Genomic DNA, 287,933 nt, shown 5'->3' with positions numbered 1-287,933 from the left:
AGTCTGGTCTTGGGTCTATATACAGAGGTAGTCTGGTCTTGGGTCTATATACAGAGGGAGTCTGTTCTGGGGTCTATATACAGAGGCAGTCTGGTCTGGGGTCTATATCCAGAGGTAGTCTGGTCTTGGGTCTATATACAGAGGGATTCTGTTCTTGGGTCTATATACAGAGGGAGTCTGGTCTTGGGTCTATATACAGAGGGAGTCTGATCTGGGGTCTATATACAGAGGGAGTCTGGTCTGGGGTCTATATACAGAGAGAGTCTGGTCTGGGGTCTATATACAGAGGGAGTCTGGTCTTGGGTCTATATCCAGAGGGAGTCTGGTCTTGGGTCTATATACAGAGGGAGTCTGGTCTGGGTTCTATATACAGAGGGAGTCTGGTCTGGGGTCTATATACAGAGGGAGTCTGGTCTGGGGTCTATATACAGAGGTAGTCTGGTCTTGGGTCTATATCCAGAGGGAGTCTGGTCTGGGATCTATACACAGAGGGAGTCTGGTCTGGGGTCTATATACAGAGGGAGTCTGGTCTTGGGTCTATATACAGAGGTAGTCTGGTCTTGGGTCTATATACAGAGGTAGTCTGGTCTTGGGTCTATATACAGAGGTAGTCTGGTCTTGGGTCTATATACAGAGGTAGTCTGGTCTTGGGTCTATATACAGAGGGAGTCTGGTCTTGGGTCTATATACAGAGGGAGTCTGGTCTGGGATCTATACACAGAGGGAGTCTGGTCTGGGGTCTATATACAGAGGGAGTCTGGTCTTGGGTCTATATACAGAGGGAGTCTGTTCTGGGGTCTATATACAAAGGCAGTCTGGTCTTGGATCTATATCCGGAGGGAGTCTGGTCTTGGATCTATATGCAGAGGGAGTCTGGTCTTGGGTCTATATACAGAGGGAGTCTGGTCTGGGGTCTATATACAGAGGTAGTCTAGTCTTGGGTCTATATACAGAGGTAGTCTGGTCTTGGGTCTATATACAGAGGGAGTCTGGTCTTGGGTCTATATACAGAGGGAGTCTGGTCTTGGGTTTATATACAGAGGGAGTCTGGTCTGGGTTCTATATACAGAGGGAGTCTGGTCTGGGGTCTATATACAGAGGGAGTCTGGTCTTGGGTCTATATACAGAGGGAGTCTGGTCTTGGGTCTATATACAGAGGGAGTCTGGTCTGGGATCTATACACAGAGGGAGTCTGGTCTGGGGTCTATATACAGAGGGAGTCTGGTCTGGGGTCTATATACAGAGGTAGTCTAGTCTTGGGTCTATATACAGAGGTAGTCTGGTCTTGGGTCTATATACAGAGGGAGTCTGGTCTTGGGTCTATATACAGAGGTAGTCTGGTCTTGGGTCTATATACAGAGGTAGTCTGGTCTTGGGTCTATATACAGAGGTAGTCTGGTCTTGGGTCTATATACAGAGGTAGTCTGGTCTTGGGTCTATATACAGAGGGAGTCTGGTCTTGGGTCTATATACAGAGGGAGTCTGGTCTGGGATCTATACACAGAGGGAGTCTGGTCTGGGGTCTATATACAGAGGGAGTCTGGTCTTGGGTCTATATACAGAGGGAGTCTGTTCTGGGGTCTATATACAAAGGCAGTCTGGTCTTGGATCTATATCCGGAGGGAGTCTGGTCTTGGATCTATATGCAGAGGGAGTCTGGTCTTGGGTCTATATACAGAGGGAGTCTGGTCTGGGGTCTATATACAGAGGTAGTCTAGTCTTGGGTCTATATACAGAGGTAGTCTGGTCTTGGGTCTATATACAGAGGGAGTCTGGTCTTGGGTCTATATACAGAGGGAGTCTGGTCTTGGGTTTATATACAGAGGGAGTCTGGTCTGGGTTCTATATACAGAGGGAGTCTGGTCTGGGGTCTATATACAGAGGGAGTCTGGTCTTGGGTCTATATACAGAGGTAGTCTGGTCTTGGGTCTATATCCAGAGGTAGTCTGGTCTTGGTTCTATATCCAGAGGGAGTCTGGTCTGGGGTCTATATACAGAGGGAGTCTGTTCTGGGGTCTATATACAAAGGCAGTCTGGTCTTGGATCTATATCCGGAGGGAGTCTGGTCTTGGATCTATATGCAGAGGGAGTCTGGTCTTGGGTCTATATACAGAGGGAGTCTGGTCTGGGGTCTATATACAGAGGTAGTCTAGTCTTGGGTCTATATACAGAGGTAGTCTGGTCTGGGGTCTATATACAGAGGGAGTCTGGTCTTGGGTCTATATACAGAGGGAGTCTGGTCTTGGGTCTATATACAGAGAGAGTCTGGTCTTGGGTCTATATACAGAGGTAGTCTGGTCTTGGGTCTATATACAGAGGTAGTCTGGTCTTGGGTCTATATACAGAGGTAGTCTGGTCTTGGGTCTATATACAGAGGTAGTCTGGTCTTGGGTCTATATACAGAGGTAGTCTGGTCTGGGGTCTATATACAGAGGTAGTCTGGTCTTGGGTCTATATACAGAGGTAGTCTGGTCTTGGGTCTATATACAGAGGTAGTCTGGTCTTGGGTCTATATACAGAGGTAGTCTGGTCTGGGGTCTATATACAGAGGTAGTCTGGTCTTGGGTCTATATACAGAGGTAGTCTGGTCTTGGGTCTATATACAGAGGTAGTCTGGTCTGGGATCTATACACAGAGGGAGTCTGGTCTGGGGTCTATATACAGAGGTAGTCTGGTCTTGGGTCTATATACAGAGGTAGTCTGGTCTTGGGTCTATATACAGAGGGAGTCTGGTCTGGGGTCTATATACAGAGGTAGTCTAGTCTTGGGTCTATATACAGAGGTAGTCTGGTCTGGGGTCTATATACAGAGGGAGTCTGGTCTTGGGTCTATATACAGAGGGAGTCTGGTCTTGGGTCTATATACAGAGAGAGTCTGGTCTTGGGTCTATATACAGAGGTAGTCTGGTCTTGGGTCTATATACAGAGGTAGTCTGGTCTTGGGTCTATATACAGAGGTAGTCTGGTCTTGGGTCTATATACAGAGGTAGTCTGGTCTTGGGTCTATATACAGAGGTAGTCTGGTCTGGGGTCTATATACAGAGGTAGTCTGGTCTTGGGTCTATATACAGAGGTAGTCTGGTCTTGGGTCTATATACAGAGGTAGTCTGTTCTGAGGTGTATATACCAGGCAGATGAAGACTGATCTAGGGTCTATATAGAGAGGGATTTGGGTATGGGGACTATATACTGAACGAGTCTGGTTTGGGGTTTATATACAACACGATTATATTGAGGTCTATGGAGAAGGAGGTTTTTCTTTTTAACAGGCGCTTTATCCGGGGATCAATGCAACAGAAGTTTGGTCTGGGGTCTGTATACAGAGGAAGTTTTGGTCTAGTTTGGGGTCTTATAAAACACCTGTGCTGGGGTTCGTGTATTCGCTTAGGTTGCTTTTTGTATGACCTCCGGTCCTTAGAGGGCTCATCTGTGTCTGCAGTCATTTCAGGCTGTGATTTGGAAAGGGGGTTGTGAATACGACAGCTATAAAAGGATTAGGAATGAAAAGTTATTTATTTATAGTGTTTGATGAACATCCCCTATAACTGGATAGAGTTATGATTCAGGATGGTTGAGTATGTAAGACAATGACGGCAGAGCGAGATTTATTCCAGCGGGTGAAGTTTATCCCAATTAGTGGCCTCTTAAATTATATTTTGTCTCCTGTCGGTTGTCCTATATTTATCAAAATGCCATCTTGAATCGGCAAGTGTCAGCTCCTGGAAGAAGCCATAATTCGGTCCTCCGCCTGTACGGTAATCACCCTCTTACATTTGCTTGTCTTGACCCTATTACCGTGCCGCTTGCTGACATTTGGGGTTAGATATTATCATATTGCACAGCGTCACCTCCCCCTCTATAACAGCGGAGTTCTCCTTTTATCTCCTTATCGGGGCAGGAAGGAGTCCGGGTGCAGCTTCACCTCAGTAATTAGAGTCTTTGTAGCGTCGGGGAAGTGGAGGGGTCACATCCGTCTGATCAGACGGGACATTTCGTCTCTGCAGAGGAGCCCGGAAAGGAGGCCAAGAAGAAATGAAACTCTTCCATCTTAAATGCTACATTTATAACCACTTTTATGGCTCGTTTAAAGACGGGCAGCGAAAAACATGAAATTAAAAAGAGCGGAAAGAAGCTTCAATCTGGAGTCATTAAAAGGTATAAAACCATATTCAGTTATAGGGAGAGTATAGAGGAGAAGTTAGAGGTCGACCCCTAATACCAGACAGCAACTAAAAGAGAGAAGCAGCAAAGAAAATGAAAATAAATGAATTAAAAAATCTTCCAATGTCTCAAAAAAAACCACCATGCAGAAAGTGGGCAGGAATTAGGCAGGAATAGTCAGTACCAGGGCAGCAGGAGGTGTCTGAAACTTGTAGCCAAGTCAGTGTCCAATTTAGGAGAGACCCGTTGGAGAAGGTTAGAAGGGCGACAGATAAGAAGGGAGAGCGCCAAATATCTTGATTATTTATACCTTGTTATATTTTCTGCATTTAGTTTGGGCGCTATTTTCTGTTACCTTTCACCTCCGGGAATAACAGTTTTTATTTTTTTGATAGCTCAGGATACACATAATGGGGCTCATTTACTAAGGGTCCGAGGATCGCATTTTCGTCGGGTTTCCCGACGATTTCCGTTTTGTGCCGCATTTAACAGGGGATTTTGGTGCACGCGATCGGATTTTGGCGCATCGGCGCCGGCTTGCATGCGACACAAATTGGGGGACGGGCCCTTGGACAACCCGATGGATTTGAACTACGCGCAGGATTTAACATTTCGAATTGTGTCGCAAGACAATGCACTTACAAGCACCAGGAAGAAGAAGGTGAACTCTGGCGGACCTCGGCGGGGAAGCGACGGATGCAGGAACTCGGGCGCGCGAACTAGGTGAATCGCACCGGACTTCATCTTGGTCGGACCGTCCAAATCGGGGATTGCGACAGGATCAGGTAAGGTAATTTGCCCCAATGGGGCACATTTACTTACCCGGTCCAGTCGCGATCCAGCAGCGGGTACTCCGACGCTGATTCGGGTTCTGCCAGGATTCACTAAGGTCCGTGCGCCAGGTGTCGCTGCTGCGCTGAGGTCCGCTGGAGTTCACCTGCTTTTTTCTGGTGTATGTGAGTGCTTGATCTTGCGACACAAATGGCTTTTTAAATTCTGCGGTTTTTCCGAATCCTTCGGGTTGTCCGGTGGCCACGTCCCCCGATTTCTGACGCGCGAAAGTCGGCGCAATTGCGCCAAAAATCGTTTGCGTGCGCCACAATCCCGTGAAATACAGCGCAAAGCGGAAATATTCGGGAAAAACCCGACGGATTCGCGGCTGCGGACCCTTAGTAAATGTGCCCCAATGTGTTTATGATTATTTATTTTTGTATGAGTTCTAGGGAAAGGGCTGATTTGAACGGTTTGGGGTATTTTTTCATTTCTCTTAATTTTGTTTTTATCTTTCAGTTTATTGAACGGCATATGCCAAAAAGAGAGTATACAAACATGTTAGCGGAAGTAAGTACAGAGGAACCCGGGGGACATAGTAAAATGTAGTATCTATTGACACACAGTAATACTTGGATTGCAACATTCTCAGATACATTTGCTTAGAGATAATGATAGGTTGTGCACACATATGTACTGGGCAATATAACTTAAAGAGTAATTTACTGTACTTTAGTCCTAGGCTACAATTAAGAGCTTTAACAGTTATCAATGGTGCCTGTAATTAAGATTTATCCTGGTTCTTGACTGGGGTTACAATAATAAAGTATATGGTTCCGACTTACATACAAACTGAACTTAAGAACAAATCTACAGAACCTATCTTGCATGTAACCCAGAGACTGCCTGTATATAGCCAGACCCCTTATAAAGCCCTGTTTTCTCTCCTTTGTACAATTTTGCCTACGGTCCTTATTGGAACTGGGCTTAGAACTTTTGAGAGCTGTTGAGGTACCGTATATTCCGGCGTATAAGACGACCGGGTGTATAAGACGACCCCCCTACTTTCCTGTTTAAAATATAGAGTTTAAGATATATTCACCGTATAAGACTACCCCTTTTCCAACGCATACAAAACACCGGTAAAAATTTTAAAAAAAACTGATTTGAATTTAACAAGGTCCTTTTTATAATTTAAATTCTTATGACATGCAGGTATATAGCAGGAAAACTGTCGCTCATAAACATAAGGCATACAACAACAACATTACCATTACTGCACTGCCCCCAGTAGTATACAGCCTGCCCCCAGTAGTATACAGCACAGCCCCCAGTAGTATACAGCACAGCCCCCAGTAGTATACAGCACTGCCCCCAGTAGTATACAGCACAGCCCCCATTAGTATACAGCACAGCCCCCAGTAGTATACAGCACTGCCCCCAGTAGTATACAGCACAGCCCCCAGTAGTGTACAGCACAGCCCCCAGTAGTGTACAGCACAGCCCCCAGTAGTATACAGCACTGCCCCCAGTAGTATACAGCACTGCCCCCAGTAGTATACAGCACAGCCCCCAGTAGTATACAGCACTGCCCCCAGTAGTATACAGCACTGCCCCCAGTAGTATACAGCACAGCCCCCAGTAGTATACAGCACAGCCCCCAGTAGCATACAGCACAGCCCCCAGTAGTATACAGCACAGCCCCCAGTAGTATACAGCACAGCCCAGCCCAGCATTAAAAAAAAAATAAACTTATATACTCACCCTCCGGTGGCCCCGATGTGCTGCGCTGCTCCCCTGATGTCTGCGCCGTCTTCTTTCTTCTGCTGGGCGCCGCCATTGGTCTTCCCCGGCAGGCGCCTAGTATGACGCGCCGCTGCTGACGTCATACTAGGCGCCGCCCCGGGGAAGATCAATGGCGGCGCCCAGCAGAAGAAAGAAGACGGCGCGGAAGACTGAAGACGAGCCGCGCAGACATCGGGGCCAGAATCGAGGGTGAGTAGACATCGAGGGTGAGTATGCGCAGCTATCGCTGTGAAAACACCCGCGATCGGTGCTAGCACAATGCAATATGCAGCAAAGACTTACCGGCTATGGAGAGGGCTCAGCCCGTGAGCCCTCTCCATGCACCGGGACCCGACCGCCGCCGTGAATACACGGCCGGCGGTCGGGATTACCGGCGTATAAGACGACCCCAGACTAGACAGAAGATTTTTCTGTCTTCAAAAGTTGTCTTATACGCCGGAATATACGGTAACCGACATGCGCCACCAAGATTTTTGACATTTTTGGACATCTTGTGATGGGCATCATGAGTATTTTGTTATGCCATTTGGGCTGTAATGCCCCAGCCGTATTCCAGGAGTTTGTCAATGACATTTTCAGAGACTTGCTATATATCTGTGTGTTGGTATATCTAGACGATATCCTGGTCTTCTCTACGTAGAACAAGTTTTCAGGCGACTAAGGGCCAACCACCTCTTTGCTAAGCTCGAAAAGTGCCTTTTCCACCAAAAGCGTCTTCATTTTCTTGGATACATCATCTCTAACAAGGGACTTCAGTAGGACTTTGTGCAATCACAAGATTCCTGAGCTTTGCCAACTACTACCGGCAGTTTTGTACGGTTAATTAAGAAAAACACTGATCCTAAATTCTGGCCTTCGGCGTCTGAAGAAGCGTTTGCCTCTGCTCCTGTTCTCATGCAGCCTGAAAGGACCCAAAGGGGGTTTCTTCTCAAAGACCTTCTCAGTTGCAGAGAGATACTACTCCATAGGACATCGGGAACTTCTGGTCATAAAGCTTGCCCTGAAAGAGTTGTCTTCTGGAAGGAGCTTTCATCCAGTCTGTGTCTATACAGATTACAAGAACCTCCTAAATCTCCAGACTGCTCCGCGTCTCAGCCCACAGCAGGCTGGCTGGTTCCTGATTCACTTTCGTCCACCAGGAAAGAATATCAAAGCTGATGCCCTTTCTCGTGCCTCCGATGCCTCTCGAACCTCCTCCTCGACATGACTGAATGACTGGTTGTTGCCGCTCCTGTGGACCTACAGCAACTTCTTCCTGGCAAGACCTATATCTGACCTGCTCTTCGAAAGAGGATACTAACTTGGGGACATTGCTCTCGGGTGGCTGGGTACCCTGGGTTGCAGATATTTGTTGCTCTCATATCCCGTTTCTACTGGTGGCCAGATCTGGTCAAGGATGTACTGGATTTTGTGAGTTCCTGCGCTGCCTGTAACAAGTCTTCACTTCTCAAGCCAGCAGGTCTGCTCCTGCCATTGCTGATACCCAATTGCCCGTGGACTTTGTTACAGATCTTCTGCCATCTTCCAGTAATACTGTCATCTGGGTGGTCGCAGAACGGTTTTCTAAGATGTTCCACTTCATTTCTCTGCCTGGTCTGCCCTCATCTCCTTGTCTCGCCAGCCTGTTCTTCTTCCACGTCTTCCGGCCTCATGGACTCCCTCTGCACATTGTCTCGGACTGAGGGGTCCAGTTTGTTTCTCAGTTCTGGCGTTCCCTGTGCAGCTTAAAAAAAGGCTGGACTTTTCCTCTGTGTACCATCCACAGTCTAATGGACCAGTGGACTCTGGGATGCCATCTCCGTCTTTCAATTATTCTTTTATTATTATCTTAATCAATCATTTGCAATTATACAACCCTGGAAAATTCTTACAATTAATTCCTAAAATTGAAGTGCAATTACTGCCCATTAGAAAAGGCCTTCTCCATGATACAAGCAGCCGCGTCTATCTTCTCCTCTCTATCTGCCTTCCCCCGGAGCTGTATTCAATATTCTACCACTTTAGATGTCAGAAAGTAAACGTAACGTAAATACGACTCAATCTACGGAATAAACTGAGTAATTCCAGGTGATATATAGCGAGCGGCATGTATAGTAATCTACGGATATTACTGTTTTTCTTTTCGCTGCCGTATTCCTCTTCCAATGGGGCATTGGATTTTTCCTCAGGCTTCTGGCTTTCCGGAGTCCTGGCTTTCCGATGTAGAATGATGGTCTTGCAATCCTCAAATGATGATGAGGCTAGAAAGTTGAGCACAACGGTGTGGATGGACCCAATTACAGGGAACATGATGCACAAGCCGCTGAGGCACCTGCCAAGACGCCAAGGGTATTAGCGCATAAGTTATGAGCAGCGAGACGGAATACTGTATATACGGAACAATATTGGACGCGAGGCTCCTACTTACAGGCAGATGATGGCGAATGTATCCATAGGAAACAGGCCGCGGGAGCAGACGGTCTCCTCCACAACCGGAGTGCTCTCATTCAGACTAACGAAACTTGGCAGAGGTTCCAGAAATGATTCCCCCTTGTACCGGAGAAGATCTGATGATATAAGTAGCGGGAGATTCAAAAATCACAATCAGAACTTCACCTTTAAGGACATCCACATGTGTTCTATACCTTTTTACCAGACTTTTACATAAACCCCGGACCCCTGTGTGTAATTGCAGAGGGGACACTATTTCTGGGTATCACATGACTTGTATTCTGTGATCAGCAGTTTTCCCCTCTGCAGCCTCTATCTGTGATCCTCAGTTGTCTCACTGCCGGTGGCTGGAGCCCGGCTGCTATGATGTCTCTTATTCACTGCACACAGAGGGGCTCATTTACTAGAGGTCGGGATTGCACTTTCGTAGGACTGTTCGTCTTTTACTGGGATTGCACGACTTTGACGGCTATGGGGGGGGGCATTGGTAAATCCGACTAATTCGGACTGAGTGCTCAGACCTGACCGGGGAAGCGACACATGCACAATATCGGGAGCGTGATTTTAGTAAATCGCGGCACAGTGCATTATCGTCGGACAGTGAACTTTCGGTGAACTTCGTCGGACCGGTAAGTAAATGAGCCCCAGAGAGTAGAGGAGATTCTGCTCCATAAATTCTCACACTGAGAAATATCAGCTGGTTCATAAAGGACATAATAAAGAATATTGTCCTGTACTTAGGAATTAAGCACTTGGGGTGAGATAGATGCTTACTATTAGCCCCAGCAATCTCTCTTCCTGTGTCTTCGCCTCCCCTTTGTCATTCAGCTAATGCCACCTCCCCTTTCCATAGACATCTGTGCAAAATTTTCAGTTTAGGAGAGAGAAGGAAGAGAATTGCTTAACATATAGAGGAGGAAGCACTAGAAGAGATCTTCTAAATGAACAAATTGACACCTGGATGTAACCAGTAGGGGGCGTGTCTCTGCGCACTGTCCAATCATCACTGACCTTACAGGAAGTGTAATGGTGACAATTATGATGAGTTTCCAGGAGGAATAACTGAGGCACAGCAGAGCAGAGCTATGGGAAATGTCGGGAGAGGTGAGGGCTCCTTATGCTTTATCTTACCCATAGAAGCCATTACTGTAATGTCTCCGCTGCTGCAGGAATCTGGGACACAAATCCCAATCACAAATTTGACTCCTTCCTATAAAATAATTACATAGAGTAAAGGTGGAGTTAGATCCTCTACAAGCTGTGGGCAGAGACGTGTGTTATTTCTACATGTATCTGAATCCTTCACATAGACAATCCATCTATTATAAGAAAAGGTGAGGTCTGACCTATGGGACCTCCGCTCATCTTGTTACTGCACCCCACTAGTAATTGGGGTTCAGGTCCCTTATCCGATTAGAGCTTTATCATTAATAGACTTTACTAATAGTAGGATTATGGTGGACGGTTTTCTTCAACTTCCCCAAGGAGAGTGAAAAAACAAATGACACAGATAATAACCATTGTGACACAACCCCTTTAAGAAGCGATTGATAGTAAATGGACACAGGTGAGGATGGGGAACTAGAAGGGACTGAGAGTCCTAGTAGCAGTGGTGGTAGAGGTTCTGTACATGAAGCATAACATCATGATGTGTCTGTGACTTGATGGAAATTTAGTAAAGATGTGCTAATAATGTATAATCTGGACCATCCCTTTAAATACATTGAAGTGATACAATTCTTGTACATGTCAGACCTGTTCCACATGCATCTTGCAGTATTCTCCCTCAAACTTCTTTCCAGGAGCTTGAACCGAGAGGCATTCACTATAAGATCCGAGGCGGTCCACGTTCCCACTGATTATCCCACTTCCTTGCTTCCCCAGAGAATCGTACACTGAAAGAATCGGGTATCAGAATTAGTGATAAACAAGTATCCTGGAAATAATGGAAGATTATTATTATTATTATCCTGGACATAAGCTGAGGTCCTTCTACACCACCTCGGAGATTACTCTAAATTAACATTTCCGCATGACGGGCCTGTACTCATTGCTGTGCCTTGATAGCTGCCTGTTTGCCTAAGAGGGCCTGGCCAACTCTCCTATGCCACCTTTAAGCCCATAACACCTATAAGGCTCGGTCACTATTTTAAGAATCGTCATCCCCTTTATCTATGTGGTCAGCTATCTTCTGGTAATCCCAGGCAGCCGTATACTATCCAGAGGGAGTGTTATTGAATGCATTCATTCTGTTTGTTCCTAAATGGTTAAACGTCTTTGATGTATTATATGTATATTTTATATCTTTACCTGAGGTAATGCAGGCAGTTTATTGGCTAGCTCCCTGGCACCTTCCACAGGCTGAGGCCAAAGAGTCTATAAACAGGATCTCTGTCCTGATATTTCTTTCTGTCTCTGTCTTGAGATTGTACTACAAAGCTAACATGTCTTTTGGAGGTAAAAAAAACACTAAAAATGTCCCAAAATACCATATTTTTCGGATTATAAGGCGTACCTGATTATAAGGATGAATGACCAGCAGGTGGCAGAACCGTGTACAGTTCAAGGCAACTGTTGTCTGTAATTTTGGTTCCTATATAAGGCGCACTGGACTATAAGGCGCACCTTTGATTTCTGAGAAAATCAAAGGATTTTTTGTGCGCCTTATAGTCCGAAAAATACGGTATATAACTTATTTTCAAATCCCTCCACAAAGAATATTCTAAAAAGCCATGGAAAAAATGACTTGCTCCACATAAATTATTTTCACAAAAAATAAGCCCTGAACCAGCTCTGTCAACAGAAAAATACAGAAATTAATGTATTTTATAAAAAAAAATAGTTTCTAAATCGCACTTCCATTTAGTCTTAACCCCTGTGAAACACTGTACTGAAGAGACCCAACCAGGTTGAAACCGTACAGTTGGGAGTCTGTTCCTTCTGGAATATAAATATTGGTTTGGCTTAATCCTACATCATGTCTTTAGGCTTCTGTCATGCTTGGTGTTAAGGGCTCTGCCTTTCAAGGTAGCTAAGAGGCATTGGGGCAGATTTATCAAGCTGTCTGAAACTCAGAATATTTCTAGTTGCCCATGGCAACCAATTACAGCTCGGCTTTCATTTTATCAGTGCTCATGAATATTTTAAAGGGGAGCTGTGATTGGTTGCCATGGGCAACTAGGAATATTCTGACTTTCAGACAGCTTGATAAATCTGCCCCACAGTTTTCCTTTTCCCACCCTGGAAAACATATTTGATTATTATACTTAAAGGGTTAACATACTTTGTAAAAGGGTTTTACTATTATTTTGGCCTCTCAAAATCACTTGAAAGCTGAGTCCTCCTTCAAATCCTGAGTCTTTGCGATTGCCACGAAAGTTAAAACAATTGCACCTAAAGTTCCTCATAAAGGAACCATGTCCTCATAAAGCAGATACTCTGGAAATGTTAGTTATCAAGCGGTTTGGGTGGTCTGGGGGTTTCAGACTTTTAAAACAAAGAATTTTTGCCAAATTTCCATTTTCGCAAAACCTTTTCAACTAACACGAAGTACAATGTGTCACGAGGAAATGGTCTCAAATCACCCGGATACGTTAAAGGGTTCCGAAGTCATAACCAATTATCTTGACACATGTCAGATTCTAGAAATAGAGTCCAGTCATTATACTGAAAGCAAGTGTCAGCGATAAGGGATTAAGTTTAGAGATGAGCGAACATACTTGTTCGAGCATTAGCGTATTCGAAACTGCTCGTTGCTCAGACGAATACTTCGCCCGCTCGAGAAAATGGCATCTCCCGCCGTTGTGATTTTTGGCGGCCAGAAACAGAGCCAATCACAAGCCAGGAGACTCTGCACTCCACCCAGCATGACGTGGTACCCTTACACGTCGATAGCAGTGGTTGGCTGGCCTGATCAGGTGACCCTGGAATAGACTAGCCCCTGCCTGCGCTGCTCGCATCATTCTCTGTCTGGATGTCGCTAGGGAGAAGCTGCTGCTGGTCAGGGAAAGCGTTAGGGTGTTCTATTAGAATAGTGTTAGGCAGGAGTGAGTCTACAAGAACCCAACAGCCCTTCTTAGGGCTACAATAATGTTTTATTTTACTTTTTTTTGGTTTGCCTGTGGCTGGGCTTGCTGGCATTAGTAGTGCAGCTAGTACCATATTGTGAGGAATTTGCAGGGAGACTTGCGACCGTTGTGTTTAGCTCTTAGTGACACACATATCCACCTCAAACACCGAAGTGGGACAATTTATTAGGGGTTTGATTTGAGTTAGGCAGAGTCTGCTGATTTATTTTTTTTTACCTTTATTTCTTTTTAGAACTCAAAGTCATCAGGCACAGCACAAAATCCAGTTGTGTGTCAGTGTAGGTTAGAAACTAGCCATAGCAATAGGATAGCATCGTTTTGTAAAAAAATAAATAAATAAATAAACACAAGAAAAAAAAAAAGTAAAGTTTACACTTTAATTTGGAAAATGTTTAACCCGAGGGCTAGGGGTAGAGGACGAGGACGAGGACGTGGGCGTCCAACTACTGCAGGGGTCAGAGGCCGTGGTCCTGGGCGGGGTGAGACACCACCTGCTGATGAGGGAGCAGGGGAACGCCGCAGAGCTACACTCCCTAGGTTCATCATGTCTCAAGTTACTGGGACTCGTGGTAGAGTATAAAAAAGAAAACGAGCCACTAGAAAAGATTTTCTTTAAAAAATTTTTTGGTTTTTATATATTTCTTTTTCATGAATTGGTTACAAAAAAGTACAAACATGTCAGAAAAGGAATTTTTCTTTTTTATCAATCATTTCTGAGGTATTACCTCTAAGTCCTTTATCACGTATAGTTTGGGTTGCAAGCAATTCCCATTTTTAGAGTTTCACTGTACCGTGGCCTTGTAGAGACTTCTCACAGGTGGATTTCAGCAGAGGAGTAGATCTTCTCGTCAGTCACTTCTTAGCAGAGACAAACACTAGCATGATTTTCGTGACGTTTCGGATGTCACGCCTCCTTCCTCAGACATGCGCATCTCTATCTCTCTCTTCCATTTATACGGAGATAGCCGGAACTTTAGTTGCATTTCAAAACATATACTTAACTCTATCAGTAAATTATTTAGAATTATTGCACAGTTATTTTATATATAAAACAAACAATGCAAAAGAGAGCTTTTCCCTTCTTCCTTTTCAAATTTTGCATGGAAAAAGTGAAATGCTACCTAACCCTCCAAACACAAGGGGAGGGGTGAAGGACTAACCGCGATCAAAGAAATACATTAAAGTTACATTCTTCGTTTATTCCATTTGGATTTAGCGTTTCAAATTTATATATCCAATGGACTTCCCGTTGGAGTAGGCGTCTTTTTATATTCTCTTTATCGTATGCTTCAACTTCCTCTAATACTGTCCATTTCAATTCAGACACATTGGGGGTCATTTACTAAGGGCCCGATTCGCGTTTTCCCGACGTGTTACCCGAATATTTCCGATTTGCGCCGCTTGTACATGAATTGCCCCGGGTTTTTGGCGCACGCGATCGGATTGTGGCGCATCGGGGCCGGCATGCGCGCGACAGAAATCGGGGGGGCGTGGCCGAACGAAAACCCGACGTATTCGGAAAAACCGCCGCATTTAAAAACCGAAAAAGTGTCGCTTGGGGAGCGCTCACCTTCACCTTCTATGGGATGGTGCATTCCGGGGCGTTAAGATTATTTTCGGCGCTGCAGCGCCACCTGGTGGACGGCGGAGGAACTACCATCTTAAATCCCAGCCGGACCCGAATCCTGTGCAGAGAACGCGCCGCTGGATCGCGAATGGGCCGGGTAAGTAAATGTGCCCCATTGTGTCTATATTCAAAGAAATGTCTAGCTAGTGACGTTTCATAATGTTTCTTTCCTTTTTCTTTCCCCTCTTTTGTTGTTTTTATTAAATTTTTTTCATAATTCTTAATAGCTGACCTATGTTCATTAATACGAATTTTTATTTGTCTAGATGTTTGTCCTATGTACGCTTTTCCGCAAGGACACTTAATCATATAAATTACGTTTTTGCTATCACAGGTATATCTACTTTTAATATGAATTGGGGTCCCTTTTCTTGGATGGGAGATCTTATCTCCTTTTATTATAGAACTACAATTCTGGCATGCGAGGCATGGGAAAGGCCCAGTGTGTCTCGGACGCAAGAATTCTTGTTTGGGCGATCTTTTCTTTTTTATGTCCGCTCTTACAATATGATTTGCTATAGATTTGCCTTTTTTGTATACAAAATGTGGGCGGTCTACAAACAGCTTTTTATATTTTTGGTCACATTTCAATAAGTCCCAGTGTTTAAGTATTGTTTTCCTCACTAAGTTAGCGTGATTATCATAGGTGGAGACAAACATATGACATTTGTTTTCTTTACATTTGGGTTTTATCAAGCGCAATTCCTTATTATCTAGTTTGCTCACTTCATTTGCTGTATTAGTTAAATTTACGTGATCGTATCCTTTCACTTCAAATTTCTTAATCAATTCTTCCTTATGTTTTTCATATTCATTATCCCTATCGCAAATGCGTCTTAGACGTGTGAACTGTCCCCTAGGGATCCCCTTAAACACTTTAGGATTATGGAAGCTCTTACGGTCAAGCAAATTATTCTTATCTGCTTCTTTTGTAAATAATGTAGTAGTAATGTTATTATCTTTTGTTCTTCGTACTAGTACATCTAGGAAACTTATTTCATCTTTATTCACTTCACATGTAAATTCAATTAATCTATGTTGGGTATTATGAAATCCGACCCATTCTTTTAATTCATCTTCTGTGCCACCCCATGCCACAAACACGTCGTCCACGTATCTAAGCCATAGCCTAGCGTGGTGACTATGTCGGTGGATGGGGAGGGACAGATCTTCAAAAAAGGACATAAAGATATTAGCCAAGCTTGGTGCCACAGGAGACCCCATTGAGGTCCCCTGTAATTGTAAATAAAAGTCTGAATCGAACCTGAAATAGTTCTTTTTTAAGATAATTTCCAACAAACCTATCAAAAACTTGATTTTCATATTTGAAAGTTTAGCATCTTCACATAATTTTTCACGAATAATTTCAATACATTCATCTGTCGGAATATTTGTATACAGACTTTTAATGTCCAATGTACATAGAAAGGTAACATCTTTTAAATCCAGGGATTGAATACTTCTCAGGAAGTTACTAGTATCTGTCAGACAACGTGGTAATTTTTTAACCATAGGTTGAAGGAAGCTATCAATATAAGTAGCAAGGGGACTAAAGAGAGAATTAACTCCAGAGACGATAGGTCGTCCCGGGGGAGTTTTAGCATTTTTATGCAATTTTGGAAGTAAGTACAACAATGGAATTCTTGGGGATTCATTAATCAAACATTTTGCTACAGTTTTATCAATAATATTAAGTGTCAATGCTTCTTCTATTAAATCATCTATTTCACGTTTGAATATCTCCGTTGGATCACCTTGTAATTTTCTATACACCTGTTTATCAGACAATTGAGAAAGGGCTTCTTCGATATAAAGATTTCTATCTAAAATAACAGTTGCACCACCCTTGTCGGCTTTTTTAATTATAATACTATCGTCGGCTGACAGATTCTGCAACGCCCTGTATTCATCCCTGGTTAGATTTGATTTTTTCTTATTGTTCTGCGGAAAAGCGTACATAGGACAGACATCTAGACAAATAAAAATTCGTATTAATGAACATAGGTCAGCTATTAAGAATTATGAAAAAAATTTAATAAAAACAACAAAAGAGGGGAAAGAAAAAGGAAAGAAACATTATGAAACGTCACTAGCTAGACATTTCTTTGAATATAGACACAATGGGGCACATTTACTTACCCGGTCCGTTCGCGATCCAGCGGAGCATTCTCTGCACAGGATTCGGGTCCGGCCGGGATTTGTGAAGGTAGTTCCTCCGCCGTCCACCAGGTGGCGCTGCTGCGCTGAAAATCATCTCAATGCGCCGGAATGCACCACCTCGGACCAGGTGAAGGTAAGCGGTCCTTATGCGACACTTTTTCGGTTTTTAAATGCGGCGGTTTTTCCGAATACGTCGGGTTTTCGTTCGGCCACGCCCCCCGATTTCCGTCGCGCGCATGCCGGCGCCGATGCGCCACAATCCGATCGCGTGCGCCAAAAACCCGGGGCAATTCAGGTACAATCGGCGCAAATCGGAAATATTCGGGTAACACGTCGGGAAAACGCGAATCGGGCCCTTAGTAAATGACCCCCAATGTGTCTGAATTGAAATGGACAGTATTAGAGGAAGTTGAAGCATACGATAAAGAGAATATAAAAAGACGCCTACTCCAACGGGAAGTCCATTGGATATATAAATTTGAAACGCTAAATCCAAATGGAATAAACGAAGAATGTAACTTTAATGTATTTCTTTGATCGCGGTTAGTCCTTCACCCCTCCCCTTGTGTTTGGAGGGTTAGGTAGCATTTCACTTTTTCCATGCAAAATTTGAAAAGGAAGAAGGGAAAAGCTCTCTTTTGCATTGTTTGTTTTATATATAAAATAACTGTGCAATAATTCTAAATAATTTACTGATAGAGTTAAGTATATGTTTTGAAATGCAACTAAAGTTCCGGCTATCTCCGTATAAATGGAAGAGAGAGATAGAGATGCGCATGTCTGAGGAAGGAGGCGTGACATCCGAAACGTCACGAAAATCATGCGAGTGTTTGTCTCTGCTAAGAAGTGACTGACGAGAAGATCTACTCCTCTGCTGAAATCCACCTGTGAGAAGTCTCTACAAGGCCACGGTACAGTGAAACTCTAAAAATGGGAATTGCTTGCAACCCAAACTATACGTGATAAAGGACTTAGAGGTAATACCTCAGAAATGATTGATAAAAAAGAAAAATTCCTTTTCTGACATGTTTGTACTTTTTTGTAACCAATTCATGAAAAAGAAATATATAAAAACCAAAAAATTTTTTAAAGAAAATCTTTTCTAGTGGCTCGTTTTCTTTTTTATATGCTACTGATTCTGGACATTCTAGGGAGTCTAGTGTGTTCCACTACTGTTTGTAATTTTGTGCCAAACAATACTTTCATAAAAGACTCGTGGTAGAGCACTGTTGAGGCCAGAACAGTGCGAAGAGGTGATGTCATGGATTGCGGACAATGCTTCTAGCCATTTGTCCACCAGTCAGTCTTCCACGCAGTCCACCCATGTCACCGAAATCAGCACTCCTCCAGCTCCTCCACCTCAGCCTCCTTCCCCCCAGTCTGCCCCCTCCCAGCAAAATTTGGTATTTGAACCGGCATACTCTGAGGAACTGTTTTCTGGACCCTTCCCACAGTCACAAACCACTTGTCCGGTTGCTGCTGAGCAATTTTCTGATGCCCAGGTTTTCCACCGGTCGCAGTCTGTGGGTGATGATGACATTATTGACGTAGTGGAAGAAGTGTGTAAAGAGGTGTCGGACGATGAGGAGACACGGTTGTCAGACAGTGGTGAAGTTGTTGTCAGGGCAGGAAGTCCGAGGGGGGAGCAGACTGAGGGATCGGAGGATGATGAGGTGACAGATCCAAGCTGGGTTGATAGGCCGGGTGAACACAGTGCTTCTGAGACGGAGGCGAGTCCTATAGCAGAACAGGTTGGAAGAGGCAGTGGTGGGGCCAGACAGAGAGGCAGGGCCAGAGCTGGTGCATCAGCACCAAATGTTTCCTGTAGTCAAGCTCCCGTGGCGATGGCTAGATTTTCAGAAGCCTGGAGGTTCTTTAAAGAAACACCGGATGACCGACGGACTGTGGTGTGCAACCTTTGCCAAACCAGGTCAAGACCAGATCAGCAGGGGTTCCAAACTACTAGCTTAACTACCACTAGTATGCACAGGCATATGAATGCTAAACACCCCACTCAATGGCACCAAGCCTGTTCACCTCCGGCCGGGCACACCACTGCTCCTTCCCCTGTGTCATCTGCTAGTCAGCCCTACCCAGGACCCTGGCCCAAACACCTCCCGTGCGAAAACCCCATCTTCGCCTCCACGATCCTCCACAGCATCCACCAGCGTTCAGCTCTCCATACCCCAGATGCTGGAGCGCAAAAGGAAGTACAGTGCAACCCACCCACACGCCCAAGCCCTCAACGTCCACATCTCCAAACTGCTTAGCCTGGAGATGCTTCCCTATAGGCTGGTAGAGACCGAGGCCTTTTGAAACCTCATGGCGGCGGCCGCCCCTCGGTGTTCGGTCCCCAGCAGCCACTACTTTTCCTGATGTGCCGTACCAGACCTGCACAAGCACGTGTCAGAGAACATCATCCGTGCCCTGACCAACGCCGTTTCTGACAAGGTCCACCTGACCACGGACACGTGGACAAGTGCTGCCGGGCAGGGCCACTATATATCGCTGACGCTACATTGGGTTAACTTGGTGGAGGCTGGGACCGAATCTGACCCTGGGGCTGGTCATATACTGCCGACGCCGAGGATTGCGGGGCCTACCTCGGTCCAGGTCTCAAAGGCCTACTATGCCTCCTCCTCCTCCCACCCCTCCTCCACCTCCTCCTCCGAATTACCATCCGTGGGCATGGCGCCATCAGTCAGTAGCTCTAGGCACAGCAGCAGTGCCGTCGCTAAGCGACAGCAGGCAGTGCTCAAACTGCTGAGCCTAGGCGATAAAAGGCACACCGCCCAAGAGCTATTACAGGGCATCATGGCGCAGGCTGATCTGTGGCTGGCACCGCTGAACCTGAAGCCAGGCATGGTTGTGTGTGACAACGGCCGTAACCTGGTGGCGGCTCTGCAACTCGGCAGACTGACACATGTGCCATGCCTGGCCCATGTGTTAAATCTCATAGTTCAGCGTTTCCTCAAGACATACCCCAATCTGTCTGTTTTGCTCATGAAGGTGCGCCGCATCTGTGCGCATTTCAGGAAGTCCAGCACAGATGCTGCCACTCTCAGGGCAGCGCAGCGCCGCCTCCAACTGCCCGATCACCGACTGTTGTGCGACGTGCCCACGAGGTGGAATTCAACATTAACCATGTTATCCAGAGTTTACCAGCAGCGCAGAGCGATTGTAGACTGCCAGATGTCAACTTCCACAAGAACTGGTAGTCAGGTCAGTCAGCTTCCTCAAGTCTACAATGAGGAGTGGACGTGGATGTCTGATATCTGTCAGGTGCTGAGTAACTTTGAGGAGTCAACACAGATGGTCAGTGGCGATGCCGCCATCATCAGCCTCACCATCCCGCTGCTTGGCCTGTTGAAAAACTCTCTGATCAGCATGAAGTCGGAAGCTTTGCGCTCGTCACAAGAGACGGGGGAAGAATATTCCCTTGTTGATAGCCAAAGCACCCTTAGGTCTGTTTCTCAGCGCATATCGGAGGAGGTGGAGGAGGATGAGGAGGAAGAGGAGGAGAATGTTGGCGAGACAGAAGAGGGGACCATTGTTCAGTCCTTCACTGTTCAGCGTGTATGGGCAGAAGAAGAGGAGTTGGAGGAGTTGGAGGAGGAGGAAATGGGCAGTCAGGCCAGTGAGGGGAGTGAATTCTTGCGCGTTGGGACTCTGGCGCATATGGCAGATTTCATGCTAAGCTGCCTATCCCGTGACCCTCGCGTTGAAAGAATTTATTCCAGCACCGATTACTGGGTATTCACTCTCCTGGACCCACGGTACAAGCAAAATCTTTCCACTCTCATCCCTGGAGAGGAAAGGAGTGTGAGAATGCATGAATACCAGCAGGCCCTGGTGCACAAGCTGAAACAGTATTTCCCTTCTGACAGCGCTAGCGGCAGAGGGCGTACTTCTGCGGGACAAGTAGCGAGGGAGAGTAGGCGAGCAGGCAGCTTGTCCAGCACTGGCAGGGGTACGCTTTACAAGGCCTTTGCCAGTTTTATGTCACCCCAGCAAGACACTGTCACCTGTCCCCAGTCTCGGCAGAGTAGGGCTGATCTTTACAGAAAGATGGTGAGGGAGTACGTAGCTGACCAAACCATTGTCCTAAATGATCACACAGCTTCCTACAACTTCTGGGTTTCAAAGCTGGACATGTGGCACGAACTGGCGCTGTACGCCTTGCAGGTTCTTGCCTGCCCTGCTGCTAGCGTGTTGTCCGAGCGGGTTTTCAGTGCTACCCAGTCCTCTGTTTTAAACAATTTTTGGGAGTGCCACATACAGGCTCTCAATCTATTTAATTTTTCTGGAGGACCACCTACCTGCTGCTCTGGTTTGAAAACTTTTTTGGACTGCCACATACAGGTACTCAATCTATTTAATTTTTCTGGAGGACCACCTACCTGCTCCTCTGGTTTGAAAACTTTTTTGGACTGCCACATACAGGCACTATCCAAATTAAATTGTCCCCATAGCAGCCTCCACATGTCGTCTTTTTAGCTGCCTCCACATGTTGTCTCCATTGCTACCTCCACACGTCATCGCAATAGCTGCCTCCAAAAATCGTGCATATAGCTGCCACCATACATGGTCCCCTTATCAAACGAGCTGTGTCAGGCAGAATTTTGGGTTGTTTTCATGGCTTCCACATCAAACTTGTTAACTTTGTCGCCACCCTGCTGTGTAATCCACAAAATATACTGGCAAACTTTTACCATTTAGGGATATTATTTCAGCGCTTCTTGCGCATCTGTTTACATTCCCCTCACCCGCCATAACCCAAACTTATAAGAACGCTACTACACTTGATCTTATACAAAAGGTTCTTAGAAGTGCTGTTTGGGGAGTAGCCTAGAGACAGGGGCTTGGATAGGCGAAAGCTCGCCTGGCAGCGGAGCGCCAGCTCCATCCCAAGATCCAACTAACATAGTTTTAACTGCAGCACCTTTAATCTACTACTAGTTCACTGCCTCCATACATCATCCCCTTATCAAACGAGCTGTGTCAGGCAGAATTTTCAGGTGTTTCACCAGATACATAGTGGAACGCGGCCCATCTGTCGCCGCCATGCTGGAGACCTGAAGTTGCAATCATAGCAGCGCAATAAGGATGCCCCATACTGTCGCTCTTAATCATGGAACCATTTTCGTAAAAACAATTAAAAATAGAACCACTATGCTATTCCATTATTCCTAGGTGAAATATTCAAACGACCCGGCCTGCTTTGAAAATTATAATTTTTTCAAAGTAAACGCTTCTGGCCCCCAGGCCCATTTTGGGTGGGGAGGAGCCGAGAGACAGGGGCTTGGAGAGGCGAAAGCTCGCCTGGCGGTGGACCGCCAGCTCCATCCCAAGATTAGGCAGCCTCAGAGGCATCCATGCATGCTGCCCCTGCTGTTTCCTGTCCATTTTGCCTCCACGATCCTCCACAGCGTCCACCAATGTCTCATTTCAACTCTCTATACCCCAGACGCTGGAGCACGAGAGGATATGCAGCACATCATCCCCTTATCAAACGAGCTGTGTCAGGCAGAATTTTCAGGTGTTTCACCAGATACATAGTGGAACTCGGCCCATCTGTCGCCGCCATGCTGGAGACCTGAAGTTGCAATCATAGCAGCGCAATATGAATGCCCCATACTGTCGCTCTTAATCATGGAAGTCGTCTCCATGGCTGCCTCCACATGTCGTCCCCTTATCAAAAGAGCTGTGTCAGGCTCATTTTTCGGGTGTTTCACCAGATACGTTATGGAACTTGGTCACTATGTCGACACCATGCTGTGTTATCAACTAAATATACTGTCAACCTTTTGTTCACATAGGAAATCATTTCACCTCCTTTGGTGAAACCAGAGTCCATTTAGGGTATGTCGCCATGAGACTCTCTAGCCTGCCACTGCTGCCGCTGCCTCTGCATGCCGTCCCCTATAGTGTCAGGGTCAATTATTGGATGTTTTAGATGCTATCTAGCCTCATTCGGTCACTCTGTCATGGCCATGCTGTTGCCTATAATTTTGGCATAATGGTGCGATTAAGCAGCCTCAGAGGCATCCATGCATGCTGCCCCTGCTGTTTCCTGTCCATTTCTGTGGTGTTTCCATCCTTTTCTGAGGTTCCCAGGTGTTTGGCCAAGCTTCCCTGTGCAGAGCCTTGGTCCCCTTGAAAAATGCTCGAGTCTCCCATTGACTTCAATGGGGCTCGTTATTCGAGATGAGCACTCGAGCATCGGGAAAAGTTTGTCTCGAATAGCGAGTACCCGAGCATTTTAGTGCTCGCTCATCTCTAGTTAAGTTCCTTTCTGACGCATGACATGGATAATACATTACAATTTAATTATTGTTACTGTGGTAAAAACAGGATGTGGGAAACCCTCAACAAAGTGGGAAACACCAGATGGTCCATGGTCAAGATTTGCGAACTGCACTTGAAGTGGACCAGATCAGATGCTACAAAAGTGGAAAGGTTCTGTAGGTGAAGTGTGTGAAACTACACCAGTGGTGGGCAAATCCAAGTGGATAGTGGGCATGGCTAAATTAACTCCTCACTGTGTGAGAAGAACCATGTGGCACTTGGTAAAAACTTGGGAAATCCCAGCAGAAGTGGTTGGGTGAGGTCTTTGAAACGATGGGCAGGTCCAAGTGGTCATTGGGCATGGCGTATAAAAATCCACTGAAAGTGAGACGGATCCAGTGTTACTTGGGTAAGGCTTGTAAAACTTCTCTAAAAGTGGAAAGGACCAGGTGTTCATTTGGGTGAGGCTAGCGAAACCCTTCCCAGAATGGGCAGGTCCAAGTTGTCCGCAGGCATGGCTCACAAAACTCCACCCAAAGTGCGAAGGACCAGGTGGTAAATGGGCAAAGTTTGTGAAAAACTGGTGGTCTAATAGTGAGGCTAGTGAAACCTCACTCAAAGTGGACAGGACATAGTGGTCTGTGGTTGAGGAATTAGAAACTCCACCCACAGTGGACGGGGACAGGTTGTATGTGGGTGTGGCAAATAAACAAGGTTTGAAACAAGATCAAAAAATGGGACCATGAACAAAGCCTGTTAATAGTGGGCGGGGTTATGGGTAACCTGGGGGTGGGGCTTTAACTATTGGGTGGGAAGTATTCTGTATAAATCGATGTTTCTATGTTGCTCGGCTGATGGACAGTAGTGATAAAATTGATTTTCAGTAAAAAGAGTAAAGAAAATAGAATATACTGTACGTCTCCTACAATTTTTACAGTTTTCTCTCAGAAGCGTTAACACCATTTCCCCACAATGTCTTGTACTAAAACAAATTGACTAAAACATGATGTTTTACAGCAGAATTTCTGAGTATATAGCGTCTGCCTGCGGCTGCAATCCTGGGAATCCCGGGGAGACTTGTAGCGCTCCGCCGGCTGATTCTTCTCTCTTTTCATGAGGTTATAAGAGAGATGATAAAAAGACGGCCACCAGTTATCTGTTATCTTACTGAGAGGAGAGAGCGGGAGAGGGGAATATTACCAGGGATCCATCTATGACGGATGATGGAAATTACTGATGGCTTGTAATCTTGCAGGATTAACGCCAAATGAGCTGTTAATAGAAGGATGAAAGGTCCTCCAAGGGCAAGTGATGTCTTCTTCATTGGCTAGCTAAATATTTCTGTTCGTCTTGATGTTTTTCCTTTCTTTCATATCGGAGGGCCTTGATCAGATCAAGAATTGTAAACCAAACATACTGACATACTGGTATGTGCCCCTCTGGCAGGATCTGCTGTTCTTTTAGCTTTTTATACCCTTGTTTTTAAGAAAAATGGGCTTTAAGAATCATGCAAATGAGCCTGAGGGGCTGCAGGCTCCATTAACGCCCATTAACGTCTCATTTGCATACTACCAGAGGGGTCTCACGCCAGTAGGTCGGTGTTCTTGGTTTATGTTATGGGTGCTCCTGCAACCCACATCGCCCCATGCCCCTCTCCATAGCGCCGGCTCCCCCCAGCCTCACTCACCTCCTGCTTCCGTCCCATCTTCCCAGCCGCGCGTCCCCATCTCCTAGGGCGTGCGTACACCGGCGCTTGTAAATTTAAAGGGCCAGCGCACTGTTGATTGGCAGTATTAGTTAAATAACTGCTTCTCCCAGCATTCCCCGCCAGATCTTTGTGCTCTATGCCATTGAGAAAGATTTGCCCTGTGCCATGTACCTGTGATTGGATTCCCCGTTGTGACCCCGGACCTGTTTCCGTTTATGCTCCTCCTCTGCCAGCCCTGACCTTCTGCTCCATCTCTGACCCTGAACCTTTGCCACCTGTCTTGACCTCCAGCCTGTCACCTACCATGAACTTGCCTTCTGACTTCTTACCTCGCCTTGGCTGCCACCACGGACAAAGTCTCACATGTGGTACCACGCCACAGCAAGTACAATCCACTTCCGGTCCCAGTTGTTGGTTTGTGTCATTGTCCATGGTAGTCCAGGGTGTTCACTACCCCAGAAGCCTGACAGCAAGATCCGGCCATGGACCCAGCCAAGGTTCCGCTACCTAAACTGGCTGATCTTACCACTGTTGTGGTCCAGCAGTCCCAGCAGATTGCCAGGCAAGGTGAACAGCTTGGACAAGTCACCTCCATGCTGCAGCAGTTGAATGACACTCAGCAACAGCATCAGATCTTTGCGGTCTCTCCTGCTACCCTGGTTTTTCTGCCTGCCACTGAACCTAGGCTGAGACTCTCCATGCCTACTAAGATGATGGGGACCTATGCAGGTGGAGAGAACCTGACTTTCCCTCCAGGAACGCTCCAGACGACGTCAGGAGGATCTCTGTTTGTATTGTGCCAGTCTGGAACATTTCTTTAGGGCTTGTCCTGGACATCCCCAATGCCCGGGAAACACCAGCACTTAGGGTTCCTAGGAGAAGCTTCCCTAGGTGAGAGCAAAGCTTCTCCACGCCTGGACATTCCCATGCTCCTCAGCTTTGGCACCAGTAGCCAGATTCAGGTCGCTGGTTTTTTGGACTCTGGTTCTGCAGGGAACTTTGTGGATGCTGCTCTGGTCTCCCAGCATCACATCCCTGTGTTCCACCTCGAGAAGCCTCTGGTCATCACCTCAGTCAGCGGACAAATCCTCTCCGATCTGGTCCGGTACTGCACTGAGCCTATCTCCCCTCAAGTCGTAGCTCTTCATAAAGAGAGACTGTCTTTCTACATTCTGCCACGTTCCACCTCGTCTCTTCTGCTCGGTCTTCCGTGGCTGCAGGTACACGCACCAGTCCTTAACTGGAAGATGGAGGATATTCTTTGTTAGGGACCAGATTGCCAGTCTCGCTGCATGGTGGTGCCTCTACCAGTCTTGGTCTCCTCCATACCTCCCAAGCCTCTGGAGGGCCTACCAACGTGTTACCAGGACTTTGATGATGCATTCTCCAAGAAACAAGCAGAGACTTTACCACCACAACGCCCCTATGACTGCCCTGTAGATCTGCTGCCGGGTGCTTCTCATCCCCGGGTTCAGTAGTATCCTCTTTCAGTACCTGACACGGCAGCAATGTCAGAGTATATCCAAGAGAATCTACAGAGAGGGTTTATACATAAATCTTCCCCGGCTGGTGCAGGCTTCTTCTTCTTCACCAAGAAGGATGGGTCACTCCATCCATGCATTGACTATTGTGGTCTTCATAAGGCCATGGTTAAGAACCGCTATCTGTTGCAGTTCACGGAGCTCTTTGACTGCCTGTGTCACCCACAGTCTGCATCACCAGTGCCGCCCCGGTGAAAGGCGGAGAAAAAGAGTCCGAATTACCTCTCCCCGGATCAAATGTAAACAAAGGGTGAGTAGTGTCAAGAAACAATATAATGAAGAATGTAGAGGTGTCCACTACAACGACACCTCTGCTGGGTCCGCATCATAAACACAGGAATACGACCCATGCTGGCAACTAAAGGGAGAAGAAAAGGGGTAGACATCATCCATGACCGGATACTTTTTGCTGATGCTTGATAAGAATCATGTTGCAAGACATGACATGGTCTCAGACAGGGGAATTAGATAGTTGAAAGCAGAGGCTTGGTGAAAAAATAACCTGGTGGGTAGTAAATGAATAGAATTCTATATGCCTAGACTGGTCACCACATGTTTCTCAGAGGTACCACTCCCTCACAGGAAACTGGCAAAGGATAGGGTCTCATTCAGGCCAGAAGGATCCACCGTATCAAGCCAGTAGATCCATGTTGGATGAGTCTATCCCAATCGCCACCTCTCCTGGGTGGTCTCACTTTCTCAATAACTTGAACACGCAGCAGACTCTGATCGCTCTTATGTTTCAGGGAGAAATGTCTTGCCACAGACGTATCTCTCTGATTTCATATGTCCCCCACATAAGATTCTCGTTTTCAGTGGCTGATTTTGCCCACATAGTTTATAGGACATGTGAGTAAAATACACTACTCCCTCCGTTCTGCATTTCGCATACTCCCTAATGGAGAAATTGTCTCCGGTACTAGCACTGCAGAAGGTGTTTCCAAGCATGATAAGTGGGCAGTTGTTGCAGTTGCCACACTTAAATGTCCCTGCTCGTGACATGAGCCATGACTCCAATCTACATTTAGGTTCCAGGTGACTTTGGACAAGTTGATCGCGTAGGTTTCTCCCCCTTCTAAATGTGACTGCTGGTGTGGGACTGAGACAGTCTATGAGGTCCCTATCTTGTCGGAGGATGCTCCAGTATTTATTCAGGATTTGTCTAATCGGACCCATGTCAGCATCAAAGGTCCCGATCAGGCATAGATAGTCACTTTGTCTAACCTTAAGTGTCAATAGTTCTTCTCTTTTGGCTGACAAAGCATCCTGAAAAACATTTCTGACAATTTTCATGGGGAATCCCCTTTGGGAGAAACGATTAGATAAGTCCTGGGACTGGTGGATGAAGTCTTCCGTACCACTACAGTTGTAACGCAGTCTCAGAAATTGCCCCCTTGGTATCCCTCTCTTCAAGGGAAGGGGATGGCAACTTTCCCAATGTAGCAAACTGTTTGTCGCTCTTTCTTTTCTGTGGACCTGCATACGTAGATGGCCCCCGTCTTATTTGGAGATTTGTAGGTCTAAGAAAGTGATGGAATCAGCGTGAATCTCGCCTGTAAATCTCAGACCCAAGTCATTAGAATTTAACGACTCTACAAACAATTGGAATTCAGCGGGGGTAGCGGTCCACAATATCAGAACATCATCGATGTATCTGAGCTATATAGAGATAGATGTCCATCTGGCATTTGGTTCTGATCCTCCCACCAGCCAAGGTAGAGATTAGCATAACTGGGGGCCATCTGGCTCCCAATTGCTGTTCCCCTCAGCTGGTGGAAGACTTTGTTCCCAAAAAGAACGATGTTTCTCTCCAAAATGAACCTCATTAGGTCCAGGACCAGACTGTTGTGTTTTGCAAACTGAGTTACTTGAGTCTTCAAAAAAGACCCGATAGCCTCACATCCCTTGATATGATGAGGGATGGAGGAGTAAAGTGTCTCAACATCCAGGCTCGCTAAGAAGGTGTTCTCTTCAAGGGAGATGCCATCCAGATGTTTCAGCACATTAGTCGTGTCTCGGACATATGATAAACTGATGACAAATGGTCTGAGAATTTGATCAACGTTATCAATGTTCTGAGTGAGACTGATGAACCCTGAAACTATTGGGCAACCCCTCAGAGGGGGATACCCCTTATGGACTTTTGGAAGTCCATAAAACGTAGCCATAGTTGGAAACTTGGGGAGAAGGAATTTCTGTTCTTGCTCACTGATACGTTTCTCGTCATATGCTCGACTGAGTATATTTCGTAGTTCCTTATAGAATTTATCTAAAGGATTATGCAGGAGAGAGCTTTATGTCCATTAAGATTGTCTCATACATGGTTTCGTATTCTGATCGTTCGAGCAGACCAATATTGCCCCCTTTGTCAGATGGCTTGATTATAACACTATTGTTCTGATCAAGATCCACCAGAGCTCTCCTTTCCTCTGGACACAGATTGTTAATGAAGCCACGTGGTTGAGGGTCTAGTTTTTTAAGTTCCTCTGAGACCAACTCCACAAAGATGTCAATATGTGTGGCTTCAATTGCGGGGTACACCACACTTTTAGTTTTAAGCTTGGTAAAAGGGTCTTCTCCAGGTTCCCTTTCTGATTCGTGTATCAGATCCATCAGGGTATCTAGATGCCATTGGTCTGATTCACTCATCCCCAGTTCAAGACACCTTTTACAGCCAGCTGCTGCCGTTACCCATACCCAGTCGCCCGTGGTCGTAAGTGGCCTTCCATTGGCTATACCGTCATCTGGGTGTTGACTGACCAAAACTGGGTGGTTTTCCAAAACTCGGCTTCCCTGGGTATGTGACTCTGTCCCTTTTCCCATTGGGAGATATTGTGCTGGACTGTGGCACATTTTGAATTGTTTTTATCTTGCATGTATCTTGTCTTGTTATTTAACATTTCTAATAAAATTATTGTGTATTGGCCGTATATTTGTTAAATTGGCATTTTTTGATGCATTTGGCCTATGGATTTACTTATTGCTGTGCCGTTCCCTTTGTTGAAATTTATAACCTGAATAGAGCTGGGACCACAGACAAGAGATTACCTTCAGTAACAGTCTACACCATCATGGATGCAGGACACACAAGGCCCCCCTAGTCACACCACCATCACATGTGCAGACCCGACTGAAGTCCACTAATGACCATCTGTATGATCCAGAGAAGGACACATGGTCTGATGAGACTAAAATAGAATATTTTGGTGTCACCAGTTGACCAGTGATCACCAGATTGCGACACAGGGAAGGCATATATGGAAATCTCAGACAGTATCCTACACAATGTTACTTTTACCTGTGTGATCATTACAGAGCCGGATTAGATCTAGCATTAGTTTCTGGTGGTGCTCGGTTCTTTATAACATCCCAGTATGAATAAGACTCAACTGAAACAAAAAGCAAGCAGTGGTACTTACTGAGCACGGCATAAGTCTTGGGCTCCTTGGAGTTCAGATCTGACAAGTAATCCATGGTGTCCTGTAAACACTTTTCTGATAGATTTGCAGGAGCCACAACGATGACACCAAAGGCAAAAACCAACGTAAGGATCCGCACTGTCCACATGGCGCAGATTGCGGTGGCTTCCCAGAGTCCGGCTTTTATATATCACAGGGTCCGGGTATCGACAGATCACAAGAACGTCTTCTCACAAGAAGCAGATGTGGAGCGTAAGCCGGAATCACTCTGCATAAAGTAAATCAATTACCATCCCGGCTTTACCTGTGAATAGGAGGCGTCTCGTGTTTCCTGTCCCATATGAAGTCTGAACCGGCCGGAAGGTCTTTGTGACACAAATGCATCGACGTAGAACAGAAATGGTGTTTGGGTTTTCTTACGTAGATCTGGACTGATGATGGTTTGAAATGATGTGTTATTGATGTGTTATGAATATCGTTTGCAACCTCAGTAACTACAGCGCAAACTCTTTATTTGGTCTCCACACGGATATATATATTTATTCAGCTGCACATCACATGGCACTAATCATTTACTATATCCCTAGGACATCATATGATGTTCATGCCCCTTTCCAAAGTGATGTTACAGCTCCTCATTACCATGCTGAATAGGGGAACTTTTAATTTTTTACATTTTCATTTTTCGCTCCCCACCATCATAAAACTATGACTTTGTAACTTTTTCTGTGTACAGAGCTGAGTGAGGACTTATTTTTTTGCTTAACAAATTGGAGCACATTTACGTACAGGGTCACCGGATTTCATAGAAAGTGCATTGTCCGTGTATAATGCCCTGTGCCGCGATTCACTAAGACCGTGCGCCCGATATCCTGCATGTGTCGCTTCCCCGCTCATGATTTCTGCCGCACGATCTTAGTGAATTACCGCACACTGCGTTATATACGGACAATGTAACGTGCCCCTCTGTTTCCACTAGTGCACCATGACGGACCAACCTGGAGGATGTGTCGTGCCCCCTTCCCTCAGGCTGGGGTTCTCTACTAAACAGGGGACAAGGGCCACCACATAAAGTGCCAAAAAAGGGAACGGACTTTTAACAAATAGTTTGCGACACCAGTCAGGATGTCTTTTCATGTATTTCTGTATTTCGGTGTTTTTGTATTTTTGTGACTATAAAAATCTATGACTATAGATTCACACTGAAGGCATGTTATGACAGGAATGATATACTTAACAGAAAAGTCTGAAACAACTGAAAATCTGTCTTATATTATAGGTTCATTTTGCTTTGATTACTGCTTTGCACACTCTTGGCTTCTCTTGATGAGTTTCAAGAGGTAGTCACCAGAAATGGTCTTCACATCACATCACATGGTCTTGTAAATGGGGTTGGGAGCATCAGTTTTGTTGTGCAGAAGCCAGGTGGACATACAGCTCCTCTATAGTCCTACTGAATAGACTTGTAGAAAAAAGCAGCTAAGTGAAAAAAAAACCGTGACCATCATTACTTTAAGAAATGAAGGTCAGTCAGTCCAAAAAATTGGGAAAACTTTGAAAGCTCTACAAAGAAGGGTAAAAACCATGAAGTGCTACAAAGAAACTGGCTGACATGAGGAGCGCCCCAAGAAAGGAAGACCAAGAGTCACCTCTGCTGCGGAGGTTAAGAGACACCTCTGCTGCGGAGGATAAGTTCATCCGAGTCACCACTCTCGGAAATCGCAGGTAACAGCAGCTCAGATTAGAGAGCAGGTCACTGACGCACAGAGGTCTAGTAGCAGACTCATCTCTACAACAACTGGTAAGAGAAGACTGTGTGCAGCAGCTTCATGGTAACATCGCTGCTAGGAAACTACTACTAAGGACCAGCACCAGAGACACGAGGAGTGGACATTACACCAGGGGAAAACTGTGCTGTGTTCTGATTAGTCCAAATTTTAGATCTTTGGTTCCAACCACTGTGTCTTTGTGCGACGCAGAAAAGGTGAACAAATGGATTCTACAGGCCTGGTCCCCACCGTGAAGCCTGGAGGAGGAGGTGAGATGGTGTGGGGGGCTTTGCTGGTGACATTGTTGGGATAGGTATACTGAACCAGGAAGGTTACCACAGCATCTTGCAGCGGCTGCTATTCCACCCGGGTTTTGCGTTTAGTTTCACCATCATTAATTTTTCAAAAGGACAATCACCCCAAACACATCTCCAGGCTGTGTAAGGGCTATTTCACCAAGAAGAAGAGTGATGGGGGATACGCCTGATGACCTGGCCTCGTAGTCACCAGACCTGAACCCAATCGAGATGGTTTGGGGTGAGCTGGACCGCAGAGTGAAGGCAAAAGGGCCGAAAAGTGCTGAGCATCTCTGGGAACTTCTTCAAAACCGTGAAAAGACCATTTCAGGTGACTACCTCTTGAGTGTGCAAAGCAGTAATCAAAGCAAAAGGAACCTAGAATATAAGACATATTTACAGTTCTTTCACACTTTTTTGTTAAGTATGTAATTCCATATATGATAATTCATAGTTTTGATGCCTTCAGTGTGAATCTACAATTTTTATAGTTATGAAAATACAGAAAACTCTGAATGAGAAGATTTGTCCAAACTTTTGGTCTGTACTGTAGATGATGTGTAATTTCTATTAGTATATTGTAAATCTGACAGACATTTACTAGCATATATGGAGATGTATAAATGATTGGTGAACAAATGGTATAAATGGGGAAATGTTATTTAAGAGCTGGATAAGAGAATCAATGTTAGTGAATGATGTGATGGCCATTTGTGCTCTGTTCCTTTTGCCCATGTAACCTCCAACTGCTTTGCTTTGGGGAAAGGCCAAAAGAATAAAGATCAATTCTACACCCAAAGAAGATAATAGCAGATAACTGAATTTTAGCGTTTTCCGTTGGGGGGTGGGGTCTAATTGTTTGTGGGCCTTTTAGGGCCATTATTGGAATGCATAACATAATGGGGCAGATTTACTTACCCGGTCCATTCGCGATCCAGCGGCGATTCACTAAGGCAGTTCCTCCGACGTCCACCAGGTGTCGCTGCTGCACTGAAGTCCGCTGAGGTCCGCTGGAGTTCACGATCCGTTGCTGGGTGCAGGTGAGCGTCTGTCCAGCGACACTTTTTTTTAAAAATGTGGCGGTTCTCCGAATCCGTCGGGTTTTCATTCGGCCACCCTCCCCCCCCCCCCGTTTTCCGGATGCGCCACTATCCGATAGCTTGCGCTACAAACACGGGGCAATACAGGGAAAATCGGCGCGGTGGCAGCAAAGGCAAGGTACACAGACATTAAGCAGAATCGTAGTCAGGGACAGGCAGGAGGTCAGAATAGGAAATCACAATAACAGCACAGGGCATAGGAACAAAGCTTTCTCTAAGGCACAAGGGATGAAGATCCAGCAGGGAGAGGCAGGTTTATATAGAATTCTGGGAAATGGCCAGCGCCAATCAATGGTGTTCTGGTCCTTTTTCAGAATTTTCTGAAGCCGCCGCACGCCCTAGGAGCCGGGGAAACGCACACACGGCCCAAGGACCGGGATCAGGGGCGGGAAGAGGTAAGCAGCACGAACGCCACACTGGCGTGTACAGAGGAGGGCGGGTGAGCCCGAGACCAATCTCGGGCACGTGTGACAGTACCCCCCTCCCCTTCGGCCTACCCCTCTTCTTAGCTGGAGAAATCTCTGAAGGAGATCCTGGTCCAGGATATTGTCCTCAGGCTCCCAGGACCTCTCCTCCGGACCGAACCCCTTCCAGTCGATGAGAAAGAACCACTTTCATATGACCAACTTCATATCCAGGACCTCCTTTACTTCATAGACATCATTAGCATCAGCCTCAGGGGTGGCATGAGATACCTGTCGGGAGAAGCGGTTCAAGATGACTGGCTTCAGGAGGGAGACATGGATGGAGGTTAGGGATGCGCATGGTGGGAGGAAGGTGCAGCTTGTATGCCACGGGATTGATGCGCATCAGCACATCGAAGGGACCCAGGAAACGCGGCCCAAGTTTATAGCTTGGAATATGCAGCCTCACATATCTGGAGGAGAGCCATACTTTATCCCCTGGAGAAAAAACTGGGGGAGGTCTTCATTTCTTATCAGCCCAAGTTTTGGTGCGGACGGACGCCCGAAGTGGAGATTAACGAGTTTGTTCCCAGATGGACTTAAGGTCTTCTTACCAACTCTTCCAAGGCAGACACAGAGATAGGAAGAGGTGGGATGTCGTCAATAAACAACAAAGAAAGGATTGGTATCGGCAGACTCAGACTCCAGAGAGTTGTAGTAGAATTCAGAATTCACTTGAAGTTGACCGCCAGAAACGGTAAACGAACTGGACCCCACGGTCAGAGAAAATGTGCAGGGGAAGTCCATGAAGCCAGAAGATGTTCAGAAAGAACAGACTGGCATGGCATGGAGCTGACGGCAGACCTGGCAGAGGAACAAAATGGGACATCTTGGACAACCGATCTGTTACCACCCAAATGACTGTATTACCGGAAGAAGATGGGAGATCAGTTATAAAGTCCATGGCTACAGCAGCTTCTTACTTGCAAGACTTATGTCCGACCAGCTCTTCGGAAGAGGATACTGACTTGGGGATATTGCTCTTGTGTGGCTGGGCACGCTGGGGTACAGAGATTTGTTGCTCTCATATCTCGCTATTACTGGTGGCCAGATCTGGTCAAGGATGTGATAACAAGATATGAGAGCAACAGATCTCTGCACCGTAGGGTGCCCAGCCAATGTCCCCAAGTCAGTATCTTCTTCTGAAGAGCTGGTCAGACATATGTCTTGCCAGGAGGAAGATTCCTTAGGTCCGCAGTAGCAGCAACAACTAGTCGTTTCGGGGAACGATATGGCGCAGAGCCGGTTCTTCCGCAACAACATTAGAGGCACTAGAGAGGTTCTTCAGGTTATTCTCGGTTGGACGGAAGTGGATCAGGAAGTTGAACCAAGAAAAGAAGAGGGACCTGCAAGCCTGTCGAGGATTTTGTTCGGCCCTTGGGCCCTTTCTGGCTGAGTACTGCTCCAGCTCCTACTGAGGAGGTGTCAACCTCCAGCAGGAAAGGCTTCACCGTATAAGGCCGTGTGAGAACTGGGGCCGAGGCAAAGGCTGGCTTCAGACTAGAGAAGGCTTCTTCAGTCCCCAGGATCCAGAGTCTGGGATTGGTGTTCTTCATGATCAGCGCCACAATGGGAGACACAAGAGAAGAGTCTGGAATAAACTGTCAGTAGTAATTGGCAAAGCCCAGGAATCTCTGGGCGAGGCCATTAAAGATCCGCATACAACTTAGCAGGATCCATCTGTAGACCCTTGTCAGAGATGATATAGCCGAGGAAGGGAAGACTCTTCCGGTGGAACTGGCACTTCTCAAGTTTGGTGTAAAGGCGATTGGCTCTTAAACAACTAAGGACTTGCTGCATGTGGGAATGATGGTTCTCAAGGTCCGTAGAGAGCACTAAGATATCGTCATGAATGACCAGGACACAGTTACATAGCAAGTCTCTGAAAATGTCATTGACGAATTCCTGAAAAACAGCTAGGGTCCAAACGGCATGACAAAGTACTCAAAGTGCCCATCACGAATATTGAAGGCGGTCTTACACTTTTCACCTTTGCGGATCCAATGAAATTATATGCCCCACAGTGGTCTAGTTTTGTGAAGACCTTGGCTCCACGTAAGCGGTCAAAGAGTTCTGCGATCAACAGCAATGGATAGCGGTTCTTCATGGTGATCTTGTTTAGGCCACGATAATCTATGTACGGACAGAGTGACCCATCCTTTTTGACCACAAAGAAGAACCTTGCTTTGGCAGGAGAAGAGGATTTACGTATGAACCCCCTCTGTAGATTTTCTTTCACGTAAGCCGACACTGCAGCGGTTTCGGGCACAGACAGTGGGTACACCTGACCCCATGAAGAGATGTGCCTGTCAGCAGGTCAATCGGACAATCGTAGGGTTGATGTGGTGGCAAAGTCTCCGCTTGCTTCTATGAAAAAACATCTGCAAGGTCCACATATGGAGCGGGGAGACCCACCAGAGGCTTGGAGGATTTTGGAAGCTAGACGGTCGAGACGGGACAAGGTAGTTCCAGACAACGTGACTGGCATTCTGGTCCCCAGCGGAGAACTTCACCCGTGTGCCAGTCGAGCACCAGTGCATGGTGCTGCAACCATGGAAGACCCAGAAAAAACTGAAGACATGCATCGAGTTAGCACGTAAAAGGAAAGTCTCTCCTTGTGCAAGACCCCCATTAGTAGGCATAGGGGTCAGTGCTGTACCGGATCAGGTCTCGAAGAATATGCCCTCTGACTGATGAGATAATGGCTTCTCAAGACGGACCACAGGAAGATGGTACTGAGAGACCAGGGCAGCATCCACGAAGGAAGGCAGAGGCTTGAAACTGATTACCCGTCCCTGAGCTGAGCAAGACAGGTATGTTCAGATGTGAAGAAGCTTTGTTCTCATCTATGGACGCTTCCCCCAAGAACCCTAGGTGCATGTGTTTCCTAGACGCTGAGGATGGAGTGGACAGGACTGAAGGAAGTGTTCCGGGCTGGCACAATAGAGACAGAGGTTCTCCTGACGTCACCTGGAACATTCCTCGGAAGACAGCCGAGCTCTGTCCACAAGCATCGGTTCCTCTGCAGTGGTCACGGCAAGAGGCTTAAGCGGTCTTTGGAATGCAGGAGCCAGGCGAAGCAAACGTCGGACCTGGACATGCGCTTGCTCGAAACTTTTCTCATAAGAACGCCCCATAAACCAGATATCAATCTGATTGGCCAGAGATAAGATCGCTCAGAGTAGACGGCATGTCACGTACAGACAGGGCGTCTTTAACTTGTCCTGAAAGTCCCTTTTTAAAAGTCGCAATGAGGGCTGCATCATTCTACGCTAGCTCAGATACCAGAGTATGGAACTGAACTGCATAGTCACCAACAGATGAGTCCCTTGATATAGGTTCAGCAGTGCATTCTCAGCTGAAGATGCTCCTTCAGGTTCCTCAAAGACAGACCGAACTCAACAAAAAGGAGGTGATGTCAGCTGTAACCAGGACTACTCTGTCCCAGGGGAGAGTAGCCCATGCCAGGCCCTTCCCGGAGAGGAGGCCGATGATGAATGCCACCTTAGACTGTGACGAACTGTGTCGGCATAAGCTCAATGTGCAGGGAGCACTGGGTAATGAAGCCCCTGCACAACTTGGGATCCCCATCATATTTAGACGGCATGAATATTCTCAGCCTAGGTTCAGCGATAGGCTAGCAGAAGGAGCCACAGGAGCTTGGTGCTGTTGTTGAGTTGCCATCAATAGCTGCAACATGGCGGTGACTTGACCAAGCTGTTCAACTTGCGCGGCAATCTGCTGGGACTGCTGGACCACGATGGCGACAAGATTGGCCAGTTTGAGTCGCGGGACCTTGGTGGGATCCATGGCCCGATCTTACTGTCAGGTGGTGAGATATAGGTGGCTGGAGCACCCATGACAGCAAATATTTCCTTTATCATATGTGGTCAAAAATTTAGTTGATATTTTTTATTGTTATTCACTATCAGATTTTTTTTTTATGTTAAGAAATGTATCTGTTTTTTAATAGTTTCTCAGATAAGTAGTTTTAATAAAATTTTTTTGGATACCCTTTTCTATGAATTACTTGGTGATAACTGCAGATTGTATTTTGTAATCTTAGTCTTTGCTGCAATTCCTTCATATCCTTGAGAACTGGCTGTTTGGATATTGTTCAGCCATTTTCGATAATCATCAGTATCGTATTTCAAGTATCTGTTACTGTCCACTTTCTTAAAGTGATTTTTTGTTTTGTATTGTGGGAAATAAATCTAAGAATACATTATGACAGTGGTGGCGAACCTATGGCACGGGTGCCAGAGGTGGTACTCAGAGCCCTTTCTGTGGGCACTCAGGCCATCACCCCAGGACAGAGTTCACCAAACAGGACAAAATTCACAGATTCTTCCTTCAGTCCCAGGCAACCTAAGAAATGCTCCCCTCAGCGTTATTTTAAAGCGACACTTCATTGACTATTAGGAACTGCAGGAAAAATAAGAAGCTTTTGACAGAACTTTGAAGGTGCTCCTGCTGGACCCACAATTCTTCCTGTACAGAGAGACCCAGGAAAGAAGCTACAATGAGAGTCTGAATTTGCCCTCTTTCTTTCAACTGTATTGGTGGCCTCAGGGGGGGCAATACAATTGAAAGATGTGGAAGAACAGTTAGCAATAAGTTACTGCTAAAATGTCATGTTAGCACTTCATGGTAAATAAGTGGATTTAGGTTGTTGTTTGGGCACTCGGTCTGTAAAAGGTTCCCCATCATTGCCTTATGAGATTCATTTATATCTGCCATAAAATTGATACTGCATTTGTTTTTATTTAATTGATCTATAAAATGAAAAATGTGAACAATACATTACTGTTCACAATAAAAAAAATTGTCTATATAGCGACAATATTGAGATTGCCAGAACTTAGATGTAAAACCCATTCTATCAGACGTGCTGAGGATAGTAGGCATCTATATTGCACATAAAGGAATGTTTGTGGATAAGGTGAGTATCAGACCTTACAGACTTCATTGGAAAACTTCCTGTAAGCTATAAAGTTGTTGAGTAGATTCAGATTTATTGGCGTTTAACTTATATGCCCCTAAAGAGTTAATCTTCCCTTGACATAGGGGGAGCAACTTAATCAGTGTCTAAAGTCTCTCTTATTGCTTCTAAGAGGCTCTCTAGGTCTTTCATCTGGAAGAGATTTCTGGAGTGAGAAACTTGCATAGAGTCCTGGGATTGGCCCAGCTCCTCTCATTAGCAGCAGAAAAAGAATCAAAGGCTATATTCACCTAAAAAGGCTTGATGGGAAACATTATGTTTGTCAACAAACTGAGGAACAGCTGGACCCAAAGTGTGTAAAGAAGTCAGTGAAAGGGGGTGGAGGAAGTGTCATGGTTTGGGGAATGTTTTCTGCAGCAGTAGTTGGACCTCTCATACAGCTACATGGAATAGTGAATTAGCGTGTATTAGAATGTTCTTAAACAACACTTGGTTCCTTCTTTGGGGGTCTTCACCATATCAGGCAGCAATTTTCCATCTGGACAATGTACACAGAAAAACAGGTAAAGCAGTTCCTTGATACAGAAAACCTTAAATGGTCACAGCCCAGAATCCTGATCTAAACTCGATACAAAACTTCTGGAAATTTCTTGATGACATAGTTATGGCTAAGACCCATACAAGTCACAGAACTGTATAACTGTAAAGAGTGGAGCAGAATCCCATCAGAGCCATGTGAGAGACTAGTGATGTCCTGTTGCCGGTACTGAAGTCATTTACAGCAAAGGCTTGTCCACTCCCTACTGATTGGGGACTGGTCAAAAACCAGAAGATATTGTTCTACAGAAAAAGATAATAACTATATACAGCCCCCTTTAATAACTATATACATTACCTCTATAATAACTATATACAGCCCCATGTAATAACTATATACAGCCCCCTATAATAACTATATATAACCCCTTATAATAACTGTATACAGCCCCCTTATAATAACCATGTACAGCCCCCTGTAATAACTATATACAGCCCCCTGTAATAACTATTCACATTACCCTTATAATAAGTTTATACAGCCCCCTGTAATAACTATATACAGCCCCCTATAATAACTATATACAGCTCCCTATAATAACTATATACAACCTCCCTATAATTATATATAGCCTTCCTTTAACTATATACAGCCCCCTATAAGTATATACAGACTTCTATTATAACTATATACACCCTACTATATACAGTCCTTGGTAAAATAATAAAATTGTACTCACCTTCAATCATTCCCCTGATGCTCACTGACCTCCGTCCCTTGCAGGGTCAGGATAGTGAATATCGGAGGTGTACCAAGATGTCGCTGCCATCTTTGTATACATCCGATTTGTCTATGGCATTTTGAACATTGTGTGTTTTACTATGATATTTTTCTACGGCTGCTAAGCCCCTTCTAGCAACACCCCAAAATGCATATTTTGTTATAAATGCATTATATATCAAAGTTTGTAATAAAAGTTTACCTATGGGTGTGATTGGGTCTCATGTATTGTGTTTATGCTGCTGTACATGTGTCTAGCTAAAAGGTTTGTGTACCGATAGGTTTGAGAGTTATTTACTGATGACAAACATACTGGAGGACATTTATCATGTGGCAGCGCGTGATATAAGCCCCGCCCCTTTGCCGGGTTGGACACATCATGAGGCTCCAAACAACAAAACTGGCAAATAAACACTTCATACAGTCCAGGACCCATCTTAATCTGCCACCGCCTGCCACATCTGTACAACCCTTGTATCACTGTTGGCCAATAATTCTTGGTAGACCAACAGAAGAGGCAGCACCATTTATCGTATATATTTGAGTATAAGCCAAGTTTTTGGCACAGTTTTTTGCTCAATTATATAATCACTGCTTGTTGTCATCATAGTGTGCACGGGCCGGGGCTGCTGCAGGGCATTTCATTGTGCAAGGAGAAATCTCAGGAATCAGCCAAATACTACATGGGGTGACTTGGTCAATGACCTGAAGAGAGCTCATTTGCTTCCAGCCAAAAGTGTTGGTATTTTGAGTTCTCCCATGTGGCAAAAAAGACTATCTGACGGGTTCCCCATAAGCTGGTTAGGTGGAGAAAGATTTCTTGATTGAGAGACCATTCGTTCGGATGGATATCTTCCATGTGAGGGAATCCACTTTCGTGTTAAGACTCCCTTTCAGGTGTGCCATGGGTGGTCCCGCGAGCCATATCGTGGGTCGCGGGCTCACCCATGCTCCCCGGTGCTTGCAGGCGCGGCGTTGGCGCAGCTTACCATTCTCTTAGGGCGCGCGCGGCACTTCCAGGAAATTTAAAGGGCGCTGGCTGAACTTCCCCTTTAAAATCCGGCACCTCCATTACTGCCTTGCCAGATCTTTGTGCCTAAGAGCCTGAGAGAAAGCTCTACTGCAATTTATCTGCGTTCTAGTGTCTCCTGCGTTCCTGAGTCTCCTGCGTTCCTGAGTCCCTCCGTGTTCCTGTGTACCAATGTTCCTCTGTGCTGCTGTCCTGTGTGCTGTGTTCCTGTACCCATCTGCTTGGACCTCCTGTTGCTGACCCCGGATCAGACTCTGACATTGCATCTCTGCCGCCTGCCCTGACCCTGTGCCTGGACTTTGACCACGAGATTTTCTGCCGTCTCTGTACCTCGACCTTGGCCGCCACTGCAGACAAGTCACACCTGAGGAACGCCGCAGATTGTCTAACCCGCCTTGCGGCGGGCTCTGGTGAAAACTGGGTACCAGGTAGTGGCTTGTGTCATCTTCTGCAGTGGTCCAGAGGATCCACACCTGCAACTCAAGGTGAGTTACTGAGATAAAGATCATGTTTCTCTCTGCCCAAGAGAAGATGGTACAAGTTAGGGCAGATAGTGCTGAGGATCCGTTTCCCCCTTGACTTCTCGGATAAGATACTGTCGCGGTGTTGTCTGACAGAATATGAACATTGGTTGTTTGCCAGATGAGGAGTATTTGTTCTTAGAGCCTCCCGTTCTGCTCTTAACTCCCTGCAATTTGAAGGCTCCCTGGAAAGGTCCATGGACCAGGATCCTTGAGCGAAGTGGGAAGGAAAGACTGCTCCCCAACGGAGAATACTTGCATCAGTTTTTATTGATATACAGAAATATCAGATTACTCCTCTCTCTAGGTTCCTTGATCTGAGCCGCCATATGAAAACTCATTTACACGGGAGGGGGTGACGGCTTTTTTGTCCGTGTAAGTTGTTTGTTCCAGGTCCTCAGGACTTCTTCCTAAATGAACAGGTCTGGTTCAGTATTTTTATTTTCTGTTTCTGTTGAGTGGAACGCCTAAGATATTTTTGTGAGTAGAGGGGGGAGGGGTAGAAGTCTGACCTTTGAACATTTGAACAATCCACCCTCGCTCTTTTTAAGGTGATGTCCCTTGAAGCGATTAGACTGGGCCTGTCTTTTCCCACAATAAGAAGGTTGTCTAAATATGGCACTATGGAGATGTTTTGTAATCTCAAGTAGACCACCTCCTCTACCATGACCTTGATAAAGACTTGTGAATCAGAGGATATTCCAAAGGGAAGTGCACAAGATTGGAAGTGGAGAGTGAGACAAGATGGGAAAAGACGAGAACCTGTAGAATTTCTGAGAAGAAGGATGAATGGGGACATGATAGTAGGCGTCCTAAAGGTCTATAGTGCACATACAGGAATTTTTGTGGATAAAGCGAGTAGAAGACCTTACCGACTCCATTCGAAACTTCCTGTAAGTTATGAAGTTGTTGAGTCACTTCAGATTGGTTTCTTCACCAAAAATAAAGAAGAGTAGAAACCAGGTCTTTCTCGGCCCTGAGGAACAGGAATTAGCACACCAGAACGGACAAGAGAAGAAACCTCAAGCCAGACAGGGACCTCAGGCCAACGTGACAACCTCACAACCTGATTTAAATACCTTAACGGGGAGCCCATTCCCAACAGCATTGCTACCAGACTCTGACATTCTGACATCACTTCCAGTCTGCAGCCGAAAGTCATCACTGATGTGCAAAGGCTGCCAGGAATTGTGGTGCTAACCGTTCTACATGCCCGAATGAAAGCCTAAGACCACGGGAGTCGATGAGATTTGGACCTTCCAGGGGGCAGGGAGGGCCACGGCTGACTAAGAACTGGGTATTTCATCTGCAGCAGATGTCCTGACCCCTAGTGAGTTGCAGCACGATTCCCCCTCTCCCAGGAGGAAGGAATCCATCTTAACCTGACTGCCGTGTCGATTCAGACAAGTTTTATATTTTCATAGATCAGGAATTTGGGGATTTTTTCTTCTAACTTTTACATTTTTTTTAGGTCCCCTTGGGTGTTTGAATTGTTTGAATGCTAAGGGTTCTGATCGCTCAAGGAATATACTGCAATATACAGGTGGTCCCCTACTTAAGAACACTCGACTTACATACGACCCCTAGTTACAAACGGACCTCTGGATATTGGTAATTTATTGTACTTTAGTCCTAGGCTACAATGAACATCTGTAACAGTTATCAAATGTGTCTGTAATGAAGCTTTAGTGTTAATCATGATTCTTATGACAACCCAACATTTTTAAAATCCGATTGTCAAAGAGACCAAAAAAGTTCTGACTGGGATTACAATGATAAAATATACAGTTCCGACTTACATACAAACTCAACTTAAGAACAAACCTACAGACCCTATCTTGTATGTAACCCGGGGACTGCCTGTAACTATTGCAATATAATGTGAATATACAGGTCCTTTATTACAGCCTGTCTTCATCCGTGTCAGGCTCCAGGACTAGTGGACCCACAGTACCTAGTGGCACCACTAGTGGAGTCTAAGTAGCACCAAAGTCTTCACCAGAGCCCGCCGCAAAGCGGGTTGGACTTTCTGCGGCGTAGTACCACCAGGTCGTTCCACAGGTGCGACTTTGTTGGCAGTGGCAGTCATAGTCGGTAGGCAAGTTCGTGGTCGGGGACAGGCAGGAGGTCAAGACAGGCAGCAGAGGTTCAGGGTCAGAGGTAAAGCAGAAGGTCAGGGCTGGCAGCGGAGGAGCATAAACGGGAACAAGTCCGGGGTCACAACAGGAAATCACATCACAGGCTCAAGGCAAAGATACAAGCGTTTTCAACAGCATAGAGCACGAAGATCCGGCTGGGAATGCTGGGAGATGCCGGCTTTAACCATTTAACTATTCAGCGGTGCGCTGGTCCTTTATATCTCCTGAAGCCAGCGCGCATGCGCCATAGGAGACGGGAGCTGGAGTCAGGAACTGAGAGGTAAGTTAGTAGTGGTGGGCGCAGGGGCACATGAAGGATCAAAGGCGAGCCGGCTACCTGAGTCGCGGGAGCACCGGTGACAAGCCGGCAGTGATACCTCCCAGCTGTAACTAATCAACTGCCCCTGATACTGTTGTGTGGGGTGCTGCAGTAACATGGCTGATGAGCCTTAAGCTACAAACTGGCTACATCCTGAAGAGGTTAAATACTCGTGTTGGCGATGACTAAGGACCCAGGTTGGTCTGAAATAAGATATAGTGACCCCATTTGCTCTTAATAGTTTTTCAATAATCTGGATTTAACATTTTTCTGCCTGAATGCTGGATACCTCCTTATTTTTTAGGGTATGAAATGTCCTTTCTAAAGTTGCCTCTTATGTGAAATCTCACCGATTTAACACACACAAAAAAAAAAAAAAAAAAAATTACTCTTCTCCCATTTTAACATGAGAGGAGTCAAGTTTAGCGGTTGCAGAGGGGAAGAGTCACTTCTGAAGCCCATCTCTTCTGTTCTATAGCACCTAGAAACATTCTGCTGGTGTCATATTAAAGATAAGGATCTCTTATGACTCAGGAACTACAGAACCAGGGAGATCGCTGCCTGTATGTCCAGTTCTGTAGGACACATAAGAATGTCCCTTGGGTACTTCTTGGGAAACGACGTAAAGACCTTGTCATTGTGGACATATACATACAAGTAGGAGGCTCAGCAACTGATAAAGGGTTCTGTAGCTATGTGACCCATATCTGATTAGAAGCATTGTGGAGAAGGGCTCTGCAGGTAGCCATGAGATCAAGATCATGGAAACATTCCCTTTAATCAGTTTTGATAATGCAGTACTGCAGACAGTGTAGGTATTGGCCCTGGAGAGATGTGTAATCAGAGCTTTGTGTTAGTAGCAGCAGGACTGTGAAATATGGATTTAAATCCCAGGATCATAGCGATTATATCACTTCTGTGATCTTAGCTCTGTGCAGCCAGTGTTAGGTACAGGTTCTGGATAGATATTTTTAAAATTAGACTTGTGTGACTTAGTGGCAGCAGAACTGTGAAATATGGATTTCTAGTCCAGGATTGTACCTTCTCCAAGTGCACTGGGGGTGTGTCCTAACACTCTTGGTTCTCTGCATTGAGCTGACATTACTGGCCCAAAGCAAATAAGGAAACGCACACAGAATATTATAACTCAATTTATATTTATTATTCTTTTAAATAAGGTCATAAAGAATGTTCTGTGATAATAGAAATACACATTCAGAATAAATAGGACTCTGCATATACACATTCATGGCAAATTTAGCATATACAAATATTTCATGAATTAGGTATCTGGGGGAGGTGCTGTAGAGGACTATACAGTATATTAGTTGGAATGGCTGCGTTTGACCCAAGAGAACTTATATTTTTAAGGCAGCGGGGTCTATGTACAGGGAATATACAGATAATTATAATGGATTAACAAGATGGACATCAGAGAACCCTCTGCTTATGTCACCATGACAAGGTATCTGCCACCTTCATCAAAGACCAGCATCATGGGACATGGACCCCCTTACTGCACTGGTGAATCCCCTATGAGGTCACAGACCCCCCAGACCTGAGGAGCTCAGAGACTATTACATGTCACTTGTCCCATCTCCAGCCTTGGGAATGGACCCCCATGTAGTACAAGACTCCGACACAGGAGGAGAGAAGAGGAAGTGAAAGGCTCAACTCATATTCTGATCGGAAGTCACAGAACCAAAACATCTGACCTGGGCCCAACACTCACTGATCCCAAGATGTGTCACCAGCGATGGTGGGAGAGAATGGGAAGAGGAAGAAATGGCTTCTCTGTGTCCATATTGTCACTTTCAGTAATTGCAGTGGAGACTGAAGGAGGAGGAAGAGGTGGAAAAACCTACAGGACGGTTCATCATGTGACTGGGCTCAATACAAAATACTGACAACTGGATCTTCATATACAAGGTTAATATCTGAACCATTTTAAAGAAGAAGTCCTAGGCCACAGCTTATACTGTATACAAATATACATCTCTACATGGACATCTACAATATACAGCGCAGGAGGGGAAGGAGGAATTAAGGTGGAGGAGGGGGGGGGGTGATAAATGGATGTAACAGCAGCAGATTGTTAGAATCTTATTTATCCAAATTGTCCTTCCATGAAAATCCTTCTTCATAACAGTTCATGTATTGGATGGGGAGGGGAATGGTAACTTTTTGAAAGTCTCTACAAAAGGACTACAGTGGATCGATACAGACTCAAGTCACTGGCGGCACAAGGCTGTCCGATGGGCGACCCATGAAAGGAGCCGAGACATTTGTCATTTTTGTATTGAATATAAGCAGCAAAGGCTTCAGGGCTTCATAGATGGCGTCTCCATGTAGAGCTCCGCTTGGGTCTTCTCACGGTGAGGTTTAAAGACCGCGGGACCCGTGTGATGGATCCACCAGATTACACGTCACCCTGGTGGGAAGAACAAATAACAGTCAATGATTGTCTTATAGTCTGGACCTTGGGTCATCGTGTAATCACATTTCTTAGTGGGGCCCTTGAAGGCTACAATGGGGTCTTACCGTTTCCAGCAATCTCTACATTTTTTTTAATACAAAGTTCCCCACCGAGAGTTATTCAACTTTCATGCAAATCCTTCAGACAGAAAGTGACTGTAGAAATAAAAAAAAATAAAAAAAAAAAAAACTGTATAAAAAGTCACAAAAAAAAAAAAAAAAAAAAAAAAAAAAAAAAGGAACATTCCCCTTACAGCCCAAGATTGCTTCACGCCTTCAATGTCTACTCTAGTTGGGTCTGGTTTAGCCTCCTAAAGTGTTTAAACAAAGTAGATTAAAAATGGCTGAACTTGAGGCCCATCTGATGTGAGGAATAAGGCCCCATACAAGGTGTTTGGCGGTGACCTCCACCCCTCATGCCCGGTGCCTGTGGGAGGAGGATCACAGGGAATATCTTCCAGATTAACAAGGACCATCCACTGTCTATCCAAGTGGGTACATACCCCACCCCCTGCATCACAGGCACTTACCCCCCACTCCCTGCATCACAGGCACGTACCTTTGTATGGCATGTGTGCCCGGGTCTTCAAGTACATTTTGTTGTTTTTTTGCTGCTGCTCTTTTTGGCATTATAACCAATGGCGCTACATCGGTTCTTGCGACAACTCGGGCAGATTCCTTTCTTGAAGCGATTGGAGTCGGTACATTGGAAGGCGAAACTCTCCTTGTCCTTATTAATAAGAGAATCCACAAATAGATACACGGATCGCTCGTGTTCACACTTCACAGCGTCCCCAATATCTAAGAGGTAATGGAAACAAAATGTCACAAAATAAATCTTTTCCTCCATGTCTATGTATCCCCATAGCTGTACTACTGGCTTTAGCTGTAGTTTGCATTGAAACCTCTGAGATGACCAGCTAATAGAGATTCTATCATGTCCGAATGTACAAAATAAAATGTTTTATCAAATCTCTAGTTTGGATAGATGGGTGGTCTTCCAGAAACGTCTCATTGTATAAAACGTCAATTCTAGTAGATTATCTGGTCATATACAGCTATATACTACTACACAGCAGCATCTACAGAACATACCGTCCACCCATGGATGACGATGAAAGTCTTTGCTGATGAGTTGTAGTGACAGTTTTGCAGGCAGTCATCATTCTGGGGGTCCAGGTAACAACCCTCATCAGGATCGGCATTGAATTGTATATGAGGTTTCTTAGGTGCCAAATCTTCATCAGCCTCTTTCAATAAATGAGCAATTGTGTCATCTTAAAGCAAACAAAAGCAAAGAGTTAATCTGCTGGTAACATTTTACACGTTAGAAACCCATTCACTGCTGACGCTATTCTTCTATAACTGGTCAGAGACTTTGTATCAATTCAAATGTTTCATTGTGAAGTAATAAGATGATCTCTACAAGCTCCTCTGCTGCCTCTATAGGTGGATAAGAGGTACTGCACCTTTCTGGAAGTATCCCTAACCATAGTTTTAGCCGCAGGCATATAAAGACACATTACATGATTAACACCCAGACAGAAACATTACAACCAATAATTACAGATGCAAACCCCGTGAGAGAATGAAGGGACCCAATGGTCTTAATAACCAGGCGACTTATGCAGTGGAGTCATTAAAAGTTACAGAGATTTCCAATGTAACCACAAATTTTAAGCAAATTTAAATCTATGAAAATGTATGAATATGAAGATTACTACTATTGCAGCTCCATGGTCATGGTTACATGACTTCCTAATAGCTAATTGCCCCCCAGCAAACTAATGCCCTCCCCATCATTATCTAGTAGCCTCTATCACATAAGGAATCGCTCTTTTGTTGCGACATGTCGCACAGATGTCTTATACAAAATGCAACGTGCATCCAAAAGCGACACAGCGGAAGCTACAATTCTCCAGAGATTTATCCATCGCCGGATTGGCCCAGACATCTGAGACCACCACCATGTGGATTCATAATGATCTCTAAGTCCCTTCTGGGTAGGAGTAATACAATTAGCAGCAGCATTGTGCACTTGGGGTACTTTGAGATCTATGAGGTCTAGTAGTGGAGGGGGATTCATCAAGATGATAAATTAGTAATTTCTAAACTTATTAACAAAGTGATGAATGAAGCAACGAGTTTGGTCAAGATCTACTAACAAAAACTTCCACAAGCTGCAGAATATACATTGTAACAACTTTATACATGTACTGGATAGACGGATAATAGATCATATATATCCCATAGAGTAGAATATATTCCAACACATAATGCATACAACCTACATACACTGTATCATATGTACTATCCACATGTATCAAATACATCATCCACAAACCCAAATACTATAGCTACACATTCCATATACTATTCACATCCCCAGATCTATAATAATCATGTATAACATTCACAATCCCATATATAACATCTACACAACATCAATAGACTGTACATCTAAATATTTATAAAATGATCACTCATCCGAATACAAAGTAACAGACTCCCGATGTGTCATCTATATCCCCATTACCCTGATACATGTGGCTGATCACAGAGAGCACTAGAGTTATACAGTCCAGAGACACTTGTACTCCCCTAGCAGACAGGGGAGAGGCAATAGCCACGTGTCCTGTGTAATCCCCATTCATTCTCACTATGGGGGGTCTTTAGTCCTGCAGGTGATCAGACTCCCCCCTAAGTGAAGAGACCACTCACCTTTTAATATCCCCTCCTCAGCCAGTACAGAGGCTTCTACAAGGGGCACTGCCAACCCCAGGCACATCCACAAGAAGCCATAGAAGAGCGGCATCACTGCTGTACAGGGGCTGTGGAGGGATTGATCCCTATAGATGAGGAGTTATTAGGGGTTTCAGCTGAGCAGCAGCTCCTCCTCACATAGAACACTGACTGCACTGACACAATGTAACGAGCTGCCGGCTGTTAATACTCCAGCGAGGGTCACATGACCCATCGGCCGATCTGTGCCTGTTACATAGGAGCCCGGTGCTGCTCTCTGATTGGTCACACCTCTCACACGCCCAAAAATCAGAGAGGGAGCGAGAATGAAGAATGAATGGGGAAGAATGGGGATGTTCATGAACCCTCCATACATCCCATTCCCTCAGAGCTGAACTCTCCATACATCCCATTCCCTCAGAGCTGCACTCTCCATACATCCCATTCCCTCAGAGCTGCACTCTCCATACATCCCATTCCCTCAGAGCTGTACTCTCAATACATCCCATTCCCTCAGAGCTGTACTCTCCATACATCCCATTCCCTCAGAGCTGAACTCAACAGATTTGTCTCTGGATCCTTGTGCGCCCCCTGAGTGCTTTGTCTATCTAAGTTCAGCCACATTCTGCTGTTTATGCAGGAAACAAAACATAAATTCTGCAGCCACATTCATATAACAAGAAAATCCATCCTGATAACCCAGGGACATTACTCATAGATCCAGGCACCGGGACTGTGGTATCTTCTTATATTTGTTATCCACGACCTCCTTCCTTCTAAAATCAACTTGCAAAGTTATGCTATTTATTCGTAAGGGATCTAGGGGGCATTACCACAGCCCCTCTGTGCTGTAGCTTCACAGGCTGTTACATTGTGCAGGAGATTTCAAATTAAGAGAGATTGCATCAGGCAGAGGAAGGAGAGACAGTATAACAGCCTGTGAAGCTGCAGCACAGAGGGGCTCTGGTAACAAAAGAACACTTCTGATGCATTAGCATAATTGTAAACATTGATATTAGAAGGAAGATAACACTGATAACAGATATAAGAAGATACCACAGTCCCGGTGCCTGGATCTATGAGTAATGTCCCTGGTTTATCAGGATGGAATCTGATGGTAGATTTCCTTTAAAGGGAACCTTACAACATCAGACAAGCGCTGTAACTAATCAAAGGAATTATTGTCCTGTTTAAAATAAAAAAGGAAAAGCATCAGTAGGAAAATATTGATAAGATAAGAAATATTAGTGATTATACTGAATGGTAAGATTGTAGGTTCACTACTTATTATTGTTATCCCCATGACTGACGGACCCCCACCGATTCTGAGAACAGGGGTCCGGCCCTCACTAATCAATATCAATCAGTTCTCACTCCATCCGTTACTATGGGAGTCAGAAATTACCAGGATCAGGATCCGGACGTCCTCTGTCCCTCTAGTCTCTGGGGTCGGCACCGCAACAGCACAGGAAGAATCGGAAGAATCTGCCGGAGACAAGACCAGGGGATTGTGGGGACATTAGTGACTGGTGAGTCCTGATATGGAGACCCCCAACCATCCTCTCTACTTGGTCTTATAGGGGAGGGGTACAGAGGATGTCACAGAGTCATGTACTTACCTTGAAGACCTCTGCCCTCCGCTGCTGCTTCTGCTGCAGAAAGAGAGAATAAATATCAGTAACATCAGTGCATGGAGGAAGATGAGGGGGGAATGTAGAGCCCAGGACAACTACCACCATCATCCCCAGTAACCCTAAAGTGCATTAAGACAGAATGGGGCTTATTTACTAAGGGTTCTGCAGATCACACTTTCGTGGGTTTTTAAAATTTTCAGGATTTGCGCCGCTGTGACAGCTATTTAGAAGGGGATTGTGACGCACGCGATCGGATTGTGGCGCAGAAGCACGGACCCTCAGAAATCGGGGGGCCTGCCGTCGGCGATCCGACTGATTCGGACTGAGCGCGGGATTTAGCTTTCAAATTCTGTCACAAGACAATGCACTTACATTCACCAGGAAGAAGAAGGTGAACTCCGGGGACCTGAGCGGGGAAGCGGCACATGCAGGATATTGGGCGCACAATCTTTGTGAATCGCGGCAAAGTTAATTTTCATCGGACAACGCACCTCAGGGATCGCGACAGGACCGGGTAAGTAAATGTGCCCCAATATCTGTCACCACTTGAGGAAACTCATAACATATACTCTATGGGGGATATTTATCATACGCTGGCGCTCATGCGCCAGCGTATGATAGCCCCGCCGCTGCAAATTCGCAGCCCGATACATGATGAGGCTTCTGCCTCTTGATGTATCGGGCTGCCAGTTGCAGCCGGCGACTTTTCACGTATGAAAAGTCGCTGGCAGCACCGAGTGCGCAGGTGCGGGGACAGTAACGCCCCGCGCCAGCCCACTCCAGTCCGGCCGCGCCCCCCCCTTCACGCCCCACTGGCGTGAAGGTGGCGGATTGAGAAAAATAATCGCAAAAGCTAGCAATAAGCTAGCATTTGCGATTATTTCAGGGCCTCTGCGCCACTGGCGGTGCGCAGAGGTCCTGATAAATATGCCCCTATACGCATAGTGATACACACCCCTGTGCAGTGAGCGCCCCCTAGTGTCCTCTACAGGAGAGAGATTCAGCTGTTACTCACGTCTTTTTCCTGCTGCCTCCTCTGAGAAATTTCGGGGTCCACCACCTGCGTCTTGGCCTAAAAGAAGAATAAAGAAGATAAATCATAGTGATCAGTCTATAAGTTCTATACATTAAGATTGCAGGAAGTATGTGCCTCCCATGTGATCTGCAAAAAGGATCATCTAGTCCTCTCTATACCCATACTTACTGGGTAGACGGGTCACTGGGCTCGGCCTCCTCCTCCTCCTCCTCGGGCTCATCTTCCTCTTCGCTATAAGATAAAGGACATAAATTAAGTCTCTATTAATACATCAGTATAAATCTAGTCCCATAGTCTCCTCTCTAACTGAACGGGACAAAGATAATGAAGTTTGTGACCCCCTGTCGCTGTGTCCTCGCCGGGTTATAGACTTACATGGTATCCAGGACAAAAGCTGGAACATACTTCATCCTGCTCATCCTAAAATAGGAAACACATCACTGGTTACTGGTGGCGCCAAAGTCACGAACCCCTCGTGCCCTCATATACCCCTCCCCCATGCCCTCATATACCCCCCCCCCAGCCCCTCCGTGCACTTGTATAGCTCTTGTACCCTCCAATAACAATTTACAACAGATGAAGCCCCTGTATTTGTAGTCCTATACAGAATAGAAGTGTCAGGTAATTACCGTATTGGGGCCTCAGATTCCAGGACTCGCCACCACCACCTGTTTGGGGAATGTGATAAGATACATGATATATATATATACATACAGGTCAGGAGATTCTCATAGACACGATACTGAATGAAACAAGATCTGCTGAATGCCTCCATATTTGTCCTATTCCAGGTCCATTACTGAGCGGATGTATCACGGCTCGTGCAAGTTTTCATGGTCATTTTTTTCTTCTTCTACACCAATACCACGCCATGCAGACCCCGGACAAGAGCATTAATAAGTAAGTAGTATTAATCCGCGAATACAGCCGTGTGCTGGATATACTAAAGGCCGGACCCTCTAAGTATCTCCAATACAGCGTACGCCGGAGGTGAGGGAGTGTTATTGGTACATGATGCTCCCAGTCATGATAAATCTCACCAATGACTCGTCTTATGATATAGATCTGTGATCTACTCACTGCAATGTCTCCGCATCCTCGTCCTCCTCCTCTTCATCCTCACTCTCAACCCAGATCTTTCCTTTCGTCGCCATCTTCTTCGCCTTCACCTCCGCACTCTCTTTCTTGATGTTTCCATTCTCCGCCATCTTCGTCACCTCCTCCTCCATCTCCTCCAACTCTCCGATGTTAAACACCTCCACCAACGTCTCCTCCACCTCCTCTCCGATCTTACTCTCCCCCATCCTCCACAACTCCTCCTCCAACTCTTCCAACTCCTCCAACTCTCCGATGTTAAACGCCTCCACCAATGTCTCTTCCACCTCTCCGATGTTATTCCTCTCCGCCATCCTCCACAACTCCTCCTCCAGCTCCTCCAACTCCTCGATCTTAAAAACCTCCACCAACGTCTCCTCCATCACCTCGTCGTCCTCCATTCTATAGATAAATAAGGCAGTAAGTCTGGTGGACATACACTATGATCTCTACAGACAAAGATATGACAGATATCAGACACTTGTGGACAAGGGAACAAAAATCGTATTTACCAAAACTATCATCAACTTGTACTTAAAGCTGCAAACCTATAGCCCAGTATCTACAACCTATACTTTCTCTTCACTAGTAGGTTAATAATACAGCAGCTCCCAATATACGGCTGGCAGTATACGGCTGGGTTTGGCAATTGCAGCTGTATACAGTGAGCTCCCCCTAGTGGTGGCTGCAGGAAAACACTTTGACATTGTATACGGACCAGGCCCAGGCCCCCTCTCCCTATGGGCCCCATAGCAGTGACATCACCGCCTCTACAGTAGATACACCACCCCCTGCTTCATACTTCTATTGGGCCCCATCTATCTATAGAGCGCGTCTATAATGAGAGTTATCACACATTGTATATTTATAGGAAAGATGGACTTACCGCACAAATCACACAATGAACACCAACCAGCACCAACTCTATAAAGCATGAAAGGTAAAGAAATGGTAATTACTAAACATATGATAGGACACAACACGATGATGGACACAACAGGAGACAACACCATCAGTTCACAGCTTATATTCAACCCAATGAAACCATGAGGCTTCCAATAATCGTGGAGCCAGACTATAATACATCTCCTAATTTTAAAGATAGGCCATAAGTATTTGATCAGTTCTGGGACATCACAAAGCAGTTGTCGTGTGGTCCCCGCAGCGGTCGGCGCTGTCACGGTCATGAAAGTGTATGTGGCTGCAGCGTCCTGAGGAGAGGCCATCAATAGTGACACTAGAAAGTAATGGGGGATCAGCCTCAGGCCTACTACCACTATAGTAACCATAGTAACCGCTATGGGGTCCCAGGAGGGACACACAATGTACAGGCCGCCATAGCCACATACAATGGTGATCAGGTCCAGGTGCAAGCGGCCCCAGCGCACATTTACTATGGGGCTCAGCCTTTCCCTGGTACAGCCCGGCCGCCATTACTGTAGTACAAGTGATACTCCCATCAGGGGTCCGGAGCTGAGCCCCCGCTATCTCTCAATGTGACTGTAATATTATGTGATTAAGTGAAGTGTCATCAGGTTGAAAGTTGTTATTTTATTTTATGCCAAAGACTTTAGGGACAATGATGGATGCGTTATGGGGGCACAGGACCCTCTATATAAATAATACAATTATTGTGGGGTTTATATGAATTATCATAAAGGCTCTATGTATATTTATATCATAACTTATACTGGGGGCTCCTTGCAGGTACAATGTCCACCAATACCCCTCATAATGAATGACAATACATACACAATACATTATTCCTAATATTATTATCTCCTCTAATAATCGATTGTTAAATATATTACAAAGAATTACGGTAGATCTGTATATAAAGGGATGTGTACTTACCCTGCTCCAGGTCTTGTATTGCAGCTGTTTTGATCCCCTCACTAAGGGCTCATTCAGACTGGCATTTGTGACCTATACGTTTTTTTTTGTTTTGTTTTGCAGATAGTGGACTGACCCATTGATCTTTATGGGACAGATGTGCAGACCATAAACATCAATGGATCCCCCCAAATAAATTAATAGCAGCAAATAGATTAGAAACCCATCTAATTATATTTCTATGGGCTCATACACACGGCCCTGGTTTCCATGGCCCTGTGTATGAGCCGCAAAACTAAGAGCAGGTCCTAGCGCTACACGAGTCTGCGGCTCAGGCAGTATCATCTCTTGTCATTGGACGTGAGCGCAGCGACACGCCAAGAACACACAGACCACAAACAGTAAGCCACGGATCTGTTGTATGTGGCCTGTGATATGTAGACATCATGTGCAGGAGACCTAAGGGTATAACCAAGTATAACACATTCACTAAGAAACAGACGTCAGCAGCGATGTCACATCCATAGCCGCCCGCCTGCTACAGCGTGAAACTCCTCCTGTAGCAGGTGCTTGGCTATAGACGCTGCATCACTGCCAGTCTCTATATACGAACAGCGGCTGAACGGGAGGATGTGTTGTTTATTATTTTGTTAACCCCCAGAGCCATATAAAAAAAAATGAAATCCCAGAAATCCCCTTTAAGGCCCCATGCAGACAAACGTATTGGGGCTGGTGATACGGGTGCGCAATTTGCAACCACATTACTGTCCCCATAGATGTGTATGCCACCTGATCATGGACGCACGCTGTCTCACCGCAATGTGACCAAGCCGCGGTGTTCTATATTTAGCGGTTTTACGGCGCCGGTTGCTCGGCTTTCAATTAAGAGGGGAGGGGGGAGCAGCACCTCCTCCCTCCTGCACCCGGCTCTATGCTCCCCCGGCTACATTCCTCAGAAAGGGGCATTAGAAATGTGACAAAAATAGACAGTTTGGAAAAAAATGACATTTTAACCCCCTCCCCTCTCCACTGACAAAACACAACAGGAGATGAGTACACAGCAGACTTACCTCAAACACCTACAAAAACCCTCAAAGGCTTGAAAGTTCCGCAGCTACTTATATACCCGAGTGATGTCATAATGTAGGGGGAGGAGCCGACAGAACATTCCTTGACATCACAAGGGCTAGCTGATCCCTGGTCCCTGATTGGTTAATCCAGTCAATTAATATGCGGATGACATATTGTGTGGGGGAGGAGCCAACAACACCATAACCAATCCAATCCCTTGTAGATGAAATGAATACAATCTGATGAATCTATATACAGTGTCAGTGCAGTGTTATCATTCTCTGGTTCTGGGTCTGGTAGGACCCTCACATTATATATTGAACCTAATGAAACCATGACCCCTCCAATACTGCCCTTCTAGAGGCACACTAGAATACATCTCCCAATCTTAAAGGAATTGGCCATTTTGTGTGAACACAAAGCAGTTGTTGTGTGTTTTTGCAACACACTTCGTTTATTAAATTCTGCTTTTTTTCGTCGGCTACGCCCCGCGATTTCTGACGCAAAGCCGACGCGATTGCGCCAAAATCCGATCGCGTGCGCCAAAATCCCAGCGGAATTCGACGCAAAACGGAAAAAGTCAGGAAACCCGACCAAAGTGCGGCCTCGGAGCCCTTAGTAAATGGCTTAGTAAGTGGCGTAACAAGACTCCAGTGGACCTCAGTTGGAACTTAGAATCAGGGCCCCCATATACCTCACCCTCGTCTCCCTCCCATACATAATACTTCATAATACACATATATCATATATAGACTCCACAGACATAAGCACACATACACTATGGGGCTCATTTACTAAGAGTCCGAATGTCGCACTTTCATCAGGTTTCCCAAATATTTCCGTTTTGTGCCGAATTGCCCCGGGATTTTGGCGCACGCAATCGGATTTTGGCGCATCGGGGCCGTCTTGCACGCAACAGAAATCGGGGACGGTGGCCATCGGACAACCCGACGGATTCTGACAAACTGCAGAATTTAAAAGAGGATTTGTGTCGCAAGATCAAGCACTCACATGCACCGGGAAGAAGAAGGTGAACTCCGGCGGACCTTGGCGCAGCAGCGACACCTGCAGGAACTCGGGCGCACGGGGTTAATGAATCGCGCGGGACCCGAATCCTCGTCGGACAACGCACCACGGGATCGCATAACACCATGTATACTCTATACACACTACACATACAAATACACCCACACCAACACTGAAATACAGTTGCACATAATTATATACATCTGTACCAATACCCTCATACCTGTACAATACTAATAATATTGCAGAAATGAATACACCTCATAGATAAATATATACCAGCCAGGAACAGTTTCGGACTAGGGTTCCTTGGACCCACCAAATAAATTATGCTGGGGGCCCACCTTCCATCAACTTCTAGAAAACAGACTGTAGAAGTCTCCAAATTGGGTTGTCTTCTGCAATACTTCTGGTTCCAGTACTGGGTCAGATTCTGGGCCCACCGGAGGATCTTTTGGTACTCTGCTGGGCCGGTCCAACCCTGGCTAGGAATATACTGCACATTACTATATAGCACCAAAAAAATGGGGCAGATTTACTTACCCGGTCCATTCGCGATCCAGCGGTGCGTTCTCTGCAGTGGATTCGGGTCCAGCCGGGTTTTACTAAGGCAGTTCCTCCGACGTCCACCAGGTGTCGCTGCTGCGCTGAAGAGCATCGGAATGCACTGGAGTTCACCAAGCCATCGTGGGTGAAGGTAAGCGTGAGTCAAGCAACACTTTTTTTTTTTAATGCTGCGTTTTTTCCGAATCCGACAGGTTTTTTACGGCCACGGTCCCCGATTTCCGTTGTGTGCATGCCGGCGCCATTGCGCCACAATCCGATCGCGTGTGCCAGAATCCCGGGGCAATACAGGGAAAATCGACGCAAAACGGAAATTCGGTTAAACCGTCACAAAAATGCAAATCGGGCCCTTAGTAAATTACCCCCAATGACTGCACACCAGGGCTGCCATAAAGCACATATAGACATCACTTACTATATAACTCAGTCGTAGCTCCGGAGCTTCTACCTCTGATCTGTTCTGAAAGTTACAGAACTTCAATATCTTTTCAGTCTGTAAGACCACAAGACGTCTTCGGCTCCGTGCAGCACATCACAGAACTGTGCACCTAAAAACACCACAGTCACTTGCAGTATAATGTCACAGAGATAGAAACTATCTCCTAATTTACATACAGCAATGTCATCCTGTTGTTAATTAATATTTAGCAAAGGAGAACCCCATCAATTTATAGACAATCCTGCAACAGGCCATTAATGTAGCAAAGCAGCCCCCCAAACCAATCTATATGTAGTCATTAGTGTCCCCAGTAATTAATATGTAACATAGCAGCCCCTCTTAATAGTTCATTTAGTTTATAAACTGTTCAGCAGCCCCCACTTCTAAATATTCCATCTAGCAGCCTCCAATTGTCCAGCAATATTTTATTATACGGCTCCCCCGTTTCATAGTATATCATCCCGGAGGCCCCCCATCCCTATAATATATAGACCTAGAGCCCCTCTCCCTTATAATATACTGTCCGGGAGCCCCTTATTGATATACCATCCAGGAGTGACCTCCCTTCTCCTATCATTTACTCTCTGGGAGACATTATTCTACCCCCTTATAATATACCAGAAGATATTATTTCTCCCGTCCAAGAGCCATTATTATACCCCCACCCGCTGATTACAATCCAGTAGCCATTATGTCCCCAAACCCCCTCCTTATTATATGCCAATAGCCATTATTTAACCCCTGCCCACCTCTCCAGCCACCCCTGTCTAATTGTTTTCCAGTTCTTTTTTTAGACTGATATAGTGCAAATCCATGTCTAGTCATTTTTCCCATAGTCTTTCCTTTGTTAAGTTTCGGCTGCTTTTATAACCTGTTCTGAAGACTGGAAGAGAAGCGGCTGGATACAACCTCCGCTCAGGTCCCTACATGAAGTGAACGATTCCAATGACCACATTGTAATCAGCTTTATGTGTGAAGGAAGTTGGAAATTTCCCTCTAGTCTGAGACAATCAATGTTGTTGTTGACAATCTAATTAGCATATTGGGTATTGAGCCTGGAACTTGAAACTATGCTAATAAGATACTGTCAATTGGGTGGTTCCTGGATCGGAGCAACGTGGCACCCATCAGCTGCAGTTAGGAATACAGAATTCATAATATTACTAATGGACACTGTCACCCTATTAAATTACTAGCCCCATCATGTAAAAAAAAACACCACCAAAGTCATATGCAGAGGTCCTGCGAAGAATCAGTTTTTGCCTGAGATGAGTCACCTTTAGAGGCTGGAGTAGGAAGCATCACCTAAGATACTTATAGCTTGGACTCTATAACAACTAGAACGACCTGATGCCATTTTAAAGATTAGACTCTCTTCTTTCACATCGTATCTGTGTACTAGACAGTAGTGGTTTATAATGTAGGCCACGCCCAGTGCCCAAATCTTCTTGGGGGCTCATGGCCATCCAAACCATATATCCAATTTTTTACTGAAAAGGACTTTCACCCATCTGTTCCTGTTCTCAATTCACTTCCTTCACTGAACACGCCCCTTTTGGGTCACATTTTTGCTGTCTTATCGGACACAGAGCAAAAGTCAAACGTCAAACTGGCTAAATGTGCGCTAAAGTCTGTTGCTCCAGAACACGACACAAATTCTTTCTTTGAAGATTTTTTTTATTGTGAATGTCAAAATATTCCGTGTCTACAAAGAAAAGAGATAAATTTGTCATTGGTGATAAAATATAGTCAAGAACCTTCCTAGAGCGGTATTTACACATCAGGCAGGTAAGTCCGTGCTCTGGAAACATGGGGGGCGTAAGGTTATCACTAGGAAACGCACCATGTACACAAAGTATCAGTTACAGAAATTATATATCAGGCATCTGGTACAATCACATGTGGGGCCACATCTCCTCCGGGGTCCGATCCCTCAGCTCTGTGCATTCTCCTTCATCATCTGGTACAGGTAATCCAAGACCTGGGAAGATACAAACAGCTATGAACAGGGATGTACCAACCAAAGGTGTAACTTCTCCAAGTGCACTGGGGGTGGGTCCTCACACTGCTGTGCTATATGCTCACTGCAGACAGGGTTAGGTATTGTCCCTGGAGTGATGTGTAATCATAACTTTGTGTAGGTAATTAGTAGCAGCAGGACTGTGAAATATGTATTTATATTCCAGGATTGTAATTTTTCCAAGTGCACTAAGTATGTGTACTCACAATGCTGTGATCTGTCATCTCTGCAGTCAGTGTTAGGTATTGTCCCTGGAGAGATGTGAAATCATACCTTTGTATATGTTGTTAGTAGCAGCAAAACTGTGACATATAGATTTATATTGCAGAATTGTAATTTCTCCAAGTGCACCGAGGGCTGTCCTCACACTGCTGTTCTCTGTGCTCTCTGCAGGTGGTGATAAGTATGGTCCTTGGAGAGCTTTGTATGTTGTATGCATACCTTAGTGCATGTTGTTTATATCATTAGGATTGTGAAAGTCCATCATAAATAATAGGTTATTCATTTTCCTGCTGCTACTAACAACATACACAAAGGTCTGATTACACATCTTTTCAGGGCCAAAGCCTAACACTGGCGGCAGAGAGGTAAATGCACAGCAGTGTTAGGATACGCCCCTAATGCAGTTAGAGCAGCTTCAATACCGGAATATAAATCCATATATCACAGTTCTGCTGCTACTAACAACATACACAGAGGTCTGATTACACATCTCTCCAGGGACAATACCTAACACTGGCTGCAGTCTGTATAGTCAATAGAGTTCTGTTTACTTGTAGCCACCACTAGGGGGAGCTAACCACAGACTGTAATATACAGCATCCAATATGTTTAATAGTAGTACAGTAACTCCTAAGCAGGGAGCTCCCCCTAGTGGTGGAGACAGGCAGGCAGATTTTATTCCTTTGCTGTACTGTACATCACAGAATGGAAACTGCAGCATATTTCTTTCCTTTATTTGTAATTGTTCTTTATTGAGTAAGTCTGGTTGTGCTTTTGATTTGTTATCTCCTGTCTTATGTCAAAGGAACAATTTAAGGAAGTAACCAAAATCTTTGAAATAATGTGGGTATCAGTGCTGTAGATAGGTAGTATTAATGAGTAGAGGGAATTGAGGGTCAGTAGTGGGATGTGGGAGAAGTCTTCCTGGTGGTCTGGGCCGGATAGAGAAGAAGGTAATGACTGTGATCAGAGAAGGCGCCCCCTGTGGTCACTAGTTATCAGACATAGAGCTGTTACCAGGGTTATCTTACAGAGATGCTGCCCCTGATGGCAGGGGTGAGGGGAGATGTCTTACACCTTGTGCCCCTGGTCTTCTAAGACCCTAGGACCCCCCAGTCTTGCTTGGACGCCTCTGATGGGCTAAGGGTCCATATCTATCTTATTGTGACATATGATGGTGGCATCAGACAAGCTCTCACCTCTTTATAGTTATTGTTGTCCCCCAGCTCCCAGAATTTCCTGTTCAGTAACTTTGTGTCTCTCATGGACTGGGAGTTTCGGGGGTCACTGGTCTCCAGCATCTTCAGTAAGCTGAGAAGGGCGTCTCTCCATTGCTGGGACCCTTCCAGGGACTTGTCTCCATCCATGTAGCCGGTGGCTGCGGCTCCTCCGTCATACATATAAGGATATTCCTCTAGACTCTTCTTACCCATCAGGTGTCCTGGAGGGGACAGAAGAGCAGGAGACAGTTCAGTAGAAGGACCATCAGGAGCCCCCGATCATCTCATCCAGAGGGGAAATGTACCGGAGTCACCAGTGTCTTCTGCTCTGGTCCTATATGTCACCTGTGAAGTATTGTATATGTGCACAGGGGACCCTTCAGTATTATCACTACTCATATACGGATTCTATAAGTTCTGCTGGTGGCTCAGAGGGAACGAGGACGAGGGGAATCTGTGGGAGCCACTGAGTTGGCTTTCAATAGTGTGTGGGGCACTGCAGGGGAATTTTATAGTGAGGGGACACTGCATGGGCATTATATTAGTTTGGGGGCACTACCAGGACATTATATATTGTGGGGCACTGCAGGGTCATTATACCGAGTTGGGGCACTGCAGGGGAATTATATAGGGGAATGGCTGAAGATTATATATGTGGGGGCAATGAATGAGCAAGGGGTTACTGAAAGGGCATAGCATACTGTGGGGGCACTTCAGTGGCATTATATGTCATTAAGTACATTAAGTGGGGGCAATGCAGATGCATTACATAGTGTTGCAGAGGTATTTACACTCACCGGCCACTTTATTAGGTACACCTGTCCAACTGCTCGTTAACACTTAAAGGAAACCTACCACTTGAAGTGGCAGGTTTCAGAAGAAAATACCGAGCACCAGCTCAGGGTGAGATCAGGGTGAGCTGGTGCCGGAGCTTATTTTTGTTAGTGTTTTAAACCGCGGTATTGCGGTTTAAAACACTTTTTAAACTTTATAGCCGGCGCAGGGAGGTACGCGCTCGGCGCTTACCATGCGCGCGGCTCGCCTTCACTTCCTATGTAGCCGCGCGCATGGTAAGCGCCGAGCGAGTACCTCCCTGCGCCGGCTATAAAGTTTAAAAAGTGTTTTAAACCGCGATACCGCGGTTTAAAACACTAACAAAAATAAGCTCCGGCACCAGCTCACCCTGATCTCACCCTGAGCTGGTGCCCGGTATTTTCTTCTGAAACCTGCCACTTCAAGTGGTAGGTTTCCTTTAATTTCTAATCAGCCAATCACATGGCGGCAACTCAGTGCATTTAGGCATGTAGACATGGTCAAGACAATCTCCTGCAGTTCTCCCGAGCATCAGTATGGGGAAGAAAGGTGATTTGTGGCCTGTGAACGTGACATGGTTGTTGGTGCCAGAAGGGCTGGTCTGAGTATTTCAGAAACTGCTGATCTACTGGGATTTTCACGCACAACCATCTCTAGGGTTTACAGAAAATGGTCCGAAAAAGAAAAAAACATCCAGTGAGCGGCAGTTCTGTGGGCGGAAATGCCTTGTTGATGCCAGAGGTCAGAGGAGAATGGGCAGACTGGTTTGAGCTGATAGAAAGGCAACAGTGACTCAAATCGCCACCCGTTACAACCAAGGTAGGCAGAAGAGCATCTCTGAACGCACAGTACGTCGAACTTTGAGGCAGATGGGCTACAGCAGCAGAAGACCACACCGGGTGCCACTCCTATCAGCTAAGAACAGGAAACTGAGGCTACAATTTGCACAAGCTCATCGAAATTGGACAGTAGAAGATTGGAAAAACGTTGCCTGGTCTGATGAGTCTCGATTTCTGCTGCGACATTCGGATGGTAGGGTCAGAATTTAGCGTCAACAACATGAAAGCATGGATCCATCCTGCCTTGTATCAGCGGGTCAGGCTGGTGGTGGTGGTGTCATAGTGTGGGGAATTTTTTCTTGGCACTCTTTGGGCCCCTTGGTACAACGCCACAGCCTACCTGAGTATTGTTGCTGACCATGTCCATCCCTTTATGAGCACAATGTACCCTGTAACATCTGATGGCTACTTTCAGCAGGATAATGCGCCATGTCATAAAGCTGGAATCATCTCAGACTGGTTTCTTGAACATGACAATGAGGTCACTGGACACAAATGGCCTCCACAGTCACCAGATCTCAATCCAATAGAGCATCTTTGGGATGTGGTGGAACGGGAGATTCGCATCATGGATGTGCAGCCGACAAATCTGCGGCAACTGTGTGATGCCATCATGTCAATATGGACCAAAATCTCTGAGGAGCTTCCAGCACCTTGTTGTATCTATGCCACGAAGAATTGAGGCAGTTCTGAAGGCAAAAGGGGGTCCAACCCGTTACTAGCATGGTGGACCTAATAAAGTGGCCCGTGAGTGTATAACGTGGGTATACTGCAGGGGCATTATATTATGTCGGGGGGCTGCAGGGACATTATATGATGTGGGCATATTGCAGGGGCATTATATTATGTCGGGGGGTTGCAGGGGCATTATATAATGTGGGCATATTGCAGGGGCATTATATTATGTTGGGGGCTGCAGGGGCATTATATAATGTGGGCATATTGCAGGGACATTATATAATGTGGGCATATTGCAGGGGCATTATATAATGTGGGCATATTGCAGGGGCATTATATTATGTCGGGGGGCTGCAGGGACATTATATAATGTGGGCATATTGCAGGGGCATTATATTATGTTGGGGCGCTGCAGGGACATTATATAATGTGGGCATATTGCAGGGGCATTATATTATGTTGGGGGGCTGCAGGGACATTATATAATGTGGGCATATTGCAGGGGCATTATATTATGTTGGGGGCTGCAGGGGAATTATATAATGTGGGCATATTGCAGGGGCATTATATTATGTTGGGGGCTGCAGGGGAATTATATAATGTGGGCATATTGCAGGGGCATTATATAATGTTGGGGGCTGCAGGGACATTATATCATGTGGGCATATTGCAGGGACATTATATAATGTGGGCATATTGCAGGGGCATTATGTTATGTTGGGGGGCTGCAGGGGCATTATATAGTGTGACCAAGTTATCTAGTAACTGTGGAGATAAATATGGGGGAAAAGATCATTAAAAAAAAATTCTCTAAAAAATTCTACAAAAAACAAAAACTTTGAAAACAGAGAAACCAGACAGTGAAAACTGTGGAAGTTGTACAATTTTCTAATATTCCTTGGGGGTCATTTATCTTTTTTCCCCTTCCTTGAGCTTTTTTTGCGCCTTTAATGAGTCTTTTATTTGCCCCTTATTTGTTCTTGTAGTTTTGGCTTGTTATGAAGCGCAGGGTTTTTTGAGACTTTTTAGGTGAAAATGGACGCACATTTTTGCACAACTCCTACCATTCTCTTTCCTACACATCTGGACTGGAGTGTTTTTGCACAAATATTTCGATGCTAGAGCAGACGCAAACATCCGGAAGCAGGACAAATGCAGGACAAATTAGGTGCAAACCAGGAAAGAGTTACACGAGGAGCCCCAGCCCCTGCTGGAACAAAAAATGGTGCAAATATCCCAATGCACGCAAAATGTCAACCAAAAAACACACAGACTATGATAAACCCGCCCCATTGTAGTTTATTTCTTTTTAAGTCCTCTGCCTTCAGGGCCTGAATCTAGTGAATACCAATGACCTAACACTCTTCTCACTGCTGAGGGTTTGCCACAGTTGTTTTAGGTATAGAAGGTCCTATGAAAGCTAAATTTCCGAAATTCAGATTGGTTGCGTTAACTGAAACAAAGAGGGGGAGCCTGCACTTTAGTATCTAGTAAATGTGTTATATCTAAACTGTTTAGATAGCTGGACGTGAAAAAGATAGATGATAGATGGATATGAGATAGATAGATAGGAAATAGATAGGAGATAGATAGATAGGAGATAGATAGATAGATAGATAGATAGATAGATAGATAGATATGAGATAGATAGCTAGATATAAGATAGATATGAGATAGATAGCTAGATGTAAGATAGATATGAGATAGATAGATATGAGATAGATAGATATGAGATAGATAGATAGATAGATATGAGATAGATAGATAGATAGATAGATAGATAGATAGATAGATAGATAGATAGATATGAGATAGATAGATAGATAGATAGATAGATATGAGATAGATAGATAAATAGATAGATAGATAGATAGATAGGAGATAGATAGATAGATAGGAGATGGTTGGAGACTAATAGAGATTATCTAAAGGTTGTTAAATTAAATATTGTAACTCATTTTGTTTTTATTTCCAATTATTTATTTACTGTTTTGTTATTTTTGGTTAGGACACTAAATATATATTATCTCTGAATAAATATTAAATATCTATTCATCAGATTTATTTCATATCCGTCTGTCATGCAGTAACTTTTCTGGTAACAAATAAATTTGTTTTATTCACTTTCTTATTTTTTATCATGTTATTCCTCTCTATCCTTATACAGATTCTTCATCCTCATGTATATACTACATAGAACATTGGATAAGATTGTAAATAAAGGAATTATTATTAGATATAGACTATGAAGGTATTTAAGGTAAGGTGTTTCTTCTTGGAGAACAGAAGGGAGGAGATTATTTTAAAATGAAAATACACTATATTACAATCGTTACATTGTATAACAATAGTTACAATGTAACCCAATATTAGGTGTCTTAGTACAAGGTCAGGGATCTCCATTTAATCATTATCTATCTACTGTCAAATATAAATATAACATTATTTTAGTCAAACATTTTATTTGATTTTAAATCTGTTAATATTTAGTCATTATTATTTAAATATTTAATATATCTATTTAATACCTGCGCTCATCTGTGTATTTTCTATATTTTTCCTACATATCTGTTTACTTAATTTTATTTCTACTTAATTGCTTGATGTTTTTGATAAGTTATTTTCAATTATGGGAATAATCTTCCTAATCTGGCTGCCTGTACATCTCTATCACTTATCTATCTACCTACCTATCTAGCACTTCTATATCTATTTATCAACTCTATCTAAAATCTATGTATCTATTCCAGTATATACTGTATATATATATATATATGGCGTACCTGAATATTTAAATAATTATTGGTTTTAATTAATAATGTAAACGAAGGCTGATTCTAAACAAGTTTTGTACAATGTATTCTTCTCCTTGCCTGTAATATCTGTCAGTCTGTGATAGTTGGTAGAAGTCTCAGGTCCGGACAATCAATGACAGACATCGGCAACCTGCCCCTAGAGATCAGTAGTCATATTATTCCTCCCATCTAGCATCTATCTGGGCATGCTGGGAGTTGTAGTTCAATGTGACCTATAAAGGGAGCGGATTCCTTCTCTATATCAGACATGAATATTCCTCTACCTTCTGATGTGCCCAGATCTGGATATAAGGAATGTGCTGAGAGTTACTCTTCCACATTGCACTGTACAAGTCTGGTATCACCTCCCTACATCATCCACTTACTGCCTGTTCTGATCTGTCCATGTAAAGAAGCCTGGAGTTATTTGTTCCTAAATATGCAAAAATTTCTAAATCTACTAAAAACATAAGGTTTACTGTATATAATGGGAGGTTGAGCACTTACCTACAGCCCAGTGGCTTCCCCTGGTGTATATTTTGGAGAGAGGAGCTGTGTCCTGGTGCTGCTGGGATGGAGCTGCCTGGGAATGGACTTTGAAGAGGACCAAGGTGCAGAGTATAAGGGAGAAGAGGGTGCGGTATCTCCAGAAGATAAATGCTTGTTCCATTGCTTCATATAGTATAGGGGGGTGTCCAGGGGGTTGGTGCTGAGGACTAGAGCGGAGACTGGAGCTGTCAGTTGTGCTGAAGCCTTAGATGGAGCTGTCTGTGGTGCTGAGGATGCAGGAGCAGCTGTCCAAGAAGTTTAAGATGCAGGTGCAGCTGTCTGTGGTGCTGAGGATGCAGGTGCAGCTGTCTGTGGTTCTGAGGATGCAGGTGCAGCAGCTGTCTGTGGTGCTGAGGATGCAGGTGCAGCTGTCTGTGGTGTTGAGGATGCAGGTGGAGTTGTCTGTGGTGCTGAGGATGCAGGTGCAGCTGTCTCTGGAGCTGAGGATGCAGGTGCAGCTGTCGGTGGTGCTGAGGATGCAGGTGCAGCTGCCTGCGGTGCAGCAGACGCAGAGCTGTCCAAGGTGCTGAAGAAGGAGCTTTGTGCAGTACTGATCCTGTCTCTTCTAGCGTCTCCTCAACTCTGTGCAGTCTTTATAAGTGAAGAAGGAAGGTCTGGTGTCAGGACTTATCAGTCTAGCACCTCCCCCACACTATCTACCCCCTGACCCCAACCCACTACTAACCTGGTCTCTACGATACCCCATGTAGGTGAGTCATATAAGCCAATATCACCTGTGCTCCATGTCACTCACATCTTATTACTATTTGTTTCCAATAATAAATCTCCTCCTTCTCCTCTAATCTAAGACCTGACACCTTTCACCAAATGTTCATTACTCCTGAACTGGACTCCGGAATGGATGATGTGGAGAACATCCCAGATGACACCATATGGAGAGACGACATTTTATAATTGAGTTAGTGTGGCTGAGTCACCGGACCCCCATTGGTGAAGCCCCACCTCTATCTATGGAGGAACATTCTTCATTCTGACTTTTGTCTGTAGAAAATGTCAAATGTGTCAATATCTCCGCAATGTAATATTGTCCAGATCGGGAGTGCACAACCTTTCCTGGTCCACGGGTCGTATTGTCAGATTATACTGAGGCCGTCGTAAAGAGGAAAGCTACTGACCCGGGCATAGGATATATAGTGACATATAACACTAAACAGGAAAGCAGAGGTGTGGTCAGTGGACAAGCCGAGGTCGGGGCAGGCAGAGATGTGGTCAGTGGACAAGCCGACGCCAGGGCAGGCAGAGACGTGGACAGTGGACAAGTCAAGGTAAGGGCAGGCAGAGATGTGGTCAGAGGGTAAGTCGAGGTCTTGGCATGCAAAGATGTGGTTAGTGCACATGCTGAGGTCAGGGCAGGCACAGACAGGTCAAGTGGACAAGTCAAGGTAAGGACAGGCAGAGACATGGTCAGTTGGCAAGCCAAATTCAGATCATGTAGAGAAATAATCAGTGGACAAGACAAGGGTAGGCAGAGCTATGCTCAGTGAACATGCAGAGATCAGGGCAGGCAGAGACATGGTCATTGTACAAGTCCAATTAACATAAGTAAATCAGACCACTCTTAGGTTCTTATGGGTGGTGCCCGGGGTCACATGAAAAAGAAGACTTATACTAACCTTGGATCCAGTACTCCTGGCACCTGAAATAATTCCATTACCACTCATTGGACTAATCTCTACATAACAATACAGGGGGATTTGGGACAGTAAACTCGGGCTTGTGAGGGTTTTAGTGTCCAAAATGGTTGGGTCGGGTTTGCTGGGGTAATGGATGTGTCCAGGCTGCCCTCACATCAGTCAGACCATACATGTTCTGTGTGCAGACTGTCTGCATTCATTATCTGATACAAGACCCTCATTGTGTGTCAGGACTTGTGTTTTGTTACCATAAATCTAATGACAGGACATTTCAGACATCTATAAACTGCTCCAGCCCCGTCCTCATCTTCTCTATGTTATCTCCCCCTATAATGGTCTATCGGTGCGGACAGAAGCCTCGTGAATGTTCTACCAGAATTCACAATCCTTATGTCCTTATCAGGAGAATCTATTCCTTTCTTCATACATCCCATAATTCTATTTGCTTTAGCAGCAGCCTCCTGGCTCTGGTCACCAAAATTAAGTTTACCATCCACCAATATCCCCAAGTCTTTTTCAGCTGCAGTTTTACAAAGTAATTGATGGTTTAGAACATAATTATACATTTTATTACCATGGCCCAAGTGCATAACTATACATTTATCTACATTACACCTCATCAACTATTTCTCTGCCCACTCCTCAAGCTTCCACAAACCTCTCTGTAATACTATACTAACGTCTCTGGTATTAATTACTTTACAGAGTTTAGTATCATCTGCAAATATTGAAACTTGACTGTGTAAACCCACTACAAGGTCATTAATAAAAATATTAAAAAGAAGTGGCCCCAATACTGACCCCTGTGGCCTCCACTGGTAACCCAATCTGAGAATGTGCCATTAATGACGACCCTCTGTTTTTTATCACCAATGCGCCAAAATCTGATTATGTACGACACAATTCCCTTCTAAAACTCTGTTCCAGCGGCACAATCCCCGAAAACGTCGGAGAACCCTGACGGAAATCCGTCCGCGGGACCCTTAGTAAATATGCCCCACTGTGTCACGAGAACTGACCTCCTCATAGAAGCTAATCAGATTAGTCTGACAGGACCAATCCCTCATTATCCTTCATGCTGATGCTGGGTTATAAGGTTATGTACTCCAGGATAGCATCTCTAACAACATCAAGTATTAAAATATTACATTCTTGTACATAGGGGACAGTATTATAGTAGTTATATTCTTGTACATAGGGGGCAGTATTATAGTAGTTATATTCTTGTACATAGGGGGCAGTATTATAGTAGTTATATTCTTGTACATAGGGGACAGTATTATAGTAGTTATATTCCTGTACATAGGGGAAGTATTATAGTAGTTATATTCTTGTACATAGGGGGCAGTATTATAGTAGTTATATTACTGTACATAGGGGGCAGTATTATAGTGGTCATATTCTTGTACATAGGGGGCAGTATTATAGTAGTTATATTCTTGTACATGGGGGACAGTATTATAGTAGTCATATTTTTGTACATAGGGGGCAGTATTATAGTAGTTATATTCTTGTACATAGGGGGCAGTTTTATAGTAGTTATATTCCTGTACATAGGGGGCAGTATTATAGTAGTTCTATTCTTGTACATAGGGGGCAGTATTATAGTAGTTATATTCCTGTACATAGGGGGCAGTATTATAGTAGTTATATTCCTGTACATAGGGGCAGTATTATAGTAGTTCTATTCTTGTACATAGGGGGCAGTTTTATAGTAGTTATATTCCTGTACATAGGGGGCAGTATTATAGTAGTTCTATTCTTGTACATAGGGGGCAGTATTATAGTAGTTATATTCCTGTACATAGGGGGCAGTATTATAGCAGTTATATTCCTGTACATAGGGGGCAGTATTATAGTAGTTATATTCCTGTACATAGGGGGCAGTATTATAGTAGTTATATTCTTGTACATAGAGGGCAGTATTATAGTAGTTATATTCTTGTACATAGGGGGCAGTATTATAGTATCTGTTCTTCCTTTCTTCCCTTTCTATGTTATAGTCTTGTACAGAATAAATACACGTGACCTTGACTTGTCTTCCTGGAAATATTATAGAGTTGGATAAACTTCTGCAGAACCTGATCCTATGTCCTTCCCTGATAACATGTGTCACCCGTAGAATGACACAATAACTTCCATTGATGCTTGGCATTAGGTTGGTAGATGAGTAACAGACGGAGCGGGGCAGATACTATGTAACACATTGTACGGCTGCTCTTGTTGTGACACCTGCCTGTGGTATCTGTGTGTCCCCTTCCTGACAATGAGGAGGAGAGCGATGGATTGGGTCTAGGGATGAAAGCTTTATGATAATATGAGCTCAGGCTGCGGCCACTGAATGAAACCACTGAAAGATTGGGCCATAAACCTCCGGCACAGACCCGATTATTGAGCGGCCATGGTTACACACAAATATTTCCTCATCATTTACATGGAAGTCATTGACATCTTACCGAGAATTCGGAAATAAAGTGACAGCGGATATATTAGTCCTTCACCTGGAAATATTTACTTGGTTACCCAAATGTATAATCAAGAATCAGATGAAGCTATTGAGATCATAACACTGGTGACCACCAGAGACCACGCATAGATGATCACCCCCCGCTGCTGAACGGAGCCGGTACCAGAAGCTGCGGGTGTCAGCTGTATATTACAGCCAACACCTGCCTCTAACATCCCTTACAGACCCATATATGTAAGGGTCATCTGAGGTGAATAGGACACCCCTGTGCCGCTTACCAGGGCAGTCCTCTGATGGCAGCCCCAGGGTCCAGTGATTCCCCCGAGGCTGCATGATGTCCTCTGATGCCAGCCCTGCTTCCTGGCAGAATCGGGCTGTAACACACCGAGCATGCGCAGCAATACATCTGTATTTCACTGTGTTAGGTGAATAAGAATGTGAATGTTTAAAACACGTAACTATTTTTTATTAAAAAAAACCTTTATTAAATATAAAGTAAAAATACCAACATTCCCTATACATATTGAATGAAGTACAAAAAATACCAACCCCCCCCCTCCCCCACATATTTAGTATCGCCGCTTTCGTAACAATTTGTACAATAAATCAGTAACATTATTGGACCTGCTTGGTGAACCCCGTATAAACAGACAGACTGCGCCATGTGCTGCAGCATGCGCCGCAGCATGCAGGGTGCAAACCACAATTCACTGCAGCACAGGGCAGAGATTATTGGGTCCTGACGTCTGTATATCATCGACAGGTAGAAGCCTGCAGGACTTTATTATAAGAAAATCCTAATAGGATATTTACCACTTGGCTCTACGACCCAGTCTTTATCTAGACCAGTGCAGTATGTAATATAAGTGAAATGATGGCACGTTCATGTCCCTGTGTAAAACTAACTAAAAGACTAACTAAAAGTGTCAAAAATTGTTAATAGTAACCTGTCACCAAGAATGTGATTTGTTTTTACTGATGACAGGTTCCATTAGTAGAAAATACCTTTGTCAAAATTCTGAATACAGCCACTACTTTATAAAACTTTATTTCATATTACCCAGCAGCATGTGGGGAGTCCCCGGAGGGGCGGAAGCTGAAGCCAGAGATTGCCTACGTCTTCTCATGCATTTCAATACTGACACAGGCTGAAGCTGTGCCTACCCACAGGAGTCACCACATGCTGCTGGCAGGGAGCCAGGTAATGTGAAATAAAGTTTTATGAAGAACTGAAATTATTCAGAATGCTGACAAATATATTGCATAGGCAATTAGAGCCTGACACTAGCTAAAAATGACATACCAGGTGACAGGCTCGCTTTAAATTGTTTTGTTTCCAAGTAAATTTTAAAATGAAATTTTACAGAAATTGAAATGTAGTCATGTCCGTTATAACATGGCCTGTGTTTGGCACAATATATAGTCCAACAGGCATAAAAAAAATTATATGCACATTAAAATGAAGAAGATATTAAAAAATTAACAACCAAAAAAAAAAAACAAGCATACAAACAATAGTATATGGTAAAAATTTTAAACGTTTGGGCTTTTTGAAGACAAGATAGAAAAAAAAAAATACAAAAAGACTTTAGATATCTTATACCAGGACAGGCTGGTCACCAGGGGGTTAAAGTAGAACAACTGCTATTGCGAGAAAACCTCAAGACACAAGTGATCTGCTGCTTCCCTGTCGCCAGCATCAGAACGACTTTCCACAAAAGTTTTATACCTGAGTGAAGTTGCCCCTCCCCCACCTTGTTCAAATCAAACACAATTGGTGTCAAACGTCTCTGCTTCATTTGTGCTGGGTTGTGCAGCAGAAGTTTTTGTTTGTGCCTCTATCATTTTTAAAATATTAATAAAAGTTTCCAGAGGTCATCAGAGGTCAAGCACCCCCTCCCACATTACCCAAATCAAACAAAACTGGTGCCAATCAATTCTGCTATGTTTGTGCTGCTTTTGTTTTGAAGATATTAACTAAAGTTCAAAAGGTCAGCCAGCCCCCACCCCCCACATTCAGACAAAAGTGGTGTCAAATGTTTATGTTACGTTTGTGCAGCTATAGTTTTTAATGTATTGATCATTTTTTCAAGAGGTCATCAGAGTTCATTCCTTCCAAAGTACAATGGGGCACATTTACTTACCTGGTCCCTGCACGATCCCCGAGGTGCGTTGTCCGCCGGAATCCACATCTGCCGCGATTCATGAAGATGGTGCGCCCGAGTTCCTGCATGTGTCGCTTCCCCACTGAGGTCCGTCGGAGTTCACCATCTTCCTCCCGGAGCATTTAAGTGCATGTCTTGAGACACAAATTGCCCCCCCCCGCCCCCCCGATTTGTGTAGCGTGAAAGCCACCGCCGATGAGCATAAAATCCGATTGCGTGCGCCAAAAACCCTTTCTAAATGCGGCGCACATCGTAAATAGTCGGGTGTTCTGACGATAGTGCGGACAACGGACCCTTAGTAAATGAGCCCCAATGTGTTAGCTAACTCCCTCTTCTGATCAAACCAGATAAGGGTCACTAGGTTTTTTATTTTTAGCAGTTCATCCTGAACACCTTAACTTATGTAAACATCTAAACATACCTTAAAAACTAAAGCGGCAGAAAAGAAAATTTTTGCTGCACAAACGTTTGACACCACTTTTGTTTGATTCGGTTAATATCAATGGGTTGGCTTGCCTTTTGAACTTTACAATTTAGTTAATATCTTCAAAACAAAAGCAGCACAAACAAAAATTTGAGCAGCACAAACCAGCACAAACGTAGCAGAACTGAATGCCACCAGTTTTGTTTGATTGGGGGGGGGGGGGGGGGCTTGTTGACCTCTGATGACCTCTGGAAACTTTTATTAATATCTAAAAAAAACAATAGCAGCACAAACGAAAATGTCTGCTGCACAAATGTAGCACAAAACTTTTAACGCCAATTTTGTTAAATTTGAACAAGGTGGGGGGGGGGGGGGCAACTTCACTCAGGTGGGTTTTATTAATTAAATTCTGTAAACGCAGACTGAGATTTCCTCAATCAAAACCTATGAGGCACAGACACCATGAAGGAGTGGGTGATATTCAGTTACCTTAAATTTCGGATAATCATTCATTACTATGGTTACCTTCCCAACATATGGTAAAAACCTGGAATAAAAGAGGCAAAAATTTGCATTAAAGGGAAAGTATTTCCCAAACAATTATTTAGAAACTTCTCAAACTTTTGGTTCTATATGGTTGAAGGAGTTGGGGGACTACCCTGAACTTCCATCACCAAGACTATGCTGAGGACCTGGAGCTTTGTATCCGGAAGACTCCCCTCCATCCCAGTCACTAGATATTCTCTGAGACGTACAGGCCCCCTGCGGACCCCCCATCATCAGGGGACACTTAATCACTCTAGATATATGATGTGTGAATCACCTACATTGTAGGATCTGCTCGAGGCTCTTCCAGCCAGACAGAGAGCACCGAGGGGCATCCCATCCCTCTATGTGTTTAGCTCACATGGCTGCTCCGCTCCGGCGCCCCCCCACCCCCGGATGTAACACGTGAAGAGTTCCACAAGGTTTTAGCGTGAAGAGCTTTCTGTGTTTCCTCTTGGGTCCTTCTTGTCATTTACTCAGTTATTCAGCGCAGATTCTCTCAGTCTAACACATCGAGGTAATTGTCCTGCAGAAACTCTAAAACTTGTTTGCTTTCTGGTGATTTATGGAGTCACTGGAGGCCACACTGGGGTTTCATCGCAGCCTCCGCTGTAGGATTTGTAACAGTTCTACGTAATAAAGCGGATGGAAGAGTCGCCAAGAAGCTGGATATAGAGCGACGCTCAAGTAACCTACATGGCTGAAGGCAAAGGTCTCCTCCAGTCTCTGAGGCCCCGACCTTTGCCTTGTAACTAGGGCTGTGTGATTTTGGCTATAAATCTCCATTTTCCCCCCAAAAAACTAAAATACTTGATTTTTTTTTCTCGATTTTTCTTCGTTTAACCCATCACTGGGATTACTCTCTTATCTCTTTGTTGCATTTTCTCATCTCTCTACTACCCCATCCATCTATGAGGCGCCCTCACGTATCTTTTTATGCCCCCCTTCCTGTCTCTGTGCCCCCCCCATTGTTCTCACTTTGTTCTCTCTCATTATGTTGCCATCTGCCTCCATAAACAACAATGAGAACAGGGAACAAAGAAATATCGGTTTCCTCATATCTCTTGAGAGCAACAGAGGGAATAACTCGGGTGTTAGCTCTCTCCTCAGAGGTGGAGCTTGGAGTTTCTTCCTCAGCCTATTGAGATATAGGATACCAATGTAAGCTCCACCCCCGAGGAGAGATCAATATTGTGCTCATTTGACTATACAAATTAACCAAACTTATGTGATTGGTTACTGGTAGGGCTGGTGACTAAACACATCTTTAAAAAAAACCTGGACAGTCCACACTTTGCCAAATGTTCCACTTAAAGAGAACTTTTCACTGTAGAAAACGCTCGGTAGAATTGGTGGAGTAGAACCTAATAAAGAGATGCAATCTTTTCTCTAACCTCGACCATTCTCGCGAAACAACTAACATTTGAGTTGACACCTATTAAAGGACATCTATTCATCTACCACCAGATCAAGGATTGTAAACCCAGCACACCGACATACAGGTGTGTGTCCCTTTCTCTTTATGCCCTGTTTTGTAAGGAAAAAAAGGATTTTATAATTATGCAAATGAGTCTGAGGGGCTCCAGACTTCATAGGTGTTAGTGGAGCCTGGAGCCCCTCAGGCTCATTTACATATTTTTTTTTAAATAAGGGCATAAGAAGCTAAAAGAACAGCAGCTCCTGCCAGAGCGGGCACACACCAATATGTCTGTATGTTTGAATACAATCCCTGAACTGGTGATAGATGTCCTTTATGATAGTTTGGCTCTCTGTGGTCAGGTGGGTGGTACCAAGCTTTCTACTCCAGCTCAGGACCACCTACCTACCTAATACAGAGACAACAATATTGTCCCAATAAAGCACAAAGACTCAAAACATTGCCATCAGGACTAAAATACAATGAAGAGAAACTTGCTAAAAACTGCCAATACAGCAAATGATTGGTGGCCTCCACCCCAACCACACTTAGGGCCCAGGTGCCCAGTCCATAAAGCACCTTCCTGTGATGGTTCCGGATCTCGGAAAGGTAAGTGAGGTCAATTAAGTGATGTTTTTATTGACACTCCCAGAACGCAAGAAGGGAGTTAGAGTTGTTCACACAACTTCCGTATGGCATAACACTCGCCCACAACCCTGAACAGTGCAGACACACCCATGGGAGTGCTCTAAGAACCCTCCTACGTGGCATCAGATCCAGGATATTTGAGGAGTTCGAACTTCTCAATGTGAAGTCATAGGATCAGTGGTCTGGTCTCAGTGGATCTGGATGAATCCCTGGATTACATTGAGACCAGACATGACCCACTTCCTATGCTCCAGTTGAGAGTTATATCTCTGTGTCCAATAATGTTTGACCAAATTGTGTCCAAGGTATGCGTTACCCTGGCTCTCCAGATTCCTTCTGCTGGGATGGACCATAACTCCACAACTGGTATGTTAGGGAAACTCTAACATAGAGGGAACTCTAAGTCAAGCTTAGAGGGACTGAGGCCATGGAGGTGTTACTTAATATCCACCTCCTATAGAGCCAGAGAGAGTTCTCCATGTTCATGTATGTTTCTATATTTCATCACACGTCCCAATTGGCAAAAACCAATCAAAACCTAAACCGGTGCCTGGGCCTTTACTTTGGACATGGGGGAGATTTGTTGACAGTCTGGTTTTTGTATACAAACCAAATTGCGCAGTATAAGTGGCGCCCTCATTATGTTTATGGCCGTTCCTGGACAGCGCAGGTTATTTTTGGTGGAACTGAGGAGTGAAGAAAGAGAACAAGTAGTGAGTAGTAGGACTGGGAATTAACAAGGTGACATTTGGCCATGAATAGCTGGAACATCTGCTCCCACATATAATGAGGTTCCTATGAAAAGAACCGACACCGTCCCTTTAAATCTCCTTGGATCACACAGCGCTGTAATCTTCTCGTTCTGTAATTCTGCGCTTCCCTGTTACGGATCCTGAGAATATTGACAGCAAGCAAACTGGAAGTGCGTACCCAAGAATAGTTAATAGAGGAGCCGCGCGGCCACTTATGGAGCGATAAGTACAGCCGCCTCCAGAACGAGGACCTGACGTCGACCATTGTTCAGCGAGACGGTGGCGGAGCTCAAGGAGCCTCTAAAGCTGAACTGATGTTTTATTCCTCTCCGTCTTTCTCCATTACATAACGGCCGCACGCAAGGCTGAATAACATAGAAACCCAATTACCTTTATGGAGGCCACAATGAATGTTAGAAGAGCAGCCAGGAGCTTATTACCCCGACTGCACCCGAGCGACGACTAGAAACAACCTGACAGAGTGATACAGGGAGACACCGGCAGAGCTGCAGCCGCTTCCATGTTGGGAGCTCTTAAAGGGATCAGACCTACTTAAAGGGATTTTCACAACTAACAACTTTTACCTTCTATTCACAGATAATAGTCTGACTACACAGGATCTGAGCACTAGGCCCCCAATGATCACAATACGGGGTCCACAAGTTCCCACAGGATTGGGGATAACTTACTGGTCTGTTGGGGGCCAGTGGTGAGATCCACATGGGTCATGAGAATGGGGTGTCTTGTACCCCAAATGAACGGGGTATATGGCCAGCCAGTCCCCCTTTATATTGCCAGCCAGGCCCCCCACTATATAAACAGCCCCCCTGTATATAGCCAAACAGCCCCCCAGTATACAGCCTTCCCTCCTGTATATAGTCAGAGGGGATTCTTCACGGCGGGTCCTATGGCCAGTCCGCCCCTGCTGTGAAGGGTTGAGTAAAGTCAGCAACCAGTGACAGGCAGAGATGTGTTTTCATGTTCTGTTTTGGATGTAATTTTTGTGGACTCTGACACTGTTATAGTGTTTTGTGATGTATTAGAAATATGTATTAGTACTGAGTACTGTATGTCATATAACTATATGCACAGTAAGGAGGCTACAGTATGGTACAGCAGATAAAAATGAAGGGCTCAATCTAACAACATTATGCAACTCCAAGTCAGTGACACTTCTGTGAAATCCTCCTGTCCAGTAAGGACTCAACATTAATAGTGAATCAATCTGCCGCTGTTGTGCAAATGTAACAGAGAACAGGTGGAATAGAAGCAAGACAAGCCCTTTATGAGAGGTTCTGTAGGTGGTGACCACAGACCATGTATCCTTACTGGCGGTTACTTTGGTTACTTTTGCATTTTTTCATTTCTCTCACCCGGGATGTAGCACCTACGTCCCACAGAAGTTATTCGGATAGTGCAGCTCATCTGGAAAGGAGCGTCAATGTGTGTGCAGAGCATGGAGCAGGCTTGGCTGCCTGGTGACCACTGTCCTACAGGGCACTACATCAGCACCACACTGCATGGCACTACATGAGCACCACACTAGACCACCATATACAGCACTACATACTCCATGGACACCGCAGTATATATTTTATGTATAGTTTATGTTTATATACTATGTGGGCACTGCCACCTTGGTACTACATAAAGGCACTGCACTGCATAGGGAATATAACTAGACAGACACAAGAATGGCGCTCTATATTACAAGGCATCGTTGAGTGTGACGCCCTACAGTCACTTAATACTGTATGAACCCTATGATTCATACAACACAGTCTTGTGTGGGTACTGCTGTAGTGACTATGGGCACCCGGCTATCCCAGAATCCTGATGGGCATATCCTTTCCTCACTAGGTGCCCTGTGGCATCCTGCATGTTGCTTGCCATCCTGCTCTCCCAGTAACAGCCTCTTCCCGGCAGAGGCCTGACCCGATGTGACAGAACTTCTGATATTTCGAGGTGGATTTATTCTTACTCCTCTGGTGAGTAGAAGTGTAATGCAACTGGCACCGCGCCCTCCGACTGCTTTGTAAATGAAAAAACTCACTCAATAATTGGCGCCGGATTCAATCAGTGTTGGCACAAACAGCGGGTGAATGTGGATGTGATTGCTGATGAATGACTACAGTGTATAGGAAGCCCCCGTGCGAGGAGACCACCACGTACAGTAAGGGGGGATACAATGCCAGGCCGGAAAAGCCTCTCCGAGGAGTTACCCAGGAAACCGGATTCATTACTGCCCATCTGTGCCGCCCCAATCTACAAGACACTGCGGAGAGTCCGATCCATGGCACAACCTGAACCCATCTCAGTGCTCCAGTATAAATGCACAAGTCTGTTATGCCAAATAGGGGGGAGGAGGGGTGCAACCCAAATACCACCATCTATACTCCCTATTACGACAATTTGCAGGGGGTCACCAGTTCCAGTGGAAAGTTTTGGCTTAGACCATTCGCGGCCATACGAATACTTTCCTTGTAAGGTTTCCTTCTTAATACAATCCCTCTGAAAGAAATCCTTTGCTAAATAAAAAATAATTTAGGAGACCAATGATATAATTGAGCGTGCTACCTGCCTCTCCAGGACTGCCGTTTCTGGTTCACTCCACTTCCTGGGCAGTGCCCATGCTTACAGGAAGCACTAGGAGAGGGCACTCAGCCAATCACTGACTGAGGAGGTTGCTGCAGGAATTACTCATTGGCTGAATGTCCCCAAGAGTTGTGGACACCTTCTTTAATTTTGCACCATCCTGATATGGAAAATGTTTTTAGCCATGATTGACAAGAAGGTGTGGCTGTGGTTAACAATGGGATGGGGCTTGATTTGCATCTTTGTGACCCAAAATAATGTAAAAAAAACCACTTAGAATACAACGTATAATCCAATGTCCACCACTGCAGGGTCCAGTCCAAGTTCTAACGATAACTTGTCCTTATAGGTCGCCATTTTTCTGTTTGCTGTCAGTGTCCAGTGTGAATAATCCCCTTTAAGAAGAGTTACATTTTTGGAGTAGAAAGCACATCGGAAAAAATCCACAAGATCTGTACTAAAAAGATAAAGTTTTGTGGACACAACGTAGGTGATGGGGGCTTTCCATATGTACAGTTGCAGCTCTTGAGATACTTAGGGACTCCTATGTGAAGATGGAGGGTCCCCTGCCTATCACAACCTGGCGGAGAGGGAGCAGGGGGCCGGGGGTCTGTACAGGTGTAAGGGGACTGATGAGGCTGCAGCATGGGACATGTATTATTACCTATGGCTTATAAGAAGATGCCCAAGCAGGACCCCACCTCTCTGATATGTGTAGCTACAGTAGCAGGACCCCCCTCTCTGATATGTGTAGCTACAGTAGCAGGCCCCCCCTCTCTGATATGTGTAGCTACAGTAGCAGGATCCCCCTCTCTGATATGTGTAGCTACAGTAGCAGGATCCCCCTCTCTGATATGTGTAGCTACAGTAGCAGGACCCCCCTGTATGATATGTGTAGCTACAGTAGCAGGACCCCCCTCTATGATATGTGTAGCTACAGTAGCAGGACCCCCCTCTCTGATATGTGTAGCTTCAGTAGCAGGACCCCCCTCTCTGATATGTGTAGCTACAGTAGCAGACCCCCCCCCTCTGATATGTCTAGCTACAGCAGCAGGACCCCCCTCTATGATATATGTAGCTACAGTAGCAGGACCCCCCTCTCTGATACATGTAGCTACAGTAGCATGACTCCCCTCTCTGATACGTGTAGCTATAGCAGCAGAACCCCCCCCCCCCTCCTCTCTTATATGTCTAGCTACAGCAGCAGGACCCCCCTCTATGATATATGTAGCTACAGTAGCAGGACCCCCTCTCTGATATGTGTAGCTACAGTAGCAGGACCCCCTCTCTGATATGTGTAGCTACAGTAGCAGGACCCCCCCCCCCTCTATGATATGTGTAGCTACAGTAGCAGGACCCCCACTCTGATACATGTAGCTACAGTAGCATGACTCCCCTCTCTGATACGTGTAGCTACAGCAGCAGAACCCCCCCCCCCCCTCTCTGATATGTGTAGCTACAGTAGCAGGCCCCCCCTCTCTGATATGTGTAGCTACAGTAGCAGGACCCCCCTCTCTGATATATGTAGCTACAGCAGCAGGACCCCCCTCTATGATATATGTAGCTACAGTAGCAGGACCCCCCTCTCTGATATGTGTAGCTACAGTAGCAGGACAACCCCTCTCTGATATGTGTAGCTACAGTAGCAGGACCCCCCTCTCTGATATGTGTAGGTACAGTAGCAGGACCCCCCTCTATGATACGTGTAGCTACACTAGCAGGACCCCCCTGTATGATACATGTAGCTACAGTAGCAGGACCCCCCTCTCTGATATGTGTAGCTACAGTAGCAGGACCCCCTCTCTGATATGTGCAGCTACAGTAGCAGGACCCTTCCTCTCTGATATGTGTAGGTACAGTAGCAGGACCCCTCTCTGATATGTGTAGCTACAGCAGCAGGACCCCCTCTATGATATGTGTAGCTACAGTAGCAGGACCCCCCTCTCTGATATGTGTAGCTACAGTAGCAGGACCCCCCCCCTCTCTGATATGTGTAGCTACAGTAGCAGGACACCCCCTCTCTGATATGTGTAGCTACAGTAGCAGGACCCCCCTCTCTGATATGTGTAGCTACAGCAGCAGGACCCCCTCTATGATATGTGTAGCTACAGGAGCAGGACCCCCCTCTCTGATATGTGTAGCTACAGTAGCAGGACACCCCCTCTATGATATGTGTAGCTACAGTAGCAGGACCCCCCTCTTTGATATGTGTAGCTACAGTAACAGGACCCCCCCCCTCTCTGATACGTGTAGCTACAGTAGCAGGACCCCCCCCCTCTCTGATATGTGTAGCTACAGTAGCAGGACCCCCCTCTTTGATATGTGTAGCTACAGTAGCAGGACCCCCTCTCTGATACGTGTAGCTACAGTAGCAGGACCCCCCCCTCTCTGATATGTGTAGCTACAGTAGCAGGACCCCCCTCTTTGATATGTGTAGCTACAGTAGCAGGACCCCCCTCTCTGATATGTGTAGCTACAGTAGCAGGACCCCCTCTCTGATGTGTGTAGCTACAGTAGCAGGACCCCCTCTCTGATATGTGTAGCTACAGTAGCAGGACCCCCTCTCTGATACGTGTAGCTACAGTAGCAGGACCCCCTCTCTGATACGTGTAGCTACAGTAGCAGGACCCCCCCCCCCCTCTCTGATATGTGTAGCTACAGTAGCAGGACCCCCCCCTCTCTGATATGTGTAGCTACAGTAGCAGGACCCCCTCTTTGATATGTGTAGCTACAGTAGCAGGACCCCCTCTCTGATACGTGTAGCTACAGTAGCAGGACCCCCTCTCTGATACGTGTAGCTACAGTAGCAGGACCCCCCCCCCTCTCTGATATGTGTAGCTACAGTAGCAGGACCCCCCTCTCTGATATGTGTAGCTACAGTAGCAGGACCCCCCTCTCTGATATGTGTAGCTACAGTAGCAGGACCCCCCTCTCTGATATGTGTAGCTACAGTAGCAGGACCCCCCTCTCTGATATGTGTAGCTACAGTAGCAGGACCCCCTCTCTGATATGTGTAGCTACAGTAGCAGGACCCCCTCTCTGATATGTGTAGCTACAGTAGCAGGACCCCCCTCTCTGATATGTGTAGCTACAGTAGCAGGACCCCCTCTCTGATATGTGTAGCTACAGTAGCAGGACCCCCCTCCTCTGATATGTGTAGCTACAGTAGCAGGACCCCCCTCTCTGATATGTGTAGCTACTCTGTGCGGGATATGGCACTACTTAAAATGACAGATCTCCCGTATACTTCGCCTGTCAGCTCAGGCAGAGGGAGACATCTATAACCTGTAGTCCTGGCCGCACTGCAGTTACTGTAGAAAGTACTAGACCTGCAGTGACTGTGCCGGCAGACCTGTGAATGGTGTAAGCTTTTGTTTAGTGTATGTTGTCAGTAGCAGCAGGACTGTGAAATCTGGATTTATGTTCTCTTACTGCTGTGCTCTCTGTAGACCTTGTTAGGTATTGTCTCTGAAGAGATGTGTTATTGCACCTTTGTGTATGTTGCTAGTAGCAGCAAGACTGTGAAATATAGATTTAGATTCCTGGCTTGCAGTTTCCGCAAGTGGACTGGGAGTGTATCTTCACACTGTGCTGCCTGCGCCATGTGCATGTGTTAGATATTGCCCCTGGAAATCAGAATAAACATTGCCTAAGTGTATGTTGTTAGTAGAAGCAGGACTATAAAATCGGCACTTATATTCCAGGATTGTAGCTTCTCCAAATCCACCTGCTAATTGAATACTAAAGAAGTCACACAATACAGAAGATGATGGGATGTGGATCAATTCCATGCAGAGTGCCAAGAGCACAGCAGTGTGAGGAATCAAGTGCAAATCTATTGGCCATGGCTATGAGACATCAGATAGCACAACCATAGATGCAGCCTAGTACTACCTGATACCAGGTACTGGAAATACCCAAGTCCTGGCCTTATATCTGTCCATGAAGCTTATGTTCTTCTTCTGCGATTCCATCTCTAGCGATTGCTTGGGGATGCAGAGCCGAGGGTAAGGCTCCCAGGGGATGACGGGAAATGTAGTCCCGGCGGGTGAGGCGCACGGTCTCTGGAGCCTGGTATGAACTACACGCCCCATGATGCATTGCACGGATTTCACTACAAAAGGCCCTAATAAAGGGGGGGGGGGAGGAGACGGCGGCAGGTGCAGACCCATGAGGTACCGTATCCTGGACTCTGGACACTGCACCAATTTACGTCTTATAACTAAAGCAATCCTGTCAAAGTTGTGTGACAACCACCATTGGCGGCAATTTACCTCACACATGGATAGTCACCCAGCTTAGGCATTAATAACAAAGCAAAACTGCAAGTCAGGAGTCTGGGAAAGCTGGGTGAGTTCCAAAGTAATGTTAAATATATCAACTATATTATATAAACACACTGTAGAGTAAATAGAAGAATTTCCCAATATTAGGAGGTGTAGGCCCCGTCCTGTATGAAACTCCTCAGGAATGACACTAAGGCTGCGTTCACATTACTGTACGCTCATACGGTGGGTGCGCTGGAGAGGAGGAGGGATAAGCGCAGCTACATAGAGCAGAACAGGGCAGCAGCCATAACACTGCGAAATATAGGACATATCTGAGGGCGCATTCACATGATGCGTCGCGTTGTGCGTTGCGTTTTTGATGCATTCCAGTGGCTTCAGCCTTGATTGCATGCTAAGGTTACATTGCGTTTCCACTGTATCTGCTAAAACGCAATGTAACCTTACCATGTGATCAAGGCTGAAGCCTTTGGAATGTGTCAATAACGTGACGCAATGCATCGTGTGAATGCTCCCTGATACTTCTCTGTGCATGTCACCATGCAGACAACGTGTGCTCCTCTCACAGTGACCGCCCGCCATAGATATGAATGGGGCACATTTACTTACCCGATCCCTCGGAGTTCCCGAAAGTGCATTGTTAGTCCGGAATTCACTAGGATTGTGAGGCCGATATCCTGCATGTGTCGCTTCCCCGCTCAGGTCCGCCGGAGTTTACCTTCTTCTTCCTGGTGCATGTAAGTGCTTGATTTTGCGACACAAATCATTTTTTAAATTCAGCGGTTTGTCTGAATCCGTCAGGTTGTCCGACAGCCCACCCCCCGATTTCTGTCACGTGCAAGTCAGCGCCGATGCGCCACAATCCGATCGCGTGCACCAAAATCGAAACCAGAAATATTCGGGAAACCTGATGAAAGTGCAGCGTTCGGACCCTTAGTACAGCTCAGTGAGTGCCGGCGTCGCACAGACTATGACGGGGGCGGGGGCTGGGCCGGGGGTGGGGGGCGACACAAGCTGGTTATTTTCTGGGGAGGGGCTGGCTATAAACCTGGGGGGGGCTGGCTGGCCATATAATGCGGGGGGAGGGGGCTTTCTGGCTGTATACAGGGGGCAGGCTATATACTTGGGGGGGCGCAAGCTGGTTATTTGCTGGGGGGGGCTGGCTGACCATATACTGCGGGGGGAGGGGGCTGGCTGGCAATATACTGGGGGACTGGTTGGCTATATACTGTGGTGGCTGTCTGGCCATATACCCCGTTCTTTTGGGGTACAACACACCCCATTCTCATGACCAATGTGGATCTCATCACTGGCCCCCAAGTAAGTTATCCCCAATCCTGTGGGAACTCGTGGACCTCGTATTGTGATCATTGGGGGCCTAGTGCTCAGATCCTGTGTAGTCAGACTATTATCTGTGCATAGAAGGTAAAAGTTCTTAGTTGGGAAAATCCCTTTAAGTAGGTCTGATCCCTTTAAGATTTCCCAACATGGAAGCGGCTGCAGCTCTGCCGGTGTCTCCCTGTATCACTCCGTCAGGTTGTTTCTAGTCGTCGCTCGGGCGCAGTCGGCGTAATAAAGGTCCTGGCTGCTCTTCTAACATTCATTGTGGCCTCCATAAAGGTAATTGGGTTTCTATGTTATTCAGCCTTGCGTGCGGCCGTTATGTAATGGAGAAAGACGGAGAGGAATAAAACATCAGTTCAGCTTTAGAGGCTCCTTGAGCTCCGTCTCGCTGAACAATGGCCGACGTCAGGTCCTGCAGTGGGGAAGGACCTGGGGAAGGACCTGGGCTTGGTTACTTAGGGATAAAATAGTAATGTCCATAGTCCATTGGTTGGTAAATTATTACATGGGCATCGGAGACACTTCCCTGAATTGGATATAGTATTGTAAATCCCTCTTGATATATGTAAACATTGACTGAGAGGGGTCTTGCATTCCTTCGATGGAGATCAGTGTACTTTGATCAGCTTCAGTCATAGTCAGAAGTCCTTTTAGTTCAGCATTCAGCAAGCATATGAAAAATAAAAACATTTTCATTAAACATTAAACAATACTTCACACTCCATTAACACCTATGAAGCCTGGAGCCCCTAAGGCTCATTTGCATAAATATAAAAGCCTTTTTTTTTTCTTAAAAACCAGGGCATAAGGAGCTAAAAGAAGAGCAGATCCTGCCAGAAGGGGACACACACCAGTATGTCAGTGTGCTGGGTTTACAATCCTTGATCTGGTGATAGATGAATAGATGTCCTTTAATAGGTGTCAACTCAAATGTTAGTTGTTTCGCGAGAATGGTCGAGGTTAGAGAAAAGATTGCATCTCTTTATTAGGATCTGCTCCACCAATTCTACCGAGCGTTTTCTACAGTGAAAAGTTCTCTTTAAGTGGAACATTTGGCAAAGTGTGGACTGTCCAGGTATTTTTTAAAGATGTGTTTAGTCACCAGCCCTACCAGTAACCAATCACATGAGTTTGGTTAATTTGTATAGTCAAATGAGCACAATATTAATTTCTCCTCGGGGGTGGAGCTTACATTGGTATCCTATATCTCAATAGGCTGAGGAAGAAACTCCAAGCTCCACCTCTGAGGAGAGAGCTAACACCTGAGTTATTCCCTCTGTTGCCCTCAAGAGATAAGAGGAAACCGATATTACTTTGTTCCCTGTTCTCATTGTTGTTTATGGAGGCAGATGGCAACATAATGAGAGAGAACAAAGTGAGAACAATGGGGTGGGGGAGGGGACAGAGACAGAGACAGGAAGGGAGGCATAAAAAGATACGTGAGGGCGCCTCATAGATGGATGGGGTAGTAGAGAGATGAGAAAATGCAACAAAGAGATAAGAGAGTAATCCCAGTGATGGGTTAAACGAAGAAAAATCGAGAAAAAAAATTCAAGTATTCTAAATTTTGGGGGGGAACATGGAGATTTATAGCCAAAATCACACAGCCCTAGTTACAAGGCAAAGGTCGGGGCCTCAGAGACTGGGGGAGACCTTTGCCTTCAGCCATGTAGGTTACTTGAGCGTCGCTCTATATCCAGCTTCTTGGCGACTCTTCCATCCGCTTTATTACGTAGAACTGTTACAAATCCTACAGCGGAGGCTGCGATGAAACCCCAGTGTGGCCTCCAATGACTCCATAAATCACCAGAAAGCAAACAAGTTTTAGAGTTTCTGTAGGACAATTACCTCGATGTGTAAGACTGAGAGAATCTGCGCTGAATAACTGAGGAAATGACAAGAAGGACCCAAGAGGAAACACAGAAAGCTCTTCACGCTAAAACCTTGTGGAACTCTTCACGTGTTACATCCGGGGGTGGGGGGGCGCCGGAGCGGAGCAGCCATGTGAGCTAAACACATAGAGGGATGGGATGCCCCTCGGTGCTCTCTGTCTGGCTGGAAGAGCCTCGAGCAGATCCTACAATGTAGGTGATTCACACATCATATATCTAGAGTGATTAAGTGTCCCCTGATGATGGGGGGTCCGCAGGGGGCCTGTACGTCTCAGAGAATATCTAGTGACTGGGATGGAGGGGAGTCTTCCGGATACAAAGCTCCAGGTCCTCAGCATAGTCTTGGTGATGGAAGTTCAGGGTAGTCCCCCAACTCCTTCAACCATATAGAACCAAAAGTTTGAGAAGTTTCTAAATAATTGTTTGGGAAATACTTTTAATGCAAATTTTTGCCTCTTTTATTCCAGGTTTTTACCATATGTTGGGAAGGTAACCACAGTAATGAATGATTATCCGAAATTTAAGATAATTGAACATCACCCGCTCCTTCATGGTGTCTGTGGCTCATAGGTTTTTATTGAGGAAATCTCAGTCTGCGTTTACAGAATTTAATTAATAAAACCCACCTGGGTGAAGTTGCCCCCCCCCCACCTTGTTCAAATCTAACAAAATTGGTGTCAAACGTTTTGTGCTACGTTGTTGCTGGTTTGTGCAGCAGAAATTCTTGTTTGTGCCGCTATTGTTTTTTGGATATTAATAAAAATTTCCAGAGGTCAACCAACCCCCAAATCAAACAAAACTGGTGGCATTCAGTTCTGCTACGTTTGTGCTGGTTTGTGCTGCTTTTGTTTTGAAGATATTAACTAAATTGTAAAGTTCAAAAGGTCAGCAAGCTCCCCCCCCCCCACCACATTAACCGAATCAAACATAAGGGGTGTCAAACGTTTGTGCTACATTTGTGCTGGTTTGTGCAGCAAACATTTTCGTTTGTGCTGCTTTAGTTTTTAAGGTATGTTTAGATGTTTACATAAGTTAAGGTGTTTAGGATGAACTGCTAAAAATAACAAACCTAGTGACCCGTCTCTGGTTTGATCACCAGGGGGAGCTAGCAAACACATTGGGGCAGATTTCTTACCCGGTCCATTCGCGATCCAGCGGCGCGTTCTCTGCGGTGGATTCGGGTCCGGCCGGGATTCATCAAGGTAGCTCCTCCGCCGTCCACCAGGTGGCGCTGCTGCGCTGAAAAGCATCCGAATGCCCTGAAACTCACCGAGCCGGAGCACGTGAAGGTAAGCGTGTCCCAAGCGACACTTTTATTGTTTTAAATGCGGCGGTTTTTCCGAATCCGTCAGGTTTTCGCTTGGCCACGCCCCCCCCCATTTCCGTCGCATGTATGCCGGTGCTGATGCGCCACAATCCGATCTCGTGCGCCGGGGTAATACAGGGAAAAAACGGCTCAAATCGGAAATATTCGGGTAACACGTCGGGAAAACGCGAATCGGGCCCTTAGTAAATGGCCCCCATTATTGTACGTTGGAAGGAATGAACTCTGATGACCTCAGGAAAAAATGATCAATACATCAAAAACTATAGCTGCACAAACGTAACGTTTGACACCACTTTTGTCTGAATGTGGGGGGTCGGGGCTGGCTGACCTTTTGAACTTTAGTTAATATCTTCAAAACAAAAAGAGCAAAAACAAAAACTTCTGCTGCACAAAGGTACCAGAATTGATTGGCACCAGTTTTGTTTGATTATGGTAATGTGTGTGTGGGGGGGGGGCTGCTTGACCTCTGATGACCTCTGGAAACTTTTATTAATATTTTAACCCCTTAACGCTCTGCGCCGTAGCTCTACGGCGCAGAGGTATAAGGGATGTGTGAAGAGGGCTCACGGGCTGAGTCCTCTTCATACAGAGGTGGGGGTTTTTGCATTTTGCACAAAACCCCCACCGCTAATAACCGCGGTCGGTGCTAGCACCGATCGTGGCTATTAACCCTCTAAACGCCGCCCGCAAAGTCGCGGGCGGCGTTTAAAAGACAGCGGCGCGCGGGCGCTGCCATCTTTTTTTCGATCGCCACGCCCCCTAACGTCATCGGGGGGCGGCGATCGGTTACCATGGTAGCCTCGGGTCTTCTTTTGACACGAGGCTACATGGTTTATGCAGGTTCGTTACAATGAGCCAGTGGCTCATTGTAATGTATGACCTGCAAAAACGCCATATATTGCAATACTGTAGTATTGCAGTATATGGTAGCAGCGATCTGACCATCTAGGGTTAATGTACCCTAGATGGTCTAAAAAATAGTGAAAAAAAAAAAAAGTTTAAAAAATAAAAAAAATTAATAAAATATTAAAAGTTCAAATCACCCCCCTTTCCCTAGAACGGATATAAAACATAACAAACAGTAAAAATCACAGACACATTAGGTATCGCCGCGTCCCAAAATGCCCGATCTATCAAAATATAAAAACGGTTACGGCCGGCGGTGACCTCCGAGGCGGGAAATGGCGCCCAAATGTCCGAAATGCGACTTTTACACCTTTTTACATAACATAAAAAATGAAATAAAAAATGATCAAAATGTCGCACAGACCTCAAAATGGTAGCAATGAAAACGTCGCCTCATTTCGCAAAAAATGACCCCTAACACATTTCCGTGCGCCAAAGTATGAAAAAGTTATTAGCGTCAGAAGATGGCAAAAAATTTTTTTCTTTTTTGTACACATTCGTTTAATTTTTGAAAATGTATTGAAACACAATAAAACCTGTATAAATTTGGTATCACCGCGATCGCACCGAACCAAAGAATAAAGTAGGCGTGTTATTTGGAGCGAAGAGTGAAAGTCGTAAAAACTGAGCCCACAAGAATGTGACGCACGTGCGGTTTTTTTTCAATTTTTCCACATTTGGAATTTTTTTTCAGCTTCGCAGTACACGGCATGTTAAAATAAATAACATTACGGGAAAGTAAAATTTGTTACGCACAAAATAAGCCCTCACACAGGTCTGTACACGTAAAAATGAAAAAGTTATGGATTTTTGAAGTTGGAGAGCGAGAAATTAGCCGAAAAACCCTCCGTCCTTAAGGGGTTAAAAAAGGATAGAGGCACAAACAAAAACTTCTACTGCACAACCCAGCACAAATGTAGCAGAGACGTTTAACACCAATTGTGTTTGATTTAAACAAGGTGGGGGGGGGGGCAACTTCACTCAGGTATAAAACCCTTGTGGTGGTGACAGGAAAGCAGCAGATCAGTTGTGTTTGGAGGTTTTGCTTGCAATAGCAGTTGTTTTACTTTAACCCCCTGGTGACCAGCCTGTCCTGGGATAAGATGTCTAAAGTCTTTTTGTAATTTTTTTTTTTTATCTTGTCTTCAAAAAGCCCAAAAGTTTAAAATTTTTACCATATACTATTGTTTGTATGCTTGTTTTTTTTTTTTTTTTTTTTTTTTTTAGTTGTTAATTTTTTTATATCTTCTTCATTGTAAGGTGCATATAATTTTTTTTATGCCTGTTGGACTATATATTGTGCCAAACACAGGCCATGTTATAACGGACATGACTACATTTCAATTTCTTTAAAATTTCATTTTAAAATTTACTTGGAAACAAAACAATTTAAAGCGAGCCTGTCACCTGGTATGTCATTTTTAGCTAGTGTCAGGCTCTAATTGCCTATGCAATGTATTTGTCAGCATTCTTGGTGACAGGTTACTATTAACAATTTTAGACACTTTTAGTTAGTCTTACACAGGGACATGAACGTGCCATCATTTCACTTATATTACATACTGCACTGGTCTAGATAAAGACTGGGTCGTAGAGCCAAGTGGTAAATATTCTATTAGGATTTTCTTATAATAAAGTCCTGCAGGCTTCTTCTTGTGGATGATATACAGACGTCAGGACCCAATAATCTCTGCCCGGTGCTGCAGTGAATTGTGGTTTGCACCCTGCATGCACGGCGCATGCTGCGGCACATGGTGCAGTCTGTCTGTTTTTACATGGTTCCTCAAGCAGGTCCAATAATGTTACTGATTTATTGTACAAATTGTTACATTCGGTGGGGGGTTTGGTATTTTCTGTACTTTATTCAATTGTATTGGCAATGTTGGTATTTAGGGGATTTTTACTTTATATTTAATAAAGGTTTTTTTAAGAAAAATAGTTAAGTGGTTCACGTTCTTATTCACCTAACACAGTGAAATACAGATGTATTGCTGCGCATGCTCGGTGTGTTACAGCCCGGTTCTGCCAGGAAGCAGCAGGGCTGGCATCAGAGGACATCATGCAGCCTCGGGGGAATCGCTGGACCCTGGGGCTGCCATCAGAGGACTGCCCTGGTAAGCGGCGCAGGGGTGTCCTATTCACCTCAGATGACCCTTACGTATATGGGTCTGTAAGGGATGTTAGAGGCAGGTGTTGGCTGTAATATACAGCTGACACCCGCAGCTTCTGGTACCGGCTCCGTTCAGCAGCGGGGGGTGATCATCTATGGGTGGTCTCTGGTGGTCTCCAGTGTTATGATCTCAATAGCTTCATGTGATTCTTGATTATACATTTGGGTAACCAAGTAAATATTTTCAGGTGAAGGACTAATATATCCTCTGTCACTTTATTTCCGAATTCTCTGTAAGATGTCAATGACTTCCATGTAAATGATGAGGAAATATTTGTGTGTAACCATGGCGGCTCAATAATCGGGTCTGTGCCGGAGGTTTATGGCCCAATCTTTCAGTGGTTTCATTCAGTGGCCGCAGCCTGAGCTCATATTATCATAAAGCTTTCATCCCTGGACCCAATCCATCGCTCTCCTCCTCATTGTCAGGAAGGGGACACACAGATACCACAGGCAGGTGTCACAACAAGAGCAGCCGTACAATGTGTTACATAGTATCTGCCCCGCTCCGTCTGTTACTCATCTACCAACCTAATGCCAAGCATCAATGAAAGTTATTGTGTCATTCTACGTGTGACACATGTTATCAGGGAAGGACATAGGATCAGGTTCTGCAGAAGTTTATCCAACTCTATAATATTTCCAGGAAGACAAGTCAAGGTCACGTGTATTTATTCTGTACAGAATATAAGAATATAACTACTATAATACTGTTCTCAGACTAATCTGATTTGCTTCTATAAGGAGGTAAGTTCTAGTCTGGACCAGGGGGCGCTGTTGTGGATGTTGTATATGTGGACTTTTCAAAGGCATTTGACACAGTGGGGCTTATTTACTAAGGGTCCCGCGGCCACATTTCTGTGGGGTTTCCCGCGTTTTCAGGGATCGCGTCATTGGGACAGGGATTTAGAAGGGGATTGTGTTGCACGGGTTCAGATTTTGGCGCATCGGCACCGGCTTTAATGCAACAGAAATGGGGGGGGGGGGCGGGCTTATCAGAGGATCTGACTGATTCAGACTGAGCGCGGGATTTAACTTTAAAATTGTGTGACAACCAATGCACTTACATGCACCGGGAAGAAGAAGGTGAACTCCGGCGGACCTGAGGGGGGAAGTGGCACATGCAGGAAATCGGGCTCATGATGTTAGTGAATCGCGGCATGGTGCATTCTCGCCGGAGAATCCGGATCAGGGAATGCGCAGTGCCGGGTAAGTAAATGTGCCCCAGTGTCGCATAAAGGGTTGCTACATAAAAATCTGTGTATTTGGGTAAGTAATTGGCTTAGTGATAGAGGGTGTCATTAATGGCACATTCTCAGATTGGGTTGACGTTACCAGTGGAGGCCACAGGGGTCAGTATTGAGCCTTCTTTTTAATATTTTTATTAATGACCTTGTAGTGGGTTTACACAGTCAAGTTTCAATATTTGCAGATGATACTAAACTCTGTAAAGTAATTAATACCAGAGACGTTAGTATAGTATTACAGAGAGGTTTGAGGAAGTTTGAGGAGTGGGCAGAGAAATGGTTGATGAGGCTTAATGGATGAGGCTTAATGTAGATAAATGTAAAGTTATGCACTTGGGCCATGGAAATAAAATGTATAATTATGTTCTAAACCATCAATTACTTGGTAAAACTGGAACTGAAAAGGACTTGGGGGTATTGGTGGATGGTAAACTTAATCTTGGTGACCAGAGCCAGGCGGCTGCTGCTAAAGCACATAAAATTATGGGATGTATGAAGAGAGGAATAGATTCTCATGATAAGGATTGTGAATTCTGCTAGAACATTCACGAGGCTTCTGTCCGCACTGATAGACCATTATAGGGGGAGATAACATAGAGAAGATGAGGACGGGGCTGGAGCAGTTTATAGATGTCTGAAATGTCCTGTCATTAGATTTATGGTAACAAAACACAAGTCCTCACACACAATGAGGGTCTTGTATCAGATAATGAATGCAGACAGTCTGCACACAGAACATGTATGGTCTGACTGTGAGGGCAGCCTGGACACATCCATTACCCCAGGAAACCCGACCCAACCATTTTGGACACTAAAACCCTCACAATCCCTAGTTTACTGTCCCAAATCCCCCTGTATTGTTATGTAGAGATTAGTCCAATGAGTGGTAATGGAATTATTTCAGGTGCCAGGACTACTGGATCCAAAGTTAGTATAAGTCTTCTTTTTCATGTGACCCCGGGCACCACCCATAAGAACCTAAGGGTGGTCTGATTTACTTATGTTAATTGGGCTTGTCCAATGACCATGTCTCTGCCTGCCCTGATCTCTGCATGTTCACTGAGCATATCTCTGCCTACCCTGGTCTTGTCCACTGACCATTTCACTACCTGATCTGAACTCGGCTTATCCACTGACCACATGTCTAACTACCATGAATTTGGCTTGCCCACTGACCACGTCTCTGCCTGCCCTGACCTTGACTTGTCCACTTGACCTGTCTGTGCCTGCCCTGACCTCGGCTTGTCCACTTGACCTGTCTGTGCCTGCCCTGACCTGCACTAATCACGTCTTTGCATGCCAAGACCTCGACTTATCCTCTGTCCACATCTCTGCCTGCCCTTACCTTGACTTGTCCACTGACCACATCTCTGCCTGCCCTGACCTCGGCTTGTCTACTGACCACATATCTGCTTGCCTGTTTAGTGTTATATGTCACTATATATCCTATGCCCTGGTCAGTAGCTTTCCTCTTTATGATGGCCCCAGTATAATCTGACAATACGACCCGTGGACCAGGAGAGGTTGTGCACTCCCGATCTGGACAATATTACATTGCGGAGATATTGACACATTTGACATTTTCTACAGACAAAAGTCAGAATGAAGAATGTTCCTCCATAGATAGAGGTGGGGCTTCACCGATGGGGGTCCGGGGACTCAGCGACACTAACTCAATTATAAAATGTCATCTATCCATATGGTGTCATCTGGGATGTTCTCCACATCATCCATTCAGGAGTCCAGTTCAGGAGTAATGAACATTTGGTGAAAGGTGTCAGGTCTTAGATTAGAGGAGAAGGAGGAGATTTATTATTGGAAACAAATAGTAATAAGATGTGAGTGACATGGAGCACAGGTGATATTGGCTTATATGACTCACCTACATGGGGTATCGTAGAGACCAGGTTAGTAGTGGGTTGGGGTCAGGGGGTAGATAGTGTGGGGGAGGTGCTAGACTGATAAGTCCTGACACCAGACCTTCCTTCTTCACTTATAAAGGCTGCACAGAGTAGAGGAGACGCTAGAAGAGACAGGATCAGCACTGCACAAAGGGACAGCTCCCTTCTTCAGCACCTTGGACAGCTCTGCGTCTGCAGCACCGCAGACAGCTGCACCTGCATCCTCAGCACCACCGACAGCTGCACCTGCATCCTCACCACCACAAACAACTCCACCTGCATCCTCAACACCTTGGACAGCTGCACCTGCATCCTCAGCACCACAGACAGCTGCACCTGCATCCTCAGCACCTTGGACAGCTGCACCTGCATCCTCAGCACTACAGACAACTCCACCTGCATCTTCAACTTCTTGGACAGCTACACTTGCATCCTCAGCAGCACAGACAGCAGCTGCTCCTGCATCCTCAGCACCACAGACAGCTCCCTCAGCACACAGACAGCTCCCTCAGCACAACAGAAAGCTCCAGTCTCAGCTCTAGTCCTCAGCACCAACCCCCTGGACACCCCCTATACTATATGAAGCAATGGAACAAGCATTTATCTTCTGGAGATACCGCACCCTCTTCTCCCTTATACTCTGCACCTTGGTCCTCTTCAAAGTTCATTCCCAGGCAGCTCCATCCCAGCAGCACCAGGACACAGCTCCTCTCTCCAAAATATACACCAGGGGAAGCCACTGGGCTGTAGGTAAGCGCTCAACATCCCATTATATACAATAAACCTTATGTTTTTAGTAGATTTAGAACATTTTGCATATTTAGGAACAAATAACTCCAGACTTCTTTACATGGACAGATCAGAACAGGCAGTAAGTAGATGATGTAGGGCGGTGATACCAGACTTGTACAGTGCAATGTGGAAGTGTAACCCTCAGCACATTCCTTATATCCAGATCTGGGCACATCAGAAGGTAGAGGAATATTCATGTCTTATATAGAGAAGGAACATTGAACTACAACTCCCAGCATGCCCAGATAGATGCTAGATGTAAGGAATAATATGACTACTGACCCCTAGGGGCAGGTTGCCGATGTCTGTCATTGATTGTCCGGACCTGAGACTTCTATCAACTATCACAGACTGACAGATATTACAGGCAAGGATAAGAATACATTGTACAAAACTTGTTTAGAACCAGCCATCGTTTACATTATTAATTAAAATCAATAATTATTTAAGTATTCAGGTACGCCAAATATATATATATATACAGTATATACTGGAATAGATACATAGGGCCACATTTATCACTTTTGTGCGCCTAAGTGTAGTAGTTGCGCCTAAATTCGGGCGCACTGTTTTGCCAGAATTATCACAAGCTACAACCATCTGTGATAAGGTAATTTCCTGCCTCTTATTAATCACTTTACTTTAACACAGTTTAGGCGCAATGTTAGATTCAGGCACTTACATGTGATCCTGCTACAAGCTCCTCTCTGCTTCTCCCACAGCCCAGAATGAAGATAACACTCACAGCAGCACCCAGGTGTGTGACACCCAGCACCCAGTGACCTCCTCAGCAGTGGCTTCTCCTGGAGGGGATCCCCCCAGTGCTGGTCTCCTGCTGCACCCCTGTAATTCTGCACAGTATCCCCCTCAGACACTGTGCAGAATTACATGGGGGACACTTGTTTGTAGTATCTGCAAGCTTCTGCAAACTTGTGCAAACTTCTCTTGCTCTTGCTGTGAGCTCAGCGTTTTGCAGAATATTTTGTAAATAGAAGGTGATGAACTGTAAATAGAGTCTGCAGCTCCTGTCTGTAATGTATCTAATGTATCTATTATATGTTCTAGTGTCTGCAGTGTCTAATGTCTGTATTATATGTTCCAGTGTCTGCAGTGTATCTAATGTATCTATTATATGTACCAGTGTCTGCAGTGTATCTAATGTATCTATTATATGTTCTAGTGTCTGCAGTGTATCTAATGTATCTATTATATGTTCCAGTGTCTACAGAGTATCTAATGTATCTATTATATGTACCAGTGTCTGCAGTGTATCTAATGTATCTATTATATGTTCTAGTGTCTGGCTGAGCTCTGCTGCTAGTAATTAGCTCTTCTGCAAAGGGGCTCAGTGCTTTCTTCTCAGATAACGCCACCTTCGAGCTGGAGTGTTTTTGCGCCCGTTTTTGCGCCTAAATGCAAAAGTCGCACGTGATGAATATCATTAGGCGCAGCAAAACATCTGGAATTGAACGATAGATGAGGGAAAGGTGGTTATTTTAGCTGCGCGGCTAATTTGACGTTTAATCGCAAAACGGTGCGCCTAAACGAAAAGGCGCAAAAACAACAGAAAAAACAAGTGATAAATGTGGCCCATAGATTTTAGATAGAGTTGATAAATAGATATAGAAGTGCTAGATAGGTAGGTAGATAGATAAGTGATAGAGATGTACAGGCAGCCAGATTAGGAAGATTATTCCCATAATTGAAAATAACTTATTAAAAACATCAAGCAATTAAGTAGAAATAAAATTAAGTAAACAGATATATAGGAAAAATATAGAAAATACACAGATGAGCGCAGGTATTAAATATCCAGATAGATATTTAAATAATAATTACTAAATATTAACAGATTTAAAATCAAATAAAATGTTTGACTAAAATAAAATAAATGTATATATTTGACAGTAGATAGATAATGATTAAATGGAGATCCCTGACCTTGTACTAAGACACCTAATATTGGGTTACATTGTAACTATTGTTATACAATGTAACGATTGTAATACTGTGTATTTTCATTTTAAAATAATCTCCTCCCTTCTGTTCTCCAAGAAGAAACACCTTACCTTAAATACCTTCATAGTCTATATCTAATAATAATTCCTTTATTTACAATCTCATCCAATGTTCTATGTAGTATATAAGTAAGGATGAATAATCTGTATAAGGATAGAGAGGAATAACATGATAAAAAATAAGAAAGTGAATAAAACAAATTTATTTGTTACCAAAAAAGTTACTGCATGACAGACGGATATGAAATAAATCTGATGAATAGATATTTAATATTTATTCAGAGATAATATATATTTAGTGTCCTAACCAAAAATAACAAAACAGTAAATAAATAATTGGAAATAAAAACAAAATGAGTTACAATATTTAATTTAACAATCTATCTATCTATCTATCTATCTATCTATCTATCTATCTATCTATCATCTATCTATCTATCATCTATCTATCTATCATCTATCTATCTATCTCCTATCTATATATCTCATCTATCTATCTATCTATCTATCTATGTATCTCCTATCTATCTATCTATCTATCTATCTATCTATCTATCTATCTATCTCATATCTATCTATCTCATATCTATATATCTCATATCTATCTATCTATCTATCTAACTATCTATCTAATATCTATCTATCTATCTCATATCTATCTATCTATCTCATATCTATCTATCTCATATCTATCTCTCTCATATCTATCTCTCTCATATCTATCTATCTCCTATCTATCTATCTCATATCTATCTATCTATCTATCTCATATCTATCTATCTATCTATCTATCTATCTATCTATCTATCTATCTATCTCATATCTATCTATCTATCTATCTATCTATCTATCTATCTCATATCTATCTATCTCATATCTATCTATCTATCTATCTCATATCTATCTATCTCCTATCTATCTATCTCCTATCTATCTCCTATCTATCTATCTATCTATCTATCTATCTTTCTATCTATCTATCTATCTATCTCATATCTATCTCCTATCTATCTATCTATCTATCTATCTCATATCCATCTATCATCTATCTTTCTCACGTCCAGCTATCTAAACAGTTTAGATATAACACATTTACTAGATACTAAGGTGAAGACTCCCCCTTTTTTTTTGTTTAAGTTAATGCAACCAGTCTATACCTAAAACAACTGTGGCAAACCCTCAGCAGTGAGAAGAGTGTTAGGTCATTGATATTCACTGGATTCGACCCCTAAAGGCAGAGGACTTAAAAAGAAATAAACTACAATGGGGCAGGTTTATCATAGTCTGTGTGTTTTTTGGGTGACATTTTGCGTGCATTGGGATATTTGCACCATTTTTTGCAGATATTATGGGATATTGCAGGGGCTGGGGCTCCTCGTGTAACACTTTCCTGGTTTGCACCTAATTTGTCCTGCATTTGTCCTGCTTCCGGATGTTTGCGTCTGCTCTAGCATCGAAAAATTTGTGCAAAAACACTCCAGTCCAGATGTGTAGGAAAGAGAATGGTAGGAGTTGTGCAAAAATGTGCGTCCATTTTCACCTAAAAAGTCTCAAAAAACCCTGCGCTTCATAACAAGCCAAAACTACAAGAACAAATAAGGGGCAAATAAAAGACTCGCTAAAGGCGCAAAAAAAGCTCAAGGAAGGGGAAAAAAGATAAATGACCCCCAAGGAATATTAGAAAATTGTACAACTTCCACAGTTTTCACTGTCTGGTTTCTCTGTTTTCAAAGTTTTTTTTTTTTGTACCATATAAAGAGAATTTCTTTTTAATGATCTTTTCCCCCATATTTATCTCCACAGTTACTAGATAACCTGGTCCCTTTATATAATGCCCCTGCAATATGCCCACATTATATAATGCCCCTGCAACCCCCCAACATAATATAATGTCCCTGCAATATGCCCACATTATATAATGCCCCTGCAACCCCCCAACATAATATAATGCCCCTGCATTCCCCTCACAATATATAATGTCCCTGCAGCCCCCAACATCATATAATGCCCTTGCAGTATACCCACGTTATATATACCCCTGCAACACTATGTAATGCATCTGCATTGCCCCCACTTAATGTACTTAATGACATATAATGCCACTGAAGTGCCCCCACAGTATGCTATGCCCTTTCAGTAACCCCTTGCTCATTCATTGCCCCCACATATATAATCTTCAGCCATTCCCCTATATAATGCCCCTGCAGTGCCCCAACTTGGTATAATGACCCTGCAGTGCCCCAACTCGGTATAATGACCCTGCAGTGCCCCACAATATATAATGTCCTGGTAGTGCCCCCAACCTAATATTATGCCCATGCAGTGTCCCCTCACTATAAAATTCCCCTGCAGTGCCCCACATACTATTGAAAGCCAACTCAGTGGCTCCCACAGATTCCCCTCGTCCTCGTTCCCTCTGAGCCACCAGCAGAACTTGTGCCCTTAGGACCTTTGTAGAATCCGTATATGAGTGGTGATAACACTGAAGGGTCCCCTGTGCACATATACAATACTTCACAGGTGACATATAGGACCAGAGCAGAAGACACTGGTAACTCCGGTACATTTCCCCTCTGGATGAGATGATCGGGGGCTCCTGATGGTCCTTCTACTGAACTGTCTCCTGCTCTTCTGTCCCCTCCAGGACACCTAATGGGTAAGAAGAGTCTAGAGGAATATCCTTATATGTATGACGGAGGAGCCGCAGCCACCGGCTACATGGATGGAGACAAGTCCCTGGAAGGGTCCCAGCAATGGAGAGACGCCCTTCTCAGCTTACTGAAGATGCTGGAGACCAGTGACCTCCGAAACTCCCAGTCCATGAGAGACACAAAGTTACTGAACAGGAAATTCTGGGAGCTGGGGGACAACAATAACTATAAAGAGGTGAGAGCTTGTCTGATGCCACCATCATATGTCACAATAAGATAGATATGGACCCTTAACCCATCAGAGGCGCCAAAGTAAGACTGGGGGGAGGTCCTAGGGTCTTAGAAGACCAGGGGCACAAGGGGTAAGACATCTCCCCTCACCCCTGCCATCAGGGGCAGCATCTCTGTAAGATAAGCCTCAGCTCTATGTCTGATAACTAGTGACCACAGGGGGCGCCTTCTCTGATCACAGTCATTACCTTCTTCTCTATCCGGCCCAGACCACCAGGAAGACTTCTCCCACATCCCACTACTGACCCTCAATTCCCTCTACTCATTAATACTGCCCCCCTACAGCACTTATACCCACATTATTTCAAAGATTTTGATTACTTCCTTAAATTGTTCCTTTGACATAAGACAGGAGATAACAAATCAAAAGCACAACCAGACTTACTCAATAAAGAACAATTACAAATAAAGGAAAGAAATATGTTGCAGTTTCCATTCTGTGATGTACAGCAAAGGAATAAAATCTGCCTGTCTGTCCCCACCACTAGGGGGAGCTCCCTGCTTAGGAGTTACTGTACTACTATTAAACATATTGGATGCTGTATATTACAGTCTGTGATTAGCTCCCCCTAGTGGTGGCTACAAGTAAAAGGAACTCTATTGACTGTACAGACTGCAGCCAGTGTTAGGTATTGTCCCTGGAGAGATGTGTAATCAGACCTCTGTGTATGTTGATAATATATTGAAGCTGCTCAAACTGCACTAGGGGCGTATCCTAACACTGCTGTGCATTTTCCTCTCCGCCGCCAGTGTTAGCTTTTGCCCCTGGAAAGATGTGTAATCAGACCTTTGTGTATGTTGTTAGTAGCAGCAGGAAAATGAATAACCTATTATTTATGATGGAGTTTCACAATCCTAATGCTATAAACAACATGCACTAAGGTATGCATACAACATACAAAGCTCTCCAAGGACCATACTTATCACTGGCTACAGAGAGCACAGAGAACAGCAGTGTGAGGACACCCCCCGCCAGTGCACAGTACATCCCTATTCATAGCTGTTCGTCTCTTCCCAGGTCTTGGATTACCTGTACCAGATGATGAAGGAGAATGCACAGAGCTGAGGGATCGGACCCCGGAGGAGATGTGGCCCCACATGTGATTGTACCAGATGCCTGATATATAATTTCTGTAACTGATACTTTGTGTACATGGTGCGTTTCCTAGTGATGATCTTACGCCCCCCATGTTTCCAGAGCACGGACTTACCTGCCTGATGTGTAAATACCGGTCTAGGAAGGTTCTTATAGTGACATGACTATATTTTATCACCGATGACAAATTCATCTCTTTTGTTTGTAGACACGGAATATTTTGACATTCACAATAAAAAAAATCTTCAAAGAAAGAATTTGTGTCGTGTTCTGGAGTAACAGACTTTAGCGCACATGTCGCCAGTTTTCTGTTTGACGCTGCACTGAAAAGAACGTGGAAACTGCTTGTACATGTATCTATAGTGTCTGCGCCACTATTGCTCTGTGTCCGATATGTGACCCAAAAGGGGCGTGATCAGTAGTGGATTATAATACAGTCAGTTTGGGCAGTAGCCCGGGGCCCAAGCCTACTAGGGGGCCCAGGTCCACCCAAACCACCCACCAAATTACAGTACAGTCCTCATACAGTACATCTGCTCCTGCTTTCGATACAGATGTACACAAGAGCCACACTAGGACCTTTGAAGGTTTTCCAAAGGTTCTGAAAGCGCAGATTGATATCAGGCAGAAGAGACACATCCTCCATTCCCCTAAAAGCTTGATCCTAGTACTATACGAAGGAAGTGAATTGAAAACAGGAACAGATGGGTGAAAGTCTTTTTCAGTAAAAAAAAATTGGATATATGGTTTGGATGGCCATGAGCCCCCAAGAAGATTTGGGCACTGGGCGTGGCCTACATTATAAACCACTACTGTCTAGTACATAGATACCATGTGAAAGAAGAGAGTCTAATCTTTAAAATGGCATCAGGTCGTTCTAGTTGTTATAGAGTCCAAGCTATAAGTATCTTAGTTGATGCTCCCTACTCCAGCCTCTAAAGGTGACTCATCTCACGCAAAAACTGATTCTTCACAGGACCTCTGCATATGACTTTGGTGGTGTTTTTTTTACATGATGGGGCTAGTAATTTAATAGGGTGACAGTGTCCATTAGTAATATTATGATTTGGTATTCCTAACTGCAGCTCAGTTTGAATTATTTCCCTAGTGCCCACCATTCCGAAAGTGGAAATATTTTCAGATCTCTACAGTCAGATGATGGGTGCCACGTTGCTCCGGTCCAGGGACCACCCAACTGACAGTAGAGAATCTTATTAGCATAGTTTCAAGTTCCAGGCTCAATAGAGGGAAATTTCCAACTTCCTTCACACATAAAGCTGATTACAATGCGGTCATCGGAATTGTTCACTTCATGACGGGACCTGAGCGGAGGTTGTATCCAGCAGCTCCTCTTCCAGTCTTCAGAACAGGTTATAAAAGCAGCCGAAACTTAACAAAGGTAAGACTATGGAAAAATGACTAGACATGGATTTGGACTATATCAGTCTAAAAAGAGAACTGGAAAACAATTAAACAGGGGTGGCTGAGGGTTGGGGTGGGATCCTGGGTTCCCTATTAAAGCTTTCAGCTATATTAGTGCTGTCCTCCGATTCAGCTGAAAGCAGAGACAGAGCAGGAAGTGATGCGCACTGACACTTCCTGTTCTGTCCCTCTTTATAGCAGGAGCACACAGGAAGGCGCCATGAAGCAGATCAGGAGAGTATATATATATATACGACTCCTGTTTTATAATAAAGGGATGTGGGGGAAGAATGGCTCCTGGTATGTAATAAGTGGGGTATGTGAAATAATGACTACTAATATGTAATAAGGGGGAGTGGCTATTATAACTACTGGTAGGTAATAAGGGGGGTAAATAATGGCTACTGGCATGTAATAAGGGGGGTAAATAATGGCTACTGGCATGTAATAAGCAGGGGGTTTGGGGAAATAATGGCTACTGGTATGTAATCAGCGGGTGGGGGTATAATAATGGCACTTGGTATATAACAAGGGGCTTTGGAGGGGAGAAATAATATCTTCTGGTATAGTATAAGGGGGTAGAATAATGTCTCCCAGAGAGTAAATTATAGGAGAAAGGAGGTCACTCCTGGATGGTATATTAATAAGGGGCTCCCGGACAGTATATTATAAGGGGGAGGGGCACTAGGTCTCCATATTACAGGGATGGGGGGCCTCCGGGATGATATACTATAAAAGGGGGGAGCCGTATAATAAAAGATTGCTGGACAGATGAAGGCTGCTAGATGGAATATTTAGAAGTGGGGGCTGCTGAACAGTAAATTAACTATTAAGAGGGGCTGCTATGTTACATATTAATTACTGGGGACACTAATGACTACATATAGATTGGTTTGGGGGGCTGCTTTGCTACATTAATGACCTGTTGCAGGGTTGTCTATAAATTGATGGGGTTCTCCTTTTCTATATATTAATTAACAACAGGATGACATTGCTGTATGTAAATTAGGAGATAGTTTCTATCTCTGTGACATTATACTGTAAGTGACTGTGGTGTTTTTAGGTGCACAGTTCTGTGATGTGCTGCACGGAGCCGAAGACGTCTTGTAGTCTCAGCTACGACTGAGTTATATAGTAAGTGATGTCTATATGTGCTTTATGGCAGCCCTGGTGTGCAGTAATTTTTAGTAATGTGCAGTATATTCCTAGCCAGGGTTGGACTGGCCCACCAGAGTACCAGAGGATCCTCCGGTGGGCCAAGAATCTGACCCAGTACTAGAACCCAGAAGTACTGCAGAAGACAACCCAATTTGGATACTTCTACAGTCTGTTTTATAGAAGTTGATGGAAGGTGGGCCCCCAGCATAATTTATTTGGTGGGTCCAAGGAACCCCAGTCCGAAACTGTTCCTCGCTGGTATATATTTATCTATGAGGTGTATTCATTACCGCAATATTATTAGTATTGTACAGGTATGAGGGTATTGTTGTAAATATATATAATTATTTGTAACTGTATTTCAGTGTTTCTTATATATGGTGTGGGTGTATTTGTACGTGTAGTGTGTATATAGTGTGTATAGAGTATATATGGTGCTGTGTTTATATGTGTTTTATGCATATATAGGGGCTGATTTACTTACCCGGGTCCTGTTGCGATCCCGCGGTGCGTTGTCCGACGAGGATTTGGGTCCGGCGCGATTCATTAACATCGTGCGTCCGAGTTCCTGCAGGTGTCGCTGCTGCACCAAGGTCCGCCGGAGTTCACCTTCTTCTTCCTCATGCATTTAAGTGCTTGATCTTGCGACACAAATCCTTTTTTTAATTCTGCGGTTTGTCCGAATCCGTTGGGTTGTCCGATGGCCACACACCCCGATTACTGTCGCGTGCAAGCTGGCCCCGATGCGGCAAAATCTGATTGCATACGCCAAAATTCTGGGGCAATTCGGCACAAAACGGAAATATTTGGGAAACCCGATGAAAGTGCGGCGTTCGGACTCTTAGTAAATGAGCCCCATAGTGTATGTGTGCTTATGTCTGTGGAGGGTATGTATGATATATGTGTATTCTGAAGTATTATGTATGGAAGGGGGACGACAGTGAGAGTTTAGGTATATGGGGGCCCTGATTCTAAGTTCCAACTGAGGTCCACTGTGTCTTTACTGAAGTCACTAAATTAACCTTCTGATGTCATGTGCTACACAATAGGGCTCATTTACTCACCCGGTCCAGTCGCGATCCCGTGGCTTGTTGTCCGACACGGATTCGGGTTCTGCCGGGATTCACTAAGGTTGTGCGACCGATATCCAGCAGGTGCTGCTGCTGCGCCGATGTCCGCTGGAGTCCACCTGCTTCTTCACGGTGCATGTGAGTGCTTGATCTTGCAACACATTTAGTTTTTTAAATTCCGTGTTTTTTCCGAATCCGTTGGGTTGTCCAAAGGCCACACACCCCGATTTCTGTCGCGTGAAAGCCGCCGCGTGCGCCAAAATCCTGACGTAATTTGGCGCAAAACGCCAAAATTCGGGAAACCCGACGAAAGTGCGGCCGCAGGGCCCTTAGTAAATGAGCCCCACTGTGCACTTTGAAATAGCGGGGGGGCAGGACCGACTCGCAACTTCCAGACACTGTATACGTACATCTCCAAAAACGAAATCTGCAGCATTATTGTTTTATAATACAGCAGAAGCTTGACAAATGGTAACTTCTCATACAAGCAAGTCTATTGTAAATGGTGTGTGTGGGGGGGGGGCATTATAAATATTGCCACAGGGTTCAAGGACTCTTTTTATGTCACTGGAGAATCCCTTTAATTCTGGCTGTACCAGGGAAAGGCTGAGCCCCATAGTAAATGTGCGCTCGGGCCGCCTGATCACCAGTGTATGTGGCTATGGCGGCCTGTATATTGTGTGTCCCTCCTGGGACCCCATAGCGGTTGCTATGGTTACTATAGTGGTAGTAGGACTCATGCTGATCCCCCATTACTTTCTAGTGTACTTTCTAGTGTATTGATGGCCTCTCCTCAGGACGCTGCAGCCACATACACTTTCATGACAGAACTGATCAATTACTTATGGCCTATTTATAGCAATTTATGGCCAAACCCTTTAAGATTGGGCGATGTATTCTACTCTAGAAGGGAAGTGTTGGAGGGGTCATGGTTTCATTAGGTTCAATATATAATGTGAGGGTCCTACCAGACCCAGAACCAGAGAATAATAACAATCCACTGACACTGTATATAGATTCATCAGATTGTATTCATTTCATCTACAAGGGATTGGATTGGTTATGGTGTTGTTGGCTCCTCCCCCACACAATATGACATCACGCATATTAATTGACTGGATTAACCAATCAGGGACCAGCTATCAGCTAGCGCTTGTGATGTCAAGGAATGTTCTGTTGGCTCCTCCCCCTACATTATGACATCACTCGGGTATATAAGTAGCTGCGGAACTTTCAAGCCTTTGAGGGTTTTTGTAGGCGTTTGAGGTAAGTCCGCTGTGTACTCATCTCCTGTTGTGTGTTGTCAGTGGAGAGGGGAGGGGGTTAAAATGTCATTTTTTTCCAAACTGTCTATTTTTGTCACATTTCTAATGCCCCTTGCTGAGGAATGTAGCCGGGGGAGCATAGAGCCGGGTGCAGGAGGGAGGAGGTGCTGCTCCCCCCTCCCCTCTTAAATGAAAGCCGAGGAACCGGCAGCGTAACACCGCAAAATATAGAACATGTCCATCCAGCCGCCCGGCTCGGTCACATTGCGGTGAGACAGCGTGCGTCCGTGATCGGATGGCATACACATCTATGGGGGCAGTAATGTGGTTGCAAATTGCGCACCCGTATCACCAGCCCCAATACGTTTGTCTGCATGGGGCCTTCAAGGGGATTTCTGGGATTTAGTTTTTTTACATGGCTCTGGGGGTTAACAAAATAATAAAAAACACATCCTCCCGTTCTGCCGCTGTTTGTATATAGAGACTGGCAGTGATGCAGCGTCTATAGCCAAGCACCTGCTACAGGAGGAGTTTCACGCTGTAGCAGGCGGGCGGCTATGGATGTGACATCACTTGGCTATACCTTTAGGTCTCCTGCACATGACGTCACACTACATATCACTGGCCACAAAAAACAGATCCGTGGCTTACTGTTTGTGGTCTGTGTGTTCTTGGCGTGTCGCTGCGCTCACGTCCAATGACAAGAGATGATACTGCCTGAGCCGCAGACTCGTGTAGCGATAGGACCTGCTCTTAGTTTTGCGGCTCATACACCGGGCCATGGAAACCAGGGCCGTGTGTATGAGCCCATAGAAATATAATTAGATGGGTTTCTAATCTATTTTCTGCTATTAATTTATTTGGGGGGATCCATTGATGTTTATGGTCTGCACATCTGTCCCATAAAGATCAATGGGTCAGTCCACTATCTGCAAAACAAAAAAAACGTATAGGTCACAAATGCCAGTCTGAATGAGCCCTAAGTGCGGGGATCAAAACAGCTGCAATACAAGACCTGGAGCAGGGTAAGTACACACCCCTTTAAGTCTATATACAGATCTACCGTAATTCTTTATAATATATTTAACAATCGATTATTAGAGGAGATAATAATATCAGGAATAATGTATTGTGTATGTATTGTCATTCATTATGAGGGGTATTGGTGGACATTGTACCTGCAAGGAGCCCCCAGTATAAGTTATGATATAAATATACATAGAGCCTTTATGATAATTCATAAACCCCACAATAATTGTATTATTTATATAGAGGGTCCTGTGCCCCCATAACGCATCCATCATTCTCCCTAAAGTCTTTGGCATAAAATAAAATAACAACTTTCAACCCGATGACACTTCACTTGATCACATAATATTACAGTCACATTGATAGATAGCGGGGGCTCAGCTCCGGACCCCTGATGGGAGTATCACTTATACTACAGTAATGGCGGCCGGGGCTGTACCAGGGAAAGGCTGAGCCCCATAGTAAATGTGCGCTGGGGCCGCTTGCACCTGGACCTGATCACCAGTGTATGTGGCTATGGCGGCCTGTACATTGTGTGTCCCTCCTGGGACCCCATAGCGGTTACTATGGTTACTATAGTGGTAGTAGGCCTCAGGCTGATCCCCCATTACTTTCTAGTGTCACTATTGATGGCCTCTCCTCAGGACGCTACAGCCCCATACACTTTCATGACCGTGACAGCGCCGACCGCTGCGGGGACCACACGACAACTGCTTTGTGATGGCCCAGAACTGATCAAATACTTTTGGCCTATCTTTAAAATTAGGAAATGTATTATAGTCTGGCTCCACGATTATTGGAAGCCTCATGGTTTCATTGGGTTCAATATAAGCTGTGAACTGATGATGTTGTCTCCTGTTGTGTCCATCATCGTGTTGTGTCCTATCATATTTTTAGTAATTACCATTTCTTTACTTTTCATGCTTTATAGAGTTGGTGCTGGTTGGTGTTTATTGAGTGATTTGTGCGGTAAGTCCATCTTTCCTATAAATATACAATGTGTGATAACTCTCATTATAGACGAGCTCTATAGATAGATGGAGCCCAATAGAAGTATGAAGCAGGGGGTGGTGTATCTACTGTAGAGGCAGTGATGTCACTGCTGTGGGGCCCATAGCGAGAGGGGGCCTGGGCCTGGTCTGTTTCCTGCAGACAAAGTGTTTTCCTGCAGCCACCACTAGGGGGAGCTCACTGTATACAGCTGCCATTGCCAAACCAATATACAATGAGTGCCCTCTAGTGGCTGCCAGCTGTATATTGGTAGTTGATGTATTATTAACCTACCAGTGAAGAGAAAGTATAGGTTGTAGCTTCTGAGTTTGATGATAGTTTTGGTAAATAAGACTTTTATTCCCTTTGTCCACAAGTGTCTGATATCTGTCATATCTTTGTCTGTAGAGATCATAGTGTATGTCCACCAGACTTACTGCCTTATTTATCTATAGAATGGAGGACGACGAGGAGGTGATGGAGGAGACGTTGGTGGAGGTTTTTAAGATCGAGGAGTTGGAGGAGCTGGAGGAGGAGTTGTGGAGGATGGCGGAGAGGAATAACATCGGAGAGGTGGAGGAGACATTGGTGGAGGCGTTTAACATCGGAGAGTTGGAGGAGCTGGAGGAGGAGTTGTGGAGGATGGAGGAGAGTAAGATCGGAGAGGAGGTGGAGGAGACATTGGTGGAGGCGTTTAACATCGAGGAGTTGGAGGAGATGGAGGAGGAGGTGACGAAGAAGGCGGAGAATGGAAACATCAAGGAAGAGAGTGTGGAGGTGAAGGTGAAGAAGATGGCGACGAAAGGAAAGATCTGGGTTGAGAGTGAGGATGAAGAGGAGGAGGACGAGGATGCGGAGACATTGCAGTGAGTAGATCACAGATCTATATCATAAGACGAGTCATTGGTGAGATTTAACATGACTGGCCGCATCATGTACCAATAACACCCCTGCGTACGCTGTATTGGAGATACTTAGAGGGTCCGGCCTTTAGTATATCCAGCACACGGCTGTATTCGCGGATTAATACTACTTACTTATTAATGCTCTTGTCCGGGGTCTGCATGGCGTGGTATTGGTGTAGAAGAAAAAAAATGACCATGAAAACTTGCACGAGCCGTGATACATCCGCTCAGTAATGGACCTGGAATAGGACAAATATGGAGTCATTCAGCAGATCTTGTTTCATTCAGTATTGTGTCTATGAGAATCTCCTGACCTGTATATATATATATCATGTATCTTATCACATTCCCCAAACAGGTGGTGGTGGCGAGTCCTGGAATCTGAGGCCCCAATACGGTAATTACATGTCACTTCTATTCTGTATAGGACTACAAATACAGGGGCTTCATCTGTTGTAAATTGTTATTGGAGGGTACAAGAGCTATACAAGTGAATGGGGGGGGGGGCTTATATGAGGGCACATGGGGTTAATATGAGGCTGTTTTGGGGTTCGTGACTTTGGCGCCACCAGTAACCAGTGATGTGTTTCCTATTCTAGGATGAGCAGGATGAAGTATGTTCCAGCTTTTGTCCTGGATACCATGTAAGTCTATAACCCGGCGAGGACACAGCGACAGGGGGTCACAAACTTCATTACCTTTGTCCCATTCAGTTAGAGAGGAGACTATGGGACTAGATTTATACTGATGTATTAATAGAGACTTCATTTATGTCCTTTGTCTTATAGCGAAGAGGAAGATGAACCCGAGGAGGAGGCCGAGCCCAGTGACCCATCTACCCAGTAAGTATGCGCTATAGAGAGGACTAGATGTTGCTTTTTGAAGCTCACATGGGGGGCACATACTTCGTGCATTGACCCATGACCCAGGACAATCTTATAGCGTGACTATGATTTTCTTCTTTATTCTTCCTTTAGGCCAAGACGCAGGTGGTGGTCCCCGAAGTTCCTCAGAGGAGGCAGCAGGAAGAAGACGTGAGTAACAGCTGATTATCTCTCTACCTGTAGAGGACACTAGGGGGCGCTCACTGCATAGGGGTGTGTATCACTGCTCTTATACAGTATCTGCAATGAGCTCCCCCTAGTGGAGGCAGATATTTTGTTTTAATGCACTTTAAGGGGACTGGGGATGATGGTGGTAGTTGTCCTGGGCTCTACATTCCTCCCTTATCTTCCTCCTTGCACTGATGTTACTGATATTTATTCTCTCTTTCTGCAGCAGCGGAGGGCAGAGGTCTTCCAGGTAAGTACATGACTCTGTGACATCCTCTGTACCCCTCCCCTATAAGACCAAGTAGAGAGGATGGTTGGGGGTCTCCATATCAGGACTCGCCAGTCACTAATGTCCCCACAATCCCCGGGTCTTGTCTCCTGCAGATTCTTCAGATTCTTCCTGTGCTGCTGCGGTGCCGACCCCAGAGACTAGAGGGACAGAGGACGTCCGGATCCTGATCCTGGTAATTTCTGGATCCCATAGTAACGGATGGAGTGAGAACTGATTGATATTGATTAGTGAGGGCCGGACCCCTGTTCTCAGGATCGGTGGGGGTCCATCAGTCATGGGGATAACAATAATAAGTAGTGAACCTGCAAGTTTACCATTCAGTATAATCACTAATATTTCTTATCTTATCAATATTTTCCTTCTGATTTTTTTCCTTATTTCTTTTTTATTTTAAACAGGACAATAATTAGTTTGATTGGTTACAGCGCTTGTCTGATGTTGTAAGGTTCCCTTTAAAGGAAATCTACCCGCAAAATCCATCCTGATAACCCAGGGACATTACCCATAGATCCAGGCACCGGGACTGTGGTATCTTCTTATATCTGTTATCAGTGTTATCTTCCTTCTAATATCAACTTTTACAATTATGCTAATGCATCAGAAGTGCTCTTTTGTTACCAGAGCCCCTCTGTGCTGCAGCTTCACGGGCTATTATACTGTCTCTCCTTCCTCTGCCTGATGTAATCTCACTTAATTTGAAATCTCCTGCACAATGTAACAGCCTGTGAAGCTACAGCACAGAGGGGCTGTGGTAATGCCCCCGATCCCTTACGAATAAGTAGCATAACTTTGCAAGTTGATTTTAGAAGGAAGGAGGCCATGGATAACAAATATAAGAAGATATCACAGTCCCGGTGCCTGGATCTATGAGTAATGTCCCTGGTTTATCAGGATGGGTTTTCTTGTTATATGAATGTGGCTGCAGAATTTATGTTTTGCTTCCTGCATAAACAGCAGAATGTGGCTGAACTTAGATAGACAAAGCACTCAGGGGGCACACAAGGATCCACAGACAAATCTGTTGAGTTCAGCTCTGAGGGAATGGGTTATTTAGAAAGTTCAGCTCTGAGAGAATGGGATCTATGGAGAGTTCAGCTCTGAGGGAATGGGATGTATAGAGTTCAGCTCTGAGGGAATGGGATGTATGGAGAGTTCATGAACATCCCGATTCTTCCGCATTCATTCTTCATACACGCTCCCTCTCTGATTTTTGGGCGTGTGAGAGGTGTGACCAATCAGAGAGCAGCACCGGGCTCCTATGTAACAGGCACAGATCGGCCGATGGGTCATGTGACCCTCGCTGGAGTATTAACAGCCGGCAGCTCGTTACATTGTGTCAGTGCAGTCAGTGTTCTATGTGAGGAGGAGCTGCTGCTCAGCTGAGACCCCTAATAAATCCTCATCTATAGGGATCAATCCCTCCACAGCCCCTGTACAGCAGTGATGCCGCTCTTCTATGGCTTCTTGTGGATGTGCCTGGGGTTGGCAGTGCCCCTTGTAGAAGCCTCTGTACTGGCTGAGGAGGGGATATTAAAAGGTGAGTGGTCTCTTCACTTAGGGGGGAGTCTGATCACCTGCAGGACTAAAGACCCCCCATAGTGAGAATGAATGGGGATTACACAGGACACGTGGCTATTGCCTCTCCCCTGTCTGCTGGGAGACTACAAGTGTCTCTGGGCTGTATAACTCTAGTGCTCTCTGTGATCAGCCACATGTATCAGGGTAATGGGGATATAGATGACACATCGGGATTGGTTACTTTGTATTCGGATGTGTGATCAGTGTATATAGGATGGTGTATAGTCTATGGGATTGTGGATGTTATGTGAGTATTGTATGTCTGGATATGTGAATAGCATATTATTAAATGATAAATATTTGTGTAAATAGTACTGTAAATGGGTTATGTAGACATTGTATTTGGGTTTGTGAATAATATATGTAATTGCCCATAATGTTTAAGGATATACTTTATCTAGGATGATGTATTTGATATATGTGGATAGTACATATACAATATCTCTATCATCCGTCTATCCAGTACATGTATAAAGTTGAAACAATGTATTCTGCTGCTGGTTTTATGTTGATTGCTTTGCTTCATTCATCACTTTGCTAAAAAGTTTAGAAATTACTTCTGAAAATTCATAATATGATGATAATTTATCATCTTGATGAATCCCCCTCCACTACTAGACCTCATAGATCTCCTAGTACCCCAAGTGCACAATGCTGCTGCTAATTGTATTACTCCTACCCAGGAGGGGGAAACAATGGGACTTGGGGATTATGAATCCACATGGTGGTGGCCCAGACTAATCTGGCTTCTGTGTCATATTTGGCCGCACTTTGCACGTCGCAACAAAAGAGCGATTCCTTATGTGAGACTAAAATCACATTGTTTGCTGGAGGGGGGGCAATTAACTATTAGGAAGTCACATAACCATCACCATGGATGTGCAATAGTAGTAATCTTCATATTCATACATTTTCATAGATTTAAATTTGCTTAAAATGTGCGGTTACATTGGAAATTCCTGTATGCGTGCATTCGTTTTAATGACTCCACTGCATAAGTCGCCTGGTTATTAAGACCATTGGGTCACTTCATTCTCTCACGGGGTTTGCATCTGTAATTATTGGTTGTAATATTCCTGTCTGGGTGTTAGTCATGTACTGTAATGTGTCTTTATATGCCTGCGGCTAAATCTATGGTTAGGGATCATCCAAAAAGGTGCAGTACCTCTTATCCACCTATAGAGGCAGCAGAGGAGCTTGTAGAGATCATCTTATTACTTTACAATTAAACATTTGAATTGATACAAAGTCTCTGAGCAGTTATAGAAGAATAGTGCCAGCAGTGAATGGGTTTCTAACGTGTAAAATGTTACCAGCAGATTAACTCTTTGTTTGTTTGCTTTAAGATGACACGATTGCTCATTTATTAAAAGAGGCTGATGAAGATTTGGAGCTAAGAAACCTCATATACAATTCAATGCCCACTTCTCTGCCAATCCTTATGAAGGTTGTTACCTGGACCCCCAGAATGATGACTGCCTGCAAAACTGTCACTACAACTCATCAGCAAAGACTTTCATCGTCATCCATGGGTGGACGGTATGTTCTGTAGATGCTGCTGTGTAGTATATAGCTGTATATGACCAAATAATCTACTCGAATTGACATTTTATACAATGAGACTTTTCTGGAAGACCACCCATCTATCCTAGAGATTTATTAAAATTTTTATTTGTGCATTCTGACCATCTTAAATGGGAGAATCTCTATTAGGGGGTCATCTCAAAGAGGTTTCAATGTATATTCAATGCAAACTACAAAAAATGTAGTACAGCTATGGGGATACATGGACATAGAAGTAATAAGATAATCACAAATTCTTGTACAGTTCACAAATTTTCTATGAAAATTTTAGGCGTGGCCGCAATATTACTTCGGCCATGACAAATCTCCCCCATACAGTTTGCCAGTTGGGTCGCCATGAGCAATGTTCTCTAGAAGACACTTGGCCTAGGTGTAGGTGTAATGGAGGTTTTTCCACCGATTGCCTTGAACCGATCAATGACTTTGTGTACAGGCGCATATCTACATGTATACATACCTTGATTTGATTGGTGTGGAATGTCAATTGTCAGGAGCTTGTATCAATGGACTCTTCTTTGTGATATATGTTGCAGGCTTGGATCCAGCAGGCCCAAGGTTTGAAGATGTAGAAGCTTACAAACGTTTGCCTCTATGGATGATGCTGAATTTGTAGATGTTCTTCATATATACACCAGAGAGGTGCCCATTGGCCATATCGACATCTATACCAATGGTGGCGACTATCAGCCAGGATGTGGCTTGTCAGATGTCCTGGGAGCTCTAGCCTATGGGAATAAGTTACTTTTGGTAAATTTTCTGGTTATATATACAGGAATATAACTACTATAATACTGCCCCCTATGTACAAGAATATAACTACTATAATACTGCCCCCTATGTACAAGAATATAACTACTATAATACTGCCCCCTATGTACAGGAATATAACTACTATAATACTGCCCCCTATGTACAAGAATATATAACTACTATAATACTGCACCTATGTACAAGAATATAACTACTATAATACTGCCTCCTATGTACAGGAATATAACTACTATAATACTGCCCCCTATGTACAAGAATATAACTACTATAATACTGCCCCCTATGTACAAGAATATAACTACTATAATACTGCCCCCTATGTACAAGAATATAACTACTATAATACTGCCCCCTATGTACAGGAATATAACTACTATAATACTGCCCCCTATGTACAGGAATATAACTACTATAACACTGCTCCCTGTGTACAAGAATATAACTACTATAATACTGCCCCCTATGTACAAGAATATAACTACTATAATACTGCCCCCTACGTACAAGAATATAACTACTATAATACTGTCCCCTATGTACAGGAATATAACTACTATAATACTGGCCCCTATGTACAAGAATATAACTACTATAATACTGCCCCCTATGTACAAGAATATAACTACTATAATACTGCCCCCTATGTACAGGGATATAACTACTATAATACTGCCCCTATGTACAGGAATATAACTACTATAATACTGCCCCCTATGTACAGGAATATAACTACTATAATACTGTAGTTGATGACTATGTAGCTTTTGTGACATTGTGTTTCCTTTACCTCTTAGATATTGTGGACGCTGTGAAGTATGAACATGAGCGATCCGTGCATCTATTTGTGGATTCTCTCATTAACAAGGACAAGAGGTTTTGCTTTGTACTGACTCCAATCACTTCAAGGAAGGAATCTGCCTGAGTTTTCGCAAAACTGATGTAACGCCATTGGTTATAATGCCAAAAAGAGCACTAGTAAAAGAAACAGCAAAATGTACCTGAAGACCCGGGCACACAAGCCATACAAAGGTAAGAGCCTGTGATGCAGGGAGTGGGGGGGGGGGGGTATGTACCTGTGATGCAGGGGGTGGATGAAGACTATTCCCTGTGATCCTCCTCCCACAGGCATCGGGCATGAGAGGTGGGGCCTTATTATTCACATCAGATGGGCCTCAAGTTCAGCCATATTTAATCTAATTTGTATAAAGATTTGATGACCCAACTAGAGTAGACATTGCTTCACGCCTTCAATCTTGGGCTGTAAGGGGAATGATTTTTATGATTAACCTTTTTATTTGTAGATTCACTTTCTGTCTGAAGGATTTGCATGAAAGTCGAATAACTCCTGGAGGTGAACTTTGTATTCTAAAAAATGTAGAGATGGCTGGGAAGTCAAGAGCCGGAAACGGTAAGACCCCATTGTAGCTTCCTTCAAGGCCCCACTAAGAAATGTGATTACACGATGACCCAAGGCCCAGACTTTAAGCCAATCATTGACTGTTATTTGTTCTTCCCACCAGGGTGACGTGTAATCTGGTGGATCCATCACACGGGTCCCTCGGTCTTTAAACCTCACTGTGAGAAGACCCAAGCGGAGCTCTACATGGAGACGCCGTCTATGAAGCCCTGAAGCCTTTGCTGCTTATATTCAATACAAAAATGACAAATGTCACGGCTCCTTTCATAGGTCGCCCATCGGACAGCCTTGTGCCACCAGTGACTTGAGTCTGTATCGATCCACTGTAGTCCTTCTGTAGAGACTTTCAAAAAGTTACATTCCCCTCCCCACCCAATACACGAACCGTTATGAAGAAGGATTTTCATGGAAAAAACTATTTGGACTAACAAGATACTAACAATCTGCTGCTGTTACAATCATTTATCACCCCCCCCCCCACCTTAATTCCTCCTTCCCCTCCTGCGCTGTATATTGTATATGTCCATGGAGATGTAGATGTATATCTGTGTACAGGGTGAGCTGTGGTCTAGGACTTTCTATCCATTTCTTAGTATTCTCTATTGAGCCCAATCACATGGTGAACCATCCAGTAGGTTTTTTCCACCTCTTCCTCCTCCTTCAGTGTCCACTGCAATTACTGAAAGTGACAATATGGACACAGAGAAGCCATTTCTTCCTCTTTCCAGTCTCTCCCACCATCGGTGGTGACACATCTTGGGATCAGTAAGTGTTGGGCCCAGGTCAGATGTTTTGGTTCTGTGACTTGTCTTCCACTCAGAATATGAGTTGAGTCTTTCACTTCCTCTTCTCTCCTCCTGTGTCGGAGTCTTGTACTACATGGGGGTCCATTCACAAGGCTGGAGATGGGACAAGTGACATGTAATAGTCTCTGAGCTCCTCAGGTCTGGGGGGTCTGTGACCTCGGAGGGGATTCACCAGTGCAGTAAGGGGGTCCACGTCCCATGATGCTGTTCTTTGATCAAGATGGCAGATGCCTTGTCTTATGACATAAGCGGAGGGTTCCCTGATGTCCATCTTGTTCATCCATTGTAATTATCAGTATATTCCCTGTACATAGACCCCGCTGCCTTAAAAATATAAGTTCTCTTGGGTCAAACGCAGCCATTCCAACTAATATACTGTATAGTCCTCTACAGCACCTCCCCCAGATACCTAATTCATGAAATATTTGTATGTGCTAAATTTGCCATGAATGTGTATATGCAGAGTCCTATTTATTCTGAATGTGTATTTCTATTATCACAGAACATTCTTTATGACCTTATTTAAAAGAATAATAAATATAAATTGAGTTATAATATTCTGTGTGCGTTTCCTTATTTGCTTTGGGCCAGTAATGTCAGCTCAGTGCAGAGAGCCAAGAGCACAGCAGTGTTAGGACACACCCCCAGTGCACTTGGAGAAGGTACAATCCTGGACTAGAAATCCATATTTCACAGTTCTGCTGCCACTAAGTTACACAAGTCTAATTTTAAAAATATCTATCCAGAACCTGTACCTAACACTGGCTGCACAGAGCTAAGATCACAGAAGTGATATAATCAACCCTCAAAGGCTATGATCCTGGGATTGAAATCCATATTTCACAGTCCTGCTGCTACTAACACAAAGGTCTGATTACACATCGCTCCAGGGCCAATACCTACACTGTCTGCAGTACTGCATTGTTAAAACTGATGACTCTTCGCACCCCCTGCAACCGCTAAACTTGACTCCTCTCATGTTAAAATGGAAGAAGAGTAGTTTTTTTTTTTTGTGTTAAATCGGTGAGATTTCACATAAGAGGCAACTTTAGAAAGGACATTTCATACCCTAAAAAATAAGGAGGGATCCAGCATTCAGGCAAAAAAAATGTTAAATCCAGATTATTGAAAAACTATTAAAAGCAAATATATATCTTATTTCAGACAAACCTGGGTCCTTAGTCATCGCCAACACGAGTATTTAACCTCTTCAGGATGCAGCCAGTTTGTAGCTTGAGGCTCATCAGCCATGTGACTGCAGCACCCCACACAACATTATCAGGGGCTGGGAGGTATCACTGCCAAACAACGCTATTACAGCCGGCTTGTCAGGGGTGCTCCCACGACTCAGGTAGCCGGCTCGCCTGTGATCCTTCATGTGCCCCTGCGCCCACTACTACGAACTTACCTCTCAGTTCCTGGCTCCAGCTCCCGTCTCCTATGGCGCATGCGCGCTGGCTTCAGGAGATATAAAGGACCAGCGCACCACTGAATAGTTAAATGGTTAAAGCCGGCATCTCCCAGCATTCCCAGCCGGATCTTCATGCTCTATGCTGTTGAAAAAGCTTGTATCTTTGCCTTGAGCCTGTGATGTGATTTCCTGTTGTGACCCCCGGACTTGTTCCCGTTTATGCTCCTCCGCTGCCAGCCCTGACCTTCTGCTTTACCTCTGACCCTGAACCTCTGCTGCCTGTCTTGACCTCCTGCCTGTCCCCAACCACGAACTTGCTTACCGACTATGGCTGCCACTGCCAACAAAGTCGCACCTGTGGAACGACCTGGTGGTACCACGCCGCAGAAAGTCCAACCCGCTTTGCGGTGGGCTCTGGTGAAGACTTTGGTGCCACTTAGACTCCACTAGTGGTACCACTAGGTACTGTGGGTCCACTACCCCTGGAGCCTGACACGGATGAAGACAGGCTGTAATAAAAGACCTGTATATTCACATTATATTGCAATACAGTTATATTGCAGTATATTCCTTGATCGATCAGAACCCTTAGCATTCAAACATTTCAAACACCCAAGGGGACCTAAAAAAAAATGTAAAAGTTAGAAAAAAAAATCCCAAAATTCCTGATCAATGAAAATATAAAACTTGTCTGAATCGACACGGCAGTCAGGTTAAGATGGATTCCTTCCTCCTCCAGGTGGGAGAGGGGGAATCGTGCTGCAACTCACTAGGGGTCAGGACATCTGCTGCAGATGAAATACCCAGTTCTTTGTCAGCCTTGGCCCTCCCTGCCCCCTGGAAGGTCCAAATCTCATCGACTCCCGTGGTCTTAGGCTTTCGTTCGGGCATGTAGAACTGTTAGTACCACAATTCCTGCAGCCTTTGCTCATCAGTGATGACTTTCGGCTGCAGACTGGAAGTGACGTCAGAATGTCAGAGTCTGGTAGCAATGCTGTTGGGAATGGGCTCCCCGTTAAGGTATTTAAACCAGGTTGTGAGGTTGTCACGTTGACCTGAGGTCCCTGTCTGGCTTGAGGTTTCTTCTCTTGTCCGTTCTGATGTGGTAATTCCTGTTCCTCAGGGCCGAGAAAGACCTGGTTTCTACTCTTCTTTATTTTTGGTGAAGAAACCAATCTGAAGTGACTCAACAACTTCATAACTTACAGGAAGTTTCGAATGGAGTCGGTAAGGTCTTCTACTCGCTTTATCCACAAAAATTCCTTTATGTGCACTATAGACCTTCAGGACGCCTACTATCATGTCCCCATTCATCCTTCTCAGAAATTCTACAGGTTCTCGTCTTTTCCCATCTTGTCTCACTCTCCACTTCCAATCTTGTGCACTTCCCTTTGGAATATGCTCTGATTCACAAGTCTTTATCAAGATCATGGTAGAGGTGGTGGTCTACTTGAGATTACAAAACATCTCCATAGTTCCATATTTAGACAACCTTCCTATTGTGGGAAAAGACAGGCCCAGTCTAATCGCTTCAAGGGACATCACCTTAAAAAGAGCGAGGGTGGATTGTTCAAATGTTCAAAGGTCAGACTTCTACCCCCCCCCCCCCTCTACTCACAACAATATCTTAGGTGTTCCACTCACCAGATGTCTTTTCTCCCACAGAAAAAGAAAATAAAAATACTGAACCAGACCTATTACTTGAGGAAGAAGTCCTGAGGATCTGGAACAAACAACCTACGCGGACAAAAAAGTCGTCATCCCTTCCCGTGTAAATGAGATTTCCTACGGTGGCTCAGATCAAGGAACCTAGAGAGAGGAGTAATCTGATATTTCTGTATGTCAATAAAAACTGATACAAGTATTCTCAGTTGGGGAGCAGTCTTTCCTTCCCACTTCGCTCAAGGATCCTGGCCCATGGACCTTTCCAGGGAGCCATCAAATTGCAGGGAGTTAAGAGCAGAACGGGAGGCTCTAAGAACAAATACTCCTCATTTGGCAAACAACCAATGTTCATATTCTGTCAGACACTACCGCGACAGTATCTTATCTACAGTATCTTATCCGAGAAGTCAAGGGGGAAACATCCTCAGCACTATCTGCCCTAACTTGTACCATCTTCTCCTGGGCAGAGATATACATGCTCAGGAACTCACCTGAAAGGGAGTCTAGACACGAAAGTGTATTTCCTCACATAGAGGATATCCATCCGAACGAATGGTCTCTCAATCAAGAAATCTTTCCCCACCTAACCAGCTTATGGGGAACCCGTCAGATAGACTTTTTTGCCACATGGGAGAACTCAAAATGCCAAAACTTTTACTCACTGGAAGCAAACTTCAGGTCATTGACCTAGTCACCCCATGTAGTATTTAGCTGATTCCTGAGATTTCTCCTTACACAATGAAATGCCCTGCAGCAGCCCCGGCCCGTGCACACTATTTATGACAACAAGCAGTGATTATATAATTGAGCAAAAAATTGTGCCAAAAAACTTGGCTTATACTCAAATATATACGATAAATGGTGCTGCCTCTTCTGTTGGTCTACCAAGTCCCAGAATTCTTGGGCAACAGTGATACAAGGGTTGTACAGATGCGGCAGGCGGTGGCAGATTAAGATGGGTCCTGGACTGTATGGAGTGTTTATTTGCCAGTTTTGTTGTTCGGAGCCTCATGATGTGTCCAACCCGGCAAAGGGGCGGGGCTTATATCACGCGCTGCCACATGATAAATGCCCTCCAGTATGTTTGCCATCAGTACATAACTCTCAAACCTATCGGTACACAAACTTTTTAGCTAGACACATGTACAGCAGCATAAACACAATACATGAGACCCAATCACACCCATAGGTAAACTTTTATTACAAACTTTGATATATAATGCATTTATAACAAAATATGCATTTTGGGGTGTTGCTAGAAGGGGCTGTGCAGCCGTAGAAAAATATCATAGTAAAATGCACAATGTTCAAAATGCCATAGACAAATCGGATGTATACAAAGATGGCAGCGACATCTTGGTACACCTCCGATATTCACTATCCTGACCCTGCAAGGGACGGAGGTCAGTGAGCATCAGGGGAATGATTGAAGGTGAGTACAATTTTATTATTTTACCAAGGACTGTATATAGTTGGGTGTACTATATATAGTAGGGTGTATATAGTTATAATAGAAGTCTGTATATACTTATAGGGGGCTGTATATAGTTAGTTATTACATGAAGGCTGTATATAGTTAAAGGAAGGCTATATATAATTATAGGGAGGTTGTATATAGTTATTATAGGGGGCTGTATATAGTTATTATAGGGGGCTGTATATAGTTGTTTTAAGGGTAATGTGAATAGTTATTACAGGGGGCTGTATATGGTTATTACAGGGGAGCTGTATATAGTTATTACAGGGGGCTGTACATGGTTATTATAAGGGGGCTGTATACAGTTATTATAAGGGGTTGTATATAGTTATTATAGGGGGCTGTGTATAGTTATTACAGGGGGCTGTATATGGTTATTACAGGGGAGCTGTATATAGTTATTACAGGGGGCTGTACGTGGTTATTATAAGGGGGCTGTATACAGTTATTATAAGGGTAATGTGAATAGTTATTACAGGGGGCTGTATATGGTTATTACAGGGGAGCTGTATATAGTTATTACAGGGGGCTGTACATGGTTATTATAAGGGGGCTGTATACAGTTATTATAAGGGGTTGTATATAGTTATTTTAGGGGGCTGTGTATAGTTATTACAGGGGGCTGTATATAGCTATTATAGAGGTAATGTATATAGTTATTAAAGGAGGATGTGTATAGTTATTCTAGGGGGCTGTATATAGTTATTATCTTTTTCTGTAGAACAGACAAAGATGATAATTACAATATCTTCTGGTTTTTGACCAGTCCCCAATCAGTAGGGAGTGGACAAGCCTTTGCTGTAAATGACTTCAGTACCGGCAACAGGACATCACTAGTCTCTCACATGGCTCTGATAGGATTCTGCTCCACTCTTATGCCAATTTCTTCTACAGTTCTGTGACTTTTATGGGTCTTAGCCATAACTATGTCACCATGAATTTTCCAGAGGTTTTGTATCGAGTTTAGATCAGGATTCTGGGCTGTGACCATTTCATTTTTTCAAGGTTTTCTGTATCAAGGAACTGCTTTACCTGTTTTTCTGTGTACATTGTCCAGATGGAAAATTGCTGCCTGATAGGGTGAAGACCCCCAAAGAAGGAACCAAGTGTTGTTTAAGAAGGTTCTAATACACGCTAATTCACTATTCCATGTAGCTGTATGAGAGGTCCAACTACTGCTGCAGAAAACATTCCCCAAACCATGACACTTCCTCCACCCCCTTTCACTGACTTCTTTACACACTTTGGGTCCAGCTGTTCCCCAGTTTGTTGACAAACATAAAGTTTCCCATCAATCCTTTTTAGGTGAATATAGCCTTTGATTCTTTTTCTGCTGCTAATGAGAGGAGCTGAGCCAATCCCAGGACTCTATGCAAGTTTTTCACTCCAGAAATCTCTTCCAGATGAAAGACCTAGAGAGCTTCTTAGAAGCAATAAGAGAGACTTTGTTCCCCCTATGTCAAGGGAAGAGTAACTCTTTGGGGGCCTATAAGTTAAACGCCAATGTGTGTTTCAAATGAATAATACTCATACTGAACTTATCTCGGAGGAGTGGAAAAAGTATGAGAAGAAGATTGACATCTCCGAAAATTTCAAAAGACTGTTAATCTTTGATCCAGCAGTATCCAAATTCTGGGACACATGGCCCAAGGTGGACGCCCAGGTGACAAAGGTGGTCAAGAAGACTTGGCCTAGCTCTGTGATCCCATGGAAAGGAAAACAGATTTGCTCCTCAAGAGTGCCTGGGAAGCTTCTATGATCAGTCTTAAATCAAACTTTGCTACCCCGTCAGTAGCCAGAATTCTTCTCTTTTAGCTGGGAGAATTAGAAGCCCACACCTGAAAAGGTTCACTAAGAACATCCAATCTTGAAAGCATCGGCTTTCATATCCTAAAATCAGCCACAGCTTTCCTAGCCAATTCCTCATTAGAAGGGCTACATTTTTCGACAAAAGAGGGGGCATTGACCAATGCCACTAGAAGAGCTCTATGGCTTAAACAGTGGGGAGGCCTTATCCGTTCAAAAACCAAACTTTACAGTGTCCCATTTTCTGGTGAATTTGTGTTCAGGCAGGAGCTCAAAGCCATTTTAAAAAAGCTTCAGACAAAAAGAAGGGCTTTCCAGAGAACAAACCAATTCCCAAGAGATCCACCTTTCGTGGTTTTAGGAACCCCAAGGATTCCTTTCAGGACAAAGATAAATGAGGTTGCTTTCACTCATCCGACAGAAACAAGAAATAGTAACACCCGGGGTGGGGGAAGAATCCTCAGATTCCAGGATCAGTGGCCGCAGACAACATCAAACACCTGGGTCTTAGACATCATATGCCAAGGGTACAAGAATTTGACCGTCTTCCCCCCCACATCTTCTTCACCTTCTTCTTCTCCTTCAACTCATTGGGATGTCTGGCATGAGGTTTCTTCTCTTGTCCGTTCTGGTTTGGTAATTCCTGTTCTCTGGGCCAAGAAAGACATGGGGCCACATTTATCACTTGTTTTTTCTGTTGTTTTTGCGCCTTTTCGTTTAGGCGCACCGTTTTTGCGCCATTTTTGCGATTAAACGTCAAATTAGCCGCGCAGCTAAAATAACCACCTTTCCCTCATCTATCGTTCAATTCCAGATGTTTTGCTGCGCCTAATGATATTCATCACGTGCGACTTTTGCATTTAGGCGCAAAAACGGGCGCAAAAACACTCCAGCTCGAAGGTGGCGTTATCTGAGAAGAAAGCACTGAGCCCCTTTGCAGAACAGCTCATTTCTAGCAGCAAAGCTCAGCCAGACACTGGAGCATATAATAGATACAATTAGATACTCTGCAGACAGGAGCTGCAGACTATTTACAGTTCATCACCTTCTATTTACTAAATATTCTGCAAACGCTGAGCTCACAGCAAGAGCAAGAGAAGTTTGCACAAGTTTGCAGAAGCTTGCAGAATGTTGCAGATACTACAAACAAGTGTCCCCATGTAATTCTGCACAGTGTCTGAGGGGGATATTGTGCAGAATTACAGGGGTGCAGCAGGAGACCAGCACTGGGGGATCCCCTGCTGAGGAGGTCACTGGGTGCTGGGTGTCACACACCTGGGTGCTGCTGAGGAGGTCACTGGGTGCTGGGTGTCACACACCTGGGTGCTGCTGTGAGTATTATCTTCATTCTGGGCTGTGGGAGAAGCAGAGAGGAGCTTGTAGCAGGATCACATGTAAGTGCCCGAATCTAACATTGCGCCTAAACTGCGCCTAAACTGTGTTAAAGTAAAGTGATTAATAAGAGGCAGAAAATATACTTATCACAGATGGTTGTAGCTTGTGATAATTCTGGCAAAACAGTGCGCCCGAATTTAGGCGCAACTACTACACTTAGGCGCACAAAAGTGATAAATGTGGCCCATGGTTTCTTTTTTGGTGAAGAAACCAAATGGTTCCAAGCGTCTCATCATAAATCTGAATCTACTCAACAACTTTATAGCTTACAGGAAGTTTTCCAATGGAGTCTGTAAGGTCTGATCACCTTATCCACAAACATTCCTTTATGTGCAATATAGATGCCTACTATCCTCAGCACGTCTGACAGAATGGGTTTTACATCTAAGTTCTGGCAATCTCATTATTGTCACTGTATAGACAAATAGACAATCAGTTTTTGATTGTGAACAGTAATTTATTGTTTACATTTTTCATTTTATAGATTAACTAAATAAAAACAACTGCGGTATTAATTTCACAGTAGGTATAAGTGAATCTCATATGGTATTCTTAGATTTATTTATTTCCCACAATACAAAACAAAAAATCACTTTAAGAAAAAGGACAGTAATGACATACGATACTGCTGATTATCGAAAATGGCTGAACAATATCCCGAACAGCCAGTTCTCAAGGATATGAAGGAATTGCAGCAAAGACTAAGATTACAAAATACAATCTGGAGTTATCACCAAGTAATTTCTAGAAAAAGGGTATCCAAAAAAATATGATTAAAACTGTGAAACTATTAAAAAATAGATACATTTCTTAACAAAAACAAAAAAAAAAATCTGATAGTGAATAAAATAAAAAAAAGTACTAATTTTTTGAACCACATATGATAAAGGAAATAAGGTCATTAGAAGAATACTTACGAAATATTTGCTGTCACGGGTGCTACCGCCACCTATATCTCACCACCTGACAGTAAGATCGGGCCATGGATCCCGCCAAGGTCCCGCGACTCAAAATGGCTAATCTTTCCACCAGTGTGGTCAAGTCATCCCGGCAAATTGCCGTGCAAGGTGAACAGCTTGGTCAAGTCACCGCCATGTTGCAGCAATTGATGGCAACTCAGCAACAGCGGCAAGCTCCTGTGGCTCCTCCTGCTAGCCTACCGCTGATCCTAGGCTGAGAATATTCATGCCGTCTAAATATGATGGGGATCCCAAGTTGTGCAGGGGCTTCATTACCCGGTGCTCCCTGCACATTGAGCTTATGCCAACACAGTTCGTTACGGAACGGTCTAAGGTGGCATTCATCATCGGCCTCCTCTCCGGAGAGGGCCTGGCATGGGCTACTCCCCCCTGGGACAGAGTAGTCCTGGTTACAGCTGACATCACCTCCTCCTTTGCTTGTTCTGGTCTGTATTTGAAGAACCTGAAGGAGCATCTTCAGCTGAGAATGCACTGCTGAACCACCTGCATCAAGTGGACTCATCTGTTGGTGACTATGCGGTTCAGTTCCGTACTCTGACCTCTGAGTAGAATGATGCAGCCCTGAATGCAACTTTTAAAAAGGGACTTTCGGGACAAGTTAAAGACGCGCTTTCTGCACGTGACCTGCCGTCTACTCCGAGCGATCTTATCTCTGGCCAATCGGATTGATATCTGGTTTATGGAAAGTTCTAAGGAGAAAAGTTTCGAGCAAGCGCATGTCCAGGTCCGACGTTTGACTTACCTGGCTCCTGCATTCCAAAGACCGCTTAAGCCTCTTGCCGTGACCACTGCAGAGGAACCGATCCCGGTGGACAGAGCTCGGCTGTCTTCCCAGGAACGTTCCAGGCGACGTCAGGAGAACCTCTGCCTCTTTTGTGCCATCACTTACTTCAGTCCTGTCCACTCCATACTCAGCATCCAGGAAATGCACCCACCTAGGATTCTTGGGAGAAGCGTCCCTAGGTGAGAACAAAGCTTCTTCATATCTGAACATACCTGTCTTGCTCAGCTCAGGGACGGGTAATCAGTTTTAAGCCTCTGCCTTCCAGGATTCCAGTTCGGCGGGAAACTTCGTGGATGATGCCCTGGTCTCTCAGTACCGTCTTCCTGTGGTCCATCTTGAAAAGTCACTGGGGGTCATTTACTAAGGGCCCGATTCGCGTTTTCCCAACGTGTTACCCGAATATTTCCGATTTGCGCCGATTGTACCTGAATTGCCCCCAGATTTTGGCGCACGCGATCGGATTGTAGCGCATCGGAAATGGGGGGGGGCGTGGCCGAGCGAAAACCTGACGGATTCGGAAAAACCGCCGCATTTAAAAAAAAAAATTGTGTCGCGAAAATTTCACTCACCTTCATCCAGGATAGGCCGGTGTATTTCGAGGCATTCCAGCGGACTGCAGCGCAGCAGCGCCACCTGGTGGACGGCGGAGGAACTACCATCATAAATCCCGGCCGGACCCGAGTCCAGCGCAGAGAACGCGCCGCTGGATCGCGAATGCGCCGGGTAAGTAAATCTGCCCCATTATCTCATCAGTCAATGGGCAGATTCTTCAACACCTATTCCAGTACAGCACTGAACCCCTTTGCCTACAAGTGGGGGTCTTGCACAAGGAGAGACTTTGCTTTTACCTGCTAACCCGATGCATGTCTTCAGTTCTTCTGGGTCTTCCGTGGTTGCAGCGCCATGCACTGGTGCTCGAATGGCAGACGGGTGAAGTTCTCCGCTGGGGACCGGAATGCCAGTCACATTGTCTGGAACTACCTTGTCCCGTCTCCACCGTCTCGCTTCCAAAATCCTCCAAGCCTCTGGTGGGTCTCCCCGCTCCATATGTGGACTTTGCAGATGTTTTTCATAGAAGCAAGCAGAGACTTTGCCACCACACCGACCCTACGATTGCCTGATTGACCTGCTGCCAGGCACATCTCCTTCACGGGGTCAGGTGTACCCATTGTCTGTGCCCGAAACCGCTGCAATGTCGGCCTACGTGAAAGAGAATCTACAGAGGGGGTTCATATGTAAATCCTCTTCTCCTGCCAAAGTAAGGTTCTTTTTTGTGGCCAAAAAGGATGGGTCACTCTGTCCATACATAGATTATGGTGGCCTAAACAAGATCACCATGAAGAGCCCCTATCTATTGCCATTGATCACGGAACTCTTTAACCGCTTAAGTGGAGCCAAGTTCTTCACAAAACTAGACCACTGTGGGGCATATAATTTCATTGGATCCACAAAGGCGATGAGTGCAAGATTTGAGTACCTTGTCATGCCATTTGTCATGCACCAGCTGTTTTTCAGGAGATCGTCAATGACATTTTCAGAGACTTGCTATATATCTGTGTTGTGGTCAATCTCACCAATATCTTGGTGTTCTCTATAGACCTTGAGTCCCAACAGTCCCACGTGCGGCAAGTAATCAGTTGTTTAAGAGCCAATCACCTTTACACCAAAACTTGAGAAGTGCCAGTTCCACCAGAAGAGTCTTCCCTTTCTCGGCTATATCATCTCTGACAAGGGTCTACAGATGGATCCTGCTAAGTTGTTTGTTGTCTGTCTTTAATGGCCTCGCTCTGTAGGACTGCGTGCAATACAGAGATTCCTGGGCTTTGCCAATTACTACCGACAGTTTATTCCAGACTTCTCTTCTCTTGTGTCTCCCATTGTGGCGCTGATCAAGAAGAACGCCAATCCCAGACTCAGCCCATGGGGGCTGAAGAAGCCTTCTCTAGTCTGAAGCCAGCCTTTGCCTCGGCCCCAGTTCTCACACGGCCTGATACGGAGAAGCCTTTCCTGTTGGAGGTCGACACCTCCTCAGTAGGAGCTGGAGCAGTACTCCAGAAAGGGCCAAAGTGACGAACTCTCACTTGTGAGCTTCTCCTCCACAGAAAAGAGATATTCCATAGCTTTGGAGAAGAGTCGCTATCTTCTGGAAGGAGCATGTCATCCGGTCTATATCTGTACTGACCACGAGAATCTCCTGTATCTCCAGACTTCTCAGCTTCTCAATCCTCTACAGGCTCCCAGGTCCCTCTTCTTTTCTCTGTTCAACTTCCTGATCCACTTCCGTCCAACTGAGAAGAACCTGAAGAACCTCTCTCGTGCCTCTGATGTTGTTGTTGAAGAACCGCCTCCGTGCCATATCGTTCCCCGGAACGACTAGTTGTTGCTGCTCCTGCGGACTTAAGGCAGCTTCCTCCTGGCAAGACTTATGTCTGACCAGCTCTTCAGAAGAAGATACTGACTTGGGGACATTGCTCTTATGTGGCTGGGCACCCTAGGGTGCAGAGATCTGTTGCTCTCATATCTCACTATTACATCCTTGACCAGATCTGGCGAGATATGAGAGCAACAAATCTCTGTACCCCACCGTGCCCAACCACACAAGAGCAATATCCCCAAGTCAGTATCCTCTTCCGAAGAGCTGGTCGGACATAAAGCTGCCGTATCCATGGACTTTATTTCAGATCTCCCACCTTCTTACGGTAATACAGTCATTTTGGTGGTAACAGATCGGTTTTCGAAGATGTCCAATTTTGTTCCTTTGCCAGGTCTGCCGTCAGCTCCACGCCATGCCAGTCTGTTCTTTCTGAACATCTTATGGCTTCATGGACTTCCCCTGCACATTGTCTCGACTGCGGGGTCCAGTTCGTTTCCCATTTCCGGTGGTCCCTGTGCGGTCAACTTCAAGTGAAGCTGGACTTCTTATCTGCGTACTATCTGCAGTCCAAAGGACAAGTTGAGAGGATTAATCAGACCCTAGGCTGCTATCTGCGCCATTTTTTCTCCGCCCGACAGGATGACTGGTCCACTCTGCTGCCATGGGCTGAATTCTCCTCCAACTCTCTGCCGATACCAATCCTTTCTTGGTTGCTTATGGACGACATCCCACCTCTTCCTATCTCCGTGTCTGCTGATGTTCCCGCCTTGGAAGAGTTGGCAGAAGACCTTAAGTCCATCTGGGAACCAAAATTTGGGCTGATAAGAAACGCAGACCTCCCCCACGTTTTTTCTCTAGGTGATAAAGTGTGGCTCTCCTCCAGATATGTGAGGCTGCATATTCCAAGCTATAAACTTGGGCTGTGTTTCCTGGGTCCGAGGTTCGAGGTGCTGAAGCGCATCAATCCCGTGGCATACAAGCTGCACCTTCCTCCCACCATGTGCACCCTGAACTCCATCCATGTCTTCCCTCCTGAAGCCAGTCATCTTGAACTGCTTTTCCCAGCAGGTACCACTTGCCGTCCGTGAGATTGATGCTAATGATGTCTATGAAGTAAAGAAGGTCCTGGATATGAAGCTGGTCATAGGAAAGCGGTTCTTTCTCATCGACTGGAAGGGGTTCGGCCTGGAGGAGGGGTTCCGTCTGGAGGAGGGGTCCTGGGAGCCTGAGGACAATATCCCGGACCAGGATCTCCTGCGGAGATTTCTCCAGCCTAAGAAGAGGGGTAGGCTGAAGTGGAGGGGGTACTGTCACAGGTGCCCGAGATATTGGTCGCGGGCTCACCTGTTCTCCTCTATACTTTCCAGTGCGGCGTTTGCGCTGCTTCCCTCTCCCCGCTTCTGATCCTGGTCCTTGGGCTGTGTGCGCGTGTACCCAGCTCCTAGGGTGTGCGCCGGCTTCAGAAAATTGAAAGGGCCAGCGCACCGTTAATTGGCGCTGGCCATTTCCTAGAAATTTATACAAACCTTCCACTCCCTGCTGGATCTTCCTCCCTTGTGCCTTAGAGAAAGCTTTGTTCCCATGCCCTGTGCTGTTATTGTGATTCCCTGTTGTGACCCCAGTTTTGTTCCTGACTACGTTCCTCTGCTGCCTGCCTTGACCTATTGCTAAGTCCCCGTTCTGACCTCCTGCCTGTCCCCTACTACGATTCTGCTTAATGTCTGTGTACCTTGCCTTGGGTGCCACCGCAGACAAAGTCGTACCTGTGGAACGACCTGGAAGTACCACACCTCAGCAGGTCCAACCCGCCTTTGCGGGCTCTGTTGAAAACCGGGTACCCCTTAGATTCCGGTCCCAGGTGCCGGCTTACTTCATCGTCCGCGGTGGTCCAGTGGGTCCACTTCTCCTGGAGACTGACATTGGCATTTGTTGCAATGAGGTCAAGTTTTGAAAAGTGAAATCCCAAGTTCCACAAAACACATATTAAAATATGGCATATTACCCCGATTAAAGATTATAAAAGAAAGGGCTATCCTTACAACCGTCAGATGCAACTACCACCGGATCTACCTTAATAGGTAGATCCGTGGTGGTAGTTTTTCTTTAAGTAGAAGAGAATCCTTCTGGTTTTACTGACTGAGAAGACTATATCCAGATGGTTTAAATGATGTTGAAGAGTCAATCTAAAATCTTTTCATTTTTTGCTAGTATATGTGTTATTTATATAACTTTCCCGAAATACTAAGGACAGGATTAGATTTTATAATGTTTTTAAAATTTGTTTTTTATTCAATATTAGTAACTAAAAATCGATTTGTAGTAAAAATCAATTGTAGAATACTTCTCTTTTTTTGCAAGTATGGGATATATATATATATATATATATATAGTTAGTTATGTTTGTTGTATACAAACAAACCGGTCACCCTTTAGATAACGAAGACAATCCATTTGTGAATTACAATGTCAATCAAAATCCGTACATCCGGTTTTAGATGGCAATCAAACTGATGTCAATTCCCTTTTAATATATATATATATATATATATATGTTTGGTTTTGTATAGAAATGTTATGTAAGTTTTATGTTTTTTAGATCCTAGTACAGGATCGAAACGTGTCTCAACAATAAATGCATTGAATCCACAGATTGATGTGTGCCATAATCTCAACTCAACATTCTTGTGTGTCAAGTCCCATTATGTTATGCATTCCAACATAATGGCCCTAAAATGCCCACAAACAATTAGACCCCGCCCCCAGCGGAAAATGCTAAAATCCAGTTATCTTCTATTAACTTCTTTGGGTGTAGAATTATTATTCTTTTGGTCTTTCCCCAAAGCAAAGCAGTTGGAGGTTACATGGGCAAAAGGTATAGAGCACAAATGGCCATCACACCATTCTCCTATCCAGCTCTTGAATAACATTTCCCCATTTATATCATTTGTTCACCAATCATTTATACATCTCCATATATGCTAGTAAATGTCTGTCAGATTTACAATATACTAATAGAAATTACACATCGTATACAGTGCAGACCAAAAGTTTGGACACATCTTCTCATTCAGAGTTTTCTGTATTTTCATAACTATAAAAATTGTAGATTCACACTGAAGGCATCAAAACTATGAATTATCACATATGGAATTACATACTTAACAAAAAAGTGTGAAAGAACTGTAAATATATCTTATATTCTAGTTTCCTTTTGTTTTGATTACTGCTTTGCACACTCAAGAGGTAGTCACCTGAAATGGTCTTTCAAAAGTTTTGAAGAAGTTCCCAGAGATGCTAAGCACTTTTCGGCCCTTTTGCCTTCACTCTGCGGTCCAGCTCACCCCAAACCATCTCGATTGGGTTCAGGTCTGGTGACTATGAGGCCAGGTCATCAGGCGTAGCCCCCATCACTCTTCTTCTTGTTGAAATAGACCTTACACAGCCTGGAGATGTGTTTGGGGTGATTGTCCTTTTGAAAAATAAATGATGGTGAAACTAAACGCAAACTGGATGGAATAGCAGTCGCTGCAAGATGCTGTGGTAACCCTCCTGGTTCAGTATACTTATCCCAACAGTGTCACCAGCAAACCCCCCCCCCCACCCCCCTTCACCATCTCACCTCCTCCTCCAGGCTTCACAGTGGGGACCAGACCTGTAAAATCCATTTGTTCACCTTTTCTGCGTTGCACAAAGACACAGTGGTTGGAACTAAATATCTCAAATTTGGACTCATCAGACCACAGCACAGATTTCTACTGGTCTAACATCCACTCCTCGTGTCTCTTGTGCTTGTTGTCAGTGGTTTCCTAGCGGCGATGTTACCATGAAGCTGCTGCACAGTCTCCTCTTACCAGTTGTTGTAGAGATGTTTCCGCTACTAGACCTCTGTGTGTCAGTGACCTGCTCTCTAATCTGAGCTGCTGTTACCTGCGATTTCCGAGGCTGGTTACTCGGATGAACTTATCCTCCACAACAGAGGTGACTCTTCTCCTCCGCAGCAGAGGAGACTCTTATCCTCCGCAGCAGAGGTGACTTTTATCCTCCACAGCAGAGGTGACTCTTATCCTCCGCAGCAGAGGTGACTTTTATCCTCCGCAGCAGAGGTGACTCTTATCCTCCGCAGCAGAGGTGACTTTTATCCTCCACAGCAGAGGTGACTCTTATCCTCCGCAGCAGAGGTGACTTTTATCCTCCACAGCAGAGGTGACTCTTATCCTCCGCAGGAGAGGTGACTTTTATCCTCCACAGCAGAGGTGACTCTTATCCTCCGCAGCAGAGATGACTGTCACGGTTACACCCGCGATCCTCGGTACGGATTGAGGGTGTACCCATGCCTGCTGCCGCGGTCCCCGCTCCCCCAACTCTCACTTACCTCTCCTGGCTCTGGCCTGCACTCTTGCTCCCAGCGTGTAGGCCGCATGCTGTTTCCATGCAGTCGCTTGCTCCTGCCACTAGAGGGGACGCGTGCAGACTTCTCCCAGCCTTAAAGGGCCAGCGTCCTCCTTATTGGCTCTGGCATTCCTGGCTCAGCTATATAGCCTGGCGACTCCCAGCATCCCCTGCCGGATCTTCATGTCCTGTTGCTGAAGTGAAAGCCCTCCGTGTTCCCGGGCGTTTCCAGACGCCTTTGTGGATTCTGTGATTCCTGTGTTATTCCTGTGGCGGTCCTGCAATCCTGTGGCGGTCCTGCAATCCTGTGGCGGTCCTGCAATCCTGTGGCGGTCCAGCTGTCCTTCAGAGGTCCTGCCAGCCAGCTGTCCTTCAGAGGTCCTGCCAGCTAGCTGTCCTTCAGAGGTCCTGCCAGCCAGCTGTCCTTCAGAGGTCCTGCCTGCCTGCCTTCCCGTGGTCCTGCCTGCCATCCGTGGTCCCCTTGTCCCTACCTTGGCTGCCACCGTGGGCCTAGTCGCACCCGTGGAGCGACCTGGTGACTCCCCGCCGCAGCAAGTCCATCCCGCTTTGCGGCGGGCTCTGTTGAAGACCAGGAGTTCACTTAGACTCCGCTCCCGGGTGTGGCTAAGGTTGTTATCTCCCGCGGTGGTCCAGGGAGTCCACTTACTTAGTCCTAAGGGACTTATCCCCATAGACTGTGCCAATGACTCTTAACCTCCGCAGCAGAGGTGACTCTTAACCTCCGCAGCAGAGGTGACTCTTGGTCTTCCTTTCTTGGGGCGCTCCTCATGTCAGCCAGTTTATTTATAGCACTTCATGGTTTTTACCCTTCTTTGTAGAGCTTTCAAAGTTTTCCCAATTTTTTGGACTGACTGACCTTCATTTCTTAAAGTAATGATGGCCACTATTTTTTCTTCACTTAGCTGCTTTTTTTCTACCAGTCTATTCAGTAGGACTATAGAGGAGCTGTATGTCCACCTGACTTCTGCACAACACAACTGATGCTCCCAACCCCATTTACATGACAGGGTACCTGTGATGTGAAGACCATTTCAGGTGACTACCTCTTGAAACTCATCAAGAGAAGCCAAGAGTGTGCAAAGCAGTAATCAAAGCAAAAGGAACCTATAATATAACACAGATTTTCAGTTGTTTCAGACTTTTCTGTTAAGTATATAATTCCACATGTGTTAATTCATCGTTTTGATGCCTTCAGTGTGAATCTATAGTCATAGATTTTTATAGTCACAAAAATACAAAAACACTGAAATACAGAAATACATGAAAAGACATCCTGACTGGTGCCGCAAACTATTTGTTTAAAGTCCGTTCCCTTTTATGTGGCGGCCCTTGTCCCCTGTTTAGTAGAGAACGCCAGCCTGAGGGAAGGGGGCACGACACATCCTCCAGGTTTGTCCGTCATGGTGCACTAGTGGAAACAGAGGGGCACATTACATTGTCCGTCTATAACGCAGCGTGCGGTAATTCACTAAGATCGTGCGGCAGAAATCATGAAATCATGAGCAGGGAAGCGACACATGCAGGATATCGGGCGCACGGTCTTAGTGAATCGCGGCACAGGGCATTATACACGGACAATGCACTTTCTATGAAATCCGGTGACCCTGTACGTAAATGTGCTCCAATTTGTTGAGCAAAAAAGTAAGCCCTCACACAACTCTGTACACAGAAAAATTACAAAGTCATAGTTTTATGATGGTGGGGAGCGAAAAATGAAAATGTAAAAAACTAATAGTTCCCCTATTCAGCATGGTAATGAGGAGCTGTAACATCACTTTGGAAAGGGGCATGAACATCATATGATGTCCTAGGGATATAGTAAATGATTAGTGCCATGTGATGTGAAGCTGAATACATATATACATCCGTGGGAAGACCAAATAAAGAGTTTGTGCTGTAGTTACTGAGGTTGCAAACGATATTCATAACACATCAATCATTTCATTATCAGTCCAGGTCTACGTAAGAAAACCCAAACACCATTTCTGTTCTACGTCGATGCATTTGCGTCACGAAAACCTTCCGGCCGGTTCAGACTTCATATGGGACAGGAAACACGAGACGCCTCCTATTCACAGGTAAAGCCGGGATGGTAATTGATTTATTTTATGCAGAGTGATTCCGGCTTACGCTCCACAGCTGCTTCTTGTGAGAAGACGTTCTTGTGATCTGTCAATACTCGGACCCTGTGATATAAAAGCCGGACTCTGGGAAGCCACCGCAATCTGCGCCATGTGGACAGTGCGGATCCTTACGTTGGTTTTTGCCTTTGGTGTCATCGTTGTGGCTCCTGCAAATCTATCAGAAAAGTGTTTACAGGACACCATGGATTACTTGTCAGATCTGAACTCCAAGGAGCCCAAGACTTATGCCGTGCTCAGTAAGTACCACTGCTTGCTTTCTGTTTCAGTTGAGTCTTATTCATACTGGGCTGTTATAAAGAACCAAGCACCACCAGAAATTAATGCCAGATCTTACATGTAATCCAGCTCTGTAATGATCACACAGGTAAAAGTAACATTGTGTAGGATACTGTCTGGGATTTCCATATATGCCTTCCCTGTGTCGCAATCTGGTGATCACTGGGAAACTGGTGACACCAAAATATTCTATTTTGGTCTCATGAGACCATGTGTCCTTCTCTGGATCATACAGATGGTCATTAGTGGACTTCAGTCAGTGCACATGTGATGGTGGTGTGACTAGGGGGATCTTGTGTGTCCTGCATCCAGGGGTGTAACTACAGGGGTAGCAGCCATAGCAGCTGATATGGGGCCCACGGTGTCAGGGGGCCCTAGCTTCTTAGGTATTGGGTGTGTATATGCAGTATGTCTATATATGGTATTGTATGTATATGCATATGTCTGTGTATATGATGCATTGGTGTATTTTGTACTGTATGTATGTGGGTATATGCTGTATGTATTTTTACACGGTGTGTGATTGAAGTGTGTGTGAAGTATACAGATATGTATATTTTTTAAGAGGGATTCCATTTAGAAGTCTGCTGTGGGGCCCTGCCTCTCCTCGTTACGCCACTGCCTGCATCCATGATGGTGTAGACTGTTACTGAAGGTAATCTCTTGTCTGTGGTCCCATCTCTCTCTATTCAGGTAATAAATTTCAACAAAGGGAACAGCACAGCAATAAGTAAATCCATAGGCCAAATGCATCAAAAAATGCCAATTTAGCACTTAGAAGAAAAAGTGATGCAAATATTCGGCCAATACTCAATAATTTTATTAGAAATGTTAAATAACAAGACAAGATACATGCAAGATAAAAACAATTCAAAACGTGCCACAGTCCAGCACAATATCTCCCAATGGGGAAAGGGACAGAGTCACATACCCAGGGAAGACGAGTTGGTGTGCTGGGGCGATGGCCCGGGTGCCCACATAAAGGGCTCTGAGTGCCGCCTCTGGCACCCATGCTATAGGTTCGCCATCACTGATCTATGCTATAATGTTGCAAATCCAAATGTTACTATAAACACAAGGATTAGCTGGCTAGACCAGAAACTAATTCACAGGCTTATGTGTGTGGAGTCTATCAGCATGATCTGACCATCTGTGTAACAATGTTGCAAACCTAGTGTCACTACATACACAATGATGAGCTGTTACAAATAAATCACCACATACAACCCTTTCCTTTCCCTATCCCACTATTAGAACTCTCTCCCTTCACAAAATATAAAGGAGAACCTCTATTTTTCTGGGCAAGCTAACAATATTAAATATCCTAAAAATATTTTTGGGGACATATTAGCTTAGCCCTTTGTCCCAACACGAAAATATACGTATATTACAGTGGTGACCTAATTTTAGTGTGGAATACACTGCTTAATAGTACATCAAACGATTAGGGGGTATATTCCCCATTTTTAATTGATATCTAATAAAAGTGAAGTATTAACTATACCCACACCTTTCCTTCTTTCCCTGTGTTCCCCATTAATTTTTGTTCATATTTTGGTGGTGTACACCTGTGGGTGTTTTTTTCATATCAGTTGTACCTTTTTGAAAACTACCCAGGGATGACCCACAACACTGCCTCACAATCCCTCTAGTAACCCCTAATTACTATCACAAAATGATGATGAATGCTGAAAATCAATGTATACGATACCTCAACAGAAGGCGAATGTATGATCAGATAATCCTGTAAAGGAACAAGATGAATGAGGTAGATCAGGCGGGGGAGGGAAGGAGGGTAGGAAGTGGGAGAGGGACCCCACGCGGTACGTCACGCCTCCGTGACTTCCTCAGGGGTAATGAAAAGTCCCATGTTCTGTCCCGCCTATATGACAAAAAGAATCCCCAAATTACCTTGTTAACAGGTGTGAAAGACGCTGGGTCCGAGCAAGCACAAGTGAGGTGCAACCTCTGAACCGGAAGCGGTAATAGGCGCACGCACTGTTAAATCTATCGCAAGTACGCGACACATAATAAAAAAAAGACATATGGACGCATGCGCCAAGCGGAAGCGAACTCCTAAACAAGATGTTATGCACTGGACGCCAAAATCACATTATTGCGCATGCGTCAAGCGGACGCGATCCGCTACCAGTATGGCGCCAACCATGAACAAAGTTAATGAGTGCACATATGCGCATGCGTACATCAATATGTGTTCGAGTCAATATTATCGTGTGTAGCTCGTAGTGTTACACTCCACATCCGTGAAGACAACCCAATTACAAGGTGAGGTGTGCACCAAACTAAGTAGTGAAACACTTATAATCCATTAACCCTGCTCCATTCAGGTCATTGACCAGGTCGCCCCATCTAGTTTTTGGGCTGATTCCTGATCTTCCACAGACCTACGAGGCGAGATCTCGAGCAGTGTCCCAAGAGAGAAGATTGATGGTTATCTTGTGTTTCTTCCATTTTGCGTGAACAATAGAGCAGGTCCTATTCCTGGCCGAGCTCAGAAGTCATCAGTGTGTGAGCAGAGGTCACCCCTTGATGATACAGGACACAGCAAAGGTCCAGGGGGCAGATGTTCACATCGCATGAAACTCTGATCAACCCTTAGATGTCACAGTGATGGCAGAAGCCTCTATTGCATCGGGTAGGTACAGACAGCTGAGGGCAGGTTTAGGCCTTATGCACAGCACATTGTACATTTTACTATGGTATTAGGGGGATTGGGTCTCATGTATTGTGTTTATGCTGCTGTTCATGTGTTTAGCTAAAGGGTTCATGTACTTATAGGTGTGAGAGTTATTTACTGATGGTAAACATACTGGGGGACATTTATCATGTGCCAGCGTGTGATATAACCCTGCACCTTTGCTGTGTCTGATAAATCAGGAGGCTCTGGACCAAAAAATACTGGCAAACAAACACTGATAAATCCCCCCCCCCCCCCGTATCTATGTAGTATACTTGGTGCCGGCCCCAACCTTCATACAGTCCACGGCCCATAGTAATCAGCCCGCTACATCTGTACAACCCTCTCATCACTGTTGGCCGGTATTCAGGGACTTGGGAAAACACCAAAAAAAGAGGCAGCACCTTGTGATTTTTTTTCGTTTGTTTTGGAAAATTATATAGTGTTCATACTTGAGTATAAGCCACGTTTTCCGGGACAATTTGTTACTCGATTATACTCGATCGCTTGATAACATCATAGTGTGTGCATGGGCAGAGTGCATAGACCCTGCTGGGCATTTCATTAATGAGGGGAGGCTGCTGAGCATTTCATTAGTGAGGGGATGCTGCTGGCCATTTCATTAGTGAGGGGAGGCTGCTGGGCATTTCACTAGTGAGGGGAGGCTGCTGGCCATTTCATTAGTGAGGGGAGGCTGCTGGCCATTTCATTAGTGAGGGGAGGCTGCTGGCCATTTCATTAGTGAGGGGAGGCTGCTGGCCATTTCACTAGTGAGGAGAGGCTGTGTCCAATACATCTCCTGCCCTGCGTATACTAGCAGTTTCCTTTTCACCACGAAGGCACCACCAGACAGAAGGATCCACCCCAGGGACAGGAAACCCGAGCATATAAAAAGAAGTTCCTCCTTATCGACCTCTGTGGGGAACCTGAGTGGACTCTTGAGGTCCAAGTACAAAAGGGGGCTCATCCGCACACCACTCACCCTCTTAAGTAGGGGAGTGTGGGTGTGGATGCAAGGTCTGCTGTGGTGGACCGTCGTATGGATAGCATGGATGCTATGTCCCTTGTTGTCCTATACATGCCGCCTCCGGCATCCTCCATCCACTGCTTCTCGTAAGTGGCGGGTTTGGTCCGGAATTATGTGCTAGGCCTGCTAAGGGGGGGCTGTCTGTGCAGTCTGGAAACTCTATGGCAGGGCTTTTTGGCAATGTGTGCCTCCCCTGGTATCCTCCACTCACCATACGCTGCTCCTTGCAAGCTGTGGGTTCAGCCCAGAAGTCTCAGGGTAAAGCCCCTCACTTCTGGCCACTGTGGCTCAGAAGAAAAAGATTTCAGGAGGATTCCAGGTGCTTTAGCACTCCTCCTGGACATAATATATTATATTTAGAGATATTATTTCTGATGTACCATAAAATAGCCTAGTGCTCTAGGTTGGCCGGTAAGCCGGACCGGAAGTGGGTGGAGTTTACACTCGTGCCAAAGGGGTTTAAATCTGGAGGAATTCCTGCAGTAGTGTCCAGCTGGCTTATGTGACCTGCTCTCTGTCCTGCCCTGTTCATGGTGTAGGGGTTCAGCTCACTGGTGAGAGCCAAGACAGTTCACAGAGACACAGAGTCAGACTTGTGTTTCCAAACTAGTTTGACTTCCAGTTTTTATTATAAGGTATATTTACAGGCCCAACATGTACCGGCTCAAAACAAACAGAAAAATACAAAACAAAAGACCTGCCCGTCCGCGCGCTAGCTAACACATTAGCTTTTCCCTCTCTAGCTAATATTACAAACAAACGTAATGTCAGTCTTTACCTAAGGTTTGTTTCACTCACAGCATCACCTCTAGCTCAGAGAGACCCTCCCATTGTGAAGCTAAGGTTTTTATAGCCCTGGTCCAGGTGCGGGCTAATGAGCTGCCCCAGAACCTGGATTAATCATCAATGCCCATCCCTTTACCAAGCATAGGAGAAAAACCTAGCTGGAACATAGATGCCATTGATGACTTTTCCAGGATGATTGGGTTTGGGATTGGGTTATATTCCCAGATCAGGAAATATCTGTTTTACTTAGATTCTACCGCCTCCTGAGATTTAGCCCCAAAGATCGATGTCACTATAACGAAAATATGACGTAGATCTTCTCTCCCCCTTAAAAATTTAGGATCCCTTAGCGACCCCATGGAAAAAAAAGAAAGAAATCCTGGGATTCTGCTATGGCATCCTTTAAATCTAATGTGATGGCCTGCTGTGTAGCGCGTCCGGTTTTATTATGGTTGAATCAACATGGGGAAGATGTGCAAGAATAAAATCCCTCGAGATGTCACGGATTGTTCTTCTATAGAAAAAGCGGGGAGAAGAAGAAGATGTTTCCTCCAACTACAAAAACAGCTAAAACCCTTCCGGTCCTTTTGTAGATCAAGGTTCCAGAAAAGGGGTAAAGATCTTAGGTCCCAAACTTCTTAGTTTCCCCAGAAGAGTAAAGGTTTCCTCCAACCAACCGGCCAGACCGGCTAAGTTCCCCAATACGGGTCCACAATGATGCCAGGCCCAAGGCTTTCTCTCTTCTATCATGCCTGAAAACAAATCTCGGACAGCGGCTGGATTCTAGTTTCATGCTCAGAGGCATAACTTTGGATCACCAATGCCACGTGTGATTGCACCCTTAATAGTGTTTGTCACATAACTACAGCAATAACTTGAAAGAGGAGACCTGAAAGAGGAACAAAATGAGACATTTTGGAAAACCGGTCAGGCACCACCCAGATGACGGTATTGCCAAAAGAAGGCAGGAGGTCCGTGATGAAGTCCTTTGCTACGTGCGACCACGGGCAACTGGGTATGGGTAACGGCAGTAGCAGACCGTAAAAGGTGTCTTGAACTGGGACTGAGTGAATCAGACCTATGGGATCTAGATGGATCTGCTCCACGAATCAGAAAGGAAACCTGGAGAAGGCCCTTTTACCAAGCTTAAAAATAAAAGTGTGGCGTACCCCGCAATTGAAGCCACACATATTGACATCTTTGTGGAGTTGGTCTCAGAGGAACTTAAAAAACTAGACCCTCAACCAGTAACAATCTGTGTCGAGAGGAAAGGAGAGCTCTGGTGGCTTGCGAGCAGAACAATAGTATTATAATCAAGCCATCTGACAAAGGGGGCAATATTGGTCTGCTCAAACGATCAGAATACGAAACCATGTATGAGACAATCTTAATGGACATAGAGCTCTCTCCTGCACAATCCTTTAGATAAATTCTATAAAAAAACTACGAAATATAGTCGAGCATATGACGAGAAACGTATCAGTGAGCAAGAACAGAAATTCCTTCTCCCCAAGTTTCCAACTATGGCTACCTTTTATGGACTTCCAAAAGTCCATAATGGGCATCCCCCTTTGAGGGGTTGCCCAATAGTTTCAGGGATCAACAGTTTCACTCAGAACATCAGTCTGTACATTGATCAAATTCTCAGACCATTTGTCATCAGTTTATCATCATATGTCCGAGACATGACTAACGTGCTGAAACATCTGGATGGCATCTCCCTTGAAGAGAACACCTTCTTAGCGAGCCTGGATGTTGAGGCACTTTACTCCTCCATCCCACATATCAAGGGATGTGAGGCTATCGGGTCTTTTTTGAAGACTCAAGGAACTCAGTTTGCAAAACACAACAGTCTGGTCCTGGACCTATTGAGGTTCATTTTGGAGAGAAACATCTTTCTTTTTGGGCACAAACTCTTCCACCAGCTGAGGGGAACAGCAATGGGGAGCCAGATGGCCCCCAGTTATGCTAATCTCTACTTTAGCTGGTGGGAGGATCAGAACCAAATGCCAGATTGACATCTATCTCTATATAGCTCAGATACATCGATGATGTTCTGACACTGTGGACCGCTGCCCCCGCTGAATTACAATTGTTTGTAGAGTCGTTAAATTCTAATGACCTGGGTCTGAGATTTACAGGCGAGATTCACGCTGATTCCACCACTTTCTTAGACCTACAAATCTCCAAATTAGACAGGGGCCATCTGCATATGCAGGTCCACAGAAAAGGAAGAGCGACAAACAGTTTGCTACATTGGGAATGTTGCCATCCCCTCCCCTTGAAGAGAGGGATATTAAGGGGGCAACTGTAGTCGGATGAAAGACTTCATCCACCAGTCCCAGGACTTAAGTTATCATTTCTCCCAAAGGGGATTCCCCAAGAAAATCAGAAATGCTTTTCAGGATGCATTGTCAGCCAAAAGAGAAGAACTATTGACACCTAAGGCTAGACAAAGTGACAACTATCTACGCTACGCCTGATCGGGACCTTTGATGCTAACATGGGTCCGATTAGACAACTTCTGAATAAATACTGGAGAATCCTCCGACAAGATAGGGACCTCATAGACCTCATGTCACAGTCCCACACCAGCAGTCACATTTAGAAAAGGGAGAATCCAGGATTATGTGGGGGACATAAGAAATCAAAGAGCCACATCTGTGGCAAAACATTTCTCCCTGAGACATGAGAGCAATGCGAGTCTGCTAAGTGTTCAAGTTATTGAGAATGTGAGACCACCCAGAAGAGATTGGGATAGACTCATCCAGCAAAAAGAGACCCGATGGATCTACCGGCTTGATACGGTGGATCCTTCCGCCCTGAATGAGACCCTATCCTTTGCCAGTTTCCTGTGAGGGAGTGGTACCTCTGAGAAACATGTGGTGACCAGTCTAGGCATATAGAAGTCTATTCCTTTACTATGCACATGGAGTTAGTCCTTCTCCAAGCCTCTGCTTTCAACTATCTGGTTCCCCTGTCTGAGACCATGTCGTGTCTTGCAACGTGATTCTTATTAAGCATCAGCAAAAAGTATCCAGTCATGGATGATGTCCACCCCTTTTCTTCTCCCTTTAGTTGCCAGCATGGGTTGTATTCCTGTATTTATGATGCATCGGACAGAGTGTCGTTGTGGTGGACACCTCTACATTCTTCATTATATTATTTCTTGACAGTACTCACCCTTTGTTTACATTTGATCCGAGGGGAGGTAATTCGGACTGTTTTCCCCGCCCCCTCACTGGGACGGCACTGATAGGCTGCCGTAGCCTGGTGATGCAGACCAAGGGTGACGCGGTTCTGTGACACTGGCCGATGGCTGGGATTGGGAGTTCCTAGGCCAATGTCTGCACAGGACCCATCCGTGACAGTGAAGAACAGGCGAAGACATGAGATGGAGGCCGGTCAGTCCAATGTGACATGATTGGCCGACTCTCCTGGGTGACGTCTAACGGAGGCAGAGACTTGTCTATATCAGCCTGGCGTCTCTTACGAGCGGGTGCCGCTGCCACCAATGCGAGCACACGCTACCATGCTCTATATGTTTATCCTAACACAATACAATGTTACAATCTGATCCCTGACGAATTAACATAGGAAAAGCGTCGGATTCTTCTGGAGAAATAATGTGCCGAGGAGCTGGTTCCTCTCCTATGACATCAGAGTCACAGGAAAGGGCATTAAACTTGATATTCTTCTCAGCAGGAGGGAAGTGGATCAGGAGGTTGAAACATGAAAAGAAGAGTGACCAACGGGCTAGCCTAAGGTTGAGACGTTGGGCTGTACGTTGGCCAGAAGTTATCTATATCCTATGAAGTAATTTCTCTCTGCAGAGAGAAAAGAAAAAAAGCCGCAAGTGAGAGTTCGGGCTTTAGGCACTTTCTGGGTAAGCACTGCCACTGCTCCTGCAGAAGACGAGTCAACTTCCAGGTGAAAGGGCTTTCCTGTATCAGACCGAGTGAGAACAGGGGAAGAGGCAAAAGCGGATTTCAACCTTGAGAAGGCTTCTTCAGCCATCGAAGACCAAATGTGGGGATTGGCGCCCTTCTTGGTGAGCGCCACAGTGGGAGATACAAGAATGGAGAAGTGCGGGAAAAACTGCGGGTAATGGTTCACAAAACCCAGGAACCTCTGTATTGCACGCAGACCCTTCGGACATGGCCATTGGTAGGAACCATCTGGAGGCCTCAGAGATAATATAGCTGAGGAAAGGAAGGCTCTGCTGGTGAAACTGGCATTTCTCAAGCTTAGCGTAGAGGCAATTGGCCCTGAGGCGACTAAGAACTTGCCATACAGGGGACTGGTGGGACTCTAGGTTTGGGGAGAACAGCAGAATGTCGTCAAGAAGTCGTCATTGACAAATTCTTGAAATACGGCTGACGCATTGCACAGTCTCAATGGCATTACCAAATACTCAAAATGTTCATCGCGAGTGTTAAAGATAGCCTTCCACTCCTCACCCTTGCAAATCCAGATTAAGTTGTAGGCCCCACGAAGGTCCATTTTGGAGAAGACTTGGAGCCACGCAGGCAGTCAAACAGCTCCATGAACGGCAACGGATAGCGGTTTTTAACCATGGCATTATTAAGACCGCAATAGTCAATGCATGGATGGAGTGACTCATCCTTCTTGGTCATGAAGAAGAAGCCTGCACCAGCCGGGGAAGATTTGTGTATAAACCCTCTCTGCAGATTCTCTTGGATATACTCTGACATTGCTGTAGTGTCAGGTACTGAGAGAGGATACTACCGACCCCGGGGATGAGAAGCACCCGGCAGCAGATCTACAGGGCAGTCGTAGGGGCATTGTGGTGGTAAAGTCTCTGCTTGTTTCTTGGAGAATACATCAGCAAAGTCCTGGTAACACGTTGGTAGGCCATCCAGAGGCTTGGGAGCTATGGAGGAGACTAAGACAGGTACTGGTAAAGGCACCACCATGCAGCGTGACTGGCAATCTGGTCCCCAACGAAGAAACTCCCAATCTTCCAGTTAAGGACTGGTGCGCGTACCTGCAGCCATGGTAGACCGAGCAGAAGAGACGAGTTGGAACGTGGCAGAACATAGAAAGACAGTCTCTCTTTATGAAGAGCTCCGACTTGCAGGGAGATAGGCTCAGTGCAGTACCGGACCAGATCGGAGAGGATTTGTCCGCTGACTGAGGAGATGACCAGAGGCTTCTCGAGGTGGACCACAGGGATGTGATGTTGGGAGACCAGAGCAGCACCACAAAGTTCCCTGCAGAACCAGAGTCCAAAAAAACAGCGACCTGAATCTGGCTACTGGTGGCGAAGCTGAGGAGCACGGGAATGTCCAGGCGTGGAGAAGCTTTGCTCTCACCTAGGGACACTTCTCCCAAGAACCCTAGGTGCTGGTGTTTCCCGGACATTGGGAACGACCAGGACAAGCCCTAATGAAATATTCTGAACTGGCACAATAGAAACAGAGATCCTCCTGACGTCGTCTGGAATGTTCCTGGAGGGAAAGTCAAGTTCTGTCCACCTGCATAGGTCCCCATCATACTTAGTAGGCATGGAGAGTCTCAGCCTAGGTTCAGTGGCAGGCAGAAAAACCAGGGTAGCAGGAGAGGCCGCAGAGATCTGATGCTGTGGCTGAGTGGCAATCAACTGCTGCAGCATGGAGGCGACTTGTCCAAGCTGTTCACCTTGCATGCCAATCCGCTGGGACTGCTGGACCACAACAGTGGTAAGATCAGCCAGTTTAGGTAGCGGAACCTTGGCGGGGTCCATGGCCGGATCTTGCTGTCAGGCTTCTGGGGTAGTGAACCCCCTGGACTACCACGGACAATGACACAAGCCAACACCTGGGACCGGAAGTGGATTGTACTTGCTGTGGCGTGGTACCACAGGTGAGACTTTGTCCGTGGTGGCAGCCAATGCGAGGTAAAAAGTCAGAAGGCAAGTTCGTGGTAGGGGACAGGCTGGAGGTCAAGACAGGTGGCAAAGGTTCAGGGTCAGAGATGAAGCAGAAGGTCAGGGCTGGGCAAGGAGGAGCGTAAACGGAAACAGGTCCGGGGTCACAACGGGGAATCCAATCACAGGTACATGGCACAGGGCAAATCTTTCTCAACGGCATAGAGCACAAAAACCCGGTGGGGAATGCTGGGAGAAGCCGTTATTTAACTAATACTGGGAAGTGGCCAGCCCCAATCAACAGTGCACTGGCCCTTTAAATTTAAAAGCACCGGCATATGCGCGCCCTAGGAGATGGGGAAGTGCGTGCTGGGAAGCCGGGAGCGTGGAGAGGTGAGTGAGGCTGGGGGGAGCGGGCGTACGGAGAGGGGCATGGGTGCCCCTGCGATGGGGGTTGCAGGAGCACCCATAACATAAACCAAGAACACCGACCTACTGGCGTGGGACCCCTCTGGCAGTATGCAAATGAGCCTGAGGGGCTCCATGCTCCATGGGCGTTAATGGAGCCTGCAGCCCCTAAGGCTCATTTGCATGATTTTTAAAACCCATCTTTCTTAAAAACAAGGGTATAAAAAGCTAAAAGAATAGCAGATCCTGCCAGAGGGGGCACATACCAGTATGTCAGTATGTTTGGTTTACAATTCTTGATCTGATCAAGGCCCTCCGATATGAAAGAAATGAAAAACATCAAGACGAATAGAAATATTTAGCTAGCCAATGAAGAAGACATCACTTGCCCTTGGAGGACCTGTCATCCTTCTATTAACAGCTCATTTGGCGTTAATCCTGCAAGATTACAAGCCATCAGTAATTTCCATCATCCGTCATAGATGGATCCCTGGTAATATTCCCCTCTCCCGTTCTCCTCTCAGTGAGATAACAGATAACTGGTGGACGTCTTTTTATCTTCTCTCTTATAACCTCATGAAATGAGAGAAGAATCAGCCGGCGGAGCACTACGGGTCTCCCCGGGATTCCCAGGATTGTAGCCGCAGGCAGAGGATATATACCAACAAATTCTGCTGTAAAACATCATGTTTTAGTCAATTTGTTTTAGTACAAGACATTGTGGGGAAATGGTGTTAAGGCTTCTGAGAGAAAACAGTAAACAATTGTAGGAGACGTACAGTATATTCTATTTTCTTTACTCTTTTTACTGAAAATCAATTTTATCACTACTGTCAATCAGCCGAGCAACATAGAAACATCGATTTATACAGAATACTTCCCACCAAATAGTTCAAGCCCCACCCCCAGGTTACCCATAACCCCGCCCACTATTAACAGGCTTTGTTCATGGACCGGATGGTCCTATTTTTTGATCTGGTTTCACAAACCTTGTTTATTTGCCACACCCACATACAACCTGTCCCCGTCCACTGTGGGTGGAGTTTCTAATTCCTCAACCACAGACCACTATGTCCTGTCCACTTTGAGTGAGGTTTCACCAGCCGCACTACTGGACCACCAGTTTTTCGCTGATGTGTCACAAACTTTGCCCATTTACCACCTGGTCCTTCCCACTCTGGATGGAGTTTTATCAGCCATGCCTGTGGACAACTTGGACCTGCCCATTCTGGGAAGGGTTTTGCTAGCCTCACCCCAATGAACACCTGGTCCTTTCCACTTTTAGAGAAGGTTTTAAGAGCCTCACCCAAGTAACACCGGATCCTTCTCACTTTCAGTGGATTTTTATACGCCATGCCCAATGACCACTTGGACCTGCCCATCGTTTCAAAGACCTCACCCAATCACTACTGTGGGGATTTCACAAGTTTTTCCCAAGTGCCACATGGTTCTTCTCACACAGTGAGGAGTTAAATTATCCATGCCCACTATCCACTTGGATCTGCCCACCACTGGTGTAGTTTCATACACCTCACCTACAGAACCTTCCCACTTTTGTAGCATCTGGTCTGGTCCACTTCAAGTGCAATTCGCAAATCTTGACCATGGACCATCTGGTGTTGCCCACTTTGTTGGAGGTTTCCCAAGTCCTGTTTTTACCACAGTAACAATAATTAAATTGTAACGTATTATCCATGTCATGCGTCAGAAAGGAACTTAACCCCTTATCGCTGACGCTTGCTTTCAGTATAATGACTGGACTCTATTTCTAGAATCTGACATGTGTCAAGATAACTGGTTATGACTTCGGAACCCTTTAATGTATCCAGGTGATTTGAGACTGTTTCCTCGTGACGCTTTGTACTTTGTGTTAGTTGAAAAGGTTTTGCGAAAATGGAAATTTGGCAAAAATTCTTTGTTTTAAAAGTCTGAAACCCCCAGACCACCGAAACCACTTGATAACTAACATTTCCAGAGTATCTGCTTTACGAGGACATGGTTTATGAGCACGAGCGCCAATGTATGATAAATATTCCCCTATGTCCTCAGCCTGTGGAAGGTTCCGGGGAGCTAGCCAATAAACTGCATGCATTACCTCAGGTAAAGATATAAAATATATATTTAAAATACATCAAAGACGTTTAACCATTTAGGAACAAGACAGAATGAATGCATTTAATAACAATCCCTCTGGATAGTATGCGGAAGCCTTGGATTACCACATAGATAAGGGGATGACGATTTTTAAAAGAGTGACCAAGCCTTATAGATGTTATGTGCTTAAAGGTGGCATAGGAGAGTTGGCCAGGCCCCTTAGGCAAACAGGCAGCTATCAAGGCACAGCATTGAGTAAAGGCCCGTCATGGGGAAATGTTAATTTAGAGTCATCTCCGAGGTGGTGTAGAAGTCCCTTATCTGATGTCCAGGGTAATAATAATAATAATAATAATAATAATCTTCCATTATTTTTAAGATATTTGTTTATCACTAATTCTGATACCCGATTCTTTCAGTGTACGATTCTCTGGGGAAGCAAGGAAGTGGGATAATCAGTGGGAACGTGGACCGCCTCGGATCTTATAGTGAATGCCTCTCGGTTCAAGCTCCTGAGAAGAAGTTTGAGGGAGAATACTGCAAGATGCATGTGGAACAGGTCTGACATGTACAAGAATTGTATCACTTCAATGTATTTAAAGGGATGGTCCAGGTTATACATTATTAGTACATCTTTAGAAAATTTCCATCAAGTCACAGACACGTCATGACAATGGAAACCATGTTATGCTTCATGTACAGAACCTCTACCACCACTGCTACTAGGACTCTCAGTCCCTTCTGGTTCCCCATCCTCACCTGTGTCCATTTACTATTAATCACTTCTTAAAGGGGTTGTGCCACAATGGTTATTATCTGTGTCATGTGTTTTTTCACTCTCCTTGGGGAAGTTGAAGAAAACCGTCCACCATATTCCTACTATAATAAAGCTCTAATCGGATAAGGGACCTGGACCTCCCCAATTACTAGTGGGATGCAGTAACAAGATGAGCGGGGGTCCCATGGGTCAGACCCCACCTTTTCTTATAATAGATTGATTGTCTATGTGAAGGATTCAGATACATGTAGAAATAACACACGTCTCTGCCCACAGCTTCTAGAGGATCTAACTCCACCTTTCCTCTCTGTAATTATTTTATAGGAAGGGGTCAAATTTGTGATTGGGATTTGTGTCCCAGATTCCTGCAGCAGCGGAGACATTACAGTAATGGCTTCTATGGGTAAGATAAAGCATAAGGAGCTCTCACCTCTCCCGACAATTCCCATAGCTCTGCCTTGTCCTGTGCCTCAGTTATTCCTCCTGGAAACTCATCATCAATTGTCACCATTACACTTCCTGTAAGGTCAGTGATGATTGGACAGTGCGCAGAGACACGCCCCCTACGGGTTACATCCAGGTGTCAATTTGTTAATTTAGAAGATCTCTTCTAGTGCTTCCTCCTCTATATGTTAAGCAATTCTCTTCCTTCTCTCTCCTAAACTGAAAATTTTGCACAGATGTCTATGGAAAGGGGAGGGGGCATTAGCTGAATGACAAAGGGGAGACAAAGACACAGGAAGAATGATTGCTGGGGCTAATAGTAAGCTTCTATCTCACCCCAAGTGCTTAATTCCTAAGTACAGGACAATATTTTTTGATTATGTTCTTTATGAACCAGCTGATATTTCTAAGTGTGAGAAGTTATGGAGCAGATTCTCCTTTAATCTCTGGGGCTCATTTACTTACCCGTCCGACGGAGTTCACCGAAAGTTCACTGTCCGACGATAATGCCCTGTGCCGCGATTCACTAAGATTGCGCTCCTGATATTGTGCATGTGTCGCTTCCCCGGTCAGGTCTGAGCACTCAGTCCGAATTAGTCGGATTTACCAATGCCCCCCCCCCCCATAGAAGCCAGCGCAGCTGCACCAAAATCTGATCGCGTGCAACACAAAACCAAAGCAGACCCCTGTTAAATAGCTGTCAAAGTCGAGCAATCCCCGTAAAAGATGAACAGTCCTACGAAAGTGCGATCCGCGACCGCTAGTAAATGAGCCCCTCTGTGTGCAGTGTATGGGAGACATCATAGCAGCCGGGCTCCAGCCAACGGCAGTGAGACATCTGAGGATCACAGATAGAGGCTGCAGAGGGGAAAACTGCTGAACACTACAGAATACAAGTCATGTGATACCCAGAAATAGTGTCCCCTCTGCAATTACACACAGGGGTCCGGGGTTTATGTAGAAGCCTGAAGAAAGGTATAGAACACATGTGGATGTCCTTAAAGGTGAAGTTCTGATTGTGATTTTTGACTCTCCCGCTACTTATATCATCAGATCTTCTCCGATACAAGGGGGAATCATTTCTGGAACCTCTGCCAAGTTTCATTAGTCTGAATGAGACCACTCCGGTTGTGGAGGAGACCGTCTGCTCCCGCGGCCTGTTTCCTATGGATACATTCGCCATCATCTGCCTGTAAGTAGGAGCCTCCTGTCCAATATTGTTCAGTCTCGCTGCTCATAACTCTGCCCTAATACCCTTGGCGTCTTGGCAGGTGCCTCAGCGGCTTGTTCATCATGTTCCCCGTAATTGGGTCCATCTACACGGCCGTGCTCAACTTTCTAGCCTCATCATCATTTGAGGATTGCAAGACCATCATTCTACATCGGAAAGCCAGGACTCCGGAAAGCCAGAAGCCTGCGGAAAAATCCAATCTCCCATTGGACGAGGAATATGGCAGCGAGAAGAAATACAGTAATATCCATAGATTACTATACATGCCGCTCGCTATATATCACCTGGAATTACTCAGTTTATTCCGCAGATTGAGTCGTATTAACGGAACGTTTACTTTCTGACATCTAAAGTGGTAGACTATTGAATACAGCTCCGGGGGAAGGCAGATAGAGAGGAGAAGATAGACGCGGCCACTTGTATAAGGGAGAAGGCATTTTCTAATAGGCAGTAATTGCACTTCATGCCGCTGTATTACAGAGATTCTCCTCTTTAAAGGGATTTTCCAGGGTTGCATAACTGCGAATGACCTATCCATACACCTGCAGTTCTACTGTTCAGCTGATATAGTACAGACAGGGTAATATGCTTAATGATCGGACCAGCACACCGATTGGAAGGGGTGCGACAGATCAACTACCATGACCTATGAACTCCAATGACCTAACCTATGAATAGGAAATTAGTAGTAATGCAGCCCGAAAAATGCCTTTAAATTATTACTAATATTTACTGCATTGTCTGTTGCATATACAGTATATGCCCCCTATCCTTAAAGGGGCTTTCCAGGTTATTGATATTGATGACCTATTCTATAGGGAAACCCCCTTAAGAGTACAGGTTATACTTGAAACGGGGAGCGAATCTATAAGGGTTCAACATTTGCAGTCAGCTGATTTCAGCTTTCAACCAAAAATAGCCAGGCTATGCACTGCAGACTGCTACCCATCCAATATTGATGGCCTTTCCAATGGAAAGGTGAAAGATCATCAATCTATCTAAAATTAAAATGGCAAAACTCCAAAATTCAATAAAAACATGTGATATCATCTCAGCTCCTGAGGTCTGGCTATAGGCAGTAAGGTCCCACAGCGGCCCAATGTGCAGCCCTGCAGCACTTCCTCGCCCAAATGGCGCTGCGCCGGGAATTGCATCTAAAATGTATCTATCCCTCTATATCAGTTGTTCAATCTATATATCTATCTCTATATATCTGTTCCCCACACATAAATCTTTAAGGGCTAATGGACGCATTGAAATGAAAATGTTATCTTTATGCAAACAAGTTTCTTACTGCATCGGGGGTGGGCGGCTGCTGCAATTGTTTTCTTCTTTATTCAGATTATTTAGATGGGAGATTTAATCTTTGTGTAAAAGCAAACTAGTAAAACATGTGCATCAGCAGGCATAGCCCCGCCCCCAGTGCACAGAGAAGATCATTTGCATAAGTATAAGAGAATCTGTATAGCTAGGTCTGTAAAGCTTAGAAAGTGCCACACACAATGCTGGGTTCACTTGTTGGGTCATTCGGTAGCTGGAGGACTGTTTAATGTCCACAGATTTTAGTAATTTTATGTGCTGGAAAGGGTAAATACGGTACAAGCCTTTGTAAATAGTCGCAGCCTGTCCAAAAGAGTAGAATAAATCTTAAAAAGTAGAAGAGTCCTTAGAGGAGTGACATAAAATCTCCTCCACTTTGAATACAGGGACACATGAGATGCCCGACGCTGATCAGAATTAATATCAGGCGGATTCATCGGGGGAAGTACCCAAGAATTCAATACTTCATCAAATCAATTAAGAGCCAGTCATAAATTAAGTAGGGGAGCTGTTATTACAGAGGGCAGGGAGCACGGGCTCGGGGGGCACAGATTGGCAAAATTAGCTTCTGTAATACAAAGAAGTTCATCCGGAGAGGACGGGCCCCTGGGATATACAGGATGTCAGGGATGGACCCACTGAACCACCATGGGAGATGACGTAGGCCGACACCTGGGACCGGAGTCTAAGGGGTGCACAATTTTCCTCCAGAGCCCGCCACAAAGCAGGTTGGACTTGCTGCAGCGTGGTACCAGCGGGTCATTCCACAAGCGCGACTTTGCCCGCGGTGTTGGCCAAGGTGAAGTACAGAATTGTAAGGCTGAAACAGAGCCGTGGATGGGCTGGAGGTTAGGACAGACGGCACAGGATTGGAGTCAGGTACAAGGCAGAAGGTCATGGAGCGGAGTCAGGAACATAATCGGGGTCACAGCAGGAAATTACTATAAACACACAGGAAGAACAAGCTTTCTCTAGGGCACGAGCCACAAAAATCCGGCAGGGGGCACAGGCAGTCCATTTATTAGTGCAGGCAAGCCACCAGCCAACATTATCGGTGTGCTGGCCCTTTAATTTCCACTAAGACGGCGTACATGCACTAGGAGGTGGGGATGTGCGTGCTGGTCCACAGGAGATGCTGTTGGACCCGGGAGAGGGGAGTGTAGCTGCGGCCGGGCACAAGGAGATACATGGATGTGCCTGCAACCCGAGACATGGGTGTCAGGGTTACCCGAGACATGGGTGTCAGGGTTACCCGAGACATGGGTGTCAGGGTTACCCGAGACATGGGTGTCAGGGTTACCCGAGACATGGGTGTCAGGGTTACCCGTGACAGTACCCCTTGGCCTGAAGGATCCTCTGAAGAAGATCATGGTTCAGGATGTTGTCCTTGGGCTCCCAAGATCTCTCCTCTTGCCCAAACCCCTTCTAGTCAACAGGAAAGAACCACTTCCCTCTAACGATTTCATATCTAGGACTTCTTTTACCTCATAAATGTCAGTGAAATCCGCGTCAGGAGCAGGAGGTTGTAGCTGCCGGGAGAAGCAATTCAGAATGACAGGTTTCAGAAGGGGAAGAGCATGGTGGGAGGAATATGGAGCTTATATGCCACGGGGTTAATGCGCCTTAGCACCTCAAATGGAGCCAAGAAACACGGACCAGGTTTGTAGCTGGAATCTTCAGCCGGACATACCTGGAGTATAGCCACACTTTATCCCCCGGAGAGAAGATAGGAGGGGACCTGCTTTTTTGTCAGCCTGGGTTTTGGTTCGAGCAGACGCCTGTTGTATGGAAAGACAAGTCTGTTCCCAGATAGACTTAAGATCTTAAACTAACTCTTCCACGACAGGAACATCAGAAGGCACAGAAAGAGGAAGAGGAGGGCGTGGGTGTTGTCCAAAGACAATGAAGAACGGAGCGGAGCCAGTATATTCAGAGTCCTAAGAGTTGTAGGAAAATTCTAGCCATGTCAACAAAGTCGACCAGTCATCCTGTCAGGTAGAGACAACATGACAGAGATAGCAGCCCAGAGTCTGATTAACTCTGTCTACTGGTCCATTAGACTGCGGATGGTAGGCAGAGGAGAAGTCTAACCGTACTTGAAGTTGGCTACACATGGAATGCCAGAACAGGGAAACAAACAGTATAGAACACCAGGATATTGTCACGACACAGGAATATAGCAAGTCTCAGAAAATGTCCTTGACAAACTCCTGGAATGCGTTACAAAGTCCAAATGGCATAACAAGATACTCGTAGTGCCAATCACGAGTATTGAAGGTGGTCTTTAATATGTCCAGAGAGGCTTTTTTAAAGGTAGCGACCAAGGCTGTCTCATTCCAAGCTAGCTCAGAAGCTAACGTGCGAAACTGGAATGCGTAATCACCAATAGACAAGATCCCTTGGCACAAGTTCAGCAGGACGGTTTCAGCAGAAGATGCCGGAGCTGGTTACTCGAAGATGGATCGAAATTCATTGAGGAAAGCGGTGATATTAGCCATGACTGGGTCATTCCTGTCCCAAAGAGGGGTGGCCCATGCCAGGGCTTTCCCAGAGGGAAAGATGATCAGTGTGCAAGGAACACTGGGTGATGAATCCCCTGCATAACTTGGCATCTCTGTCATACTTGGAGGGTATGGATAGTCGCAATCTGGGTTCAGCAGTAAATAACGTAGCCACTGCTGCTGCTGGGTAGCCAACAATTTCCACTTCAGGTGGCAGAACCTTGGCGGGATGCATGGCCGGATTTTACTGTCCGGAGTTAGGGGTAGTGGAGCCACTGAACTACCGTGGGCGATGACGTAAGTCAACACCTGGGAGCAGAGTCTAAACGGTACCCAATTTTCACCAGAGCCCACCACAAAGCGGGTTGGACTTGCTACAGCGGGAAACCACCAGGTCGCTCCAGGGATGCGACTTTGCCAGCGGTGATGGTCAAGGCGGGGTACAGAATCGTTAGGCTGAAACAGAGTCGTGGATGTTAGGGGAGGTTGGGACAGGCGGCACAGGATCGGAGTCAGGTACAAGGCAGAAGGTCAGGGCTGGCAGCAGACTAGTGACGTCAGGAACAGATTTGGGGTCACTACGGGAAATTATTATAAACACACATGACATAGGGAACAATCTCTCCCTAGGGCACGAGGCACAAAGATTCAGCAGGGGAAGAAGCAGTCCATTTATTAGAGGAGGCGGCCAGCAGCACCAATTAGCTGTGCACTGGCCCTTTAAATCTCACCGAGCCACAATAGGAGGTGGGGACGTGCATGCCAGACCACAGGAGGTGAGTGTACCAGCAGCCAGGCTGCTGGGGCACAAGAAAGTACACGGGTGCGCCTGTGACCCAAGACATGGGTCGCAGGAGCACCTGTGACACAGGTCATAGGGCCACACACTAGTTACTGGAGTCTTGAGAGCACGGTGCTCCCCTCTGGTATTCTTTTTCTTCCAGCCTATTGAAGGGAACTAGTCAGCAGGATTTTAGTCATTACCAATGGTCGCTGGAATCCCCTCAAGTTACCTCCCTGGTGGTTCCTTCTTTTATGGAATCAGTCTCTGCCAAATGCTCTATGTAGTCTCTAAATACTTGTACAGTAGCAGATTGCAGATCCCTCCTCTAACAGGAATATTTCTTGTCTCCAGCTTGCACTGAGAAAGTCCTGAAAAGTTTTGCCATACAAGAGAACTTTCCGGCTGTGATGGCGGGGACCTCCAAGAATCAGGAGTACCCCACTCTGAATGGGATCCGAATCCTCAGTCTGTTGTGGGTCATATCAGAACATACCAGTATTCTGAGCGGTGCCCTCAACATAGGTGAGTATAATAACCTGTGGACAGAAGTGGATTATAATATAGGCGGTTGGGGCGGCAGCCGAGGGCACAAGCTTTCTAGGGGGCCCATGGACACTCAAACCACCCACCAAATTATATATTGAGGAGGGCCTTCACCCATAAAATCCTCAAACATCTGTTCCTGCTCTCAATACACATGTACACAAGAGCCATTTCAGGACCTTTAAAGGTTCTCCAAAGATCATGAAACTGCAGATTGAAAGCAGCAGAAGGGACACATCCTCCATTCCCCAAGAAGCTGATTCTAGTACCAGATGTAGGAAGTGATTCCAGAGTTGTAGGGGCTATAATATTCATACAGCCCAGGGTTCATGGTGGTCGTAATCCGCCCCTTGCATGTGGAATATACTGGAATATTAGAGGGTTTGCTACAACATACATCTATGTTAGGGTACATTCACACAGCGGTATACCCGCCGTGCGGGCATACCGCCGTGTGCTGGAGTGGAGGAGGGAGGTGACCCCTCCTCCCTCCATAGAGAATAGCGGCGCACGGCCGCACACACGCCGAAAGATAGAGCATGCTCTATCTTTTTGCGGTGTGCGGGCCGGATCGGTGCCACACATGTGTGGCACCGTATCTGCGCCGCACCGCTATTGCCGTCTATGGGGACGTACATGCGGCCGCAAATTTGCGGCCGTATGTACATCCCCGCAGACGGCCATTTGAATGTGCCCTTACATCTATGGCACAAGTCTCTCCAATGTTTCATATTTTGCTACAATGTATCCGAGCAGATAGAACATATCGGTTTAGAATCTGTGAAGTAAGAAAATTGTAAGAAAAAGCTGGATGCAGATGTAGCAAACTCTCAGCTGTAAAAGGTATGGATCAATAATTCAATATTCAATATATCTCTGGTGTCTCACTACAGATAACTCCTTGGAATGGATATCCAATGTATTAGAGAAGCCACAGTACATCTACGTGGTCAGTGGCCCTGGCTTCTTGGGAGTGGACGCCTTCTTCTTTCTAGGGTAAAAAAGTTGATGCTGAAGCAATTATCTTCTCTGCTGTGTATGCAAATAAGGAAAGGGGGATTCCCTGCCTTATGCCCCTCCCAATGCATGTAGGCCACACCCCCAAGCTACAGGCCCCAGACCTCCATATAAAAACTCCTCACCGACGCCAGAAATCTACAGACCCAACCTGTACACAGACCAGAATTCTCAGTTTGCAGACCACAGGCCAAACCTCTTTAGGACAATCCCCAGACCAAATTACCTCTGTGTAAAGCCCCCGGTTAAGACTCTAATAATAATATATTAGAAAATTCTAATATATAGACCCCAGACCCCTCTGCGTAAAGGCACTTGTCTAATTTCTTCTGGATACAGACGAATAAGCATAGTTTGCCGGAATCTATGATCTGCAAACTACATTTGTTCTAGGGAAAGGTTCATCGCCAAAACCCCCAGTTAAATGCGGTGCAAAACGGAAAAAGTCAACCTATGCATGTACATCAGTATTGCAGAGTATTATCATGAACAAGCAATCAGATGATCGCTTGTAAAAGTCCCATGGTGCTACTAATAAAAACGTAAAAAAAAAAATGTTATTCAATAAAAAATGTATTAATAAAAATGGCCATGAACCCCAAAACACATAAAGAGACAAATAATGCACAAAAAAGTCACAATGGAAAACCACAAAAAGAATTGTCAAACAGCCAAATTGGATATAATTCCAAACCAAACATAAAAAAGGGGGTGGACAAAAGTATTGGCACTGTTAGTAAAATCAAGTGATGCTTCTCTAATTTGTGTAATTAACAGCCCCTGTAACTTACCTGTGGCACCTAACAGGTGGGGACAATTACCAAATCACACTTACAGCCAGTTGAAATGGATTAAAGTTGACTCCACCTCTGCCCTGTGTCCTTGTGTGTGCCACATTGAGCCTGGAGAAAAGAAAGACCAAAGAACTGTCTGAGGACTTGAGACTCAGAATTGTGAGGAAGCCTGAGCAATCTCAAGGCTACAAGTCCATCTCCAAAGACCTGAATGTTCCTGTGTCTTCCGTGCGCAGTGTCATAAGATGCCATCTATGACGTTATCTTAAAGACACAGGGACACATTTACTTACCCATCCCGTCACGATCCCCGAGGTGCGTTGTCCGGCGAGGATTTGGAGCTGCCGCAATTCACTAAGATTGTGCATCCAAATTCCTTTATGTGTCGCTCCCCCGCTCAGGTCTGCCGCAGTTCACCTTCTTCTTCCCGGTGCATGGAAGTGCTTGGGCTTGCGACACAATTTTGAATGTTAAATCCTGCACTTAGTCCGAATCAGTCGGGTTGTCCGGCCCGATTTGTGTCGCATGAAATCCGATCACGTGCGCCAAAAACCCCAGTTAAATGCGGTGCAAAACGGAAAAAGTCGGGAAACCCGACAGTGCCCCACAGTGTCTGCTTATGCATGTACATCAGTATTGCAGTCAATCAGATGATCGCTTGTTCAAGTCCCATGGGGGAACTAATAAAAACGTAAAAAAGTTATTCAATAAAAAATTAATTAATAAATTAATAAAAATGACCATGAGCCCCAAAACACATAAAGAGACATATAGGGGCGCATTTACTTACCCGGTCCTGTCGCGATCCAGCGGTTGGTTCTCCGTCGAGGATTTAGGTCTTCTGGCGATTCACTAAGGTCGTGCGCCCGATGTCCACCAGGTGTCACTGCTGCACTGAAGTCCGGCGGAGTTTGCCGGAGTTCACCGGCAAAAAAATCTGTGGTTTTTCCGAATCCGAAGGGCACGCCCCCGATTTATGTTGCATGCATGCCGGCGCCGGTGCGCCACAATCCGTTTGCATAGGTGAAAAAAAAAGATTTTTACCTATTTATCACTCTATTAAAGAGTGATAAGAAAAACATATGTATGCCAGAATGATGTTGTTCAAAAAAATGTCCCGCAAAAAACAAGACATCAACCAGCTCCATAGCCGAAAAAGTAAAAATGTTATGCCACTTGGAAGACAGCGATGCAAAAATGATACATTTTTCCTCACATTAGGGTTTAATTTGGCAAATTTAGTAAAACCTAGAAAATATATTCATGTCTGGTATCCCCGTAATGACCCATAGAATAGAAATAACAGGATTATTAGGCTAAACGGTGAACACTAAAAAAAAAGTTTAAAATCCAGTACAGAATTGATGCCCCCCCTCCTCAAAAAAAAGTTCCTAAATTTTCAACAATAGGAGATACCAACCCCAAAATGGTAACACTGGAAAAAGCATCTTGTCCTGCAAAACAAACGCATCACATGACCCCAATAACGGAAAAGCAAAGAATTTATAGCCTACAACAGGGGTCAATGAGAAAACTAAAATGCTGGCAGCTGCAGGGCGCTCCTTCCCTCCTCCGCCTCGCTGTGCCCCATGTAGGGGGGTCTCTGTACTCGGGAGAAAATGCATAACAAATTTTTAGATATGTTTTATCTTCAGGAAATATGCACATTTTAGGGCTAAATGAACATATAACAGAAAAAATATGTCCATTCTAAATTTCCCCTCCATTTGATTACTATGAAGATCCCAAAGGGTTAACAATCTTCCTAAAAGCTGTTTCTGATAGATTCAGGGGTGCAGATTACAAAATGTTATTTTTTTATGTAGAGGATGCCCCCTGTCTATGGTGGGGTCTTTTTATGCTAAATATTTAAAATTTCATTCAAAACAGTAATTATCCTCAAAATAGTAAATTCTGAAAATACAGAAAACCGATATTTGATTTGAAAGCCGCGCGACATCAAAATAAATTATCGAGACATTTCAAAAATTAGGAATATGTAAAGTAGACATATTATAGTATCATAGTATATAAGGCCGGAAAAAGACGCAAGTCCATCCAGTCCAACCTTTAAGAATTAAATAAATGTTTTATCCCCATAACCCGTGATATTTTTTCTCTCCAGAAAGGCATCCAGGCCTCTCCTGAACATGTACATAGAGTCCGCCATAACAACCTCCTGAACATGTACATAGAGTCCTCCATAACAACCTCCTGTACATGTACATAGAGTCCTCCATAACAACCTCCTGTACATGTACATAGAGTCCTCCATAACAACCTCCTGCGGCAGAGAGTTCCACAGTCTCACTGCTCTTACAGTAAAGAACCTTTATCTATGTCTAGAATCACCTCTCCTCTAGGCGTAGAGGATGCCCCCTGTCTATGGTGATGGTAGAATCGCCTCTCCTCTAGGTGTAGAGGATGCCCCCTGTCTATGGTGATGGTAGAACCACCTCTCCTCTAGGTGTAGAGGATGCCCCCTGTCTATGGTGATGGTAGAATCACCTCTCCTCTAGGTGTAGAGGATGCCCCTGTCTATGGTGATGGTAGTTCCTCCTCTCCTCTAGGTGTAGAGGATGCCCCTGTCTATGGTGATGGTAGAACCTCCTCTCCTCTAGGTGTAGAGGATGTCCCCTGTCTATGGTGATGGTAGATCCTCCTCTCCTCTAGGTGTAGAGGATGCCCCCTGTCTATGGTGATGGTAGATCCTCCTCTCCTCTAGGTGTACAGGATGCCCCGTGTCTATGGTGATGGTAGATCCTCCTCTCCTCTAGGTGTAGAGGATGCCCCTGTCTATGGTGATGGTAGAACCTCCTCTCCTCTAGGAGTAGAGGATGTCCCCTGTCTATGGTGATGGTAAAACCACCTCTCCTCTAGGTGTAGATGATGCCCCCTGTCTATGGTGATGGTAGAACCACCTCTCCTCTAGGTGTGGAGGATGCCCTCTGTCTATGGTGATGGTAGAACCACCTCTCCTCTAGGTGTAGAGGATGCCCTCTGTCTATGGTGATGGTAGAACCTCCTCTCCTCTAGGTGTAGAGGATGTCCTGTGTCTATGGTGATGGTAGAACCTCCTCTCCTCTAGGTGTAGAGGATGTCCCCTGTCTATGGTGATGGTAGAACCTCCTCTCCTCTAGGTGTAGAGGATGCCTCCTGTCTATGGTAATAGTAGAACCTCCTCTCCTCTAGGTGTAGAGGATGCCCCCTGTCTATGGTGATGGTAGAACCGCCTCTCCTCTAGGTGTAGATGATGCCGAGTGTCTATGGTGATGGTAGATCCTCCTCTCCTCTAGGTGTAGAGGATGCCCCCTGTCTATGGTGATGGTAGAACCGCCTCTCCTCTAGGTGTAGATGATGCCGAGTGTCTATGGTGATGGTAGAACCTCCTCTCCTCTAGGTGTAGAGGATGCCCCTTGTCTATGGTGATAGTAGATCTTCCTCTCCTCTAGGTGTAGAGGATGCCCCCTGTCTATGGTGATGGAAGAACCTCCTCTCCTCTAGGCGTAGAGGATGCCCCCTGTCTATGGTGATGGTAGAACCTCCTCTCCTCTAGGTGTAGAGTATGCCCCCTGTCTATGGTGATGGTAGATCCTCCTCTAGGTGTAGAGGATGTCCCCTGTCTATGGTGATGGTAGAACATCCTCTCCTCTAGGTGTAGAGGATGCCCCCTGTCTATGGTGATGGTAGAACCTCCTCTCCTCTAGGTGTAGAGGATGCCCCCTGTCTATGGTGATGGTAGAACCTCCTCTCCTCTAGGTGTAGAGGATGTCCCCTGTCTATGGTGATGGTAAAACCACCTCTCCTCTAGGTGTAGATGATGCCCCCTGTCTATGGTGATGGTAGATCCTCCTCTCCTCTAGGTGTACAGGATGCCCCCTGTCTATGGTGATGGTAGATCCTCCTCTCCTCTAGGTGTAGAGGATGCCCCTGTCTATGGTGATGGTAGAACCTCCTCTCCTCTAGGTGTAGAGGATGTCCCCTGTCTATGGTGATGGTAAAACCACCTCTCCTCTAGGTGTAGATGATGCCCCCTGTCTATGGTGATGGTAGAACCACCTCTCCTCTAGGTGTAGAGGATGCCCCCTGTCTATGGTGATGGTAGAACCACCTCTCCTCTAGGTGTAGAGGATGCCCTCTGTCTGTGGTGATGGTAGAACCTCCTCTCCTCTAGGTGTATAGGATGTCCTGTGTCTATGGTGATGGTAGAACCTCCTCTCCTCTAGGTGTAGAGGATGTCCCCTGTCTATGGTGATGGTAAAACCACCTCTCCTCTAGGTGTAGATGATGCCCCCTGTCTATGGTGATGGTAGAACCACCTCTCCTCTAGGTGTAGAGGATGCTCTCTGTCTATGGTGATGGTAGAACCTCCTCTCCTCTAGGTGTAGAGGATGCCCTCTGTCTATGGTGATGGTAGAACCTCCTCTCCTCTAGGTGTATAGGATGTCCTGTGTCTATGGTGATGGTAGAACCTCCTCTCCTCTAGGTGTAGAGGATGTCCCCTGTCTATGGTGATGGTAGAACCTCCTCTCCTCTAGGTGTAGAGGATGCCTCCTGTCTATGGTAATAGTAGAACCTCCTCTCCTCTAGGTGTAGAGGATGCCCCCTGTCTATGGTGATGGTAGAACCGCCTCTCCTCTAGGTGTAGATGATGCCCCCTGTCTATGGTGATGGAAGAACCTCCTCTCCTCTAGGCGTAGAGGATGCCCCCTGTCTATGGTGATGGTAGAACCTCCTCTCCTCTAGGTGTAGAGGATGTCCCCTGTCTATGGTGATGGTAAAACCACCTCTCCTCTAGGTGTAGATGATGCCCCCTGTCTATGGTAATGGTAGATCCTCCTCTCCTCTAGGTGTACAGGATGCCCCCTGTCTATGGTGATGGTAGATCCTCCTCTCCTCTAGGTGTAGAGGATGCCCCTGTCTATGGTGATGGTAGAACCTCCTCTCCTCTAGGTGTAGAGGATGTCCCCTGTCTATGGTGATGGTAGAACCTCCTCTCCTCTAGGTGTAGAGTATGCCCCCTGTCTATGGTGATGGTAGATCCTCCTCTAGGTGTAGAGGATGTCCCCTGTCTATGGTGATGGTAGAACCTCCTCTCCTCTAGGTGTAGAGGATGCCCCCTGTCTATGGTGATGGTAGAACCTCCTCTCCTCTAGGTGTAGAGCAGGGGTAGGGAACCTATGGCTCGGGAGCCAGATATGGCTCTTTTGTTGGCTGCATCTGGCTCTCAGACAGATCTTTAATTAATAGTGATGGCTCCTGTGTGTCTCTTAGACTGATCACTGGACACAGGCAGCGATGTCACCGCTGCCTACGTCCTTTATATGACCCAGGTGCTATCACCGCCATTGTCTAAGCCTGGGTCAAAGAGAAGAGCGTGAGAGCGTTGAGGAGCTGGTTGCAGGGAGCGCTGGTAAGTGATGGGGCTACCTATATACTGGTAGGCATGTTCTGTGACTTCCTATCTTCTGGCAAGCATGTGCGGTGGCTACCAATTAACTTGGGGGCATGTGCCGTGCCTACCTATTTACTTGGGGGACATGTGCTGTGGCTATGAGCTGGGACTACCTATCTATTGGGAGGCATGTGGTGGGTGTAAGGATTTGGAGTAGTGAACCCACTGGATCACCACGGATGATGATGTAAGCAGACACCTTGGACCGGAATGCAAGTGGTACCCAGTCTTCACCTGAGCCTGCTGCAAAGCAGTATGGTCTTGCTGCAGCGTGGTACCACCAGGTTGTTCCACAGGTTCGACAGTGGCAGCCAAGGTTGAAGTACAGGATCACTAGGCAGTTTCGTGGTCAGGAACAGGCAGACGTTCAAGGCAGGCGGCAATGATGTGTGGTCCGGGACTGAGCGAGAGGTCAGGGCTGGCAGCTCAGGAACAGAATCAGGAACAGGTCCGGGGTCACAACAGGAGGTCAACACTTGGGAAGGAAACACTGTGGAAAGCTTCCTCATAGGCATGAAGCACTAAGATCTGTCGAGGAATGCTGGGAGCCACTGGTCTTTATAGGAACGCGGGAAGTGGGCAGCGCCAATTAGCGGCATACTGGCCCTTTAAATCTGTGAGTACCGGGGCACGCGCGCTGGCCAGCCTGGGATGGGAGCCGGAAAGTGTTGAATTGAGTGAGCTCGGAAAGGGCCGCTTGCATGGAGATGTGCCAGCAATCCGAGACGTAGATCACAAGGGCACCCGTGACACGGGGACTACCTATCTACTGGGGGGGGGGCATATGCATGTGGTACGGCTCTTATAGAATAACATTTTAAAATATATGGCGTTCATGGCTCTCTTAGCCAAAAAGGTTCCTGACCCCTGGTGTAGAGGATGCCCCCTGTCTATGGTGATGGTAGAACCTCCTCTCCTCTAGGTGTAGAGGATGTCCCCTGTCTATGGTGATGGTAGAACCGCCTCTCCTCTAGGTGTAGAGGATGTCCTCTGTCTATGGTGATGGTAGAACCCCCTCTCCTCTAGGTGTAGAGGATGCCCCCTGTCTATGGTGATGGTAGAACCTCCTCTCCTCTAGGTGTAGAGGATGCCCTCTGTCTATGGTGATGGTAGAACCGCCTCTCCTCTAGGTGTAGAGGATGCCTCCTGTCTATGGTAATAGTAGAACCTCCTCTCCTCTAGGTGTAGAGGATGCCCCCTGTCTATGGTGATGGTAGAACCTCCTCTCCTCTAGGTGTAGAGGATGTCCCCTGTCTATGGTGATGGTAGATCCTCCTCTCCTATAGGTGTAGAGGATGTCCCCTGTCTATGGTGATGGTAGATCCTCCTCTCCTCTAGGTGTAGAGGATGCCCCCTGTCTATGGTGATGGTAGAACCGCCTCTCCTCTAGGTGTAGAGTATGCCCCCTGTCTATGGCGATGGTAGATCCTCCTCTCCTCTAGGTGTAAAGGATGCCCCCTGTCTATGATGATGGTAGAACCTCCTCTCCTCTAGGTGTAGAGGATGCCCCCTGTCTATGGTGATGGTAGAACCTCCTCTCCTCTAGGTGTAGAGGATGCCCTCTGTCTATGGTGATGGTAGAACCTCCTCTCCTCTAGGTGTAGAGGATGTCCCCTGTCTATGGTGATGGTAGAACCTCCTCTCCTCTAGGTGTAGAGGATGCCCCCTGTCTATGGTGATGGTAGAACCTCCTCTCCTCTAGGTGTAGAGGATGTCCCCTGTCTATGGTGATGGTAGATCCTCCTCTCCTATAGGTGTAGAGGATGTCCCCTGTCTATGGTGATGGTAGATCCTCCTCTCCTCTAGGTGTAGAGGATGCCCCCTGTCTATGGTGATGGTAGAACCGCCTCTCCTCTAGGTGTAGAGGATGCCCCCTGTCTATGGCGATGGTAGATCCTCCTCTCCTCTAGGTGTAAAGGATGCCCCCTGTCTATGATGATGGTAGAACCTTCTCTCCTCTAGGTGTAGAGGATGCCCCCTGTCTATGGTGATGGTAGAACCTCCTCTCCTCTAGGTGTAGAGGATGCCCCCTGTCTATGGTGATGGTAGAACCTCCTCTCCTCTAGGTGTAGAGGATGTCCCCTGTCTATGGTGATGGTAGATCCTCCTCTCCTATAGGTGTAGAGGATGTCCCCTGTCTATGGTGATGGTAGATCCTCCTCTCCTCTAGGTGTAGAGGATGCCCCCTGTCTATGGTGATGGTAGAACCGCCTCTCCTCTAGGTGTAGAGTATGCCCCCTGTCTATGGTGATGGTAGATCCTCCTCTCCTCTAGGTGTAGAGGATGCCCCCTGTCTATGATGATGGTAGAACCTCCTCTCCTCTAGGTGTAGAGGATGCCCCCTGTCTATGGTGATGGTAGAACCTCCTCTCCTCTAGGTGTAGAGGATGCCCCCTGTCTATGGTGATGGTAGAACCTCCTCTCCTCTAGGTGTAGAGGATGCCCCCTGTCTATGGTGATGGTAGAACCTCCTCTCCTCTAGGTGTAGAGGATGTCCCCTGTCTATGGTGATGGTAGAACCGCCTCTCCTCTAGGTGTAGAGGATGTCCTCTGTCTATTGTGATGGTAGAACCCCCTCTCCTCTAGGAGTAGAGGATGCCCCATGTCTATGGTGATGGTAGAACCTCCTCTCCTCTAGGTGTAGAGGAAGCCCTCTGTCTATGGTGATGGTAGAACCGCCTCTCCTCTAGGTGTAGAGGATGCCTCCTGTCTATGGTAATAGTACAACCTCCTCTCCTCTAGGTGTAGAGGATGCCCCCTGTCTATGGTGATGGTAGATCCTCCTCTCCTCTAGGTGTAGAGGATGTCCCCTGTCTATGGTGATGGTAGATCCTCCTCTCCTCTAGGTGTAGAGGATGCCCCCTGTCTATGGTGATGGCAGAACCCCCTCTCCTCTAGGTGTAGAGGATGCCCCCTGTCTATGGTGATGGTAGAACCTCCTCTCCTCCAGGTGTAGAGGATGTCCCCTGTCTATAGTGATGGTAGAACCGCCTCTCCTCTAGGTGTAGAGGATGCCCTCTGTCTATGGTGATGGTAGAACCGCCTCTCCTCTAGGTGTAGAGGATGCCTCCTGTCTATGGTAATAGTAGAACCTCCTCTCCTCTAGGTGTAGAGGATGCCCCCTGTCTATGGTGATGGTAGAACCTCCTCTCCTCTAGGTGTAGAGGATGTCCCCTGTCTATGGTGATGGTAGATCCTCCTCTCCTCTAGGTGTAGAGGATGTCCCCTGTCTATGGTGATGGTAGATCCTCCTCTCCTCTAGGTGTAGAGGATGCCCCCTGTCTATGGTGATGGTAGAACCGCCTCTCCTCTAGGTGTAGAGTATGCCCCCTGTCTATGGTGATGGTAGATCCTCCTCTCCTCTAGGTGTAGAGGATGCCCCCTGTCTATGATGATGGTAGAACCTCCCCTCCTCTAGGTGTAGAGGATGTCCCCTGTCTATGGTGATGGTAGAACCGCCTCTCCTCTAGGTGCAGAGGATGTCCTCTGTCTATGGTGATGGTAGAACCCCCTCTCCTCTAGGTGTAGAGGATGCCCCCTGTCTATGGTGATGGTAGAACCTCCTCTCCTCTAGGTGTAGAGGATGCCCTCTGTCTATGGTGATGGTAGAACCGCCTCTCCTCTAGGTGTAGAGGATGCCTCCTGTCTATGGAAATAGTAGAACCTCCTCTCCTCTAGGTGTAGAGGATGCCCCCTGTCTATGGTGATGGTAGAACCTCCTCTCCTCTAGGTGTAGAGGATGCCCCCTGTCTATGGTGATGGTAGATCCTCCTCTCCTCTAGGTGTAGAGGATGTCCCCTGTCTATGGTGATGGTAAAACCACCTCTCCTCTAGGTGTAGATGATGCCCCCTGTCTATGGTGATGGTAGAACCACCTCTCCTCTAGGTGTAGAGGATGCCCCCTGTCTATGGTGATGGTAGAACCTCATCTCCTCCAGGTGTAGAGGATGCCCCCTGTCTATGGTGATGGTAGAACCCCCTCTCCTCTAGGTGTAGAGGATGTCCCCTGTCTATGGTGATGGTAGAACCGCCTCTCCTCTAGGTGTAGAGGATGTCCTCTGTCTATGGTGATGGTAGAACCCCCTCTCCTCTAGGTGTAGAGGATGCCCCCTGTCTATGATGATGGTAGAACCACCTCTCCTCTAGATGTAGAGGATGCCCCTGTCTATGGAGATAGTAGAATCTTCTCTCCTCTAGGTGTAGAGGATGCCCCCTGTGTATGGTGATGGTAGAATCACCTCTCCTCTAGGTGTAGAGGATGTCCCCTGTCTATGGTGATGGTAGAACAGTCTCTCCTCTAGGTGTAGAGGATGCCCCCTGTGTATGGCGATGGTAGAACCTCCTCTCCTCTAGGTGTAGAGGATGTCCCCTGTCTATGGTGATGGTAGAACAGTCTCTCCTCTAGTTGTAGAGGATGCCCCCTGTCTATGGTGATGGTAGAACCTCCTCTCCTCTAGGTGTAGAGGATGCCCCCTGTCTATGGTGATGGTAGAACCGCCTCTCCTCTAGGTGTAGAGGATGTCCTCTGTCTATGGTGATGGTAGAACCCCCTCTCCTCTAGGTGTAGAGGATGCCCCCTGTCTATGGGGATGGTAGAACCTCCTCTCCTCTAGGTGTAGAGGATGCCCCCTGTCTATGGTGATGGTAGAACCTCCTCTCCTCTAGGTGTAGAGGATGCCCCCTGTCTATGATGATGGTAGAACCACCTCTCGTCTAGGTGTAGAGGATGCCCCCTGTCTATGGGGATGGTAGTACCTCCTCTCCTCTAGGTGTAGAGGATGCCCCCTGTCTATGGTGATGGTAGAACCTCCTCTCCTCTAGGTGTAGAGGATGCCCCCTGTCTATGGTGATGGTAGAACCGCCTCTCCTCTAGGTGTAGATGATGCCGAGTGTCTATGGTGATGGTAGATCCTCCTCTCCTCTAGGTGTAGAGGATGCCCCCTGTCTATGGTGATGGTAGAACCGCCTCTCCTCTAGGTGTAGATGATGCCGAGTGTCTATGGTGATGGTAGAACCTCCTCTCCTCTAGGTGTAGAGGATGCCCCTTGTCTATGGTGATAGTAGATCTTCCTCTCCTCTAGGTGTAGAGGATGCCCCCTGTCTATGGTGATGGAAGAACCTCCTCTCCTCTAGGCGTAGAGGATGCCCCCTGTCTATGGTGATGGTAGAACCTCCTCTCCTCTAGGTGTAGAGTATGCCCCCTGTCTATGGTGATGGTAGATCCTCCTCTAGGTGTAGAGGATGTCCCCTGTCTATGGTGATGGTAGAACATCCTCTCCTCTAGGTGTAGAGGATGCCCCCTGTCTATGGTGATGGTAGAACCTCCTCTCCTCTAGGTGTAGAGGATGCCCCCTGTCTATGGTGATGGTAGAACCTCCTCTCCTCTAGGTGTAGAGGATGTCCCCTGTCTATGGTGATGGTAAAACCACCTCTCCTCTAGGTGTAGATGATGCCCCCTGTCTATGGTGATGGTAGATCCTCCTCTCCTCTAGGTGTACAGGATGCCCCCTGTCTATGGTGATGGTAGATCCTCCTCTCCTCTAGGTGTAGAGGATGCCCCTGTCTATGGTGATGGTAGAACCTCCTCTCCTCTAGGTGTAGAGGATGTCCCCTGTCTATGGTGATGGTAAAACCACCTCTCCTCTAGGTGTAGATGATGCCCCCTGTCTATGGTGATGGTAGAACCACCTCTCCTCTAGGTGTAGAGGATGCCCTCTGTCTATGGTGATGGTAGAACCACCTCTCCTCTAGGTGTAGAGGATGCCCTCTGTCTGTGGTGATGGTAGAACCTCCTCTCCTCTAGGTGTATAGGATGTCCTGTGTCTATGGTGATGGTAGAACCTCCTCTCCTCTAGGTGTAGAGGATGTCCCCTGTCTATGGTGATGGTAAAACCACCTCTCCTCTAGGTGTAGATGATGCCCCCTGTCTATGGTGATGGTAGAACCACCTCTCCTCTAGGTGTAGAGGATGCTCTCTGTCTATGGTGATGGTAGAACCTCCTCTCCTCTAGGTGTAGAGGATGCCCTCTGTCTATGGTGATGGTAGAACCTCCTCTCCTCTAGGTGTATAGGATGTCCTGTGTCTATGGTGATGGTAGAACCTCCTCTCCTCTAGGTGTAGAGGATGTCCCCTGTCTATGGTGATGGTAGAACCTCCTCTCCTCTAGGTGTAGAGGATGCCTCCTGTCTATGGTAATAGTAGAACCTCCTCTCCTCTAGGTGTAGAGGATGCCCCCTGTCTATGGTGATGGTAGAACCGCCTCTCCTCTAGGTGTAGATGATGCCCCCTGTCTATGGTGATGGAAGAACCTCCTCTCCTCTAGGCGTAGAGGATGCCCCCTGTCTATGGTGATGGTAGAACCTCCTCTCCTCTAGGTGTAGAGGATGTCCCCTGTCTATGGTGATGGTAAAACCACCTCTCCTCTAGGTGTAGATGATGCCCCCTGTCTATGGTAATGGTAGATCCTCCTCTCCTCTAGGTGTACAGGATGCCCCCTGTCTATGGTGATGGTAGATCCTCCTCTCCTCTAGGTGTAGAGGATGCCCCTGTCTATGGTGATGGTAGAACCTCCTCTCCTCTAGGTGTAGAGGATGTCCCCTGTCTATGGTGATGGTAGAACCTCCTCTCCTCTAGGTGTAGAGTATGCCCCCTGTCTATGGTGATGGTAGATCCTCCTCTAGGTGTAGAGGATGTCCCCTGTCTATGGTGATGGTAGAACCTCCTCTCCTCTAGGTGTAGAGGATGTCCCCTGTCTATGGTGATGGTAGAACCGCCTCTCCTCTAGGTGTAGAGGATGTCCTCTGTCTATGGTGATGGTAGAACCCCCTCTCCTCTAGGTGTAGAGGATGCCCCCTGTCTATGGTGATGGTAGAACCTCCTCTCCTCTAGGTGTAGAGGATGCCCTCTGTCTATGGTGATGGTAGAACCGCCTCTCCTCTAGGTGTAGAGGATGCCTCCTGTCTATGGTAATAGTAGAACCTCCTCTCCTCTAGGTGTAGAGGATGCCCCCTGTCTATGGTGATGGTAGAACCTCCTCTCCTCTAGGTGTAGAGGATGTCCCCTGTCTATGGTGATGGTAGATCCTCCTCTCCTATAGGTGTAGAGGATGTCCCCTGTCTATGGTGATGGTAGATCCTCCTCTCCTCTAGGTGTAGAGGATGCCCCCTGTCTATGGTGATGGTAGAACCGCCTCTCCTCTAGGTGTAGAGTATGCCCCCTGTCTATGGCGATGGTAGATCCTCCTCTCCTCTAGGTGTAAAGGATGCCCCCTGTCTATGATGATGGTAGAACCTCCTCTCCTCTAGGTGTAGAGGATGCCCCCTGTCTATGGTGATGGTAGAACCTCCTCTCCTCTAGGTGTAGAGGATGCCCTCTGTCTATGGTGATGGTAGAACCTCCTCTCCTCTAGGTGTAGAGGATGTCCCCTGTCTATGGTGATGGTAGAACCTCCTCTCCTCTAGGTGTAGAGGATGCCCCCTGTCTATGGTGATGGTAGAACCTCCTCTCCTCTAGGTGTAGAGGATGTCCCCTGTCTATGGTGATGGTAGATCCTCCTCTCCTATAGGTGTAGAGGATGTCCCCTGTCTATGGTGATGGTAGATCCTCCTCTCCTCTATGTGTAGAGGATGCCCCCTGTCTATGGTGATGGTAGAACCGCCTCTCCTCTAGGTGTAGAGTATGCCCCCTGTCTATGGCGATGGTAGATCCTCCTCTCCTCTAGGTGTAAAGGATGCCCCCTGTCTATGATGATGGTAGAACCTCCTCTCCTCTAGGTGTAGAGGATGCCCCCTGTCTATGGTGATGGTAGAACCTCCTCTCCTCTAGGTGTAGAGGATGCCCCCTGTCTATGGTGATGGTAGAACCTCCTCTCCTCTAGGTGTAGAGGATGTCCCCTCTATGGTGATGGTAGATCCTCCTCTCCTATAGGTGTAGAGGATGTCCCCTGTCTATGGTGATGGTAGATCCTCCTCTCCTCTAGGTGTAGAGGATGCCCCCTGTCTATGGTGATGGTAGAACCGCCTCTCCTCTAGGTGTAGAGTATGCCCCCTGTCTATGGTGATGGTAGATCCTCCTCTCCTCTAGGTGTAGAGGATGCCCCCTGTCTATGATGATGGTAGAACCTCCTCTCCTCTAGGTGTAGAGGATGCCCCCTGTCTATGGTGATGGTAGAACCTCCTCTCCTCTAGGTGTAGAGGATGCCCCCTGTCTATGGTGATGGTAGAACCTCCTCTCCTCTAGGTGTAGAGGATGCCCCCTGTCTATGGTGATGGTAGAACCTCCTCTCCTCTAAGTGTAGAGGATGTCCCCTGTCTATGGTGATGGTAGAACCGCCTCTCCTCTAGGTGTAGAGGATGTCCTCTGTCTATTGTGATGGTAGAACCCCCTCTCCTCTAGGAGTAGAGGATGCCCCATGTCTATGGTGATGGTAGAACCTCCTCTCCTCTAGGTGTAGAGGAAGCCCTCTGTCTATGGTGATGGTAGAACCGCCTCTCCTCTAGGTGTAGAGGATGCCTCCTGTCTATGGTAATAGTAGAACCTCCTCTCCTCTAGGTGTAGAGGATGCCCCCTGTCTATGGTGATGGTAGATCCTCCTCTCCTCTAGGTGTAGAGGATGTCCCCTGTCTATGGTGATGGTAGATCCTCCTCTCCTCTAGGTGTAGAGGATGCCCCCTGTCTATGGTGATGGCAGAACCCCCTCTCCTCTAGGTGTAGAGGATGCCCCCTGTCTATGGTGATGGTAGAACCTCCTCTCCTCCAGGTGTAGAGGATGTCCCCTGTCTATAGTGATGGTAGAACCGCCTCTCCTCTAGGTGTAGAGTATGTCCTCTGTCTATGGTGATGGTAGAACACCCTCTCCTCTAGGTGTAGAGGATGCCCCCTGTCTATGGTGATGGTAGAACCTCCTCTCCTCTAGGTGTAGAGGATGCCCTCTGTCTATGGTGATGGTAGAACCGCCTCTCCTCTAGGTGTAGAGGATGCCTCCTGTCTATGGTAATAGTAGAACCTCCTCTCCTCTAGGTGTAGAGGATGCCCCCTGTCTATGGTGATGGTAGAACCTCCTCTCCTCTAGGTGTAGAGGATGTCCCCTGTCTATGGTGATGGTAGATCCTCCTCTCCTCTAGGTGTAGAGGATGTCCCCTGTCTATGGTGATGGTAGATCCTCCTCTCCTCTAGGTGTAGAGGATGCCCCCTGTCTATGGTGATGGTAGAACCGCCTCTCCTCTAGGTGTAGAGTATGCCCCCTGTCTATGGTGATGGTAGATCCTCCTCTCCTCTAGGTGTAGAGGATGCCCCCTGTCTATGATGATGGTAGAACCTCCCCTCCTCTAGGTGTAGAGGATGTCCCCTGTCTATGGTGATGGTAGAACCGCCTCTCCTCTAGGTGCAGAGGATGTCCTCTGTCTATGGTGATGGTAGAACCCCCTCTCCTCTAGGTGTAGAGGATGCCCCCTGTCTATGGTGATGGTAGAACCTCCTCTCCTCTAGGTGTAGAGGATGCCCTCTGTCTATGGTGATGGTAGAACCGCCTCTCCTCTAGGTGTAGAGGATGCCTCCTGTCTATGGAAATAGTAGAACCTCCTCTCCTCTAGGTGTAGAGGATGCCCCCTGTCTATGGTGATGGTAGAACCTCCTCTCCTCTAGGTGTAGAGGATGCCCCCTGTCTATGGTGATGGTAGATCCTCCTCTCCTCTAGGTGTAGAGGATGTCCCCTGTCTATGGTGATGGTAAAACCACCTCTCCTCTAGGTGTAGATGATGCCCCCTGTCTATGGTGATGGTAGAACCACCTCTCCTCTAGGTGTAGAGGATGCCCCCTGTCTATGGTGATGGTAGAACCTCATCTCCTCCAGGTGTAGAGGATGCCCCCTGTCTATGGTGATGGTAGAACCCCCTCTCCTCTAGGTGTAGAGGATGTCCCCTGTCTATGGTGATGGTAGAACCGCCTCTCCTCTAGGTGTAGAGGATGTCCTCTGTCTATGGTGATGGTAGAACCCCCTCTCCTCTAGGTGTAGAGGATGCCCCCTGTCTATGATGATGGTAGAACCACCTCTCCTCTAGATGAAGAGGATGCCCCTGTCTATGTAGATAGTAGAATCTTCTCTCCTCTAGGTGTAGAGGATGCCCCCTGTGTATGGTGATGGTAGAATCACCTCTCCTCTAGGTGTAGAGGATGTCCCCTGTCTATGGTGATGGTAGAACAGTCTCTCCTCTAGGTGTAGAGGATGCCCCCTGTCTATGGTGATGGTAGAACCTCCTCTCCTCTAGGTGTAGAGGATGCCCCCTGTCTATGGTGATGGTAGAACCGCCTCTCCTCTAGGTGTAGAGGATGTCCTCTGTCTATGGTGATGGTAGAACCCCCTCTCCTCTAGGTGTAGAGGATGCCCCCTGTCTATGGGGATGGTAGAACCTCCTCTCCTCTAGGTGTAGAGGATGCCCCCTGTCTATGGTGATGGTAGAACCTCCTCTCCTCTAGGTGTAGAGGATGCCCCCTGTCTATGATGATGGTAGAACCACCTCTCGTCTAGGTGTAGAGGATGCCCCCTGTCTATGGGGATGGTAGTACCTCCTCTCCTCTAGGTGTAGAGGATGCCCCCTGTCTATGGTGATGGTAGAACCTCCTCTCCTCTAGGTGTAGAGGATGCCCCCTGTCTATGATGATGGTAGAACCACCTCTCGTCTAGGTGTAGAGGATGCCCCCTGTCTATGGGGATGGTAGTACCTCCTCTCCTCTAGGTGTAGAGGATGCCTCTGTCTATGGGGATGGTAGAACCTCCTCTTCTCTAGGTGTAGAGGATGCTCCCTGTCTATGGTGATGGTAGAACCTCCTCTCCTCTAGGTGTAGAGGATGTCCCCTGTCTATGGTGATGGTAAAACCACCTCTCCTCTAGGTGTAGATGATGCCCCCTGTCTATGGTGATGGTAGAACCACCTCTCCTCTAGGTGTAAAGGATGCCCCCTGTCTATGGTGATGGTAGAACCTCATCTCCTCCAGGTGTAGAGGATGCCCCCTGTCTATGATGATGGTAGAACCTCCTCTCCTCTAGGTGTAGAGGATGCCCCCTGTCTATGGTGATGGTAGAACCTCCTCTCCTCTAGGTGTAGAAGATGTCCCCTGTCTATGGTGATGGTAGAACCGCCTCTCCTCTAGGTGTAGAGGATGTCCTCTGTCTATGGTGATGGTAGAACCCCCTCTCCTCTAGGTGTAGAGGATGCCCCCTGTCTATGGTGATGGTAGAACCTCCTCTCCTCTAGGTGTAGAGGATGCCCTCTGTCTATGGTGATGGTAGAACCGCCTCTCCTCTAGGTGTAGAGGATGCCTCCTGTCTATGGAAATAGTAGAACCTCCTCTCCTCTAGGTGTAGAGGATGCCCCCTGTCTATGGTGATGGTAGAACCTCCTCTCTTCTAGGTGTAGAGGATGCCCCCTGTCTATGGTGATGGTAGATCCTCCTCTCCTCTAGGTGTAGAGGATGTCCCCTGTCTATGGTGATGGTAGAACAGTCTCTCCTCTAGGTGTAGAGGATGCCCCCTGTCTATGGTGATGGTAGAACCTCCTCTCCTCTAGGTGTAGAGGATGCCCCCTGTCTATGGTGATGGTAGAACCGCCTCTCCTCTAGGTGTAGAGGATGTCCTCTGTCTATGGTGATGGTAGAACCCCCTCTCCTCTAGGTGTAGAGGATGCCCCCTGTCTATGGGGATGGTAGAACCTCCTCTCCTCTAGGTGTAGAGGATGCCCCCTGTCTATGGTGATGGTAGAACCTCCTCTCCTCTAGGTGTAGAGGATGCCCCCTGTCTATGATGATGGTAGAACCACCTCTCGTCTAGGTGTAGAGGATGCCCCCTGTCTATGGGGATGGTAGTACCTCCTCTCCTCTAGGTGTAGAGGATGCCCCCTGTCTATGGTGATGGTAGAACCTCCTCTCCTCTAGGTGTAGAGGATGCCCCCTGTCTATGATGATGGTAGAACCACCTCTCGTCTAGGTGTAGAGGATGCCCCCTGTCTATGGGGATGGTAGTACCTCCTCTCCTCTAGGTGTAGAGGATGCCTCTGTCTATGGGGATGGTAGAACCTCCTCTTCTCTAGGTGTAGAGGATGCTCCCTGTCTATGGTGATGGTAGAACCTCCTCTCCTCTAGGTGTAGAGGATGTCCCCTGTCTATGGTGATGGTAAAACCACCTCTCCTCTAGGTGTAGATGATGCCCCCTGTCTATGGTGATGGTAGAACCACCTCTCCTCTAGGTGTAAAGGATGCCCCCTGTCTATGGTGATGGTAGAACCTCATCTCCTCCAGGTGTAGAGGATGCCCCCTGTCTATGATGATGGTAGAACCTCCTCTCCTCTAGGTGTAGAGGATGCCCCCTGTCTATGGTGATGGTAGAACCTCCTCTCCTCTAGGTGTAGAAGATGTCCCCTGTCTATGGTGATGGTAGAACCGCCTCTCCTCTAGGTGTAGAGGATGTCCTCTGTCTATGGTGATGGTAGAACCCCCTCTCCTCTAGGTGTAGAGGATGCCCCCTGTCTATGGTGATGGTAGAACCTCCTCTCCTCTAGGTGTAGAGGATGCCCTCTGTCTATGGTGATGGTAGAACCGCCTCTCCTCTAGGTGTAGAGGATGCCTCCTGTCTATGGAAATAGTAGAACCTCCTCTCCTCTAGGTGAAGAGGATGCCCCCTGTCTATGGTGATGGTAGAACCTCCTCTCCTCTAGGTGTAGAGGATGCCCCCTGTCTATGGTGATGGTAGATCCTCCTCTCCTCTAGGTGTAGAGGATGTCCCCTGTCTATGGTGATGGTAGATCCTCCTCTCCTCTAGGTGTAAAGGATGCCCCCTGTCTATGGTGATGGTAGAACCGCCTCTCCTCCAGGTGTAGAGGATGCCTCCTGTCTATGGAAATAGTAGAACCTCCTCTCCTCTAGGTGTAGAGGATGCCCCCTGTCTATGGTGATGGTAGAACCCCCTCTCCTCTAGGTGTAGAGGATGCCCCCTGTCTATGGGGATGGTAGAACCTCCTCTCCTCTAGGTGTAGAGGATGCCCCCTGTCTATGGTGATGGTAGAACCTCCTCTCCTCTAGGTGTAGAGGATGCCCCCTGTCTATGATGATGGTAGAACCACCTCTCGTCTAGGTGTAGAGGATGCCCCCTGTCTATGGGGATGGTAGTACCTCCTCTCCTCTAGGTGTAGAGGATGCCCCCTGTCTATGGTGATGGTAGAACCTCCTCTCCTCTAGGTGTAGAGGATGCCCCCTGTCTATGATGATGGTAGAACCACCTCTCGTCTAGGTGTAGAGGATGCCCCCTGTCTATGGGGATGGTAGTACCTCCTCTCCTCTAGGTGTAGAGGATGCCTCTGTCTATGGGGATGGTAGAACCTCCTCTTCTCTAGGTGTAGAGGATGCTCCCTGTCTATGGTGATGGTAGAACCTCCTCTCCTCTAGGTGTAGAGGATGTCCCCTGTCTATGGTGATGGTAAAACCACCTCTCCTCTAGGTGTAGATGATGCCCCCTGTCTATGGTGATGGTAGAACCACCTCTCCTCTAGGTGTAAAGGATGCCCCCTGTCTATGGTGATGGTAGAACCTCATCTCCTCCAGGTGTAGAGGATGCCCCCTGTCTATGATGATGGTAGAACCTCCTCTCCTCTAGGTGTAGAGGATGCCCCCTGTCTATGGTGATGGTAGAACCTCCTCTCCTCTAGGTGTAGAAGATGTCCCCTGTCTATGGTGATGGTAGAACCGCCTCTCCTCTAGGTGTAGAGGATGTCCTCTGTCTATGGTGATGGTAGAACCCCCTCTCCTCTAGGTGTAGAGGATGCCCCCTGTCTATGGTGATGGTAGAACCTCCTCTCCTCTAGGTGTAGAGGATGCCCTCTGTCTATGGTGATGGTAGAACCGCCTCTCCTCTAGGTGTAGAGGATGCCTCCTGTCTATGGAAATAGTAGAACCTCCTCTCCTCTAGGTGTAGAGGATGCCCCCTGTCTATGGTGATGGTAGAACCTCCTCTCCTCTAGGTGTAGAGGATGCCCCCTGTCTATGGTGATGGTAGATCCTCCTCTCCTCTAGGTGTAGAGGATGTCCCCTGTCTATGGTGATGGTAGATCCTCCTCTCCTCTAGGTGTAAAGGATGCCCCCTGTCTATGGTGATGGTAGAACCGCCTCTCCTCCAGGTGTAGAGGATGCCTCCTGTCTATGGAAATAGTAGAACCTCCTCTCCTCTAGGTGTAGAGGATGCCCCCTGTCTATGGTGATGGTAGAACCTCCTCTCCTCTAGGTGTAGAGGATGCCCCCTGTCTATGGTGATGGTAGAACCTCCTCTCCTCTAGGTGTAGAGGATGTCCCCTGTCTATGGTGATGGTAGAACCGCCTCTCCTCTAGGTGTAGAGGATGTCCTCTGTCTATGGTGATGGTAGAACCCCCTCTCCTCTAGGTGTAGAGGATGCCCCCTGTCTATGGTGATGGTAGAACCTCCTCTCCTCTAGGTGTAGAGGATGCCCTCTGTCTATGGTGATGGTAGAACCGCCATCTCCTCTAGGTGTAGAGGATGCCTCCTGTCTATGGAAATAGTAGAACCTCCTCTCCTCTAGGTGTAGAGGATGCCCCCTGTCTATGGTGATGGTAGAACCTCCTCTCCTCTAGGTGTAGAGGATGCCCCCTGTCTATGGTGATGGTAGATCCTCCTCTCCTCTAGGTGTAGAGGATGTCCCCTGTCTATGGTGATGGTAGATCCTCCTCTCCTCTAGGTGTAAAGGATGCCCCCTGTCTATGGTGATGGTAGAACCGCCTCTCCTCTAGGTGTAGAGGATGCCCTCTTTCTATGGTGATGGTAGAACCGCCTCTCCTCTAGGTGTAGAGGATGCCCCCTGTGTATGGTGATGGTAGAATCACCTCTCCTCTAGGTGTAGAGGTTGTCCCCTGTCTATGGTGATGGCAGAACAGTCTCTCCTCTAGGTGTAGAGGATGCCCCCTGTCTATGGTGATGGTAGAACAGCCTCTCCTCTAGGTGTAGAGGATGCCCCCTGTCTATGGTGATGGTAGAACCTCCTCTCCTCTAGGTGTAGAGGATGCCTCTGTCTATGGGGATGGTAGAATCTTCTCTCCTCTAGGTGTAGAGGATGCCCCCTGTGTATGGTGATGGTAGAACCTCCTCTCCTCTAGGTGTAGAGGATGCCCCCTGTCTATGGTGATGGTAGAACCTCCTCTCCTCTAGGTGTAGAGGATGCCCCCTGTCTATGATGATGGTAGAACCACCTGTCGTCTAGGTGTAGAGGATGCCCCCTGTCTATGGGGATGGTAGAACCTCCTCTCCTCTAGGTGTAGAGGATGCCTCTGTCTATGGGGATGGTAGAACCTCCTCTTCTCTAGGTGTAGAGGATGCTCCCTGTCTATGGTGATGGTCGAACCTCCTCTCCTCTAGGTGTAGAGGATGTCCCCTGTCTATGGTGATGGTAAAACCACCTCTCCTCTAGGTGTAGATGATGCCCCCTGTCTATGGTGATGGTAGAACCACCTCTCCTCTAGGTGTAGAGGATGCCCCCTGTCTATGGTGATGGTAGAACCTCATCTCCTCCAGGTGTAGAGGATGCCCCCTGTCTATGGTGATGGTAGAACCTCCTCTCCTCTAGGTGTAGAGGATGCCTCTGTCTATGGGGATGGTAGAACCTCCTCTTCTCTAGGTGTAGAGGATGCTCCCTGTCTATGGTGATGGTCGAACCTCCTCTCCTCTAGGTGTAGAGGATGTCCCCTGTCTATGGTGATGGTAAAACCACCTCTCCTCTAGGTGTAGATGATGCCCCCTGTCTATGGTGATGGTAGAACCACCTCTCCTCTAGGTGTAGAGGATGCCCCCTGTCTATGGTGATGGTAGAACCTCATCTCCTCCAGGTGTAGAGGATGCCCCCTGTCTATGGTGATGGTAGAACCTCCTCTCCTCTAGGTGTAGAGGATGCCCCCTGTCTATGGTGATGGTAGAACCTCCTCTCCTCTAGGTGTAGAGGATGTCCCCTGTCTATGGTGATGGTAGAACCGCCTCTCCTCTAGGTGTAGAGGATGTCCTCTGTCTATGGTGATGGTAGAACCCCCTCTCCTCTAGGTGTAGAGGATGCCCCCTGTCTATGGTGATGGTAGAACCTCCTCTCCTCTAGGTGTAGAGGATGCCCTCTGTCTATGGTGATGGTAGAACCGCCTCTCCTCTAGGTGTAGAGGATGCCTCCTGTCTATGGAAATAGTAGAACCTCCTCTCCTCTAGGTGTAGAGGATGCCCCCTGTCTATGGTGATGGTAGAACCTCCTCTCCTCTAGGTGTAGAGGATGCCCCCTGTCTATGGTGATGGTAGATCCTCCTCTCCTCTAGGTGTAGAGGATGTCCCCTGTCTATGGTGATGGTAGATCCTCCTCTCCTCTAGGTGTAAAGGATGCCCCCTGTCTATGGTGATGGTAGAACCGCCTCTCCTCTAGGTGTAGAGGATGCCTCCTGTCTATGGAAATAGTAGAACCTCCTCTCCTCTAGGTGTAGAGGATGCCCCCTGTCTATGGTGATGGTAGAACCTCCTCTCCTCTAGGTGTAGAGGATGCCCCCTGTCTATGGTGATGGTAGAACCTCCTCTCCTCTAGGTGTAGAGGATGTCCCCTGTCTATGGTGATGGTAGAACCGCCTCTCCTCTAGGTGTAGAGGATGTCCTCTGTCTATGGTGATGGTAGAACCCCCTCTCCTCTAGGTGTAGAGGATGCCCCCTGTCTATGGTGATGGTAGAACCTCCTCTCCTCTAGGTGTAGAGGATGCCCTCTGTCTATGGTGATGGTAGAACCGCCTCTCCTCTAGGTGTAGAGGATGCCTCCTGTCTATGGAAATAGTAGAACCTCCTCTCCTCTAGGTGTAGAGGATGCCCCCTGTCTATGGTGATGGTAGAACCTCCTCTCCTCTAGGTGTAGAGGATGCCCCCTGTCTATGGTGATGGTAGATCCTCCTCTCCTCTAGGTGTAGAGGATGCCCCCTGTCTATGGTGATGGTAGAACCTCCTCTCCTCTAGGTGTAGAGGATTCCCCCTGTCTATGGTGATGGTAGATCCTCCTCTCCTCTAGGTGTAGAGGATGTCCCCTGTCTATGGTGATGGTAGATCCTCCTCTCCTCTAGGTGTAAAGGATGCCCCCTGTCTATGGTGATGGTAGAACCGCCTCTCCTCTAGGTGTAGAGGATGCCCTCTGTCTATGGTGATGGTAGAACCGCCTCTCCTCTAGGTGTAGAGGATGCCCCCTGTCTATGGTGATGGTAGATCCTCCTCTCCTCTAGGTGTAGAGGATGTCCCCTGTCTATGGTGATGGTAGAACCTCCTCTCCTCTAGGTGTAGAGGATGTCCCCTGTCTATGGTGATGGTAGAACCTCCTCTCCTCTAGGTGTAGAGGATGCCCCCTGTCTATGGTGATGGTAGATCCTCCTCTCCTCTAGGTGTAGAGGATGTCCCCTGTCTATGGTGATGGTAAAACCACCTCTCCTCTAGGTGTAGATGATGCCCCCTGTCTATGGTGATGGTAGAACCACCTCTCCTCTAGGTGTAGAGGATGCCCCCTGTCTACGGTGATGGTAGAACCTCATCTCCTCCAGGTTTAGAGGATGCCCCCTGTCTATGGTGATGGTAGAACCCCCTCTCCTCTAGGTGTAGAGGATGTCCCCTGTCTATGGTGATGGTAGAACCGCCTCTCCTCTAGGTGTAGAGGATGTCCTCTGTCTATGGTGATGGTAGAACCCCCTCTCCTCTAGGTGTAGAGGATGCCCCCTGTCTATGATGATGGTAGAACCACCTCTCCTCTAGATGTAGAGGATGCCCCTGTCTATGGAGATAGTAGAATCTTCTCTCCTCTAGGTGTAGAGGAAGCCCCCTGTGTATGGTGATGGTAGAATCACCTCTCCTCTAGGTGTAGAGGATGTCCCCTGTCTATGGTGATGGTAGAACAGTCTCTCCTCTAGGTGTAGAGGATGCCCCCTGTGTATGGCGATGGTAGAACCTCCTCTCCTCTAGGTGTAGAGGATGTCCCCTGTCTATGGTGATGGTAGAACAGTCTCTCCTCTAGGTGTAGAGGATGCCCCCTGTCTATGGTGATGGTAGAACCTCCTCTCCTCTAGGTGTAGAGGATGCCCCCTGTCTATGGTGATGGTAGAACCTCCTCTCCTCTAGGTGTAGAGGATGTCCCCTGTCTATGGTGATGGTAGAACCGCCTCTCCTCTAGGTGTAGAGGATGTCCTCTGTCTATGGTGATGGTAGAACCCCCTCTCCTCTAGGTGTAGAGGATGCCCCCTGTCTATGGGGATGGTAGAATCTCCTCTCCTCTAGGTGTAGAGGATGCCCCTGTCTATGATGATGGTAGAACCACCTCTCCTCTAGATGTAGAGGATGCCCCCTGTCTATGGTGATGGTAGAACCTCCTCTCCTCTAGGTGTAGAGGATGCCCCCTGTCTATGGTGATGGTAGAACCTCCTCTCCTCTAGGTGTAGAGGATGTCCCCTGTCTATGGTGATGGTAGAACAGTCTCTCCTCTAGGTGTAGAGGATGCCCCCTGTCTATGGTGATGGTAGAACCTCCTCTCCTCTAGGTGTAGAGGATGCCCCCTGTCTATGGTGATGGTAGAACCTCCTCTCCTCTAGGTGTAGAGGATGTCCCCTGTCTATGGTGATGGTAGAACCGCCTCTCCTCTAGGTGTAGAGGATGTCCTCTGTCTATGGTGATGGTAGAACCCCCTCTCCTCTAGGTGTAGAGGATGCCCCCTGTCTATGGGGATGGTAGAACCTCCTCTCCTCTAGGTGTAGAGGATGCCCCTGTCTATGATGATGGTAGAACCACCTCTCCTCTAGATGTAGAGGATGCCCCCTGTCTATGGTGATGGTAGAACCCCCTCTCCTCTAGGTGTAGAGGATGTCCCCTGTCTATGGTGATGGTAGAACCACCTCTCCTCTAGGTGTAGAGGATGTCCTCTGTCTATGGTGATGGCAGAACCCCCTCTCCTCTAGGTGTAGAGGATGCCCCCTGTCTATGATGATGGTAGAACCACCTCTCCTCTAGATGTAGAGGATGCCCCTGTCTATGGTGATAGTAGAATCTTCTCTCCTCTAGGTGTAGAGGATGCCCCCTGTGTATGGTGATGGTAGAATCACCTCTCCTCTAGGTGTAGAGGTTGTCCCCTGTCTATAGTGATGGCAGAACAGTCTCTCCTCTAGGTGTAGAGGATGCCCCCTGTCTATGGTGATGGTAGAACAGCCTCTCCTCTAGGTGTAGAGGATGCCCCCTGTCTATGGTGATGGTAGAACCTCCTCTCCTCTAGGTGTAGAGGATGCCCCCTGTCTATGGTGATGGTAGAACCTCCTCTCCTCTAGGTGTAGAGGATGCCCCCTGTCTATGATGATGGTAGAACCACCTCTCGTCTAGGTGTAGAGGATGCCCCCTGTCTATGGGGATGGTAGTACCTCCTCTCCTCTAGGTGTAGAGGATGCCTCTGTCTATGGGGATGGTAGAACCTCCTCTTCTCTAGGTGTAGAGGATGCTCCCTGTCTATGGTGATGGTAGAACCTCCTCTCCTCTAGGTGTAGAGGATGCCCCCTGTCTATGGTGATGGTAGAACCTCCTCTACTCTAGGTGTAGAGGATGCCCCCTGTCTATGGTGATGGTAGAACGGTCTCTCCTCTCGGTGTAGAGGATGCCCCCTGTCTATGGTGATGCTAGAACCTCCTCTCCTCTAGGTGTAGAGGATACCCCTGTCTATGGTGATGGTAGAACCTCCTCTCCTCTAGGTGTAGAGGATGCCCCCTGTCTATGGTGATGGTAGAACCTCCTCTCCTCTAGGTGTAGAGGATGCCCCCTGTCTATGGTGATGGTAGAATCACCTCTCCTATAGGCGTAGAGGATGCCCCCTTGTCCTGGTCACAGGCCTAGGTATAAAAGTATCTTTGGAGAGATCCTTGTACTGTCCGTTCAGGTATTTGTTCATTGTAATGAGGTCTCCCCTCAGTCGTCTTTTTTTTCCAAACGGTATAATCCCAAATTTTGTAATCTGTCCCTGTAGTCTAGTCCCATTCCCCTAATAATCTTGGTTGCTCTCCTCTGCACCCGTTCTAGCTCTACTATATCCTTTTTATACACTGGTGCCCAAAACTGTCCACAATATTCCATGTGTGGTCTGACCAGGGATTTGTATATACCAACCTTTTATGCGGCACGGTGTCAAATGCCTTTGAAAAGTCCAGATATACAACATTCACATATGGGTAATGTTATTCAGCAACTTATTTAGGTGGTAAATCTATCTGCCTGAAACCCTAGTTGACCTGGGGGGGGGGGGGGGGGGGGTAGGCATTGTGAAGGAGAGTACAGAGTTTATTTTTATGTGCAGGTCAGGGGGCTGGCTATATACTAATGGGCTGGCTATATACAGGAGCTGACTGTCTATATACAAGTGACTGGCTATATACAGGGGGCTGGCAGACTATATTCAGCGGACTGGTTGGCTATATACTGGGGCCTGGCTATATGCAGGGTCTGGTTGGCTATATACAGGGGCTGGTGGGCTATAAACGGGGCTGGCAGGCTATAAACAGGGGGCTGGCTGGCTATATACAGGGGCTGGCAGGCTATATACAGGGGGATGGCAGTCTATATACAGGGGGCTGGCTGGTTATATACGGGGTTCTGGCTGGCTATATACAGGGGCCGATCAAAGCGTAAAGAAAGGTAAAGACCGGCACTCCAGACTATTAAAATCTTGTTTTTTTACATGCGCTAATCAATATGGTTCCATTCACCTGTTATTTTCTTTTTTAAATTAAGGTCTTTGCAGGTACCTTTCAGACCATAAGTAGGAACTAATACCTATGTTCGAAACGCGAAGGTCTCTGGCAGGCTATATATAGGGGACTGGCAGGCTTCATACAGGGGCTGGCTGGCTATATACAGGTGGCTGGCTATATAATGTGGACTGGTTTCATATAGTGGAATGGCTATCTGGGGCAAGGGTTGGCTATTTACTGGGAGCAGGAGCTGAGCTTGGAAATATACTGGGACTTGGCTATACACAGGGGACTGGCTAGTTGGCTTTATACTGTGGCTGGATATATACTGGGGGGGCAGGGGTTGACTAGCTATTTACTGTGGGGGGGGGGCTGTGACCAATGCATTTTCCACCCAAGGCTTAGACTCAAGTCAATGGATTTTACCAGCTTTTTGTGTTAAAATTATATAAAATGTATGTAAATGTAAAATGTATAAAATTATAGGCCTCGGCTTATATTCGTGTCAGCTTATACTTGAGTACATAAAATGTATATAAATATATACATATAAAGATTGGCAACACTGCAAAAATCTTTCTCAAGGCTTAGAGTGACATGGAGCTGCTGATGATCCGCTTGGTGGTGAAGAGGGTGATGGGGTGAGAATGCCAAGTTGGTACCACAGGGAGGGGTGAGGGGGTGGATGGGGTTCATAAACCGGAGCCCATGCACAGGCAGCCACCTACAGCGGTGCATTCTTCTAAGTGCCACTACAAGTCCAGGAGTAAAGGTGATGGAGGAAGAGGTAATGGTGCTTTTCAGATTTTGAAAGACAAGAGTTAAACAAGTACTTATAGTCCCTTTGTTTCCTTCTGGTTCAATTCTGATATAATTCTTTTAGTGCATCTTCTCAAGTGCAGCTATTGAAGTGCACAGTCAGTTCTGAGATTTGTTGCAATAAGTCAGGCGGACCCTGCATACACTTTGATGTCCTCTCTAACGGGATTTTCCTGTGAATATGCAATTTGTGCAGCTTGGGATACCAAGGCTCGGGAGTGCCAAACTGTGTAGACTAGGACTAATTGTCAAATCCTCTCCTGAATTTTCTGTAGTGTGTGGAATTAAATTTGGGGGAGGGGATCATTAAGGTCCTGTTGTTTATCCATGCTTTATGCCTTTGTAGACCACGTTCTTGCTACAAACACTGGAGTTTGAGCTGTTGTTTCCGACACAAACAGATCTATTTGTCTCTGGCCAAACTGTTGACTTACCGTATTTTTCGGACTATAAAGCGCACCGGATTATAAGGCGCACCGTCAATAAATGCCTGCTAATACGCCTAGGTTCATATATAAGGTGCACCGGATTATAAGGATGAATGACCAGCAGGTGGCAGACCTGTGCACAGTTCAAGGCAGCTGTTGTCTGTAAGTATGGTTCATATATAAGGCGCACCGGATTACAAGGTGCACCTGATTATAAGGATGAATGACCAGCAGGTGGCAGACCTGTGCACAGTTCAAGGCAGCTGTTGTCTGTAAGTACGGTTCATATATGAGGCGCACTGGACTATAAGGCGCACCTTTGATTTCTGAGAAAATCAAAGGATTTTTTATGAGCCTTATAGTCAGAAAAATACGGTATTTTTAAGAAACTCTGTGTAGTCATGACTATCATTGCCAAGGACAGCTTCTGTGTGGACATCTGATATCTCGAATGTCCTGAAAATACAATTGTCACAGGGAGGAAAAAAGGGTCTAAAATTTGAGAAAAAAAAGTTAAAATTTTTTTTTTATATTTCAGCAGAGTCTCTATATTGGAGACCGCTGCTCTATACAAGTCCATCAATTCTTAACTAAGCAACAGTTTTTATTTTGTGCGTCAAGTTATATTGCCTAGTACATATGTGTGCACAACGTATCATTGTCTCCAAGCGAATGTATCGGAGAATGTTGCAATCCATGCAAAATTTTACTGTGTCTCAAAAGATACTACATGTACTATGTCCCCCGACTCCTGCATGAGCAAATAATAATAATTCCTTCATTAATATAGCACACACATGCAACATCCCCCACCGGGGCCTAGCCTTTTCTTGGGGCCTGGAGTCAGCCGGGGCCCGCTGTACCGGAGTGGCTGGCGGTTGCGGCCTAGGCACGCTAGTGTCACGGTGCTTGGTATGGGGGACCGGAGGGCTGTCCTACAGCCTGGCAGGTCTCCAGCAGGGTGGTGTTGGCAAGAAATGATGAGGGAGAGGCTGCCAGAGTAGTTCTCCCTGGGGCAACCCTTTGGGGTCTGGAGTATAAGTCCCTGTGTGGTGGACAGGGTGCCTGTGATGGTGACAGCCGTAGTAGCAGGGACCAGACGGAGGCAGACGTTGAACAAAAATAACTTAAAGTTCTTTATTGGAACCGACAGGAACAGTAGATAACGTGCCTTGACAAATAGTAGATTGCTGGAGATGTACTTGGAGGGAGCCACAGGAGTAGATCACCAGCCTGGATGCAAGGGCAGGCTGGGAGGTAGCTGGGTCCTAGAAGGATGCTTCAGCTTGTCCTGGGTTGCTTCAGACATCACCCTTGAAGGTAGGATGATACCCCTTTCCTCACTAACTAACTCTTCAGAGCTGCTCAGGCAGGGAGCTGAGCTCTGGCTGCACTCTGACCAACTGGTCTGATCTGGTCAGTCTGACTGCACTGACTGACTGACTGACAGTCTTCTTCTGATCTCTAGAACTTTCCTGACCAGGGGTTTTATTACTCCCACTGATCAGGTGGTGGTTACTCCTCCAATAGCATCCCAGCTTATAGCTACAAGATTATAACAACTGTGATTGGTTGCTAGAATTACATCACATTTAACAATTAACTCCTGCCTTACCAGGCAGGATCTACCGCTGCAGTGTTCCCCTGTGTTATGTAGTGACCTGCTGTGGGGTTGATCAGACCCTACACAGGCTGCAAGCTACATGGTGGGACGTATTCGCAACCACTCCTCTGCCTTGCATCGGCAGGGGTGTTGCACACATATTCCGCATCACTGCACAGAACTAGTCACATTGTTCCCTGTCCCCAATGGGACTCACAATCTAATCATCCTACCAATATGTTTTGGAGTGTGGGAGGAAACCGGCGGACCTGCAGGAAACCCACACAAACGCAAAATATTCCTCTGTGCTTAGTTTGCTAACATGTTTATATACTCTCTTTTAAGCATATGCCGTTCAATAAAGTGAATGATAAAAAAAAATTAAGAGAAATATAAAAATAACCCTAAGGCCCCTTCTAAACTCGCAAGTGTGATGCGATGAACGCTGCAAACTGGAACTGAACTGACATGCTGAGCTCAGTTCCGGTTTGCAGCGTTCGGGCCGGCAGCATGTGTTGCGAGTGTAGAAGGGGCCTAACAGTTCAAATCCCCCATTTCCCTAGAATTCATATAAAAATAAAAAATAAAAATCATAAACATGTTAGGTACTAACACTTTTCACGCAGAAAATATAATAAGGTATAAATAATCTAGATACTGGGAGCCCTCCCATCTTACCTTCTCCAAAGGGTCTCTCCTAAATTGGAGACTGACTCGTCTACAGTCTGAGAAGTGGCCTACAAGTTTCAGACACCTCCTGCTGCCCTGTACTGACTATTCCTGCCTAATTCCTGCCCACTTTCTGCATGGTAATTTTTTTAGACATTGGAACTCACAAGATAATTTTTGTTTATTTATTTTAATTTTCTTTCTTTGCTGCTTCTCTCTTTTAGTTGCTGTCTGGTTATTAGGGGTCGACCTCTAACTTCTCCTCTATACTCTCCCTATAACTGAACATGGTTTTATACCTTTTAATGACTCCAGATTGAAGCTTCTTTCCGCTCTTTTTAATTTCATGTTTTTCGCTGCCCGTCTTTAAACGAGCCATAAAAGTGGTTATAAATGTAGCATTTAAGATGGAAGAGTTTCATTTCTTCTTGGCCGCCTTTCCGGGCTCCTCTGCAGAGACGAAATGTCCCGTCTGATCAGACGGATGTGACCCCTCCACTTCCCCGGCGCTACAAAGACTCTAATTACTGAGGTGAAGCTGCACCCGGACTCCTTCCTGCCCCGATAAGGAGATAAAAGGAGAACTCCGCTGTTATAGAGGGGGAGGTGACGCTGTGCAATATGATAGTATCTAACCCCAAATGTCAGCAAGCGGCACGGTAATAGGGTCAAGACAAGCAAATGTAAGAGGGTGATTACCGTACAGGCGCAGGACAGAATGGTGGCTTCTTCCAGGAGCTGACACTTGCCGATTCAAGATGGCATTTTGATAAATATAGGACAACCCACAGGAAAGTTAATGTAATTTTAAAGGCCACTAATTGCGATAAACTTCACCTGCTGGAATAAATCTCACTCCGCCGTCATTGTCTTACGTACTCAACCATCCTGAATCATAACTTTATCCAGGTAAAGGGGATGTTTCACTAGCAAAGTTGAGTAACTTTATAAATACAGAACTTTTCATTCCTAATCCTTCTATAGCTGTCGTATTCACAACCCCCTTTCCGAAGACTAGACTAAACTTCCTCCTTATACAGACCCCAAGCCAGACTACCTCTGTATATAGACCCCAAGCCAGACTACCTCTGTATATAGACCCCAAGCCAGACTACCTCTGTATATAGAGGCCAAGACCAGACTACCTCTGTATATAGAGGCCAAGACCAGACTCCCTCTGTATATAGACCCCAGACCAGACTCCCTCTGTATATAGACCCCAGACCAGACTCCCTCTGTATATAGACCCAAGTCCAGACTACCTCTGTATATAGAGGCCAAGACCAGACTCCCTCTGTACATAGAGGCCAAGACCAGACTCCCTCTGTATATAGACCCCAGACCAGACTCCCTCTGTATATAGACCCAAGACCAGACTCCCTCTGTATATAGAGGCCAAGACCAGACTACCTCTGTATATAGACCCAAGACCAGACTCCCTCTGTATATAGACCCAAGACCAGACTCCCTCTGTATATAGACCCAAGACCAGACTCCCTCTGTATATAGACCCCAGACCAGACTCCCTCTGTATATAGACCCAAGACCAGACTACCTCTGTATATAGACCCCAGACCAGACTACCTCTGTATATAGACCCAAGACCAGACTCCCTCTGTATATAGACCCAAGACCAGACTCCCTATGTATATATAGACCCAAGACCAGACTCCCTCTGTATATAGAACCAAGACCAGACTACCTCTGTATATAGACCCCAGACCAGACTACCTCTGTATATAGACCCCAGACCAGACTACCTCTGTATATAGACCCAAGACCAGACTCCCTCTGTATATAGACCCCAGACCAGACTACCTCTGTATATAGACCCAAGACCAGACTACCTCTGTATATAGACCCAAGACCAGACTACCTCTGTATATAGACCCAAGACCAGACTCCCTCTGTATATAGACCCCAGACCAGACTACCTCTGTATATAGACCCCAGACCAGACTACCTCTGTATATAGACCCAAGACCAGACTACCTCTGTATATAGACCCAAGACCAGACTACCTCTGTATATAGACCCAAGACCAGACTCCCTCTGTATATAGACCCAAGACCAGACTCCCTCTGTATATAGACCAAAGACCACACTCCCTCTGTATATAGACCCAAGACCAGACTACCTCTGTATATAGACCCAAGACCAGACTACCTCTGTATACTCTGTATATAGACCCAAGACCAGACTACCTCTGTATATAGACCCAAGACCAGACTCCCTCTGTATATAGACCCAAGACCAGACTCCCTCTGGATATAGACCCAAGACCAGACTACCTCTGTATATAGACCCAAGACCAGACTACCTCTGTATATAGACCCAAGACCAGACGCCCCCTCTCTATATAGTTCCCAGACCAGACTACCTCTGTATATAGACCCAAGACCAGACTCCCTCTGTATATAGACCCCAGACCAGACTACCTCTGTATATAGACCCCAGACCAGACTACCTCTGTATATAGACCCAAGACCAGACTACCTCTGTATATAGACCCAAGACCAGACTACCTCTGTATATAGACCCAAGACCAGACTCCCTCTGTATATAGACCCAAGACCAGACTACCTCTGTATATAGACCCCAGACCAGACTACCTCTGTATATAGACCCAAGACCAGACTACCTCTGTATATAGACCCCAGACCAGACTACCTCTGTATATAGACCCAAGACCAGACTACCTCTGTATATAGACCCAAGACCAGACTACCTCTGTATATAGACCCAAGACCAGACTACCTCTGTATATAGACCCAAGACCAGACTACCTCTGTATATAGACCCAAGACCAGACTACCTCTGTATATAGACCCAAGACCAGACTACCTCTGTATATAGACCCAAGACCAGACGCCCCCTCTCTATATAGTTCCCAGACCAGACTCCCTCTGTTTATAGACCCGAGACAAAACTCCCTCTTTATATAGATCCATGACCAGACTCCCTCTAGATATACCGTATATTCCGCCGTATAAGACGACCTGCTGTATAAGACGACCCCCCTACTTTCCTGTTAAAATATAGAGTTTAAGATATATTCGCCGTATAAGACTACCCCTTTTCCAACGCATACAAAACACAGGTAAAAATTAAAAAAAAAAACAGATTTGAATTTAACATGGTCCTTTTTTTAATGTAAATTCTTCTGACATGCAGGTATACAGCAGGAAAACTGTCGCTCATAAACATAAGGCATACAACAACAACATTACCATCGTCCATTTTACTGTAAATGTTACCATACTGTACCTTAAATTTTTATTTTATTAAATATTCCATGCCATGTACTCAGAAGCGGGAAAAAAATTCCAAATGCAATGAAAATGGTGAAAAAACGCATTTGCGCCATTTTCTTGTGGGCTTGGATATTACGTCTTTCACTGAGCGCCCCAAATGACATGTCTACTTTATTCTTTGGGTCGGTACGATTAAGGGGATACCAAATTTATAAAGGTTTTATAATGTTTTCATACATTTACAAAAATGAAAACCTCCTGTACAAAAATATTTTTTTTGATTTCTGGCGCTAATAACTTTTTTATACGTTGGTGTACGGAGCTGTGGGTGGTGTCATTTTTTGCGAAATTTTATAATATTTTCAATGATATAATTTTTAGGACTGTACGACCTTTTGATCACTTTTTATAGATTTTTTTATATTTTTCAAAATGGCAAAAAAGTGCCATTTTCGACTTTGGCCGCTATTTTCCGTTAAGGGGTTAAACGCATTGAAAAACTGTTATCATATTTTGATAGATCGGGCATTTCCGGACGCGTCGATTCCTGATGTGTTTATGATTTTTACTGTTTATTTATATTTATGTCAGTTCTAGGGAAAGGGGGGTGATTTGAAATTTTAGTTTTTTTTATTATAATTTTTTTTTTTTTACTTTTTTTGGTTTTTATTTATACTATTTTTCAGACCCTCTGGGGTACTTTAACCCTAGGTTGTCTGATCGGTCCTATCATATACTGCCATACTACAGTATGGCAGTATATGGGGATTTTCCTCATTCATTACAATGTGCTATCAGCACATTGTAATGAAGGGGTTAAAACGAAATAGCCTCGGGTCTTCGGAAGACCCGAGGCTACCATGGAGACGGATCGCTGCCCCCGATGACGTCACGGGGAGCGGCGATCCCAGGTAAGATGGCGGCGCCCATGCTGAACTAGCACCGATCGCGGGTGTTACCGGTAAGCCTTTGCTGCAATATGCTATGCAGCGCGACCCGACCGCCGCCGTGAATACACGGCGGGTGGTCGCGATTACCGGCGTATAAGACGACCCCAGAGAAGAAAGAAGATTTTTCTCTCTTCAAAAGTCGTCTTATACGCCGGAATATACGGTAGATCCCAAATCAGACTCACTTTGTATACAGACCCCAGACCAGACTTCCTCTGTATATAGACCCCAGACCAGACTTCCTCTGTATATAGACCCCAGACCAGACTTCCTCTTTATATAGACCCCTGACCGGACTCCCTCTGTATATAGACCCCAGACCAGACTCTCTCTGTATAAAGACCCAAGACCAGACTCCCTCTGTATATAGACCCCAGACCAGACTCTCTCTGTATAAAGACCCCAAACCAAACTCCCTCTGTATATAGACCCCAGACCAGACTCCCTCTGTATATAGACCCCAGACCAGACTCCTTCTGTATATAGAACCCAGACCAGACTCCTTCTGTATATAGACCCCTGACTTAACTCGCTCTACTTATAGACCCAAGACCAGACTACCTCTGTATATAGACCCCTGACTTAACTCGCTCTACTTATAGACCCAAGACCAGACTCCCTCTGTGTATAGATCCCAGACCAGACTCAGCCTGTATATAGTCCCCAGACCAGACTTCTGCAGAGATATCAGATAAAGCTCCCATTATAGATCCCAAACCAAACTCACTTTGTATATAGAGCCCAGACTCCTTCTGTATATAGACCCCAGACCAAACTCGCTCTGTTTTTAGACCCCAGACCAGACTCCCTGTGTATATAGACCCCTGACCAGACTCCGTCTGTATATAGACCCAAGACCAGACTCCCTCTGTATATAGACCCCTGACCAGACTCCGTCTGTATATAGTCCCCAGACCAGACTTCTGCAGAGATAGACCCCAGACTCCCTCTGTATATAGACCCCAAACCAGACTCCTTCTGTATATACAACCCTGACCAAACTCACTCTGGATCCCAAACCAAACTCCCTCTGTATATAGACCCCAGACCAGACTCCCTCTGTATATAGACCCCAGACCAGACTCCTTCTGTATATAGACCCCCGACCAGATTCCTTCTGCATATAGAACCCAGACCAGACTCCTTCTGTATATAGACCCCGACCAAACTCGCTCTATTTATAGACCCCTGACCAGACTCCGTCTGTATATAGTTCCCAGACCAGACTTCTGCAAAGATATCAGATAAAGCTCCCATTATAGATCCCAAACCAAACTCACTTTGTATATAGACCCCAGACCAAACTCGCTCTGTTTTTAGACCCCAAACCAGACTCCCTGTGTATATAGACCCCAGACCAGACTTCTGCAGAGATATCAGATAAAACTACCATTATAATCCTCCTGTGTATAGATCCCAGACCAGACTCCCTCTTTATATAGACCCCAGACCAGACTCCCTCTGTATATAGACCCCAGACCAGACTCCCTCTGTATGAAGACCCCAGACCAGACTACCTCTGTATATAGACCCCAGACCAGACTCCCTCTGTATATAGACCCCAGACCAGACTCCCTCTGTATGAAGACCCCAGACCAGACTCACTCTGGATATAGATCCCAAACCAAACTCCCTCTGTATATAGACCCTAGACCAGACCCCCTCTGTATATATATAGACCCCAGACCAAACTCCTTCTGTATATAGACCCCAGACCAGACTCCCTCTGTATATAGACCCCAGACCAGACTCCCTCTGTATATAGTCCCCAGACCAGACTTCTGCAGAGATATCAGATAAAGCTCCCATTATAATCCTCCTGTATATAGACCCCAGACCACACTACTTCTTTATACTGACCTCAGACCATCCAATCTGCATACACACCCTAGAAAAAAAAAACTCTAGACTCCCTCTTTATGCAGATAACAGGCCAGATTTCCTCTCAAAACAGACCCCAAACCACCTGTATATAGATCAGAGACAGGACTCCTCTGTACATACAAAAGAAAAGACCCCCAAACATTACTCTATAAAATATTATCATCTCTTACTTTGACCCAAACTTTTCCGTTTGCACAACTTGAATGTGCTGAGATTTTGGAATGAAATTCCATTTTGACATCACCAATTTTCTTTTTAGTGGATTTCTAGGAGCAAAGTCATTCCTAACATTAACAGAAAAATCTGGACAGGAAGTTACACTGGTCATGGCCCTGAGATACATCTACAGAAGGTTTATGAGGTAAGTTCTTTTGGATAAAGCACTTAGGGACTGGGCACTTCAATATCAGATGGCTGGGAAATTGAGACCCAAAACCTACCAATCAGCTGTACCGGTACCGATCGGAACTGCAGTACCCCAGAATTGCCACTATGCTGTGGATGGAGCCACATTCTTCCACTTCCTTCCACTGTGTATTTTCAGTATCAAAAGATATTCTCTTAGCCTACTAGGGGGTAATTTGGAGAAATGTATTGTTTAAAGTGAATATTCGTGTATAAGCCAAGTTTCTCAGTACAAGAAAAAGCCTCACTTGGCTTATACTCAGGTATATGAAAAAATAAACTCGTTACCCAACGTTACGTGACTAGCTTTATACTGGGGGGGCATGGGGCTGGCTGGCTATATACTGAGGGCAGGGGGCTGCCTGGCTATAAACTAAGGGGCAGGGGGCTGCCTGGCTATAAACCAAGGGGCAGGGGGCTGCCTGGCTATAAACTAAGGGGCAGGGGGCTGCCTGGCTATAAACTAAGGGGCAGGGGGGTGGCTGGCTATATACTAAGGGGCAGGGGGCTGGCTTGCTATATACTGGGGACAGGGGACTGCCTGGCTATATACTAAGGGGCAGGGGGCCGTTGGCTATATACTGGGTACAGGGGACTGCTTGGCTATGTACTAAGCGGCCGGTTGGCTACATACTGGGGACAGGGGACTGCCTGGCTATATACTAAGGGTCAGGGGACTTCCAGGCTATATACTAAGGAACAGGGGGCTGGTTGGCTATGTACTGGGGGCAGGGGACTGCTTTGCAATATACTAAGGGGCAGTGGGCTGGTTGGCTATATACTTGGGGCAGGGGCTGGCTGTATACTTGGGGCAGGGGATTGCATGGCTATATACTAAGGGGAAGGGGGATGGCTATATACTGGGGTAGGGGACTGTGAGGCTATATACTAAGGGACAGGGGGCTGACTTGCTATATATTGGGGGCAGGGGAAAGCCTGGCTATATACTAAGGGGCAGGGGTGGTTGGCTATATACTGGTGACAGGGGACTTCCTGGCTATGTACTAAGGGGCAGGTTGGCTATATACTGGGGGAGGGGACTGCCTAGCTATATACTGAGGGGCAGGGGGCTGCCTGGATATATACTAAGGGGTAGGTTGGCTATATACTGGGTGCAGTGGACTGCCTGGCTTTATACTAAGGGGCAGGGGGCTACCTAGCTATACACTAAGGGGCAGGGGGCTGGCTGGCTATATACTAAGGGGAAGTGGGCTGGTTGGCTATACAATGGGGGAAGGGGACTGCATGGCTATATACTGGGGCAGGAGGCTGACTGGCTATATACTGGGGGCTGAGGACTGCATGGCTATATACTAAGGGGCAGGGGCTGGCTATATACTGGGAGCAGGGGGCTGCCTTGATATATACTGGGGCAGGGGCTGGCTGACTATATACTGGGGAAGGGGGCTGGCTGCCTATATATTGAGGCAGGGGGCTGGCTGCCTATATACTGGGGGCAGGGGGCTGACTGCCTATAGACTGGGGGCAGGGGGCTAAATAGCTATATACTTGGGGGAGGCTGTAACCAATGCATTTACCACCCTAGGTTTATACTCGAGTCAATTGTTTATTAACAAGTTGGCTTATACTCTATATAGGTTATAGAGTATATAGGTTATTATGGTCCAGAATAGAGTACCAAACCACAAGTGGGTGAAATGTCTGAATTTACAGCACTACAAATCTCTGATGCTGTAGTTCGGTTGCGGACATTGTAAAAACTCGGCTCACCTGACCCTCACACATCCGGAGTGTGCACGGATCTCCGCCCCGAAGCTGGTGCCATAATAGCAAAGTGTAGGAAAAAGTTGCTGCAACAAACAATGTATAAAAATCTTTATTCATGGATATAAAAATCCATAGTGCACACAGACAGATATTAGGCTACATGGTTGTATGCACTATGGATTTTTATATGCCTGAATAAAGAAGATTTTTATCTCATTGTCCAGCAATTCTTTCCTTCACTGTGCTACATATATCGTGGCTCCATTATCTTGGTCTGAAAATGCCAACATAGAATTTTAAGAGAAATAAGACGGATTATTTCCTTCTCGCTCTAGGATACAACCTCTGCATCTGACTTGCATCCCCATATTTATTGGACTCATGTCATTGGTGAAATGGGGAATTTTTTGGGAGATGCTCAAATTTTACTGGGACAGCTGCAGGCAGTGGTGGTGGGCGAACATCCTGCTCATCACCAACTTTATGTCACTTCAAAAGGCTGTGAGTATGTGTATCAATCACTTGGATTGTAGAACAAGATACAATCTTACCATCATGTGTATACAGACTTGTGTATCTCCATGGTTACAGACTACAAATAACAAATGTGTAGTCTGAGCATAAATCAGACTAAAAAGATTTTGTTGGAGGTAAATTTGTTCACATAGGAATATATATTTCAGCCACATCCACTGCAATGGAGTCATGTCACCCCCATAGGCACAAGCTGGTAGTAGGATGGATCTCAGTGCCTTGTGAAATTTACTAGTTCTACCTCAGACAGAAAAGACCTCTTCTTTGTATCATCCATGGGTTTAACTGAGTCGGACCTTCTACCCTAGCATCAGTGCCTGATCCATGGACGCTATTGTGGCCAAAGGGGAACATACAAGCTTATGCACTCTGCTAGAGTGGAGTTTGTTTCATTAACCCCATATGAACATCAAGAGTCATACAGGGGCCCTAAAAGGAACCAGTCACCAGTTAACCCCACTAAACTACTTGTCCTTGTCACTTCATTTTCACGCAAGATGAGTCAGGTTTAGTGGTTGCAGGGATAATGTCCCTTCAGAAGCCCCTATTGTTTTCTATAGCACCTAGATACATGCTGCTGGTGTCATATTAAAGATAAGAATCCCATCTTATGGTTCTAGGAACTACAGAATGGGAAGAACAAGCAGTTAAAAATTAGGCAGGAAATGCATCCATACCTGCAGCTTGCATTCAATGTTCAATGGTTTCTATGTTTTTAGTTGCCTGTATCTCCGGGTCTGTGGATCTGAACAATGAGATCCTTATCTATAATGTGACAATATGACATATAGCATGTTTCTAGGTGCTATAGAACAGAAGATAGGGGCTTCTGAACTGAGACCCCACTGCAACCACTCAACTTGACTAATAGAAAATGAGGTGAGATGAGTAATATTTGCCGGACATCAGGGTAGATTTTTTATAGGTAAATGAGTGAGATTTTGCATAAAAGAGAGAATTCTAGAAAGGACATTTCATACCCAACCACAGAGTGCTCAAGGTAAAATCTGGTGACAGGTTCTCTTTAATAGGAGCATAAACTTAGGTTTTTGTCCATCCATATAATCTGAGTTTTGTTGGGAGGATCTTGAGTGACACAGAGACCTAATCTTTGGGATGAATTGAATCACTATGGGGCACATTTACTTACCCGGTCCCTGCGTGATCCCCGATCCGGACTGTCCGACAAGGATGAACTCTGCCGTGATTCATGAAGATCGTGCACCCAATATCCTGCATGTGTCGCTTCCCCCGATCAGGTACGACTGAGTTCACCTTCTTCTTCCTGGTGCATGTAGGTTCTTGGCTTGTGACGCAATTTTGAAGTTAAATCCCGTAGTTTGTCCGAATCCATGGGATCGTCCGACGGCCCGCCCCCCAATTTGTGTCACATGAAAGCCAGCACGATTGCGCCAAATTCCGATCACATGCACCAAAAAAACATTTTAAATCCATGTTCAAGTGGCGTAAAACAGAAATCGCCAGGATGTCCGACGAAAGTGCGGTCCACGGGACACTATCCATAGTATTCCGAGAAGAGGAGCGGCTGTTATAGTAACTCCAGATATAAGTTAATAGCTTCATAATTGAATGGGGAGGGGGGCACATACTTTTACCAGTACTATTACAGAATCAGAAGGTAATAAGCCCTGCACTTCCCATCTATTACAGTGCCTCGGATGGACCTGGTATCTCTCCATTGATTTCCAGTTCCATCTCACCGTCCCTCTTGTAATCTTCCTGTATGTCAGGTAAGTGTGTCTCCGGGCCCGTGTCATTATGTGGCCATTACTGTGTGTTAGGGTTCAGCGCTCCCCAGTGATTGGGGATATTAATAATATAGATCATGGCGAGCGCAGAGCCTCAGCTTTACAGCTCTGTCTGGGAGTCCTGCGCTTAATGCAAACCCTCCGGCCACTGATATATATATATGTATATATATACACTCACCGGCCACTTTATTAGGTACACCTGTCCAACTGCTCGTTAACACTTAATTTCTAATCAGCCAATCACATGGCAGCACCTCAGTGCATTTAGGCATGTAGACATGGTCAAGACAATCTCCTGCAGTTCAAACCGAGCATCAGTATGGGGAAGAAAGGTGATTTGTGGCCTTTGAACGTGGCATGGTTGTTGGTGCCAGAAGGGCTGGTCTGAGTATTTCAGAAACTGCTGATCTACTGGGATTTTCACGCACAACCATCTCTAGGGTTTACAGAGAATGGTCCGAAAAAGAAAAAACATCCAGTGAGCGGCAGTTCTGTGGGCGGAAATGCCCTGTTGATGCCAGAGGTCAGAGGAGAATGGGCAGACTGGTTCGAGCTGATAGAAAGGCAACAGTGACTCAAATCGCCACCCGTTACAACCAAGGTAGGCAGAAGAGCATCTCTGAACGCACAGTACGTCCAACTTTGAGGCAGATGGTTGTGCGTGAAAATCCCAGTAGATCAGCAGTTTCTGAAATACTCAGACCAGCCCTTCTGGAACCAACAACCATGCCACGTTCAAAGGCCTCAAATCACCTTTCTTCCCCATACTGATGCTCGGTTTGAACTGCAGGAGATTGTGTTGACCATGTCTACATGCCTAAATGCACTGAGTTGCCGCCATGTGATTGGCTGATTAGAAATTAAGTGTTAACGAGCAGTTGGACAGGTGTACCTAATAAAGTGGCCGGTGAGTGTATATAAAACGTACGGACGGAGACTAATATATACTAAGGGGAAGGGGGCTGGTTGGCTATATACTTGGGGTAGGGGACTGGCTTGCTATATACTGGAGGCAGGGGACTGCATGGCTATATACTAAGGGCAGGGGGCTGGCTGGCCATATACTGGGGGCAGGGGCTTGCTGGCTATATACTGGGGGCAGGGGACTGCATGGCTATATACTAAGGGGCAGGAGGCTGCCTGGCTATATACTAAGGGGCAGGGGGCTGACTGCCTATAGATTGGGGGCAGTGGGCTGAATAGCTATATACTTGGGGGAGGCTGTAACCAATGCATTTCCCACCCTAAGTTTATACTCGAGTCAATTGGTTTTCACAGTTTTTTTGTGGTAAAATAAGGTATCTCTGCTTATTATCAAGTTGGCTTATACTCGAATATATAGGTTATTATGGTCCAGAATAGAGTACCAAACCACAAGTGGGTGAAATGTCTTAATTTACAGCACCACAAATCCCTGATGCTGTAGGTAGGTTGCGCACATTTACTAACGGTCCGATTCACGCTTTTTCGGCACATTTTTCCAATTTGCGCCAGATTGCCCTGGTATTTTAGCGCACGCGTTCGGATTGTGGCGCATCGGTGCCAGCTTTCAAGCGACAGAAATCGGGGGGTGTGGCCATCAGAAAACCCAACGGATTCGGAAAAACCGTGGAATTTTAAAAAAAATTGTGACGCAAAAATAGCACTTATATACACCAAAACGTAGCAGGTGAATTCCGGCGGACTTCAGTGCAGCAGCGACATCTAGTGGACATTGGGCGCACATAGTGAACATAAGGGACGAGCAATTACTACTTCATTGTAGGAATAGTACCAGTTACTTCTTATGACGGGTTGTCCCTGCGATCCATGCCTCGGATCACAGGCACACCATCTCCGTGGCGCTGCCCACCCTGCTCCTCACTTACCTCGCCACGCTCCTGCTCCCGTCCCGGCTAGGCTGCACAGGCGCGCCAACACTCGAGGATTTAAAGGGCCAGGGAACCTCTCATTGGTACTCTCAGCTTTTCCATGAAGACTGGCTGCTCCCTTTAACCTCCGCCAGATCTTTGGGCTCATTGCCTTAGAGAAAGCTTCCTTGCGTTTGTTCCTGTCCTTGTTCCTGTTCTTGCTCTGCCTTGATCTCCAGTTGTGACCCCTGAGTTGACCTTGGACCTTGCATTTCTGCTGCCTGCCCTGACTGCATGCCTGTGCCCGACTCTGAGACCGCCTGCTGTATTGTACCTCGACCTTGGCTGTCACTGCAGGCTAGTTGCACCTGTGGACCGACCTGGTGGCACCATGCCGCAGCAAGACCATCCCACTTTGCGTCGGGCTATGGTGAAGACTGGGTGCCACTTAGATTCCGGTCCCAGGTGTCGGCTAGTGTCATCTCCCGCGGTGGTCCAGGGGGCTCACTAACCCCAAGCCCTGAAAGTAAGATCCGGCCATGGACCCCGCTAAGGTGCCGCTTCTGATACTGGCTGATCTTAACAGCACTGTCGATCAGCGGTCCCAGCAGATTGCTTCACAAGGAGAGCTGCTTGGCCAAGTCACCGCCACAGTTTCTTGCTACTCAGGCTGGTCTACCGGCAGCGGAACCAAGGCTCAGACTCTGCCAATGCTGTCATCTGGGTGGTGACGGACTGGTTCTCCAAGATATCCCATTTTGTTCCCCTTCCAGGTTTTTCTTCTTCTCCATGGCCTGCCAGTTTGTTCTTCCAGCATATCTACTGGCTCCATGGACTTCTGCAACACATCGTGTCCGACCAAGGGGTCCAGTTTGTGTCCAAATTCTGGCGTTCCTGGTGTAACCAGCTGCAAGTAGAATTCGGAAACGAAGTAAAATGCATGGAACAGCTTTCTGTGCGGCGCTAGGCACAAAGATCCAGCTAGGAATGCTGGGAGAGGCAGGCTTTTAACAGTTTTGTGGATATAGCCAGCACCAATTAGGGTGCACTATCTCTTTAAATCCTCGAGTGCCAATGTGCACGCGTCCCCACCTCCCAGGGGCTGCCTGAGCAGGAACGCAGACAGGTAAGGCACGGAGGGGAGCCGGGGGCCAGGGGGAGGCATGGGTGTGCCTGCAACCCGGAATGTGGGCTGCGGGGGCACCCGCACAGCGAGGAGCATGGGTGTGCCTGCAACTCGGAACGTGGGTCACAGGTGCACCCGTTACTCCCTCGTCATGATGTTGCTCCCTGGTCATGATGCACAGTAGGTAGGTGATCTTTGGATGCAGCTCAGTAGTCACTCTCCTCTTTTGGTTTCATCTGACCATATGACATTCTCCTAATACTCTTCTGGAACATCCAAACGCTCTCTAGTGAACCTCAGCCAGGTCGGATATGTACAAGGATAAGCCGGGGGACACGTTTGGCACTACAGGACACTGCCGGTGTAGTGTGTTACTGATGGGAGCCTTTGTTACGTTGGTCTCAGCTTTCTGCAGGTCACTAGGTTCCCGTGTGGTTCTGGGATTTCTGTAGGTCACTAGGTCCCCTTGTGTTTCTGGGATTTCTGCAGATCACTAGGTCCACGTGTGGTTCTGGGATTTCTGCAGGTCACTAGGTCCACGTGTGGTTCTAGGATTTCTGCAGGTCACTAGTTCCCCGTGTGGTTCTGGGTTTTCTGCAGGTCACTAGGTCCCCATGTGGTTCTGGGATTTCTGCAGTCACTAGGTCCCCATATGGTTCTGGGATTTCTGCAGGTCACGAGGTCCCCATGTGGTTCTGGGGTTTCTGCAGGTCCATCACTATATCCCCTGTGTGGTTCTGGGATTTCTGCAAGTCACTAGGTTCCGGTGTGGTTCTGGGATTTCTGCAGGTCACTAGGTCCCCCATGTGGTTCTGGGATTTCTGCGGGTCACTAGGTCCCCCATGTGGTTCTGGGATTTCTGCAGTCTCTTGGTCCCCATGTGGTTCTGGGATTTCTGCAGGTCAATAGGTCCTTGTGTGCTTCTGGGATTTAAGCAGGTCACTGCGTCCCCGTGTTGTTATGGGACTTCTGCAGGTCACTAGGTCCCTGTGTAGTTCTGGGATTTCTGTAGGTCACTCGGTCCCCGTGTAGTTCTGGGATTTCTGCAGATCACTAGGTCCTCCGTGTGGTTCTGGGATTTCTGTGGGTCACTGGGTCCCCATGTGGTTCCGGGATTTCTGCAGTCACTAGGACCCCGTGTGGTTCTGGGATTTCTCTAGGTAACTAGCAGATCACTGGGTCCCCATGTGGTTATGGGACTTCTACTGGTCACTAGGTCCCCGTGTGGTTCTGGGATTTCTGTAGGTCACTAGGTCCCTGTGTGGTTCTGGGATTTCTGAAGTCACTAGTTCCCCATGTGGTTCTGGGATTTCTGAAGTCACTAGTTCCCCATGTGGTTCTGGGATTTCTGTAGGTCACTAGGTCCCCGTGTGGTTCTGGGATTTCTGCAGGTCACTAGGTCCCCGTGTGGTTCTGGGATTTCTGAAGTCACTAGTTCCCCATGTGGTTCTGGGATTTCTGCAGGTCACTAGGTCCCCCGTGTGGTTCTGGTATTTCTGAAGTCACTAGGTCCCCATGTGATACTGGGATTTCTGTAGGTCAGTCACTAGATCTCCCGTGTGGTTCTGGGATTTCTGCAGCTCATTCACTAGGTCCTGGTGTGATTCTGGAATTTTTGAAGGTAACTAGCTCCCTATGTGGCTCTGAGATTTCTGTAGGTCACTAGGTCCCCGTGTGGTTCTGGGATTTTTGCTCACCGTTATTGTGATTGTTTTAACAGCCATTACTACAGGTAGTGAGAGGAGGACACAGGAGCCATTACCACAGGTAATGAGAGGAGGACAGAGGAGCCATTACTACAGGTAATGAGAGGAGGACAGAGGAGCCATTACTACAGGTAATGAGAGGAGGACAGAGGAGCCATTACTACAGGTAATGAGGGGAGGACAGAGGAGCCATTACTACTGGTAATGAGAGGAGGACACAGGAGCCATTACTACAGGTAATGAGAGGACAGAGGAGCCATTACTACAGGTAATGAGGGGAGGACACAGGAGATATTACTACAGGTAATGAGAGGAGGACAGAGGAGCCATTACTACAGGTAATGAGAGGAGGACACAGGAGCCATTACTACAGGTAATGAGGAGAGGACACAGGAGCCATTACTACTGGTAATGAGAGGAGGACAGAGGAGCCATTACTACAGGTAATGAGAGGACAGAGGAGCCATTACTACAGGTAATGAGGGGAGGACACAGGAGATATTACTACAGGTAATGAGAGGAGGACACAGGAGCCATTACTACAGGTAATGAGAGGAGGACACAGGAGCCATTACTACAGGTAATGAGGGGAGGACAGAGGAGCCATTACTACAGGTAATGAGAGGAGGACACAGGAGCCATTACTACAGGTAATGAGGGGAGGACAGAGGAGCCATTACTACAGGTAATGAGAGGAGGACAGAGGAGCCATTACTACAGGTAATGAGAGGAGGAGGACACAGGAGCCATTACTACAGGTAATGAGGGGAGGACAGAGGAGCCATTACTACAGGTAATGAGAGGAGGACACAGGAGCCATTACTACAGGTAATGAGAGGAGGACAGATGAGCCATTACTACAGGTAATGAGAGGAGGACAGATGAGCCATTACTACAGGTAATGAGAGGAGGACACAGGAGCCATTGCTACAGGTAATGAGGGGAGGACACAGGAGCCATTACTACAGGTAATGAGAGGAGGACACAGGAGCCATTACTACAGGTAATGAGAGGAGGACACAGGAGCCATTACTACAGGTAATGAGAGGAGAACAGAGGAGCCATTACTACAGGTAATGAGAGGAGGACAGAGGAGCCATTACTACAGGTAATGAGGGGAGGACACAGGAGCCATTACTACAGGTAATGAGAGGAGGACACAGGAGCCATTACTACAGGTAATGAGAGGAGGACACAGGAGCCATTACTACAGGTAATGAGAGGAGGACACAGGAGCCATTACTACAGGTAATGAGAGGACAGAGGAGCCATTACTACAGGTAATGAGGGGAGGACAGAGGAGCCATTACTACAGGTAATGTGAGGAGGACAGAGAAGCCATTACTACAGGTAATGAGAGGAGGACAGAGGAGCCATTACTACAGGTAATGAGAGGAGGACACAGGAGCCATTACTACAGGTAATGAGAGGAGGACACAGGAGCCATTACTACAGGTAATGAGAGGAGGACACGGGAGCCATTACTACAGGTAATGAGAGGAGGACACAGGAGCCATTACTACAGGTAATGAGGGGAGGACAGAGGAGCCATTACTACAGGTAATGAGAGGAGGACACAGGAGCCATTACTACAGGTAATGAGAGGAGGACACAGGAGCCATTACTACAGGTAATGAGGGGAGGACACAGGAGCCATTACTACAGGTAATGAGGGGAGGACAGAGGAGTCATTACTACAGGTAATGAGAGGAGGACAGAGGAGCCATTACTACAGGTAATGAGAGGAGGACACAGGAGCCATTACTACAGGTAATGAGAGGAGGACAGAGGAGCCATTACTACAGGTAATGAGAGGAGGACACAGGAGCCATTACTACAGGTAATGAGAGGAGGACAGAGGAGCCATTACTACAGGTAATGAGAGGAGGACACAGGAGCCATTACTACAGGTAATGAGGGGAGGACAGAGGAGCCATTACTACAGGTAATGAGGGGAGGACACAGGAGCCATTACTACAGGTAATGAGAGGAGGACACAGGAGCCATTACTACAGGTAATGAGAGGAGGACAGAGGAGCCATTACTACAGGTAATGAGGGGAGGACAGGAGAGCCATTACTACAGGTAATGAGATGAGGACACAGGAGCCATTACTACAAGTAATGAGAGGAGGACAGAGGAGCCATTACTACAGGTAATGAGAGGAGGACACAGGGGCCATTACTACAGGTAATGAGAGGAGGACACAGGAGCCATTACTACAGGTAATGAGAGGAGGACAGGGGAGCCATTACTACAGGTAATGAGGGGAGGACACAGGAGCAATTACTACAGGTAATGAGAGGAGGACAGAGGAGCCATTACTACAGGTAATGAGAGGAGGACACAGGAGCCATTACTACAGGTAATGAGAGGAGGACACAGGAGCCATTACTACAGGTAATGAGGGGAGGACACAGGAGCCATTACTACAGGTAATGAGAGGAGGACAGATGAGGCATTACTACAGGTAATGAGAGGAGGACACAGGAGCCATTACTACAGGTAATGAGAGGAGGACAGAGGAGCCATTACTACAGGTAATGAGAGGAGGACACAGGAGCCATTACTACAGGTAATGAGGGGAGGACACAGGAGCCATTACTACAGGTAATGAGAGGAGGACACAGGAGCCATTACTACAGGTAATGAGAGGAGGACAGAGGAGCCATTACTACAGGTAATGAGAGGAGGACACAGGAGCCATTACTACAGGTAATGAGGGGACACAGGGGCCATTACTACAGGTAATGAGAGGAGGACAGAGGAGCCATTACTACAGGTAATGAGAGGAGGACACAGGAGCCATTACTACAGGTAATGAGAGGAGGACACAGGAGCCATTACTACAGGTAATGAGAGGAGGACACAGGAGCCATTACTACAGGCAATGAGAGGAGGACAAAGGAGCCATTACTACAGGTAATGAGAGGACACAGGAGCCATTACTACAGGTAATGAGGGGAGGACAGAGGAGCCATTACTACAGGTAATGAGGGGAGGACAGAGGAGCCATTACTACAGGTAATGAGAGGAGGACACAGGAGCCATTACTACAGGTAATGAGAGGAGGACACAGGAGCCATTACTACAGGTAATGAGAGGAGGACACAGGAGCCATTACTACAGGTAATGAGAGGAGGACACAGGAGCCATTACAACAGGTAGTGGGAGGAGGACACAGGAGCCATTACTACAGGTAATGAGAGGAGGACACAGGAGATATTACTACAGGTAATGAGGGGAGGACACAGGAGCCATTACTACAGGTAATGAGGGGAGGACAGAGGAGCCATTACTACAGGTAATGAGGGGAGGACAGAGGAGCCATTACTACAGGTAATGAGAGGACAGAGGAGACATTACTACAGGTAATGAGAGGAGGACACAGGAGCCATTACTACAGGTAATGAGAGGAGGACACAGGAGCCATTACTACAGGTAATAAGGGGAAGACAGAGGAGCCATTACTACAGGTAATGAGAAGAGGACACAGGAGCCATTACTACAGGTAATGAGGGGAGGACACAGGAGTCATTACTAAAGGTAATCAGTGGAGGACACAGGAGCCATTACTACAGGTAATGAGAGGAGGACACAGGAGCCATTACTACAGGTAATGAGAGGAGGACAGAGGAGCCATTACTACAGGTAATGAGAGGAGGACACAGGAGCCATTACTACAGGTAATGAGAGGAGGACACAGGAGCCATTACTACAGGTAATGAGAGGAGGACACAGGAGCCATTACTACAGGTAATGAGAGGAGGACACAGGAGCCATTACTACAGGTAATGAGAGGAGGACACAGGAGCCAATACTACAGGTAATGAGAGGAGGACACAGGAGCCATTACTACAGGTAATGAGAGAAGGACACAGGAGCCATTACTACAGGTAATGAGGGGAGGACACAGGAGCCATTACTACAGGTAATGAGGGGAGGACACAGGAGCCATTACTACAGGTAATGAGAGGAGGACACAGGAGCCATTACTACAGGCAATGAGAGGAGGACACAGGAGCCATTACTACAGGTAATGAGGGGAGGACACAGGAGCCATTACTACAGGTAATGAGGGGAGGACACAGGAGCCATTACTACAGGTAATGAGAGGAGGACACAGGAGCCATTACTACAGGTAATGAGAGGAGGACACAGGAGCCATTACTACAGGTAATGAGAGGAGGACACAGGAGCCATTACTACAGGTAATGAGAGGAGGACACAGGAGCCATTACTAGAGGTAATAAGAGGAGGACACAGGAGCCATTACTACAGGTAATGAGGGGAGGACACAGGAGCCATTACTACAGGTAATGAGAGGAGGACAGAGGAGCCATTACTACAGGTAATGAGAGGAGGACAGAGGAGCCAATACTACAGGTAATGATAGGAGGAGATAGGAGCCATTACTACAGGTAATGAGAGGAGGACACAGGAGCCATTACTACAGGTAATGAGAGGAGGACACAGGAGCCATTACTACAGGTAATGAGAGGAGGACAGGGGAGCCATTACTACAGGTAATGAGAGGAGGACAGAGGAGCCATTACTACAGGTAATGAGGGGAGGACACAGGAGCCATTACTACAGGTAATGAGAGGAGGACACAGGAGCCATTACTACAGGTAATGAGAGGAGGACACAGGAGCCATTACAACAGGTAATGAGAGGAGGACAGAGGAGCCATTACTACAGGTAATGAGGGGAGGACACAGGAGCCATTACTACAGGTAATGAGAGGAGGACACAGGAGCCATTACTACAGGTAATGAGAGGAGGACAGAGGAGCCATTACTACAGGTAATGAGGGGAGGACAGAGGAGCCATTACTACAGGTAATGAGAGGAGGACAGAGGAGCCATTACTACAGGTAATGAGAGGAGGACAGAGGAGCCATTACTACAGGTAATGAGAGGAGGACACATGAGCCATTACTACAGGTAATGAGAGGAGGACAGAGGAGCCATTACTACAGGTAATGAGAGGAGGACACAGGAGCCATTACTACAGGTACTGAGAGGAGGACACAGGAGCCATTACTACAGGTAATGAGAGGAGGACACAGGAGCCATTACTACAGGTAATGAGAGGAGGACACAGGAGCCATTACTACAGGTAAAGAGGGGAGGACACATGAGCCATTACTACAGGTACTGAGAGGAGGACACAGGAGCCATTACTACAGGTAATGAGAGGAGGACACAGGAGCCATTACTACAGGCAATGAGAGGAGGACACAGGAGCCATTACTACAGGTAATGAGAGGAGGACAGAGGAGCCATTACTACAGGTAATGAGAGGAGGACAGAGGAGCCATTACTACAGGTAATGAGGGGAGGACACAGGAGCCATTACTACAGGTAATAAGAGGAGGACAGAGGAGCCATTACTACAGGTAATGAGGGGAGGACACAGGAGCCATTACTACAGGTAATGAGAGGAGGACAGATGAGCCATTACTACAGGTAATGAGTGGAGGACACAGGAGCCATTACTACAGGTAATGAGGGGAGGACACAGGAGCCATTACTACAGGTAATGAGAGGAGGACAGAGGAGCCATTACTACAGGTAATGAGAGGAGAACACAGGAGCCATTACTACAGGTAATGAGAGGAGGACAGAGGAGCCATTACTACAGGTAATGAGAGGAGGACACAGGAGCCATTACTACAGGTAATGAGAGGAGGACACAGGAGCCATTACTACAGGTAATGAGGGGAGGACAGAGGAGCCATTACTACAGGTAACGAGTGGAGGACACAGGAGCCATTACTACAGGTAATGAGAGGAGGACAGAGGAGCCATTACTACAGGTAATGAGAGGAGGACAGAGGAGCCATTACTACAGGTAATGAGAGGAGGACAGAGGAGCCATTACTACAGGTAATGAGAGGAGGACACAGGAGCCATTACTACAGGTAATGAGTGGAGGAGGAGCCATTACTACAGGTAATGAGAGGAGGACACAGGAGCCATTACTACAGGTAATGAGAGGAGGACAGAGGAGCCATTACTAGAGGTAATAAGGGGAGGACACAGGAGCCATTACTACAGGTAATGAGAGGAGGACACAGGAGCCATTACTACAGGTAATGAGAGGAGGACACAGGAGCCATTACTACAGGTAATGAGAGGAGGACAGAGGAGCCATTACTACAGGTAATGAGAGGAGGACAGAGCAGCCATTACTACAGGTAATGAGAGGAGGACACAGGAGCCATTACTACAGGTAATGAGAGGAGGACACAGGAGCCATTACTACAGGTAATGAGAGGAGGACACAGGAGCCATTACTACAGTTAATGAGAGGAGGACACAGGAGCCATTACTACAGGTAATGAGAGGAGGACAGAGGAGCCATTACTACAGGTAATGAGGGGAGGACACATGAGCCATTACTACAGGTAATGAGGGGAGGACACAGGAGCCATTACTACAGGTAATGAGAGGAGGACACAGGAGCCATTACTACAGGTAATGAGAGGAGGACAGAGGAGCCATTACTACAGGTAATGAGGGGAGGACACAGGAGCCATTACTACAGGTAATGAGAGAAGGACACAGGAGCCATTACTACAGGTAATGAGAGGAGGACAGAGGAGCCATTACTACAGGTAATGAGGGGAGGACACAGGAGCCATTACTACAGGTAATGATAGGAGGACACAGGAGCCATTACTACAGGTAATGAGAGGAGGACAGAGGAGCCATTACTACAGGTAATGAGAGGAGGACAGAGGAGCCATTACTACAGGTAATGAGAGAAGGACACAGGAGCCATTACTACAGGTAATGAGAGGAGGACACAGGAGCCATTACTACAGGTAATGAGAGGACAGAGGAGCCATTACTACAGGTAATGTGAGGAGGACAGAGGAGCCATTACTACAGGTAATGAGGGGAGGACAGAGGAGCCATTACTACAGGTAATGTGAGGAGGACAGAGAAGCCATTACTACAGGTAATGAGAGGAGGACAGAGGAGCCATTACTACAGGTAATGAGAGGAGGACACAGGAGCCATTACTACAGGTAATGAGGGGAGGACACAGGAGCCATTACTACAGGTAATGAGGGGAGGACAGAGGAGCCATTACTACAGGTAATGAGAGGAGGACACAGGAGCCATTACTACAGGTAATGAGAGGAGGACAGAGGAGCCATTACTACAGGTAATGAGAGGAGGACAGAGGAGCCATTACTACAGGTAATGAGAGGAGGAAGGAGGAGCCATTACTACAGGTAATGAGAGGAGGACAGAGGAGCCATTACTACAGGTAATGAGAGGAGGACACAGGAGCCATTACTACAGGTAATGAGAGGAGGACACAGGAGCCATTACTACAGGTAATGAGAGGAGGACACGGGAGCCATTACTACAGGTAATGAGAGGAGGACACAGGAGCCATTACTACAGGTAATGAGAGGAGGACAGAGTAGCCATTACTACAGGTAATGAGAGGAGGACACAGGAGCCATTACTACAGGTAATGAGAGGAGGACAGAGGAGCCATTACTACAGGTAATGAGGGGAGGACACAGGAGCCATTACTACAGGTAATGAGAGGAGGACACAGGAGCCATTACTACAGGTAATGAGAGGAGGACACAGGAGCCATTACTACAGGTAATGAGAGGAGGACAGAGGAGCCATTACTACAGGTAATGAGAGGAGGACAGAGGAGCCATTACTACAGGTAATGAGAGAAGGACACAGGAGCCATTACTACAGGTAATGAGGGGAGGGCAGAGGAGCCATTACTACAGGTAATGAGAGGAGGGCAGAGGAGCCATTACTACAGGTAATGAGGGGAGGGCAGAGGAGCCATTACTACAGGTAATGAGGGGAGGACACAGGAGCCATTACTACAGGTAATGAGGGGAGGACAGAGGAGCCATTACTACAGGTAATGAGGGGAGGGCAGAGGAGCCATTACTACAGGTAATGAGGGGAGGGCAGAGGAGCCATTACTACAGGTAATGAGGGGAGGACACAGGAGCCATTACTACAGGTAATGAGGGGAGGACAGAGGAGCCATTACTACAGGTAATGAGGGGAGGACAGAGGAGCCATTACTACAGGTAATGAGAGGAGGACACAGGAGCCATTACTACAGGTAATGAGAGGAGGACACAGGAGCCATTACAACAGGTAGTGGGAGGAGGACACAGGAGCCATTACTACAGGTAATGAGAGGAGGACACAGGAGATATTACTACAGGTAATGAGGGGAGGACACAGGAGCCATTACTACAGGTAATGAGGGGAGGACACAGGAGCCATTACTACAGGTAATGAGAGGACAGAGGAGCCATTACTACAGGTAATGAGAGGAGGACACAGGAGCCATTACTACAGGTAATGAGAGGAGGACACAGGAGCCATTACTACAGGTAATAAGGGGAAGACAGAGGAGCCATTACTACAGGTAATGAGGGGAGGACACAGGAGCCATTACTACAGGTAATGAGGGGAGGACACAGGAGTCATTACTAAAGGTAATCAGTGGAGGACACAGGAGCCATTACTACAGGTAATGAGAGGAGGACACAGGAGCCATTACTACAGGTAATGAGAGGAGGACAGAGGAGCCATTACTACAGGTAATGAGAGGAGGACACAGGAGCCATTACTACAGGTAATGAGAGGAGGACACAGGAGCCATTACTACAGGTAATGAGAGGAGGACACAGGAGACATTACTACAGGTAATGAGAGGAGGACACAGGAGCCATTACTACAGGTAATGAGAGGAGGACACAGGAGCCATTACTACAGGTAATGAGAGGAGGACACAGGAGCCATTACTACAGGTAATGAGAGGAGGACACAGGAGCCATTACTACAGGTAATGAGAGGAGGACACAGGAGCCATTACTACAGGTAATGAGGGGAGGACAGAGGAGCCATTACTACAGGTAATGAGAGGAGGACAGAGGAGCCATTACTACAGGTAATGAGAGGAGGACAGAGGAGCCATTACTACAGGTAATGAGAGGAGGACACAGGAGCCATTACTACAGGTAATGAGAGGAGGACACAGGAGCCATTACTACAGGTAAAGAGAGGCGGACACAGGAGCCATTACTACAGGTAATAGGAGGACACAGGAGCCATTACTACAGGTAACGAGAGGAGGACACAGGAGCCATTACTACAGGTAATGAGAGGAGGACACAGGAGCCATTACTACAGGTAATGAGAGGAGGACAGAGGAGCCATTACTACAGGTAATGAGAGGAGGACAGAGGAGCCAATATTACAGGTAATGATAGGAGGAGAGAGGAGCCATTACTACAGGTAATGAGAGGAGGACACAGGGGCCCTTAATACTGGTAATGAGAGGAGGACAGAGGAGCCATTACTACATGTAATGATAGGAGGAGAGAGGAGCCATTACTACAGGTAATGAGAGAAGGACACAGGAGCCATTACTACAGGTAATGAGGGGAGGACACAGGAGCCATTACTACAGGTAATGAGGGGAGGACACAGGAGCCATTACTACAGGTAATGAGAGGAGGACACAGGAGCCATTACTACAGGCAATGAGAGGAGGACACAGGAGCCATTACTACAGGTAATGAGGGGAGGACACAGGAGCCATTACTACAGGTAATGAGGGGAGGACACAGGAGCCATTACTACAGGTAATGAGAGGAAGACACAGGAGCCATTACTACAGGTAATGAGAGGAGGACACAGGAGCCATTACTACAGGTAATGAGAGGAGGACACAGGAGCCATTACTACAGGTAATGAGAGGAGGACACAGGAGCCATTACTAGAGGTAATAAGAGGAGGACACAGGAGCCATTACTACAGGTAATGAGGGGAGGACACAGGAGCCATTACTACAGGTAATGAGAGGAGGACACAGGAGCCATTACTACAGGTAATGAGAGGAGGACGCAGGAGCCATTACTACAGGTAATGAGAGGAGGACACAGGAGCCATTACTACAGGTAATGAGAGGAGGACAGAGGAGCCATTACTACAGGTACTGAGAGGAGGACACAGGAGCCATTACTACAGGTAATGAGGGGAGGACACAGGAGCCATTACTACAGGTAATGAGAGGAGGACAGAGGAGCCATTACTACAGGTAATGAGAGGAGGACAGAGGAGCCATTACTACAGGTAATGAGAGGTGGACAGGGGAGCCATTACTACAGGTAATGAGAGGAGGACAGGGGAGCCATTACTACAGGTGATGAGTGGAGGACAGAGGAGCCATTACTACAGGTGATGAGTGGAGGACAGAGGAGCCATTACTACAGGTAATGAGAGGAGGACACAGGAGCCATTACTACAGGTAATGAGAGGAGGACACAGGAGCCATTACTACAGGTAATGAGGGGAGGACACAGGAGCCATTACTACAGGTAATGAGAGGAGGACACAGGAGCCATTACTACAGGTAATCAGAGGAGGACAGAGGAGCCATTACTACAGGTAATGAGAGGAGGACACAGGAGCCATTACTACAGGTAATGAGAGGAGGACGCAGGAGCCATTACTACAGGTAATGAGGGGAGGACACAGGAGCCATTACTACAGGTAATGAGAGGAGGACACAGGAGCCATTACTACAGGTAATGAGGGGAGGACACAGGAGCCATTACTACAGGTAATGAGGGGAGGACACAGGAGCCATTACTACAGGTAATGAGAGGAGGACAGAGGAGCCATTACTACAGGTAATGAGAGGAGAACACAGGAGCCATTACTACAGGTAATGAGAGGAGGACAGAGGAGCCATTACTACAGGTAATGAGAGGAGGACAGAGGAGCCATTACTACAGGTAATGAGAGGAGAACACAGGAGCCATTACTACAGGTAATGAGAGGAGGACAGAGGAGCCATTACTACAGGTAATGAGAGGAGGACACAGGAGCCATTACTACAGGTAATGAGAGGAGGACACAGGAGCCATTACTACAGGTAATGAGAGGAGGACAGAGGAGCCATTACTACAGGTAATGAGAGGAGAACACAGGAGCCATTACTACAGGTAATGAGAGGAGGACAGAGGAGCCATTACTACAGGTAATGAGAGGAGGACACAGGAGCCATTACTACAGGTAATGAGAGGAGGACACAGGAGCCATTACTACAGGTAATGAGAGGAGGACACAGGAGCCATTACTACAGGTAATGAGAGGAGGACACAGGAGCCATTACTAGAGGTAATAAGAGGAGGACACAGGAGCCATTACTACAGGTAATGAGGGGAGGACACAGGAGCCATTACTACAGGTAATGAGAGGAGGACACAGGAGCCATTACTACAGGTAATGAGAGGAGGACGCAGGAGCCATTACTACAGGTAATGAGGGGAGGACACAGGAGCCATTACTACAGGTAATGAGAGGAGGACACAGGAGCCATTACTACAGGTAATGAGAGGTGGACAGGGGAGCCATTACTACAGGTAATGAGAGGAGGACAGGGGAGCCATTACTACAGGTAATGAGAGGAGGACAGAGGAGACATTACTACAGGTGATGAGTGGAGGACAGAGGAGCCATTACTACAGGTAATGAGAGGAGGACACAGGAGCCATTACTACAGGTAATGAGAGGAGGACAGAGGAGCCATTACTACAGGTAATGAGGGGAGGACACAGGAGCCATTACTACAGGTAATGAGAGGAGGACACAGGAGCCATTACTACAGGTAATCAGAGGAGGACAGAGGAGCCATTACTACAGGTAATGAGAGGAGGACACAGGAGCCATTACTACAGGTAATGAGAGGAGGACGCAGGAGCCATTACTACAGGTAATGAGGGGAGGACACAGGAGCCATTACTACAGGTAATGAGAGGAGGACACAGGAGCCATTACTACAGGTAATGAGGGGAGGACACAGGAGCCATTACTACAGGTAATGAGGGGAGGACACAGGAGCCATTACTACAGGTAATGAGAGGAGGACAGAGGAGCCATTACTACAGGTAATGAGAGGAGAACACAGGAGCCATTACTACAGGTAATGAGAGGAGGACAGAGGAGCCATTACTACAGGTAATGAGAGGAGGACAGAGGAGCCATTACTACAGGTAATGAGAGGAGAACACAGGAGCCATTACTACAGGTAATGAGAGGAGGACAGAGGAGCCATTACTACAGGTAATGAGAGGAGGACACAGGAGCCATTACTACAGGTAATGAGAGGAGGACACAGGAGCCATTACTACAGGTAATGAGGGGAGGACAGAGGAGCCATTACTACAGGTAACGAGTGGAGGACACAGGAGCCATTACTACAGGTAATGAGAGGAGGACAGAGGAGCCATTACTACAGGTAATGAGAGGAGGACAGAGGAGCCATTACTACAGGTAATGAGAGGAGAACACAGGAGCCATTACTACAGGTAATGAGAGGAGGACAGAGGAGCCATTACTACAGGTAATGAGAGGAGGACACAGGAGCCATTACTACAGGTAATGAGAGGAGGACACAGGAGCCATTACTACAGGTAATGAGGGGAGGACAGAGGAGCCATTACTACAGGTAACGAGTGGAGGACACAGGAGCCATTACTACAGGTAATGAGAGGAGGACAGAGGAGCCATTACTACAGGTAATGAGAGGAGGACAGAGGAGCCATTACTACAGGTAATGAGAGGAGGACAGAGGAGCCATTACTACAGGTAATGAGAGGAGGACACAGGAGCCATTACTACAGGTAATGAGTGGAGGAGGAGCCATTACTACAGGTAATGAGAGGAGGACACAGGAGCCATTACTACAGGTAATGAGAGGAGGACAGAGGAGCCATTACTAGAGGTAATAAGGGGAGGACACAGGAGCCATTACTACAGGTAATGAGAGGAGGACACAGGAGCCATTACTACAGGTAATGAGAGGAGGACACAGGAGCCATTACTACAGGTAATGAGAGGAGGACAGAGGAGCCATTACTACAGGTAATGAGAGGAGGACAGAGCAGCCATTACTACAGGTAATGAGAGGAGGACACAGGAGCCATTACTACAGGTAATGAGAGGAGGACACAGGAGCCATTACTACAGGTAATGAGAGGAGGACACAGGAGCCATTACTACAGGTAATGAGAGGAGGACACAGGAGCCATTACTACAGGTAATGAGAGGAGGACAGAGGAGCCATTACTACAGGTAATGAGAGGAGAACACAGGAGCCATTACTACAGGTAATGAGAGGAGGACAGAGGAGCCATTACTACAGGTAATGAGAGGAGGACAGAGGAGCCATTACTACAGGTAATGAGAGGAGAACACAGGAGCCATTACTACAGGTAATGAGAGGAGGACAGAGGAGCCATTACTACAGGTAATGAGAGGAGGACACAGGAGCCATTACTACAGGTAATGAGAGGAGGACACAGGAGCCATTACTACAGGTAATGAGAGGAGGACAGAGGAGCCATTACTACAGGTAATGAGAGGAGAACACAGGAGCCATTACTACAGGTAATGAGAGGAGGACAGAGGAGCCATTACTACAGGTAATGAGAGGAGGACACAGGAGCCATTACTACAGGTAATGAGAGGAGGACACAGGAGCCATTACTACAGGTAATGAGAGGAGGACACAGGAGCCATTACTACAGGTAATGAGAGGAGGACACAGGAGCCATTACTAGAGGTAATAAGAGGAGGACACAGGAGCCATTACTACAGGTAATGAGGGGAGGACACAGGAGCCATTACTACAGGTAATGAGAGGAGGACACAGGAGCCATTACTACAGGTAATGAGAGGAGGACGCAGGAGCCATTACTACAGGTAATGAGGGGAGGACACAGGAGCCATTACTACAGGTAATGAGAGGAGGACACAGGAGCCATTACTACAGGTAATGAGAGGTGGACAGGGGAGCCATTACTACAGGTAATGAGAGGAGGACAGGGGAGCCATTACTACAGGTAATGAGAGGAGGACAGAGGAGACATTACTACAGGTGATGAGTGGAGGACAGAGGAGCCATTACTACAGGTAATGAGAGGAGGACACAGGAGCCATTACTACAGGTAATGAGAGGAGGACAGAGGAGCCATTACTACAGGTAATGAGGGGAGGACACAGGAGCCATTACTACAGGTAATGAGAGGAGGACACAGGAGCCATTACTACAGGTAATCAGAGGAGGACAGAGGAGCCATTACTACAGGTAATGAGAGGAGGACACAGGAGCCATTACTACAGGTAATGAGAGGAGGACGCAGGAGCCATTACTACAGGTAATGAGGGGAGGACACAGGAGCCATTACTACAGGTAATGAGAGGAGGACACAGGAGCCATTACTACAGGTAATGAGGGGAGGACACAGGAGCCATTACTACAGGTAATGAGGGGAGGACACAGGAGCCATTACTACAGGTAATGAGAGGAGGACAGAGGAGCCATTACTACAGGTAATGAGAGGAGAACACAGGAGCCATTACTACAGGTAATGAGAGGAGGACAGAGGAGCCATTACTACAGGTAATGAGAGGAGGACAGAGGAGCCATTACTACAGGTAATGAGAGGAGAACACAGGAGCCATTACTACAGGTAATGAGAGGAGGACAGAGGAGCCATTACTACAGGTAATGAGAGGAGGACACAGGAGCCATTACTACAGGTAATGAGAGGAGGACACAGGAGCCATTACTACAGGTAATGAGGGGAGGACAGAGGAGCCATTACTACAGGTAACGAGTGGAGGACACAGGAGCCATTACTACAGGTAATGAGAGGAGGACAGAGGAGCCATTACTACAGGTAATGAGAGGAGGACAGAGGAGCCATTACTACAGGTAATGAGAGGAGAACACAGGAGCCATTACTACAGGTAATGAGAGGAGGACAGAGGAGCCATTACTACAGGTAATGAGAGGAGGACACAGGAGCCATTACTACAGGTAATGAGAGGAGGACACAGGAGCCATTACTACAGGTAATGAGGGGAGGACAGAGGAGCCATTACTACAGGTAACGAGTGGAGGACACAGGAGCCATTACTACAGGTAATGAGAGGAGGACAGAGGAGCCATTACTACAGGTAATGAGAGGAGGACAGAGGAGCCATTACTACAGGTAATGAGAGGAGGACAGAGGAGCCATTACTACAGGTAATGAGAGGAGGACACAGGAGCCATTACTACAGGTAATGAGTGGAGGAGGAGCCATTACTACAGGTAATGAGAGGAGGACACAGGAGCCATTACTACAGGTAATGAGAGGAGGACAGAGGAGCCATTACTAGAGGTAATAAGGGGAGGACACAGGAGCCATTACTACAGGTAATGAGAGGAGGACACAGGAGCCATTACTACAGGTAATGAGAGGAGGACACAGGAGCCATTACTACAGGTAATGAGAGGAGGACAGAGGAGCCATTACTACAGGTAATGAGAGGAGGACAGAGCAGCCATTACTACAGGTAATGAGAGGAGGACACAGGAGCCATTACTACAGGTAATGAGAGGAGGACACAGGAGCCATTACTACAGGTAATGAGAGGAGGACACAGGAGCCATTACTACAGGTAATGAGAGGAGGACACAGGAGCCATTACTACAGGTAATGAGAGGAGGACAGAGGAGCCATTACTACAGGTAATGAGGGGAGGACACATGAGCCATTACTACAGGTAATGAGGGGAGGACACAGGAGCCATTACTACAGGTAATGAGAGGAGGACACAGGAGCCATTACTACAGGTAATGAGAGGAGGACAGAGGAGCCATTACTACAGGTAATGAGGGGAGGACACAGGAGCCATTACTACAGGTAATGAGAGAAGGACACAGGAGCCATTACTACAGGTAATGAGAGGAGGACAGAGGAGCCATTACTACAGGTAATGAGGGGAGGACACAGGAGCCATTACTACAGGTAATGAGAGGAGGACACAGGAGCCATTACTACAGGTAATGAGAGGAGGACAGAGGAGCCATTACTACAGGTAATGAGAGGAGGACAGAGGAGCCATTACTACAGGTAATGAGAGAAGGACACAGGAGCCATTACTACAGGTAATGAGAGGAGGACACAGGAGCCATTACTACAGGTAATGAGAGGACAGAGGAGCCATTACTACAGGTAATGTGAGGAGGACAGAGGAGCCATTACTACAGGTAATGAGGGGAGGACAGAGGAGCCATTACTACAGGTAATGTGAGGAGGACAGAGAAGCCATTACTACAGGTAATGAGAGGAGGACAGAGGAGCCATTACTACAGGTAATGAGAGGAGGACACAGGAGCCATTACTACAGGTAATGAGAGGAGGACAAAGGAGCCATTACTACAGGTAATGAGAGGAGGACACGGGAGCCATTACTACAGGTAATGAGAGGAGGACACAGGAGCCATTACTACAGGTAATGAGAGGAGGACAGAGGAGCCATTACTACAGGTAATGAGAGGAGGACAGAGTAGCCATTACTACAGGTAATGAGAGGAGGACACAGGAGCCATTACTACAGGTAATGAGAGGAGGACAGAGGAGCCATTACTACAGGTAATGAGGGGAGGACACAGGAGCCATTACTACAGGTAATGAGAGGCGGACACAGGAGCCATTACTACAGGTAATGAGAGGAGGACACAGGAGCCATTACTACAGGTAATGAGAGGAGGACAGAGGAGCCATTACTACAGGTAATGAGAGGAGGACAGAGGAGCCATTACTACAGGTAATGAGAGAAGGACACAGGAGCCATTACTACAGGTAATGAGGGGAGGGCAGAGGAGCCATTACTACAGGTAATGAGGGGAGGACAGAGGAGCCATTACTACAGGTAATGAGGGGAGGACACAGGAGCCATTACTACAGGTAATGAGGGGAGGACACAGGAGCCATTACTACAGGTAATGAGGGGAGGACAGGGGAGCCATTACTACAGGTAATGAGATGAGGACACAGGAGCCATTACTACAGGTAATGAGAGGAGGACAGAGGAGCCATTACTACAGGTAATAAGGGGAGGACAGGGGAGCCATTACTACAGGTAATGAGGGGAGGACACAGGAGCCATTACTACAGGTAATGAGAGGAGGACAGATGAGCCATTACTACAGGTAATGAGAGGAGGACAGAGGAGCCATTACTACAGGTAATGAGAGGAGGACACAGGAGCCATTACTACAGGTAATGAGAGGAGGACAGAGGAGCCATTACTACAGGTAATGAGGGGAGGACACAGGAGCCATTACTACAGGTAATGAGAGGAGGACAGAGGAGCCATTACTAGAGGTAATCAGAGGAGGACAGAGGAGCCATTACTACAGGTAATGAGGGGAGGACACAGGAGCCATTACTACAGGTAATGAGAGGAGGACAGATGAGCCATTACTACAGGTAATGAGGGGAGGACACAGGAGCCATTACTACAGGTAATGAGAGGAGGACACAGGAGCCATTACTACAGGTAATGAGGGGAGGACACAGGAGCCATTACTACAGGTAATGAGGGGAGGACACAGGAGCCATTACTACAGGTAATGAGAGGAGGACAGATGAGCCATTACTACAGGTAATGAGAGGAGGACACAGGAGCCATTACTACAGGTAATGAGAGGAGGACTGATGAGACATTACTACAGGTAATGAGAGGAGGACAGAGGAGCCATTACTACAGGTAATGAGAGGAGGACACAGGAGCCATTACTACAGGTAATGAGAGGAGGACTGATGAGACATTACTACAGGTAATGAGAGGAGGACACAGGAGCCATTACTACAGGTAATGAGGGGAGGAAACAGGAGCCATTACTACAGGTAATGAGAGGAGGACAGAGGAGCCATTACTACAGGTAATGAGAGGAGGACACAGGAGCCATTACTACAGGTAATGAGGGGAGGACACAGGAGCCATTACTACAGGTAATGAGAGGAGGACACAGGAGCCATTACTACAGGTAATGAGGGGAGGACACAGGAGCCATTACTACAGGTAATGAGGGGAGGACAGAGGAGCCATTACTACAGGTAATGAGAGGAGGACACAGGAGCCATTACTACAGGTAATGAGAGGAGGACAGAGGAGCCATTACTACAGGTAATGAGAGGAGGACACAGGAGCCATTACTACAGGTAATGAGAGGAGGACAGAGGAGCCATTACTACAGGTAATGAGAGGAGGACACAGGAGCCATTACTACAGGTAATGAGAGGAGGACAGAGGAGCCATTACTACAGGTAATGAGAGGAGGACACAGGAGCCATTACTACAGGTAATGAGAGGACACAGGAGCCATTACTACAGGCAATGAGAGGAGGACAAAGGAGCCATTACTACAGGTAATGAGAGGACACAGGAGCCATTACTACAGGTAATGAGGGGAGGACAGAGGAGCCATTACTACAGGTAATGAGGGGAGGACAGAGGAGCCATTACTACAGGTAATGAGAGGAGGACACAGGAGCCATTACTACAGGTAATGAGAGGAGGACACAGGAGCCATTACTACAGGTAATGAGAGGAGGACACAGGAGCCATTACTACAGGTAATGAGAGGAGGACACAGGAGCCATTACAACAGGTAGTGGGAGGAGGACACAGGAGCCATTACTACAGGTAATGAGAGGAGGACACAGGAGATATTACTACAGGTAATGAGGGGAGGACACAGGAGCCATTACTACAGGTAATGAGGGGAGGACACAGGAGCCATTACTACAGGTAATGAGAGGACAGAGGAGCCATTACTACAGGTAATGAGAGGAGGACACAGGAGCCATTACTACAGGTAATGAGAGGAGGACACAGGAGCCATTACTACAGGTAATGAGAGGAGGACACAGGAGCCATTACTACAGGTAATAAGGGGAAGACAGAGGAGCCATTACTACAGGTAATGAGGGGAGGACACAGGAGCCATTACTACAGGTAATGAGGGGAGGACACAGGAGTCATTACTAAAGGTAATCAGTGGAGGACACAGGAGCCATTACTACAGGTAATGAGAGGAGGACACAGGAGCCATTACTACAGGTAATGAGAGGAGGACAGAGGAGCCATTACTACAGGTAATGAGAGGAGGACACAGGAGCCATTACTACAGGTAATGAGAGGAGGACACAGGAGCCATTACTACAGGTAATGAGAGGAGGACACAGGAGCCATTACTACAGGTAATGAGAGGAGGACACAGGAGCCATTACTACAGGTAATGAGAGGAGGACACAGGAGCCATTACTACAGGTAATGAGAGGAGGACACAGGAGCCATTACTACAGGTAATGAGAGGAGGACACAGGAGCCATTACTACAGGTAATGAGAGGAGGACACAGGAGCCATTACTACAGGTAATAAGGGGAGGACACAGGAGCCATTACTACAGGTAATGAGAGGAGGACAGAGGAGCCATTACTACAGGTAATGAGGGGAGGACACAGGAGCCATTACTACAGGTAATGAGGGGAGGACAGAGGAGCCATTACTACAGGTAATGAGGGGAGGACAGAGGAGCCATTACTACAGGTAATGAGGGGAGGACACAGGAGCCATTACTACAGGTAATGAGGGGAGGACAGAGGAGCCATTACTACAGGTAATGAGAGGAGGACACAGGAGCCATTACTACAGGTAATGAGGGGAGGACACAGGAGCCATTACTACAGGTAATGAGAGGAGGACACAGGAGCCATTACTACAGGTAATGAGAGGAGGAAAGAGGAGCCATTACTACAGGTAATGAGGGGAGGACAGAGGAGCCATTACTACAGGTAATGAGAGGAGGACAGAGGAGCCATTACTACAGGTAATGAGAGGAGGACACAGGAGCCATTACTACAGGTAATGAGAGGAGGACACATGAGCCATTACTACAGGTACTGAGAGGAGGACACAGGAGCCATTACTACAGGTAATGAGAGGAGGACACAGGAGCCATTACTACAGGTAATGAGAGGAGGACACAGGAGCCATTACTACAGGTAATGAGGGGAGGACACATGAGCCATTACTACAGGTACTGAGAGGAGGACACAGGAGCCATTACTACAGGTAATGAGAGGAGGACACAGGAGCCATTACTACAGGCAATGAGAGGAGGACACACGAGCCATTACTACAGGTAATGAGAGGAGGACAGAGGAGCCATTACTACAGGTAATGAGAGGAGGACAGAGGAGCCATTACTACAGGTAATGAGGGGAGGACACAGGAGCCATTACTACAGGTAATAAGAGGAGGACAGAGGAGCCATTACTACAGGTAATGAGGGGAGGACACAGGAGCCATTACTACAGGTAATGAGAGGAGGACAGATGAGCCATTACTACAGGTAATGAGTGGAGGACACAGGAGCCATTACTACAGGTAATGAGAGGAGGACACAGGAGCCATTACTACAGGTAATGAGGGGAGGACACAGGAGCCATTACTACAGGTAATGAGAGGAGGACACAGGAGCCATTACTACAGGTAATGAGAGGAGGACAGAGGAGCCATTACTAAAGGTAATGAGGGGAGGACAGAGGAGCCATTACTACAGGTAATGAGAGGAGGACAGAGGAGCCATTACTACAGGTAATGAGAGGAGGACACAGGAGCCATTACTACAGGTAATGAGAGGAGGACACATGAGCCATTACTACAGGTACTGAGAGGAGGACACAGGAGCCATTACTACAGGTAATGAGAGGAGGACACAGGAGCCATTACTACAGGTAATGAGAGGAGGACACAGGAGCCATTACTACAGGTAATGAGGGGAGGACACATGAGCCATTACTACAGGTACTGAGAGGAGGACACAGGAGCCATTACTACAGGTAATGAGAGGAGGACACAGGAGCCATTACTACAGGCAATGAGAGGAGGACACAGGAGCCATTACTACAGGTAATGAGAGGAGGACAGAGGAGCCATTACTACAGGTAATGAGAGGAGGACAGAGGAGCCATTACTACAGGTAATGAGGGGAGGACACAGGAGCCATTACTACAGGTAATAAGAGGAGGACAGAGGAGCCATTACTACAGGTAATGAGGGGAGGACACAGGAGCCATTACTACAGGTAATGAGAGGAGGACAGATGAGCCATTACTACAGGTAATGAGTGGAGGACACAGGAGCCATTACTACAGGTAATGAGAGGAGGACACAGGAGCCATTACTACAGGTAATGAGGGGAGGACACAGGAGCCATTACTACAGGTAATGAGAGGAGGACACAGGAGCCATTACTACAGGTAATGAGAGGAGGACAGAGGAGCCATTACTAAAGGTAATGAGGGGAGGACAGAGGAGCCATTACTACAGGTAATGAGAGGAGGACAGAGGAGCCATTACTACAGGTAATGAGAGGAGGACACAGGAGCCATTACTACAGGTAATGAGAGGAGGACACATGAGCCATTACTACAGGTACTGAGAGGAGGACACAGGAGCCATTACTACAGGTAATGAGGGGAGGACACAGGAGCCATTACTACAGGTACTGAGAGGAGGACACAGGAGCCATTACTACAGGTAATTAGAGGAGGACACAGGAGCCATTACTACAGGTAATGAGGGGAGGACAGAGGAGCCATTACTACAGGTAACGAGTGGAGGACACAGGAGCCATTACTACAGGTAATGAGAGGAGGACACAGGAGCCATTACTACAGGTAATGAGAGGAGGACACAGGAGCCATTACTACAGGTAATGAGAGGAGGACACAGGAGCCATTACTACAGGTAATGAGAGGAGGACACAGGAGACATTACTACAGGTAATGAGAGGAGGACAGAGGAGCCATTACTAGAGGTAATAAGGGGAGGACACAGGAGCCATTACTACAGGTAATGAGAGGAGGACACAGGAGCCATTACTACAGGTAATGAGAGGAGGACACAGGAGCCATTACTACAGGTAATGAGAGGAGGACAGAGGAGCCATTACTACAGGTAAAGAGAGGAGGACAGAGCAGCCATTACTACAGGTAATGAGAGGAGGACACAGGAGCCATTACTACAGGTAATGAGAGGAGGACACAGGAGCCATTACTACAGGTAATGAGAGGAGGACACAGGAGCCATTACTACAGGTAATGAGAGGAGGACAGAGGAGCCATTACTACAGGTAATGAGAGGAGGACAGAGGAGCCATTACTACAGGTAATGAGGGGAGGACACAGGAGCCATTACTACAGGTAATGAGGGGAGGACAGAGGAGCCATTACTACAGGTAATGAGGGGAGGACAGAGGAGCCATTACTACAGGTAATGAGGGGAGGACACAGGAGCCATTACTACAGGTAATGAGGGGAGGACACAGGAGCCATTACTACAGGTAATGAGAGGAGGACACAGGAGCCATTACTACAGGTAATGAGAGGAGGACAGAGGAGCCATTACTACTGGTAATGAGATGAGGACACAGGAGCCATTACTACAGGTAATGAGAGGAGGACAGAGGAGCCATTACTACAGGTAATGAGGGGAGGACACAGGAGCCATTACTACAGGTAATGAGAGGAGGACACAGGAGCCATTACTACAGGTAATGAGAGGAGGACACAGGAGCCATTACTACAGGTAATGAGAGGAGGACACAGGAGCCATTACTACAGGTAATGAGAGGACACAGGAGCCATTACTACAGGTAATGAGGGGAAGACACAGGAGCCATTACTACAGGTAATGAGAGGAGGACACAGGAGCCATTAGTACAGGTAATGAGAGGAGGACACAGGAGCCATTACTACAGGTAATGAGAGGAGGACAGAGGAGCCATTACTACAGGTAATGAGAGGAGGACACAGGAGCCATTACTACAGGTAATGAGAGGAGGACAAAGGAGCCATCACTACAGGTAATGAGGGGAGGACAGAGGAGCCATTACTACAGGTAATGAGGGGAGGACAGAGGAGCCATTACTACAGGTAATGAGAGGAGGACAGAGGAGCCATTACTACAGGTAATGAGAGGAGGACAGAGGAGCCATTACTACAGGTAATGAGAGGAGGACAGTGGAGCCATTACTACAGGTAATGAGAGGAGGACACAGGAGCCATTACTACAGGTAATGAGAGGAGGACACAGGAGCCATTACTACAGGTAATGAGGGGAGGACAGAGGAGCCATTACTACAGGTAATGAGAGGAGGACACAGGAGCCATTACTACAGGTAATGAGGGGAGGACAGAGGAGCCATTACTACAGGTAATGAGAGGAGGACAGAGGAGCCATTACTACAGGTAATGAGAGGAGGACACAGGAGCCATTACTACAGGTAATGAGAGGAGGACAGAGGAGCCATTACTACAGGTAATGAGAGGAGGACAGAGGAGCCATTACTACAGGTAATGAGAGGAGGACACAGGAGCCATTACTACAGGTAATGAGAGGAGGACACAGGAGCCATTACTACAGGTAATGAGAGGAGGACAGATGAGCCATTACTACAGGTAATGAGGGGAGGACACAGGAGCCATTACTACAGGTAATGAGGGGAGGACACAGGAGCCATTACTACAGGTAATGAGAGGAGGACACAGGAGCCATTACTACAGGTAATGAGAGGAGGACACAGGAGCCATTACTACAGGTAATAAGAGGAGGACACAGGAGCCATTACTACAGGTAATGAGAGGAGGACACAGGAGCCATTACTTCAGGTAATGAGGGGAGGACACAGGAGACATTACTACAGGTAATGAGAGGAGGACAGAGGAGCCATTACTACAGGTAATGAGGGGAGGACACAGGAGCCATTACTACAGTTAATGAGAGGAGGACACAGGAGCCATTACTACAGGTAATGAGAGGAGGACAGAGGAGCCATTACTACAGGTAATGAGGGGAGGACACAGGAGCCATTACTACAGGTAATGAGAGGAGGACAGAGGAGCCATTACTACAGGTAATGAGAGGAGGACACAGGAGCCATTACTACAGGTAATGAGAGGAGGACACAGGAGCCATTACTACAGGTAATGAGAGGAGGACAGAGGAGCCATTACTAAAGGTAATGAGGGGAGGACAGAGGAGCCATTACTACAGGTAATGAGAGGAGGACAGAGGAGCCATTACTACAGGTAATGAGAGGAGGACACAGGAGCCATTACTACAGGTAATGAGAGGAGGACACATGAGCCATTACTACAGGTACTGAGAGGAGGACACAGGAGCCATTACTACAGGTAATGAGAGGAGGACACAGGAGCCATTACTACAGGTAATGAGAGGAGGACACAGGAGCCATTACTACAGGTAATGAGGGGAGGACACATGAGCCATTACTACAGGTACTGAGAGGAGGACACAGGAGCCATTACTACAGGTAATGAGAGGAGGACACAGGAGCCATTACTACAGGCAATGAGAGGAGGACACAGGAGCCATTACTACAGGTAATGAGAGGAGGACAGAGGAGCCATTACTACAGGTAATGAGAGGAGGACAGAGGAGCCATTACTACAGGTAATGAGGGGAGGACACAGGAGCCATTACTACAGGTAATAAGAGGAGGACAGAGGAGCCATTACTACAGGTAATGAGGGGAGGACACAGGAGCCATTACTACAGGTAATGAGAGGAGGACAGATGAGCCATTACTACAGGTAATGAGTGGAGGACACAGGAGCCATTACTACAGGTAATGAGAGGACAGAGGAGCCATTACTACAGGTAATGAGAGGAGGACAGAGGAGCCATTACTACAGGTAATGAGAGGAGGACACAGGAGCCATTACTACAGGTAATTAGAGGAGGACACAGGAGCCATTACTACAGGTAATGAGGGGAGGACAGAGGAGCCATTACTACAGGTAATGAGAGGAGGACACAGGAGACATTACTACAGGTAATGAGAGGAGGACAGAGGAGCCATTACTAGAGGTAATAAGGGGAGGACACAGGAGCCATTACTACAGGTAATGAGAGGAGGACACAGGAGCCATTACTACAGGTAATGAGGGGAGGACACAGGAGCCATTACTACAGGTAATGAGAGGAGGACACAGGAGCCATTACTACAGGTAATGAGAGGAGGACACAGGAGCCATTACTACAGGTAATGAGAGGAGGACACAGGAGCCATTACTACAGGTAATGAGAGGAGGACACAGGAGACATTACTACAGGTAATGAGAGGAGGACAGAGGAGCCATTACTAGAGGTAATAAGGGGAGGACACAGGAGCCATTACTACAGGTAATGAGAGGAGGACACAGGAGCCATTACTACAGGTAATGAGAGGAGGACACAGGAGCCATTACTACAGGTAATGAGAGGAGGACAGAGGAGCCATTACTACAGGTAATGAGAGGAGGACAGAGCAGCCATTACTACAGGTAATGAGAGGAGGACACAGGAGCCATTACTACAGGTAATGAGAGGAGGACACAGGAGCCATTACTACAGGTAATGAGAGGAGGACACAGGAGCCATTACTACAGGTAATGAGAGGAGGACAGAGGAGCCATTACTACAGGTAATGAGAGGAGGACAGAGGAGCCATTACTACAGGTAATGAGGGGAGGACACAGGAGCCATTACTACAGGTAATGAGGGGAGGACAGAGGAGCCATTACTACAGGTAATGAGGGGAGGACAGAGGAGCCATTACTACAGGTAATGAGGGGAGGACACAGGAGCCATTACTACAGGTAATGAGAGAAGGACACAGGAGCCATAACTACAGGTAATGAGAGGAGGACACAGGAGCCATTACTACAGGTAATGAGAGGAGGACAGAGGAGCCATTACTACTGGTAATGAGATGAGGACACAGGAGCCATTACTACAGGTAATGAGAGGAGGACAGAGGAGCCATTACTACAGGTAATGAGAGGAGGACACAGGAGCCATTACTACAGGTAATGAGGGGAGGACACAGGAGCCATTACTACAGGTAATGAGAGGAGGACACAGGAGCCATTACTACAGGTAATGAGAGGAGGACACAGGAGCCATTACTACAGGTAATGAGAGGACACAGGAGCCATTACTACAGGTAATGAGGGGAAGACACAGGAGCCATTACTACAGGTAATGAGAGGAGGACACAGGAGCCATTAGTACAGGTAATGAGAGGAGGACACAGGAGCCATTACTACAGGTAATGAGAGGAGGACAGAGGAGCCATTACTACAGGTAATGAGAGGAGGACACAGGAGCCATTACTACAGGTAATGAGAGGAGGACAAAGGAGCCATCACTACAGGTAATGAGGGGAGGACAGAGGAGCCATTACTACAGGTAATGAGAGGAGGACACAGGAGCCATTACTACAGGCAATGAGAGGAGGACACAGGAGCCATTACTACAGGTAATGAGGGGAGGACAGAGGAGCCATTACTACAGGTAATGAGAGGAGGACAGAGGAGCCATTACCACAGGTAATGAGAGGAGGACAGAGGAGCCATTACTACAGGTAATGAGAGGAGGACAGAGGAGCCATTACTACAGGTAATGAGAGGAGGACAGTGGAGCCATTACTACAGGTAATGAGAGGAGGACACAGGAGCCATTACTACAGGTAATGAGAGGAGGACACAGGAGCCATTACTACAGGTAATGAGGGGAGGACAGAGGAGCCATTACTACAGGTAATGAGAGGAGGACACAGGAGCCATTACTACAGGTAATGAGGGGAGGACAGAGGAGCCATTACTACAGGTAATGAGAGGAGGACAGAGGAGCCATTACTACAGGTAATGAGAGGAGGACACAGGAGCCATTACTACAGGTAATGAGAGGAGGACAGAGGAGCCATTACTACAGGTAATGAGAGGAGGACAGAGGAGCCATTACTACAGGTAATGAGAGGAGGACACAGGAGCCATTACTACAGGTAATGAGAGGAGGACACAGGAGCCATTACTACAGGTAATGAGAGGAGGACAGATGAGCCATTACTACAGGTAATGAGGGGAGGACACAGGAGCCATTACTACAGGTAATGAGGGGAGGACACAGGAGCCATTACTACAGGTAATGAGAGGAGGACACAGGAGCCATTACTACAGGTAATGAGAGGAGGACACAGGAGCCATTACTACAGGTAATGAGAGGAGGACACAGGAGCCATTACTACAGGTAATGAGAGGAGGACACAGGAGCCATTACTTCAGGTAATGAGGGGAGGACACAGGAGACATTACTACAGGTAATGAGAGGAGGACAGAGGAGCCATTACTACAGGTAATGAGGGGAGGACACAGGAGCCATTACTACAGTTAATGAGAGGAGGACACAGGAGCCATTACTACAGGTAATGAGAGGAGGACAGAGGAGCCATTACTACAGGTAATGAGGGGAGGACACAGGAGCCATTACTACAGGTAATGAGAGGAGGACAGAGGAGCCATTACTACAGGTAATGAGAGGAGGACACAGGAGCCATTACTACAGGTAATGAGAGGAGGACACAGGAGCCATTACTACAGGTAATGAGAGGAGGAAACAGGAGCCATTACTACAGGTAATGAGGGGAGGACAGAGGAGCCATTACTACAGGTAATGAGAGGAGGACAGAGGAGCCATTACTACAGGTAATGAGAGGAGGACACAGGAGCCATTACTACAGGTAATGAGAGGAGGACACAGGAGCCATTACTACAGGTAATGAGAGGAGGAAACAGGAGCCATTACTACAGGTAATGAGAGGAGGACACAGGAGCCATTACTACAGGTAATGAGGGGAGGACACAGGAGCCATTACTACAGGTAATGAGAGGAGAACACAGGAGCCATTACTACAAGTAATGAGAGGAGGACAGAGGAGCCATTACTACAGGTAATGAGGGGAGGACACAGGAGCCATTACTACAGGTAATGAGAGGAGGACACAGGAGCCATTACTACAGGTAATGAGGGGAGGACAGAGGAGCCATTACTACAGGTAATGAGGGGAGGACACAGGAGCCATTACTACAGGTAATGAGAGGAGGACACAGGAGCCATTACTACAGGTAATGAGAGGAGGACACAGGAGCCATTACTACAGGTAATGAGAGGAGGACACACAGGAGCCATTACTACAGGTAATGAGGGGAGGACAGAGGAGCCATTACTAGAGGTAATGAGAGGAGGACACAGGAGCCATTACTACAGGTAATTTGGGGAGAACTGAGGAGCCATTACTACAGGTAATGAGAGGAGGACAGAGGAGCCATTACTACAGGTAATAAGGGGAGGACACAGGAGCCATTACTACAGGTAATGAGAGGAGGACACAGGAGCCATTACTACAGTTAATTTGGGGAGAACTGAGGAGCCATTACTACAGGTAATGAGAGGAGGACAGAGGAGCCATTACTACAGGTAATGAGGGGAGGACAGAGAATCCTTTTACAGAAGAAGTTACAGGTCTTTGAGAAAAAGGGTTCGCAGACCGCATATTCGCCGGGCTTCCCGACTTTTACCATTTTGCGAAGCATTTAACTGGGGTTTTTGGCACACGCAGTCGGATTTTGGCGTAATTGCGGCGACTTTCATGTGACACAAATTGGGGGAGTGGCCGTTGGGCAACCTGACTGATTCGGACTAAGCGCGTCGGACTACGCACTTTGGGTATCTCGGCGGGACGGGTAAGTAAATGTGCCCCAATGTGATTTTCTGGATTCATTTTCTCATTTTGTCACTTTGTTGAGCTTCTACCTATTATGTAATTAGAGGCCTCTCTCATCTTACTCAATCCATGGCTGACTAAATACTATTTTCCCCACTGCATAAGAATAGGGCGCTCATTGAGGAATCACAAGATGTTGATACATTGTAACCACTAGAAAGAAATTCATTAACCTTGTCCTCTTGTGCAGAGCTAAGCGCGTCATGATTGCTGTCGTGACATTGACCTGTGCCGCCTCTGTCATCACCACCACCTTAATTTCGTACTTTATAAAACTTCCAATTCGCTACCCGAAATGTGACAGGTCAGTAACACCCCCCCTCCCTCATATCTGATATGACGGATCCTGTGCTTGATGTGTGTTGTCAGCATTTTGGGCTGCTTTTACAGCATTTTATAACACAAGCTCTGTACAGCGCTGCAGAATCTGTGGGCGCTATATAAATAACGGAATTAGTTTTATTATTATTATAATCTCTGTCCGCAGCCAGTGTCGGAAGAATTATTGGGCGGAATATTACGTAAAACCCTACTGCCGATACGGACCTTTCCTTGTCGGGATGATTCTTGCCATTCTTTTAGTCGGGAAGCAAAGTCTTTACTTTAAGAACAGGGTAAGAGATTTCAGATTTCAGTTTTGGGGGGTTGTATTGTGAATTCTGATCTGAAGAGAACGGATTTCTTTATATGCTCTGGATTAGTCTGTGAATTAGTGATGTTGCCTTATGTATTTCCTATAGACACAAGCCGCCTTGGGATGGATCTCTGCCCTGGCCCTCATGCTCACAGTCATATCGCTGGCTTTTGTTTTAGATGACACCCAGAGCTCTTACTCCGTCATGGCCGCACTTTACCAAGGGCTTTACCGCACTCTGTGGGCTGTGGTTCTTGGTTTGATCTTTATTCTGTGCCATGAAGGATACGGAGGTATAGTACTATTATGGCTTTATATTATAGTAACGTATCACTATGGCGCTTTACTATCAAGACAATTATGGATCTGACACCTTCCCTCCGGTACTTCACCCTGTTTGATCGCTTCCTAAGAGCCGGTCACAGAGGAAGAAGTGTCCGGGCTCCTCTCCTCTGCTCGCCCCACTACCTGCATCAGTGACCCCATCCCCTCACATCTGGTACAGTCTCTCCCCAGCAGTCACTTCTCACCTCACTAACATCTTCAACCTCTCTCTCTCTTCTGGTGTCAATGCCTCTTCTTTCAAGCCTGCAGTTCTTACGCCATTACTGAAGAAACCTTCACTGGACCCATCCAATGCTGCTAACCACCAACCAGTCTCTAATCTCCCTTTTATCTCCAAACTCCTGGAACGTCTGGTCTATTCTTGACTAATTTGCTATCACTCTGATAACTCCCTCCTTGACCCTATACAATCAGGTTTCCGTTCTATGCTCTCCACTGAAACTGCTAACTCTCCCACCGCAGCATCTCTTTTTCTGGATCTCTCTCCTCTCATCTTCCTTTCTGTCGGGGTTCCTCAGGGCTCGGTCCTGGGTCCTATTCTTTTCTCCCTCTATACTGCCCCAATCGGACAAACCATTAGCAGATTTGGTTTCCAGTATCATCTCTATGCTGATGATACCCATCTTTATGTCTGCATGTGTCTCTCTGGTGTCTCTAACATCCTGTCATCTTCTTTCATGAAACATTGGGGCTCATTTACTTACCTGGTCCTGTCTCGATCCTGCGGCGTGTTGTCCGACGTGGATTCGGGTTCTGCCAGGATTCACTAAGGTCGTGCGCCCGAAATCCAGTAGGTGTCGCTACTGCGCCGAGGTCCGCTGGAGTTCACCTGCTTCTTCTCGGTGCATGTAAGTGCTTGATCTTGTGACACATTTTGTTTTTTAAATTCCGCGACTTTTCAGAATCTGTCGGGTTCTCCGAAGGCCATGCCCCCCAATATCTGTCACGTGAAAGCCGGCGCTGATGCGCCAAAATCCTGATGGAGTTCGCCGCAAAACGGAAAAATTCGGGAAATCCGATGAATCGCGGCAGACCCGAATCCTCGTCAGACAAGCACCGCGGGATTGCGACAGGACCGGGTAAGTACATGTGCCCCCTTGTCTTTCCACCGTCTACTCACAAACCCAACCCTGACCTCTCCAACTCAATCCGTGGGGGTCACTATTACCCTGAGGCAGCAGGGCCCCTGTCTTGGGGATTTTCAGGACTCTAAAATGCTTATTGTTGCTCTGATTCACTCTCATCTAGACTACTGCAGCTCCCTACTAATTGCTCTTCCACTAACTAAACTCTCTCCTCTCCAATTTATTCTTAATGCAGCAGCCAGACCCATCTTTCAGACCAAACGCTACACGGATGCCTCCAGTTTATGCCAGTCACTGCACTGGCTGCCAGTCTCCTTCTGAAAACAGTTTAAAATAGTCAATCTCATCCAAAAAGCTCTGAATAATGCTGCACCTCTCTATCTCTTCTCTCTCATCTCAGTCTGCACCAATTCTCTGGAATGCCCTACCACAGACTATTAGACTAATACCAAACCTCCAAAGTTTCAAACATGCTCTTAAAACCCATCTATTGGACAGATCTATCACACTCACTAACTGCATGAAATTTCAACTCTCTCCTCCCGTCTATTATCCAGCAAACACCAGATACCAAGCTCCAGGCTTCTCTGCAGTCACATTCACCTTGGACTTTGTATATAAGATGGCGGCTGATGACTGGATCAAGCAGCAGAATTTTTATTTATTAAATTATTTCATACTGTTCCCTTATACAGAACGGCTGGACCATTATACAAGCTCTAATACCTCTTGTGTCACCCCCTTCATCCTTATAGACTGTAAGCTCCTGTGTCAACCCCTAATCCTAATAGACTGTAAGCTCTTGTGTCACCCCCTCATCCTCATAGACTGTAAGCTCCTGTGTCAACCCCTAATCCTAATAAACTGTAAGCTCTTGTGTCACCCCTTCATCCTCATAGACTATAAGCTCCTGTGTCACCCCCTCATCCTAATAGACTATAAGCTCTTGTGTCACCCCCATCTTCATAGACTGTAATATCTTGTGTCACCCCCTCCTCCTCATAGACTGTAAGCTCTTGTGTCACCCCCTCATCCTCATAGACTGTAAGCTCTTGTGTCACCCCCTCATCCTCATAGACTGTAAGCTCTTGTGTCACTCCCTCATCCTCACATACTGTAAGCTTGTGTCAACCCCTCAATCTCATAGACTGCAAGCTCTTGTGTCACCCCCTCATCCTCATAGATTGTAAGCTCGTGTCACCCCCTCATCCTCATAGACTGTAAGCTCATGTGTCACCTCCTCATCCTCATAGACTGTAAGCTCTTGTGTCATCTTTCCTCCTCAGACTGTAAGCTCTTGTGTCACCCCTCATCATCATATACTGTAAGCCCTGGTGTCACCCCATGATCTTCATAGACTGTAAGCTCTTGTGTCAACCCTCATCCCCATAGAACGTAAGCTCTTGTGTCATCCCTCATACTCATAGACTGTAAGCTCTTGTGTCATCCCCTTCATCCTCATAGACTGTAAGCTTTTGTGTCACCCCCCTCATCCTCATAGACTGTAAGCTCTTGCAGTGCCGTCATTTCACATTGCTTGTGCTGTCTATTGCGTCCAGCTGCTTGTACTCATTAGCTGCTAGAGTGATTTTTGACAGTCAGAGAGGTGGCAGGTGGAGCAGGCAGAGGTGGCAGCACAGTAAGGGGACGTCGCAACAGGGCCCTGTGAGGCCAGAACTGCCGATTTCATCTAGCTGCTGTGTGTTGATTAAAAATGCAAAGGTTCTTGATTGGTTGACTCGGTCAGCCACTGCCTCCAAAATGACATCTGACATCCCCAGCCAAGAGTCCGTGGGTTTGTCAGATACAACAATTAGTTGGCATGGCCCAGGAGCAGGTCAACGACCCTCACCTGTCCTCAACCAGCCTCTGTCCTGTTCATTTCCCTCAGCCAGAGATCTACTAGGGGGTCTAGGCTCAGCGCCACTATTCAGCGAGGACGAAGTGTTTGAGGACAGTAAGCAGCTGCTTGGCATTGAAGAGTTGGGGCAGACATCCGCTGCTTTGTGAAGTAGGCAAGAAAGTAGAGTTGTGGAGAGTGGCACGGGAAGTTATGTTGCACTTGCAAGTAGTCAGGCTGTGCATACTGAGACCGTTGAGGAGAGTAGCAGTGACAGGGAAACAAATCGATGATGATGTAGCCGATCGCACTTGGAAGCCCGGTGAAGCAAGGGCTTCATCATCGTTGGGAGAAGAGTGTGTCAGCTTGTGCGTCAGGCTGCAAAGTAGGCAGCAAGTCGTGGGCGTGAGTCAGCAGGGTGGCAGCAGTACAAGGACGGGAGCCAAATGGCCGCGGGGTACAAAACCCGCTTCGCAGGTCCAAGTAAGCAGTGGCATAGGGGCTCCGTGAGGCAGCGGCGTTAGTAGTCACTCAGTGCAGAGTGTTGGCGGTAAAATCACCATCTCGGCGGTGTGGCAATTTTTTGTTAAGACACCAGAGGAGCCGAACGTGTGTATATGTAGAATCTGCGGGAAGAAAGTGAAGCGTGGCCAGGGAGCTAACGTTGGCACCACGGCCCTGCATCAACACATGCAGCGTCACCATCCAATGGCCTGGGAGAAACATGGAAGAGATGTGGGGGTCCATCCTGCCACTGTACCAACAGCACCTAGTGGCACACATGCCATTTCAGCCAGTCAAGGCTCCAGCACCTCTGCTAAAGCGAGCTGTTTGTCTTTGACATCATCTCCCAGTCCAGAAACTCCTGCTCCTCGCTACGCATGGCGCCAGCAGTCGTTGAACGAGGCGATTACAAAGAGACAACTGTATGCGTCCAGCCATCCTAAGGTCAGAAGCAGAGCGTGCTCCTGTCCAAGTTGTTGGTACTGCAGTCCCTCCCTTTCCAAGTCTTGGACTCTGCACCCTTCAAAGAACTAATGGCTTGTGCTGAACCGAGGTAGAGAGTTCTAAGACAAAAATTTTTTTCCAAAAAAAACAGTGCCAGCCCTTCATAAGTATGTAGAACAGAAGGTGGGCCAGTCCTTGAGCTTATCAGTTTCTTCTTAGGTGCACGGCAGTGCGGATGTGTGGAGCTGTAACTATGGTCAGGGCCAGTACATGTCTTTTACAGCCCACCGGGTGAATGCGCTTCTTGCCCAGCCACACCAACAACTTGAACAGGAGATAATGCTTTCTCCTCCACGTTGTCAAACTGCTGCTCCTGCGCCACCTCCACCTCAGCCTCCACAAGTGCTGCTCCATCATACCACATGTGCAGGGCACAGCGATGTCACGCAGTTCTACGCCTGGTTTGCCTGGGCGAACAAAGTCACACAGGGGAGGAACTGCTCCGCGTCATGCAACAAGAAATCAATGTGTAGCTTTCTCCGCGACAACTGCAAATCGGAACCATGGTGACAGACAATGGGAGGAACATGGGGGCAGATTTACTTACCCTTCCTGTCGCGATCCCGCGGTATGTTGTCTGATGAGGATTCGGGACTGCTGCGATTCACTAAGGTAGAACTCGGTCCTGCATCCGTCACTTCCCCGCTGAGGTCCGCCGGAGTTCACCTGCTTCTTCCCGGTGCATGTCTTGCGACACAATTCTAAATGTTACATCCTGCGCGTTGTCCGAATCCGTCAGGTTGTCTGATGGCCGGCCCCACGATTTCTGTCTGGTGCAAGCCGACGCCGATGCACCAAAAATCAGACACTGTGCATGCACTTCAGCCATACTTACAAAGCAAAGCACACCCACCTCGAGTTGCAGCATCAGATTGGCCTCCCCCAACATAGTCTGATATGCGATGTTTCCACCCATTGGAATTCCAGCCTCCATATGTTAGACCGCCTGTATGAACAGAGAAAAGCCATTAATGATTTTTTTACTCCCCTGTGTAACTTTGATGTCAGCCACTGGCAGCTCACGTGTGACACCTGCCGTTTGCTCAGACCCATTGAATTTTTTGATGGAAAATTCAGCAAACTCGGCAAATTGAATTTTGAAACAGTCCTGCTGCTACTAAGAACATACACAATGGTCTAATTAGTAGTTTTACCTGGTTCCTACTGAGAGATTCCCTTGTAGAATATCTGGTGCTGTTACTTTGTCAGTAACAATCTCATTTTGTACGTCCAGAGAGATGTCAGGCAGCCCCCACACAAGATTACAGCGCCCTCTACAGGGCAGATTGTAATAAATGGCTTCCACTTTCTCCCTCCAGGTATAGTGACCACTTTGCTGTCTTTCGATGTATGGGGTTTCCTATCTAAGATAAGCTACGCCGGTTATCTGGTCCATCCTATTATTATCTACTTTTACGCTGGCCTCCAAGAGGAGCTTTTTCACTATCAGGATCTCAACATGGTGAGTGCTCATTAATAATAACCATCAGAATCAACCATGATAAACCAGGGATATTACTCAAAGATCCACACACCATGACCGTGGTAATCTTCTTATCCATTGCCTCCATCCTTCTAAAATCAACTTTTATAATTATGCTAATAATGGGCTTTACCTGCTTCACAAGCTGTAACACTGTGCAGGAGCATTTCCACCTATTGAAGTGTGTGAGATCACAGTAGGCAGAGGGAGGGGAGAGTGCTGAGGGAGTAGGTGTGTGGGGAGACAGTGTAACAGCCCATGAAGCTGTATCACTATGTTCTGACATAAAAAGGACCCCAAAGGTCCTGCAGATGCCAACCTTTTTTGGACTCACTTGAGGATAAAATCACTCAGGGTTTCATATGTATAGATGTGGTATATTCCAACAGTTTTTTTTAGCCTGAAATGAACAACTTTAACCCAAGGATCTCCCATGTTTTCCTTCCATTAGTTGTATCTCTTCATTGGACACTGCGCTTTGACCTTCATCGTTGCTCTACTTTCGACAGTTCTGGTAGAAATACCCTTCCAAAGGTTGATGCAGATTTAGCTTATGGAGAAAACACAATGTATCGGAGGATTATAGTGAGCCATACGTTCATGGATTTATACCTTGGAAGAAACAATGAACAACGAATCCTAAAAGACAACATCCGCCACCCGTCTCTACTATTGTATCACTAATTTTGAAGAACCTCAAGTATTAGGTCGAGAATGTAAAAAAAAAAATTGCACAACAAAAGCAAATTTAACTTCTGGAAAATAATTCATAACTTTTTGGAACAAATATCCAGTTCTCAAGTAAAGAACTTCAACTGTACCCTGATTATAACAGATGATGGCTTTTATTAACAACTGCTGCTGTAGGGGGCGGTCCAGACTACACAGCCAGACTGCTGTTATAGGGGGTGGTCCAGACTACACAGCCAGACTACTGTTATAGGGGAGGGTCCGGACTACACAACCAGACTGCTGTTATTGGGGGAGGTCCAGACTACACAGCCAGACTGCTGTTATAGGGGGAGATCCAGACTACATAGCCAGACTGCTGTTATAGGGGGCGGTCCAGACTACACAGCCAGACTGCTGTTATAGGGGGCAGTTCAGACTAAACAACCAGACTGCTGTTATAGGGGAGGGTCCAGACTATACAGCCAGACTCCTGTTATAGGGGACAGTTCAGACTACACAGACAGACTGCTGTTATAGGGGGCGGTCCAGACTACATAGCCAGACTGCTGTTATAGGGGGCGGTCCAGACTACATAGCCAGACTGCTGTTATAGGGGGCGGTCCAGACTACACAGCCAGACTGCTGTTATAGGGGGTGGTCCAGACTACACAGCCAGACTACTGTTATAGGGGAGGGTCCGGACTACACAGCCAGACTGCTGTTATTGGGGGAGGTCCAGACTACACAGCCAGACTGCTGTTATAGGGGGAGATCCAGACTACATAGCCAGACTGCTGTTATAGGGGGCGGTCCAGACTACACAGCCAGACTGCTGTTATAGGGGGCAGTTCAGACTAAACAACCAGACTGCTGTTATAGGGGAGGGTCCAGACTATACAGCCAGACTCCTGTTATAGGGGACAGTTCAGACTACACAGACAGACTGCTGTTATAGGGGGCGGTCCAGACTACATAGCCAGACTGCTGTTATAGGGGGCGGTCCAGACTACATCGCCAGACTGCTGTAATCGCGAGATGATGTGCCAGATTTGCCTGAGGAGGGCATGATGCAAACTTAAGCTGAAACGCAATCTCAGACTAAGGCCCTTTCAGACAGCCGTTGTTGGAATGTATGTGCAGCCAGAATATGTCCCCATGGACAACTAAGGCACCTGGTGGCATAATGTGCATGGGGAAAAGATAGAACTAAAAGAACAGGCTAAGGCTACATTCACACTAACGTATGCCCGCACGGCCACGGCCAGTGACCCCTCCCCTCTCCATAGAGATCCATTGCGCACGGCCCTTAACACGGGGAATGATAGGACATGAGTGGTATGGAGCAGCATGTGTGCAGTACCGCATCGCTCCGTGAGGCCATTGCCATCTATGGGTGACTTATCTACAGCTGCAAGTTTGCAGCCGTACATACGTCCCCCATTCGGTCATGTGAATAGCGCAACAGTTGGTCTGCCCCCATTGCACTTTTATGTTGATTTACATATCTGTAAACATATGACAATCTCCTCTGCTTCCTCAGTTTGTAATAACTAGGGTATAATTCTGCTCCTATTAACGGATCCTAGACGACACTATTACTGGTGGGGGAGGCATTTTGGACCAGACAGATGCCCTTTAAAGGGAACCTATCACCATATTTTCACAAATACAGCTAGTGACAGGTGCCCATACAGTTTGATTTACTAAATGCCAACCTTTTTTAGCTAAAAATGTTTTCCCTTACATCCGCATCAATCAACTTTATGTTATCATGCCTGGCTTCAGAAGGGGCGTATCCTGCTTGGCTGGCTCCTCCCATCTACCCTTCCCCATGTCCCATGCCTCTTCTCAACATTCAGCACTTACAGGACACCTGCCATCAGGTCCTAGTGACTAACTCTAGTAGAGCATCTCGAGGATTCCATCCAAGTCATTTTAAAATCATATTTGGTTTATTATGTAAATGAGCCCAGGCACATGGAGAGAGAAAGTGATTGCAACCATTTCCCCTCTTCTTGTGTCTGTGTGTAATGTATAGTAAAACATTGCTAGAGCTTGTGCTTTATCTGCTGCCTGTGAGAGCCACAGACATCAGCTATACAAGTACCTGGCATGTTCTGATATAGACATGTGAGAGCCACAGACATCAGATACACAAGTACCTGACATGTTCTGCTATACACATGTGAGAGACATAGACATCAGCCACACAAGTACCTGACATGTTCTGCTATACACATGTGAGAGACACAGACATCAGATACACAAGTACCTGACATGTTCTGCTATACACATGTGTGAGACAGACATCAGCTACACAAGTACCTGACATGTTCTGCTATACACATGTGTGAGACAGACATCAGCTACACAAGTACCTGACATGTCCTGCTATACACATGTGTGAGACACAGACATCAGCTACACAAGTACCTGACATGTTCTGCTATACACATGTGTGAGACACAGACATCAGCTACACAAGTACCTGACATGTTCTGCTATACACATGAGAGAGACACAGACATCAGCTACACAAGTACCTGACATGTTCTGCTATACACATGTGTGAGACAGACATCAGCTACACAAGTAGCTGACATGTCCTGCTATACACATGTGTGAGACAGACATCAGCTACACAAGTACCTGACATGTTCTGCTATACACATGTGTGAGACAGACATCAGCTACACAAGTACCTGACATGTCCTGCTATACACATGTGTGAGACACAGACATCAGCTACACAAGTACCTGACATGTTCTGCTATACACATGAGAGAGACACAGACTTCAGCTACACAAGTACCTGACATGTTCTGCTATACACATGTGTGAGACGTAGACATCAGCTACACAAGTACCTGACATGTTCTGCTATACACATGTGGGAGACACAGACATCAGCTACACAAGTACCTGACATGTTCTGCTACACACATGTGAGAGACACAGACATCAGCTACACAAGTACCTGACATGTTCTGCTATACACATGTGAGAGACAAAGACATCAACTACACTAGTACTTGACATATTCTGCTATACACATGTGAGAGACACAGACATCATCTACACAAGTACCTGCCATGTTCTGCTATACACATGTGTGAGACAAAGACATCAGCTACACAATTACCTGACATGTTCTGCTATACACATGAGAGACACAGACATCAGATACACGAGTACCTGACACGTTCTGCTATAGACATGTGATATACACAGACATCAGATACACAAGTACCTGACATATCCTGCTATACACATGTGAGAGCAACAGACATCAAATACACAAGTACCTGACATGTTCTGATATACACATGTGAGAGCCACAGACATCAGATACACAAGTACCTGACATGTTCTGCTATACACATGTGTGAGACACAGACATAAGCTACACAAGTACCTGACATGTTCTGCTATACACATGTGTGAGACACAGACATAAGCTACACAAGTACCTGACATGTTCTGCTATACATATGTGTGAGACACTGACATAAGCTACACAAGTACCTGACATGTTCTGCTATACATATGTGTGAGACACTGACATCAGCTACACAGTACCTGACATGTTCTGTTTTACACATGTGTGAGACACAGACATCAGCTACACAAGTACCTGACATGTTCTGCTATACACATGTGTGAGACACAGACACCAGCTACACAACTACCTGACATGTTCTGCCATACACATGTGTGAGACACTAACATCAGCTACACAAGTACCTGACATGTTCTGCTATAGACATGTGAGAGAAACAGACATCAGCTACACAAGTACCTGACATGTTCTGCTATACACATGTGTGAGACATAGACATCAGCTGCACAAGTACCTGACATGTTCTGCTATACACATGTGTGAAACGCAGACATCAGCTACACAAGTACCTGACATGTTCTGCTATACACATGTGTGAGATGTAGACATCAGATACACAAGTACCTGACATGTTCTGCTATACACATGTGTGAGACGCAGATATCAGCTACACAAGTACCTGACATGTTCTGCTATACACATGTGAGAGATACAGACATCAGCTACACAAGTACCTGACATGTTCTGCTATACACATGTGAGAGACACAGACATCAGCTACACAACTACCTGACATGTTCTGCTATACACAGGTGTGATGCGGACACCAGCTACACCAGTACCTAACATGTTCTACACAGACATCAGCTGCACAAGTACCTGATATTTTCTGCTATACACATGTGAGAGACAGACATCAGCAACACAAGTACCTGACATGTTCTGCTATACATAGGTGAGAGACACAAACATCAGCTACACAACTACCTGACATGTTCTGCTATACACAGGTGAGAGACACAGACACCAGCCACACAAGTACCTGACATATTCTGCTATACACAGGTGAGAGACACAAACATCAGCTACACAACTACCTGACATGTTCTGCTATACACAGGTGAAAGACAGAGACATCAGCTACACAGCTATCTGACATGTTCTGCTATACACAGGTGAGAGACACAGACACCAGCTACACAACTACCTGACATGTTCTGCTATACACATGTGTGAGACACAGACACCAGCTACACAACTACCTGACATGTTCTGCTATACACAGGTGAGAGACACAGACATCAGCTACACAAGTAGCTGACACGCTTTCTTCTCCTATATATAAAAATATATTTCGTTTTGGGGGTTAATTGGCCCAACAGGATTATCTTTAATGTCATGTGAGCAGGGTGATGTCATCTAAGGTCCTGTTACATTTGCAACGTCTGCACTATGTATGTCTCTGAGCACACGGAATCACAGCTGCCTCCATGGAGGATGGGGAGGTGTAGAAGTCCAAGGAGGCTGTTGTGATTTCATGTGATCAAATACATACATGGGGGCAATAGTGTAACAGAGCTCTCGCTCAATGTTCCATAGAGCAGCCTGTCCTAGCAGTGAGACCTGTCAATAAGGAGAAAGGAGGCAGAACAATGCAAGTAACATTTAATATGCAGGATTCACATAGTGTAATTGGACTCACATCAGGTGAGTTGCGTATAAGTTTACATGGGAAAAGGGCAATTCTTTTTAATCATAGTTTTGAATGAAGTATTTATTTTGGGTGGGTTATTTAAAACGGCAGGTTTCCTTTAAATATCATATTGCCTGTGAACTGAAGTTAAAATAACATATTTAAAGGTTTTTCTGGACCAGAACATGTATATGGATTTGGGATTGACTTTTGCCGTCCCTCTGGAATAAGAGTCTCTGGTCCAACATTGAACAGTAGTATCTGCTCTGTCCCTGATGCAGCTTCCCACAATGATACAGCCCATGAAATCTGTATTTTCTCCACCATTTCAAGGTATAATGTCCTTTTTTAATGACACATTTAGTATCAATTACTCAGAATGGCTAATAAAGTGCACATCCAGGGTCTGCTTCTCTGTATCCATAGCAAAACTACAGCCGCTCCAAAGTGTCTCCAGAAAGCACTTACACTAAATCTACAGCGATAAAGTACTGCTCAGGCAGCAAGGAGAACACTTTACTCCCCGAAAATTAGTGATAAGAGGGAGAATGTAAATTCTGGGGAAGGAGAAGCAACAAAATATAACAAAATGTAACGTAATAAAGCTGTAACAGAACAGCCATTACAACCGCAAATAACTGTGCCAAAAATAATTGTAAAGAATGTTAAAGTGACACTCAACCCAGGATACTTAAAGGGGTTGTCCAGTGATAACAAGTTAGGCCCTATCCATAGGATACAGCCTTACTTGCTGATCAGTAGGGGTCTCAATGATGGGGCTCCCACAGGAAAAGGCACTGCCGCACTCGTCACCACACTCATCGATCTCCATAGAAATTAGTGGTATAACAGACCCCCGTTCATGTGATCCGTGGGGGTTTCATCACCGAGACCCCATGATCAGTAATTGCCGGACAACCCCTTTAATTTGATTATGTATTAGAGGGATTTCTGAAAACATCATTGGGGGCTGGCGTATGGGTGCAAAGGGAAAAAAAAGATTAGCAATTCTGTATTGGTCCAGTTCTTTTGGTCTTCAGCCCCTCTGACCAGCCAGAAGTGCAGGTTGGGAACAGGGAACCTGCTTCTGCCAATCATTGGCCTTCTCAGATAGCTTAGTTGTTTTTCTGTGGTCCAGGACAGGAAGTGATGTCCAAGGAGGTCATTAATGTTAGCGTGGGTTTCCTCCGGGTCCTCCGGTTTCCTCCCACACTCCAAAACATACTGGTAGGTTGATAAGATTATGAGCCCCATTGGGGACAGCGACCGATTTGGCAATCTCTGTGCAGCGCTGCGTAATCTGTGTCCACTATATAAATAAAGAATTATTATTATTATCAATGGCCAAAGTGGGTCCCCTCAGGTGGTGTGAAAGGCATTCCTAAAAATAGAGTTTATTGGAAGTTCTAGCCATGGGGATTTGACATGTTGGTCTGAGGTAGCGAATTCCAGAGAGCTGGTACAGCACAAGAGAAGTCCAGGAGATGGGATTAGGATATTTGGATTGCAGAACAGCTTCGCCAACTTTTGGTTCTAACATAAAGACACACATATCCTAAGTGCAGCAACATGAGGAGAAAATTAGTTGAAGGTGTAATTAAAGTTTTATTGAGTGGATAAAATAGTAAAGCAACGCGTTTCAGCACCGAATTGGCCAAAAAGGCACAAACACTATATATGCAAAGGACAAAACAAAAGCATAAACAAAACAAACTCATAGTTAGTTGTTACTAGCTGAATAAATACATCGATAAATACATGATGCATATAGTGGTGAGAATACATAAATGGACAAATGTATAATAACAAAAAAAAATAAAATAATTTAAAAAAAATTATATATATATGTATATATATATATATACACACACACACACAAACACATATATATATATATATATATATATATATATATATATATATATATATATATATATAAGGATAGGCAGCTTGTGTATAAATATCAATATTCTTGCCATACAATAAAATAAGAAATATCATAATATGTAATAATAATAAGTGGATGATGTCCGGCAGCAAACTTGTCCAAATACATAAAGTACAGACATGAATGTAAAATATATGCAGTATAGATCGATGGTAATGAAGAAGTTAGTGGAGAAAGAAGCAGAAAGGGAAATTGATTCGCTGGAAAAAAAAATGTTATTGTCTATTGAATAAATGCAGTGATGAATTAATGAGATGAAGAAATACTCGAGTATAAGCCGATCCGAATATAACCCTAGGCCCCAAATTTTACCACATAAAAACTGTGAAAACCTATTGACTCGAGGATAAGCCTGGGGTGGAAAATGCATTGGTCACAGCCTCCCCCCAGTACATAGCTATTCAGCCCCCTGCCTCAAGTATATCGCCAGCCAGCCCGCCCCAGTATACAACCTGCCCCCTGTATATAGCCAGCCAGCTAAACCCACTGTATAGTCAACCCCTGTACCAGCCAACCTGTCCCCTGTATAAAGCCAGCCAGTCCCCTATATATAGTCAGAAAGTCCCCAGTATATAGCCAGCCAGTCCCCAGTATATAGCCAGCCGGCCCCCAGTATACATCAAGCCAGTCCCCTTTATATATCAAGCCATTCCCCTCTATATAGCCAGACAGATGATGTATATAGCTGGCCCCCAGTATATAGCTAGCTAGCCTTCTGTATATAGCAAGCTAGTCCCCTTTACATAGTCAGCCAGTCCCCTCTATATAGCCAGTCAGCTGATGTATATAGCCTGCACCAGTATATAGCCAACCAGACCCCAGTAGATAGTCAGCCAGGCCCCTGTATATAGCCAGCCAGCCCTCTGCCCAGCACATAAAAATAAACTCTGTACTCACCTTTCCGATGCATCCATAGGCCACCCCCCCCCCCCCCCAGCCCCACAAGTCCACTACTTGAACGTCAACCTTTTGCCAATGTCATAGTCTGTGCACCGCTATCGTGCATGGACCTGTCACTATGGAGGGCTGGGATCAAGAAGAGGACCTGTGGGGGGGATGTCTGAAAGGGGAGTAAAGAGTTTATTTTTTTATATACCCGAGTATAAGCCATGTGGTGCCTTTTCAGCACAAAAATGGAAATGCTGGACTTATACTCGAGTATATATGGTAAGTAAATGGATAGAAAAAATGTCATCTGACCTACAATGAAAAGTCCTGTCTATATTAGATGCTAAAAATGTATTATTGGTGAGGTTGCAGGTAGGTAAATAACAAATGAATGCATGGTGTTATCTGGTGTGGAGGCAGAAATAAAAGTTTCATCGGCTACATCTGTAGAAAAGATATATAGGCCATGAGAGGGGAACCAGTAATAAACCAGTGGTGGGAATCAACTGCAGTGGTGAGCAGCGCATTAAGAACTTACCACATCTCAGGAATGGAGTAGTGTGTGTGGTGCCACTGTATATGCGCCTCAGTAAGGCAGTCACTAGTAAATAGCACTCATGTGCGTCCTCCTCCTATCCCCTAGGACAGCGCCACACACTACACACATGCACCTATATAAGACTTGCCTTACTTACTGCACATACACACACACTGGGGCACATGCTACTCCATCCCTGAGATGTGGTAAGGTCCCAATACCCTACTTACTACTGCAATTGATGCCCATCACTGGTTTACTTTCTATCCATTTACTTATTTATTTCTTCATCTCATTAATTCATCACTGCATTTATTTGATAGACAATGAACTTTTTCTCCAGCAAATACATTTCCCTTTCTGCTGGTTTCTCCACTAAAAACATCATTACCATCAAGTTTTACTTTGTATAGTTTACATTCATGTATGCACCTTGATATATTTGGACATTACATGCTGCCGGATATCATCCTCTTATTATTATAATTAGTGGATTATAATACAGGCAGTTTGAGCAGCAGCCCCGGGGCCCAAGCCTTCTAGGGGGCTTATAGTCATCCAAACCACCCACCAAATTTGATACCAAAAAGGACCTTCACCCATAAAATCCTTGTACATCTGTTCCAGCTCTCAATACATATGTACAATGAGAGTGCCCGAGACACAGCCAGCCGCCGGAATGAGAGTGCCCAAGACACAGACAGCCGCCGGAAAGAGCGTGCCCGAGACACAGCCAGCCGCCGGAATGAGAGTGCCGGAGACACAGCCAGCCGCCGGAAAGAGTGCCGGAGACACAGCCAGCCGCCGGAAAGAGAGTGGCGAGACACAGCCAGCCGCCGGAATGAGAGTGCCTGAGACACAGCCAGCCGCCGGAAAGAGAGTGGCCGAGACACAGACAGCCGCTGGAATGAGAGTGCCCGAGATACAGCCAGCCGCCGGAATGAGAGTGCCGGAGACACAGCCAGCCGCCGGAAAGAGAGTGGCCGAGACACAGCCAGCCGCCGGAATGAGAGTGCCGGAGACACAGCCAGCCGCCAGAAAGAGAGTGGCCGAGACACAGCCAGCCGCCGGAATGAGAGTGCCCGAGACATAGCCAGCCGCCGGAAAGAGAGTGGCCGAGACATAGCCAGCCGCCAGAATGAGAGTGCCCTAGACACAGCCAGCCGCCGGAAAGAGAGTGCCGGAGACACAGCCAGCCGCCGGAAAGAGAGTGCCAGAGACACAGCCAGCCGCCAGAATGAGAGTGCCCAAGACACAGCCAGCCTCCAGAATGAGAGTGGCCGAGACACAGCCAGCCGCCGGAATGAGAGTGCCCGAGACACAGCCAGCCGCCAGAATGAGAGTGCCCTAGACACAGCCAGCCGCCGGAATGAGAGTGCCCGAGACACAGCCAGCCGCCAGAATGAGAGTGCCCTAGACACAGCCAGCCGCCGGAAAGAGAGTTCCGGAGATACAGCTAGCTGCCGGAAAGAGAGTGGCCGAGACACAGACAGCCAGCGGAATGAGAGTGGCCGAGACACAGCCAGCCGCTGGAAAGAGAGTGCCGGAGACACAGCCAGCTGCTGGAAAGAGAGTGGCCGAGACACAGACAGCCGCCGGAATGAGAGTGCCCGAGACACAGACAGCTGCCGGAAAAAGAGTGCCGGAGACACAGCCAGCTTCTGGAAAGAGAGTGCCGGAGACACAGCCAGCCGCTGGAATGAGAGTGCTCGAGACACAGACAGCCGCCGGAAAGAGAGTTCCGGGAGACACAGCCAGCTGCCGGAATGAGAGTGCCCTAGACACAGACAGCCGCCGAAAAGAGAGTGCCGGAGACACAGCCAGCAGCTGGAAAGAGAGTGCCGGAGACACAGCCAGCCGCTGGAATGAGAGTGCCCGAGAAACAGCCAGCCTCCGGAATCAGAGTGCCCGAGGCACAGCCAGCCGCTGGAAAGAGAGTGTCTGAGACAGACAGCTGCTGGAAAGAGAGCGCCCGAGACACAGACAGCCGCCGGAAAGAGAGTGGCCAAGACACGGACAGCCTCCGGAAAGAGAGTGGCCGAGACACGGACAGTCGCCTGAATGAGAGTGTTCAAAACACAGTCACTGAAAGAGACTGCCAGAGACAGACAGTGTCAGTGACAGAGACAGTCTATAGATACATATTCTTGTTAACCCAATCTATTTTGTTATAGCTAAGAGCAGTTATTTACTATCCCGGGCAATGCCAGGAGCTACAGCTAGTATATATGTTTGTATATATAATACAATATACATGTATCCATTTATGTATTCTCACCACTATATGCATTATGTATTTATTGATTCATTCATTTATTTATTCAACTAGTAACAACTAACTAGGAGTCTGTCCTGTTTTTGGTCGTTGTGCTTTTTTGACCTAATGAAGACAATTTGATGTTGAAACGTATATTCTTAGTATTTAATCAAAGCAATAAAACTTATTTATAACCCCTTAAGGACGCAGGGTATTTTCGCTCAATTCTCGCTTTCCATCTTCAAAAATCCATAACTTTTTCATTTTTCCGTGTACAGAGCTGTGTGAGGGCTTATTTTGTGCGTAACAAATTTTACTTTCCGGTGATGTTATTTATTATAACATGGCGTGTACTGGGAAGCAGGAAGAAAATTCCAAATGTGGAAAAACTGAAAAAAAAACGCATGTGCGTCACGTTCTTGTGGGCTGTTTTTACGGCTTTCACTCTGCGCTCAAAAATAACACCTCAGCTTTATTCTTTGGTTCAGTACGATCGCGTTGATACCAAATTTATACAGGTTTCATGGCGTTTTCATACATTTTCAAAAATTAAACCGAATGTGTACAAAAAAGAAAAAAAAATGTTGCCTTCTTCTGGCGCTAATAACTTTTTCATACTTCGGTGCACGGGGCTGGGGGAGGGGCAATTTTTTGTAAAATGAGCCGACATTTTCATTGCTGCCATTTTGAGGACTGTGCGACGTTTTGATAATTTTTTATTACATTTTTTATGTCATGTAAAAAGGTATAAAAGTCGTATTTTGGACATTTGGTCGCCATTTCCCGTCTCGGAGGTCACCGCCGGTTATAACCGTTTTTATATTTTGATAGATACCTAATGTGTCTGAGATTTTTACTATTTATTATGTTTTATATCAGTTCTATGAAAAGGGGGGTGATTTGAACTTTTAATATTTTATACATTTTTTTACATTTTTTTTTTCACTATTTCTTAGACCCTCTAGGGTACATTAACCCCAGATGGTCATATCGTTCCTGCCATAAACTGCAATACAACTGTATTGCAGTATATGGCATTTCTGCACACTATACGTTACAATGAGCCACAGGCAGCGGCGCCAGCTTTCATACAACGGAAATGGGCCGGGGGGGCATGCCTTCAGATGAACCATCTGAAGACTGAGCACGACTTTTAACTTTCAAATTGTGTCGCAACACAAAGCACAAAGCACATGCACCAGGAAGAAGAAGGTGAACTCCGGGGACCGAAGCGGGGAAGCGACACATGCAGGATATCGGACAAATGGGGGCAGATTTACTTACCCGGTCCATTCGTGTTCTCTGCGCTGGATTCGGGCCCGGACGGGATTTATTAAGGCAGTTCCTCCGACGTCCAGCAGGTGGCGCTGCTGCGCTGAAAAGCATCGGAACACGCTCAAGTTCACCGGCCTATTCCTAGTGAAGGTAAGTGCAAGCTCTGCGACACATTTTTTGTTTTAAATGCGGCGGTTTTTCCGAATCCGTCGGGTTTTCGTTCGGCCATGCCTCACAATTTCCATTGCGTGCATGTCAGCGCCGATGTTCCACAATCCGATCACGTGCGCCAAAATCCCGGGGCAATTCAGGGGAAATCGGCGCAAATCGGAAATATTCGGGTAACACGTCGGGAAACCGCGAATCAGGCCCTTAGTAAATGACCCCCATGATCTCAGTGAATCGCGGCACAGGGCATTATACACGGACAATGTACTTTCATGAACTCTGTGGGAGGGGGTAAGTAAATGAGCCCCTATGGGACCGCACAGAAAAACTGATGAACCATCTTCTTTTTTTTTAATGATGAGGCTGAAAAACCAGGTGTAATGTTTTCAAAACAATGTAAAGCCTTTAGGTTTTTTCGCGCAACCGGAGACAGGACATAAGAAAAACGGAGACAGAACATAAGAAAAACGGAGACACAACGCAAAGCTGAGCAGCAATGCCAATGTGAGAGAGCCCTTCAGGCGCCTGGCTCAGTAGTCTCTCTATTTTTTTTCACTTTATAGGGGAGCCATCATATCAATGACAGGTAGACTGATTGCCTAAATGAGTATTAACATCCACTGTGCCCAGATCATTAGCATAATTATGAAAGTTGATTTTAGAAGGAAGGAGGCCATGGATAACAAATACAAGAAGATACCACAGTCCCGGTGCCTGGATCTATGAGTAATGTCCCTGGTTTATCAAAATAGACTTTAATAGTAGATTTCCTTTTACCTTTTAAAATTAAATGACCATATATTAATAATGCAGAATAAATCAAAATGAATTATAACAACTTTTTACATACCTCTTCATGTGTCTCGGGTTCTGGCTGCTTCTGGATTTTCTTTGTGGGATGAAAACAGAGAGGATAAGTAGAACAGGCAGCTGCTCCCTCTCTGTGTACAGGTTACGAGTGGTATTGCAGCTCTACTCTATTCACTACTGGAGCTGCAGCAGATAGGTGTGGGGATCCACATTCCTAGCATAAATTAAAAAAATCTAATAAAAAACTTTTTCTCAAAGATTCCTTCCTGGACTATAAGACATAAAACTTGAATGTACTATATTACTAAATAATAATAATAAAATGCTGAAAGGTCATTCGCTCCTCTTCTCCTGCCGGCACTATCAGTATGTGATCTTCAGACTGGTCAAATATCAGCGCGAGGCTCCTCTGCAGGGAATGGTGGATGTCAGACCTACTTACCTGCGATATCACTGATATTACACTGACCTTTTTTTGAGAAAGGTAATAATTACAGTTTAGCGCTAAAATCTTCTCAAACACCGAAGAAATTGTATGAAATGTAAACAGAATATCGGAAACATTGTAACCTTTCTATGGACAGAACATTAGTCATTGTTCTCCGCTGTAATATCACAGACGCCAATGTTATTATTGTTACGGCTTTTTGCACCTTCTTTACGTTGAGGCTCGAGGAGGATTTATTTCTGTGTCTGGATATTATGTTTCATTTGTCAAATAAGAATCTTCAATAATATGAATGTATCTGTGAGGCTCAGTAGCAGAAATTGATCTTACGCTTATAGCGCTGGATACATGGATCTCTTAGTAACCAATGTGTATGTATGGACCCAAACTAAACATATTACAGGAAGTCCCCATGTTACATACAAGAAAGGTTCTATAGGTTTGTTCTTAAAAGAAATCTACCACCCAGGGGTATAACTAGGGTGAGCTTCATAGAAGACTTCTGAATTGGGCCCCCAATATACATATAAACACACATATACACATATAAAGCATACACCCAATACACATCAAATACCCCAGATGCTGCTTTCACTGTAGTTATGCCCATGCTGCCATCTATCAAATCCATCCTGATAAACCAGGGACATTACCCATAGATCATAGGACTGTGGTATCTGCTTATATTTGTTATCCATGGCCTCCTTCCTTCTAAAACCAACTTTTATACTTATGCTAATGAGTCAGAAAGGCTCAGTGATTGTTAACAGAGCCCCTCAGTGCTGTGGCTTCACAGTCTGTTACACTGTCTCCCCTCCCTCCTTCAGCACTTCTCCCTCCTTCTGCCTACTGTTATCTCATACAGCGGGAGGGGTAAGTGCTTCTGAACAGTGTAACAGCCTGTAAAGCTACAGCCTGGAGGATCTCTGAATCTCTTTAGCATAATTTTTAAAGTTGATGTTAGAAGGAAGGAGGCCATGGATAACACATATAAGCAGATACCACAGTCCTGGTGCCTGGATCTATGAGTAATGTCCCTGGTTTATCAGGATGGATTCTGATGGGAGATTTCCTTTAAGGTCGGACCTAGTATAGTTTGTAAGTGTAACTCCGGATAATTATTTTTTGTCCCCGTGACTAAAGAATTTTCAAAAAGAAATAACAATAAATCTTCATTGAAACCAACTCTGATGACGCTAAAGATGATCAGTGCAGCCTGGAGCTAAAGTTCAGTAAATTCCCGGCATCCGGTGGGCATCACCAGGGGTCGCGGTGGTGGTTTAGAATTAGGGGTCGTCTGAAGTTGTGTGTTCTTAAACCTGGAACTTTTACATATAGGCAACTTGATATACAAGGAGAATTGTTACATCACTAATACACTGGAACAGGAAACAGACTATACACGTGTTACTCACCACAGACATCACACTCTCATTTTTATTACTATGTTAAAGAGAACCTGTCGCCACACTAAACTACTACCATTTCTAGAATTAAACTATCTTGTCCTTTCTAGAATTCCCTTGTTTATATGAAATCACCTCTGTTAACCTATAAAAGACATCTCCTGTAAAGTAATGTAACAATGAGCAGAGAAGAGTCATATTTTACCTGAGATGAGTCAAGTTTAGCGGGTGCAGGGCTGATTTCACTTTAGACGACACTATGTTCCATCTATTGGGGCGCATTTACTTACATTCCCCCTGGAGTTCACCGAATGTGCATTTTCCGACTATAATGCACTGTGCGGCGATTCACTAAGATCGTGCGCCCGATATCCTGCATGTGTCGCTTCCTCGCACAGGTCCGCCGGAGTTCACCTTCTTCCTGGTGCATATAAGTGCTTGGGCTTGCAACACAATTTGAAACTTAAATCCTGCGAATCAGTCGGATCGTCCGACGGCACCGCCCCACGATTTGTGTCTCATGGAAGCAGCGCAATTTTGCCAAAAAAAAGATCGCGCGACACAATCCCAGCGCAAACGCCTGTTAAATACCTGTCCAAGCCATGCAATCCCCGAAAGTGGCGAACAGTCCGATGAAAGTGCAGCGTGGACCCTTAGTAAATGAGCCCCATTGTGTTTCTGGTGTCATGTTAAAGATAAGAATCTCATCTTTTAGATCAAATCAGGTTTGTGGTTCTGTGATCTACAGAACTGGGAGATACAGAAATAGTCAAGAATTAGAGCTGCAGACAAAGGCCACATTTATTAGTGCTTATACGCCTGAAATGTGCACCCTTTTTCCCCTCGTAATGCCAACTCGTCTGTAAGTGGGGGTGGACGGGGAAACGGACGGTGGCACAGTGGGCAAGCACTTGGCGTTCCTGTGCACCGCCCGGTCAGATCTGACGTAAAAGTGCCACGCCGCTGCAGTGCGTCAGAATTGCCCACTGGGATTTATCAGGAAGCCGGAGATCCAGTGGGCACAATCATTTGCTGGCACGCTTATTGCCAACGTGTGATAAATGTGCCCCAATTTGCATAATTTTTAGCATTTTTTTTTTTGTAGCAAAAACCAGGGCATAAAAAAGCTAAAATAAAAGCAGATCCTGCCAGAGGGGACACACACCAGTAGGTCAGTACTTGGTTTACAATCCTTCATCCTGGTGGTAGATGCCCTTTAATTGCTGTTTTAATTAGGCAACGGTCACACGTTCCACTAGGCGTCTGTTCATAACGCAACGTTAGTGGTCGCCGGCCCAAACGCACTTGCGTTTCCAGGTAAACGCATGCGATTGATAAGCCGATCGCATGCGCTTCCCTGGAAACACATGTGCGCTCGGGCCGAGGACCTCCCCTGTACGCTAGCGTTGCTTTATGAATGGACGCCTAGCGGTACGTGTGACCACGGCCTTACTCAGGGTTTATGACCCCTTGTATGACTCTTTATATGCTGATATCTTGCCGTGCAGGCATCTGACTTCCACGCACGCATGCATACTAATCATGGGGATAACCATATTAATATTTTGGGAGTTATTCCATTGCGCTCGGTTGCTGTGAAGCTTATTATGGAAAGGTATGTGGCCGAAATGTTCCTTTGATGTGTAGAGCAAGAGGGGTCTTTATAGCTGTCACCTAAGGCCGCGGTCACATGTGCTGCTAGAGTTGGGTTCAAAGCGAAACGCTATCGCATGGGGGGTGGGGGCAGGCCTCGGCCCGATCACATATGTGTCTCCAGGGAAACGCATGCGATTGTTAAAGGGAACCTGTCAGCAGAAATTGATGTAATAAACCACTACCAGTACTACCAGAAGCTGAACTCCTTCTAGATCATGTCTATTTCATGTCTATTTCAATGAAGCGAGATGTAAATCGGTTGTATAAAGTCATGGAGGCAGAGAGTTTAGCTACGGAAGTCAAGCTCTCCTCACGTCAGAATGCCCCATTCACTGCAATTGATGGTCCTACATTCAGACACATCACTAAGCAAATCTTCATTCTGAGGTGAGGAGAGCTTGACTTCAGTGTTAAACTCTCCGCCTCCTTGACTTTATACAACCAATTTACATCTCACTTCAATGTTGATTTTTTTTTTTTGGAAGATGCCACCGCGCTGGGCCGTGAAAGAAACAGGATCTGGAAGGTGTTACTCTGCTTCACAACGCACTGGTGATGGTTAATTAGGTCAATTACTGATGATAGGTTCCCTTTAACTAGCCCCGGTGTCTTGCTTTTAAACAATACAAGACACCGGGGTTTGGTACCCAAAACACTTACTTTTCCATAGAAACGCATATGCAATGGGGCCGTGCCCGGCGCCGGTACTCTCAAACCAGCCAAACGCATGGTAAACATGCAGAAGCGCATGCGGTGCCCGCACCCTCAGGCCACATTTACATCACTATAAACGTTTACAAAACACAATGTAAACACGAAGTTAACGCACGTGAATTGTTAACACAACATAGTGTTAACAGTTGTATTTTGTAAACGCAAACGTGAACGGTGATGTAATTAGGAAACTCTCTCCCCTCCTTAGCTGTTGTAATGCGTTTCTAAATGCAATGTAAACGTAACCAAAACGCAATGTGTGACCGCGGCCTTAGTGCGAGGAAATTACCTCATACTGACCCTCCTTAATGGACGTAGAGAGAATCTAATCCACACGCCATTAACTTTTACGATAGGATTTCTGCTTTTGGGTTATCCTGGTCTGGTACAATTCCTGAGGAGTTTCGGACGGGACGGGTCTCTACCACTCCCAATTTTGAGCCATTTTTGTATTCATTTTACAGGGTGTTTATGTACAATAGCCTTTTAGTTAATAGATTTACTATTACTTTGGTACTCACCCAGCTTTCCCAGACTCCTGACATGCAGTTTTGCTTTGTTATCAATGCCTAAGCTTATACTAGGTGTTGGAGCCCGGGAAAGTTGGGTGACTCTCCATGTGTGAGGTAAATTGGCGCCAATGGTGGTTGTCACACAACTTTGACAGGATTTCTTTAGTTATTAGACGTATATTGGTCCAGTGTGAACAGAGACCAGGATACAATATCTCATGGGGGTGCACCTGCCGCTGCCTCCTCCTCCACCCCCTTTATTATATTGAAATCCGCGCGATGCATCATGGGGTGTGTAGTTTATTCCAGGCTCCGGAGACCGTGCGCCTCACCCGCCGGGACTACATTTCCCGTCATCCCCTGCAAGCGGCCTATGAACGAGTACCACATGGAACAGGGGGAGCAGGGGAGGAGATGTTGGCAGCGCCAGGCGCCTCCTCTCCTCTGCCAGCAGCTCCCGGATAGTGGCAGCAGCTGCCACCCTACCCCCGGCTCTGCCATCCTCATGCAGTCGCTAGAGATGGATCTCTTCGGGGATCTACGGAGAATGAACAAGAGGCAGGTGAGTGGCAGCACTGCCCAGGGGCCCCTCATCATGGGGCCCCACACAATATAGTAACTTTTATCATTGTCCCCGGTGACTCCTGTCATACACATCACCCTGTTTCCGGCAAATTTAATTTCTATTCAATATTTTTCACCTATTATTGATAATAAAAAGCTAAATGTTCTGGTGTCTAGATAAATACACGAGTATCTTGTATTCTGATACATTCTATGCATGTAAAGGAGTTTCACTATAACCCTATTTATGAAAATTGGTTACACCGCCCCTTTAAGGGGGCCTTTTAGGTGAATTTTTCCTCCCTGGAGACTCCCAGGGCACATAATAACTTGTTTATAACAGCTGGCTGCGTCCAACAGTATAGACATGGGTGTAAAAATTTAATTTAAATGTGTTATGGTACTTAAAGGGGCTCTCCAGTGACTAACAAGTTAGGATCGGTGGGGGTCTCATTGATGGGACCTCCACGGATCACGAGCACGGGTGTCTGTTTTACCCCGAGGCGAAGACACAGCCGGTCACACATGCTCCTGCTGCTCTATTCAACTCAATGGCACTGACTGAGATTGCCGAGTACAGCGCTCAGGTATCTCCCTTCGCGACATAGATATGAATGGAGCAGCCAGCGCATTTTCAAATGACTGCTCTTTTCATCTCGGGGGGGATATAGCGGACACGCATGCTCGTGATCGGTGAGGGGGTCCCATCACTGAGACCCCCACCGATCCTGTGCTTAGAGGTGAACTTCTTGGTCACTAGAGAACCCCCTGGCCAATTCCTGGTGAATGCAGTAGGTCACATGTTGTTGCCCCGCACAGCGACACCTTAATGCCAGGCTGATAAGAGCGCATAGGAAAGGCTGGCGCTGGGGGGAGGTGTCAGGCAGGGCTGCGAAGTGAGGAGTAGGACCGCCCTCATGACACCTTCTATTCTAATCAATGGGGTTGTTAAAGGGAATGTATAGGCGCAGGGGAGAGGAGGAGGGGGTTGAGTGCTACTTGCCCCCACCCCTCTCCATAGAGATACATGGCAGGCGGTTGCCATAATACGGGGAAAGATAGGACATGTCCTACGTGTGCGGCACCGTACGGCTTCTATGGGGAACGTATAAACGCCCCGAAGGGTCTTATGTGTAGAGATGTAATAACAGGTCTCCAAAAAAGTTCAAACAAAAATACATTCAAGTGGATTTATTCCAATGCAGCAGCGATCTGCCTCCAATTGTGCTTTTCTCGAGCTCTATCTATACGTGTGTGTAAATTTGGGAGGTACTATATGTATTTTAAGACATTTAGAAAATCCTCCATCTCTGCACTTTTATTGCTTAGCAACTGTATCGTGTCCCAGTGATACATTATGACGACTCCTTGTTCTGTCCACATTACTGCTACCCCCCCCCCCCCCCCCCCAGTCTATCAGGTTCCACTACGGATAATCGGAAACCCCCTAAACCACAGCAGCAAGTCATACAAGAAGATAATTTCATTCTATCCGCTATTATTATTATTATTTCCCATTCATGTGAATGCTATACCTAGGGCGGCCACTATACAATGTACGACGCTGCGCTTGGGAAGATGTGAAGACACTGCAGTTCTCGTGCCGTCTGGTCCAATAACTGATTTGTGAAGGGACCCATGTTGACCATTTGGGTCATCCACTAAGAATAAAACCCCCCTTTAAAAACTGAAGCCATGGAGCTTGTGTGAATAGCGCCCAAGATTTTCACAGATCCTGTAAGGAGTGGCTGGACAGGCTGGAAGCAGCTTGCTCCCTTCTCCCCATTCAGAAGAAGCGCATGCTCAGCCGATCTGAGCATAAGTCTATGGGGGTCATTTACTAAGGGCCTGATTCGTGTTTTCCCGACGTGTTACCCGAATATTTCCGATTTGCGCCGATTTTTCCCTGTATTGCCCCGGAATTTTGGCACACGCGATCGGATTGTGGCGCACCGGCGCCAGCATGCACGCGAAGGAAATCAGGAGGCGTGGCCGAGCGAAAACCCGACGTATTCGGAAAAACCGCCGCATTTAGAAATGTGTCGCTTGGGACGCGCTTACCTTCACTCAGCCCGAGCCGGTGAACTCCAGTGCGTTCAGATGCTTTCCAGCTCAGCAGCGCCACCTGGTGGACGGCGGAGGAACTACCTTAATGAATCCCCGCCGGACCCGAATCCAGCGCAGAGAACGCGCCGCTGGATCGCGAACGGACCGGGTAAGTAAATCTGCCCCTATGTGTGTAGGTCAGAAGGAATAACTTGTTTAAAGGGGTTGTCCACAGCAATGTTTTACAACCCCTTTATCCAGGGTCTATAGTCAGTTGCTTTCTGGCCTTATGGATGCTTATACCTCCGTCCTGCTGTATGGATCAACCCCTCACTTAACCCTTTGCTGCTCAGATGTATATAGGGTAGCGCACAGTATACGGATGGTTAATAGCAAGCATTCAGCCGCAGTGACTGAGTGCCCGTATTATGCCAGTGCCTGGGCACATTAAGCTTTGGTGGCATCAGAGACGCATCCCTTATGCGATGCAGCGGCACAGACATCAGTCCTAATACTTCTGCTTCCCATTACGCTCCCAATATGCTGCTCAGAGTTTATAGGGTATAGCGGCTTTATAATCGGCCATGACTTGTACGCCGGGCGTTTATTGTCACTCGGGAGCTTCAGTTTATTTTAGAAATGTTGCACTAAGACGCATCGTCATTGGATAGCACCAGGGGGCTCCCCTTTGCCCATGTCCAGTGTGCTGCATTAGGGTGTAGCCTCCCAGTACTTCCATCTCTATCCGCAGGACTGTGTTTAACCCTAGGGATGTGTTACAGGTTATCACGTAAACTACAAACTGTCTGCAGTGTTTGAATACCGCCCTACAGCGCTCTGGCACATGACCCGCGTGTGACGAGCCAGGGCATGAGTGTTGGTAGCGGTGAAGAGCTTGTTGCAATGTATCAGACGATTTATACTTTACTATCATTAGTGGCGCTAATATTTTATAGGTACAAAAAGGGGTTTTCTGTGTGACCTTGGTGAATAGTAGTGATCCATGCCGGACCAGAACATTTTATACTCACTGACCAGGGACTGTTGAGGCCACGGTTTGCCTCCAGCAGTTGGGAATGGTGCGGCATAATAATAACTAATAATAATAACTCTTTATATAGCGCACACAGATTCCGCAGCGCTGCACAGAGCTTTCCAAATCAGTCCCTGTCCCCAATGGGGCTCACAATCTAATCACCTACCAGTATGTTTTGGAGTGTGGGAGGAAACCGGAGGACCCGGAGGAAACCCACGCAGACATCTCATGCAGTCATTTTTACTCCTTCCCAGTCACCAAGATATTTTGGGTTAGTTAAGAAACCCCCTTTAATGGGGGTCTCTCCATTCATCTTATGGGTCAGTGTGCTGTCTCCTGATGTTTGGGAGTATCTTAAACTTCGTGAAATGGTTTATGGCACAACTGATCTGTATCCACAGAGTAGGGGATCAATGGCTAATCCTTGGGACCCCCAGATATCATGTGAACAGGGTCCTGCAAGCAGCCAAGTGCAATGTAGAGGCGGTCCATGTGCCTCTCCCTGTATCCCAATAACTATGGAACATAGGGAGATAAAATCCCATTAAATCCTGTTATCCTGTGCGGTGTCCTTCAGCCCCCTGTCCATATACACACCCACCTATCCGTATACACACACCCACCTGTCCGTATACACACACCCACCTGTCCGTATACACACACCCACCTGTCCGTATACACACACCCACCTGTCCGTATACACACACCCACCTGTCCGTATACACACACCCACCTGTCCGTATACACACACCCACCTGTCCGTATACACACACCCACCTGTACATCTCACCGCTGTTCCCACATAGACCTTATAGATGGGTGCGGAGAGTTTCTGAGCTTGGGCTCCTAAATTATATGATGAAGTCCAGGTCCAAATCCCTTTCCTTGTACAGTAAAGTATAATCGTCATAAAGCAGAAAATACCCAAAGCTATATGTAGCAGGGGGCTCTGGATGAGCAGTCTTTTAAATATTGGCAGGTCCAAATGATATATTGAATTTGGTGTCTACTTCTCAATTCACCCCCAGAGTCAATGGAGGGGGGGGTCAATGTCTTTGCCCTCAGACTCTTCTGATAAAAGTTTTCAGAGTTGTTCTAGTTGCAACAATTTTACCTTAAACTTTATGAGAACCCCCCCCCCCCCTCATTGTATCTATAGACGGTCATGTGACCTTACACCATTGTTCTATTTCTCCCATTGTTCCTTGAGCTCCCACAATGCACTGCTTTTATGTGCAGTTTTCAGTGTGACCGGAGAGCAAATCCTATAATTACAAAAATGTGCGGTAAAGAAGTGAAGGAAAGTATTGTCGGAGAGATTTAATATCAAACTGTGCGATATAATCAGCATTTCCTGCGATGCCGGTGTTTACCAGTCAGTGGGCGACCTTGTAATACAGGTTATTGCGGTTATTATTTCCGTATTCGGACCCCCCCCCACCATTCATCAGATCACTATTGGGGGTCATATAAGGAGAGCAGACACAACCCCTCGGATGCCACGGTTCGCATAGCCGCAGTCTATTATATGTTGTATAAGCAGCGGTGGCGGTAGCAGCGCGCTCCGGACCTGTGATTAAAGCCCCCGGTGACTTGGCGAGCGCTCAGCAATCTATCACCGGCTTCTTAGCCGTTCCTCGCGTCCCAGCAGGCCGCCATTCACTTGTGATGTATTTAGCGGCATTACAATGCAGGGAACGTCGGAGTGTTTTGTATTGTTTTCGTCGGCTTTTCAACTCGTGTCCCCACGGTGCTGCTCCGAAAGGGCCTTTTACACAAAATAATTCCTGCCTCGTTACTGCGCCACGGAGAAAGGAGACTGTCAGCGTGTAATAAAAACCAACTCGCGCTATGCCGGTGCCTTTTATTATGTGCATAGAGAGCGATATTCTCCTGCGGTGTACACTCGTGCAGAGACATCAAAGATGACAGAGAAACGCACCAGAATCAAGATCTCTGCTTGCTGTCAGTGTCACTAATAATCATTTTAGGGTGATGTCACACATGGCGTTTTTGGGCCGTTTTTAGAAAACGCATCCGTTTTTTTGGAAAATGCGTGCGTTTTTGTCTGTTTTTAATTGCACAAATTCGGAAAACTGGACAAAAACACATGCGTTTTTAAAAAACTGAAGCGTTTTTTACGAGCCTAAAAAGCACTAACTGAAAATGGCCCAAAAACACCATGTGTGACATCCCCCTTAGCTGATTGTTCCATTCTGGACAAGGCCCTGTGAGCACAGTATATAACGGCACAAGGGTCATCTTGTACAGTAAACAGGGGGCACTAAATCAGCTGGAGAGGAATAATACCTCAATTTAAAGGGGTTGTCTACAATTTTCAGATGACACCCATATGTGGACACAGTATTGATCCTCTGTGTTGAACCTATACCATGGACAGAGTTGGAAGAGGTGGCTCCATCCATTGTATAGTGGCCAAAGTAGAGTACTACCGCTCTGCCCTGATACAGCTGAATGGAGCTAAGCTGCCGCTAACCAAAAGATAGTGCCTAAGGGTGATGCCACACGTGGCGTTTTGAACCCGTTTTTGGTCCGTTTTTAAGCAGTCCGTTAAAAAACGCATGCGTTTTTGGACGGACTTCTTAAAAACTGACCAAAAACGGGTTCAAAACACCATGTGTGGCATCAACCTAAGGCTTCCAGTACTGTCCCATGATCCATTTCTGGGATGGGTTTACAGCCCAAATTTTGCACCCCTATCAATCGAATACTGTTGTCCTACCATACGTCATTAGTAGACCTTTGTTTTCAGAATTAGTAGGCGTCCCAGTAATTGGATCATTATGCCCCTCTTCTGTCCTACCCTAGAGGTGCACCCTATGTCCTCACTTCCAGATTGTAATGGGACCATATTACTGAGGTTCCATGTTTATGGAGTTACATAGCGCCCCTTGTTGGTCACAGCTGATCACTAGTGGCTCAAGAAGTCTGAAAAATCTAGATACAGATGATAATCTTGCAAAATAATTCTGAAATCTACTGTAGAATATAAGCACAGTGCGATGTAGGGTCCCACAATTTATCGCTACTTGACAAGATGACAGGATTTCGCAGGGTGCAGAGCAGCGCTGCTCCGTGTCCTCCACTTAATCAATATCTGTATCATCTGTGCAACAACCTGTGACTTGGCTGCGGGCCGCCGCAATTACTCACTGTCATTGTGAGGCTCCGTACTGCATGAGGATTAGAGGGCGGTGTAATTATATGGCTGCACACCTACCACTGGGTCATTTTATTATCAGCGGGTAAGTCCAATTATAACATCATTCTAGGGGCGACTTGGAGTTGTCACAAACCCTTTTTCCATAGGTGAAGGACCACCACGGGGCTTGCATTTGAAGTGGTTTCATTGTAGTAACTACTGACATGGTCTCGAAGGACATTGGTGAAATCACATGGTGAGCGGCCGGTCAGGAACTAGCTGAGGTCAGGGCTAATGGAGCATGTGGAGGGGTCAGCGGCTAGCTGAGGTCAAAACAGGAAGTTAGAGGCAAGAGGAGTAAGAACACAGAAGGCTGGGAAACTTGCTAAGGCACCTACCTGAAGAAGCGGTGCCCTGTAGAATTAGGAATAGGACCGAGATCACATAGGGATAGAATAGTGAGTGTGTGCACAGTCCCTTTAAAAAGCATTAGCCAGAACCCGGGGGAAGACATCAGGAGTAAGTGTGGGCAGAGCTTACAGGAGAGTTAGTAATGATGGACACAGAGTACTTACGTTATCCAGGCATTGCCATCACTCGCTGTGCTCTGCAGGGCAAAGGGGTTTGCCTGTGAAAAAGGCTTCTCAAATTATAACCCCCTAGTGATGTTTACACAATAAAGATCCTTTTTAACTCCTTACTTTACAATTTTATTGCTGTTTTAGCTCCTATCACTCGGTGATGGTCAGTGTAAGACACCAGAGTGTGAGCGAGGGTTCTCTAAGCAGACACTTCATGATTCCTCTGTGCTGTGAGGTGCTGTGTGCTGACAATGTGCTTAGATTATCAGGGTGCAGGGTTTATCTACATGTTTATTTAGTATCTGAGATGAGACAGATGAGATATGAGATGGATGTAACACACAATGATGCTCTCCGCTCTGCTAACTCACCTATAACACTCGCAGAGTCAGCTCTGCTATATGTCTCCCTCCTGGGTAAAGACCTTATCTGTAGCTTGTAGAGTAAGTCTCTGCACACTGCTGCTTGCTGGCAGGAAGCGCCTGTGTCTGAAATGGTCTTGTAATGCAGGGGGGAGGGGCAGGAGGCAGAGAGCACTGCAGTGTGCAGACAAGAGAAGCTATTCATGCAAAGAATCGGACCATAGTCAGAAGATCTATGGTCGCATCCAGGGACAAGCGAATTTGTAAACGCCAGGACTGATAGAGACTGATAGGTTGGAATTATATCTGTGAAATGCTGTATCTTTGTTAATAACAGTGAATTAGAGTATATTTTATTTGTATATTTAAGAATCTTGTCTTCATGGGAAAACCCCTTTTAACCGTCTGGTCCTGGAGTGTGGGAGGAAACTCGCACAAACGCAAAGAGCACATAGAAGCTTCATAGACAACACGTGTTATTGGGGCGCACTCTCCCCGATGCTCCATGAGACTAGTACCATGCTGCATCTATGGTTCTGTAATCTGATGTCCCATGACCGTGTGAAATAGATTTATATCCCACGATAGTTGCACTCGAGTCCTCACACTGCTGTGCTCTTGGCACTGTGCTATGAAGTGATCCATATCCCATCTTCTTCTGTGTTGTGTGATGTCTCTAGTATTCAACCAGTAAGTCAATCTGATCTCTCCAGGGACAATACCTTACACTGTTATTGCCGGCACAGTCGCTGCAGGTCTAGTACTTTCTACAGTAACTGCAGTGCGGCCAGGACTACAGGTTATAGATGTCTCCCTCTGCCTGAGCTGACAGGCGAAGGTCGCAGATCCCTCATCTGGTATCGCACTTTGCCGTATACGGGAGATCTATCATCTCAGTAGTGCCATAACCCGCACAGAGAGATATGCCAGGAGCCCCCCATGTATATGTCCTGCTACTGTAGCTACACGTATCAGAGAGGGGGGTCCTGCTACTGTAGCTACACGTATCAGAGAGGGGGGTCCTGCTACTGTAGCTACACATATCATAGAGGGGGGGGGGGGGTCCTGCTACTGTAGCTACACGTATCAGAGAGGGGGTCCTGCTACTGTAGCTACACATATCATAGGGGGGGGGGGGTCCTGCTACTGTAGCTACACATATCAGAGAGGGGGTCCTGCTACTGTAGCTACACATATCAGAGAGGGGGGTCCTGCTACTGTAGCTACACATATCAGAGAGGGGGGTCCTGCTACTGTAGCTACACATATCAGAGAGGGGGGTCCTGCTACTGTAGCTACACATATCAGAGAGGGGGTCCTGCTACTGTAGCTACACATATCAGAGAGGGGGGTCCTGCTACTGTAGCTACACATATCAGAGAGGGGGGTCCTGCTACTGTAGCTACACATATCAGAGAGGGGGGGGGGCCTGCTACTGTAGCTACACATATCAGAGAGGGGGGTCCTGCTACTGTAGCTGCACATATCAGAGAGGGGGGGGTCCTGCTACTGTAGCTACACGTATCAGAGAGGGGGGGTCCTGCTACTGTAGCTACACATATCAGAGAGGGGGGGGGGTCCTGTTACTGTAGCTACACATATCAGAGAGGGGGGTCCTGCTACTGTAGCTACACATATCAAAGAGGGGGGTCCTTCTACTGTAGCTACACATATCAGAGGGGGGGGGGTCCTGCTACTGTAGCTACACATATCAGAGAGGGGGGTCCTGCTACTGTAGCTACACATATCAGAGAGGGGGGTCCTGCTACTGTAGCTACACATATCAGAGAGGGGGGGGGGCCTGCTACTGTAGCTACACATATCAGAGAGGGGGGTCCTGCTACTGTAGCTGCACATATCAGAGAGGGGGTCCTGCTACTGTAGCTACACATATCAGAGAGGGGGTCCTGCTACTGTAGCCACACATATCAGAGAGGGGGGTCCTGCTACTGTAGCTACACATATCAGAGAGGGGGGTCCTGCTACTGTAGCTACACATATCAAAGAGGGGGGTCCTGCTACTGTAGCTACACATATCAGAGAGGGGGGTCCTGCTACTGTAGCTACACATATCAGAGAGGGGGGGGGGGCTGCTACTGTAGCTACACATATCAGAGGGGGGGGGGGGGGTCCTGCTACTGTAGCTACACATATCAGAGAGGGGGGTCCTGCTACTGTAGCTACACATATCAAAGAGGGGGGTCCTGCTACTGTAGCTACACATATCAGAGAGGGGGGTCCTGCTACTGTAGCTACACATATCAGAGAGGGGGGTCCTGCTACTGTAGCTACACATACCAGAGAGGGGGGGTCCTGCTACTGTAGCTACACATATCAGAGAGGGGGGGGGGGCTGCTACTGTAGCTACACATATCAGAGAGGGGGGGTCCTGCTACTGTAGCTACACATATCAGAGAGGGGGGTCCTGCTACTGTAGCTACACATATCAGAGAGGGGGGGTCCTGCTACTGTAGCTACACATATCAGAGAGGGGGGGGGGTCCTGTTACTGTAGCTACACATATCAGAGAGGGGGGTCCTGCTACTGTAGCTACACATATCAGAGAGGGGGGGGGGTCCTGCTACTGTAGCTACACATATCAGAGAGGGGGGGGGTCCTGCTACTGTAGCTACACATATCAGAGAGGGGGGGGGGGTCCTGCTACTGTAGCTACACATATCAGAGAGGGGGGGGGGGGGTCCTGCTACTGTAGCTACACATATCAGAGAGGGGGGGGGGCTGCTACTGTAGCTACACATATCAGAGAGGGGGGGTCCTGCTACTGTAGCTACACATATCAGAGAGGGGGGGGGGGTCCTGTTACTGTAGCTACACATATCAGAGAGGGGGGTCCTGCTACTGTAGCTACACATATCAAAGAGGGGGGTCCTGCTACTGTAGCTACACATATCAGAGGGGGGGGGGTCCTGCTACTGTAGCTACACATATCAGAGAGGGGGGTCCTGCTACTGTAGCTACACATATCAGAGGGGGGGGTCCTGCTACTGTAGCTACACATATCAGAGAGGGGGGTCCTGCTACTGTAGCTACACGTATCCTAGAGGAGGGGGGGTCCTGCTACTGTAGCTACACGTATCAGAGAGGGGGGGTCCTGCTACTGTAGCTACACGTATCAGCGAGGGGGGGGGGTCCTCCTATTGTAACTACACGTATCAGAGAGAAGGGGTCCTGCTACTGTAGCTACACGTATCATAGGGGGGGGGTCCTGCTACTGTAGCTACACGTATCATAGAGGGGGGTCCTGCTACTGTAGCTACACGTATCATAGAGGGGGGTCCTGCTACTGTAGCTACACGTATCATAGAGGGGGGTCCTGCTACTGTAGCTACACGTATCATAGAGGGGGGTCCTGCTACTGTAGCTACACGTATCATAGAGGGGGGTCCTGCTACTGTAGCTACACGTATCATAGAGGGGGGTCCTGCTACTGTAGCTACACGTATCATAGAGGGGGGTCCTGCTACTGTAGCCACACGTATCATAGAGGGGGGTCCTGCTACTGTAGCTACACATATCAGAGAGGGGGGTCCTGCTACTGTAGCTACACGTATCATAGGGGGGGGGGGTCCTGCTAATGTACCTACACATATCAGAGAGGGGGGTCCTGCTACTGTAGCTACACGTATCAGAGAGGGGGGTCCTGCTACTGTAGCTACACGTATCAGAGGTGGGGTCCTGCTCGGGCGTCTTCTTATAAGCCATAGGTAATACTACATGTCCCCTGCTGCAGCCTCATCAGTCCCCTGCACAGACCCCCGGCCCCCTGCTCCCTCTCCGCCTGGTTGTGATGGGCAGGGGACCCTCCATCTTCACATAGGTGAATGTGTCCATAAGTGTCTCTTGTCTCAAGAGCTGAAACTGTTCATATGGAAAGCCCCCATCACCTTTGGTTGTGTCCACAAAACTTTTTAGTACAGATTTTGTGCCACTTGTCCTCAGTATTTTTGGGATTTTTCTGATGTGCGTTCTTCTCCAAAAAGGAATTGAAATTAACCAGAAACGGCAGTACTGGAGAAGCGGGCAGCACCCAAATTATGTCACTGACCCCCAGATTTCTTTAGCGAAACAGTTTTTTTTTTTTAGAGGGATTGTATTTTGAAGGAAACCTCACAAGGAAAGTATTAGTATGGTCGCGAATAGCCTTAACTTTCTACTGGAACTGGTGACCCCCTGCAAATTGTTGCAATAGGGAGTATAGATGGTAGTATTTGGGTTGCACTCCTCCTCCCCCCTATTTGGCATAATAGATTTGTGCATTTATACTGGAGCACCGAGAGGGGTTCAGTTTGTGCTAGGGATCGGACTCTCCGCAGTGTCTTGTAGATTGGGGCGGCACAGATGGGCAGTAATGAATCCTTGGTAACTCCCCGGAGAGGCTTTTCCGGCCTGGCATTGTATCCCCCCTTACTGTACGTGGTGGTCTCCTCGCACGGGGGCTTCCTATACACTGTAGTCATTCATCCGCAATCACATCCACATTCACCCGCTGTTTGTGCCAACACTGATTGAATCCGGCGCCAATTATTGAGTTTTTTTTCATTTACAAAGCAGCGGAGTCGGGGGGCGCGGTGCCAGCTGCATTACACTTCTACTCACCAGAGGAGTGAGAATAAATCCACCTCGAAATATCAGAAGTTCTGTCACATCGGGTCAGGTCTCTGCCGGGAAGAGGCTGTTACTGGGAGAGCAGGATGGCAAGCATCATGCAGGATGCCACAGGGCACCGAGCGAGGCACGGACTACATTACTAGGCTGATATGCCTGTCAGGATTCTGGGAAAGCTGGGTACCAACAGTGTATACAGTAGTACCCACACAAGACTGTATTGTATGAATCATAGGGTTCATATAGTATTAAGTGACCATAGAGCGTTGCACTCAGCAGTGCCCTGTAAGAACATATTTAGCCGTGCCCATGTAGTATATAGTGGTGCTCACTGTTGTACCCAAGTAGTAAAGGGTGCCGTGCCGTGGGGAAGCCCCATGGAGGGCCGTGCCGTGGGGAAGCCCCATGGAGGGCCGTGCCGTGGGGAAGCCCCATGGAGGGCCGTGCCGTGGGGAAGCCCCATGGAGGGCCGTGCCGTGGGGAAGCCCCATGGAGGGCCGTGCCGTGGGGAAGCCCCATGGAGCGCCGTGCCGTGGGGAAGCCCCATGGAGGGCCGTGCCGTGGGGAAGCCCCATGGAGGGCCGTGCCGTGGGGAAGCCCCATGGAGGGCCGTGCCGTGGGGAAGCCCCATGGAGGGCCGTGCCGTGGTTTCATATAGGGCAGCAGTCACCGGGCATCCAAGCCTTTTTGGTCTTCACTAGCCACCTTGTCATGGGGGAGGGTCCTGCTGTAGACAGTTGCCTTACAGACTAACACATTATGGAACGCATTGCCGCATGAGCCAAAGTGAAGAATTTTTCACAATTCTTTATTTATTTTTGTGAAAATGTTTTATCTTCTTAGTTTTTGCTCTATGGTTGTGTTTTTCCATCTGCAGCTCTACTATCAAGTCCTGAACTTTGCCATGATCGTGTCCTCTGCCCTCATGATATGGAAAGGCCTCATCGTGGTGACGGGGAGCGAGAGCCCCATTGTTGTTGTATTGAGGTAGGTTCCGGTTGGTTGTTGGGGATGACATGTATTGGTGTGTGGGATACATCCACCTCCGCTCCTGTTTCTGACATTTAAAACTTAGGACAACCCTTATAAGTCATCCTGGTTTGACGTGATTAACATACTACATAGTGGCCAAATACCACCATATAGTGACCATATAATGTGATCATAGAAAACCCCAATATTGTAGATGTACACAAATTATACGGCTATACAGTGCTACCTCTACACCTCCTTACAAGTATTGGCATAGAGTACAGTGATGCACTGTACTAATTCGTGCATTATAACAATTGTCAATTTTTTAATGTAAATTCTACCTAACAGTGCCTGTATATAGTACAAATATAAAGCTGCCATAAAAAAGGGAAGACTAGATTTTCACATCCTAGATATTAGTGAATGAAATATTCCAGTTGTGATTCCTTTATTCATTACATAGGGAACAATGAAACTTATCAATGAAAATCAAAATGAATATCCCATGGAGGTCTGCATGTGGAATGATACTCAAAAATTCACATTTCAGGCTGATCCAACTTAAGTGGAAATGTCACATGACAAGGAAATGAGGCTCAGTAGTGTCTGTGACCTCCACGTGCCCTTAAGACCACCCTACAATTCCTGGGCATGCTTCTGATGAGGCTCAGCAGTGTGTGTGCAGCCTTCATGTCCCTGTATGACCTCCCTAAAACACCTCGGCATGCTCCTGATGAGGCTCAGCATTGTATGTGGCCTCCACGTGCCTGTATGACCTCCCTACAATGCCTGGGCATGCTCCTGATGAGGCTCAGTATTGTGTGTTGCCTCCACGTGCCTGTATGACCTCCCTAAAATGCCTGGACATGCTCCTGATGAGGCTCAGCATTGTATGTGGCCTCCACGTGCCTGTATGACCTCCCTACAATGCCTGGGCATGCTCCTGATGAGGCTCAGTATTGTGTGTTGCCTCCACGTGCCTGTATGACCTCCCTACAATGCCTGGGCATGCTCCTGATGAGGCTCAGTATTGTGTGTTGCCTCCACGTGCCTGTATGACCTCCCTACAATGCCTGGGCATGCTCCTTATGAGTCTCAGTAGTATGTGGGCTCAACGCGCCTGTATGACCTCCCTACAATGCCTGGGCATGCTCCTTATGAGGCTCAGTATTGTGTGTTGCCTCCACGTGCCAGTATGTCCTCCCTACAATTCCTGGGCATGCTCCTTATGAGTCTCAGTATTGTGTGTTGCCTCCACGTGCCTGTATGACCTCCCTACAATGCCTGGGCATGCTCCTTATGAGGCTCAGTAGTATATGTGGCCTCCACGTGCCTGTATGGCTTCCCTACAACTCCGGGACATGTTCCTGATGAAGCTGTGGATGTCCTGAGTAATCTCCTGGACCTGGATTAAAGAGTCAGTAAACTCCTGGACAGTCTGTGGCACAACGTGGTGTTGGCGGATGGAACGAGACATGATGTACCACATGTGCTTAGAATGGAATATCCACTCCACGGCATCAATGCCTTCAGGAACTGCTGATGATCTACAACAATGAGGTCTAGCATTGTCCCGCATTAGAAGGAACCAGGGCCCCAGCGTACATTTACATAAAAACAGAACATGAAAACACATCTCTGCCTGTCATTGTTTGCTGACCTCACTCTTCCCTTCACAGTGGCAGCATGGAGCCCGCCTTTCATCGAGGAGACCTGCTCTTCCTCACCAACTTCCAGGAAGACCCCATCCGCGCTGGAGAGATTGTCGTTTTCAAAGTGGAAGGGCGAGATATTCCGATAGTCCACAGAGTCATCAAAGTTCATGAAAAGTAATGTATCCTCTAACCTTCTCTGAATTTTATATTGGATTGTATTTAGTATTCATATACTGTATGTAAATGGTAACTGCACCAGCAGCAGAATAGTGAGTGCAGCTCTGGAGTATAATACAGGATGTAACTCAGGATCAGTACAGGATAAGTAATGTCATGTATGTACACAGTGACTGCACCAGCAGCAGAATAGTGAGTGTAGCTCTGGGGTATAATACAGGATGTAACTCAGGATCAGTACAGGATAAGTAATGTCATGTATGTACACAGTGACTGCACCAGCAGCAGAATAGTGAGTGCAGCTCTGGAGTATAATACAGGATGTAATTCAAGATCAGTACAGGATAAGTAATGTCATGTATGTACACAGTGACTGCACCAGCAGCAGAATAGTGAGTACAGCTCTGGGGTATAATACAGGATGTAACTCAGGATCAGCACAGGATAAGTAATGTCATGTATGTACACAGTGACTGCACCAGCAGCAGAATAGTGAGTGCCGCTCTGGAGTATAATACAGGATGTAACTCAGGATCAGTACAGGATAAGTAATGTCATGTATGTACACAGTGACTGCACCAGCAGCAGATAGTGAGTGCAGCTCTGGGGTAAAATACAGGATGTAACTCAGGATCAGTACAGGATAAGTAATGTCATGTATGTACACAGTGACTGCACCAGCAGCAGAATAGTGAGTGCAGCTCTGGGGTATAATACAGGATGTAACTCAGGATCAGTACAGGATAAGTAATGTCATGTATGTACACAGTGATTGCACCAGCAGCAGAATAGTGAGTGCAGCTCTGGAGTATAATACACAATGTAACTCAGGATCAGCACAGGATAAGTAATGTCATGTATGTACACAGTGACTGCACCAGCAGCAGAATAGTGAGTGCAGCTCTGGAGTATAATACAGGATGTAACTCAGGATCAGTACAGGATAAGTAATGTCATGTATGTACACAGTGACTGCACCAGCAGCAGAATAGTGAGTGCAGCTCTGGGGTATAATACAGGATGTAACTCAGGATCAGTACAGGATAAGTAATGTCATGTATGTACACAGTGACTGAACCAGCAGCAGAATAGTGAGTGCAGCTCTGGGGTAAAATACAGGATGTAACTCAGGATCAGTACAGGATAAGTAATGTCATGTATGTACACAGTGACTGCACCAGCAGCAGAATAGTGAGTGCAGCTCTGGAGTGTAATACAGGATGTAACTCAGGATCAGTACAGGATAAGTAATGTCATGTATGTACACAGTGACTGCACCAGCAGCAGAATAGTGAGTGCAGCTCTGCAGTATAATACAGGATGTAACTCAGGGTCAGTACAGGATAAGTAATGTCATGTATGTACACAGTGACTGCACCAGCAGCAGAATAGTGAGTGCAGCTCTGGGGTATAATACAGGATGTAACTCAGGATCAGTACAGGATAAGTAATGTTATGTATGTACACAGTGACTGCACCAGCAGCAGAATAGTGAGTGCAGCTCTGGGGTATAATACAGGATGTAACTCAGGATCAGTACAGGATAAGTAATGTCATGTATGTACAGTGACTGCACCAGCAGCAGAATAGTGAGTGCAGCTCTGGGGTATAATACAGGATGTGACTCAGGATCAGTACAGGATAAGTAATGTCATGTATATACACAGTGACTACACCAGCAGCAGAATAGTGAGTGCAGCTCTGGAGTATAATACAGGATGTAACTCAGGATCAGTACAGGATAAGTAATGTTATGTATGTACACAGTGACTGCACCAGCAGCAGAATAGTGAGTGCAGCTCTGGGGTATAATACAGGATGTAACTCAGGATCAGTACAGGATAAGTAATGTCATGTATGTACAGTGACTGCACCAGCAGCAGAATAGTGAGTGCAGCTCTGGGGTATAATACAGGATGTAACTCAGGATCAGTACAGGATAAGTAATGTCATGTATGCACACAGTGCCTGCACCAGCAGCAGAATAGTGAGTGCAGCTCTGGGGTATAATACAGGATGTAACTCAGGATCAGTACAGGATAAGTAATGTCATGTATGTACACAGTGACTACACCAGCAGCAGAATAGTGAGTGCAGCTCTGGAGTATAATACAGGATGTAACTCAGGATCAGTACAGGATAAGTAATGTCATGTAATTATCGTTGACCTTTTATGTAGATTGTTTCTATTTTTATATAAAGAATTATTGTCTTGTAATGACGGACTGTTGATTATTACTCATTTGTTTTTCATATTTAATTTTCAGAGAGAACGGAGACATTAAGTTTCTGACTAAAGGAGATAATAATGAAGTTGATGACCGAGGTCTCTATAAGGAAGGACAGAACTGGCTTGAGAAGAAGGACGTTGTGGGCCGAGCTCGAGGGTGAGGATTGGGCTTCTGTGTCTTCTCTAAGTCGGGGTCTAGGATTTTCGTTTTAATTTGGGTAAAAATCATATAATGTGGATTTATGGTCTAATAAGGAATTTTGTGATTTGCTCTTCCAGAGGTGCATTCTTCTTGTTCTGACAAGTTTTCTCATAGTATTCTTGTCCTTATTTTCAGGAGGTTTTGTTTATTTCCAATGGTGACAGTAATAAAAGTGAAAAAAAAAAAAAGTTATTCAATGAAAAATACATTAATAAAGTTCTAAAAATGCCCAAAATCCCCATTAACATGTAAAATGACATGTAAAAAAAAAAAGGTTAAAATCTTCACATGTAATAGTATCATCGTTTCCATAACGACCCATATAATAAAAATAAATTGCTATTGAACTCGCACGATGAATGCCGTAAAAAAATACAGCCAAAAAAAAATGATTTCATCCCAAAATGATACAGGTGCAAAGAACTACATGTCCCACAAAAATAGCTCCGTAGAAGAAAGAAAAAAAGTGTTATGCTACTTGGAGGCGATGCAAAAACTATATTAGGTTTTCCCCATATTGGACTTTATTGTGAGAAATTTAGTAAAACGTAAGAAAAAATATCCAAGTCTGGTATCCACATCATCGTACTGACCCATAGAATAAAAATAACATGATTATAAGGCTATAAGGTGAACACCAAAGAAAAACAAGTCAAAAATCAACTGCATAATTGATGCTTTTGTACTCCTCCACCCCCCAAAAAAAGTTAATGGGGGTCATTTACTAAGGGCCCGATTTGCGTTTTCCCGACGTGTTACCCGAATATTTCCGATTTGCGCCGATTTCCCCTGAATTGCCCCGGGATTTTGGCGCACGCGATCGGATTGTGGCTCATCGGCGCTGGCATGCACGCGACTGAAAGCGGGGGCGTGGCCGAACGAAAACCTGACGGATTTGGAAAAACCGGCGCATTAAAAAAAAAAAAATGTCGCGGAGCTTGCACTTACCTTCACTCAGCCCGGCTCGGTGTATTCCAGTGCGTTCCAGGGAACTTCAGCGCAGCAGCGCCACCTGGTGGACGTAGGAGGAACTGCCTTAATAAATCCCGGCCGGACCCGAATCCACCGCAGAGAACGCGCCGCTGGATCGCGATTGGACCAGGTAAGTAAATCTGCCCCAATATGTTTTCAACAATGGGGAATAGCAACCCCAGCATGGTATCAATGGAAAATTCCGCTCATCCCACAAAAAAATTGGCCACAAATTTCCCACTAACTGTAAAACGAAAATTATATAGCCTACAAAAGGGGCCAACGAGGAAACTAAAATCCACTGAGTTCTATAGGACAAAACTGGCAGCTGCAGGGCCCCCCATCCCTTCTGCGCCTCACTGTGTGCCCCTACAACAAGTAACGTCCACACGGTAAGGTCTCCGTACTTGGGAGACTAAGGGCTAAATGAACGTATAACCGACAAAATTAAGGGCACAAAGGGTTAAAAATCTTCCTAAAAGCCGTTTTTAATAGTTTAAAGGGTGTACTTTAAAAAAAACGGGGGTATTCATAGGGGGATTCTAATAATTTTCAAACTCCTTTAAAACAAAAATTATCCCAAAAATTTAAATGTAGAAATTTCGGGGGGAAAAAAATTATAAACTCTGTTCGATTTGTAAGTCGTCTACCATCCTATAATAATAAAAGTTTTTTAAAACTTTTTTAAAAGTTAAAACTTTATACAGACACTTTATACAAATTGCCTCACAACAAAAATTAAAAGTTTTTTAAAAGTTTGTTTTAAACTTTTACAAAAATGATGAAAACATAAAGTTGAGGTTTGGGAAATGTTAGTTTTACCACTGAAATCCGTTACGGTACTTTCTATGTTTCTCAAAAGCAGATCATTTGCGAATTTTTAAAATGGCAAATTTCAGTTTTTTTCATAAATAAAAGCAAAACATATCAACCAATGAAGTAGTTACAAAAAAAAAACCAACCCAAATCTAAAATTTAAAACCATTTCATAAGTTAAAGTTTCAAAACTTATGACCGTATAAAGCGACACATGTCCGATTACAAAAATGGAAGCCGAGCCTTAACGTACAAACTGGCTGCGACCTGAAGGGGTTAAGAAAATAGTAAGTTTTCTGCCACCCATTAAAGGTGTTGCCCAGCCACATGGAGCATAGGGGATAACTCTTTGAGAGGTGGGACCCCATGGATCCCGGAAAGGGGGTCAGTTGTAGCCACTAAGGAATCTAGAAGCTGCTCGCACATGAACCTTCCTCCTCATTCATCTCTATGACACGGATGGATACTCCCTCTATAGACCCTGAATGGAGCGGCAGCGAGCATGTCCATCCTGCCCCCCTGTTTATTTCGGGTACAACATACCCCATTCTCATGACCCATGTGGATCTCATCACTGGCCCCCAAGTAAGTTATCCCCAATCCTGTGGGAACTTGTGGACCCCGTATTGTGATTATTGGGGGCCTAGTGCTCAGTTCCTGTGTAGTCAGACTATTATCTGTGAATAGAAGGTAAAAGTTGGGAAATCCCTTTAAGTAGGTCTGATCCCTTTAAGATTTCCCAACATGGAAGCAGCTGCAGCTCTGCCGGTGTCTCCCTGTATCACTCCGTCAGGTTGTTTCTAGTCGTCGCTCGGGTGCAGTCGGGGTAATAAGCTCCTGGCTGCTCTTCTAACATTCATTGTGGCCTCCATAAAGGTAATTGGGTTTCTATGTTATTCAGCCTTGCGTGCGGCCGTTATGTAATGGAGAAACACGGAGAGGAATAAAACACTGAACAATGGGCGACGTCAGGTCCTCGTTCTGGAGGCGGCTGTGCTTATCGCTCCATAAGTGGCCGCGCGGCTCCTCTATTAACTATTCTTGGGTGCGCACTTCCAGTTTGCTTACTGTCAATATTCTCAGGATCCGTAACAGGGAAGCGCAGAATTACAGAACGGGAAGATTACAGCGCTGTGTGATCCAAGGAGATTTAAAGGGACGGTGTCAGTTCTTTTCATAGGAACCTCATTATATGTGGGAGCAGATGTTCCAGCTATTCATGGCCAAATGTCACCTTGTTAGTTCCCAGTCTTAATACTCACTACTTGTTATCTTCATTCACTCCAAGTTCCACCAAAAATAACCTGCGCTGTCCAGGAACGGCCACAAAAATACAGGGGGTGCCACTTATAGTGTGTGTAATCTAAAAGAACGAGACTGGTGACAAGTACACACTCACTCCTCAGGTGTGGGCTCAGGTGTGGGCTCAGGTGTGGGCTCAGGGTTGGGCTCAGGACCTACATGGGCATTGTCTAAACCTTGTTGCCCAAGAGCAAGTTTGGTATGAGAAAGTTGTACCGTTGCCTTGCGGGATTTCCCGGACCAAACCAAGAATTTCGACTTATTGCAGTGATTTGAGGATCTGTTTGCAAAATTGTACAAACGTAGATTTTGAACATGTAGGTCCTAAACCTACACCTGTGTCTGGGCCTATACTATGGAGGAGCTGAGCTGCCGCACCCTCTGACACGACCACTATAGGTTGGACAGAAGCTTCCGTCTATGGCTCCCCACATTGTAAAGTATTGGGTTAGGCGAGAACGGCTGATCCATGTGGGACCCTCCCTGATCTGATCTCTGTGACCTATTGTGAGGTTTGGTCATCAATACCAAATTCTCGGTAACCCCTTTAATGCCTGATAATTTTAGGATATAAGGCAGAGCTGCTGTGGGGATCTCCTACTAGTAGGATATTTGTGGAATGTTTGCACTGGAAGCGGCACGTGGACTGGAAAGCCCCCTGGTTACTCCAAAAACATCAGCCTCGGCACTAGAGACCTACAGGGAGAATCCTTGTATGAAAGCTGAGAACAGAATGTGTGACTCGGGTCCTTCCCCTCCTCCTCCTGTACTTGGTCCTGGTCCCACATGCTGCATGTAGATGCCATCTGTCTGTAATATGCACATAGTGTTCAATGCGTAGGGGAGGTCCAGGGGATGGATCATCTTGTCCTTTTGTCTGTGCACCTCCATGTTGATTGTTTTTTTGCCATTTGGGAAGGTACTTGATGGACAGGATGCACAGGTGTGTGGTTGGGGTGGCCTGCAAGCCCCCCAGCCTGCATGTCCAGCACATAAAAAATACAGTGCTCACCATTCCGACGCCCCAGACAGCTCCTCTTCTGTCTTCATGTGCCGGCTCCAGGTCTTCAATAAAGGGGGTTGGGGGAGAACCAACATTAGTGTCCCTCCATATCTCAATAAAATGAGGAATAATCTCCAAGATCCACCTCTGAGGAGGGAGCTAAAATCTCTGCTTGGAGCTTTTCCCTCTATTGCTCTCGAGAGATATGAAGAAACCAGGGTTACATAATGAGAGAGAACAAAGTGAGATGGGAGCAGAGAGAACAATGGGGGGGGCAGAGACAGAAATAAAATATACATGGGGGCATCCTAGATAGGTTGGGGCAGTAGAGAGAGTAGAAAATGCAACATAGAAATGAGAGCACAAACCTAGTGATGGGGTACACCTAGAAAAATCAAGAGTAAAATTGAGAAACTCAAAAATTTGGAAACTCGAAATATATTGTATTTAGCTAAGATCACACAGCCCTAGTTACAAAGCCTAGTTAAAGGCAAAGGTCGGGGCCTCAGAGACTGGGGGAGACCTTTGCCTTCAGCCATGTAGGTTACTTGAGCGTCGCTCTATATCCAGCTTCTTGGCGACTCTTCCATCCGCTTTATTACGTAGAACCGTTACAAATCCTACAGCGGAGGCTGCGATGAAACCCCAGTGTGGCCTCCAGTGACTCCATAAATCACCAGAAAGCAAACAAGTTTTAGAGTTTCTGAAGGACAATTACCTCGATGTGTAAGACTGAGAGAATCTGCGCTGAATAACTGAGGAAATGACAAGAAGGACCCAAGAGGAAACACAGAAAGCTCTTCACGCTAAAACCTTGTGGAACTCTTCACGTGTTACATCCGGGGGTGGGGGGGGGGCGCCGGAGCGGAGCAGCCATGTGAGCTAAACACATAGAGGGATGGGATGCCCCTCGGTGCTCTCTGTCTGGCTGGAAGAGCCTCGAGCAGATCCTACAATGTAGGTGATTCAGACATCATATATCTAGAGTGATTAAGTGTCCCCTGATGATGGGGGGTCCGCAGGGGGCCTGTACGTCTCAGAGAATATCTAGTGACTGGGATGGAGGGGAGTCTTCCTGATAAAAAGCTCCTGCGTACTCTAGGCTATAGAAGTTTAAAGGGGTGAGAAAAGAGAGTTCTCAAATTTTAATTCCCTAAATGATGTTTACACAATTTTTACATAATTTTTAACCACTTACTTTACAATGTTACTAAGTGTTGTTCCTGTTTTAGCTCCTATCACTCAGTGATGGTCAGTGTAAGATTCCAGAGTGTGAGCGGGGACTCTCTAAGCAGACACTTCATGATTCCTCAGAGCTATGAGATGCAGTGCGCTGACAATGTGCTTAGATTATCAGGATGCAGGGTTTATATACACTTTTATTTAGCTTCTGAACATTAACTAGTATCTGACATAGAAATATGTCAGAGATGAGACGGATCAGAGATGATGAGATCAAAATAACACACAATGGGGGTAGATTTATCAAGCTGTCTAAGAGTAAGAATGTGCAACATTGCAACCCCCCCCCCCCCCCTTTAAAATGTTCATGAGCACTGGTAAAATGAAAGCTGAGCGGATATTGGTTGTCATGGGCAACTAAGCACATTCTTACTCTTGGGCAACTTGATAATTCATCTCCCCCAATGACACTCACAGCTCTGCTATCTCCTCTATGATACACAGTCAGCTCTGTCACTTCCCTCCCGGATACAGACCTTATCTTGCCTGTAGCTTTTAGAGTATGTCTCAGACACAAGCACTTCCTGCCGGAAAGCAGCGTGCAGAGCTGGTCTTTTAATCCATGGGGGATGGGCAGGAGGCAGAGATCACTGCAGTGTGCAGACAAGGGAAGCTATTCATGAGAAGAATCTGACCATAGTCACAAGACTTACGGTCATATCAAGGGACAAGCAAAATTGTAGGACTGATAGAGACGGGATGGAATTATTTCTGTGAAATGCTGTATTTTTTGTTAATGACATTGAATTAGAGAATGTGATATTTTGTTATCCTGAGTATATTTAAGAATTTTTTCTTTATGGGAAAACCCCTTTAAGGGAGTCCCCACCCCACCTCCTTCCATAAAGAACCAATAATATGAGAAGGTCGAGCTCCATATCTTGAAGTTATAAATATTTTTTTGGGGAAATACTTTCCCATTAATGCTAATTTTTTGCTTCTTTTTATTCCAGATTTTTACCGTATGTTGGGATGGTGACGATAGTGATGAATGATTATCCGAAATTTAAGGTAATTAAATATCGCCCACTCCTTCACGGTGTCTGTGCCTCACAGCTTCTATGTCAGTTTTTAATTAAGGAAAATCTTGGTCTTCGTTAACAGAATTTCATTACTAAATTTCTAGTGGAAAGTTGTTCTGATGATGGCGGCGGAGAAGCTGCAGATCACTTCGAGGTTCTGCTTGCAATAGCAATAGTCCTTAGTAGAGATGAGTGCACCCAACGTTCTCGTATAGGTTCGGCCAGGACACCCCCTGCCAATCCTAGGCATGGCTAGTTGCTTCAATTTGCCGGATTGGTCCTTTGTCCACCAATCCGGCAATATATCTGGGTCGCACAGGTGAACCCCTAAACGGGAACGTCAAGTCCTGTCTGTCAGCCTGTTCTGGGCCAAGATGCCCAAACTTTTTTTTTTTTTTCCCCACCTTGCCTTCAAAATGGCCAAACTTTTTAAAATCTCAACCATATGAGGGTTTTTTTCGTGTGTTTTTTTTCGGTGTTACATTTTGAGTCTCCATTTACTTTATTGATGAACTTTTATTAACCCTAATTTTTTATTTATTTCATTTTAAAATTATGGTGCTCACCATTCAGTATAAATAATTTGAGGACTTTACTCTCCAAGGTCACTACAATTTCAGGTTCCAATAGCCTACACTGTGTGGAGTTTCAAAATGACTTTATCAGCATTCTGAATCATTTCAGTTCTTTATAAAACTTTATTTCACGTTACCTGGCTCCCTGTCTGCTGCAGCTTGTGTCTCGGTCTCCTCTTCTCCACACTCATCCAGCCTTCTCCCTACTTTATGCCATGTGCATTGAGCAGGCGAAGGAGGGAAGTGGAGAAATGGTGTGAAGCAGAGGAAGAATGCAAGAGGAGAGACAGGCACTCACAGGTTTTGGCTGCCTCACTACCCCACACTGCTGGCGGGGAGCCAGGTAATGTGAAATAAAATTTTATAAAGTAATAATAATATTTTTTTTATTATTATTATTATTATTGTTATTATCTTTATTTAAAGTACTGAAATGATTCGGGATGCTGACAAAGGCATAGGCTAGTAGAACCTGACACCAGCTAAAAAAAAAAAAAGACAATTCCTGGTGACAGGTTCCCTTTAAATCTTTTTGACAATTTTAATTAGTCCCACACAGTTACTTGCCATCTTTGCTCTATATAATAACACTACACAACTTCTTGGGACTAGAATTTAGAGCAGATAATCTGGATGTGTAAAGGCAGCGCAGTAGAGCCAAGTGGTAAATTTTGTGCAGCGCCGCGTAATCTGTAGGCGCTATATAAATAAAGAATTATTATTATTATTATTATTACTCTAATAGGATTTTCTCATAATAAAGTCCTGCAGATGATATACAGACGTCAGGACCCAATAATCTCTGCCCGGTGCTGCAGTGAATAGTGGTTTCCCCCGTGCATGCGCGGCGCATGCTGCTGCACATGGCGCAGTCTGTCTCCTCTCTTGTGCTTTCTCTTGTTTGTGTTTTTTTTTGTTATATTTTCCCATGACATTTTATACCTTTCCCCTTTGTTATTCGCAGTACGCAGTTTTGGCCATAATGGGAGCTTTTGTACTTTTAAAACGTGAATCTTAAGATGAGGAGGAGAAGACCCTGAGGAGGAAGAGGGAGAAAAACAGCCAAAACCTTTAATATATACAATGGTTTCTAATTCCGTCACAGAGCAAAAGCAAAAACCTGCTAACGAGTCATCGACCCGGTACAAATAACGATCCACCCGTCCTGCTGTGTATTTATTTTATTTGTAGGGTTCATCAGAACATATGTTACATTTTTATGATGCTTTTTTTTTTTTTCTAAAAATGTGACCTAATAAAATGGGACGAAAAATTGTCTGTTTCTCTCAATTTGAGTAATATCATCTTTGTTTGGGCAAGAATGAAGAAAAACAATTTCTTAGAAAAACAGTAAATATAAGACTTTCCTGTCCAGTTTTGGGGTGTGATGTGACAATTGAATTAGAAAAAAAAAAATCCTTACAAAAGATCTCATTGATTTAGTGGTTATAGGTCTTATGCAGACTTGTGCGTCTCCATGGTTATAGACTAGAAACGGAAGAATGTGTAGTCGTCTTTCATTCTCCCGTCTCCTCTTCTAAAGTGTTATTATTGCTTCACTTGTTTAGAAGAAGTTGTTGTTGGATTTGGATGAATTTTCGGCACATATCTGTTAGTGTCCCACCTCTCACTACAAGGTGTGACTGACTGTCCTAAGCAATGTCTCCCTCATAATCATCACACCAGCAGGGGGCAGTGTGTCCTCCTGTCACTAGTAGTGATGACTGACTGTCCTATACCATGGCTCCCCACATCATCACACCAGCAGGGGGAAGTGCGTCTTCCTATCACTACTAGGGGTGACTCACTTATACCATGTACCCCACATCATCACACCCGCAGCAGCAATGTGTCCTCCTATGCCAGGGGTAACTGTCCTATACGATGGTTGCCCATATCATCACACTAGCAGGGGGCATTGTGTCCTCCTATCACTAGTAGGGATGACTGACTAGCATATACCATGTACCCCACATCATCACACCAGCAGGGGGAAGTGTGTCCTCCTATCACTGCCAGGGGTAACTGTCCTGTACGATGGTTGCCCATATCATCACACTAGCAGGGGGCATTGTGTCCTCCTATCACTAGTAGGGATGACTGACTAGCATATACCATGTACCCCACATCATCACACCAGCAGGGGGAAGTGTGTCCTCCTATCACTGCCAGGGGTAACTGTCCTGTACGATGGTTGCCCATATCATCACACTAGCAGGGGGCAGTGTGTCCTCCTATCACTAGTAGGGATGACTGACTCACATATACCATGTACCCCACATCATCACACCAGCAGGGGGAAGTGTGTCCTCCTATCACTGCCATGAGTAACTGTCCTATATGATGGTGCCCCATATCACACTAGCAGGGGGCAGCGTGTCCTCCTGTCACTAGTAGTGATGACTGACTGACCTATACCATGGCTCCCCACATCATCAGGGGGAAGTGTGTCCTCCTATCACTGCCAGGGGTAACTGTCCTGTACGATGGTTGCCCATATCATCACACTAGCAGGGGGCATTGTGTCCTCCTATCACTAGTAGGGATGACTGACTAGCATATACCATGTACCCCACATCATCACACCAGCAGGGGGAAGTGTGTCCTCCTATCACTGCCAGGGGTAACTGTCCTGTACGATGGTTGCCCATATCATCACACTAGCAGGGGGCAGTGTGTCCTCCTATCACTAGTAGGGATGACTGACTCACATATACCATGTACCCCACATCATCACACCAGCAGGGGGAAGTGTGTCCTCCTATCACTGCCATGAGTAACTGTCCTATATGATGGTGCCCCATATCACACTAGCAGGGGGCAGCGTGTCCTCCTGTCACTAGTAGTGATGACTGACTGACCTATACCATGGCTCCCCACATCATCAGGGGGAAGTGTGTCCTCCTATCACTGCCAGGGGTAACTGTCCTGTACGATGGTTGCCCATATCATCACACTAGCAGGGGGCATTGTGTCCTCCTATCACTAGTAGGGATGACTGACTAGCATATACCATGTACCCCACATCATCACACCAGCAGGGGGAAGTGTGTCCTCCTATCACTGCCAGGGGTAACTGTCCTGTACGATGGTTGCCCATATCATCACACTAGCAGGGGGCAGTGTGTCCTCCTATCACTAGTAGGGATGACTGACTCACATATACCATGTACCCCACATCATCACACCAGCAGGGGGAAGTGTGTCCTCCTATCACTGCCATGAGTAACTGTCCTATATGATGGTGCCCCATATCACACTAGCAGGGGGCAGCGTGTCCTCCTGTCACTAGTAGTGATGACTGACTGACCTATACCATGGCTCCCCACATCATCAGGGGGAAGTGTGTCCTCCTATCACTGCCAGGGGTAACTGTCCTGTACGATGGTTGCCCATATCATCACACTAGCAGGGGGCATTGTGTCCTCCTATCACTAGTAGGGATGACTGACTAGCATATACCATGTACCCCACATCATCACACCAGCAGGGGGAAGTGTGTCCTCCTATCACTGCCAGGGGTAACTGTCCTGTACGATGGTTGCCCATATCATCACACTAGCAGGGGGCAGTGTGTCCTCCTATCACTAGTAGGGATGACTGACTCACATATACCATGTACCCCACATCATCACACCAGCAGGGGGAAGTGTGTCCTCCTATCACTGCCATGAGTAACTGTCCTATATGATGGTGCCCCATATCACACTAGCAGGGGGCAGCGTGTCCTCCTGTCACTAGTAGTGATGACTGACTGACCTATACCATGGCTCCCCACATCATCAGGGGGAAGTGTGTCTTCCTATCACTACTATGGGTGACTGACTTTCCTATACCATGTACCCCACATCATCACACCAGCAGCAGCAATGTGTCCTCCTATCACTGCCAGGAGTAACTGTCCTATATGATGGTGCCCCATATCACACTAGCAGGGGGCAGTGTGTCCTCCTATCACGACTAGGGATGACTGACTGTCCTATACCATGGCCCCCATATCATTACACCAGCAGGGGGCAGTGTGTTCCCCTGCCATCTGGCCAATTCTGCCTATCCTTATAGCTCTTCCAACCTGCACCTTCTCATTTTTAGGAGACAAACCTCAACTCACACCCCTATTGGGCCCCCGGTCGGACCCGTATCGAGCTCAGTAGCAATTCCTCTGTGGGCACCCCTGAACAGTCAAGCCACTTACCCCACTGTTACTCAAATTTACCTACAGCTCCCCTTTTCACATAGACCTTCAGCTCCATCCCTATAGTGTTATTTAGTGACCTCCTTACTCAGTCTCGGTGGGGCAGTATCCAACCAGTGCATAGCAATAGATTCACGCACCTGGTATAGACCTTTTAGCAACCGCTCGTTGTTCCTTTCTTGTAACGTCAAGGTCATCCACATATCCTATCACGCACACTTAGGGGTACCTCGGCACCGTCACTCTGAATACCCTGTGTAACGCTTCTCTCCACAGGATATCCAATTCCCTGCATGTCCAAAGCATATGTAAGTCCTCGGTCAGCCGGAATCCCCCCCAAGCCCATAATCCTCAATACCTGTGGCGTCCGATACACCCGATGGAGCAGGAACAATTGTCTTTGCGCTACATTTAAAGAAAGTGTACTCAGAGATGCCAGTACCCCCCCCCCCCCCACACACACACTCACTCACACACACTCCTCGTCTTTCATGTGCCCAACTCCTCCCATTTCCTTCTGACCCCAACCATTGAATCTCTCACCTCCTCATCCAGCAATACCCTATACAAAAGGGATATTAGTCCCCTCATATGCTTGGCAGGCACCACCCCATGCATTACTTTTATAGAAGAAAATGTCACTTCCTCTGGGCCAAATGAGCCTGTACAGCGTGTCGAAGCTTTAGATATTGAAAAAATACCAGTCATTATGTCTCTGTCACTACTACCTGTTGGAGCAGCTCACAAGGATCCATCACAGCCTTTAACTAGTCAATTTATACATTAAGCATTATAGAATCATCTTTTCTTTATTATTTAAATGAGGCTGGTCACATGGTCAGAGGCAGTGATGTCACTCCTGTTACCCCTCCCCTCTCCTCCCCCTGCTCAGGTCTGTGTGTAATGTATCGTAAAGCATTGCTAGTGTCTGTGCTTTATCTGCTGACATGCTGCATCCTCCTAATACACAGAGACACAGACATCAGCTATACAAGTATCTGACATGTTCTGCTATAACATGTGAGACAAAAACATCAGCTACACAAGTGCCTGACATGTTCTGCTATACACATGTGTGAGACACAGACATCAGCTACACAAGTACCTGACATGCTCTGCTATACACATGTGAGAGACACAGACATCAGCTACACAAGTACCTGACATGTTCTGCTATACACATGTCAGAGACACAGACATCAGCTACACAAGTACCTGATATGTTCTGCTATACACATGTGAGAGACACAGACATCAGCTACAGAAGTACCTGACATGTTCTGCTATACACATGTGAGAGACACAGACATCAGCTACACAACTACCTGACATGTTCTGCTATACACATGAGAGCCACAGACATCAGCTACACAGGTACCTGACATGTTCTGCTATACACATGTGAGAGACACAGACATCAGCTACACAAGTACCTGACATGTTCTGCTATAACAAGGCTGCCTGGAGCTGTTGTATCTCTCCTGTACACACACACAGGCTGCAGGGGGCGTGGCCACCAGCACCAGGAAGCACATGGAGCATCCATTACACCATTATACAGGCTGTCAGTCATGTGTATAGGAGTATCTCATACACACACAGGCTGCAGGGGGCGCCAGCACCAGGAAGCACATCATTATACAGCCCTACACTATTATATAGGCTGTCAGTCATGCACTGGGGGTGTGGCTGTACCTCCCACTCATGAATAAGATGGACAGCTTGAATATGCTAATGACTCATTGGACATGTCACAGGTCATTTGCATACAGCTTTAGGACCTCATTGCTTAGGGTTACAGGCATGTAGAGGGACAATGTAGGGATAGAGGCAATGCTCTCTAATGGCAGTTTATGAAAATATATTTAGATTAGGGGGGTTATTTTGCATGACGGGTTCTCTTTAAATTCTTCCACCACTGGTGTCCCCCACTAACATTGCCGACTTCGTCCAATTAATGTGCAACCCCCAGAAATCCCCAAATTGTGAGAGAAGTTCCATTAATATGTGTAGGGATTGGTCCACTTTAGCAAGGAAAAGGGGTAGATTGTCCGCATATAATGTGACACGCTCCTCCCCTCCAGTGCATGTAAACCCCAATAAATCCGGGTGCTGTCTGATCAGGCAGGCCAAAAGCTCAATAGCCACCGAGAACAAAAGCGGGGTAGCGGGCAGCCCTGTCTCGTTCCCCACTGCAGTCTAATACACCCAGATACCATCCCATTCACTCTTACACAGGCTACAGGTGCCCTATATAACAATTTGACCCACTACACAATGTTTGGGCCAAATCTCAATTTCCTCAATACCGCCCATAAGTACTCACATTCAATGCTATCAAAGGCTTTGGCGGCATCCAAGGAAACTACCGCTGCTCTCCTATCAATATTAGGGGTGACTGTGGGGGCAGTGTGTCCTATCATTACTAGGGGGTTACTGACTGTCCTATGCCATGCCCCCCAACATCATCACACCAGCAGCAGCAATGTGTCATCCGATCACTGCTAGGGGTAACTGTCATAAACAATGGTGCCCCATATCATCACACTAGCAGGGGACAGTGTGTCCTCCTATTACTTCTAAGGGTGACTGATACCATGGCCCCCTACATCATCAAACAGCAGGGGGCAGCATGTCCTCCTATTACTGCTAGGGGTGACAGTCCAATACCATCCCCCCAACATCATCACACCTGCAGGGGGGAATGTATCATCCTATCACTACTAGGGATAACTGTCCTATACCATCACACCAGCAGGGGGCAGTGTAATCTCCAATCACCACTAGGGGTGACTGACTGCCCTAAACATTGTCTTGCCATGTCATTGCACCAGCAGAGGGCAATGTGTCCTCCTATCACTTCCAGGGATGACTGTGCCATGGTCCCCTACATCATCACATCAGCAGGGGACCCTGTGTCCTCCTATTACTACTAGGGCTGACTGATCCCCACTATCACTAGCAGTGTCTGTCCTATGCCACACCAGCAGGGGGCAGTGTGTCCTCCTATCATTCCTAGGGGTGATCATCTATGGGTGGTCTCTGGTGGTCTCCAGTGTTATGATCTCAATAG

General features: G+C 46.4%; 6 protein-coding genes and 1 long non-coding RNA gene across 14 annotated transcripts; 4 read left to right on the top strand and 3 right to left on the bottom strand.

Moving 5' to 3' along the window:
* Nucleotides 1-45,035: 45,035 nt before the first annotated feature.
* Nucleotides 45,036-47,582, bottom strand: LOC140064378 (uncharacterized). 2 transcript variants are annotated; one of them, XR_011847760.1, is made up of 4 exons: nt 47,466-47,582; nt 46,930-47,171; nt 46,437-46,526; nt 45,036-46,326 (listed from the first exon to the last, which is right to left on the bottom strand). It is a non-coding gene; the product is annotated as an uncharacterized lncRNA (long non-coding RNA). The 2 variants fall into 2 exon arrangements; XR_011847761.1 differs by lacking the exon at nt 46,437-46,526.
* Nucleotides 47,583-50,495: 2,913 nt separating this feature from the next.
* Nucleotides 50,496-55,754, bottom strand: LOC140064229 (uncharacterized). Of its 3 annotated transcripts, XM_072111120.1 has the most exons (9): nt 54,732-55,754; nt 53,764-53,801; nt 52,863-53,279; nt 52,412-52,450; nt 52,158-52,202; nt 51,951-52,013; nt 51,762-51,818; nt 50,732-50,764; nt 50,496-50,597 (listed from the first exon to the last, which is right to left on the bottom strand). In XM_072111120.1, the coding sequence occupies exons 3-9, from the start codon at nt 53,276-53,278 to the stop codon at nt 50,549-50,551; spliced, it is 702 nt and encodes a 233-aa protein (XP_071967221.1). In that variant the 5' UTR covers nt 53,279; nt 53,764-53,801; nt 54,732-55,754; the 3' UTR covers nt 50,496-50,548. The 3 variants fall into 3 exon arrangements, with proteins under 3 accessions (XP_071967221.1, XP_071967052.1, XP_071967136.1); XM_072110951.1 differs by lacking the exons at nt 53,764-53,801; nt 54,732-55,754 and having other exon boundaries at nt 52,863-53,755; XM_072111035.1 differs by lacking the exons at nt 53,764-53,801; nt 54,732-55,754 and having other exon boundaries at nt 50,732-50,761; nt 52,863-53,755.
* Nucleotides 55,755-59,518: 3,764 nt separating this feature from the next.
* On the bottom strand, nt 59,519-67,507 carry LOC140064167 (gastrin-releasing peptide-like). The gene is made up of 3 exons (XM_072110827.1): nt 66,905-67,507; nt 61,252-61,493; nt 59,519-59,791 (listed from the first exon to the last, which is right to left on the bottom strand). Exons 1-3 carry the CDS (start codon nt 67,065-67,067, stop codon nt 59,744-59,746), a joined length of 453 nt encoding a protein of 150 aa, XP_071966928.1. The 5' UTR covers nt 67,068-67,507; the 3' UTR covers nt 59,519-59,743.
* Nucleotides 67,508-94,801: 27,294 nt separating this feature from the next.
* On the top strand, nt 94,802-101,762 carry LOC140064109 (gastrin-releasing peptide-like). Its single transcript, XM_072110694.1, has 3 exons — nt 94,802-95,438; nt 100,143-100,384; nt 101,459-101,762. The coding sequence occupies exons 1-3, from the start codon at nt 95,276-95,278 to the stop codon at nt 101,504-101,506; spliced, it is 453 nt and encodes a 150-aa protein (XP_071966795.1). The 5' UTR covers nt 94,802-95,275; the 3' UTR covers nt 101,507-101,762.
* Nucleotides 101,763-107,090: 5,328 nt separating this feature from the next.
* Nucleotides 107,091-116,475, top strand: LOC140116964 (uncharacterized). Of its 4 annotated transcripts, XM_072133417.1 has the most exons (12): nt 107,091-107,476; nt 108,412-108,449; nt 108,926-109,336; nt 109,734-109,772; nt 109,975-110,019; nt 110,353-110,409; nt 110,654-110,677; nt 110,812-110,891; nt 114,415-114,628; nt 115,447-115,681; nt 115,954-116,060; nt 116,173-116,475. In XM_072133417.1, exons 3-8 carry the CDS (start codon nt 108,927-108,929, stop codon nt 110,858-110,860), a joined length of 624 nt encoding a protein of 207 aa, XP_071989518.1. In that variant the 5' UTR covers nt 107,091-107,476; nt 108,412-108,449; nt 108,926; the 3' UTR covers nt 110,861-110,891; nt 114,415-114,628; nt 115,447-115,681; nt 115,954-116,060; nt 116,173-116,475. The 4 variants fall into 4 exon arrangements, with proteins under 4 accessions (XP_071989518.1, XP_071989509.1, XP_071989497.1 ...); XM_072133408.1 differs by lacking the exons at nt 107,091-107,476; nt 108,412-108,449 and having other exon boundaries at nt 108,664-109,336; nt 110,657-110,677; XM_072133396.1 differs by lacking the exons at nt 107,091-107,476; nt 108,412-108,449 and having other exon boundaries at nt 108,669-109,336.
* An 18,611-nt stretch (nt 116,476-135,086) lies between these two features.
* LOC140116933 (O-acyltransferase like protein-like) lies at nt 135,087-238,554 on the top strand. Of its 2 annotated transcripts, XM_072133366.1 has the most exons (15): nt 135,087-135,557; nt 148,899-149,038; nt 149,582-149,660; nt 150,755-150,893; nt 150,973-151,172; nt 155,889-156,059; nt 156,974-157,076; nt 193,977-194,078; nt 196,186-196,351; nt 198,056-198,135; nt 231,587-231,700; nt 231,884-232,010; nt 232,137-232,323; nt 237,628-237,770; nt 238,243-238,554. In XM_072133366.1, exons 1-15 carry the CDS (start codon nt 135,410-135,412, stop codon nt 238,339-238,341), a joined length of 1,998 nt encoding a protein of 665 aa, XP_071989467.1. In that variant the 5' UTR covers nt 135,087-135,409; the 3' UTR covers nt 238,342-238,554. The 2 variants fall into 2 exon arrangements, with proteins under 2 accessions (XP_071989467.1, XP_071989475.1); XM_072133374.1 differs by lacking the exon at nt 231,587-231,700.
* A 17,920-nt stretch (nt 238,555-256,474) lies between these two features.
* SEC11C (SEC11 homolog C, signal peptidase complex subunit) lies at nt 256,475-281,955 on the top strand. Its single transcript, XM_072133385.1, has 6 exons — nt 256,475-256,678; nt 269,372-269,481; nt 271,149-271,298; nt 273,569-273,688; nt 280,022-280,079; nt 281,630-281,955. The coding sequence occupies exons 1-6, from the start codon at nt 256,490-256,492 to the stop codon at nt 281,681-281,683; spliced, it is 681 nt and encodes a 226-aa protein (XP_071989486.1). The 5' UTR covers nt 256,475-256,489; the 3' UTR covers nt 281,684-281,955.
* The last annotated feature ends 5,978 nt before the right edge of the window (nt 281,956-287,933 follow it).

Source organism: Engystomops pustulosus, chromosome 1 (assembly GCF_040894005.1).
Source record: "Engystomops pustulosus chromosome 1, aEngPut4.maternal, whole genome shotgun sequence".
NCBI lineage: Eukaryota > Metazoa > Chordata > Amphibia > Anura > Leptodactylidae > Engystomops > Engystomops pustulosus.
The sequence above is the reverse complement of the archived record's forward strand: the minus strand, read 5'-3'. Positions and strand labels throughout refer to the sequence as shown.

Excerpts from the sequence above, each read along its gene's own strand:
- LOC140064229 (XM_072110951.1), bottom strand. The coding sequence starts at position 53,314 with ATGTCCACCAGACTTACTGCCTTATTTATCTATAGAATGGAGGACGAC. Across the intron at positions 52,014-52,157 it reads GCTTTTGTCCTGGATACCAT|CGAAGAGGAAGATGAGCCCG; the intron begins GTAAGTCTATAA and ends TTTATCTTATAG. Across the intron at positions 51,819-51,950 it reads CCCAGTGACCCGTCTACCCA|GCCAAGACGCAGGTGGTGGA; the intron begins GTAAGTATGGGT and ends TTCTTCTTTTAG.
- LOC140064167 (XM_072110827.1), bottom strand. The coding sequence starts at position 67,067 with ATGGAACAAGCATTTATCTTCTGGAGATACCGCACCCTCTTCTCCCTT. Across the intron at positions 61,494-66,904 it reads GGGAAGCCACTGGGCTGTAG|GACACCTGATGGGTAAGAAG; the intron begins GTAAGTGCTCAA and ends TGTCCCCTCCAG. Across the intron at positions 59,792-61,251 it reads ACAACAATAACTATAAAGAG|GTCTTGGATTACCTGTACCA; the intron begins GTGAGAGCTTGT and ends GTATCTTCCCAG.
- LOC140064109 (XM_072110694.1), top strand. The coding sequence starts at position 95,276 with ATGGAACAAGCATTTATCTTCTGGAGATACCGCACCCTCTTCTCCCTT. Across the intron at positions 95,439-100,142 it reads GGGAAGCCACTGGGCTGTAG|GACACCTAATGGGTAAGAAG; the intron begins GTAAGCGCTCAA and ends TGTCCCCTCCAG. Across the intron at positions 100,385-101,458 it reads ACAACAATAACTATAAAGAG|GTCTTGGATTACCTGTACCA; the intron begins GTGAGAGCTTGT and ends GTCTCTTCCCAG.
- LOC140116964 (XM_072133396.1), top strand. The coding sequence starts at position 108,891 with ATGTCCACCAGACTTACTGCCTTATTTATCTATAGAATGGAGGACGAC. Across the intron at positions 109,773-109,974 it reads GAATCTGAGGCCCCAATACG|GATGAGCAGGATGAAGTATG; the intron begins GTAATTACATGT and ends TTCCTATTCTAG. Across the intron at positions 110,020-110,352 it reads GCTTTTGTCCTGGATACCAT|GCCAAGACGCAGGTGGTGGT; the intron begins GTAAGTCTATAA and ends TTCTTCCTTTAG.
- LOC140116933 (XM_072133366.1), top strand. The coding sequence starts at position 135,410 with ATGTGGACAGTGCGGATCCTTACGTTGGTTTTTGCCTTTGGTGTCATC. Across the intron at positions 135,558-148,898 it reads CAAGACTTATGCCGTGCTCA|TGTACGATTCTCTGGGGAAG; the intron begins GTAAGTACCACT and ends CGATTCTTTCAG. Across the intron at positions 198,136-231,586 it reads GTAATCTTCCTGTATGTCAG|AGCTAAGCGCGTCATGATTG; the intron begins GTAAGTGTGTCT and ends CCTCTTGTGCAG.
- SEC11C (XM_072133385.1), top strand. The coding sequence starts at position 256,490 with ATGAACGAGTACCACATGGAACAGGGGGAGCAGGGGAGGAGATGTTGG. Across the intron at positions 256,679-269,371 it reads GGAGAATGAACAAGAGGCAG|CTCTACTATCAAGTCCTGAA; the intron begins GTGAGTGGCAGC and ends TTCCATCTGCAG. Across the intron at positions 271,299-273,568 it reads GTCATCAAAGTTCATGAAAA|AGAGAACGGAGACATTAAGT; the intron begins GTAATGTATCCT and ends TTTAATTTTCAG.